General features: G+C 48.4%; 27 protein-coding genes, 2 long non-coding RNA genes, 1 other non-coding gene and 2 pseudogenes across 38 annotated transcripts; 13 read left to right on the forward strand and 19 right to left on the reverse strand.

Moving 5' to 3' along the window:
* Positions 1-4126: 4126 nt before the first annotated feature.
* On the forward strand, positions 4127-5853 carry LOC117860304 (serine/threonine-protein kinase UCNL). Its single transcript, XM_034743571.2, has one exon. The coding sequence runs from the start codon at positions 4277-4279 to the stop codon at positions 5570-5572; it is 1296 nt and encodes a 431-aa protein (XP_034599462.1). The 5' UTR covers positions 4127-4276; the 3' UTR covers positions 5573-5853.
* Positions 5854-15427: 9574 nt separating this feature from the next.
* On the forward strand, positions 15428-19323 carry LOC117861439 (uncharacterized). Of its 2 annotated transcripts, none has more exons than XM_034744998.2 (11): positions 15428-15768; positions 15868-16035; positions 16127-16201; positions 16289-16341; positions 16598-16797; positions 16913-17028; positions 17436-17562; positions 17711-17811; positions 18124-18262; positions 18688-18740; positions 18872-19323. In XM_034744998.2, exons 1-11 carry the CDS (start codon positions 15610-15612, stop codon positions 18947-18949), a joined length of 1269 nt encoding a protein of 422 aa, XP_034600889.1. In that variant the 5' UTR covers positions 15428-15609; the 3' UTR covers positions 18950-19323. The 2 variants fall into 2 exon arrangements, with proteins under 2 accessions (XP_034600889.1, XP_034600890.1); XM_034744999.2 differs by having other exon boundaries at positions 15433-15768; positions 16598-16748; positions 16918-17028.
* Positions 19324-20379: 1056 nt separating this feature from the next.
* Positions 20380-21860, forward strand: LOC117862108 (large ribosomal subunit protein eL31). The gene is made up of 2 exons (XM_034745619.2): positions 20380-20545; positions 21425-21860. The coding sequence occupies exons 1-2, from the start codon at positions 20457-20459 to the stop codon at positions 21702-21704; spliced, it is 369 nt and encodes a 122-aa protein (XP_034601510.1). The 5' UTR covers positions 20380-20456; the 3' UTR covers positions 21705-21860.
* A 1023-nt stretch (positions 21861-22883) lies between these two features.
* LOC117861039 (uncharacterized) lies at positions 22884-27898 on the reverse strand. Its single transcript, XM_034744502.2, has 8 exons — positions 27610-27898; positions 25296-26095; positions 24917-25208; positions 24530-24736; positions 24266-24439; positions 23902-24087; positions 23695-23808; positions 22884-23562 (listed from the first exon to the last, which is right to left on the reverse strand). The coding sequence occupies exons 2-8, from the start codon at positions 26057-26059 to the stop codon at positions 23221-23223; spliced, it is 2079 nt and encodes a 692-aa protein (XP_034600393.1). The 5' UTR covers positions 26060-26095; positions 27610-27898; the 3' UTR covers positions 22884-23220.
* A 583-nt stretch (positions 27899-28481) lies between these two features.
* LOC140223069 (uncharacterized) lies at positions 28482-32760 on the reverse strand. Its single transcript, XR_011898496.1, has 3 exons — positions 30648-32760; positions 30483-30559; positions 28482-30199 (listed from the first exon to the last, which is right to left on the reverse strand). It is a non-coding gene; the product is annotated as an uncharacterized lncRNA (long non-coding RNA).
* A 2141-nt stretch (positions 32761-34901) lies between these two features.
* On the reverse strand, positions 34902-35572 carry LOC117859745 (uncharacterized). The gene has a single exon (XM_034742929.2). It carries the CDS (start codon positions 35491-35493, stop codon positions 35128-35130), a length of 366 nt encoding a protein of 121 aa, XP_034598820.1. The 5' UTR covers positions 35494-35572; the 3' UTR covers positions 34902-35127.
* An 8203-nt stretch (positions 35573-43775) lies between these two features.
* Positions 43776-45445, reverse strand: LOC117859820 (uncharacterized). The gene has a single exon (XM_034743000.2). The coding sequence runs from the start codon at positions 45332-45334 to the stop codon at positions 44204-44206; it is 1131 nt and encodes a 376-aa protein (XP_034598891.1). The 5' UTR covers positions 45335-45445; the 3' UTR covers positions 43776-44203.
* Positions 45446-49029: 3584 nt separating this feature from the next.
* LOC117859693 (OVARIAN TUMOR DOMAIN-containing deubiquitinating enzyme 3) lies at positions 49030-51980 on the forward strand. Of its 3 annotated transcripts, none has more exons than XM_034742859.2 (6): positions 49030-49963; positions 50070-50539; positions 50683-50804; positions 50959-50999; positions 51113-51211; positions 51561-51980. In XM_034742859.2, the coding sequence occupies exons 2-6, from the start codon at positions 50089-50091 to the stop codon at positions 51730-51732; spliced, it is 885 nt and encodes a 294-aa protein (XP_034598750.1). In that variant the 5' UTR covers positions 49030-49963; positions 50070-50088; the 3' UTR covers positions 51733-51980. The 3 variants fall into 3 exon arrangements, with proteins under 3 accessions (XP_034598750.1, XP_034598749.1, XP_034598748.1); XM_034742858.2 differs by having other exon boundaries at positions 49031-49371; XM_034742857.2 differs by having other exon boundaries at positions 49031-50539.
* Positions 51981-54461: 2481 nt separating this feature from the next.
* Positions 54462-56954, forward strand: LOC117861208 (receptor protein kinase-like protein ZAR1). The gene is made up of 2 exons (XM_034744728.2): positions 54462-55978; positions 56059-56954. Exons 1-2 carry the CDS (start codon positions 54631-54633, stop codon positions 56676-56678), a joined length of 1968 nt encoding a protein of 655 aa, XP_034600619.1. The 5' UTR covers positions 54462-54630; the 3' UTR covers positions 56679-56954.
* Positions 56955-58337: 1383 nt separating this feature from the next.
* Positions 58338-61444, reverse strand: LOC117861209 (uncharacterized). Its single transcript, XM_034744730.2, has 7 exons — positions 60186-61444; positions 59979-60085; positions 59571-59639; positions 59360-59418; positions 59133-59193; positions 58998-59051; positions 58338-58775 (listed from the first exon to the last, which is right to left on the reverse strand). The coding sequence occupies exons 1-7, from the start codon at positions 60559-60561 to the stop codon at positions 58497-58499; spliced, it is 1005 nt and encodes a 334-aa protein (XP_034600621.1). The 5' UTR covers positions 60562-61444; the 3' UTR covers positions 58338-58496.
* A 6733-nt stretch (positions 61445-68177) lies between these two features.
* On the forward strand, positions 68178-71176 carry LOC117861191 (transcription factor bHLH130). 2 transcript variants are annotated; one of them, XM_034744704.2, is made up of 6 exons: positions 68182-69271; positions 69451-69767; positions 69863-70009; positions 70111-70176; positions 70374-70442; positions 70679-71176. In XM_034744704.2, exons 1-6 carry the CDS (start codon positions 68800-68802, stop codon positions 70742-70744), a joined length of 1137 nt encoding a protein of 378 aa, XP_034600595.1. In that variant the 5' UTR covers positions 68182-68799; the 3' UTR covers positions 70745-71176. The 2 variants fall into 2 exon arrangements, with proteins under 2 accessions (XP_034600596.1, XP_034600595.1); XM_034744705.2 differs by lacking the exon at positions 70374-70442 and having other exon boundaries at positions 68178-69271.
* A 13397-nt stretch (positions 71177-84573) lies between these two features.
* LOC117861611 (IRK-interacting protein) lies at positions 84574-88105 on the reverse strand. The gene is made up of 2 exons (XM_034745186.2): positions 87281-88105; positions 84574-86326 (listed from the first exon to the last, which is right to left on the reverse strand). The coding sequence occupies exons 1-2, from the start codon at positions 87566-87568 to the stop codon at positions 84812-84814; spliced, it is 1803 nt and encodes a 600-aa protein (XP_034601077.1). The 5' UTR covers positions 87569-88105; the 3' UTR covers positions 84574-84811.
* Positions 88106-91023: 2918 nt separating this feature from the next.
* LOC117861409 (lysine-specific demethylase JMJ30) lies at positions 91024-96891 on the reverse strand. Its single transcript, XM_034744963.2, has 7 exons — positions 96310-96891; positions 95293-95502; positions 94308-94436; positions 94070-94213; positions 92775-92867; positions 91902-92018; positions 91024-91334 (listed from the first exon to the last, which is right to left on the reverse strand). Exons 1-7 carry the CDS (start codon positions 96748-96750, stop codon positions 91047-91049), a joined length of 1422 nt encoding a protein of 473 aa, XP_034600854.1. The 5' UTR covers positions 96751-96891; the 3' UTR covers positions 91024-91046.
* A 3337-nt stretch (positions 96892-100228) lies between these two features.
* LOC117862141 (ETHYLENE INSENSITIVE 3-like 3 protein) lies at positions 100229-103461 on the forward strand. The gene is made up of 3 exons (XM_034745656.2): positions 100229-100428; positions 101008-102992; positions 103113-103461. The coding sequence occupies exon 2, from the start codon at positions 101128-101130 to the stop codon at positions 102985-102987; it is 1860 nt and encodes a 619-aa protein (XP_034601547.1). The 5' UTR covers positions 100229-100428; positions 101008-101127; the 3' UTR covers positions 102988-102992; positions 103113-103461.
* Positions 103462-107804: 4343 nt separating this feature from the next.
* Positions 107805-114979, forward strand: LOC117860436 (probable lipoxygenase 8, chloroplastic). The gene is made up of 5 exons (XM_034743725.2): positions 107805-108498; positions 111559-111911; positions 112483-113047; positions 113141-113226; positions 113354-114979. Exons 1-5 carry the CDS (start codon positions 108027-108029, stop codon positions 114794-114796), a joined length of 2919 nt encoding a protein of 972 aa, XP_034599616.1. The 5' UTR covers positions 107805-108026; the 3' UTR covers positions 114797-114979.
* A 180-nt stretch (positions 114980-115159) lies between these two features.
* LOC117860439 (uncharacterized) lies at positions 115160-118879 on the forward strand. 3 transcript variants are annotated; one of them, XR_004641490.2, is made up of 5 exons: positions 115160-115849; positions 116302-116367; positions 116603-116706; positions 117047-117137; positions 118609-118879. XR_004641490.2 is itself a non-coding variant. In XM_034743729.2 (4 exons), the coding sequence occupies exons 1-3, from the start codon at positions 115223-115225 to the stop codon at positions 116660-116662; spliced, it is 753 nt and encodes a 250-aa protein (XP_034599620.1). In that variant the 5' UTR covers positions 115162-115222; the 3' UTR covers positions 116663-116706; positions 118609-118879. The 3 variants fall into 3 exon arrangements, 2 of the variants coding, with proteins under 2 accessions (XP_072150447.1, XP_034599620.1); XM_034743729.2 differs by lacking the exon at positions 117047-117137 and having other exon boundaries at positions 115162-115849; XM_072294346.1 differs by lacking the exons at positions 117047-117137; positions 118609-118879 and having other exon boundaries at positions 115161-115849; positions 116603-117042.
* A 799-nt stretch (positions 118880-119678) lies between these two features.
* On the reverse strand, positions 119679-123571 carry LOC117860437 (squamosa promoter-binding-like protein 14). 2 transcript variants are annotated; one of them, XM_034743726.2, is made up of 3 exons: positions 122663-123571; positions 120663-120799; positions 119679-120568 (listed from the first exon to the last, which is right to left on the reverse strand). In XM_034743726.2, the coding sequence occupies exons 1-3, from the start codon at positions 123073-123075 to the stop codon at positions 119913-119915; spliced, it is 1206 nt and encodes a 401-aa protein (XP_034599617.1). In that variant the 5' UTR covers positions 123076-123571; the 3' UTR covers positions 119679-119912. The 2 variants fall into 2 exon arrangements, with proteins under 2 accessions (XP_034599617.1, XP_034599619.1); XM_034743728.2 differs by having other exon boundaries at positions 119679-120565; positions 122663-123561.
* Positions 123572-135421: 11850 nt separating this feature from the next.
* LOC117860091 (uncharacterized) lies at positions 135422-137244 on the reverse strand. The gene is made up of 2 exons (XM_034743313.2): positions 136702-137244; positions 135422-136171 (listed from the first exon to the last, which is right to left on the reverse strand). Exon 2 carries the CDS (start codon positions 136113-136115, stop codon positions 135723-135725), a length of 393 nt encoding a protein of 130 aa, XP_034599204.1. The 5' UTR covers positions 136116-136171; positions 136702-137244; the 3' UTR covers positions 135422-135722.
* Positions 137245-137502: 258 nt separating this feature from the next.
* Positions 137503-138485, reverse strand: LOC117861336 (uncharacterized). The gene is made up of 2 exons (XR_004641756.2): positions 138171-138485; positions 137503-137934 (listed from the first exon to the last, which is right to left on the reverse strand). It is a non-coding gene; the product is annotated as an uncharacterized lncRNA (long non-coding RNA).
* Positions 138486-140786: 2301 nt separating this feature from the next.
* Positions 140787-146743, forward strand: LOC117861930 (polygalacturonase inhibitor 1-like; annotated as a pseudogene).
* LOC117862319 (small nucleolar RNA Z247) lies at positions 145531-145669 on the reverse strand. The gene has a single exon (XR_004641967.1). It is a non-coding gene; the product is annotated as a small nucleolar RNA Z247 (small nucleolar RNA).
* Positions 146744-148600: 1857 nt separating the features above from the next.
* On the reverse strand, positions 148601-149706 carry LOC117861931 (polygalacturonase inhibitor-like; annotated as a pseudogene).
* An 887-nt stretch (positions 149707-150593) lies between these two features.
* On the reverse strand, positions 150594-152031 carry LOC117861317 (polygalacturonase inhibitor 1). Its single transcript, XM_034744849.2, has one exon. The coding sequence runs from the start codon at positions 151923-151925 to the stop codon at positions 150918-150920; it is 1008 nt and encodes a 335-aa protein (XP_034600740.1). The 5' UTR covers positions 151926-152031; the 3' UTR covers positions 150594-150917.
* A 2603-nt stretch (positions 152032-154634) lies between these two features.
* LOC117861577 (potassium transporter 26) lies at positions 154635-158965 on the forward strand. The gene is made up of 7 exons (XM_034745147.2): positions 154635-154890; positions 155418-155666; positions 156146-156196; positions 156321-156581; positions 156760-156812; positions 156920-157289; positions 157615-158965. Exons 1-7 carry the CDS (start codon positions 154635-154637, stop codon positions 158427-158429), a joined length of 2055 nt encoding a protein of 684 aa, XP_034601038.2. The 3' UTR covers positions 158430-158965.
* A 585-nt stretch (positions 158966-159550) lies between these two features.
* LOC117859895 (uncharacterized) lies at positions 159551-160968 on the reverse strand. Its single transcript, XM_034743092.2, has 3 exons — positions 160534-160968; positions 160134-160363; positions 159551-160056 (listed from the first exon to the last, which is right to left on the reverse strand). The coding sequence occupies exons 1-3, from the start codon at positions 160856-160858 to the stop codon at positions 159778-159780; spliced, it is 834 nt and encodes a 277-aa protein (XP_034598983.1). The 5' UTR covers positions 160859-160968; the 3' UTR covers positions 159551-159777.
* A 1069-nt stretch (positions 160969-162037) lies between these two features.
* Positions 162038-165872, forward strand: LOC117860668 (protein EMSY-LIKE 3). Its single transcript, XM_034744043.2, has 8 exons — positions 162038-162298; positions 163076-163275; positions 163363-163472; positions 163586-163760; positions 164231-164419; positions 164496-164558; positions 164669-164732; positions 165484-165872. The coding sequence occupies exons 1-8, from the start codon at positions 162271-162273 to the stop codon at positions 165525-165527; spliced, it is 873 nt and encodes a 290-aa protein (XP_034599934.1). The 5' UTR covers positions 162038-162270; the 3' UTR covers positions 165528-165872.
* Positions 165873-166689: 817 nt separating this feature from the next.
* Positions 166690-170152, reverse strand: LOC117860667 (uncharacterized). The gene is made up of 3 exons (XM_034744042.2): positions 169570-170152; positions 168802-169396; positions 166690-167907 (listed from the first exon to the last, which is right to left on the reverse strand). The coding sequence occupies exons 1-3, from the start codon at positions 169929-169931 to the stop codon at positions 166975-166977; spliced, it is 1890 nt and encodes a 629-aa protein (XP_034599933.1). The 5' UTR covers positions 169932-170152; the 3' UTR covers positions 166690-166974.
* Positions 170153-182182: 12030 nt separating this feature from the next.
* LOC117859636 (uncharacterized) lies at positions 182183-183930 on the reverse strand. The gene has a single exon (XM_034742798.2). The coding sequence runs from the start codon at positions 183599-183601 to the stop codon at positions 182459-182461; it is 1143 nt and encodes a 380-aa protein (XP_034598689.1). The 5' UTR covers positions 183602-183930; the 3' UTR covers positions 182183-182458.
* A 4228-nt stretch (positions 183931-188158) lies between these two features.
* On the forward strand, positions 188159-190980 carry LOC117860293 (non-structural maintenance of chromosomes element 4 homolog B). Of its 2 annotated transcripts, XM_034743561.2 has the most exons (8): positions 188159-188413; positions 188549-188620; positions 189020-189263; positions 189372-189456; positions 189886-189975; positions 190060-190108; positions 190199-190290; positions 190429-190980. In XM_034743561.2, exons 1-8 carry the CDS (start codon positions 188239-188241, stop codon positions 190684-190686), a joined length of 1065 nt encoding a protein of 354 aa, XP_034599452.1. In that variant the 5' UTR covers positions 188159-188238; the 3' UTR covers positions 190687-190980. The 2 variants fall into 2 exon arrangements, with proteins under 2 accessions (XP_034599452.1, XP_034599451.1); XM_034743560.2 differs by having other exon boundaries at positions 189886-190108.
* A 3436-nt stretch (positions 190981-194416) lies between these two features.
* LOC117860116 (NAC domain-containing protein 92) lies at positions 194417-197026 on the reverse strand. Its single transcript, XM_034743338.2, has 2 exons — positions 196283-197026; positions 194417-195285 (listed from the first exon to the last, which is right to left on the reverse strand). The coding sequence occupies exons 1-2, from the start codon at positions 196784-196786 to the stop codon at positions 194749-194751; spliced, it is 1041 nt and encodes a 346-aa protein (XP_034599229.1). The 5' UTR covers positions 196787-197026; the 3' UTR covers positions 194417-194748.
* A 10540-nt stretch (positions 197027-207566) lies between these two features.
* LOC117859977 (uncharacterized) lies at positions 207567-208869 on the reverse strand. Its single transcript, XM_034743181.2, has one exon. The coding sequence runs from the start codon at positions 208477-208479 to the stop codon at positions 207985-207987; it is 495 nt and encodes a 164-aa protein (XP_034599072.1). The 5' UTR covers positions 208480-208869; the 3' UTR covers positions 207567-207984.
* A 4331-nt stretch (positions 208870-213200) lies between these two features.
* On the reverse strand, positions 213201-213935 carry LOC117859725 (uncharacterized). Its single transcript, XM_072294494.1, has one exon. It carries the CDS (start codon positions 213789-213791, stop codon positions 213357-213359), a length of 435 nt encoding a protein of 144 aa, XP_072150595.1. The 5' UTR covers positions 213792-213935; the 3' UTR covers positions 213201-213356.
* Between the last annotated feature and the right edge of the window lie 11560 nt (positions 213936-225495).

Raw genomic sequence — 225495 nt, forward strand, 5'->3', positions numbered from 1 at the left:
GGAATGAAAGGTTGCACGGGCAGCACAGCAGCTGCTACTGCTAGCAGTATTTGGTTATTCAGGACACTGAACTGATGAGCTACTGACAACTGACCATTATTTGTTATCTCCAGCGCAGGCGTGCGTAGCTTTTAACAAATCCTTTGCAGGCTCTGCACTTGTGGATGCAGGGAGCTGTATGTGCGTTGCTTCCAGGAAGCTGCGGCTGCTGATCGCTCGACTCGAAACGGGGCTCTCTGCACTGGTTGACAAATTGCAGTCCGACATCTCGAGCAATTATGTAATCGCTACGATGCATGGATTAGCTATTAGGTTAATTTGGTGGGTGGTTGTTTAAAACCAGTGCAGAAAGGATCAGGTTGGTGTTATCGCTGGTGACAACGAGTTCATCAGTTCTTGCTAGTCACCATCGTCGACTCATTTCTTTGCAAATTATTGCAAAAAAGAAAAAGGAGAGGCTTGTTTGCGATAGATCAATAGATGGCTGTCTTGACATTAGCATCCAGCTGCTTGGCATGTAGACAAGTGACGACCAAATGAAATCCACGTCTGCATGCTTTAGGGGGTGTTTGGGAACACCCTATTAAAGTTTAACACCTGTCACATCGGATGTTTGGATGCTAATTAGAAATACTAAACATAAGCTAATTATAAAACTAATTGTACAAATGGAGTATAATTCGCGAGACGCATCTATTAAGCCTAATTAGTCCATGATTTGACGATATGGTGCTACAGTAACCATTTGCTAATGATGGATTAATTAGGCTTAATAGATTCATCTCGCGAATTACCACAAGGTTCTACAATTAGTTTTATAATTAGCTCATGTTTAGTCCTCCTAATTAGCATCCGAATATCCGATGTGACACTATTAAAGTTTACCACCTCGTATCCAAACAGCCCCTTAAGCTTCGGATGTTTGGTTACAGGGATCATGTCACATCGAATGTTTAAATACTAATTAGGAGTATTAAATATATGTTAATTACAAAACCAATTGCATAAACGAAGGTTAATTTGCGAGATGAATTTAGTAAGTCTAATTAATCCATAATTTGACCATGTGATATTACAAAGATTAATTAGACTTAATAGATTCGTCTCGCAAATTAGATGCAATTGATTTTGTAATTAACCTATATTTAATACTCTTAATTAGTATCTAAACATTCGATGCGATGGGGATTTAACTTTAGAACCTGAACCAAACACCCCCTAACACTAGAATGTTTACAAATTCTTCTGAACTCGTATGGTGCAGGTCTGCAGCTTATCATATCGATGGGCCTGAAAACATTTTCGTGGCGTCGGACAGCGACAATCCGCTTCAGATTCTTGAGGACGGGACGCATCGAGATCGAGACAAACGGCGAACCGCACGCCCCCGCGAAATTTGCGTACGACGCATCCCATCAAATCTCCAAAATCTTTTGCCATTTTGGCTCCTTCCCCGAAGGAAAAACGCTTGTCATTTGCGAGGGCAAAACATATTAGCTCCTAGATTAGCCACTGTGCTGCCTGAAATCGCATCCAAATGCCACTGTTTCTTCAGATCCACCGCGCCGTGTGATCGATGGGTTCTTCTATAATGGATTTATTCGATCCCTGCTCCCTTCCACACGTGGAAACCCCCGCTTTTGCCTCCTCGAGCTCCACGCCCAGCGATCCCTCTTTTTTAATTTTCAGCATAATTTTATCAAGCAGCTACTGCACATAGGAGCAGGGTTTTTGCTTTGTTTTTGCGTAATCCAACTCATCGCAGGATTAGTGGATCGACAACTAACCGCGCGTGTTTTATTCTAATCACCAGCACCAGAGGAGAGCACTTCACGCCAAACCCAAAAAGGGTGATACACTCCCATTGGTGTGAAGTGCTCCGTTGTAAATTAACACTTCAGAGCTTTGTTAACCTACACAGATGTATGGTTTCAGAGTTTGACAGTAGAGGAATAGCAGTTACAACTTCCCAAATACAATGGAGCACGAAGTGTAATGCCAAAATAACGAGTTTTTATGTGAAATTTGACAAGATCTCAATTGGAATACAGAACTTTTATAGCAAAAGTATAATTTAATTTCTTTCACAAGTGTGGTGAAATCCCCTTAGGCGAAAAAAGGTTCATCTATAAGAAATATTTGCGTGTTATTGTAACCTGGTTCTTACGGTGAAACTTGTCTATGTGAATTTGAGTCACAAATGCCTGTATTTTAGGCTCACTAGTCCATCAACCCGTTCCCGCACAAGCCAATATTTTTAAAAACTATTATATTTGAAAATTATCTAGAAATTAAACTCTTAACTAATAATCAAAATTGTTTACCTACTATTCTCTCATTTTTTCAATACTTCAACATAATTGTTATATAGATGTGTACTTATCTTTATCCAGTTGTGATTAATTTTTAATTAGTAGTTATTCTATACACTTTCTCATCAACATCCACACTTTTTTCATTTTGTATGGCACATCCATACATTGTGTTTAGCATAAAAGTCAAAGTTTTTCATCCCTTCCTTACATACATGTATAGATGGTCAACATGGTGACACTCATCATGCCTATATACTTAGTATTTCTATATTAACAATGACATAAATAGGTAATTTAGAATCTTACATTAGTTTACTTTTGGATATTTCTGTATAGTGCACATGAAGATAATTAGATCACAATTTAGTTATTTACGTTATCTTATTTTAATGATGACATACGTGGGTAACTTAGGTACAAATTTAGAATGACATTTTAAGTTATATTGGATGAAGATTATGGGGCTACTTTATATTATTTTTTATATTGGTAGAGCTCGATAATTTAGATATAGGTTTAGAGTTTAGTTTAGAATATTTTCATAATGATAGTGTTGGGTAACTTTTAGAAAATATAATAGACCAATAACTTTGATTATTAGAGTTTACAGGATTGATGTTTGATGTTTCTGATTTTTTTGAAAATTTCTAAGATTTTTCTTTATTTTTCTAGCATGTCTCGTGAGAAATAACGAGGAGTCTCTAATGGAAAAAAAAAATGAGGTCACAATGCTACAAAACTATTAGTTTGAGCAACTTCTCATTTGTTAAATATTTGAACACAGTACTTATACAGATATATACTTATTATCTTCATCCGATTGTGATATATTTTAGTTAATAATTACTCTATAATGTTTTCATCCACATTTATAATCTTTCACTTTGCATCGCAGATATGCGCTTAAATTTGTTTAATAAACTCTAAGTTTGAGCTATAATTTTAACATAGAAATTTATATTCCCATCACTTCCTCTATATCTTTATAAATGGTGGCACACATCATGCCTATATACCTTAATTATTATGTCATATACCAATAGTATAAGAAATAGATGATTTATAATCATATATTGGTGTATATTTTTAATTAAGGTGATTTGGATTCAAATGTAGGGTTACGTCATGTTATTTTAATAATAGCATATGTGGGTAATATAGATAAAATTTAAGAGGTTGTTTTTAAGTTATTTTTTAAGTATTAGTGGAGGGCAATTTAGTTGCAAATTTAGTGTTATTTTAAATATTGTTCATAATGGCATAAGTGGGTAATTTTGATGAAGATTAGGGGCTACTTTTATTTATTTTATATAATGGCAGAGGTGGTTAATTTAGATATAGATTTAGGGGGTTATTTTAGGTAATTTTCATAATGGCATAGGTGGATAAGTTTTTTAGAAAATATAATAGATCCAATGGCTATGATGATTTGAGTCTACCGTGGCTAAATGTTTTGCTTTTTTTTAAGAATTTCTAGGATTTCTCTTTTTCTTAGAGCGTTCATATAGGATCTAGGTGGCTTCAACTGAAGGCTTCAAAAGGAGTCTCTAATTGGTAACAGTAGGTTTGTTCTTTCTTGGTAGGTGATGTACCCAGCGTCTCGCATGAGACGGTTATGGTAATTATGTTAATATCAATTCAATGAATACAGTTTCTTAGCTAGAGATGGTCTCAAAATGGCTGACTGTGTAATAGACAACCCAAAAAAAGAGATCATTTTTCAGGGACGCAAAAGAAGACAAATTAAAAGGAGACGGGCGCTGTCAGTGTTCCTCCACCTCCTATATCTCCCCCTCCAAACCCTCCTCGCCTCTCCATTAGTTGGCGCTGGCCTCCAGTGCGCTTGCGCGGTTGCTCCCGCTCGCTATTCTTAGCCCAGCCGAGCCCGCCCCCAACACGCACCGGGCGCGCACGCCGTGAGAACCCACGGCTACCCCGCGCGCCCGTGCCGGCAAGCAGCCATGGACATCGACCTCGACCGGGCGCGCGCGCTGCGCGTCCTCGGCCGCGGCGCCATGGGCACCGTGTTCCTCGTCGCCGACGGACCCTCGGCCTCGCGCCCCGACCGCTACGCCCTCAAGGCCTTCGACAAGCGCTCCGCCAAGCCCGACGCCGACCGCCGCGCACGGTGGGAGATGAGCGTGCTCTCCCGCCTCGCGCACCCGCACCTCCCGTCCCTCCTCGGCTTCACCGAGACGGACGACCTCCTCGCCTGGGCCGTCCCCTACTGCCCTGGTGGCGACCTCAACGAGCTCCGCTACTCGCTCCCCGACCGCGTCTTCTCCCCCGCCGCCATACGCTTCTACGTCGCCGAGATCGTCTCCGCAATCGCCGAGCTCCACGCCGCTGGCGTCGTGTACCGCGACCTCAAGCCCGAGAACGTGCTCCTCCGCGCCGACGGCCACGTCGTCCTCACCGACTTCGACCTCTCCCGCCTCCTCCACCACCGGCCCACGTCCGCGTCCTCTTCGCCGCCGCCGCCCCCGCCGCCGGCGTACCGCGCCCACCACAACCGCCGGACGCGCGTCGCCGCGCGAAGCGACTCCGTCGTCGGCGTCGGTGGCCAGGCCAAGTCCAGGCCCCCTCAGCCCTGGTCCGCGGCGCCGTCGCCGCGCCAGCAGTTCCAGAGCTTGATCCGGTTCCTGATGGGGAGCGACGGGGCCGGGATGACCAAGAAGACCAAGTCGGCGCGGGTGTCTCCGGTTAGCCGGAAGCCCGGGAGCTTCGGCTGCTCCGGCGAGGCCGGCGCGTGGGGCAAGTCCTACTCCTTCGTCGGCACGGAGGAGTACGTGGCACCGGAGATGGTGCGCGGCGAGGGCCACGGGTTCGCCGTCGACTGGTGGGCCGTTGGCGTGCTCGTGCACGAGATGGCGTTCGGCCGGACGCCGTTCAAGGGCCAGAACCGGAAGGAGACGTTCCGGAACGTGCTGCACAAGGAGCTCGAGTTCCCGGGGGACAGCCGGCGGCGGATGCCGGAGCTCACCGACCTCATCTCGCGCCTGCTCGATCGGGACCCGAGGAGGAGGCTCGGGTACGCCGGCGGCGCCGACGAGGTCCGCGAGCACCCGTTCTTCGCCGGCGTGGCGTGGGACATGCTCACGGAGGTGTCCCGGCCGCCCTACATCCCGCCACCGGCCGACGAGGATCTCGTGGCCGGCGAGGGGTTCGACGTGAGGGATCACTTCAGGAACCTCCATCAGCCACCGCCTCCCAAGGCCACGTCGGAGGCCTCGTCGGACTTCTCGTCGGAGTTCTGATCTCCCGACGACGAACGTCGCTCGTGTGCCACCGCAGACTTTAGTTGTTTTTACGCTTTGGACCTCGGTAGAGTACCATATTGTAACTGACGGATCGAGGGTGCCTGCTGTACATACACGGAGGATGGCCTTGGATGTAAATTCGACGTAGAGTTGGTGGAGTTGCGCAAACATTTTGTGGTCGAGGTCGAGTCGTTTCTTCGTGTAACTTTTCGCTTGCCTTGCAAGCGATGAACTGATTACCGAAGAAAAGGTAACGTGACTTGGGAGCATTTTACTGATTGCTTGAACGTTCATTACGTCCCCATGATGAATTCACAAGGGGATTCTTTCCTGGCCTTTTGCAAGAACACCAACGTTTCTGTTCAAGAAACGATTTATCTGAAACAGAGTATGGCAGAAATGAACGGATGCAGAAACCAGAAATTAGCACAGGCCAGCATGCTGCATGCATGACAGAGTTACTATGGCTTAGTTACTACAGTAGCTAGCTTAATCTGGCTCTCAATGATTGTTGACTCGCCGTGGCCGTTGCCTATTAAACACGCCCATCGGATTCGTACAGATGCTGCGTTGTTCCGAGCTGTTGGTTGTTGAGACAAGCCATGTCAAACGCCCTCTGTCCCTCCCACGGCGCCGGAGAATTTTCAATGGACACGTACGCATGGCATCCGAATTTAATCTGAAATTCCTCGTCTAAAATATTCCTGGAACCTGTTACAAATTCAGAATCTCTGACACTCTGTGCACGGGTGAACGATCCATGTTTATGGACTGACACGGTTCTATTTAAGCTCTTTATTATATATTCCTTCCATTCCAAATTGCAGGTCGTTTAGCTAGAATGCATAGTTTTTCCTATGCACTTAGATATAATATATGTCTAGATACATAATAATATCTATGAATCTAGAAAAGTCAAAACGACCTACAATTTGGAATGAAGGGAGTATATACAAGTATCTGACTTCAGAAAACATTATGATTACACCTAATCTCAAATCGATTAGTACAACATTGTAGTACTAATTAGCAATTATTTTGCAGCATTGGGACACCATAATGCTATTGTATTATCCATAATCAATTGGTGGTGGTCTACGTGTGAGGCTGTGTGCCATTACACATCTTGTTAGTTGCCCTAAAGGCAGTGTTGAATTTGACCAAAAGTTTGTTGGGTGGGCTCTCTCATGCATTCCTGATCTTCTAATCCCTTTTTGATCTCATTCAGCGATCGCTTAGTTTTGCAACATTACCACACAAATTTAAAACTACTTTATACATGTTGCTTCTGACTACCGTTCTCTATGTAATGGAGTAGTTAGTATTTAGTGCGTTTGATTTAAGAGAAGTTCGTGGAGTATGTTCAAGGATTAGGAGACATTGGACCCTTGCTTTGTGCGCGAATTTGGGGACTGGTAACCTTCCAAAAAGCTCTTGGCTTGTTAATTCGGTAATCCTACCAAGATCAGAGAAATGGCTTGTCACGAGGACAGAGGAAACCGGGTGGTAGTGATGGTTCAAGGCACGCCACTAGTTCTCTACGTACACCGAATCTTTCTGCTTCTTTGGTTGATGACGTTTGTAGTAGTGGTGACGAAAATGATCAGATAACTTTTCACTTGAGGTTATCATCAGAGATGTATTGTTTTGTTTTAACTAATTCAGCTTTAGGCCCTTTTTCATATATAGTGGAATCAGCGACTTGCATCAATGGGTATGTAGTGGACGTCCATATATACATAGGGTTTACAATTTCGGTTTCGGTTTTTTTTTTCGGTCACAGACGAACTTACCGAAATTTGCAAAATTTCTGTGAAATTTCGTTGATTTTTTTAGAGTCTTGATCAAATTATAAGATTTTTGAACTTTTTTGGATCTAAATAAATGATTTGTAAGATTTATGACTGTGAAACTATTGCGTTGAGGAATATGCAACACAAACAATAGAAAATTGAGTTTAAAGTACTATTTTTACAATAAACCATATGCATAAGTGTAATAGTAAATTTCGGTATTTTTCAGTCACCATCGAAATTCGTGAAATTTCAACAAAATTTCACTGAAATTAAGAACCTGGCACGAATCCTGATGGACCGGATGCACCTAAATCGACCTCTCGATCTTGAGATCTTTCTAGATCTTGCAACAGTGCCGTATAGACTCCAAATGGTAGCGTTGAGCATGGATTCATTCATTCATCCATTCTGCTAGCTTAGCGTAACCCCTGCATGTCAGAGTTTCAGTACCCTAGCTAGCATAGCATGCACCAAGTACTTACAGGCAGGAGATGGTAGTACAAGTTTCGTGCATGGATGGATCGCATGAGTCATGAGTCCAAGAATTAACTAAGATATTTCTTAGATCTGCACAAACCAATTGATTTTTTTAGGCATTACAGTTTTCTTTGCGAGTCCTATATCCAGGAACTCAGCATGGTGCACGCGTTCAACGATTATTAGTTTCTAATCCTACATTTGATTAACAGCTATAACGATTATTAGTTTCTAATCCTACATTTGGTAACAGTTATAAGAGTACGTTTCCTGTTGTGGATGGGCAATGCCATGTTCTCAACATCCAAAATGTAGAAAGCCTTGGACAAAGGAATATTCACCCAGCGTATCATTGGATTTGGAAATCAAAATGGCAGATGAAACACAAGATTTTTTTTTATTACTCAAGGATCGTCTAAGTACAAGAGATCTTCTCAAAAGGAAGCACATGGACCTCGATTCCTATACTTGTGATTTATACATTCTATAGAAATTAGAGACGGTGGCACATCTCTTCCTACGCTGTAATTTTGCCAAAGCGTGTTGGAATTCGATTGGAGTGTCAGTAATCACTACCAGGCCGATTCTACAAATCTTCAAGCTAATCAAGGAAAAGCTTGCAGTACCGTTCTTCATGGAAATCATAATCCTAATGACTTGGAGCATTTGGATAACCAGAAATGATTGGATGTTTAATGGTATTGATTGCGGTTCAATCGTGTAAAAGGAAATTCATGTCTGAGTTCTCCTTAGTGCTTCTTAGAGCTCGCCCGGCCCTGGTTCCTGCTATGAATGTTTGGTTGCAGTCTTTGTAACTCCCCTCCTTTCCTTCTTACTGCTTTCTTAGCTTTAGTCTTGCTTGCTTTCTTTTCCTTCGTCGTTGTATTCTTCGTTGTTGTACTCTAGACTTTTGTTGGGTTTCCTTTAATATATATTCAATAGGGGCTTGCCCCTCCTGTTCTCTCAAAAAAAAGAGTGTATTTCCTGGTTTTTGTTAACTGTCCATTCACTGTTAAAACACAGATGAAAACATGTAAAGAGATGTTCAGCTTGCAAGTGGTATATTAATGGTGCCCCAGAGATTGAGAGCTTCTTTGATGGGTTTCTTTATTTATGGTGTTTCCTCCACTCTATATGTAAAGAGTGGTATCTCAATTTCTCTATTTTTTTTAAGTTCGGTTTCTCTACTTGCTATTTCACAAGATGGCTGAATCTCGCACAAACATTGGATAGATATTAGTGGGTGAATCTAAATTGGTTTGGTGCTCCTTGCCTAACAATTCCTGGATCCCTCAGTGCCCCTTCTGTTGGCCTACGGTACAACTGTACCTTATTTTTCTCCTCCACTGAATTGCTTCATTTAATTTTTAACTGAACTTGGAGGCACCATGAAAAAAAATATCTTGATTCAGAATTGTTGCCTTTGTTACAGTCTTACAGATATTAATTTATATTCAGAATCGTAGAACTACTCGCTTTGTACTGAGCTGCTGGTTATGCATGTCTACCATACAATTCTGGAGGATATATGCTTGATGACATCATGATTGCAAGCAAAGCTTCTAATCCCTTAGTTGGAATTCCTCAACGAGAAAGGAGCACAAGCTGAGCGCTGACTGTTGTCAGAGAGTTTCCTGGGTACACTTGTGCAAGAAACAGGGTAGGTTTGGATTCAAGGTCGTTTTACCAATAGACATGGCTCTTGCTCTTTTTGGCCTGCTTACAATTGCATGATTCTGGCTCCTACTACGACCTCATTGTATTTCATACTATGGATTACTATTTTAGAAATTTGTGGCTCCTGTAATTTATATATTTGTCAGTTTCTGATTCTACTTGCTGATTTACAGAAACTTACCGCTATGTACGTGGAGAATGCCTATGCATTGAAGATTAATGAGGCTTTAGCTTAAAAGATTAATACACAACCAGGGATTAATTCAAGGCATGGTGACAATTATCTTGGAGTTGGACCGTGTGTGTTTTGCTTGACCCAATTTTAGGTTTATTGGTCAACATCTTGGTTTTGCGTTCGTATCAACCTTTACTTGATAATAAAGTTTCTTTGTAGCTATTGTTTCGTTCAAATTTGGTGTGCCGTGCCCGTAGCAAAGCACGGGCCATTACCTAGTAGCCTCCAAATGGTAGCGTCGAGCATGGATTCATCCATTCTGCCAGCTTAGCGTAACCCCTGCATGTGAGAGTTTCAGTACCCTAGCTAGCGTAGCATGCATCAAGTACTTACAGGCAAGAGATGGTAGTACAAGTTTCGTGCATGGATGGATCGCATCATGAGTTGCTTTGTCCCTATAACTTGTAGCCAATCCAGCAGCTGTTGATTGGTCATGTAACTTGAGCTAGTACCTTGCTAGTATTCCCTCATCCAGCTACTGCTAGTAGTCCCTGGATCCTTAAATATGAGAGATCTTGTGAGTTCATTATAAGTCAAATTATTTTAAATCTGACAAAGTTTATAAAGAAGAGTATTGGTGCCTACTATTTTTAAAAAATAAACTATCAAAACATATTTCATAATAGTTCCAGTTATGCTTGTATTTGATATCAAAGTATTAATATCTACCACCACCAAATAAATAAACTATCAAAATATATTTTTTGAATAATAGATATAGTTATGTTTATAAGTTCCTTTGATATCGTATAAATATTATTATTCTTTTTTTAAGTTTGAAAACTTAAAATAGTTTGACTTGGGAAAAATTTACAAAAATCCTTATACGTTTCAAGATGAATTTACGAATGGAGCAGCTGAGTAGCACTGTAATACGATCGGATCCAAGCATACCGTGTCCCTAGCTCGATCAAACTCTATTGACGCGCACGTCTCAGTGCAGCAACGCGCACACGTAAACCAACATATGTGTAGCGTGTAGCCGAGAATCTCACAACATTCCTTCATCGCTGGCGTATTCTTGCTGAATGACTACCGCTCGCCCCATCTCATATTACAATTCGTTTTGGTTTTTCTAGGTATATAATTTTTTTATGCACCTAAATATGTATTATTTTTAGATACATAGTAAAAATTATGGATCTAGAAAAGTTAAAACGAATTGTAATTTGAGACGGAAGGAGTATAAAATAACAAGCCGTGTGTATGGATGTGTTACTGTTGCAGCCTCATTTTGCGAATGAATGTGTATTCTTCTTGTCCATCCATCCATCGATCGATCCCATCAGGACAGATAGCTATATTCTACTTACAGTAAGCTCTGGTCGAAAATAACCTATCGAGCATGTTGCTCCAGCCCGGGACGACATGGGCGGCTCGCAAACCCTAGCGCCGCCAACCTCGCTCCTCGCCCTCTCCTGCCTCGCTGCCGCCAGAGCTCTTGGGTGGAAGCCCGTGCGAGGGCAAGGACGGCAGCGGGGGGGGGGGAGTTTTCTCGCGTCGTCTCGCATAAGGGAGGTGGGTCGTGCGGCGTTGGGAAGCCGCCGGCTACCGCCGAGGCGACGGTGGTTTTGGGGCCTCCATGGCCTCATCTAGGCCCCCCGTGCCTAGATCTGGCATCCTCGTGCTGGGCGGCTGCAGCTGCTGCGGTGGCAACAGCTCGCAGCCCCCACACGCGGCGGTGGCGGCGAGCACGGCGTGGGTCCACGGGGTCGCCCGCGGCAGGCGCGGCCTCGCTGCGAGACGCCAGGACGCGCCTGAGGAGGCGAGCGGGCCCGGCGGTGGAGGAGGCGCGGTGGCCCGGCGGTAGCCGCGGTGCTCGTGGAGGACAGTAATGAGAAGGTGGTGCCGGCTCGGAGGAGGCGTTGCACACAGCCTATGCGCGGGGCGACGTAGGGCGTGGTGTGAGGAGAATGACTGCATGGCAACAGAAGTGGCATGTTGCGGGCAGAGCGTGGAGGGCACCAGCGGTGGCCCGGCAGAGGTGCGGCGGAGGCGAGCGGTGGCACGCTGATGATGGCTTGTGGAGGACAGCGCGGGCCACGGAGGCGCGCGGGTAGCAGCATGGTGACATGTGCGGGCTACTGGGCGCGAGGGTGCGCGGCGTAGATGCGGCTGGGAGGAGTCAGCGCGGAGAGAGATGGCCGCACGGCGGCACGAGGAGGCACGGAGGCGGCGCCACCCCCGGGAGGGCTTCTATGGCTGCGGTCCTAGGAATGCCGGGCTGTGAGCGTGTAGCTAGGGATGGGATTCTTTGGGTGAAAGCCTTTGTCGGCGATCCTGCCGATGGCGATGGTGCCTGAGAGCGTCATTCTTCCCGTTGGGGGTGTCATCTTGGAGCCCCATCCCTATTGCATGGGGTTCTCTAGGTGAAAACCCTATCCAGACTCTGGACGAGCGATGGCGGTGCCATTGGCGTCATCACCTCCGTGGAGGCATCATCTCTAGAGACCCATCTTGGCCATGGCATTGCTGATGACGCAGTGGTCATGAGAGGCTACAGCCGGTGGCGGAGGCGGCTTGGTGTAGGATGGTGAGCTTGAAGGGGGTTGCCGAACTCACGTGGAGGCGATCGCAGTTATGGTGGTGACTAGGGATTGTCGCATGGGTGTCGGTTTTGACTGCTTGCAGCGGACCACGGTGGCTGGCGCTGCTTGGCAGCTGTCAGTGCAGCGGACTACGTTGGAGGACGGCGTTTGCAGCAATTGACATCGTGGGACGACTAGGCTTGTAGCGGATTGCAGCAGATTGCTCTGCCTTGCTCGGCGACTCCGGTGCGGTACATCGTCGGAAGATGGCGCAAGCAACTTCTTTGGCATGCTGGCATAGCGGCGGAGACTACGTGCGTGGATGAAGCAACGAGATGATGTTGACCTGCGGCTGTGGTTTGGCTGTTCGATGGTGATCTTGGGAAACGGGGCAACATTGCTCATCATTTTGATGGCAACATAAGAAACAGATCCACGACATGGAGTACTGTGGCGGATGTGGCGGGGCCCCCGCGTGCGGTGTCTTCTTGGAGGTGACGAGAGGTGGAGTCCAACGACGGGTGTGGCGAGGCCCCCGCGCGTTTGTGCTATCGCGGTGGTAACTGCGAGGCAGCCTACGAGAGGTCCAGATCTAGTAGTTTCACTATGTCGGATGGAGTGCAGTGTTGTAGCGGCACTACGGCGATGGGTCCCGCATGGCGGTGACCTTCTCGGTGCGGTGCAGTATGTTTCTCTCGATTCCGTATCGATGTGAGGCCATGCCTTGAGGTTACGACGACTATATGAGCGGGAGAAGGTTGATAGGCGCCGCGGCAAGGCTTCGGTTTCGTGTCGATGTTCCAGTCCGACCGGGTGGAGTCCTTATTGAGGTCCGTGTCGGTGTCCCAATCCGACCGGGTAGAGTTGTCTCGTCGAGACGAGTTGCGTGGCTTACGTCAATATCCCAATCCAACCGGCCTGAGTTGTTTGAGTTGAGTAGAGTTCGGCACGTGTTGATGCCCAATTCAACCTGCCGGTGTTGTTCTCGTGTTTTTTCTTTTTTATTGCCTGGTTATGGCCTCCTATATAGATGTAACCTTGTATTTTTTTTCTACTATCTATAGAAACGCACTGTTGTTCGTTAAAAAAAAAACCTATCGAGCGTTGCGCATGAACATGCAGCGCTATTGGTAGCAGGAAATACGGCAACAACTAAGTGGCAGCAGTGCGAAAACAAGGAAATTGAGAATTAGGATTGGCTTTTCGACGATTCTTTCACTCTCTCGGCTCCCCTTTGTCCCAAAACATTTCCGTCCACAAGGGATTTTTGTTTATACTAAATTGAATTATTACAAGTTTGACCAAATTAGATAATAACAACATTAATATCTACCATATCAAAGACGGAAACTATTAAAGTATATATTGCATAGTGGATATAACGATGCTAATTTAATATTGTAAATATTATCATTCTTTTATTATATGAATTTAGTCAAATTTAGAATAGTTTGGCTTAGGCCAAATCTAAAATCCTAGGTTCAGTAGCTAACTAGTACTTTAGCTACAATTATGAGTACGTGAACTTGGCTTTTTCAGAAGAGAGGCACCTTAGGTGGAAAAAATAGAATTATTGATCATATTATAAATCACTATAATATTCACCCACCAAAATAGAATTATTGACCACATTAGAAATCACTATAATATTCACCCACTTCTAGCCGACTTGTTGCAACACAGCGAATCAATTTGAATCAAGAGGAATTTGTATAACGAATCAAGAGGATAGTATTTAGGACAGTAGATGAGCTTTCTGTATGCTCCAATTTTGGGGAGTAGTAACCATCCAAAAAACTCTTGGCTAATTAGTTATTGTACCAAGACAATAGATAGAAAAGTGGTTTATCATTGCTACACGATGTTAGATATCCGGTACTGATGGCTCTAACACGAGAGCCACCACTAGCCAGCTAGTTCTGTATACACTGAATCTCTCACACTTGTTAGATAGCAGTAGACCATGGCAGCCTACATCATCTTGAGAACTTGAAACTTATCTCTTATCAGATACCGTACCACCAAGTCGTTAAAATTAGAGCGTGTTTGGACGAGCTATTGCTAAATTTTAACAAATGCTAAAATTAGCTTAACTAAAGTTAGCCCTTCCACCCATGCATTAGCACTCCTATTTGAATACATGGCTAATGGATAGAGCTAAAGTATATAACATACCACTTTTGTCCCTCATCTTCATACCTCCATCTTTCTCTCCTCCTCTTTTAGTAATGCTTTTACATCTTTTTAAGATAGGCTAAACTTTAGCACTTTCACTTATTAGCACCTACATTCAAACATGCCCTTAGACTTGCTAAGTTGGTATGGTATTTCCTTTGCTGCAGTCCCTTCACCTTGCTCCAATTGAGTTCTTTTCCTCTTTGCCTTTTCTTCCACGACTAGTTGCGATATCATTTCTTTTTTCCTAGTAGCACCTCCATTTTAAATATATGATACCAATTAATTCATTTAACTATTCATATTTTTTTACAAATATTTGTGCAAATAGATAAATGTAAAGTTTAAATATAAAAAAATTTAGATAGATGTAGTGGTACTCATCTTTATTTAACTAACTTATCAATAAATATTGGGGGTCAAAGTTTGAGAGAAAAATTAACTATATTATATATTTACAGGATCAACCTGAACATTTGGACTGGATTAGCTGATGTTTACAATTCGATATTTTTTCTTAACAAATTAGCGGAAGTAGTCTCATGGCCTGTACTCCCTCTAGGCATGAATTCCAAAACACATCTTTAGCCACTGATTTTTGCTGTAACACATTGCGAACGCACTATTTTTCAATTGTCTTATTTTCTGATTTCCACTGGCGCAATCATGAATGAGGAGCATTCAGTTGGAAATTAAAACACAGCGACATATATTCTTTTTTAGCAAAAAAATACAGTGACATATTAGCCTCCAAGTACATCTACGGGAAGCCAAGCCTAAGAAGGCCCTACTGCTACAGCCTCGGCCTATTATTTTGGTCGGGTAGGAACCAACACGTGGGCCGAGCCGTCTGTTTGCTTCCTTCTCCAATGCGGCCCACCCACTCTCTGGAGTGATGAATGGATGGGTTGCTCGGTCAGCGTCATCCTCTCATCGCTCGTTCCACTCAAACCTTGCATCGCATCGCATTGGATTTGGTTTGGTTTGATTTGGTTGGAGCAAGTTTGTTTTGGCGGGTAGCATTGCACTGGCAGGCGAGCACGGAAGCACACGGCCATTGCCCATCGGAGAAGAACAAGAAAATCCAAGCAACCCACCTCAACCGCCTCGTTGGCGTTAGCACGAAGGCCGGTAGCAAAAGAGGAGATGGTGCCCTGCGCACAGCAGCTGCAGCTGCCCACCGCTCCTCTCCACACTCCTTGTCGCCAAGCGGGCAGGTGGGATTTTCCGCTTCCTCGCCCGCGTCGCCGCCCCCGCCGTGCCATCGCTGCCGCCATGGCCTCCGGCAGCGCCAACCCCGTCGTGGTACGTTGCCTGCTCCTTCTTTTCCTTCCGATAAGGCTCGATTCGTCTCCTCCGTCTCGGTCTCAGCCCCCCGCCCCTCCCGTTTGCAACGTGCCGCAGCTCGGGTGCGGCGGCATCGCCGTGGACTACCTGGCCACGGTGGCGTCCTTCCCCAACCCCGACGACAAGATCCGCAGCCTCGAACTCAAGGTGCAGGGGGGCGGCAACACGGGCAACGCGCTCACTGCAGCTGCGCGCCTCGGCCTCCGCCCCAGGATCATTTCCAAGGTCCATTCTTGATTTGCCCCTTTCCGGATACAGCTAGTCAACGCATGACCTTCCTTCTAATCCATAAAATAAAACAATCCATCGGGACCAGGTAGCCAACGATGCTCAAGGAAGAAACATCCTCAGCGAGCTGCGAGCTGATGGCATCGACACATCCTACATCCTAGTATAAATTACTCTGCCTTAACAACGCAATCACAGTCACCTGGTGCTGCGAAGCTCATCCTCTATAATGCGGTGCATCCTTTTTCAGGTCGCAGAGAACGGGAATTCACCATTCACCTACATCATTGTTGATGAACAGACGTGAGTTCACATGACACACTAGCTCTCTTGTGAACAAGATGCTTATTTTGTAATCAAATGGCTCTGCTGCAAGTTAGAAACCTGCAGGGTCAAGTCTCAGACAATATGAAAACCAATCATGCTGCCTCCTGATACTTGCCAACTTTTTGTGCTAATCAATGGCAACTCACAACAAGGGACATGTCCTATTATATAAAAAGTATTAAGCTATTTCTGTTTCTGAATTGTATTCAGCCATCAAGCTTTCGCCTTTCAGGAAAACTCGTACTTGTATACACACTCCTGGTTCTCCCCCCATGGTGCCAGAAGAGCTCACAAAGGCAAACTTATCTTCCGCTCTAGATGGAGCAGACATCGTCTACTTTGATGTACGGTTGCCTGACACTGCTTTGCTGGTTGCAGAAGAGGTAATATCTTCTGGTCATATTATCTCAGCCCACAAGAACGAGAAAAAAAGTACCCACTCTTTCTGTAGTTGTGATTTGAATTATGACTTCCTAAGTTCCTAGCTAGTTTTCTGCTTCTTTCTGCACTGGTACTAAGACTATCCTTTGTTTATGGATCAATCCAGTGCAGGCAAGTCAAAGAAAAATCCCTATTTTGATTGATGCCGAAAGAAAGAGGGAGGGGCTGGACGAGCTCCTTAATTTTGCATCTTATGTTGTATGCTCTGCAAAGCTTCCTCAGGTAAGTTGTTTGATTGCAGAAGAGTGTAATGTTAAGAGTATAACTGCTAAATCCTACTCAAGACCCTTCCAATTTACTGTTCTCAGGTTTTACTATAACTACATTGTTCTTGACTAACTTCTCCTTGTAGAAATGAAAAGTGCTTACATTTTCTGTGGCTTTACATCTTCTAATGGCATGGCCAGTGTCATTTCAATTGGAATCCAAAAGTATGCTGGCTTTGCTTTACTGTAATCTAGTTTAGAGTGGATTATTGTAGCTGGATATCTCAATCAAATTAAGCGATTGACAATAAATTCCCTCATGCTGCATATGCTGGTACAGTAAGTTTTTAGGCATATGTTCAGCATTTTCACTATGCTGGTATCTTGTGGGTTATATACTTTCCATCTAATCTAAATTTGTAGGCCTGGACAGGAGCTTCATCAATACCGATTGCTTTAGTGTCCATGCTTTCAAGGTTACCTAACATCAAATTTGTTATTGTAACTCTTGGGGAGAAAGGTTGCTTAATGCTTGAGAGAAGCATGACAGGTCAGTTTACTGTAGGTCTGCATGTTAATGTTAACTAAGTATTTAGATAAGACATGGGTATAAGGGATTATGCATTCTACCACAAAGGATCCACCTTTTCTTTTTCTCTATTTTTTCGAAAAAAATAATAAAAACAAACACGATGCAGATGCTTCTGAGGCAGGGGAAATAGATGTGGAGGCTTTATTCGAATCACTACAGAATCAAGTCGACCAGGATTCTACTATGCCAAAATGCATTGCTTCCAAGGTATGAGACCTTACATTTAACGCAGTATGCGAATGGCTGTATTTTTCCATACATATGTATATTCCTCTACCATCCTGAGCTAGATCTGTAAATTATAATCACAGGGTAAGAGCTGCAGTACACTTTAAGTCATTTGGTTTGAAAATTAAAATTGAGATAAGTGGTAATATTCAGGTCAAAGCTAGACTAATACATTGTCTGAAGTATATTAGTGGCAATCTACATGAAATTCATTATTCATCATGCTAGAATAGGCAATTTCGTATAGTATTTTCCTGATACATTTGTTTTTGCGTCTGTCCTTGTTTTCAGTCAAACTTGAGAATAAGCGCGGATGGAGTAGGCTCGATAAGTGGTAGGTTACTTCTAGGTACAGCCGAAGTTATACCACCTGGAGAGCTTATAGATACAACTGGCGCAGGAGATGCATTCATTGGAGCAGTTCTATACGGTCAGTGGGCACTGTCTCCTTTTCACCCCAGATATAACTGCAAAAATCAATTCTTCTTCTTGGTGCTTGTATCTACGGCACTTTTTGTTGGTGAAGCAAGTAAATTTCCTTTCCAAAATCAGTTGTGGCAAGGGATGAAATAAGCTTCCAGTGTCATATCGATAATGGTTTGTATCAAAGTTGTTGAGTTCTGATTGCATAAGGCTCTTTCCATTAACCTACTAACAACTGAGGAACTGTAGAGCACTGAAACAAATGCAGTACATGGCCTACTTGCAGTGTCACTCAATCTGTGGCAGCTTGCTCATCTTGCTGTTTCTTTATGCTTTCAACTAGAAGCACTTTGTTTGGTTATAAATACTGATTACTGCATCAATTTTGAAATCATTATCATACGGGCTGATTGCTTTGCTCTCTTGGATTAGCTTTATGCACCGGCATGCCACCGGAGAGGATGCTGCCGTTTGCAGCACAAGTGGTAAGGAGCTTTTAACAAAACGTAGTATTTGTAAATCAAAATAGTCGAAGAGGGAAGTTGCGACAAGTAGTTGCACATCCACGGTCGCTTACCTTACCTTACGTATCAAAGTGTTTGTCCAAAATTTGCAGGCTGGTTGCGGTTGCAGAGGTTTGGGGGCTCGGAGCAGCCTTCCTCATCGCACAGACCCACGTCTGGCCGGCTATTGATCAGCATTCGGCAGAACCATGAACACCTGCCTGGTTCTAAAATATTCCAAATCCAATCGATTCAGTCATAATAAAGAAAGCAGTCTGCACCAGTAACTAGCATATCAATACTATCATGTTCAACGCCCCTGCTGAAAAAAAACCTGAGGTTCATTTATTTGGTTTACTCAAGTGCTGTTATTGTGCGAAAATGTATGCAACTACATTGTTCGGGCGGAGCCCTGATTTGATTTGTGATCAGATAATATCACCCCCAATTCCCCAGTTTTTTTTATCCTTCTATACTCAATCTTGTTGTATGTTCATGTGTACGAGTCCCACCTGTACTTCAAAAATTATATGCTCATGCTTACTGTACCAGCAGTATTTGTTCATGTTGAAAAGTTTGCCTGCCGTTTGGACAGGGGGTCCCTATCTGACTTCCGGAAGTTGGAAGCTTATACAGCGCACGGCCCAATTAGCGGCCCAACACAAATCATAGCTTTCCAAGCAGCAAACGTGGGAGAAGCAGGTGCAACCAACAAAGAAGAGCGCGCTGCCTCCTCGAGAAGTGCTTTATGCCACAACAAAGAGGACAGCAAGCTGCATACCAGTAGCGGGCGGCGTATGATGAACATTCGTGACCAATAATGACTATGAACGCATCATCATGTGGGCATGGTAGTATTTTCCTTTCTTTGTTTTTTCTTCAATTTTTGTTATTTCCTTTAAGCGCTGATACTCACTTTTTTCAAATAAATATTTATTATATTCAACATTTTATTATACTAGATTCAACATTTCTTAAAATATAGCTCAACATTTTGAGTAACCTAGTTCAACATTTATATGATATTGTTGAAATAGTACATCTAGAATGTTGAGCTAGTGCATTCAAAATGTTGATAGATTTTAAAAGTTCAAAAATATAATCATATTGGATCCAAAGAACATCATTGTCTAAACGGAATTGAAATTGGATGCACCATCATGGAAAAAAAAGAAATTGAAGTTTGGAAATCCATTCTCGCATTGTCCTATCACAACCTGCTACATGCACTCGTATGGCAGCACAGCCTGCTCCGTCCCAGACGCACACTTCCGCCCGACGCGCTCGCACATGGTCAGCTGCAACGGAGGAATAATATGACGATCGGACGGCTGCCTTCCATAGCACGAATCTCAAACATTAAACATTAGTAGTTGTGGAAGGAAAAAAATTCCGGAAGGGATTGCCGGTTTGGACAGAGGTATTTTGCATAGCGCTCGCCGCGGCCTCATTCGCCCGCGGCTCGTCAGCGTTCAGCCCAAGTATAATCATGGCCCACTAACCGCCTTGAAAAACGCCACCCACGCAGCCGCCCCGTGCAGCCCATGTACAAACACTAAGCTACGCCGCGCGGCCCATCACTCTGCGTGCCGCTCGTATAAAAGGAACCCCTGCAGCTGGTAGGGTTTTCTTCTCGCGCCGCCGGAACGGAACACCACCGAGCCGAATCGTCCCCCGGAGCAGAGTAGAGGAGAGGAGATGGCGGGGAAGAAGGGAGCAGCGGCGAGGAAGGAGGACGTGGTCACCAGGGAGTACACCATCAACCTCCACAAGCGCCTCCACGGCTGGTACCCTTCCTCCCTCTCGCCACCTTGCTGCTGTTTGCTGCTTCGCTGTGCTCTATTCTCTCTACGACATCCGGCTCGATCGCGCGGTTTTCGTTTCGCTACTGCTAGTGTTTAGTCATCATCGATGTTTACTAGCAGGTGATGTTGTGTATTATACCAGACAAGGATCTCCCCGTTCCGTTCTCGATGCGATCTGTAGACCCTGGAGTGCTGAATATTTAGTATGTTCTGCGCGATTAGTTATCCTCTTCGTAGTTTGCATATGAGCACGAGGAGAAGAAACGATTCAATGACCTTGCCAGCGACTGCTTTGTAAATTTTGCAGTGGCACTCGTTTTATATCTTCTTAATTTCATTTTATATGTAAGGTAAAAGCAATAGGCCTCCAGTATCGCACTTTATTTCCATTTAGAATTGCAAAATATGCTACCAGGGAATTGATGATAGCAATGAAGGGTCCGTTTGACCTAGCCAGGGAAGATATAGCTGTATATGCTCAATACACATTGTTCAGAAGGCTTTTGGGTGCTTTTACCAAGCATATAAACCATGCAAGGCTCAGAAGCCTCATAAGGCATTGTACATTCATTGTTTTTGACATTGTCTGTGGAATGATGAGTATGAACGCAATAAAAAAGCATGAAAAGAAAAGCTGGCTTCTTTGATTGCTCGCTTCAGCTCATTTGCTTGGATCAAAGTTTCATCAAGATCCAATGGGCTCATAGCTTTCTCCATTTCAGTTACTGAATGCTTATCCAAATGTTGTCTTTGCATGCCCTCTCTTGTTTCTGTTTAACCTTGCACTGTTATTGGAACTAAAGGTTACTGAATGTGACCATTCCCTCTTTCTTTTTACTCAACATTTCTGATGTTTGGCAGCACATTCAAGAAGAAGGCGCCCAATGCCATCAAGGAGATCAGGAAGTTCGCGCAGAAGGCTATGGGCACCACTGATGTCCGGGTTGACGTGAAGCTCAACAAGCACATCTGGAGCAGCGGTATCAGAAGCGTTCCACGGAGGGTTCGTGTGAGGATTGCCCGCAGGAGGAACGACGAGGAGGATGCCAAGGAGGAACTCTACTCCCTCGTCACCGTCACTGAGATCCCTGCTGAGGGTTTGAAAGGGCTGGGAACCAAGGTCATCGACGAAGCGGATTAAGCTCTCACATCCTCTACATCTTTAGAACAAGTTTGTAGTTTTGTGTCTGGCAACAGCAAACCTTTTGTGTCCCAAAGAAGTTTTGAACTCTGGTACTGTGATACAATATCACAATTGTCTATTTCCTTAATCGAATTCAATGGTTAGTTCTGTGTTCGTTTCTTCTTTATTGCCCTATGATTTACAGTCGAAGCTGCTACTAGGCTAGTTTGGAAATGTCGTTTCTGGTATTTACATTCTCAGTTATGTTCCTTGGGTGATTGTAACTGTGAGCATGATTTTGCCTGAACTTGTGTCGTGTGATGGCCTGGAATCTTGCATTTGAATTACAGGGTGAATGCTCAAATAAAGTTTTGAGCTATGCTTGCTTGTTCAACTTTGTCTACGTCTTAAGGCCATGCTTAGGGGGTGTCTAGTTCCTTCTTCTAAATTTTAGCCCCTGTCACATCGAATGTTTAGATATTAATTAGAAGTATTAAATATAGACTATTTACAAAACCCATTACATAGATGGAGGCTAAACGGCGAGACGAATCTATTAAGCCTAATTAGTCCATGATTTGACAATGTGCTGCTACGGTAACCATTTGCTAATTATGGATTAATTAGGCTTAATAAATTTGTCTCGCCGTTTAGTCTCCATCTGTGCAATCAGTTTTATAATTAACTCATATTTAGTCCTCCTAATTAATCTCCGAATGGACTAACTTTAGCTCGAGGAAACAAACGCCTTGCTTACAGTTGACAGATGCAATTCCCAGTCCCTGGGTATCATGCTATCAGCCATCGCTAACCCTGTGTGGGCCATTTGGAGGGGCCAATTGATCAGCCATCAGTCTCCCGGTGGCGACAGCTGCAAAGGTTTTTTTTAAAAAAAATGGTTGGGAGCCTGCGGCTAGACTGCTACTAGAGTTCGGCTGCAAAGACATTTGGTTGCAGTGATGATGAGGTTCCTATGCTGTTTGCATTTATGATCAAACACCAAATCCCCACATCAAGTTGCAATGAACTTGGCGATCCGCACAATCCAAAGCGGCATCTGCAGATGGAGGGTCGCCATCGTCGGCGGCCGTCCGACGACGACTGGTTTCCGTTGGGCCGTCACCATACACTGATATGTTAAGAATGGTGGAGACAGCTCAAATGTAAGCGTCTCAAAGTCCCCATCAAATTGTTCCATGGAAAGAATACCACATCAATATAGAATTGCAGTTGAGATAGTGTTTCAGCATCTATGCCAACACCCTACACAACGGGGGCTTGGTAAACGAACTTTCATAGTTTCATTCACCGTAGATAGTGTTATTCAACTTCAAGGGGGGGCAATAGTCTCACTATTCATATCTGAGTTGAGCTATGCTACAAAAGGGCTACAATATATAGGATTGTGGGAATGTGCTGTACAAGAGGTGTTGCATTTTTTGTTACTGTAAAAAGATTGTTGTGCGGCATACAGAGACGCCTTCTTTTGATCTTATAGGGCATGTAGAAGAGAATGTAGGCTTTACAGATTAGATCACCGCCGCTCGGACCATACTTCTCTTAGGAGCGTGTATCTTGCGTTCTCCATGGAAGCTCCTCTCTGGGCACTGAAATGTGCAATACCGTTTGATGGTGAAGGTGGAGCGCTCCTGTCAATTAGGGATGCAAGGGGAGAATCCAGGTCATCCAGGTCGTCGTCGCTCGTGTATCCTCTCCTCTGCACCAATGAGGCTTTCCTGTCGAGCTTTGCACCACCTCCTATGTCTGCCACTTTCTCTGCCGCATCCAATGTTGAAGGCGCGCAGTACACAACAGGAGCGGCGATGCATGGAAAAGCGCTGATCACATCTTTGTCGGTGCAGCGCTCCAGCAAGCTCTGCATACCATCAAGTATATCATTAAATACTGCATTTCTGTGTCTAAATGCATTTCAGTGACATTGTCGATGTCAAAATGATGATCTGTGGGAAGCTAGATGCCTAGAGCATTCCATGCGAATGAAACAAACCTCTGAATTCAGCTCCTCTAAGACTGTGCTTGGAACAGGATCAGGACAGAACTCATCAGGCGTAAAGTTGCACAGGATTCTTGTCACTAATTGAAGACCAATTGAAGGGCAGACCTGAGAAAGACATCAAAAGCATAACCACTGGTCATTTGATTGTCACGTAAAAGAGGAAGCAGTATAATAATTTGCCAGGTGCTAAACACTGACCTCTTTCCTGATAGATTTTTCAAGAAGCATGTCCTTTGGGAGCATCAGGAGATCACTCAATTCATTAAGCAGTTGAAAAGATTTTGATTCAGCTGCACCTCTTCTTTCATCATCATCGTTTCCTATGTCCGAATCATCATCGTCAATGCCAAATTTATCTGTCAGCCATCTTGACCAGTTTCCAATCTGCAGTCATTAATTTTGTATAAATTGGTTGCTTGAGGTGTAATAGCAGGATCCTAGCACATTGACAATCTAGCTTTGTTCCTTAGCAAGCATCATCCTGAATTCCTTACAAACAACTACATAACAATTATAACGGAAAAACTACTTGGAATGCACAAAGAACTGAATCAGCACATACAGAGTTCTTCAGCTGCGCGCCTGAACCAAAGCTTAGATCACCAGCTGGAATTGGCAGGACTTTTGGGTCAACGATTGGGTCAGATATAGGATCCGTTGGTATCTCACTTGCTGATTCACGAAGGATGGCATTAAACATTGCAACATCCAAACGGGCTACACATTGCTCCATCACCTGATAATGGGAGAACTCATGAGATCTGCAAATATATTTGCAGTAATGAAATATTCTTATTCTTTTGAAATTAAGGATGTTAAAGAATACCAATTTTGCTAATACTGGTAAACAGCCGCACTCATGTCCACCAGAACGAAGGGGGCACATTCTGCTGAATGCATCATGAAATGCAGCCTTCCACAGGTTAACAGAAAAGGTGCCCTGCCGCTGATCACCCAAAGCAGGACCTAACACTCTACCAGCCCTTGGAGTAGATGAACCTTCCGCAGGGGTTTGCATGTGAGGAGTAAGTGCCTGGAAGAGAAACATTCTTCATAAAACTGACACCATGAAGAATCCAACATATTCAGAGAACATATAGACCAGAGGAGAATCATTGTGAAGTATTTATTTGTGAAACACTGAACTAGGACAGAATGTTCCCAGCCTTATGGAAGTGTCAATCAGAATATATCATCTAAGAATGACATTTACCTGCCACCACACTGTGTCAACAATCCGAGAAAATATCCAAGATTCAATCTTCTCTAGTGAAGCCAAAAGTGTACTTGTTTCCTGCCAATCATCTGGCATCTGCATTGCAGCAAGTTTGGCTTGCTTGCCATTGGAGCTGTTTCTCCATAGCATTGTCATAGGTTTCCCGTCAAGCTTTTTGGCACCACCATCCATGCTCATGGTCGCCGTTGTTGGAGTCACACATGAGATGCCAAAAGTTTGTGCAATTATCTCCCTGAGGACGACTGTGTTGGACAGCCAGAATGTCAACCTATATCAAGAGTAGTTTATCAATTGGAGGAATTTTCTGGGTCATATGCTGGAGCCAAAATTCTGATTAAGCATAGTCATATTATACCTTGAAGCATCATTACTACTGGACTTTGCAACAAGCACAAGGCCAGAAGCAATGTTTTTTGCTACTGAAGCTCTCTTGTCTGCTGACCAAAACTTGGATGCATGAATATATAGCCTAGAGAGACGCCGAGCTGGGGTATGCAACTTATGTGCTGAACTTCCATGCTCAGGCACTACAGAGTAAAGAGAAACTTCGAGAGCTGCAACTTCACGAAGTTCCTGTTCCAACTTGTCAATTCTTGACTCCGATTCCTCATTCCCTTGACCTACAACTGATTTGTCATGATGAACTATCTTCTCTTCAATATCAGGAATATCATCATCAGTGCCAGTACTCTGATCACAGTGTGGAGCTTCATCTAACACATCGATCTCCTTGGCCTCCTCATTGCCTTTATCATCGATGGTTCCAGCGTCACTGATTACGTCATCTGTTTCCTCAGAAAATTCTGATGGAGGGCGAGAAGGAACTCTGGCAATGTCTGGTTTTCTAACTTCAACAGCTTTAGTAGCGCTAACTGTTTTCTTTTGCTTCTGAGATTTGTTCTGAACATTGTTTAATCCTTTATGTTGCAGCTTGTTTTGAGCTTGACGGCTAGCACTGCTTTTGGTCGTGCGGGGGCTATATTCTTTAGTCTCCTTTTTACTGAGCTTCCTTGGAACCCGAGACTCTCCTTGTGATGAAAAGGAGTCCCTAGCAGGTACATAATCTGATCCAACCCCCTTCTTCTCTTCTCTCCCTTCCATGTTATCTCTAGCACCCATTTCGGAGTACTTCTAATTTGTTAGAAGTTTTGATTCCTGGAGAAACAATAAACACAACTGGTCAGCGTTGTTCTAGCAGCGTTTGCAAGATGAACAGACTTTCTAAGGACAGCATGTTCAAATAGATCTAACATTAGTAACAATTGGATCAGGAGAAACAGGAGATCCAGAAAACAGGATTAATAAGCACATTTTGAACTGTACTCTCATTTTCATATGATTGAACTCTTGGAACCTTGAACTCTTAGGATGCGACTCTGAAATAAAGGTGGCAAAGGTCACCACGGGTAAGAGTTTTTTTATAAAAAATCCCATTATTTTAGGTGCTTGATCAAGGTTATCGCCTTGAACCTGCAACGGAATATGGGCTTTACCACCGACAAAATGAGCTGCACTTTAAGGAACCAAGTTGAACACAGCTCTGTAAAAGTTACAGCTAATGAATGATGAGAACATTGATGCTGCACATTCAAAAGCTCATCTTTAACATGACAGCCAACCAAAATCGCCATAAGGTGATACTGCTTACCTTAGTAGACATACTGTAAAGTGATTAGGTTCCCCCCAAAATAGCAAAATTATACCACCAACCACTCTAGAAAAGGTAAGTGTAGCAGTATTGAGTATGTTCATGGGCAAACTCCATCACAAGCCACTGGTGAACCAGAACTTATTTCCCCACTAAGGCCAGTCTCACTGGGAGTTTCACGAAGAGTTTCATGGGCTTAAATTCCATGCCACATCAGCATTTTTGTGACTTGGCAAGGTCCTTACAAGGAGAGAAGGGGGAGTTTCATCATACGTGAGAGTAGTTTCATCCCCAGTTACCTAGTTTCTAATCTTGGACTGGCCTAATTAGCAAATAATTACAATTGCCCCCAAAAACAGCCCACTTGCAACCAAAAAGCACCAATTAGGCTTGTACAGGGCTTCCGATAGTGGCAATGAACGGGAAATTCTCCAATCAATACTCACGAGTACCAGAACAGCTTAAAAGGGGAAATTAGTTTGCTGAAGAACATTCCATCATAAATGCGGACGGCAGGCCATCATAAATCAAACCAAACAGCCGCCACGAAATTCCACATCTGCAACCACCTTTGCCGTCGTACAGAGAGCAGATCAGGAGGAGGAGGGGAAGAAATGGCAATCGGGAAGCATCAAGGAACCAATTGCCCGTGACAACACTAGGGCGCCGGAATTCGGAAATGTGGATCGCGAGGTACAAATAATTCGGCATGATCTGCTCCCCAGACCCCAGGTGCCCAAGCCCCCAACTCATGAGTCATGACGAGGTGCCAGGTGAAATTATGAGACAAGCTAATCAATGCTGGCGTCGTCGAACAAAGATCCGAGAAGCATGCAGAGTAATGGAATCCAAGCAGGACAAAATAAAAACAAAAAAAAAACAGCGCGAAGAAGACCGTGAATCAGGAGCCGCGCCGCCGCTCACTCTCCCACAGAGATCCGGCGGGCGGCGGAGGCTTCACGGAGACTCGAAGTTGCAGAACAGTAGGAAGGCGAAGAGGGGGGGGGGGGGGATCCCTCACCGTCTGGAGCGGCTCCAGCCGCCGGTCCCCGCGAACGCAATCAGCAGCAGGCTGTGGTGCCGCCGCGTGATCCAATGCGGCGGAGAGGGACTGAGGGAGGGAGGTGAAGGTTTCCGTCGAGAGCGCGCAAGGGAAATAGCCCCAAGGAGCGGAGCGCTCGCCGCTCGCGAGGTGGTTTCCGCGCAGTTGCGTGCGCGCGGCCGTCGGCGCGGGAGGCGACGCCCGCGGCCGGGGGGTGGTGGTGGTGCCCGTGCGGAGAGCGTGGTGGGCGAAGGGAGGGAGAGGACTGGAGGGAGTGGGCGGTTGCTCTGCTTAAATCGAGCGCCAGCCGGGTTTTGGCCGGGTCCGCTCACCGCGTGGTGGCGGTGGACGCCGGCAAGTGGCTTGGCTTGTCTCCTTGCCCTTTTCGCCGGCCCCATTTTATGTGCGTCCCGCCGTTCCTAGCTCGCGTCAAAAAAAAAAAAAGAAAGAGAGCCGTTCTTCGCTTTTGGTTTTCAGTTTCGTCGTGTCAATTGCGGTGGTTTTTGTATGTAGCTTCTTTTTTCAAAAATAAAGATTCTTTTTGCGAAATATTATGTCACGCGTGAGTAATGTTTAACATGTGGTACTGCAATTATTTGTGTGCCAATGTCTCATCTTACTTTGGTCATGTCTCTTTTCCTCCCCTTTTTTTTGCTTTTATTAGTAGTTTCCTTAATTTTTTTCTTGCCTCCTCATAAGAAGTCCGCAAGTGCAAATATAAATGTCTCTCGAAAATGCTTCGAATTGCATACATTGTGTCTTTGTGGTAGGCACGCAGTACTCATCACGGCATCACCGAAGGAGAATCGGCCTCTCAATATTGTTCATGTCTTTGTAAGTGATACGTTCGTTGTTTTCAACCGTTTCTATATATAAGCCGATCCTGACATTACATAACCAATAATAACCACAAAACGAACAAAGAATATGCCCCTCGTCGATCTCAAGTGGGTCCTTTGGCACTTTATTCTGCTTCCAAAATGTCTCCGTCCCGCATGCATTTTCTTTTCCGAATACTTCCACACAAAAACCAAGTCTTTCCGCTCAAAACATAATCTTCTTGATTGACTTCTTCTTCCATTTCATGCTCCATGGATTACATTTTTCTTTCATGCAAATTAAAATCGTAGATAAGATTTCACCTTTGTCTAATGCACCGGATCGGAAGACATTCCCTCCAAACAGGCCCAGTTGCTCACCTAATTACCTACGACGATCCACCACCCCATCCGAGACGGTCTCGTACTTGCGCTTGTCTTCATCTCACGAGACACGACATATTCGGTCACACGCCCGTGATCTGCCCCGGCGCTGGCAAAGATGACTTACCATCTGCAATTCTGGATCAACCACCCCACGCCCCCCTTCTTCAACCCCCAATAGAAATACCCTCATGTTCTTTACTCTCTTTTTTTTCTTTGTACATTTATAATTCAAAAAATGTTGTGTGTGAAATATACATGGGACCTCGCCAACCAAATGGTGGTGGCATTTCCTCTTCGGCGTGGCGTCGTCTCCACATGGCAATTGGCAAGGAGGCCCCTCTGTCTCTCTAGACGCTAGGGGTTGGAGCTGGACAGCACTAATGCACTATTGTTATCCCTCCATGTTCCATGTTACCCTTCTGCAAATATGCGTGCACCATTGGCACCATATCAAGAACAGAAGATCTCTCCAATCATTTGGCCAAAAGAAAATAAAGAAAACGAAGGACATATTCTCACTATAGGGCATAGGGAAAAAAAAAACAAGACATGGAAAAAGCAAACCTTTTCCTTTTCTTGTTCCAGCATCTTTCTTTTCTTTTCTTTGTCATTTTTATAAAGAGAGGTGATCTGACTCCGATGCGACCAAAGTGCCGTGCCCCATCGCGCGGTGTGGGATAACCGGGAGAAGCTGTCGGTGGTGGTACAGCCACCGGCCATCTCCGGTACCCGTGCGGCCCTGCGTATCAGAGAATTTGGCTTATGTTTGAGACGGGCCAATTACTGTTTTGCCCGTGGCCAGGCCAGCCGGCCTCATTCTCTAGCTCAATGAAGTTTTCGTCAGATGACACCTGCTCGATTGACTTGGCTTTATGACGAAAGTGAGCCCTGCAGAAACAAGTTTATTCGATTAAGCGCCAGAAAACAACGCTCAACAACCAGATATCGTGTCTCGTTGAGGATGTCAGGTCACCACTCGCAATGCTGCTCAAAGTAGACCATGCAGTGCCAGGTGGGCCCTGTAAATGGACCAGATGTATACTAGCTTGGTGTATCAACAAAAACCCCCACACGATCGATCCTGCCAATGCCAAGTGCCAACGGTCGGTGAGAGGGCCTTTTCAGTTCTCATTATCATAGTCTGAAGCATGCCTACCATTCCGTCCTGACCAAAGAAGCAGCTTTGCAGAAGAATGTTTATACACACGGAATCATTCGTGCACTGAGGAAGCAGCGAATTGGTGAATTGCTACACTCACAGAAGCTTCAAGTTGAGTTGCAAATGTCAGCAGCTCAGCATGTACGTCAGTACGTCCACACGGCTCACCAGTGGTCAGCCATGTGCTGGATGCAAAGATCTTTACCTGCACGGCAGGCCAGATCAGATCACATGAATTTGTACATGTCTTCATTTATTTTATTTTATTTTATTTTATTTTATTTTGCCGGGGAGCGATTGCCCATACACGAGGACATGTCACCAACGACACACCGTATTGCAATTGCAATTGCAACACCAGTGTGCCGGTCCATACCACCTCACCATCAACCCACGGACAGGACCCTTGCAACCCTACTGCTAGTTTCAGAGCAAAAACGCCGCAGCCAACTAGCCACAGCAACAGGAGTAGGTAACTCGGTACTGACCTGGAGTCACGTTTGAGTGACGTTTGGAAGGTGAAGGCACAGCACGGGCTGAAAGGGCCACCACACCACACATGCACCTGCGCTAACACAGCAGCAGAATGATGGTTAGGACAGCAATGTTTCGTTTACCTCCATTAGGGATGAGCAGAGCCAAGCTATACATACCCGTTGGAGCGCCATCATGGCGGTTCGCCGAGCGAGTGAAGCTGGGAGGAGGCAGAAAATTGAAGGAAAAGTGTAAGTAACACATAAGATGGAACGGCATGGATGCTAGTAATGATTCTACCCACCCTTTAGTTTCAAGTATATGTTACTTTGAGAATACATGACCAGCCAACGGGCAAGTGACCCAGTACCAGTACCCAGTAACCAGAAAGCTGTCATCATACCTGCATTTGCACAGACAATACCCCTCTCAAGAAACTTCGCAAATCGAATGATCAAGAATCAAGATCCGTTTGAAGAGAACTTCGCGCTTCATTTTGGAACTCTCCCTCCTAAAGACAGCATCACTGAAATCAATCAACTTTGGAAAGGGATAAGATTAGCTACCAGCAAAAGCAACACAGCCTGACTGAAATATGAATTGTCCTTCACAGACCCCATCACAACTGCAATTCATTGAAATCTACCATCAGGTAAGATGTTAGTGTCACAGCTCACAACAAGAAGATTGGTTCATAACTTTTGGGCTAAAACTGTAAGCTTGCAACACAAGTTGCCCACATCCAACTTTAGAAATAAAACACCGATGTGCCTCATCATGATGCAACAAGAGGTATCTGATAAGAAAGAACTGCAGCTCTTTCTTAAGTGCACATGCCATAGCTTCCAATCTCTGCAAAGGTTTAAACTGTACTCACACGAAGGTAGATATGTACATACCACCAAAAACTCCATGTATAGTTGAAGCCATTCTAAAATGCATGGAGAACAAATCTACATCAAAGGATAAACAAGCTGCCTCAGAGACTAAGGTTAGTAGACTGTAACGTTAAGAAACAACAAACAAGTGACAGGTCTTTATTTGGTAGACCAGAAATTCAATGAAATCAACTCCCAACAGTTACTTGACAGTACTGTGCATCAGAAACGCTAGTTAACAATATTTAGATTCTCTCAGGTTATAACTGAAAAGTATGGTTAACTTACAGTATGAAGATTTGTGTTGCAATCTAAGTTATTAGTAACCTGCTTGTTACCTAACGGAATGTAAGCAAATAAAATAGTCCTGTTACCAATTTGAAATTAACAACTTTAGACATTAAACAATTAACCACTGGTTCATGTGCATCCTATGGTCCCCCACAAATGGCAATAGATCATGTTCCTTACTTTTATTTAGGAGTCAACAGAATAGGGAAATTAACATGGGTTCTTGTTCCACTGGTATATCAAATTTGTTTGGTTCGCTTTTATCAAGAGAGTGGCAATTATAAGAATCTGGACAATTTTGGTGAAGGAGCTTCCTTGAATTCATTTACCATTGTGGTTGGCACAACTTCAGCATAGTCTGGAGCATTAACCAAATATCAACCTTTTTCATTTCACATGTCAAATCATAAATAAAGCATTCATGGAAACTAAGCAGGCTTATATGACTCCAGAGGTAAGAAGTTCTCGTGACTAAAGCTGCTGCAGCATCAAGGGACCTTACAGAGGTAATCATATACAGTGACCAGGAGCAATGCATGCTTGGACATCAAAAGCTGCAGCAATGGAATAAAAATGCCTTTTGCTGGTAAAGATGGTGACAACTATTTAAACCACAGCAAACCACATGATGCTCAAGTGTGTGATCGTAATTGCTAAAAAATGAAGGATGTAGTTTTACACATCAATCCTATCTCCTTGAGGTATTCAATGCATGATTAAAGAACTGAAAGAAGATGCAACAGTGAACTGTGAAATTCAATAACATTTTCAGTTCGCACAGTACAAAAAGCAACCACCCATGCCTTTACTGCTTTGCATCAAGCATGAGACTGAGCAGATGTAAAATAAGTACATGACAAGCGATCGTTAGTAACACATCATGTGCCAGTTTGCATAACTTGGTTATTCCTTTTAGCTTTTTGGTACCCGGTGTTTGGTTAAGGGTATCACTTGCATGTGAAGGCCTAAAAGAAAGTTATATAATACATATTTTAACATGGTTCAAGTGGATAACCTTAGCTAGGAGGCATAACCAATGATGCCCTGATATAAACAATCATAACTGGGTTAGTTTCTCAAGGCATCCAAACTTAGCCTGAGCATGTCCATAGAGTCTAGCTGGGCCAAGACTATGACATGGATCTTTCCAAATTTTTGTAAACCTAGCTGGGCCAAAGAAAAATTCAAACTGGCAGGGTGGATGCACCATTGTTACAATGGTTGGTCCAAAGCATATTTAACATAGACCAGCTTTTGACACTCAGGAGCTTTTCCTCATAAACAGACAGACCCTAAGAACAACACTGAAATAATTGTTATAGGTGGCTTATGAAGGTAAGCATAGATACCCCAAGGAAAGGTTGACAGAAAAATGCGCAGAATTTCTCATGTGATGAGATTGTCAGATATAGGCCAGAAATTGCTAGGTAGTACTCCTTCCAAATGCTCAAGAGTGTTGTTTTGTGGTATCTCAAACACAACTATGATGCCTAATTTACATTGTAATATATTATAAGAAAAAATATAAAAAAAACTAGTAGACAGCAATATACAAATGTTTTTTTCAAGAGGAATGACAAATCTACACTTTATTTTCAAGTGTATAATTTTAGTATTAACAGATGTATTCTCAACAAAAGTCCAAAACGTTTGACTGCATGTATCCCACAGGCCACAATGACACTCTGGCAGGAGTATAAAACTTACCTGCTTAGCTGAAAAGATTGACACGTTGTCTTTTCACAAAGATACCTAAACTAGAACAGAGAAGTCCTTGCCTCTTTCATACAAAGGTTCTCAAACACAGGCCATAGAATTGGGCAGTAGTAGTTTCATGGAATTATTTGAGTGAAGACTGCTACAGATGAATCAGATGGGGCAATATACGTTAAGAGTTAGCTTAATTGATGCCATGTGAGGGATTGATTAATTATCTGGACTCTGGACCATTCAGCAGTGTGGGACGAGATAAGCTGTTCTCAGTCATGCCCATGGAACACATGGATGCATGGAGGTGTGCAGAAGAGCAAAGCACCAAAGTCCAAAGATAACAGAATTCAAAGAGGAAGCTTTCTGTAGTTCTATGACAATTGGGAACAATGACTAGTGACTCCAGTATCTAGTTTTGTGGATCCAGTTGATGCCAATTATAAAGGCTCTGCTCTATCTGTTCCAAGTGATAGAGGAGCTCAAATCTGGACTACTTTCAAAAGAAAAACTATCATTGAAGTCCATCCCCTTTGAAAAATTATTTCATTAAGATCAAAATTGACTATTGCTCTTTTTGTGAGGTGTTGTGCCTTGTCACCAGGAGCTCATTGCCAGCAATCAGGCATAACAAGACATGTGAGTGAATGCTACCACCAGAACTGGGACTGCTGCTGGAAACTGCCAAGTCATTGTCCCTTCTTAGTCATACAGATTTCTCAGTGCTCTTAACCATGATTATGGGCAAGCCAAACTTGTAACAATTGCAAAGTCACATTTACCTTGACACCTGAATGCATATAGTTCCAAACACGTAAATAGTTAACAATAACAAAATACATGGTCCTAGGTTAGGCATTGTTCTAGTAATTTACTCCTCACTTTCACAAATTTAACTTCAAGGAGTATGCTACATCCAGCAGAAAGGATGCCTGTTTTCATAAATTCAACCACGAGGAGTATAATATAATACTATATCCAGCAGAAAGGAAGCTGTTACGGAATACAGACCCAGATTTGAAGAGCTATAGTTTGGGGGGCAATCTCCTCTAAAGACCCAGATTGAGAGATATTCATCATCGACACATAGTAATGTAAGTGCGACTTCCAACCACTTCCATAACCAATGGCATATTTGTCTATTTGACACAACAATTATCCAAACCTCACAGCTCACATTATCATCTAAACTCGATTATACTGTGTCGCAACTGTTGTGTTTGGAGAAAATCTATTTCAAAATCGCTCCCATTTGCAAGTAATTTTTATTTAACCAAATTATTTCTAAAATTTGCTGCCTTCAGCACATAGTAATATTGCGTATGATCTACTGTGACTTGCAAAGCATCTATAGAGCATTGGGTTTCTGAAATGAAAAATCCGGGCACATGTGGTATATAGATACTTTCATTTCAGACAAAGTATACCACATAATTTCTCACATTGGAATCAATGGCATGTTCGCTAAGGAAGTGTGCATACAAAAAATACCACGTGATACATGTAATTATAGCCATGAACAATTTCACTGCAACAAGCACGTGCAGAGAATACAGATGCAAAACATCCAAAGTGTATAGCGTGTCCACAGTTGTGCAACAAGTAGCAAAGACTCAGCACCATAAGTTTGCCAGTGAAAAACATCAACAGGGCTACATATATGGCCATGTCCATCCATTTTTGGATCTCATATGACATACATCATAGTACAGACAGTCTTATTGGAACCGACACAAACAGATAATCAGAAAAATCTAGGGTCCAAGATGATCTGACCAGCGGATCACTCGGCGTCTCCATCGCTCGCGGCACCGGCACCGGCCAGCTCCTGCTGCTGGAGGCGCTCGAGCGCCTTCTGGTGCGCCCAGGTCTCGATTGTGAGGTCCGGCTTGGCGTTGAGGCCGACGCCGAGTATGACGACGGTGAGGAAGGAGGTTACGTAGCAGGGAAGCTCCCAGTCCTCCCACTCCCGCGACTCCCCCGGCGGCGGCGGCGGGCGGTTGAAGAGGTACCCCTTGGGCCGCTCCTCGTGCCCCGGCGTCGTCCACCGGCCCGCGCCCTCGCCACCACCGCGCACGCGTGACGCGGAGCGGAGCCGCGCGCGCAGCATGCCGCCCGCCGCCGCCGCGGCCGTCGAGATCGCCCGCATCGATGTCGCCGGTGGGGTGCGTCGCCTGCGAGGTTTGAGGAAATGGAGAGAAGCTGTGCTGTGGCCGGTGGGAGTGGTGGAGAAGGGGAAGGGAGAAGAGAGGCCGGAGTGGACTGCAGCTTTGCATATGTGGGCCTTGAGAAGTGAATTGGGCTGGACTGTGCCGAAGTTTTTTTTTTTAACGTGAGGGCAGGAGCACTGCCGTGTCATCCAAGCAGGAGAAGAAGTTCCAGATTACAAGTGCTTGATTACATAAATAAACTATATTACTCGGAGCTTGAAATAACAGTTTAAACATTAAAGAAACTAAGATACATCCGGACTGCCGCATGCACGATGGCGCAGTCCAATTTCCTCCTTGATGTAGCCTCCAACTTGCAATGGTGTCGCTGCTGCTTGCCCTTCAAAAACGCGCCGATTTGGCAGCTGAATTCTGCCATTGGACCCATCTCTGATCCGTTCCATGCTTGAGTTGCAAAAGGGCAGTGCAGACACAAGTGTACTTTCTTGCTCAGAGTTGCCCAGCACACACACTGGATTACATGTCCAGATGCGCGCTGCAAGTTTGTCGGCCGTGCTGTGCCGAAGTTATATGGGAGAAGCCCAGTTGATTGATCCGAATTGGGCTGGACTGGAAACGACTATTGACTTCAGGAATGATGTGCATATCAATTATCAAAGATATCCATTTGCTTAAAAGGATACCAGGCCACTTTAAACGGAAATTTATGTGTGTGACTTGGATAAAAGTTATGTTGCCAATTGCCATTACGTTAAAATTAAAGCCTTTTTCTGGTTTCATGAGCCTTGTTTTTTAGTTTTAGCCCACGGGAGATGAATTTTCTATTTTGTTTTTGCCTAAATCTGATACGTTTTGTTTGTAGGATTTTGTTTGTGGTTTGCTTTCTTTCCAGCTCAAGTAGTACATTCAAAGTGTACTTGAGGTCTAACTATGGACTTGAATTCACTCTTGAAATAAAACCACTTAGGAAGTCCCTTTGAAAGATCATAGACCTGGATAAAAAAATATGAGAACGATTAGTATGAAGATACCGTGCATTTCACTCATTTTATATTTACGGTGGAAGGAAATACTAGGTGGAGTGCTCCGTCATCTGAGAAAACAGAATAGTAGTAGTACACTTGTGGAGTAGAATGGCAGCATTTAGCCATTAATGGAGCACGCAGTAGCCACTAGATCCGGTGAAACGTAATGACGGACGGACAAGGGCAGAGCAACGAGGAGGGAAGAACGGGCCCGGAAACAGGGCTGCATTAACTGGTGAGTGTAGTGGGAGTAGTGACGGTCTGACGGACGGACACGACAAATCATCATACTCAGGTGATTCTCATAATTCATTCATGGATCCATATGATGAATTTTCTTTGTCGGTAATATAATCTCCATGCATTGCTGCAGGCCCCACCTGCCGATTTCTGTAGACTGTAATGCAGGGTACCATGCTAGATTATTTTTTAGACAAATCAGGAGAGCTGTCAATTATATTAAAAAAAAGATGAAGCTCAAATTAGGTGAAACAACAAATGGAAAAAAAAAAGCAACACAATCATACCGCACCACGTCAACGCACTCAAATCAACTTAACAACACATCAGTCGGTTGGATTGGGATATCAACATGGTTGCATCACTCCACTCGACAATGGCGGCAGAACCGAAGCCTTACCGCTGCACCCACCAACATTTTGCACGTTCAAGTAGTCGCGAAACCTCCATGTGTGGCCCTACTGTAATGACCGACCCCTAATCTTTCCCAGTTAGGTTTGATCTCAGCCCTTAACCTCAGTCAGTTGTTCTGTTGACCGCACCTAAGTGCTCAGTCTTCCGCCAGTCCCGACCCCTAAGATCCGACCCCTACCGCTTCGTTCCTTTCCCGACCCTGGCGAGTTCAGCCCTCCGTCGGATCCAGCTGATCTTCCTCACCGTCCGATCCATCCCCGGTGGACCCGTGAGATCCTTTTTTTTCCAGATCCCCCACGTCAGCCGCACTCGAGTTGCATGGCCGCCTCAGAGTTTTCCTGCCGCGTGGCTCGTCTTCTCCGACGCCATCGCCCAGTTTTGTCTCTGGCGAGGGACAGAGTTGGGTCCCGCGCCCTTTCCCCAATGGCAGCGGAAGCCCTCTGCACCCCTTTCTGCAGACCCTCGTCTCCCGCGCCCATCATCGCGATACTGGATCCCGGCCCCGGAGACCGATGTCGCCCGTCTTTTCCGTCCCTTCCAGCAACAGTTGCGCCGCCCGGCCGTCGCTACACGACGATTCCCCAACCGCCAACCCCGACCGCGGCCGCGACAGTCCCTTCCCCGCTCTGTCAGAAGCCGCCCGACAATCTGTTGTTCCGCGCTCTCCCCCGCGCCGCGTCCGCTTGTTCTCCCACCTGTGCGCCCTTGATTCTAGCGCCGTTTAACCGGTCGCTTCTATCACTTCTTCCGCACGGCGACGCCCGCTCTCCGCCAAATCCCAACCACCGGTCTACCCGCGCCTACGCCGCCCTGACGAAGTAGCGCAATGATCGCTGGCGCCACCCCCGGAGTTCTGCAGCACCGCCCGGTTTGCTCAATCGCCGCCACGGCAGAGCACTCCATTGCTTCTCCCCGGCCTTCGCGCCGCTTCCCTTCTCTCTCTCCGCGACGTTTCCGTTCCTCTGCTCCAGCAGCTATAAAAGGAATGCCCCTGTCGCCGGAGTTCCCTCCGCCTTTGTTGCCCTTAGTTTCCTCTAGCTCCCTGCTCAAGCTTCTAGCGCCACCCACCCAGTTCTTGAAAAGTTCATCTCCCAGTTCCTTCTCAGTTCATCCAAGTCACCAGCAGCGTGCTCCTTGTGCTGCGTAGAGCTCTCTTGTGATCCGCAAGAAGCAGCGCCGCCGCCGGAGTATCACCAATCTTAGTCGCTGATCGAAGCTTTAGTTTCGCGCCCAAGTCTGCCTCTTCCCGACCCCAAGCTTTCCTTTCAGGAAGAAGGTGAGTGCCGACCCTAAGTCCGCCTCGACCGACCCCTCCTATCCGCCCGACCCCAGTTCTGTCTCGTCCGACCCTGTCTGTTCGCCGACCCTTGTCCGCCTCGCCCGAGGGCTTGGCTGTGATCTTTTTCTTCAACTTGAGGGTGTAAGTGTAAAACGTGGGAACCCTTCAGCGCTTCCGTCTGAGGATCCCAGTTATCACATCCTCTAGTTCAAGGATCAGACCACTAGCTTCCTTCCTGCCCTTACCTCATGATCATCATCAGCTCTCTCAAACAACCTTAACCTCCTGCTCCTTGTCGCGAGTTTCTGGGCTCAGGAGAGCCAGTGTTGCTGTCGACTTAAACGTTTAAGCTAACCCCTGCATTGCATTCGTGTAGAGTTGCATCTCGCTGACGGCTTCTACGAGCTGCACCCGGCGCCCGAAGAAGAAGCTGTAGCCGAGTTCCTGCCCGCTGAAGTCGAAGCCGCCCCCGAAGTCGGGCAGTTTCCGCCCTCTTTGTTTGCAGGCAAGCCCCGGTTGCATGAAAATCCTACGTGTTTTTGCCAAACTTGCACATGCCTTCCGAATAGCATGTTTGTGCATTTACGTTTAGGAGTTGTGTGAAACCCTAGATACATGACTTAGTAACCCTTGATATGAGCACTAGCTGTTGGACCGAGTAGCTGCATTGCTTAAATAGGAGACGGTAAAAGCCGAGTGATCTCCTGTCACTCGCGAGTTGTAGGAGTTGCATGTTTACTCTCCTGTTACAACTATAAGGACGATGGACGGGGCAGGGTTGGTAACACTTTGGTGGTCGGATGGTCGCCCCGTCTGTCTATGAAAACTTGCTAAGGCCCGACAGTGGTGGTGTTCGTGATCAAGTGTTTGAAAGTACTAGCCTCATACTTAGTATGGGATGAGGAAGCCTAGTACCTGATTGAACCTAGACGTGAGCGGTCGCCCCATTGTTCTTGAAACGGAGTTTCCCCTACTGGTTGTCGCACGTGGTGGCAAAGCGTGGTCACAGAACGGCAGAGACCGGGTCTGTGGAACCTTGCACCAAAGGAAATGGGCCCGACACGGGTTAGGGGATTGATGGGGAAGGCCGACACAGGAAGCGACCTCCGGGTGCGCGGATGTCGTGGGGCTAGGTTCACCATGCATGGTTAAAGAACTCGAGTCGATTCGTCTGCCTCTCACAGTTTGAGACTTCTTGATCGCTATGTCACCCTGAGTAAATGAGGAATCTGATGATGGCAATGTTGTTGTTTTATCTACACATCTTGATTGGCTCGATGTTTGCCTAGAATAGGTGGCACAACTTAGACTGGTAAGTAAACCTAGAATCGGAGCTAAAACTTGAAAATAGGGTACTTAGTGCTTTTGGCAAAACAAACCCCTCAGCCAAGAAGCCTTGCATGTCTAGTTGGAAGAGTAGTTGGCTCCTCCCCGGTTAAGTCTTGTTGAGCTTAGTAGCTCAGCCTTGTTGTGGCTCCTGTTTTTCAGGTGAAGTTGCAGTTTCCGACCCCTCCCTTGTTGGCGCTTGGCCGCCCCAGCTTCCGCCAGGCTGGACGGTCGAGTGGGACCCCTCCTCGGACGGCGAGGAGAGGACTCAGTGATGTTCTGGCTGGCCTCGCCCGGACGTCCGACCCCGACGAAGTCTTCCGCTAGCTTCCTCTGTTGATCTTTGTTTGTAAACCCTAATGTTGGATTTTGTGGTGGAACCAAAATGAGTAAAACTTGTTTAAAATCCGTGGACTCGTTGTATTCTCTGTAACCGCTCACCTTCGTGTGGGTTTGCTGAACTCGATCCTGTTTAAGTGGTTAAATCGGATGAAGTCCGACGGCGCTTCGTGTTAGCTCAAGTTAATCAGGAGTGTCGTATGTTAGGCGGCTAAACTCTGATTAATCAAGCTAATCCGAGGTGGTGCCGCCACACCTACGTCAATAGGAAACCGAGAGAAACAGATCGCACCGCACCGAGAAGGCCACCGCCATGCAGGACCCAGCGACGTGGTGCCGCTGCAACACCATAGTCCACCCGACAGAGTGATACCGCTAAAAGACCTCTCGCAGGCTGCCTCGCAGTCGCCACCGCGAAAAACACAAAGGCGTGGGAGCCTCGCCACTTCGGTCGTTGGACTCCACTCATCACCTCAAGAATCACCGCGCGTGGGGGTCTCGCCACGTCCGCCACAGTACTCCAAGTCGTGGATCTGTTTCTTATGTCGCCATCAGAATGATGAGCAATGTTGCCCCGCTTCCCAAGGTCTCCATCAAACAGCCAAACCACCACCACAGATCGACTTCGCCTTGTTGCTTCACCCGTGTATAATCCCTCCGCCGCCATGCCAGCATGCCAAGGAAGTCGCTTGCGCCATCTTCCGACGATATACCGCACCGGAGCAGCCCAGCAAGGCTAAGCAACCCGCTGCAATCCACTGCAAGTCTAGTCGTTTCATGATGTCGTTGCTGTAAGCACCATGTTCCGACGCAGTCCCACGCCACACTAATAGCCGCCAAGCAATGCCAGTCGCCACGGTCTGCTGCAAGCAGCCAAACCGACACCCATGCGACAACCCCTAGCCGCCACCATAATTGTGATCACCTCCATGTGAATTCAGCAACCCTAGTTAAGCTTGGCATCCTGCACTAAGTTGCCATGCCGCGCCGCTAGCCCGTCGCGGCGAAACCGCCATTAAGAGTATCTTAGCCCCCTTTAGTGGTTTTTGATGATTTAATGATGCAAGCTTAAATATCTAACAAGGTTTCAAGTGCATAAGCAGGTTAAAAAAGATTATTGGTCATGAAGCACTTGTGATGGACCCCTCAAAAGGAAATGAATAAATAAACGGCATACCTTGAAAACTAAATTTATTTTCAGTTTGAATTTGAGTATAGAAATGCTGCACTATTGAGAGGGATGCGAAATCTCTGATCTTTACATTGAAAAATGTCCTAACAAACCTATGAGAGACATCTTTGCACCTGCACATCACATGAGGTTACTTAGAATGGTGCTAACTTGAGAGTTCCGGAATTTTCCAGAAAATCTCCAGAGTCTTCCGAAAGTTGCAGAGTTTTCGGAGAAGTTCCGGAGGTCCGGATTTCACCGGAAAGTTTTTCGGAAGAATCATTCCGGAACTTAACCCCCCAATGGCTAGTTTCGGGGTGAAGGGGTATAAATACCCCCTCACCCCCTCCCACAAAAGCTCCCTTGACTTCTCACTGTGCTGAACTTCAGAAAAGCTTCTAACTCCCCTCTTTGCTCCCCTTTAGCATTCTTTGTGAGATTTGGTGGGGATTTGAGGAGGAATTTAAGAGAGAGCAACGGAGAGTGCTAGTGAGTTGAATCTCCATCTCTTGAGTACTTTGTTCTTCGTCAAGCTGGAGATTTCGCGTTTGTTACTCTTGGAGCTTCAAGCTCCTAGCCGGCTAGGCGTTACCTGGTTGAGCATCCAAGCATTGTGGCTGCCTTGGAAAGTTTGTATTACCCCGACTATTTAGTAAGTGACTCTAGCTTGATCTTTGTGGTCGCTAGAGGGAGGAAAGTGGCTTAGGAGTGAAAAGACCACCCTTCGTGGGTCCTCAACGGAGACGTATGCTTCAAGGTGTGAAGCTGAACTCCGAGAAACAAATCCTTGTGTTTCTTGTGCTTGTTCTTAAATTCGTTCATATTCAAGCATAGAACATATTTCTAGGGTTTGAGTTTGATCTACTTTTCTAGCAAGTTTTCAGCTGTGCTATCTCGTGCCAAAGGCTTAGAACAACCTGTTGCATAACCTATATTCGTTGATTTACTTTTCAACAAGTTTACCTTGAAATTGTAGTTCAAATCTGTCATTCTCCGAAAAAATCCAAAGATTTCTCCGAAAATTCCGAAAGTTTCGGAATTAAGTTTTGCAATTTCCGAAATAATCTCCAAAAATTTCCGGAAGTCACTGATAAACTTGTTCGAAGTTGTAAAATTTTTCAGGTTCGATTATTTATCCCCCTCTAGTCGACATCCTAATCCTTTCACGCCGCCACCGGCTGCAACCTCCCATCACCAATGGCATCACCAGTAATGCTACAAGTTAAGGTGGGTCTCTAGAGACAACGCCTCCAAGGAGGTGATGATGCCAATGGCGCTGCCGTCGCTCGTCCAGAATCAGGATAGGATTTTCACCCAGAGAACCCCGCGCAACAGAGATGGGCTCCAAGATGATGCTCCCAGTAGGGAGAACGATGGCCTAGGGCGCCGTCGCCATCGCCGCCAACAGGATCGCCGGTGGAGGCTTTCGCCCGAAGAATTCCATTCCTATCTGCATGCTCACAACACAGCAAACCCAAGACCGCAGCCACGGAAGCCCACTCGAGGGCGACGCCGCCACTGTGCCGCCACTCGGCCATCTCGCTACCTCCTCCCAGCCGCACCTTCGTCGCACACCCTCGTGCCCTGCAGCCTGCACGTGCTGCCGCCAACGTGCCTCCGTGGTCCGTGCTGGTAGCCTTCCACGCACCTCGGTGCCGCCTCCTCGCGCCACGCACCAACTCCACGAAGTGCTGACCTACCGCCGCTCGGCCTCGTTGGCCCGCGCTGGCCCCCGCCGCGCGGCCTCGTCGCCCCGTGTCTGCCACCACCGCGCACGGCCTCCTCGTGCCTGGACGCCGCTGCGCCGGGAGAAGTCTCAAGTGCCACCGCAGGCGACGGATCCACCATCGAGGGGTCCGGATCCAGCAGCGGAGGCCCCGAATCCACTCCGGTCGCTGTTGTCGTGCCTCAAACCTCGCGGCCGCCACGTCCCTCGTAGCTCCAAAGCGCCGCCACCTTGGCCCGCCGCACCGCGACCGCCATCACCTCCGTGCTCGCTCGCCTCGGGTGCGTGGCCATCAGATCCAACCGAGGCAGCGCCGGATCCGTGGCCACCCACCAACGCCACGGCAAAGGCCGCTCGTGTCAGCGAGCACCTTAGGTGGCTGGGACGTCGCGCCACCGCGAATCACCCAAGGCGCGGGAAGAAGGCCGCACCACTACCGTCGAGCTTGCAGAGGCCCGCTCGAGCGGCAGCGCGACGGAGGGAAGCGGGTAGGGAGGAGGAGGCAGCGGCTTGGGTTTGGCCGGCCGGCCGGGACGCGAGCGGTTGCGTGTGCGCAACCGTGATCCTATGTTAGATTAGAAACATGTGCTGGATGTCCAAGCATGGCACTATAGTACATACTTGGATAATCTAACTGGTCATAGTCGACACTGACAGTCGACAGTTGCCCCCATCATCCACTGTTTAATTAGAACTCAAAGCCATGCACAGCTAACGTTATCCACAATTTCGCACACAACTTCACAAACAAGCTCTCAGCACCTCTTTGATCTTTCTGCTTCTGACACTTGTACAGACCCAAGCTTTAAGCACCCAAGCTTTAAGCAAAGAGAAATCACAGAACTAAAGAGGAAGAAATCAAAGGAGGAAAGCACACACATTTCCCTTTTCCTCGCTCGTTTTAACTTCCCCTCGTCACACCACAACGCCAAAAGCTGTCGTCATCTGTACCCAAACCTATACGATTACCCAGGTTAATCAATTAACCTCGCCGCACGTACGATACACAACGTACGTGCGCCGTCACGCGGACGTAAAAAAGTTTGTTACGCGTCGTGCACGGTATACCACGTCACACACTGTATACGTAGCAGGTAGCACAGAGCAGGCGTGTCCGTCCGGCTCTGATCGACCCCGCCAGCCGGCAGGACGCCGGCGGCTGGTAACCTCACGTGCACTTGCCGAGCGGCCCGCCGCAGAGGCAGCTGTTGCCGCCGAACGACTCGGCGTCGAGGTGGTTGAAGGGCGGGCCGGCGGGGATGGCACCGCAGAGCCGGTTGTGGCTGAGGTCGAGGTGCCCCACGTAGGCCGCCGACGCCAGCGACCTCGGCACGCCGCCGCTGAGCCGGTTCCGCGACAGGTCCAGCAGCATGAAGTAGGACTGCGGCGTGAACACGTCCGGGACGGCGCCCTCCAGGGCGTTCTGGCTCAGGTTCAGGATCCCGAGCCCGCTGTTCCGGAGCAGGCTCGCCGGGATCCCCCCCGACAGCCGGTTGCCGCCGAGGTACAGCGACGTGAGCACGTGGGCGGAGCCGAGGCCGCCCGGGATCGCGCCGGTGAGCTGGTTCTCGGAGAGGTCGAGGTCGGCGAGCCGGGGCATGGACGACACCGACGCCGGGATGGGACCCGACAGCCGGTTCCGGCCGAGCAGCGCGCGGCTGAGCATGAAGAGCTTGCCGAGGTCGGCGGGGACGCGGCCGGTGAGCTGGTTGTTGGCGAGGTCGAGGTGCTTGAGGGAGGCGAGGGAGGTGATGGACCCCGGGACGGCGCCGGTGAGCTGGTTGTCGGCGAGGTTGAGCACGGTGAGGCGGGAGAGGCTGCCGACGGCTGGCGGGATCCCGCCGGTGAGGCGGTTGCCGGGTAGCTCGAGGATGCGGAGGTAGGGTAGGTCCGTGGCGACGCAGGACGGGATGGGCCCGGAGATCTGCTTCCAGTCGGCGAGCACGAGCGAGGAGAGGCGGCCCAGGCGGCACACGGCGTCGGAGACGTACCCGGACATGACCCCCGACGCGGGCCGCCCCGCGGGGGCCATCACCGCGTCCTCGGCCTCGCCGCGGAGGGTGAGGTCGGCGACGCGGCCGTCGGTGGGGTCGCACGCCACGCCGTACCACCCGGCGCAGCAGTCCGCGCCCGACCACGACGAGAACACGCCCAGCCGCGCCTCCGACAGCGCCGCGCGGATCGACAGCAGCGCGTCGCGGTCCGCCGCCGAGCACGCCGCCGCCGCGGCGGCGAGCGGGGCGAGCACGGCGGCCAGCAAGAGGAGCGCCGTGGCGACGGCGGGAGATGACGTTGCCATTGCTTTGTTTGGCTTTGGCTCGAGTGGACGACAGTGCCGAGTGGCGAGCTCGCTGAGCGGAAGAGATTAGTAGAGGCTGGCGGAGCGTTGGATTGACCCTCTTGCCCTCCGGTAAGCGCGTTCGTTATCGGTGCTTCTTTAAGGGGGTGTTTGGGAGGCATGTGCTAAATTTTAGCACATGTCACATCGGATGTTTGGACACTAATTAGGAGTATTAAACATAGTCTAATTACAAAACTAATTGCACAACCCCTAGGCTAAATCGCGAGGCGAATCTATTAAGCCTAATTAGTCCATGATTTGACAATGTGGTGCTACAGTAACCATTCGCTAATGATGGATTAATTAGGCTTAATAGATTCGTCTCGCGATTTAGCCTAGGGGTTGTGCAATTAGTTTTGTAATTAAACTATGTTTAATACTCCTAATTAGTGTCCAAACATCCGATGTGACAGGTGCTAAAATTTAGCACCTCTATCCAAACACGCCCAAGCCAGACCCAATTTTGAGCCGCTGCCAACTGCCATGGTGAGTTTGGGAGAGAAATCGTAGGTGACAAAGCGCCTGTCTGTTTCCACCCTTCTAAAATTTTAGCTCCTAAAAACTGACTAAAGAGCCAAACACTATAACTAAAAGTGACTAAAAAACTTTTAGGAGGCTTCAATTTTTTTAGGAGCTCCACCTCTTCCTGAAACCTTCTAAAGTTCATCCTGGACCAAAAGTTGCCGTTCTGCCCACTGGTTCAGTGGTTTACGCGTAGCTTAGCAGTGATCGGCAGATTTACATGCTGTGAACTTCCATTTCCAAGGGTAAAAGAGGCAAGCTGGGAGCAAGTGTGTCTGCAGGGCACGTGCCTGGAGCTACCGGCGGCGAGGCGCCTTTATCCCCTTGCCACAAACCCACAAGTGCGTATATGTGCGTTCGCCACAGAGCGTCAGCTTGTGCAGGCTGCAGGCGCGCGCTACTGTGTTCGCAGCTCAACGCAGTGAAGAGTGAAGAGCGATGAGGAGGGGGGGGGGGGGGGGGGGGGGGGGGGGGGGGGCTGGGCAAATGATGGCACGATCTGCCCGCACCAAACTAGATTGAATGCTGGAGCCGTTTGGATCTCGACCGGGCAGAGGGAGGAGGATCCGTCGCCGGAGCCGATCATGCATGGCATCCCGGCACCCCACTCAAATCTGCCACTCATGGCAGCGTCAGCGTCGAGCGTGGCGGCCCATCCAGGTCGGGATCTCCGTCGGTCACGAGGAGAGAGTCCAGGACCACGTCCCCGGGCTCGCGCGCGACGCCCCTCGGCTGGGTTCGTTGGACGCTGTGCATGCATGCAGTGGTGCGCGGCGAGGTTGCGTCGCGGCGCACGCGAGAGCGCGGAGTGGCGGACGGCGAGGGGAGGGAGAGGGACCGATCGGCACCCGGCAAGGCATGTGCTTGCCCTTTTCGCCGCTGTGCGTATGGATAGATGCCGCGTCGCGTCGGAGGATGGCCGGCAGCCGGCCCGGGCGGCACAGCACGTAACCGCGCACATGGACGGGTTCGCTGCACGTATATATGTCCGTGACGGGCTGACGGGAGCACACAGGGTGGCGGAGGCGGACGGGGAACTTTCGAGGGCATGCATGGTGGGTCTGCCTTTGCCACGCCCTGGCGACGACACAGGCAGATGCAGCGCCTATGGAATGCCTCAAGCCAAGGATAATCGTCAGGACTCAAGACCTTGGCTACGTGCAAAAATCAACACGGATCATTGCGCGAACAAGCTTAAGTTTTTTTTTTCAAAACATAAGTTGTTGGTACTAACACAGTAGAACAGAGGTCAAGCTTTTTTTTTTTTGGAAGAATCAGAACAGAGCTCAAGCTAGGGTGGTAGTAAAAAGTAATCAGACTGTGTGAGCGCGGATTGACCACGTGCCGGCTGCCGTCAATGCGGCGGTGGGCCGTATACCCTCCTTTCTCACCCGTCGCCGTAAAAACGCAGTGCATGGACATGGACGCATCGCATCGATATTCGATCCCCTTCGCGTACGAGCGTTTCATTCACACGCCTCCTTTGCCAAAGCTGAGAGATGGTCGACTGCAGATGGCGGTAGGTACTACAGGCGTAGCTTTGCTTTGGAACACATGTACTCCAAGCTTCGAGACGCGTTTCTTTAATGTAATGTAATGATGCGGACACATGAAGCATGGCACACTCCTGGGGCTCTATTTCCGTCAATTTCCTCGATTCGGCGCTTGGATTCTCTGCTTAATGGAGAGTCCAACACAGGAGGTGGTGTCAGCACCATCACAGAGTAGAGGAGCCTGTGGATACTTCGGCCTCTTAGATTTAGGGTGTTGGGTTACGATGAACTAAAATTTAATCCCTACCATATCAAATATTTAGATACTAATTAGAATATTAAATATAAATTAATTACAAAACTAATTGCATAATGAAGACTAATTCACGAGATGAATCTATTAAGTTAAATTTATCCATAATTAACACATATTTACTGCATGTGGACAGGTTCCATCAGGGAGCATCCATGACGATCTTGGTGGGCTCCATGAGTGTGATGCCATGTTGATTAGTGTGGGGCAGGCAATCAGGACACGTTTTGCAGCACTGTGTCCTCGCCTTTCTTCCTCATCAGTTTTTTTTTTAAAACTGGGTTTATATTTTACATTTTTTTACAGTCCAAATCTTACAGAGACACTCTTGAAAGAAAAGTCCTTGTAAGTTCCTCCCGATCTTCCTCGCCACCGACAACCGGAGCACCCAGTTTGAAGCCAACCTCCTCCCCGATGAAGGAACATAGTTTTTTGTTGCCATCTTGAGCAGCACACCGAACACGACCTGCTTTGTAAACGCTAAACGACCTGGCTGAAGAAGATGACCATTGTCCATTACATCGCCAGACAACGAGGAATCTGACGCCTCAAGAACCGCTAGAGATCCCAGCTCATTGGATGACGACGAACCCTGAAGGGGAGCAGAACCACCAAAAAAGGTGGAAACCAAAGCCCAACCCAGTTTCTCAACGAGTTGGTAGATGTACCTCCCTAATCTTTCGCCAACGTTGACGGAGACGAGGAAGGGACAAAAGAACCTAATGTTGTTGCCGCTCGCGATGTCGAGGAAACCGCTGGAGATGTCGGAGGAGCCCATGCCGAAGCTCGACACGACGTCATCCTCTCTGCCTCTCCGCCGTCGCACGCTGGAGCAGCAGCAGCACAGGGAGACGAACCCGCAACGCACCACCGACATGGTCAACCCCTAACCCTAGTCTACCTAATCCAAACCTAGTAGAGTAGGATAGGCATAACGGCCACCCAATCCGCATATCCCCACCCCTTTCCGACGCCAACGTAGGTGAGGAGGACCAAGCGGATCGGCGTCGGAGTGAAAATCATCCTCGACTCTGCCTGTTGTACTCTGTGGAGAGGGGAGAGGCGAGGAGACCAGAAGACCCGAGCTTCCGCTCAGCTGACCCACTTCTTCATCAGGTACTTGGGCGAACACGAGCCTCCTGCGCAAGATGATCAGCCCAATCATCGAATCAGGCCCGTGTCATCGAGATGATGATATATAGGCAGAAATAGGCCCAAGCATCTGCTGGTTGCTTCATTCACGGGCTAGAATAGCCCAATATAAAACTCACAAGGGCCAGGCCCATGGATCGTACCGTGGTGTGGCCCCGTGCATGGTCCGCACTTCCGGGTAGTAGTAGATTGGCGAATCCTCTGGAACTTGCGCTTTCGGCTTCGTCCCACCGAGCTGACATCTCCCATCCTCCGTTCCCTCGCCGTAATTCCATCTCCGTCTCCATTTTCGATCCCACCCCCATCTCGCCATTGTCCCGGCTCGAAGCAAAACCCGCTCGTCTCGGCTGTCTCGTCGTCGGAGCACTCCTCCTTTCACCCCTCCGCCACTTTTCCCAACCGCACAAGGAAAAGGCGGAGGATTAATCTTGCAGCGCGGGTGTTGCCGCCGTCCCCCCTCCCGCGCCTCTCGCGGCGTTTGGAGCTCCTCTCCCTGGATTCCTTCAAATTCGGAGGTACTGCGTGTTCTTACAACTGATTTGGGCTCCGCGCTGCACTGTTCGTCGGTAGCAATCCTACTGTATTTCGTTTATCCGTCTGTCGCATTTCAGATTAGAGTAATGGATCGGCATTGTGGATTCGATGACATTGAATCGCAGTTAAGGCTGTGCGCGTCTCCTTGTAAAGGTTTAGCCGCCGACAATGTGATGGCATATGAATGCTGGCAACTGTTTCGGCAATCTTTAGCTTCCCTTGCTTCCAATGTTTTGTTTCCCAAAGTCTGCATAAGTTAAATACCCCAGTCCGAGGGCAAGTAAAGAATATAACTATACAGGTGTTGCGTTGTTAAGCAGCCAACCACCATATAAGACGGTAACTAGTACCAATTCTTTAGCAAGTCATCTAGTCCACAACCTTGTTGGTCTTCATAGTACCGATGCGTTTGCCGTCTTGCGGATAATGTTACGATTGAAGACACCATGTTGCTGCTGCCGATCTGCGTGTGCTAGCTGCTTAAACAATTTGGGGTCAACTGGACTAGGTATTTTAGTTTGGAGAATGCTCTCTTATTTGAAGGCTAAAACATCCATACCGAATCAAGACTATGTAAGAACCTGCTTGCCTTTTCTTCTTAAATGATATTGCTGTGCTCCTGCCCTTTTTCCCAACAAAAAAAGAAGTCATGCTGTGCTATTTCTCCATAAATATGCAGCTAATAGCGCTTTAACTGGATGCGGCTCTACTCACCTGCGCTCTGTTTGCGGCGATCAAGCATGCATTCCCATACTAATCAGTTCCAGGGAGGCTTCACACACAATATGGCCTTGTGGAAATGCTCGCACTCGCAGTCAAGCGCTTACCATGTGAAATCTTCTCAACCACAAAGTCTGAAGTACTTTGTAAGCTTAATGGGCCAACAATTCCGTTGTGGACTGTCAACTAGAGAGGGTAGTCTAAGTGTAAAACTTGACATGCCTTCACAAGAAAAATCGAGAATCAGCTGGAACTGGAAAGGTATGCATCAGAAGATAGGAGGTGTAGCCGGTGGACTTTGCTTTGGTTTTTCGGTTACTGGACTAGCAAGCGCTGAGGTTCCTATCATTAGAATCAAAGACAACGGCGAATCTTCATCTACCAGTTCAACTCATGGGAAGAAAGTCTACACAGATTATTCTGTCACTGGTGAGAAGCATCCACATTTTTTGGTTTAACAAATGTCTTTTATGGATTATGCAGTGCCTTCTATACTTCATAGTTACAATTCGTTTTATAAAATAATGGGCATTGACCTCATTGCTTGTGACTGATTTATATGGATCCCCCAGGTATTCCTGGAGATGGAAGGTGTCTATTCCGCTCTGTGGTTCATGGTGCGTGCATTAGGTCAGGGAGACCCATACCTAATGAAGATCTTCAGAGAAAACTAGCTGATGAATTGAGAGCAATGGTATGACTTGGATGGTTCATTGCGATTGTTGTACTTGATGACTGGTCATCCTAAATTCTTCAGAGCCTAGGGAAAAAAATGAAATTCTAATTTTGTTATTGATTGTTAGTGTAGTTCCTGAAATAAGCTCATGTGTATTTTTCTAATTGAATAGGTCGCTGATGAATTTGTAAAGAGGCGGGAAGAGACTGAATGGTTAGTTAATACGCTTTCTCTGTTCCTCTATGTCTAGAATGAAACTGAACCATATGTGGTCGCTGCTGATATATTGCTGAACTATTACATACATTGTTATACAAAATTTGCAGGTTCGTTGAGGGGGATTTCGATACATATGTTTCGCATATTAGGGAGCCACATGTGTGGGGAGGTGAACCAGAATTGTTCATGGCTTCCCATGTTCTTCAGTAAGTAGCTGCATTTTATTTTATTAAATGCATTTCAAATTTTGTTAGGAGCAATCCCTAACATTTAAGCTTACCGACACTTATCTCAAATGTCTATTAGTGCAGTGTCATCATAAGTTGAATAGTGTTGAGACGAAAAAATATGGACCATTTGCTTTCTATACTTGATTGTAATTTGTATGGGGGGAAATACTATCTCCTATTTTCTTCATATATTACCACCTTATACAATAACCTATGCAGTTTCTTTTGTCACTATTCTCATGTCAAATCTTTATCAACCCCCAAGTGCCAACCGATAATGCTCACTAGAATACATTCTGATGATACATTATTATGTTGTGCACAGGATGCCGATAACTGTTTACATGCACGATGAAGATGCGGGTGGTCTGATAGCAATTGCGGAATATGGCCAGCAGTATGGGAAAGAGGAACCAATCCAGGTCTTATATCATGGTTTTGGCCATTATGATGCTCTACAGATTCCAGCAAAGATTGGTTCCAAGCGGAAACTGTAGAAATATCGAGTTCAAAATTGAAACGATAAGTCATGGGGTGATATCTTTCCCATTCTTCATATGCAAATAGATATTACTAAGGTGCCGAGTACTAACCTTGTTGGTGTTTATACCACTTACTGAACATTTAAGCTATACGCATCTGTACATGTGAATGTGGAAGATGGGCTTTGATGAGGACTTGAAACGGCATCAAATCACCAAGCAGAAACGCTGTTATATAATTCAAAATGACTCATGAACAGTCACTTCTTGAGTTTTTCTTTTCTTTTCTTCTCCTTCCATATCATCTATATTCCCTTTATCGGTTGATACAGAATTCCAGATGCTAACTGCCTACCTTTGAGAAAATTTTGAAACAAAAAGTTGCAATGAAGAATGGAATGTGTATTATAACATGATATACATGCTTTTGAAGTTTGATTGCTGAATTTTACCCTGAAAATTGAACCTGTCGTCTGTAACTACACCAGAAGTCAGAGCTCAGAAGATGCCCCATCATACCGTACACTAGTTACAGCATGTATACATACAAGGGAAAAAGACCAACACCATGCTTTGGTTTTCAGCAAGTCCAATACTTTGTTTGGAATGAGCATGTGAAGAACACCTCAGACAACGAGTTGTCTTGGAATTGAATTGGCAACAGATCGTTGAATTGGCAACAGATCCCTGTGTGGTCCTCCAGCTCAATCATAGACTCATTCTCGTGCAAGCAAATATTAACCCACCGGGTCTACGTTAGACGGAAACAATAGCATTTTTCAACTCTATGGATTATCTTCATACTGCTTTGTTATAGTCAGTGTCCTCTGCAGGGATGCGTGTAAAACTCGGTTGTCAAATTTTTTTTCTTGCAGGCAATGCTGCTTGCTGTCGAAGGGGCTTGGTTTGATCGTGTGCACGGCTGGACTCATCGGATTGAGTCGGTAACTTGATACTGCAAGAGATACTGAAAAGCTGAAACGGCTGATTTGTTGTGAGAGAAAAATACTATTTGGTAGCTGATAAGCCGGCTGAATAAGTTGAAACGAACAGGCCCACTACTCTTCCATGCTGAGTGCTGAAAGGACAAAGCAGGTTGCCTAATATGAAGCTGTGAAAATAAGGGCGTGTTTGGCAGCCCGGACAAGCGTTGGGCCAAGCCCATGGGCTGCAACACAGCCTGTTTGGTAAGTTGGACCAGGACACGTGGATGCATCGCACGATTCTCAAAGCGCTACAGAAGCTGCACGGCATGGGCGTGTGGCGTGCGGTGGGTAGGCTCCTGCGGCAGCTCGTAGCAGAGTGCCGCCCTTAGCGAGAGGAAGAAGACGGATGGTGGTAACTCTACCACATCTTAGTTGCAGGGTAAGGCTACTCTAATGTACATCCCATCATAGTTCAGCTAGCACATAGGTTGCATATTTACCAATCAACATTTCTACATCTCATGAGTCTGATTGAGCTGGCTCGGTACTAGCTCATGGGCCACCAAACGTCCCCTAACGTCCAGCAGCAGCAAGGCAGGATCCCTAGTAGAGAAGAGAGGTGACTGGATTTTAGATCCTTACTTCTGAAGTTGTTCACACTGGCTCTGCCACTATGTAATCTGGAATGTTCTCCCTAGTGATTGATTACTATTTCCTTCATTTCAAATTATAAGTTATTTTAATTTTTTTAGAGTCAAATCATTTTATGTTTGATCAAAATTATAAGTCATTTTGCCGCTAGAAGGGACCAAAACAAAGCACGGGTCCACTTTGTCCTGCGATGCAAAGGTTAGTAAAAGCATGCAGCCTAGCCCGGCGCCCGCCCACCAAACCGGCTGTCCACTCCGGAGCTCCGCCCGGCGGTCCCCGTCCTCTGCCGTACGCACTCTACTGCTGCCCTGCTCAATGAAACCGTAGTTGTCCCGTCAAAGTTACGGCGCAGTCAAGGGGGTCACTCCGGCGGGGTGAAGCCGTAGTTGTCCGGGGAAAATGGAGCGGAACGAAGAAGAGCCGCCGCCGGTGGAGTTTATTACCGACGACGAGGTGCCTCCCCGAGCCGTGGGCTCGTGGCGGCGTGCTTCCCCACCTTCTCTTCTGGCGCTACCTCCCCCGTCGCGTTCGGGAGTCACAGGCCTGCTGCTCTCCCGCCCCCCGCGCCTCCCGATGCCGCGTCGCAACAAGCGCAAGCGCAGCCGTGCGCCGCACCACGGCCCAGCCAAACATCGGCGCACGCACAGGCTGCCGATCTCTCTACCCCCAAAAAACACAACTAGACGACGGTGGAAAAAACACGCTGCAGATCTGAAGCTGCGAGCATCTCACTACGAATTTCAAATGGCGTCACGACACCGCCTGTATTTTTATCCAAAAACAAACACCGCTCCCAATTCCCAAATCCGGAGTCACACAGCTCGCGCAACCGCCATGTGCCCTTCTCGTTTGATTTTTGAACGGGGACGGACACGGACCGAACGCCCAGGTCCCCCCACCGGCCCCACCCCGCAGCGTCAGCGGCGCCCCAACCCCATCTGCTGGAACCCTCGCAGCAGAGCCCCAGTGGCGTTTTGCGTTTATTACCGCGTTTTGCGTTTATCTCCCCGTGCCCCCACCGCATTCAAATCGCCAACCCCAAAATACCCCTGCCTTCTTCCCGAAATCACCAACAAAACCGTGCGTGAAGCACCGAGCCAGCTACCCCGGTTGGGGGCTGTCACGTCATTTCATGCCTAAATCTCGGTCACCTAAACCCACCCCACGCCGCCCCTATCGCTCTCGCCTGGCCGCTTCTTCTTCCCCTTCCCCTTCTCTGCCTGCAGCTGCAAGCCTGCTGCGACCTCGCTCACGGAGTCCGTCCCAAGGAATGGCAGCCCTGTGATTTGTGCTCGTACTCGTGGTTTTTCTCCCAGCTCCGGGACCGGCGTTCGCAATGGCGGCGGCTCCACGGGCACTGGCTGTAGCGGTGGCGCTGCTGGCGGCGCTGGCGGCGTCCGCGGCGGCGCTGAACACGGACGGGCTGGCGCTGCTGGCGCTCAAGTTCGCGGTGTCCGACGACCCGGGGGGCGCGCTCGCCACGTGGCGGGACGCGGACGCGGACCCCTGCGGCTGGGCGGGGGTCTCCTGCGCCGGCGGCGGCGGGGGCCGCGTCGCGGGGGTGGAGCTCGCCAACGCCTCGCTCGCCGGGTACCTCCCCTCCGAGCTCTCGCTGCTGTCCGAGCTCCAGGAGCTCTCGCTGCCCTACAACCGGCTCTCGGGCCAGATCCCGGTCGCCATCGCCGCGCTGCAGAAGCTCGCCGCGCTCGACCTCGCGCACAACCTGCTCTGCGGGCAGGTCCCCGCCGGGATTGGGAGGCTGGTCTCCCTGGCCCGCCTCGACCTGTCGTCGAACCAGCTCAACGGGTCGCTTCCACCAGCGATCGCGGGGCTCCCGCGGCTCTCCGGCGTGCTCAACCTCAGCTACAACCACTTCACCGGCGGGATCCCACCGGAGTACGGCGGGATTCCCGTGGCGGTCAGCCTGGACCTCCGCGGGAACGACCTCGCCGGCGAGATCCCGCAGGTGGGGTCGCTCGTCAACCAGGGCCCCACCGCGTTCGACGGCAACCCGCGGCTGTGCGGCTTCCCGCTCAAGGTCGAGTGCGCCGGCGGGGTGAAGGACGAGCCCAGGATCCCCGAGGCGAACTCCGGTATGAGCGACCCTGGCGCGGCGGCTGAGGTGGGGAGGAGGCCGCCGAAGCGGCGGTCGTCGCCGACGGTGCCCATTCTCGCCGTCATTGTGGTGGTGGCCATCGTGGCGGGGGTCGTGCTGCAGTGGCAGTGCCGGAGGAGGTGTGCCGCGGCGGCGAGGGACGAGGAGAAGGAGTCGGCGAAGGAGAAGGGCGGGGCGGTCACGCTCGCCGGCAGCGAGGACCGGCGCAGTGGCGGCGGGGAGGAGGGTGAGGTGTTCGTCGCGGTGGACGACGGGTTCGGGATGGAGCTGGAGGAGCTGCTGCGGGCCTCCGCCTACGTCGTCGGGAAGAGCCGCGGCGGCATTGTGTACAGGGTCGTCCCCGGCCGCGGCCCCGCTGTCGCCGTCCGCCGCCTCAGCGAGCCCGACGACGGCGACAGCGACGGCTCCGGCTGGCGCCGCCGCCGCGCGTTCGAGGCCGAGGCTGCCGCCATCGGCCGCGCGCGCCACCCCAACGTCGCCCGCCTCCGCGCATACTACTACGCCCCCGACGAGAAGCTTCTCATCTACGACTACCTCCCCAACGGCTCCCTCCACTCCGCTCTCCACGGTAACAATGTCGCGTGTCTTGCCTTCTCTTGCCCGTGCATTGCATCCAAAGCTAACGCCGGCGAGTCTTCCATCTCTCAGGTGGCCCGACGGCGTCGCCGACGCCATTGCCGTGGTCCGTGAGGCTGTCCATCGTGCAGGGCGCGGCGCGGGGCCTGGCGTACCTGCACGAGTGCAGCCCGCGGCGGTACGTGCACGGCTGCATCAAGTCCTCCAAGATCCTTCTCGACGACGAGCTCCGCGCGCACGTGTCCGGGTTCGGCCTCGCCCGCCTGGTCGCCGGCGCGCACAAGGCCGCCGCGGGCGGCGGCTCCAAGAAGCTCGGCAGCGCCGCCTGCGCGCTCCGAGGCGGAGCCGTGTCGTACGTGGCGCCCGAGCTGCGCGCGCCCGGCGGCGCCCCGGCCGCGGCGGCGACGCAGAAGGGGGATGTGTTCGCGTTCGGCGTCGTGCTGCTGGAGGCCGTGACCGGGCGCGAGCCGGCGGAGGGCGAGGGCGGCATGGACCTGGAGGCCTGGGTGCGGCGCGCGTTCAAGGAGGAGCGGCCGCTATCGGAGGTGGTGGACCCGACGCTGCTCGGTGAGGTGCACGCCAAGAAGCAGGTCCTCGCCGTCTTCCACGTCGCGCTCGGCTGCACCGAGCCCGACCCCGAGATGCGCCCGCGCATGCGCGCCGTCGCCGAGAGCCTCGACCGGATCGGCTGAAACCGTGGAACGGCGACGGCCGCCGGCGGCCGCCACTGATCAACAACTAGGTCCAACGCATAAAGACTCGGTGTAGTCCTGTAGATTAGCAGTAAGCAATGTGGATTTGGAGACGGTAAACGTAGGCTAAGAATCATCCGGGCGTCCAGTAGTCAATCTGAATCACTCAACGTAGCAGCAGCTGCAGCCTTTGCAGCCGAGCTTACTTTGGAATCTTTTGTGGCATTCTGTAGATCATGATCTTGATCCCTTCCAAAGCAATTCTGTTACCAGAAATTTTCTATTGTTTTGGCACTGCCCAGAACTGTAGCGCTTTGGTGAAAAGCTCGCGCTCCTCTTGACGATTGGGAGCTGGAGAGCAGAGAGAGCACGGAGGCTTGCTCTTTTTTGCTGGGCTGTTCACCTTTGGCTGAATTGACTCTGAAAAGATGCGACAATAACACAAGGAGTGCTGCGCCCATCTGGTCGCTTGGTCAGTGCTCAGTGCACTGTCCCTTTGCCTGTGCCGTGCCGCTGTGCGTTGCAGCATCCTGCATACCTGCATGCATAACAACAAACAGGACGCCAGGGCCTGGGGTCGAGAGGTGATGATGGAGAAGACTGGGGTAGGTTCATTCTGTTAGTAGTTTGTTATGAAACTCTTTGAATTTAGGCTTTTTATAAAACAAAGATAAAATTTAGGAGAACAGAGCTGAACATGTCTTCTCTGCTTATAGATGTGGCTGCGTCGTGTACAACCATCACAATTATCAAATGTGCTTAGAGATTACTACTTCACTAATTTGAAATCTCAAAGCTACTACACCTATATACCATCTACTAGCAATCGTTTCCGATCTCTTTAAGTCACTTTAGATGGTTACAGTACATTTTCGCTAGCACGTTTAAACGATTCTTTTTTCGAAAGACACGTTTAAACGATTCCTTCACGTGTTTGACAACTTTGGATCCTAAAAAAAGTCATTGGCCTGCTGGATGAACATATCATAGATGCCATCATGACCGCTCGTAGTAGGATCCAACCCTAAGCATCATCATTTCCCATTAGGAAGCGAATCTAGTGGTGCCAATGCTAAACAACTCCCTCTCAGAACCTCACGCTGCAATCATCGCCAACTATATTTGTGGCGCAGCTACACCAAATGAACAGCACCAAACCCCAACTGGAGATTTTGAAAGCTACATTTCTGATGCATTCACGAACACAGACGAGTGTTTCAGAAATGCCACTGTGCTATGCTGTTCAGTGTTCACATAGAACAAGTGAACAACCAGGAATTGCAGCTGCTGAACTAACATTTATAAACCACCAGATCAGCTGATGGCCCAATAGTTTCACTGGGCGACAGCTACAGGTAGGGACTATTTGACCTGTGAGCTGTGTGACCCAGACAAGTTGTGAATAACAGTAAAGCTCCCGCACCTACCTTCCAGGTCACATTGAACAGACGCAGCAAAACGCAGCATCTAATTGCAATTAAACAAGCTTATGCTTCAGTAAACCAGTACACAATAAATCAGAAAGAGCCCCCCCCCCCCCCCCCCCCCCCCCCATCTTGTCATACTCTAATAACCTTCTGACTGCAGGTTTATAAAAACTAACACCATTCTTTCATGGAACCGGCAAGCCCCGTACACATTTTGAATGAGCATGTGAAGGGCACCTCGACAAAGAATCGGTTTGGAATTGAATTTGCAACAGAATCCCGTGTGGTCCTCCAGCTCAATCATATGCTCATGCGTCACAGCGAAAAGCAAAAAGTTCAATAGTCTTTCCACCATATGCGTGTTCCATCAAATTGTTCTTAGACGAAGTTTTCATGCATAAATATCCTCTGCTGGGAATAGTCCCTGTGCTTCCTCCGGGAGCTCAGGCTGATACTGGAGCTGTTCGTAGTTCAGCTGTCTGGCAGCTTCATACAGGGCGATCCCAACGCTGACAGAGAGATTCAGGCACCGGACATAGGTTTCCACCATGGGAATCCGGATGGTTCCACCGCCTAGGCCTTCTCTACTGCAATCCTCAAGGGCTTGTTGAGGTAATCCTTTGGTTTCAGAACCAAAGACTAGCCAGTCCCCTGGCTTGTATGAGAAATCCTAAGCCAAAATATGAACACAAGTCAAGCAAACACTAAAGAAACCGGGTTGCAGATTTATTGTAGGACAATACAAAAGGTATTGAGATAAGATCAAGTCAAGGTGTTCCAGTATAAATCACCATTAACACATGCCATTTCAGTATTTCACGGTAAGAACAAATGCTAGTAGTGTGAAGAAGGATTTGGTAGCAAGTAGCTAATATGAGCAACCGTTACGTACTGAATGAATGCTTGTTCCTCTTTTCGTAAATGCCAACAGCCTTTTTTCTCCTTCCTAATGTAAACAAAAACATTAAACAAAAATAGAATTTAATCGGGAAATTATATTGACCGGAGGATAGAAAAATTGTGGTACCTGCTTCACGAAATAATCACGGAAGTCATCCCAGGAGTCATGGATCTTGACAACAACATATCTTAGTCGTAGTGATTAAGGTAGCATATTGATGATCGAGGAAAGGATAGAAAATGTTTATTTGAATGGATGGGTTATGTCAATACTCAGCGCTACCAAGTTTGGCACTTTGCAATTCATATATTATCATATAAACAGTTGATAGCTTACATCCAATGAAAGGATACGGCCAATAATCCAATCCTGCACGCTTCAATTTTGTGTCATCTACGTTAAAACCTAATGGCTGGAGGGGGAAAAAAATCAAACTATGATTTCAGAGAGCACAACACTCCAGATGAATGACAATACAAAGGCAACAAAGATGAAATCATTAATGCTGTCCACCTCTTCGCTTAAGAACACAACAAAGAAAACAACACATAACACTAACCTTACCCCGACAAGATGCAGGCCTACTGCAGATGCAGCACACGTCCTTGCTATGGATCCTGTATTTCCTGGGATCTACAAAGTACAATCATCAATAATTCAGTGACAAAGAGGTAACCCAAACAATCAGATCATCTGCAGGCACATAGTAATAAAATGAAAATCAGCAGACAAAATCTAATGCATCAGATCAAATTCTAATCCACCTGACTGTAAAATTTGATCATAGAATGCCAGAAAGGCAACATGGTTAGCAATGCCTAAAATTTGCAGTCACAACCACCAACATCAGTAGATATAGCACATGTTCGTCAATACTGAATCATTCGCAAGCCGAGATCCTAATTTAGTAATTTATAACTCGTACAGGTACTTTGCAACCGGACACGGAAAGGGAGGCGCGAAAGCAGTTACCAGCGGCGAAACCAGCACGACGTGAAGCATCCTCCTGGCGCACGCCACCTCCGCGCCGCTCCCCACGGGCCCAACCGCGGCGCCATTGCCATTTCCACTCGCAGCAACTGCAAACGCGCAGGCGCAAACAGATTAGAGAGACGCCGCTAAGGAATCGCGCCGAGGGGCGCAGGAGAACCGGACGGAGACAGTGCTCTCGCCACGCACGGGAGCAGAAAGCAGGGGAGCAGGATGCCGTGCCCACGCGGCGCCGCCGCTCGCCTCGAGCGGCCGCGAGCCCACCGCGTTTGAATCCGCCGCAGGAGTAGTAGCGGTGGCCGAGGGCGCGCAGCCGCAGGCCAGCCTCCATCTCGCTTGCGGCACCCGCGGGTGGCTCGATTCGTAATCCGACCCGCCGCCGGCGGTGGCGCGGCCTCCGAGGGATAAGGTGGAAGGGAAACGGCTCCGGATGATGGAATGGGCCTCTTGGGCTTTCCTTCCAATGGTTTTGCTTTTTGGGTGGGGGCCTAAAATTGAGAAGCGGATTGGAACTGGGTGCTTGGTCTTTTGGTGTTACCTGAATCTGAAGTGGGCCTACTTGCATCTTACATGGAAATGAGGAGATCCTTCAGGGCCTCAGATTTGATGGTCCCGGATTGGGCTTAGCATTAACGCTCGCTACGAAAACGGAAATTGGTCTTGCTACGAAAGATCGCGATATCTGGAAAATACCATCAAACCTTCAACGCTCCGTAAAATATCATAGGAAGAATGCAACGTCACTTGGATATAGTATTCCGTCACGTTTGGAACAGACGTCGATGCTTCTTCCGTGAAGCTCTTCCCATTCTTCCTGAGGTGAGTGCGGCCGCTGCCTCTGCTTCGGGTGGGACCCGCCGCCCGTCCAGCCAAATCCGTCGCCGCCGACAAACCCAAGCCGGACCCCTCCCTGCTAGTGCACCATCCGTGGCGAGGCAAGGCCAAGCTCGTGCGCTCATTCCTTGTCGCCAGCCCCCGCACCACCGCGTCTTCCTAGCCTACGGCAACGGACGGAGGAGGACTAGCCTCGGGAGCCTCAGCAGCGCCGCCACCTCATAGATGGAGGACCTCCGGCAAGCTCGATCCCAAGCCCTCCTGACCTTGGCTCACCCCGATGTGGCCCCACGAACGAGCCCGGCCGCTGCCTGAGCTCCTTCACCCCTGCCGTCACCTCTCTGTGCGATGCCCTAGGCCCGCACCCAGCCTAGGACTAGGGGCCAGCACGGGCCTGCCTCGTCCTCGCCCGCCCCTAGCACCTGCGCCGTGCCGCTGTGCTCGGCCTTGCCGATGGAGGGGACAGGGGAGGCACGCGGAGGTAAGGTGGAAGAGAGGTGCTTCCTGCTTGGCGAGGCGCGCAGGGAGGGGGTGCTCCTAGAGCTGCTTGGCGGCAGGATGGGGAAGCGAGGTGGAGGTGGAGGAGGTGCAACGCCATGTGCGTGGACAACGACGGAGGTGGGGAGAAGATACGGTAAAAGGGGACCGAGAGCTCAGCTTCACGGAAGCAACGGCGTTTGCTTCAAACTTGATAGAATGGTAACGTTGTATTCTTTCGATGATATTTTACGAAACGTCGAAAGTTTGATGGTATTTTCCGAATATCGTGATCTTTTGATGCTATGAGACTAATTTTCCGCTACGAAAACTGCGCGGCTCAAACACGAGAGACAACACAATTTGATGTGACCTTGATTCCCACCAGAAGGCAGAAGCCAAGAACTTGCAAATATCATCTTCATCATTAAAAAGAAAAAAAACACTTTGCGATTGCCAATAATTATGACGTGCTATTACGTGTCGGCTAGTCACGCAGGACTCACGCGGGGAACCCAATTCCGGCCACGGTTCACGTCGAGCAGCCACAGAACAGTGCTCCCGGAGTGGCTTTATCCAGACACCATCAGAGCAAGAAAAGTCAGCAACCAAAAGTTGTCGATCTTTTGATCAGCGTCAGGAAGGCGAGGGAGTATCCAGGAGCCATCACGCTGGAACAAGGCATCTGCATCAGTGCATCCTGCATCCAAAAATCAAGAAGCATCTGCATCCACATTCCATACCACACGAACCCGTCTCGCGCTAGCTAGCTCGTCGGACATATTCGGCTGTTCCTGTACGACCGAAATGGCAACACACTCACACCACCCATAAAGGGCCCATCGCAACCGTTCGATCCGCTGATGGGAACGAACAGAGGCGATCGAAAAGGCGATATGCGTCACGGCTGCTACTGCTGCACGCGATCGATCTGCTCGCAAGTTCTGCTGGTGATTCGCCGGATAATTGTTCCTGCAAAGGCGTTCTTGGATGCGCGCAGACTGCTCGGGTGTGTGTTGCGATGGCTGAATCCTCTGAATCGCAACACGGGGCCGTGCGAAAAAGCACCAGAATAGCTAGCGTCCTAGCTCGGATAGAGGGTGACGGTGTCAGCAGCTGCTTACCGACCACGGCACACGATTCTCCATGTGTGCATACTAGTCAAAAATTCGGGTGCTTACTTGCTTTTGTTCAGAATTATTGCATGCATTGCGCATAGCATCTTATGTCAGACCGAGCATTATCAAGAGAGAGAAAATCCGTCCATTCGCAGATAATTTCTCCGTTGGTGAGTTCCTGATGCAGCAATCATATCCTAGCACCATGTACTGCGCTAAGAGAACATCCGAGGTCAGAACAGGAATTCCACATCGCTTCACAGTTCATGCGGCCATGCCCACATTGCAAACGACGTGGACCACATGGCTGGCAGTATCTTCTGCCTCGATCGGGGTCGCATGGACGCGGCTGGATCCGAATGGATTCCATCTGGGCGCAACCGTATTAAACTCTGAACACCCTCGTCGAAGAACACTGTAGTTAACAATTGGGGCTGTCTTAGTAATATTCGAGTGTTTAAAGTCTATCTACACTCAAATTTTTCTGAACCATTGGATGAGATTTGAATTTTTCTGAACCATTGGATTAGATTTGGATTGCTCTGACGTTATCTTCTTCCCGACGCCCCAGCTCCAGCCCGACACCCAATCTCGCCCCGACGCCGGTCCTTACCCCCACCGCCGGAGCCGCTGTCCTCCACCACCGCCCCCACTTGGTTCATTCTCCTACATCTTTTTCTTGAAGTCTGGTGGAGCTCCACCGCCGCCTCCGCTTCCCCGCCGTCTCTCCCGCCTTCACCGCTGGCCGGCGAGCCGCCTCGGGACTCCCTCTAGGCCCGCGGACACAAATAACCCCCAACCCCAATCCTGAAACCCAAACCCGAAAAGCTCGCAGGCAAGCCCTCCATTACCAGAGTAGAAGAAGTAAAGCAACGTGGTGTTCCTTGATTGGTCCAAAAATCGAGTGTGGGAGCTTCTCCAAACACTCTAGAATGATTTAGCTTTCCCCTAACAATTCTCTCGTCAGGCAGACGAACCAGCTGATCGATCGGGTGCCACCTTACGAGACATCTCGATCTAGGCGAGATCGAGCATCTCTTTTTATATACTTGCATTTCAGATGAGCCTTGCAAAGGCCAAGAACAGGGTAGGTAGCTAGGGCTCCGGCAAGTACATGCAAATGCTCAACGAAATGGTGATCTGCAGTGTTGCGATCGATGCTCATCGGAGTCGGTAGGGCCTGCCGGTCTGTAGCGCTGGATGGCCAACATTTCCTTGTCTTTTCGTCATCGGTTTGTACACGATGACACCCTGACAACCGACGAAGTGAAACTACCTCGGACTGGGCCAGTTTTTATATGGAGACCAAGGCACGATCAAGTTCCCAGGACTAGTTGCCATGGGTTTCTGACCTTTTGAGATCTGGGGGTATGTTTGGGATACCGAGCAAAGAGAATTTGCTGCTAGTACATGTTCACTGTGTTACAATTACAACTTTGTGGATGCATACCCTGTCATAATAATGTTTAACTTTTCCCTCCAATATTTAGCTGCGACTCTGTGCCTGATCGAATCATTGGTAAGCTGTAATCGTTTGCACTAGTGCTACAAATAGATCAGGAATCATTGGAACGAAAAGGATCCGTGCATCAAGTACGCAGCTTAAAATAATCACAAGCTGAGCAGGACATGGTGATGGGGTATCCTCCAACGACTAACCTGGTCACCTCCCACCTGGCCTGCTACTCTGCTAGGCTCTCTCAACCGGCCATGGACCCCACGTGCCAGTCAGATCAGCATCACGGGGCCCACCCTCCATAAACTACGATCGGAACTGCCTTTTAATCGTGACGCTGTCAGGTTTGATCTGATGGCGGAGCGCATTCACAATGCAGGTCTATGCGATGCGAGCTCGAAGCGCCTCTTCTTGGCAGTTGGCACTCGCCCAGTCGCCCTGGCCTGAAAAAAAAAAAAGAGGGCCTCTTGGCTTTGCCGGCTCTTGGGCCTCTGCTTTCCTCGACGCACGTGTGAGTGAGCTCCTTGCTTTGCTCCGCTTTATTACTGGGTTCAGGAGGGGGCAGAAAAATATTCAGAGATCTAGCAGATTGGATCTCCATGTCCCCAGCTATCTCCTGCCTCCTTTTTTTTTAAAAAAAAATTCTTTTTCTTGTTGGGTTAGAGCAGACTGTGACAGTGTTACCCATGGGGAGCTCTGAAGATACATCTCGTTAATTAACCTACTAGGATCAAAGTGATTAGTAGTATTTTTCAGTCGTGCTTCAGGACTTCAGGCAGGAGTGTGTCGTCTAGGTTAAAGACAGGAGTGTCAGCAGCTCAAAGTCACAGACTTGTATACAAAAACGTCTAGGAGATGTACATTGTATCAGGAAATATTACTAATACTGGATCTCAAGATCGCATCTTACGCTGAGCTCTGAGCGCACAGAGTTTGCCCAAATTCTAAATCCAGAAACGCAGCTCCAAACATGGAAATGGATCTTTTAAGCGTGTGCAGCAGGAGATTCCGTTTCACTGCATGCATGCCGCATTGGACTTGGACATGGAGTTGAGCAGCCTGCGGAGCCAGATGCTGAAGTCTGAAGACATGTTGAGCTGTGAGGTTCGGGTACCTGTCCCCCAAACAGGCGAGCAGGAGCTCCGGGAGCTTGTTGATGACTTGGATCCAAAATGGGCGCCACCTGCCGCTGTCCCTCCAGTTCCCTCCACATGGCACATCTGATCCCTCTCGCATCTCAGGTAGCCGGGTGTTGGGGGATGATGGAACCAGATTAGACCACCGTCATGTTTAGTTTTTTCATTTGTGGGGTTCTTTTTCTTGAGATGTGGATCAGCGGATGTCCATCGTTTAGGAGATCAACGTCTGCTGCCTGTTTACTCCATGAGCTCACCCATTTTTGGGTGCTTACAGCTTACTGCTGGCATAAGTTGAGTACCAGGTCATGTCATCTTGTTTCTCATCAGGGATGGGTTCAGAAGTCAGAACCGCTCTTATTAACACGTCTTACGCTAATACTACTACGTTGCAGAGAAACGTGGTAGCAGTTCACACGCCCATGAAATAAACAAAGCGCAGCTCCAACTGCCAACCGAACTCAGCGAGCTCGAGATCGTGACGCGCGCGCACGGGCGGTGCACGGAGAACCCGTGCGGCGTGCGCGTATGCTCACGTAGTCGCGTGCTCGCTCCCGTGACCTACCTGTAGGCCGTAGTTGCCGCGGCTTCACGTACACGAGACGCGGCCAAATGATTGGCGGTGGTGCACGCCACGGCGAACGGGGGTGGGCGCCGCGCGTGGATTCGACTCGAGGCGACGGCGACCCAAGCCCCTTTTCTCCCTCCTGATCACCACCTGCCCGGCGCGGCGACGGGACTCGACGGGAGGGCGGCCGTCAGGTTATGGCGCCAGCCAGCCCGGTGGAAAAGGCGCCGCGCTGGTGGGACGTGCGCGGCCGTGACACGCCGCCTGCCTGCCTGCCTTTGCTTTGCACGCTGCCTCGGGCGTTGGGACGCAGGAACGCCCGATAAAACAAGGGCACGGTTCGTCAACTCCCTGAGCTGCAAGCCGACGACTTGGTTTAACAACCCTGCCCGTCGCCTCCCTCGTGCTGGCATTTTTAAAGCACCGCTCGCAGCCGGGGACAAAGAGCGATGTCCAGGCATCCAGCTGCCGCATCGGTGGGGCAGCCAGCCGTTGACTAACGACCAGCGCACCAAAGTCTAGAGGCAGGCCACGTCGGTCCCTATAGCCCGTAATAGTAATCAGCTACAAAAAAGGAGTTCGTCCTTAAACCTGCTAGGGTTTGTTCTCACACCCAGGATTGGAAGAGGGCTCACGTCGGCGCGCGGCGCGAAACGGCCGGAGATAAGGCGGCGGCGGGATGGTCCGGTGTCGGCACGCGGTGACGTCGCCCTTCCGCCGGCGTCATCCCGTGCTTTGGGCGGTAGCGCGGGTGGCCGGTGGCATGGCGGAAAAACGGCAGCCGTCCCTCCTCCCCTTTCCTATTTCTTTATCCGTTGGCGCGGCGGTGATGCCCGATGATGCAACCGCACGTCGGCGTTTCCGTTCCTTCTGAGACCGCCGCCGCGGGGCGCGCGGGCGTGCGGTTGCCTGGTCCCAATCCGCTTGGCGAGGCGGGTACGCTCTCGGGTCGGCGTCGATGCGGCGCGTGCAGCCCATCGCCTCGCTCGCCCGGCCCCTCCGCAGCGCACGGCTACATGAATCATCACGTAACAGGGGCACCGACGGCATACCGTATCTTGCTAACAACGTAGCTCGAAAACCGTATCATCGTGGAAAAAGAAAAGAGCTAGGCTTTTCGTTGGTAGCAAGTGGCGAGTTTTCAGTTTGCAGATGGGGAACGAAGAAGCGTCAAATCGAAAAGCATGGCAACAAACACGCTCGCAGAAAAACACACGCACACAAAACAGAGCCTGAGAGGGAGTGAGCGAGCGAGATGCATCCACCAATCAGGGCCTGCGACCGCAAAGCACCGGGAGGCCAGGGCAAGGGAGGGGAATCCCATCCGTGCCCCCACCCCTCCTCAGCTCCTCTCGCAGTCGATCCATGCTTTCCGGATAGCGTCAAAAACCTTTGCTTGCTGCCGAAAACAGCCTGCGCCGAGTTGCTTAAAATGGCCACGATCACGCAAGTTGGTCCTCTTCCTCTGCTCCGCCCGGCCGGCCGGCGCAGCCAACAACAAACATACTCAGGTGACCTGTGACCATGGGGCATGCGGCCCCACGCGGTTATGCTTGCTTTGAAGCCATACGGTGCTATCCTTTTCTTGTTATCAAGTCCTTTCTGATAAAAAGGTCGTGTCGGTGAAGCTTTAACCCTTTTCTTTTCTCTTTCATCTGGCTTTTGCGGTGGGGGGGTGATGGGTGAAGTTTTCTATTTGCTTGGCTTTTTGGTCATTTTGCCACTTTTGTGCATGGACTTCTCTGTGAAATTGCTCTTGCAAATTAACAAGCGTGTTATTTCCTCGATCCAAGTTAGCCTACTTTGTAAACTCTCTTACGGTATGTTGGCACATTTTTGTTTTGGCTTTACCTACTTCTCGCTAATGTATATGAACTTATAATGCTTTATTGTTAACCATCGCGTGTCATTTATCTTGATACTCACACATCCCTAAGAAAAACGTGTTTAAAGTTCATTGACAGGTCGAACGCAGTGATAACAATATGATCATAAAAGAAGAAATGATACATGGATAAGTATTTTTGTTTCTAATTTCACCCCTTCAAGTTTCAAGAGGATGTGGCAACGTACGATATGGAGTGATGGAACGGGCAGGGGAACGCCTCATGACTTTTTTTGTCACTACTTTTTGGGTAGCATTTATCGTGACTTATGTGTATGGTAGATCCAGTATTTATGTCGCTAATTCCAGCCATGGAGTTTAAAATGTTCTGCTATACTTCGAATCTTATCTTTATTTTCTCTCAAATTCACGGGTGGTGTTTGCGTGGGTTGAGGGTAACTTCTTCACCCGTCACCATCCAATGCGTTATTTTTTTTTCAAAGACCCTGCAAAAGAGGCACAATGTGTACGCGTGCCCATTCCGGACAGTAATTTTCCACAAGCCCAATCATTTCTCAGCTCAGAGCCGACATGCGAGCAACATACCGGAGGTGGGCAGCTGAGCTCAACGCAACGGAGACCTCCTCACGGCGAAATGTCAACCGAGGGGGCAAATCCGTAATCTCCTCCCCGGGCGGTCACTCCAAGCGAAAGCATCGGCGCAGCGACCCATCCGTCCGTGGACCATGCTCCCGGCATCGTCTTCTCCCTGGAGCCGAGGGCAGTCTCGTCACTTCCGCCCGCCCTCCTCCTCCACCGAGCTGGCTGCGAGCGATCACCGAGAGCTCCCTCCCTCACTCCCACACATATAAAATTTGCTCCACGCACACGCACACAGTCGCCACCCCACCCCCAATCCGTGAATTAAACTAGTGCCGCAAAAGCAGAGCGGAGGCCCCTCCAACTCCAAGCCACCACCGCCGCTTCTTCTTGGTTTTGCTGCTGCTGGTGCTGTGGCGGCTGGGTCTCTCTCCTTTTCTTTCCCTTCTTCTCCCGTCGCCGTACAAAAGCTGTGGATAGGGAGTAGCTGCCTGGGTAGGAGGGGTGGAGAGATCGGGCGCAAAAAGTTGTTTGGCGCTGTGTTCGTCGGCTGGAAAGTTCTGGGTTTCTTTTTTTCTGTGTCTCGGGGTTCGCTGGATTGCTTGGGGTTGATTCGCTGGGGGTTTGTGTTGCTGGCTTCTGTGCGTGCGGCCATGGCGGGGAGGCGGTGGTAGTGGTGCGTGCGTGAGCGGTGGTCTGTGAGGGAGGAGAAAATTGGTGCTCGGGAAGGGGAGAGGAGGAAGTTGCCGGATTGGGGAAGGTGAGAGAGACAGCCGGTGCGGTGAGGTGATGTATGGCTCGCCGGTGTCCAAGGATCTGAACCTGCCGGTGCAGCCGCCGATGACTTCGTCCGGGCTGCTGCGCTACAGATCGGCGCCGAGCACGCTGCTCGGCGAGGTCTGCGAGGACTTCCTCCAGCCGGGGCCGCGCGCCGGCAGCCCCGACGCTGGCGCCGCCGACGTCTTCTCCAGGTTCCTCGCTGACCACCAGATCAGGGACAAGCCGCCGGCGCCGGCGCCGGCGCCGCATACCCACTTCCCGGACACGGCCGCCTTGGCCACCCAGCAGCAGCAGCAACAGCAGATGATGTTCCACTCCCAGCAGCAGCAGCAGCAGATGGCCGCCGTCGAGTCCGGGCTGTACCGCACCGTGAGCTCCGGCATGGAGGCCCCCACCGCCGGCGCCGGCGCCGGCGGCAGCAGCCTGATCCGGCAGAGCAGCTCCCCCGCCGGGTTCCTCAATCATTTGAACATGGACAACGGTTGGTCCCTCCTCCTTAACCCGGCCTTATTTTGGTACTCCCGTAGTTGCCACTCCTGCCATGCTCGCTCCCTGCGCCGCAATTATTGCCGCTCTGTTCTTGGCGAGTTCTTGTTGGAAACATTTCTATTTCCGGAACTGAGCGCGCCCGTCCTCCCCGCGCCGTCTTGCTCAATTCAGGGTACGGGGGCATGCTGAGGGCCGGCATGGGCGTCGGCTTCAGGAACGGCGCCAGCGCGGCCGCCGCGGCCGACTCCACCGCCGGCGGCAGGCTCAAGGGCCAGCTCAGCTTCTCGTCGCGGCAGGGCTCCCTGATGTCGCAGATCTCGGAGATGGGCAGCGAGGAGCTCGGCGGCAGCAGCCCCGAGGGCGCCGGCGGCGGCCGGGGCTACATCCCCGGGTACCCGATGAGCTCCGGGTGGGAGGACTCGTCGTCACTCATGTCCGAGAGCCTGTCCGGGATGAAACGCCCGCGGGACTCGTCGGAACCCGGCCAGGTGCGTCTCCGGCGGCCGTCGCGTCTACTGTTCCATCGCCGCTTCCATTTCTCCTAGCATATCAGCGTGATGATGATCTGACGATGATGGTGCAGAGCGGCCTGACGCAGCAGTTCAGCCTGCCCAAGACGTCGTCGGAGATGGCGGCCATCGAGAAGTTCCTCCAGTTCCAGGACGCCGTGCCCTGCAAGATCCGCGCCAAGCGCGGGTGCGCCACGCACCCGCGCAGCATCGCCGAGCGGGTGAGCGAGCTGAAACCGAATCGACTCTGTACCTATCCTGCTGTTGAGCAGCAATTGGCTGATGCCTTCGATCCTTTGACCTTTGACCCATGGCCATCCAGGTGAGGAGGACAAAGATCAGCGAGCGAATCAGGAAGCTCCAGGAGCTCGTGCCCAACATGGACAAGGTACTGACCTCACCTCACTGCGCATCCTGTAGCATCCCCTGCCTCTGCACCAATTCTGGCTCGTCTCCTCTCATCTCCCCAGTAGGAAATAGGCAGTAGATCAGTCTCTGTATGGTTCGCAAACAAATCCGCCATGCCATGTCGAGGACCACCCCAAGAATTGACCCGTGTACTTGCGTTGCGTCTCCTACCTGCAGCAAACCAACACCTCAGACATGCTGGATTTGGCCGTCGACTACATCAAGGATCTCCAGAAGCAGGTCAAGGTACGATCTCGTCATCACCGGATTTCCCCGCAAATGATCACCTGTCGGTAGCTTAGTTGCCAAGGTCAACTTGCCATTTGCCAGTGACGTCCAAATCAAGAAGCTGATTTGCCCAGTGGCTGACGGCGAGGGTCACCTGCAAATTGTCTTTTTACCTATCTTATTACCTGAATTACTCGATCCGAAAAGGGGAAAAAAAAACTGAGCTCTGACAGTGATCTGTTAATCCACTGAAGGTGCTGAACGAGAGCCGCGCCAACTGCACCTGCTCGGCAAGCAAGAACCCGCAGTACTCCGGCTGAAGCGCTCCAGGCAAGACACGCGGAGGCCTCAGGAAACAGCATCATTTAGAATTTGTTGAGGGGGTTGTAAAACAAAATTGTAGCTCTCATTTCTCTGGGTTCGAGTAGAGGCATGGAGTGAGCTTTTGAGCACCGGACCGGGGTCCGGAGCAGTGGCATCATCAAGTATTCAAGCGATGTGAGATGGGAGGGGGGAGGCATGGGAGGGAGAATTGTATAGTACTTAGTTTTTGCTGTAACTTTTGCTATATACACCGTCCTGCACGCCCATGCCCATCGCATTTCCGTAGAAGATCGCTGCTGTATTTGTACTGTTAGCAGCAGCAGCTGTAGGGTGTAGCACCACCATTTTTAGACCATTGCCATACCAACCTCCTCTCATCATCGCACCAATAAATGCTAAATTGCATTGGCGTTTTTTTCCCTTTGAAACTGAATTGCATTTTTTTTTCTCCTTCCGGGGACGCCGAGACGAGTTCACGGGATCCAGCAGTCCAGCACAGGAGAAGGTTCAGTGAACACTGCCGGTTCATTTCCTGTGAACGGTCACTGTCCCTTCATCTACTGCTCGTTCTCATCTTGGAAGCGAGGCCTGGGAACCTGTGGGCGCCGTGGGAACTCGACCTCCCCCCAAGTATTCGGAATCGGATCCTCTAGCGTCAGGCTCTTTGACTGTACTCTACAGCCGCTCATCTGCGCCGTCCGAAACGATCCAACGACGTTCAGCTCTCCTGGCGCTCCACACCTCCTCGCGCTGGGCCTCGGCCCAACAAGACGGGCTCCGACGCTCCGCCTCTGGGAGCTCCACCGGCGAGGGCATGGCGAGGAGCCGCACACGGTGCTCCGCAGCATGGAGGAAGGCGCGGCGCTGGAGCTCGCAGTCGGAGCGCATGGAAGGGTCGGCCGCCGGGCGCGCGAGGAGGAGTGTGGCCTCGCAGCCAAGCTCCGCCGCAGCTAAGCCCCAGGCGGAGAGCGCGAGCGGCCGCAACCTGCCGGCGGATTCGATTCTTGTGCTCCACCACGGCCGTCTCTTTGCAGCTGGAGTAGCGGCCGCCGCTTCAGCGGCCGTGACCTCGACGGCCACGGCTCCTGCGTGTCAACGGCCGACTCAGCGTCCACGGAGGCGCGGCGGATGCGCGGAGGCCGGAGGGCGAGCGCAAGAGATGCCTTCGCCGAGGCCGGGGCAGGTCGCGGAGCGTGCCGATGCGGTGTACGAGAGGTGGGCCAAGCGGATGGGCATCGCGATTGAGGCGGCGCGCCTGCGGCGCCGTTGCCGCCGCCGTGCGCGTTCCGCTGCGCGAAGCCATGGCCGCCGCGCTCTGGTGGGAGGTGGCAGGCAACGTCTGCGGCACCGGTGCCATCCAGCAAAGACGATGTGCTCAGGCGTCTAGAATCGTGTGCGCACGTGCCGGCGAGGCTGGTGGTGGCAGGCGCCTGCATATGGCCGGCTGCGGGGCGGCAGCGTTCGGAAGGATGAGGACCGAGCGCCATGGTGACAAGCAGGAGGGCGCCAAATCTGCAACGAGCGAGGAAGACGATAGCGGAGGGGAGGCACTTGGTCGCTCATGGCGTGCTCGCACCGTGGGGTCAGATGGGCCGCTCGCCCGCTCGACCGCCTCCTGTGTAGCCTGTGAGGAGTTTGACGGGGGTCGCCGTTGGATCGCAGCAGTACGGCGCAGATGAGGGTGACTGCACTCTAACGCCAATGAGTGTGACGTTAGAGGATCTGAATCCAAGTATCCGGGGGCCGTGCTTTCCTCTGTTTGTTCAGACGCTTTGGTTGATCCTGTTAAATTGCAGGCGTCGTTGCGAATCCCCTTATAAGCGTTCCCTTCCTGGCAGCAGATGAGGCGTGGAGAAGATGGTAGATAGCCCATCTCTCTTCCCGATCCCAAGGGCACACATGAGAAGACAATAGATGTAGGTGGAACACATCTCTTATTAAATAATAGATGAGTACATGTTCCAATATATATGGTCAACCCTTCAGGGTATCTTCGGTATAAGCCCATAATTATCTCTAATCAAAGGGATATCTTAACACTCCCTCTTGGACGAATACCGCGACTAGTTCATACCTCATTAAAAACTCCCAAAAACCCAGTGGGAGAAAAGGAATGGAGAAAAGAGTACATGATTGCTGCCTAATGTATTACACATGTTGCCCCGTTAAAAACTCTGTGTGAGAAACTTTAGGAAAACTCGAAAAAGAAAAAATGAGTACAACATATATCTTCATGATATAATATAATATGCTAGATTACACTGTTCAGGATCTGGTAAATATTTATGGTTGTTCTCCCCACACTGCAAGTCTTTTAATAATCTCATGCCAATTCCTCGAACAAATTTTCTAAACGTAGTGGTAGGAAGAGATTTAGTGAACAAATCCGCTAGATTGTCACATGACCTGGCTTGCTCACCTTGCTTCTGGACGTCGTGAGGATAAAAAAAAAACTTAGGAGCTATATGCTTCGTTAAATTGCTCTTCACATAACCCATTTGCATTTGTGTAACACATGCTGCATTATCTTCATAGATAACCATGGGAGCATCGGATATATTAAGGCCATATGACTTTTGGATGTGGTTAATCATATGGCGTAGCCAAACACACTCACGTGTGGCTTCATAAAGCGCTATGATCTCCGAGTGACTTGAAGATGTTGCTACCAAGGTCTGTTTACATGACCACCACAAGATAGCTATACCACCACAGAGAAACACAAAACCAGTTTGAGATTTAGCAACACGGGGTCTGACAGATATCCAGCATCTGCAAAACCCACCATGGTTAGATCATTCTTCTTCGGGAAAAACAGACCAAGATCTAAAGTACCCTTGAGGTACTTAATATTGTTTTGACACCAACCCAATGCCTCCTAGTAGGGGCCGCACTATACCTTGCTAATAAATTTACTGCAAATGCAATATCGGGTCTAGTGTTGTTCCAAAGGTACATTAGTGCTCCTATGGTGCTCAGATAGGGAACTTCAAGTCCCAACAATTCCTCATCTTCACCCTTTGGTCTAAATGGTTCTTTATCTTTGTCAAGTGATCTCACGACCATGGGGGTGATCACGGGATGGGCCTTTTGCATATTAAATCTCTCAAGTACCTTTTTCGTATAGGTCGACTGGTGTAATAAAATTCCTTTGGGGAGATGCTCGATCTGCAGGCCTAAGCAAAATCTCGTTTTACCCATGTCTTTCATGTCAAACTCCACCTTGAGATAGGGACTCGCCTCCTCAATGTCCTCTGTGTAGCTAAAGATATTCAGATCATCAACGTAGACTGAGATGATGCAAAATCCATACTGGGACTTTCTAATAAATACGAAGGACAATCCTCATTATTCACATAACCTCTCTTCAGGAGAAATTCACTAGGCCAGTTGTACCACATCCAACTAGATTGTTTTAGCCCATACAACGCCCTCTTCAGTTTAACATTGTACATGTTGCGATTTTTCTTAGGATCCGAAATCTTCAGTCCATCCGGGACCTTCATATATATATCCGAGTACAATGAACCGTATAAATATGCGGTCACTACATCCATTAACTGAATATTTAGATTTAAACATGTTGTCATTGAAATTAAATATCGGACCGTTATGCCACTCATTACAAGAGAGTATGTCTCATCATAATCGATGCCGAGTCTTTGCGAGAACCCTTGTGCTACAAGCCTCGTTTTATATCTCACCACCATATTATTCTCCTTTTTGCGGACGAATACCCATTTGTAGCCGACAGGGAATACTTTGGGGGGGGGAGGGAGGGGGCGTGCAGGTGACAGGCCCAAATACTTGCCTCTTTTTAAGCGAGTGCAATTCTGTCTCTATTGCTTCTTTCCATTTGACCCAGTCTGAGCGTTTCCGACACTCTGCCATGGACTTTGGTTCAGGATCCTCATTAATTGCAACAACAATTTTAGAGATGAAGTTTATGTCGATAATTGTGGTATTTCTACTACATAACTCTCTCGACTCATCATAATCTGTGGCAATTTCTTCATTTGAATCGTCCAGCTCATTTTGATTTCCCATATTACTAGAGTCTAGTTGTTTGGATGTCATTGTACTATTTCTTATATTTGTGCGCACTGTTGCACTAGGGTCTTCACCTTCAGGGTGTGTCACTTCTGGGACTACTAATCGGGAGCGTGATCCTTGTACTATGGTACTTTGCCTTTGCGGATGTCTCCGCGGTGTGTCAACCGAGTCATCCGGTTCTCTGCCCCTTTTCCTAGGATTAGGGGCTTGAGTAGAGTTCGTTCCCTACATGGGTATCTCCACTCTCTCCGGTGCATTAGTCGCAGGAATATGCGACTTCGATACTCCTCTTATGTTAGTGAAAGCAAGCATCTGGTAAATTATTTATCAATTGTTGCAGGTGTATTATTCTTTGAACTTCAAGTTCAACATGTTTAGTGCATGGATCAAATGAATGGATGCTTGCGTCACTCCATTCTATTTCCGGGCATTTATTAGATTTAAGGTACAATCTTCCCCCTATTTCTGGGTATTTATTAGATTTAAGGTACAATCTTCCCCCTAATGCCGGGAAATGAAGATACTGTCAGCGTATCAAGCCGTAAATAGATCTCCAGTTTTAGGCTCTAAATATTTGATTATGGATGGAGTTTCATAACCAACATAAACCTCCAACTTCCGGTGAGGTCCCATAGATGTACGCTGGGATGGTGATATCGGCACATATACATCACAACAGAATTTTTGCAGGTGGGAAATCATTTGTTGATGTCCACATGCTAATTGATTAGGGGAAGCAGAGTGACATGCAGAGGGTCCGGTGAGGTCCCATAGATGTGCGCTGGGGTGGTGATATCGGCACATATACAACACAACTGAATTTTCATAGATGGGAAATCATTTGTTGATGTCCACATGCTAATTGACAAGGGGAAGCAGAGTGACATGCAAAAGGTCTATATTGGATTAAGGCAGCAACATGCTTAACTGCGTGACCCCAACAACTGGTGGGGAGTCTGCTATTTAGTAAAAGCAGCCTGGGGATTAATTTAATTCTTTTTATTAGGCTCGGTGAGCCCATTCTGAGTATGGACATGGAGTACAGAATGCTCTATATCAATACCCAGTGCAAGACAATAGTCATTAAATATTTTTGAGGTGAACTCACCAGCATTATCTATCTGTATTGACTTAATGCGGCTCTCCGGGAAACTAGCACGCAAATGGATGATTTGGGCAATGAATTTGGGAAAAGTGTGGTTCCGCGTAAACAACACGCATACGTGGCTCCACTTTGTAGAGGCATCTATAAGAACTATGAAATACGAGTATCTAAATGGTCCTGACAATGGATTTATTGGCCCATAAATATCACCTTGAATTCTCTACAGGAAACTGAAAGACTCAGATTTACTAACTTTCAGATAAGAGGGTCTAGTAATCAGTTTTCTTTGTGCGCAAGCAGTACACATAAAATCTTCGGGTTTTTGAAACTGAGTTGTTTTAAGGCCATGACCAGCAGAGCTATTAATTATATTACGCATCATTCTTACTCCAGGGTGACCAAGCCTTTCATGCCAGATTTTAAAAGATTCTGGATTTTTAAAGATTGTAGCCATCGCAACATATTCTGGAGGGGGCTTTATTTTTGTGTAGTACAGTCCAGAGGAGTGCAAGGCGCTTTCTCGACCACTTTTATTTGGGTGTCTTCAGACTTCGTTATATGGAGGTATTCAGTACCGCTTTTGCATGCCGTGGTAATATGATAGCCACAACGACGGATGTCTTTGAAGGTAAGGAGATTACGCTCAGCTCCCGGATATAGGAATGCTTCTTCTATGAAAATCCTAGGATCATTTGGGAGGACCACAATGGCTCGACCGGAACCAACAATGCGGCCATTGCTGCCGGCAATCGTGAGGACATTCTCAGTTCGTTTCTGCAATGTCTGAAAATACTTCGTGTCCCTCAAAATCGAGTTTGCGGCAGCGCTATCCACTAAGCAAAAATCCTCTTCGTCAGCCTCCATAGGACAGTACGTATCCTCTCTGGTTCTATTAAAATATAATTGATTTAATTCACTCGTATAGAACAGAGTACACGCATTGATTCTTACGGAGTAAACAATATGCATGAGCTGTAACCAATCGAAGCACGTAATAGACAAGGTAGGCCACAAATTTAAAATACCTAACCAGGATATAGTATTTAAATGCTAATGGTTCAAACAAAACAAATGATTCAGTTTGCTCAACGAGAGCATTATTACATCACGCCAAATTTCTTCTGGAAATAAATCAAACTGACTAATTAAACCAAATCTAAGCAAAATGACTAATGACTTGAGCACTATGCCATGTCCCCAAAATCATCGTCGAGGGTGTCCTCTTCATCGAGGTCGTAATCATCGTCGCCTCCCTGGGTAGGGGTACCAGATATTAATTGGATCGACATCCATAGCAGCATGACCTTCTGTGTTCTCGACAGGCTGGGGCAGCACCACAACATGCTCTCCAGTGACGGCATCGACCCGTGCCTGAGCAAAGTGAGCTTCAGCATTCTGGCTCTTCCACTCGGGTATTTGATACGAGGTGCTAAACTTTAGTAGGGTCACATCGAATGTTCGGATGTTAATTAGAATGACTAAACATAAGCTAATTATAAAACTAATTCGCGAGACGAATCTATTAAGGCTAATTAATCCGTCATTAGCAAATGGTTAATGTAGCACCACGTTGTCAAATCATGAACTAGTTAGGCTTAATAGATTTGTCTCGCGAATTAGACTCCATCTGTGTAATTTGTTTTATAATTAGACTATATTTAATACTCTTAATTAATATTAAAAATCTAATGTGACAGGTACTGAAGTTTAGCCGGATATCAAACGCCCTAACTGGATCGGTGTGGTTCGGTTCTACACGCGAAAACAACCTTTGTTTGGGTGCTCAGTACCATCTGCCTCACTTTTCTGGCCTTTCTGGGCCTTTCCTTTTCCTTGGCCGTAAGGCTTCTGACCTTTCTTAAATTGCTTTTTGAGCTTCCCCCCTTTTGATCCCTACTTTTTGTTGTACGTGCCTTTCTTAAAAAAAGTCTTGGGCTTCTTGTGAAAGCTTGCATGTGCTTCATGCAACGAACTTGAGCCAACAGGGCGCATGTTATAGTTTTTCATCTAGAGCTCATTCTGAGTCTCCGCAGCAAGGACATTCACCAGTTCAGAATACTTTCTGTACTTTTTGTTACGATACTGCTGCGGGAGTACCATATTTGCAGGGTGGAATGTCTCGAGAGTCTTTCCAATCATCTCGGCATCTGTGACTTTCTGCCCACAGAAGCGAAACTGGCCAATAATACGGTGAAGTTTAGAGTTGTAGGCCTCCACCCGTCCACCGACTTGAAGTCAAGGAAGCGTAGCTCTGCCCAATCACGCCTAGCCTGAGGAAGAACCACAGTCTTTGGCTTGCCAAAACGCTCCTCCAGCGCTAGCCACAGCGTGAGCGAGTCACACCTCAAGATACTCCTGTTCGAGGTCTTTGGGGATGAGGTACCTGAGGAGTATTGAAGCCTTTGCACTCTCATGCTCTGGAGTGATTGTGTGAGTCAACTACATGGAGCGATTGTGTGAGTCAGCAGGAGCGGCTTCAGCACGTAGAGTGATTGTGTGAGTCAACTGCATAGCCGCCAGGTGGAAACGACAGTCCACAACCCAAGTCTGGTAGTTCTTGCCATTCAGCACGAGGCAGTCAAATTGCCCTGCCGCGACGTCACCCATTGCCTATTGATCATGTGATACACTTCAGGTAAGTATACATGAATGTAACATAGATTAGTCAGTTTAATGGCATATGTAATCTCCTTGTTGTTTCACGCATTATAACGATCAAAGCAAAATATAAACATATATTAAGCTAAGAAAAACAACAACGTAATAAATGCAAGGGAGTAACACATAATAAGCTTCCATGAAAAGGTACCGCAAATAACCACATAAGATGGAAGCACGTAGATAACAGCAATAATTTAAAAACGGTCATGTGAAAAACCATGTTTAGAACGATCGCATAAAAATGCATTGCAATGTACTTCAGGACCTATTATGTGCTAGCCACACATACAGCAGGGTTAACTGCTTAAAAAAAATCAACATGCTGTGCTGCATTGCCAGTTTTATCGATCGCTGCCTAAATCATGTGACTAACAAACACTCCAGGGTCTATTAAGATGTAAACGGTAACAGAAACATATACTGCAAAAGCATTAACAACTTCAGGTGCGAGATCCTCGCGAACGGTTGCCGCAACAGCGGTGCGTGGCAAGGCCGGCGACAGGCGGCACACAGCGAAGATAACAACAGCCCTAGTCTGCGGCAAGCGGCGGCTGCGAAAATGCGATCGAACCGGCAACAGGCGGTCGAACATGCACGTAGCACATCTGGCAGTATACTGCAAGGCCAACTCCAGGCAGCAGTGCAGTTTTGCGCATGCAGCAACGTACGATCAAGTGACACACTAGTCATGAAACCAATCTACAGATGTTCTATGCTAATATGCTGATCAAGATAGACAATCTAATGCTAGTTTGCTCGACGGCAAGATCACAATTGCGATGGGTTAGCCAGCGACAGCCACATGAAGCGGCACGTTCCTTGATCAGTGGTAGAAAAAGATTTTGCCATCGAAAAACAAATGCATCTATTAAAAGAATTAAGCCGCACTAGATGAGGCGTGGAGAAGACGGTAGATGACCTATCTCTCTTCCCGATTCCAAGCACGGCACACACGAGAGACAATAGATGTAGGTGGAACATATCTCTTATTCAATAATAGATGAGTTTACAGGTTCCATTATACATGGTCAACCCTTCAGGGGTATCTTCGGTAGAAGCTCGTAATTATCGCGGATATATTAACTGATCCGTTTCTGGCATTCAGGCTGGGAGGAGAAGTCAGAAAACGGAGAGGGGGAGGGAAGGTGATGGAGGCGTGTGGGGTCTCGGGGAGATGACGGGGATGGTCGCGTCAATTCGTGGGATTCAGGCTGGGAGGAGAAAGTCGGGAAAGGAAAGGTGATGGAGGCGTGTGGGGTCTCGAGGAGACGACGGGGATGGCCGCGTCAATTCGTGAGAGCGGCCGGCATCCGGCTCGGGCTCATCGCACGCGTACACGGTCACGAGACTCGAAAATCTTCGCAACGGTTCGTGGACAAGATAAGGTCGGACGGAGCGCTGAGGAAAAAGATTCATGGTCATCAGGTTTATGCTCAAGTTCCGTTAAGAGAAATGGCAGCTTTTGTTGTTAAGAGCGGATCTTTGGTTAGTGGTAATCATCATGAAATCTTTTGATATGTTTTTTTCTGAGAAAAATGTTTGTAATAATACAAGTAAGCATCCATGTACCTGGTAGGTTTGGTAGGCCGGAGCAGGATGAGATCTGACTTTACGGGTGCTTTCTTGACGCGCACGCGAGTACCTGGATCCCATCGATGACGATGCCCTTCCTCCTCCATCGCCGAGCTGGGAGAAAGAAATCCACGGGAAGGCGTGTGCGTGGTCCCCCCATGCGGGCGCGCCGTTTTCCCAGACGCAACGGATCCGCGTGCGTCCGCGATCAGCGGCGGCGTGGGCAGGATCGCGGCCGTCGGATTGGGGAAGCCGCGTCCCGTGCGAGGGCGGGCGGCGGCGGCGGCGGCCGGCGAAAGCGACGCGCCTCTTCCCGTATTCACTGCGGCCGCCGCCGTCGTGTGGCCCGGGAGGAGGCAAGCACAAGCATCTTAAATTTTGGGACGAGGAATACCAAAATCCCAGATGCAAAGGAAGCTTTTGAGTGAACTGAATTTTCACCTTTTCCTTCACGTGAAAGAGCGCCGTTGTCTTTCGAGGGAGGAAATGCCGAAAATGACAGGAGGTGTAGAGACATGGGGTGCTCGCCGTGACGGTGAAACGAACCGGTGTTACTGCTCTTTACCCGCCAAAGCGTGTCTTTACCCCCCGGATCTCCGGTCTCCACGCCTCCTTTTCCAGTGCGCGTGCACCGTCGTGCCTGTGAGTACGCAAGTACCGGCCGTGCACCGCATCGAGACTGCACGGCGCACGCCCTCGCGCTGCGCTGACCGGTGGCCCGGCTCGTCTCGATCATTCGATCGGGAGCTATCATTAGGTCGTAAAGCCTAGATCTCAAGTAGCAGTACCTTCCAAGACTTGAACCAGCCTATTGCTATGCTAGGATACAGAGAAGTCAAAGGTTACAGAGACATGCCTCGGCGTGATGCGCCCCGTCATTTGAACAGTGGGAGCCGCCGATGTGGCCACACACGGCCGGGCCGGGGGCTTGCTGCCGCTGCGATCTTGTCGTGGGGCGGCGTTGTTGTGGGAGATGATGGCACGGCACGGTGGCGGGAAGGGAAAAAGCGCACGGGTGGCTGAATTCCGAGGAGGAGGTAGTGGAGTCGGCAATGAGCTCCCCCTCCGCCTTTGCTTCCGTTCTCGGTTCGTCGCCCACTGTGCATGTGGAGGACATGGGGGGCACCGGCGCATCGGCATCACTTCGGGCCGAAAAAGCCACGCGCTCGAGCTCGCCTTTTACTTTCACTGACCGTCCGTGCGGCGGTGCCGAGTGGGATTCGGGCCATGGTGATCGGTGACCGGAATCCCCCCTTCGCCCAGGTGGTGTACAGTACTGGTGTATGCCATGGCCGGTGATCGATCATCAGTGCCAGGACACAGGGCCGGAACGGGACATAAGTGCCGCGTGCAGTGCAGGACCACGGGGCCACAGCTGCGGGGTGCAGAGCGCACATAGCAGGGGGGGATGGGGGAGGTGGCCGGTGGTGTTCCATTCCATACCATACCGGTGCACGATTGGACGGGGAGAAGCCTTGGGTTTGGGTTGAAGGCGGCTTTCGCGGCGGCTGCCGGTGCTGGTGTCCGCGTGCGACGCACCTGGCCGTGCGCTGCTGCCGCGGACCTGACCCACGGTTGGGTGACGGCGCCCTGCCCGGCCCCCGGTTTTGGAAGGCAGGTTCAGCGGACGTGGACGTGCCCATGGTTCCATTTCCGTGCTGATGAAGGAACTGTGCTGCCTAGGCCCTTGTTTACTTCATCCCAACTCCCAACTTTAGCACTATGAAAAAGAAGATTCCCCATCACATCAAACTTGCGGTACATACATGGAGTACTAAATATAGATGAAATTAAAAACTAATTGCACAATTTTGTTGTACTTTGCGAGACGAATCTTTTGAGCCTAATTAGTCAATGTTTGGACAATAATTCACAAATACAAACGAAACGCTACAGTGTACTACAGTGCCGACACAGTAATTTTGGCACTCCCAATTTTGGCAACTAAATAAGGCCTAGAATGGGAAAGTCCATGCGGCTGGTGATATGACAAGAGCCCTGGTGAGGAGTCGGCATGATGACGATGAAACGGAGCCTGAGACGACGACGGCAGCAAGCCGGAAGAAAGAGGGAATTGAGGGGCATTTGGTCGGGCGCATGGCCTTTGCGTCAGGCCCATGGGCTGCAAGGGGGCTCTGTTTGTTATCCTGCACGTGGGACACGTGGCTGGCTAGCACGGTTCACAAAGCATTCCGGAGCCTGCATCGCGTGGAACGAAAAAAAAATATTGTTCCACGCGGTGTAGGCTGGAATGTGATGTTATGGTGTCCCTCGTGGGTTGTTTTTTCCTTATCAACACAGATCACGCGCAGAGGCAGTGACTGGCGAGCTGGAGTTGCGCTGGCGAGCGGGGCACGGCGGTTGCAGGGACGTGGCAGGCGGTGGCAGTCCAAGGAGGCACATGGCCGGCAGTGACGCGCGTGGCCATGGGGCGCGCGTGGAGGCGTGCGGCCGGCGGGAACCCACGGGCACAGTGAAGGCTATGGTGGAGCACAGCCGCGGCAATGCGTGGAGGCGTGCGGCAGCTCGGGGACCAGTGGCGGCGGCTGCAACGCTTGCCTAGCGGGGCTGTGGCGGCTACAAGCCTACAATAGCGCCCTTTTCCGTCGAGCTGAAGCGCCGCGACGATACCCTAAACCTGAAGCCCACGGCAAGGCTAGCAATTAGGGAGAGGATGTAGCGATGGCCAACAATCATCGATTTGGATTTGCAGTAGAAAGCAAGTTCTTTAAGAAATCTTACGTGCACGAAACAATCTTGATTCTGTACATTTGATTATGTAGCTTATGTTCATGATTTGGATGATGTTGCATTGCCTTCCTTCCCAATTAATTTTGGTTTGTTTGGTGTTCACAATGCAATTGAGTGTCTATGAAATCAGTCATGATATTGTCTCCTTATTTGGTTGGATCGAGAGAGGCATAGTCCACCGCGGCCTGAGGGAGGGACAGTCGTCCTTGGACCTTCGGTTGTGCAGCTCGCTGACGCGGGGCGACGGCCCTAGGTGCGCGACCCCGCTGCGACCTCTGGTGGCGGTCTCGCGACGAGTCGCTGCCAATCTGCCATCTCCCTGAGCCTCCCGCGCGTGGCTCTTCGTTGAATCAATTCACTCCAGCATCCCACCACCTTCGTCAGTCAGCTCTAGGGCTCACCAGTTGTTGTGCTGCGTCCACTGCCGAGAGAGAAGAAGAGGTAAAGGGGCATCGCTGAATTGGGAAAACGCTGGATGGTGGCTCACTACCTCTACCAGATTCTACGTGCAAGGTAAGCCCACCAATCTATACAAACTACCAATCAATTTGAATGAAATTTGACCCGATAGATACGTTTTCGTCAAACTACATCTCTGCACCCTGAGAGCCGGGCTGGGCTGGCTCACGTGGCCTGGCTGCCGTCGTGCATCGTGCTCTCTGCGGAGATCGCGGCCCGCCTGGCAGAGTCTCGGCGGCCTGGCTGGACGCGTGCGGATGTGCTGCATGATTGCTCGGTGGGCCTGCTGGAGGGTCCGTACGCCTCTCGGGGCGGGCTCTCTCTGTGCGAGAGTCAGTGGGCCGTTTCGCGAGTTGGACCGACTCCACGATTCTGTCCATGTCTCTCTGGTGGCAGCAGAGATCGACGATGATGCAAGCTGCTGAAGCTCATCTCAGATGGCTGACTCCAAGGACCAAGGGAAATGTACAAACCGGAGAAACACATGGGACATGGCGGCTATGAAGCAGATGCTAAGCAGGTCTCCAACCTCTGTCTGAAATCAGACCAGGTGCCAGCTTTTAGTGATTTTGTTTTCCGTTTCTTGTCGGGCTATTCCTTCCAGAGTTCCAGGTCCTCGAGTGCGAAAGCCTCGAACCCAAGCGGCTCCGCGCTCCAGTGATGTCAGTCAAGCAACGTGCCATTTTTCTCGGATGCGAGAGCATCCTCGATGAGCAACTCTGCATAGGATGGAAGTATCGAGCCATCGGCGACACAAGCTCGTGTTTCATCAGCCAAGTCATCGATTATGATCAGTCCTTAGAGCTAGCCTGATCGGAACAGCCGGCACGGCTGCGGCTGCGGCTGCGGCTGCAAGCAAGCAGCTGCTACAGCCGGTGAGCTTTTCTTCGTTTCTAGCAGCAGCTGCATCCGCAGCCGAAGCTGCAGCATAAGCTCCGTTTCTAACTCTGTTGCTAACTGTGTCAGCCAGTCTGTTTTCGTTCTGTTTCTTCTGCAGAAGGTAAAACTGCTTTGAGCTGCGTTTCTCTCAGCTCTACTTGCTATTGTAAGAACTTAACTACTCCTGTATGTGGGGGGAAAAGAACCTGATGCTGCTGTTCACTATCCAACAACCGTGACAATACGAGGGGTCAGCCAACAGACTCGCAGTATCCTGTATCTTCAAGAGTATCGCATCCACAGACTAACAAACATTTCTAGGTTTAACAATTGAGGTTACCAGGCTTCATGGCAAACGACAGAGATGCTACGTTAAAAATTTCCATAAATCTTTCTTACACATGGCGCTCTTACGGCGCAAGTATGTTACAGATATACTGACAGGCACGTCAACGGTCAAAACGACATTCTGGCATTCCTGTGTAGCACTTTGCAACTCAGCAGAACAAATGCTACTACATCACACTAACAATCAGTCAAAACAAACTATAGGCACCTCCAATCAGCAACAAACACACATTGTTTAGCTGTACCTGCAGAGCACCCTGCATTTGAGAACCCGGTCCTGGACATAGAACCCAGGCATCACCATGAGCTTCACCTGCGACGATGGATGGTGCTGCGCCCGCTGCTTGTCGAACAGCACGTCCTCCATGTAGATCTGGTCGAAGGCCCTGTTCTCCTCGACCCGCAGTATCGTCAGCGGTGGGCTGAAGGAGAACGCCAGCAGGTGGAGCAGCCAGATGCACTTGGACGCCACGAAGAAGCACTGCAGCAGCTGCTCAGCCCACGGCCACGACCAGTTCAGGGTGGACACGATGCAGCTCATCTTCTGGTCACAGAAGCGGCTGAAGTCCTCGCAGTGGTACTTGGTGCCTTTCTTCAGGACCTCGTTCCAGCTCAGGTTGCGCAGGGCGACAAAAGAGGCGAAGTTCTCCTGCCGATCCTGCTTGGGGTCGAGGCACTTGGGCGACCCGTTCTTCTGGAACGTGCAGTTCTCAAAGTCTTGGTACATTGCTTGGTTCATCAGAGCTTCAAGATGGTACAGCACTAGTTTTGGGTGCTTGTCGTTGAGCGTAATTTGATAAGGTTGTAGGAGTAAATTTAGCTTATCTGATAGTCCATTGTCAGCATCTTCAACTTGTTGGATTAGTACCTTGCAGAACTGTTTTATGGAGAGACGGGCCTCGGATACGATCTGCAAAAATCCTTCCACCATAACTCCATGACTGACGGGCAAGGAATTGTCTCTGCTGCCACTAACTGATCTAGCTGATCTCTTTGAGTGAGATTGCATGTTCTTCGTGCTTGTTGCTTGCTTTAAAGCCTTCTTCAGTTCCGAACAGTATGCTTCCAGGCTCACTAGCTTGGTAGTCAATTCTCCTAATGATGATTTCATCTCCGATACTTCTTGCAGGGCGGCGTCCCTGTGCTCATTGGCTTCAACAACCTCTTTCTTCAGGGAGTCCAGCGAGAACACACCCCACTCCTTAAGAAGCTGTGACATGTTCTCGCATTCGATGGTGTTTGGTGACATGTCTGATTTCGGCTTCCTCTTTGACTTAGGTAAGAGCCACGAGAGAATATGTGGCCCTTTATGCCTTGTCCGGGAGAAGGCATCAGGGTGGTAGTTTGACAACGGAGCTGTGCTATCGAGGTTCTTCAGGGACTTGGCATCGGCTTCAGTGTCCCTGCTGATAGTCGCAGGCTTGCAGGTATTGCATGTCGTAACAGCCTTAAATTCAGTTAAGTCTGTCATCCGGCTGGCTGAACTGAGCAAACTGTCAGCAGAGAGGGCGGGCTGAAGGAAGGACGGATGGTTTCTGCATGCCATTCTGTTCCGCAGATGCTCGTTTGATGAAGAAAAGTGTAGCTCGCTGTTTGACGAAGAGAAGGTGTTGTGGTTGTCAAAGTCCGAGAAGGCCACTTCGTCTTCTAGGCCATCATGGTCCAATCCGATGCCACTCCAATTCTCAGACAGACTCCTGTTATCTTGGCGAATGTAGTTCATGCCACCCAAGGGCTCTTCATCATAAGTCTGAGGGAATTCATCAAACAAGCAGCAAGGCTTTTGTTTAGAAGATGAACCGGAATGGAAAGTACAGTAGCATGAAGCAAAACGAACATGATCTATGGGAAAATGTTGTACCACCAGACAACACATTTAACACAACCATTTAATGTTTCAGACTTTCAGTGGGCACATGCTAGTACCACACTGATCTGTTGATTCTGCACAACGGTTTTGAGTACAAAAGGACCCTAAAAAAATAAAAAAAAGAAGCTGGCATTTTGCTGTTTCCTTGGACTAAACCTTATTGTGATGTCCCAAGTTACTAGTCGTACTCACCCGCTTTGTAGCATACCAGAATTTTTAGGCCAACCTAACAGCTTAAAAAAAGTTTGGTTTTATGCTGATGAAATGGCTAATCCCACCAAACCGCATGAGTAGGATGCTCTTAGATGTCGACAGAAAAAACATTAGGTGGCAAAATCATTCCTCTGCAACTGTTACAAGTACAACAGGGAGAAAAAGATTATTTTCACAAATTCTTGATTTTTTCTGCCTCAATTTTTAGGACAATTTTTCTGCCTTCGATGGGAGTAACTGAAAACACCTAGACAATAGATCCATCATCAACCTACAGCTTTGCAAAGTAGAATGAAATACAATCAAGTGCCCACTTGTTCTAGTAGACTTGTAGCTTCACTCCAACCAAGTTGCATCGATCAGAGTGAAATCTACACCTAGAAATGAAGTTAAGCTCGGAAAAGAACATTCTCAAAACAAGAACAGCAATTGATTCCAGCACTGACTTAGCATCAAACAGCCACAAAATTTGCCAAAACATTAGCATGGAAAGGCAGAACATACGAATCCAGCACCAAAGGAGCCACCTTTTCACACACGCCCTTGCTCCTGGTACCAAGAAACAGTACACAAACAAGAGTGGTAGCAGGAGAATGCCAGAAGTTAAGAGGGTCCTCTTACCGGGGCGAACACGGGGTAGTCCTCGGAGCCGGCGGCCGGTGCCGCGAGTCCCGGCCTGGCGAGCGCCGGCGACGCGGCCGGCGGGAGGCGGATGACGGCCGGGCTCCGGCTGGCGCTGGCGTAGGCGCCGGCATTGGCGCCGCCCTGGAGGAGCGCGGCGTGGAGCGCGCGCAGCTCGACCGCCTTGGCGACGGCGGCCTGGATGTCCTGGCGCGAGGCCGGGAGCGCCGGCGGGAGGTAGGCGGCGGCGGCGGAGGAGGAGGTGGAGGTGGTGGCGTCCGCGGCCATGGCGCTGGCGACGGCGGGGGGAGCGGGTCAAAGGCCGCGCCCTCCGGCTGGTGGCTTCGCGCAGAGCCGCACTGAAGTTACTTCTGCTGGCGGCCGGAGGTCCGGTGGAGGGGGCCTCTCGTCATTGGGGCCTGGAAATTAATGTAGTGGAGACACTGGAGAGAGGGAAGGAATAATGGCCTCTTGCCTTCTTCCTCCTGGTTGGTTGGCTGGCCTGGCTGCTTTTGTTTGGAGAAAACAGAAAAGAAAGAGGCTCATCACTCACCAGCAGCTGCAGGTTGTGTGGGATTTTCTTATAAAAAAATGGTTGTGTGTGTGGGAGACCCCATCCTCTGATTTGTTTCTGTGCGATTCAGGCTGATAATGAAGGGACCATCTCTTGATTTGGAGGTGTTTAACCTTGTCCAAGAAGAACCGGAGGAGTGCGTATTAAGGCAGTGCCATACTGCCATTTAGCCCATCATACTCTGCTAATCTGTCATTGAAATGGCATCTTCCTTTTAGAGGGAGCGCATCCAAGAATTCCTGTAGCAGTAACTGATGCATCCATCACTCCCTGCAGTTCCCACTCTGACGACACCTCCCCCCCCCCCCCCCCCCCCCCCCCCCCCCCCCCCCCCCCCCCCCCGGGTAGGTGTGGCAATTGCACACTGCAGAACGCGGTGGCAACAGGCGCTGCTTGATTGCCTGCATCTTGTGCAGTGAGCTATGATTAGGCTGCTGAAGCTTTTTCCACGGAGCGCGTCCGGCCTGCAGTGGCAACTGTCGCTTGCCGTCGACAGCGCCAGCAGCAACGAGGCGGTCGGTGCCCACTCCGCTCCGGTCACGGCCCCGATGACGCCCCACATCAGCGGCTGCATGCGGCTGGCAGCCAGCCGTTCGGCTGCTGGCACAAGGAGCTGCCGTAGCAGCCTAGCGAGCAGGTGCTGCAGCCTCCTTTGTCAACACAGGTGCTGTAGTGGCTGTTCAATTGCTATCTCAATTGCTATCTTGGCTGCTGCAGCTCCAGCCGCAACACAAGCTGCAGCAGCTGTACCTGTGCGTGTTCATGACGGCGAGGGATCACCGGCCGGGCGGCAGGTGGTTTGCACATTCCCCGGCGATGGCGAGCCTTGCAAGCTTGGGGACACAATTAACGTCGTGAAAGCGTCCGGCATTAACTGTAGCGATTATCATGCATAGAAGGATTAGCCATGGCCAATCATGTATGGCATGCGTACAGGACGTTGTTATCAGGCAGACCTGTACTTGGCTCTATACTACTGTAGGGTTGTGCTCGGCTACTGTGCATTCACAGGCGTTGTACGTGCGCGGATGGTGAGATAGAGCTCGTTTTCAGCTGAATATTCAAAGGCACAAAATCGACTTGTACAGTTGTACTGCCGTCTTGTCCTGTTGTACTAGTATAACGTAGGCCCGTACGTGTTGTACTACTGGCTCTTCTTCTCCGTTTGGAGCTGCACAGTGTGCCGTGGATAGAACACATAGAGCAAGAACAGCTGTACTGTGGCACCGTGCAGCAGCATGAGTGTCGTAGGAGTAGGTGGTTGGAGAGTTCGAAGGCTGCCGCCTGCTGCTGTAGTGCACCAACGTGGCAGGGGGATGTCGTCTGCCTGATGATGATCCCGCGCCGTTAGTTTAATCAAATCTATAAAATGCCGTCCAATCCAATGATACCTCTCACTAGCAGAGTAGCAGTGGCATCCTGCAAGCAAAGCATTAGGGGACTGTGTGCAGCAACAACGCTTTTCGCTTTGTTAAATGCAAGCAGCGATCAGGCGAGCAGGGCCTGGGGCCGTGCTTTGTCGGAGCTGGTTCCGAGTGGTATTCAACGAGAAAGCGCCATGGCCGCTCTGACGACGGAGCACCATTTTTGCAAAGCTGTGCGATCCACGGGCGCATGTGAGCGCCCTGTGGCTGTGTCTGGGCTTTCTTTGGTTGTCTCTGGGGGAAAATAGTAGAAAGAAAGCGCTGTGTCGCCGCCGGCGTCGTCCCGGATAGGCAAAGGCTGGATGGGTTGCGTTGCGTGCCTGCGTGCCCGCGTGCCCTCGAGTTCGGAAAGGAAAAGCACCCCGGGCATAGCGGAGCATGTGGGCGACCGTCATCATCAGCGGCGAGACAGCGAGAGGGGAGTGGCGAGCCCTCGCCATTTTCAAAAGCCAGAGAAAGATCCGCGCGGTTCGTGTGGCGGCCGGGGAGAGACCTGCCGAGAACGAGAAGGAAGCGGGGATGGATACGGGCGGGCACCGCGAGAAATCTCTCGCATAGTCCCATACGCCTGCCCTGCCCGGGGGTCGTCGTGCCTGCTATCGTCGGGTTGCGACGCGGCGGCAGCCTTTCGCCAGGGCCGAAACGCACGGGGGCCGTGGCTGGGATGGGGGACGGCGTGCGCGCTGGGGCCTGGGGGACCGGGACCTGGCCAAAGCGACGGGAGGGCGGACACGTGCCGCCGAGGGGTAGATGCCAAAGCAGCCGCAGCCACAGCCAGCCAGCGCGGGTGCCGACGCCGCTTTTCGCTGCGCCAGCCAGCCCTCTGTCCCCCCGACTAGATCTCTCTCTCCCTCTGGCAGAGCCCGGCCCTGGTCTTCTTCGCGTGCTCGCACGCTCCTGCAGAACCATCGCGCCCCCCTCTGCCGCGTGCCGGCCCCGCGCGGCGCCGGATCTCGTGGAGGCCGCGAGCGCGAGATTTGCTCGGCGGGGGGGATTTTGCAAGTATATTGGGCCGGGCCGGTACGTAGGATACACACACATTGAGAACTTCTCTCTCCGAGTACCGATCGAAGTCGACGACTCCATGCCCATGATGCCACTACCAGGTGCCAACGACAAGATGCCACGATACGCCCCTCCATTGTTTGTGCTCCCAACTTTGCTAGCACGGGCATCGCTCCCAACTTTGCTAGCATGGGCATCGGGGGGCTGCACAGCGTAAGGAGTGATGCTCGAACGCTCTCTCCATTCCTGGCACTACTCTAATCGTACGCTGCGGGGCTTCGTTCAAACCCAATGCCACCCTTGTACGTAGCAAAATGGCTGACCTACTGGATACTGTGCGTAAGTGTGCGTCTAAATTGTGAAAAAAACTGTCAACATATTTGCCGTAAATTTACTTCTTGCCAATTGCCATGGACTTGAATGTGCCATTCGTGTGAGTTTAATTAACGTGTGTGTGTACCCCTACTTAGTTTTGGTGAATGCTGAACTAAAGCATACTTAGCAGCTGCATATATAAATAAATACACCTTTAATCCCTTGCAAGCAATAAATACATCAGGAGCACTATAATCAAAATAATAAAGAAGCTTGCTCTAAATTTAATGTCCATGCATATGATATTTTGCTAAACATGTTTGGTCGGCACCCCTTATGCATAATTCCTGGCTCCGCCACTGTGAGGCAGGTAAGAACTCCTCGTAAATACTATACATACAACCAATTTGCACAACTCCTTAAAATGGTTCAGATCACTTGTGGTTGATCATTTACGAATCAAAGGTTTCAAAGTACTTGGTTGCAAAAAGAAAACTATATTAGAGGGGCTGCACACTTGTATGTGAAGCATTCCCCGTCTCCCTCTTAGATGTTTCTGAGAGTCCCATATGAACATACATGGCATCCAAAACCAAATGATTGTCACTGATTCCTCTAAAAAATGTTTCGAGTACTTAATATGGACAGTATGGTTAGCAGTTAGTGCTTTATCATCGATAATTACAAAAGCTAAATCCACAGCCAAGTAAAACAAATGATCTGCTCCATAGCTCATCTGAAAGACATGAAGGGGCAGACATGAGAAGTATTCAGAATAAGTGAACAAAAGTTACAGAACCATTCTTGGTGGCTTATCTCCCAGGGATAAAGCCAAACATAATAATTGCAGATGATTTCCGAACATTTCTTAATGAGCTGACTCGAGTTACATTTTTAACATGCTCCCTATTTTTCACATGTACAGAAATGACAGATTTAAGCACTAGTGAACCCTTCCACTTAAAAAAGAAAAGGAAAATCGATTAGTGAACATAGATAGCTCGTAATGTAGAGGAGTCGGTTGTCGGTTAAGGGTAAAACAAGCACGCTAGCATCCAATAGTAACTTAGTACGATTGCAGCTAACAGTTTAAATCACTGTCGTGAAAACAATGATATACATCAGTGTAGTGAGGCCGTACCCACACAACAGTGGATCATGAAATATTCGCTCAATGAAGTTTTATTAAGCATCTACAGATCCGATGATAGAAATATCATGGACCATCAAAACAATAGCGTTATGAACTTCCTGACGTTCGCCACCAAAACCTAACAGAAAAGCTAATAGAAAGAGATCTCACGTAATGCCACCATTTCGGTGGAATGTAAAGCAGGTCCCCTTCCTCCAATATGCCATCTACGAATTCAAGATCCGCTGTCTTCGGGAACTCCTTTTCATCAATGCTGTCAAGATCTACCTGTTACACGGATTAGCACAATAAAATCACATGCAGATCAACTTGGTTTACAACAGAACTCAATAAACCTTATCAACAGTACAGAGCTTTCGATGGCAGACTGCTAATAGATTTGGGTTGTTACCAAGTAAAGTTGAATAGGAGGGTTCCCATAAGACAGGTTGACCAGGGCATCCAGAAGAAAATCTGGCACCATCACTAGTTATATGGCGTGGTTTGGCATATTCACTTTTTTCCCGGAATTAAATGACAAACTCACCACAGTTTCAAAATATCATAATCAAGTAGCATATTTGAAACAGAGCTTCAGAAATCCGAAATATTTAAAAGCAGGCAACAACGTAATTATGGACAACAAGGTAAAGTGCTACCTTTTTTGGCATCCAATCCAGTTTTAGTGTTATATATATGTCCCTTAAGCATGCAAACATCATTGACCTCAGAAAGTCTTCTATTCCGTATATATACAATGATAGTTTAAAACAGGTACATGTTACTTACCTGACTTTTCTTAGCATCAAGGTTACTTATTCCTAGAACTATTATAAAAAAACACTGTGTTTTCAGTCAACATCAAGGTTGCTCGTAGGTCATAGCATATTTGTTAGAGGTTCATAAAATTTTAAAAGCAGGAAACAAAATAGCATCCAATCAATATTTTTTCTTATACTCATGTCACTTTAGCATGCGAACATCATTGATCTCAAAAAGCTTCTATTCCATATACATAGTACAAGTACAAAATGGACTACACACCTGACTAGTATTGCTTAGCTTTGTCTCTGTGTGAGGGTACAGGTCCACAGATACAGAAGCAGGATAGAGTCTGAAATACTTCCTACCCAAAACCTGCCAACAAATAACAGCCAGACACATCAACTGATGTAGGATCTTAATCTACACAAAATCTGTCACTCTCAGCTTCAAAACAGTTATCAATCATAATCTATTCAAATAACTAACAGAACAAAGAACATCTATAGTTCCACAAACCTCTATACGTTATGAATTCCATTGTTACCACCATAACCTTTTAAGAATAGGCACAAACATGCTGATCTTTTTGTTACAAGTCAAACTAAAGAAAAATATGAGGACATGGTCCATACATCATGGTGGGTACCAAACAATCTGTTAAGGACCTGGCCTTTAAGAGTTTAGGGCAGAAGTGGCAAAAAATGAATAATGCAAGGACAATTTTTCTATGGGCACTCAAATAATCAAAGATGATTTCACCACCATTGAGGAACATGTGGTTTGAGATAGCAAAGCAACAGGCCAACATCAATCATTCAGTCAGTTCAGCTTGTTCAACACATAAATGTTGGTTTTTCAAAGTTAAACCAAGAATTTAATGGCCTTTCTCTCAGTACAGGGTTTGGTGGCCAGAAAGTAACTTGGCGGTGACCAAAGTGAAACAAGCACAGGATGCCCTACTCCAGCACGTCCCAATAAATAGTTGTATAATATTGAAATGATAGGAAGTGTTAAACCATGTTTTTCCTGTGATTTGTTGTTTGTATTAAGGGCTTGTTGATTTTAAGTTTAAGCAAAGAAATGAAAAAGGTACTTTCTGTAAGACTTGGCTAAAATGCCCAATTTTATGTTTAACATTACAATGGGAACAGTGGTTTCTGAAAGCAGCAAAAATATGCAAAGCAGCGGATCGCTAGAAGTTTTCCTGAAAGCCATTTATCAATCAAAATATCCCCACTAAATAGAAGTGGGGACAGAGAAACAACACCATCATATCACAAGCAATAATAACAAGAAAATAGAAGTACAAATGAATACTGATACAATAAATAAAATGGTCGACTTATTAAACATGGCACGTTAAATAGATATTATTGATTGTAACCAACAGGAATTGAGCCTAGCTGAGTTGGTCGAGGGTGTCAAGGCCAATTTGGGTGCCTGTTTCTTCTTAATTAAAAAGCCACCTATTTCCTCCTAGGTTGGTCGACATTTGTTTTATTGATTGTAATCAGCCCACATAACTCAAGAATACAGACATGAAGGTTTAAACAGAGACATTATTTGCGTCATACCTGAGCAAAAAGGTTGTGATGTGGGTCATGATGCAGTGGGGTCACGGTCCCATGAGGGCTGAACCAAGCGTTAGGTGACTGGAGTTCACCGCCGCCAGCACAACAGTACTCAGGAACTGTAATGTCTTCACGGAGCTCCTTTATCTGTCAAATGTTATAAATAAAATCCAATAGCTAGCTAGGTAAGTAACTGCTTAGACAGTAGATGCATATATCAAGCTGCTACACAATTTATTACCTGGTCAAACAATGGATGCTGTGCTACATATGCCAGGTTTGCAGAATCACTTGACCACATCCTCTCAAGAAATTGAGAAAATGTGATAAGCTCCTGTTTCCACTCAGTACATGCATGGTTTTTCCCAACCTGCAACACCATTTGTTATGAGTGAACCTGGACCATACATCACAAAAAAAAATGTTGAAGGACATACACCACAATGTTCAACCAGAATGTAGACCTAACTTAATCCGAACCAAGCTAAAGTCCAGGATCAACGTGAAGCAGCAATTGCTTATGGACAGGATTTGCAATCAATGGAAAATAAAGGCCACACATTTTTGCAAATTGCATGAATGCAAGAAAATTTAATGCAGATGATTGGCTCAGACAAATCAGCAATCTCAAATTTCAAGCAACTTCTAATAACAAGCCATTGAAGAATTTGGTTCCATACTCATATCTTTTTTCCCATACTAGATGGTAAAGGAATCACTGTAAGCAGAAGCATGGCAAATTCTCAGGACTAATGGTTAGCCTATGAAAATAAAGTATACAAGATTAAAAGTTAAAAAAAAATCTTCAACCATCAACAATGATATAAAAACATACAAGATTAACAGGTTAACTAATGGAGCACGGGATGCCATAAATGGTCAAATGTAACACATGATAAAGTTCAGGCTGTACAAAGTCCTAGGAACTCAGAAGTTAATTTTTTCGACCTGGAATTTGACATTGATCTATGTTACACATCAAATTTACACCTTCAGTAGTTAACTTAGGTGGCATAGTGCAAAGGATAAATTGTGGGACAGACAAGACGCTACAATATTACCGTTGTTCCTCAAACCAGCCGAAACTGAACTCCTGAAAATCAAGCTTGAATGCTTAACGGCAACTGGCCAAATTGGATGTGTTACTATGTTTTCCCCCAAACAACAGCAAATTATTTGCAATTTTACATGTCAGTTATCAATGTCTAGGAGTGTAAGTAAGTCACCTCAACAGGAATAGTCCGATCTCCAGCTATCCTCTCTAGGTAGTTTATGTCCTTCCACTTTGTCCTTGCGGGCCAATGATCAATGCAGCCACTGAGTATAACAGGGGACTCACATATAAAGTAATCACGTATAAATGCCTCCAAAGAAATGCATGACCGCCTCTCAATTTGCTTACAAGATAGGGACTTCACTGGTAGAAGTTTGAGTACCTGAAACAAATTATCATATCAAACGGCTGTAGATATGGCAGATTAAATTCCTCATGTGGTCCCCATCTTGGTAAAATTTGGTCATACAAAGGAGAAAGTTAGTGAATAATTTTCCCCAAAAAGAATCAGTCCACATGGTAAGCCATAGCTTGGAGAAATATTAAGTCTGGAAAGGGTAATTAGTATCTTTCAGGAGTGGTAACTTAGGATGGAACACCAACAAAATCAGATAATTGCGGCAAAGAAGTACTCTGTCAACAATTTTTTCAGCTAATCCAGACAGCATGCTCCAATTGTCCACTGACATAAAGAAATGGGATTACGCTACTTGGGTATGTAACACCTGAATTAATCAAGAAGGTCCTGAAACTTTTCTTTACCAAGTGGCTGACAAATGATAAAACGAACCCAGCATTCCTGCCGGCATGTTCCCCACTTCTGTGAAAATAACTAGCTTGTTTAGTAGAGAAAAAATTGAGGCACCTGTAAGACCAGTTAAAGTTAGTGCACGGACCTAAAAAGGCACGATAGCACGGCATTAGGGACCTGGGATGCAGTCTTCAGACATGAACAAACGCTGTCTGCTGCTAGGTGCAGACAGCGTTGAGATGAAACGCTGGTGGGTCAGGGGACGTTTGCCAAGGAAAATGAGAACACTACCCGAACCACTTCGAATAACAATTCGAGACCAATGTCACCGGTAACGCCGTGCAAAATTAACTCTAGCTAGCACTACATTTCCATGAAGCAATCCACACGAGCAGATGCGAGATCGTAGTAAGGCAGAGAGGCGGCTGAGATACTCACATCGGCAGGGTCTCGGTCCCCCGCGATCCCTTCCTTCCACCTCTCCACATTTCCACCGGTCACCGCCTCCGCCTCGCCGCCGCTGCGGTCGGCGACGACCCTGGCGATGGCGTCCTCGAGCTCCGCGCGGAGGAGCCCCCCGCCCATGATGAGGCCCATGTCGAGCGCCCGGAGCGCGGCGCGAAGGTCGCCGCCGTTCCCACCGGCCGCGCGGAGGGCGGCCACGTGGAGGCAGGCGAGCGCGTAGGCGTCCCGCCACGCGGCGCCCACCTCGTCCCGCGGCGCCGAGTGCAGCTGCTCCCACGCCATCTCCCGCGCCGCCTCGGCCGCGCGGACGTCCCCGGCCGCCGCCTTCTCCGCGGAGGCCACGAACGCGAACCCGCCCTCCTCCGTTATCTGCCGCAGCAGCGCCGCCCGCTTCTCCTCGCCGCCGGTGGCCATTCGCCGTCGTCGGAGGGCAGCGCGGCGGTGGCTGCGGAATTCAAAAGCGCAAAAAGCCTCAGCGATATTTCCTGGGGCTCCGTGCACCCGACCGACCGCCCGAGCGAGTGAGGCGGCGCCCGTGGAGGCGGGGATTTACGGCTGTGCCCTCTGGCTGTGGGGGGTGAGATATTTTTGCACGAGATATTTTGGTGTCAACGGCTACGAAGCGAGAGACGGTGACATCGGTGTGTCGCGACTTGCGAGCTGGGGGCCCTTGCGAAGAAAGATGGTTCTGGTAGGTTCTGGAAAGTTCAGAAGCTGGGGATCACGTGGAACAATAGAAAAAGAGACGGAGGAGGAAGATATTTCAGGGGACGCTCCGTGGCTCTATTGGAGGTGCTCCACCACGCTACTCTGATTAGAGGGCAAATTACTCAGTGACACGTGTCGTGTCACTTTATGGTCGGTGTTATTTTCAACATTCCATTGATTGTTTTACTATCGAGTCAAACTGAGTTTTCACCTCTTTTTTATGCTGGAAGCTCAACTGCATACGAAGAGGTGCATGCGGTAGCAGGAGACATGCCCTTCCACGGAGACCAGACCCAGACGCTCGTATATATATGCACACTTAATTTTATATATTTTATGCTCCTATAAGCACCTCCAAAAAATTGACTCAACAAATTCTCGAGATTGACGAAATCACTCCTCACGTTTCATTATTAACGGGCAAGTCACCTACCACTAAAGAAAAAAATAGCACCAATTGAATCTTGTATTGGTTCGGTAGTAATCGGACCGGTGGCTTTTTCCATACTCTCTCCGTCCCAAAAAACTGTTTGTTTAGCCTTCAAAATTTGTCCAGTGTCCATATAACTTTCAGAAAATCCAACAAAGACCCTCATAATACCTTCTGACCCAGTTAACAAATCGATCATTTACTCCCACCATCAATGTCCGAGCCAGATTCGCTAAATAAGAAGACTAATAGGTCCAACAATTAGTGAAGCATGCATGCATAATTAATTCTACTAAGTAATTCATCCGATTAAGAAGAGTTATTAGGGGTACTTTGGACTTTTAGCATTGCTACTATCTTGTCTAAACTTTTCTAAACAAACAATCTTTATAGGATAGAGGGAGTAAGCGATAAAATAGTTAGAATTTTGACGAACTATTTGTTCCACTATAGTAAAAAAAAAGATTTCACCTTTGTAAGGCTAATTTCACTGTCATTGCACTGTTATCAGGATTTGGGAACTAGCTAACTGTGGCTGTACTCTCCCTTCTCTTTTCTTAAAAAAATTATAAAATCAGCTAAATTGCTGAGAAATTTAGTTTATAAAATTTTTCATGAAACTTCCCGGAGACTGTCACACTCTCTCTCGTCCAAATTTGCTGACAATCATCTTGCAGTGCAGTACTAAAATAAGCGGGTGACATGTCGAAGATGCTTTATGCAACCTCAGGGGCGGCGAGATATTTTGGCGATGGCGACGTATAAAAGCTTGCGTGTACCAGGAGCATCGTGCCGGCTACGTGTGTGGCGCGTAGAACTTCCACGTCACGCCGGTCTCCACCTGCCGATTGGTGTGTCGACCTCCCGCGCCACGTCACTGGCGCCACAGTGACCAGGAATCTCTGACGCACGCAATAGTGCGAGGTAAAGTTGAGCAGCTAAAATTTGCTAAATTTTAGTTGCTAAACTTTAGCAAAAAGTTATTTGGATACTCCTACTAAAAGATATTTAATAAGCTGTAAAAAGACCTATCTACCCTTATTAAAGGTGCGCAGGAGGAGGAGACAAACAATAAATGAGGGGTATAGATGAGAGGTATAGGTTGTCCAACCCACCTTTTAGCAAGTTTTAGCAATCAAAAACTTGCTAAAGTGCTAAACTTTAGCAACTCAACTTTAGCAAGTTTTAGCAAAGGTGTTTGGCAGTTTAGCAGCTAAAAGTTGCGCAACTAAAATTTAGCAAGGTGGACTCAAACGTCCCATTTTTCTTGAAAAAGGGGGGGAGGGGGGGGGGGGAATCCTCAGAAAAATCAGGGCGCTAGTACACTGAAAGTATCTAGCTAACCTTTCAAATCGCAGCTCGCAGCGACTCCTTACCGACGACTGAAGGAATCTTCCGCTTGGCACACATATATCGAAAGAAAATATAACCGTCGTTTTCACCTGCTGATTGCGCACCGGTCATTCATTAATTTGTGTTTGGACTTTGGACAGTGGAGGGCGGTGCATTTTTTTGCTCCATTCATCAGAGCAGGATGAGTTCGTCACAAGTAGCTGAAACAACGTCACCTAATGGAAGAGACTGATGCAAACGCATAGTGGATCACCAATCGGGCCTTTGTGCGTCTGGACCAAAATCTTTTCTGCATCTGATTCATAACTGGGCCGACTCGTCCCCTATTCATTCACATGGCCCATAAAACTTGTGTGCGGCGGTAAAGCCCCCTTTAGGACCATAAAATGTTTATCAGGCCGACTTTAACGATCACCTTTAGGCTGGCCCAATAAACTAGTGGCTTCTTCTTCCAGGTTCCCAATACATCGAACCTGGACGCTTTAGTGGACAGCTCGTTTGCTAAGCGTGTCCAGATTCAACGAACCTCTCCCGCTACTACACACGGAAATACTGGATCTACCGAATGGGCAGGGACTGAATCAGCAGCGCATGATCCCAATAATAGCATGGGACTCACAAGTATCTTTTCACAATCAGACGCCATTTAAATGTTAATCCGCGATCTCGAAGCACAGAAATGCCGCCGTCACGCATGAGATCAACCAGATCGCCAACTCTTCTCCAGGACACGACAAAACATACAGCTTGTTTCCTCTTGCTGAAGGAAAGCTAACGAGCTGTCATTGCACCGAGGATTCTCAAGAAATTATCTGGGAGATCTTACCGATAATCCTGATTGGATTTACTTTTTTTTAACGAAAAGAATGCGACGAATTTGTTCTGTTCCCAACATCTTTAGTTTTCTTGGATCATCGACGAATCACCGAAAAAACAGAGTTTAGGTGAGCCAGGATGGTCGATTTCTCACTTTCCAAGGATGGAGATGCCTGGCGCACTTAGCCAAATCGAATTGAGCAAAGGATGGAGATGCCTGTGGCTAAGATCGATTTGGCCCGTTTGGAACAGAGCAATTTTCGTTTGCTACTAGTAAAAAGATTGGAAAATCTGATGTGCCCTCGGTGATGCAGCAAACAAGGAATGGAGTGGACCCAGGCACCCAGCTCGGTAGAATGGGATCTTCCGTGGGAAGCATGGTGTGCCAGCTCAAATAGTTACCTAAAACTGGCGCATTGCATCCCAATTGACAGCACCAACTGTATTTCTGTTTTTTACTTGGCCACCGACTGTATTTTGGTATTGTATTTTCTATTTTTAAAAGGAAATAAATGTGGATTTTTTTAAAGAAAAGAATGGGTAAAATTTCCTCACACCTCGCGTCACGAATGGGTTGCCTTTTTTGGCTCGCTCGCGCTCTCGTTGTTTCCACTTTCCACCGCCGCCGTCTCCTCGCTCCTCCTCCCTCCCCCATTTTTGGCTCCTTCCATTTTTCCTCCCAAATAAAACCAGCCGGCAGCCGCAACGGAGGCGCAAACCCCCTACGAACCCGACCGCAAATTCTCCTCGCGGCCCGCCGCCGTGGCGTCCGTCCCTTCGACGAGGTACGAACAGCGCCGGACGTCGTCGGTTTCGCCGGAGGAGTTTTTTTTTCCGACTTGGGATTGATGATTATCCGTGTTCGTGCTTGTGGGTTGCGCCCGTCGTCGCTCGATTCCTCTCGTTGCGTCCCTCCGCGGCTGGGGTTCGTTCTGGATTCGGATTGGTCTGTCGACGGCGGTAGCGCAGGGTCATGGGGGTGGTTGGGGATGGTTAGTGCGGTCGTTGGATGGATATACGGGTTGAAATTCCTTTAATTCTAGAAAATGGTGCTGTTCGTAGAATACTAGCTTTATTTCAATCGTCCTGCTTGTGATTTTGGCTGCAACAGTGTTGAGTTTTGGTTACATGTGTATTTCTTCGGACTGCAAGGTTTGCTCCGAGTTCCCATTAAATTGCCGAATGTAGTGAATCGCTTACTTATTCTTTTCAGTTTATGCCTACTATTGTTGGATTACGCGGTGTGCTAAAATATTCTGATTGCTAGGAAACATATCCCTTTTTTATTGCAATTGTAAGGTTATTCTTTAGTGACTTGCATTGTATGTTTTTTTAGATTCTGACCACATGCATAATCTGGGCAGGTTGTTGCAATTCCTTGTTCGAATATTTGATGAATGAGGATACAAACCAACTGGGCGCAACAAGTTTGATGGTGTGACTACACTGGGTTTTTGAAGAAGACTAGTAGAACCAATCTTTCAATGGACCATCTTGCTATTCTTGCGTCTGAAGTAGATGATGCATCAGACTTTGATGTTGATGGCATCAACAGCCTCAGTGAGAATGATGTCAGTGACGAGGAGATTGATGCTGAGGAGCTGGCCCGTCGAATGTGGAAAGACAAGATCAAGCTCAAGAGGATCAAGGAGAGGCAGCAGAAGCTTGCTCTGCAGCGGTTGGAACTGGAGAAGTCCAAGACGAAGAAGATATCCGATCAGGCCCTTCGAAAGAAGATGGCAAGGGCCCAGGATGGCATTTTGAAGTACATGATCAAGCTGATGGAGGTGTGCAATGCGCGAGGGTTTGTGTATGGGATCATTCCTGATAAAGGGAAGCCTGTCAGTGGTGCATCAGATAACATTAGAGCCTGGTGGAAGGAGAAGGTGAAGTTTGATAAGAATGGACCAGCGGCGATCACAAAATACGAGGTCGAGAACTCGATTCTGAGTAATGCCAAGAGCAATGGAGCCAAGGATCAGCATAGTTTGATGGATCTCCAAGATGGCACTCTGGGTTCATTGCTTTCAGCACTGATGCTACACTGCAGCCCACAGCAACGAAGGTATCCGCTGGATAAGGGTGTGCCGCCCCCATGGTGGCCATCAGGGAATGAGGCATGGTGGTCTTCACTGGGCCTTCCAAAGGGAGAAGCGCCTCCATACAAAAAACCACATGATCTAAAGAAGGTTTGGAAAGTTGGAGTTCTGACAGGTGTAATCAAGCACATGGCCCCAAACTTTGATAAGATCAGAAATCATGTAAGGAAGTCAAAGTGTTTGCAGGACAAAATGACTGCAAAAGAGAATCTGATTTGGCTTGGTGTTTTACAACGTGAGGAGAAGTCTGTTAACAGTTTTGGCAATGCTTTGTCAGAGATAACGAGAAATGAGGACATATATAGCAGCAGTGATGAGTATGACGTTGACCGCTTGGAGCAGCCTCCTCATTCTACATCATCCAAAGAGGATGAGGACACTCAGCCTGTTTTGCAGATAAGAGGGAAGAAAACCTCAACTAGGGAGAATAAGAGAAGGCGTCGTGATAAATCCTCCAACCAAGTAGTTAGTAAGGAAGACATGACTAAATCTCGGCAGCAGCAAAGCCCCTCAGGCCACCCTCCAGTTGCTGAGGATGAGGTTGAAGTGACACAAAGAAATGATAATCCACCAGAAATAGTGAGCAGTGCAATTGGTGACGTGAACATATTTGACCCATTGGATGTTGTGGGCATAACTAACCAGCCAGCATGCGACCCTATCCCTACATATGGGTCTTTACAACAGCACGGAGATTACCAAGGGAATTTCCTATCTCCTGGTGCTGCTCTCAACAACTACAACAGTAACCAGGCTGCAAGTGCTGCTCTCAACAAGCACAACAATAACCAGGCTGCAAGTGCTGCTCAATCAAGCACATATCTGAGCGATCCACCTCTGGCTTGTGAAGGCAGTGACATTGCCAACTCATGGTCTGGACACTCGTTTCGACAGGATGTTGGTCATGGGCCTATTGGTTTTAATCCTTCGGCGATTGTTCAGGCGTCGTCAATGCAGCAGCAGCAACCACTGCCTATGGATCACCATGTGCCTATAATGGGCACAGGAGCGCTGTCCGGGAACGGTTCTTACAGCTATCCTGCGGCAGGGAGTGGGCATTCGGGGACTGTTGCTAGCAAAGCCGAACAGCTCATGGATGATCCTTTCTTTGGCGAGGCCACTGATAAGTTTGCAGGCAACTCATTTGGTGGGCTTCCTTTGAGCCTCATTCCTATCAGTAGCCCGATCCCTTACCTCGATGAATTGCTGGACGACGATGACTTGATGCAATACCTGGGCACATGACACAGGTAATTTCCTTTTCAACATCACTTTTTTGGTTACCCAGAATATGACTTATCAATTTCGTTTGCATCGCGACCTATACTGGTGTATCCAATTCCTTACTAGGCCAGTTCTCATGTTTGCAGTGTCCAATACCTGATGACTGTGGATAGGTGGTTCAGCATGCTTGTGCCGCCTGTTGTGGGAAGTGTTGGTGACGTCCTGGTGGGTGTTGCTGCAGCTACTGCTCCTGAACCATCCGGGGCGCCGTGGTGATTAGCTATTGATTTGTAAGAATAGAATAATACCCTAAAATTTAGGGTGCTCGATCTCTTGACTGTACTGGGTGCCAAATGCCATACTGCTATTAGCCTTGAACTTAGCCTCTAGAAATACTCGTTAGGAACTTGTGTCATCATGTGGCTGGCTGGTGGAGAATTTCCGGATCTGGTAAAAGCATTTTATTTTATTGTTAGTGTACATACATTCTTGTTAGTTTTTCTGTTGAGCTGGGTGCCCATGTCTGCCTTTGCATTTTTTTTCAATTTCATGGTAGTGCCTACCTGTTGAATGATGATCAGCAGCTATGATCATCGAGACATGTATATCACTATAGCAGCCTCGCAGCGCAGCTCATGGTTCCATGCTTGTTGCTGAGCAGTAAGGCTTGCCGCTTGCGCCATGTTTCGCCTGCAGCTTGTTCTGCGTCTCAGTGAGATGGCGACGTTCAGCTTCGGCCAGCAGGCCGCTGGAACGCGAATGAAGCCTATTCGGGCCTGTTCAGCCCACTTTCAACTTCCTGGCCTCCATGGGCTGGCCTAGCTCGTCTTTATGAATTGGGCCTAATATAATGGACATTATGGACCTGATGATGTCTCTCACTCAGCCCAGTTCCGAACGACACAGCGCGTCTCCCCCCCCCCCCCCCCCCCAAAAAAAAAAAAAAAAGAAAAGAAAAAGACACAGCGCGTCTTGAGTCTGACTGAACAAATGGCACCAACCATAGCACGATCAAGTGCAATGCACGGCACGGCTCACACACGGCGCAACAACAAGTCTTTGTGCAGTCACCGTTAGATGTTACCGCGCACGTGGCCCGTCGTTCTCACGGGTATGATTGAGAAGAGAAGAGAAGAGGAGGAAAATCAACCCCGCGCAGAAACTTTAACAACCAAGAGCGCGTACGGCCAACAACCACAAAGTTCCCATCTCCTTCTACTGTGTACACTTGAGAAACCACGAGGAAAGTGAAGCGAAGCCCGCGGAGAAGTTCCCTGCTGCTGTGTTGCTGACATGGTGTTACAGACTGAGAAAGGTGCGCGCGCGAGAAAAAAAAAATTGACCGCTGCCTCGGCCGGGTTGTACCGGCCAGGTGGCCGACGGCGACGCCGGCGCGTCCCAACGAAGCCGGCGCAGGACGACTAACCGCCGACGACCGGCCGGCCGTGGTCGACGGCTTTACATAGGTTTTAACTCACCTGCATGTACACGAGTACCAGTCGGGTGGTTTTGCTTTTGCTTCGTCAATCGTCGTCTGACCAGCGGCTAACCCGCGCGCGCACGTGATTACTGTAAAACTGAGCATTGGTTTTATTTCTTAGTACCGGTTGATTTTTGACCCGGTACTAATGTGAGTATTAGTACCGGATCTAACAGCTAGTTCCCTAAGAGTCCCCCGTGATCCCCTTTAGTACCGGTTGGAAGCACACATTAGTACCGGGCGGAGTCTCCACCTGATATTAATGTGTCTGAGGACCTTTAGTACCGGGTGGAGGCTCCACCTAGTTCTAATGACTGACCTTAGTACCGATTAGAGCTCCCAAACAGTACTAAAGGGGTCACCCATAAATTAGGCCCTATCTCCTCCACCTGGCCTCACCCATCTTATCTAGTTCCCAACCCCCTCCACCTGGCGTCACCCTCTCCCTTTCCTCTCCGCCGTCTCCCTCTCCCCTCCTCTCAGCTCCCTCCGGCGACAACGGCTTGCCCCTCCCTTCCTCCCTCCACTTCTCACTCTCGAGGCCAGCCAGCACCTCCTCTGCCTCCCCTCCCCCCTCCGCTCAGCTCTCACTGGCAGTGAGGAGCAGCGCCAGGGCGAGGTGAGGCAGCGACGCGCAAGATGAGGTCCGGCATGTGCGGGCAGGGCAATGACGGACGCGGGTTGCAAGCCACGACGGTGGGCGTGGCCGGGAGCAGGCTGTAGGCGGTGTCGACGGCGGGCGCGGATCTGGATCCAGGTGTGTCCCTATCCCCCTCTCCCTCCAGTCCTCTCACTCGATTAGACCGTCGGCGAGGGGCCAAGCGCCCGGTGGGGCGTGCCTCCGGCGAGGGGCCAAGCACCCAGCAGGGGTACGGGGCCTAAGGGCGGCGACGGGGGCAAGGGTGGCGGTAGGAGGCAAGGGTGGCGACGGGAGCAAGGGCAATGGCCGGTGGGGTGCAGCTCGTCCCACAGCGGCATGACGCGGCTCGAGCGGTCGAGCCAGTGGGGTACTGCTCGGGCGAGGGCCGGTGGAATATTTTTTATTTTTTAATATCTTTAGTACTGATTATTTGATCCGGTACACGGTCGCACCAGCAGCGGTTGTACCGGCCGACGGCGCTGACCCGTAGGTGCATGCAGTGCGTGGATATGCACGCACGCACGCAGCATGCACACGCCGTGTGTTCACGACGCAGGTTGGGATTCCCAACTTGTTATATCAGTATCCTAGTATAGATGCACGCGTATCGACCTGTAACATCTCAGCAGCAACATGCCAACACACAGCCAGCCACGGAACCTTCTCCTCTTCTAGTTCTGGCCATACAGGATACAGCTGCTAGTAGTATATCTCCAGCAAACGAAGGCCAACTGCACGCACGTATGAGCGTCGCGCTGTATGTACGTACGTATGTAGGTAGGTATGTACGTAACGTACGTATAACGTATACCGATCGAGTCAACCCGTGGATGATACATGTACTACTACTCCCCAGTTCCAGAAGAAAGAAAGAAAGAAAGATCAACCCGTAGCGAGATGAATGCGCGCGACGCGGGGACCGTGCATATGAAACGTGAACTCGCACCAACGGAGCGTAGGATGTGTGCGCGTGGGGCGCAAGATTAGGTTAGGAGGAGGAGAACTAGTCACCCGCGCACCCTACACAACGACGACCGGTCGATCGTCGGTGGTTTACTTTTACCTCGTCGCCGTCGTCGGATACCGACCAAGACAACGTCGTACCGGCCTCGGGCTGGACCCGTAGGTGCGCGCGTGTCGTGTGCGGATGTATATGGCACGCACACGCGACACGCCGCGTGCAGTGTGTTCACGTCGCCATGCAAGTTGGGGGATATACAGTTGTAGCCATAGCCAATAGATGCGCGCGTGTCGAGTAGCACGTAGAAGTTGGTATATCTCGCTGTCTCATCAGCGACAGGCAGCCACGGCGGAGCCTTCCATTCTCCGGTCCCCGGCCCAGTGCGTGTGTGCCCCGGCAACGGACAAATTAACCCAAGGCCAACCGGTATACCGCGTCCCGTCGCACGTACGACTTGACTAGCGCGCCACGCGGCAGGGTAGCACGTACTACTAGTCGTCAGTACGTGAAAGAGAGATCGTTCGACGATCGATCTCAACTCGTGGATGCGCGCGCGCGCGGCGACGACGCCAATTAATTGGCACGAAGAACCTAATAGCTTTTCCCAATTAATCAGGGAGGAGTCGAGGCATCTTTTCGTTGAGTGAGTGGTAATCGGTGAACTAGCATCCTGGTCATTACCAATTGGTTTTCCATAATCTCGTTCATCAAAAGTTTCATGACCATTAAATAACATGACACATCAGCAAGTTTATTGACATGGCAAGATCACTATGAGGAGAGAGGAGAGGAAGTTTCATCACCATGAAATCCAGCAGGCGCAGTTACCTAGTTCCCAGCCTTGGTAGCCGTGCTGTGAATTGTGCACTGAGACTTGCCTAAGGCTATTACCAATGCAACTTAATTTCTATTAGGATGAAACTATTTAATTTCTATCAGCATGAAACTATATGTATACACTGCTTTCAAGATTATGAAACCTGTTAAAACTTACATTGGGAGCTAGAGAGTTTCATTTCATCCGACTGCGTCTAATCCTGTGCCTGACAATTAAATGCTATGATGAATCTATGAAACTGTGAAAGGAAATTTGCATCATTATATTGTTTCATTCACGAACTCAATATATGCTTAGATGCTATGGTACTCTTGGAAACTGCACAATGAAACACTGCACTGGGAATAACCTAAGCGTAACTCCTCAAATACGGCACAAGATTAAAACCTAAACGTTCACGTACACGTGCAGACACCAATCGATCCATCTCAACGAATGTACGCATACTATACATCCCATTTAACATCTACAAGTGATGATTAGACCCGCGTATCTTGAGACTGTTGAAGTCATTGTGGACGCCCGTTTGTTGACATGCACATCGTCTATCGCTTAAAAAATGATGAACCGAAATCGCGAGCATTTGTGCTGAATCGGATATACGCAGGATCCGTAGTAACCTTCGTTACTAATATTTTTTTTACTTTGCATATACCAAAACGTCTATTAACAAAACCAAGGCACGCAATGCATCTTTGAGAGACTAAGCTTCGATAGTTCTAAAAATATTAAAATGTCGTGAATAAAAGAGAGAGCGGATCAGAGAGCACAAACATTCAGCAAACCAAAGCCCATCCCTTGCAACAGCACGTGTTTGCACGTTCTAAACGTTGCACCGTCTGAGTGGTGATCGATCCTCAAATAAAGTCAGAACAAAACCTTTTGTTTACAATGCTAACACAATAAATGTTTTTCGTGCCACGAACTTTCCCTACAAGCTCAAGCCAACGCTCGGCAGCTTTTCAAACGAACCCAACGACCATCTCGACGCCCGGGAGAGACTGCTATATACCCACGTCCTCCCCGGCCAGATCACATAGCATCCGCCCCCACGCCATTAAAGGCATCAAGAACAAGCTCACACGCAAGCCCAAAAGCTCGGTTGAATTGGATCTGCGGCGCACCCCCGGGCTGAGTATATATGCACACGCCTGCAGGCATGGCTCTGCTCATCAAGCCATCAGGCAGCAGCAGCAGCAGCAGCCATACTTGTTGCGGTTGCAGCACAGCAGCACGAACAAGCCCTCTCTTCCTCCTCTCCGCCGCCTCTTCCTCCTCCTCGTTGAGCCGCCCTTCGTCGTCGGTCAAGCTCGGCCGGCCGCGGCGCGGAGGGAAGAAGAAGGTAGTCATAGGGTGCGTGGCGTCGTCGTCGGCGGCGGCGCGGTCGGAGGCGCCGAGCAGGAGAGGAGGAAGCGGTAGCGGCGGTGCTGAAGCGGCGCCTGCTGATTCGGCCATGGCGGCGGCGGCGGCGCGCGTGACGGCGGTGGCGACGATCAAGGTCACCGTGGGCGGGTTCCTCAACAGCCTGAGGCCGTCCAGGGCCTTGGACAACGTCAAGGACCTCATCGGCAAGTCGCTCTACCTCGAGCTCGTCAGCTCCCAGCTTGACGCAAGTGAGCACTTCTCTCTCTCTCTAGCTCGTCATCCATGGACATATTTAATTCTTTTTTTGCATGCCATCTCTATGATTTTGGAAATGAAAACATGCATGATTGCGCTCATCATGGAGGGATGGAGAGAGGTGTAGGCTTTTGGTCGATGCAAGTACGTGTATCATCTTGCACACAAGTAAATCGACCGGCAAGATTTGAGTTCATTTCTCAAAGCTGCTTCAACCACATATGAGTATAGAAAGAGTCTCATGTGTAGTTGAGGAGAAGAATGGCTCCTGACCATCACTAGTGTAGTATCTCATCAGGTCCAAGAGTTGACATATAAGGCAAAATATTGAAGTTTTGGTCACAAAAGGAAACTGCTTCACCGGAGAAGGTCAGACCGTCAGAGGACCACTACATGTAGGGCCTGTTTGGCACTTGATCCAAGTTGGATGCGCAGTTTATAGGCTAATTAAATGGCTAAACATTTATATGTTTAGTACAAATTATAAATAAAATTATTAATGCTCTTGCCATACCTCTAGCACCGAAACCAAGATTTCTTAGAGCTACAAATATCTAGCTCGATAAAAATGGAGCCAACTGGATCTCACTCTCACCCCCAAATAGAGCCAACTGTGCTGTTCCAGAGTTTGACCATATGTATGTGCTTGGAAAAACATGGGACTGCAATTGGGGGGAAAAAAAGGAGAAAATCCGCAGATCCCATTACCTGGAAAATGGAGATCAAGAGGCTAGAGAGACCGATCAAAATCTTGCACCCCCGGCCCTGCTTCTTCAGATGCACATCGACCGTGCGATGGAGCCATGCAAGGAGGAGACACGAGCCGATAAGGCAGCATGAAGCCGTGCAGGCAGCGAGCAGCGACATGCAAAGGGCTCTGCATCACACGCACACGGCACACACACATGGCCAAAACAGGAAAACGGATGGGTTGGGCCGCAGCTACCAGTATAATACGTGGCGTCGCTTTCGATACAGTACGAAGGTTGAATAGGGCGTCGCCCAGAACTTTTGGTGCCTACTTCACACACACTTCGCCCAGGAAATTAGAGGAGGTGCAAGCATAATATGAATTTTTGAGAGGTACTTATATGAGATCAAAATGTAACAAATGGTTACACCTACTGCACCTTGGTCGTACGTTGCCCTAACGCTCGCCTTTCATGATTTTCCAAAATTAGTACCATTCTTTAAAAAAAAATCCATTCCAAAAACCTCGGTAGGACGAGCAAACTTGCTACTCCTAGAGGTTGAACTTAGCTCATGCTACATAGAAACCGAGACGTCTTTTCAGCCTCTCTTTCCTCTTCATTTGGCTGCCAGTAAAAAAGCAAGATAGGTGATGGATTCTTTCCAAAGAAAACCAAGATGTAATGTAACCACTAACTTCCCCCTAAGCACAATCACCATCTCATCACCTAATGACCACATACGTGCACGGTTACTGGTTAGAAACATGAAGCAAAAACACGGCGACTATGCGAGGCCTAAACTTTCCCTACACGAGAAGGAGCATGTACTCGTCTCGCTCGTCACATTTTTGGACCCATCGCATCGGTACGGTGAAGATCAGAATCTGCCGCGACCAATCGCGTCCGACAGCAAGAGATGGGACACGCACTCGTACGTGGTTGGGCTAGGGCTAGTGGCGGGTCACCGTACCGCATCGATCAAGAACGCAGACAAAGCCGTTGGCATCTCCAGCCAGCGCTAAACGTTTGGGCTGCCACCATTACGAGGTCGATCGAGATCGATGCGTCTGCTACTGCTAGCTGGTTCGTTCATCGTCGTCGCTGTCGTCGCTTGGGAGCCTTGAAGGGGGTGGTCACCGCGTCACGCATCCTACTGTGTACGTTTTGGTGACTGGAGACGAAGTTGTCCACATCATTTTCTTATGAAAAGCATGCGAGAAATGTAGATTTGTATCTATATGCATGGCTCTATGGAGATTACGGTTGGATGTTAGGCCACTGTTCCAAGAAAATAACGATGACATTGTCACCTGCTACATGGGGATATATACAGCCCAAATCGCTCCCTTTCTTAGGATGGACAGACAAGGTAGCGGCACTATGTTGGAGGCATTCCATATAGTAGGGATATCGTCCTAGACTGTTGGATATACCTCTCCGTTTCAAATTATAGGTTATTTGAGCTTTTTTAGATATATAGTTTTTTTAGAAATTCGATGATGAGTCGTGTATGATACATACTCCATACTAGTATAGAAAGAGAAGAGCGGCTCAAAACACTAGTTTGATTACTTCACGTGAATTTTTCCACTAGATACACTAAGAGAGGAAAATGTTAGGTAGTACAAGACTTAATGCGATTTTTCAAGAGGTTAGACAGGAGGTCGGTAAAGGTTCGTGGTGGTAGCTAGCTGCTCGTTTTTCTAGAAGCATAGTACATAAGATGTTCACGCACACCCACAACACCACGTGCACGATACACATGCTTTGCGTTGCGCCTATGAGACGATGTCCCGATTGAGTCGCATCTATCGGTGAGATATACGGAACGTCAAGACTTAGATGTAATCCTTAGTTGATAGGATGCGACAACACCTCTGATAACCCGAGCAATTACTTGGCTATTTCATTCGTTTCATAGATAAAACAAAAAAATACGGTAATTAAATAGATCCTGTTCATTCGAAATTCATATATCCTTTGCTAGTGGAAGGCTGGAAAATAGTAGATGGTTAGCAGGTTTAGCTAAATGTCAAAGAAAAAGCTATGGCTTTCCCACATGTTGATCACTCACGAGTATAGTACTCGTACGTGGCTACGTGCTAAGCATGTACTCCTGCGAATCTTGATGCCTGCCAAACATTTGCACGTACCGGAAAAATGGTGTTACATACAATAAAAAATCACAGTGAGTGCATCTAATAAAAAAAAGTACAAATGAGCATGCTTTCTTCAACTCCCTAGCTCGACCATCTCCTCATGTCAACATCTCCTCATGTCAAACGATACACTGATCATTTCCTTGCAAAATAATAATAATAAAAAATAACACACTGCTATGTCATCAACAATGAATTGAAGAGACGGGGCAGGAGAAACCCACCCTCCGGAGCTACGCGCACAAGGTGGCGGACAACGACGACGAGGTGGTGACCTACGAGGCGGACTTCGACGTGCCGGCGGGCTTCGGCGCCGTCGGCGCCGTGCTGGTCACCAACGAGCACCAGTCGGAGATGTTCCTCGAGGACATCAAACTGATCTCCGGCGGCTCAGCCGCCGCCGGCTCCTCCTCCTCCTCCGACGACGACGACGGCGCCGCCGCCGCTGACGCACCGCTCCTCGCCATCCGGTGCAACTCGTGGTTGCAGCCCAAGTCCAGCGGCGACGGCGACGGCGACGCGCAGCCGGGGAAGCGCGTCTTCTTCGCCAACAAGGTACAGTGATCGGTAACGTGAACGATTTGTGTGTGTGTGGAATTCATTACCAGTTTAACTGTACTTTACTGTTACTCCAAGGACCAAATCTCATGAGGTTGACAATTGGGTTTAGGCTGTTCATTGTCTTCATTCATCCATGTCAAACCATGGGCCGTCTGCATCACAAGCCAAGCTTCTGTAACATGGATGGCCTTTTCTAGCTCTAATCTTAGGGTGGACGTTAAGCTACGTGGTACTACTATCCATTGAAGTAATTGGGGATTAAATTCGCATAGTGGCAGTCGGTCTCGGCAGAATTTATTAGGGCCGCGACTTGCAGCTCATCCTCGCAACGGCTATGATAATTTTATTTCTTTAATAGAAAAATACTGTAGCTCAAGGGGATGTGCTCATTGGCAGTTCACGATTCTCACCATCGACAGCCCATGGGCCATAGGGGTAGAAAGTTAACTGGGCTAAAAAACACGAACCATGGCCCAATGACACTGATGATTTTGAACTAGCACAGTAGCACACCACTGAAAATTTCTTGGTCAATGGCCATGACGAACGTATGGGGTGTGTGCAGCCTTACCTGCCGAGCCAGACGCCGCCGGGGCTCCGGAGCTACCGGAACAAGGACCTGGAGCAGAAGCGCGGCGACGGCCGCGGGCAGAGGAAATCCACCGACCGCATCTACGACTACGACACCTACAACGACCTCGGCGACCCCGAGAACGACGCCGGCAAGGCCCGCCCGGTCCTCGGCGGCAGCAAGCAGTTCCCCTACCCACGCCGCTGCCGCACCGGCCGCCCCATGTCCACCAAAGACCCGAAGACGGAGACGAGGAAAGGCGACAACTACGTGCCGAGGGACGAGGCGTTCTCGGAGGTGAAGCAGCTGCAGTTCTCGGTGACCACGCTGCGGTCGGTGCTCCGCGCCGCCGTGCCGGCCGTGCAGTCCACGCTCATCGACCCCAACCGGGGCTTCCCCACCTTCTTCGTCATCGACAAGCTCTTCGAGGACGGGGTCAAGCTCCCCGAGGCCGAGGACCTCGGCTTCCTCCGCGGCGTCCTACCCCGCCTGCTGCAGAGGCTCCGCGACAGCCCCGGCGACCAGGTGCTCCTCTTCGACACGCCCGCCAACGTCAAGAGTACGTCTCGCTCAAAATCTCAAGTACAGAATCAGTACATGAGCAGCACGAATTTCCTGTTCTGAATTCGGTCACCAACTGCTTGCATTGCAGAGGACAAGTTCGCATGGTTGAGGGACGAGGAGTTCGCGAGGGAGACGCTTGCCGGGATCAACCCGTACGCGATCGAGCTCGTCAGGGTAAGTCTCCAGGCAACTTTCATTTTTTTTTTCAATCTTGTGCAGGCAGACAATGAGACAAGTACAGTGGTTGAAATGTTCAGGCAAGATTCTGATCCATATGTCTGCAAAAAATAAAACCTTGCAGGAGTTCCCTCTGAAGAGCAAGCTCGACCCGGCGGTGTACGGACCGGCGGAGTCGGCGATCACCGCCGACATGCTGGAGGTGCAGATGAGGCGGGTGATGACGGTCGCCGAGGCGGTGAAGCAGAAGCGCCTCTTCATGCTCGACTACCACGACCTGTTCCTCCCCTACGTGCACAAGATCCGGGCGCAGGAGCACACCACCATGTACGGCTCCCGCACCGTCTTCTTCCTCACCGACGACGGCACGCTGCGGCTGCTGGCCATCGAGCTCACCCGGCCGGCGTCGCCGTCGCAGCCGCAGTGGCGGCGGGTGTTCACCCCGTCCACGGACACCACCGAGTCCTGGCTGTGGCGGATGGCCAAGTCCCACGTCCGCGCCCACGACTCCGGCCACCACGAGCTCGTCAGCCACTGGCTGCGCACGCACTGCGCCGTCGAGCCCTACATCATCGCGGCGAACCGGCAGCTCAGCGAGATGCACCCCATCTACCAGCTGCTCCACCCGCACTTCCGCTACACCATGCGGATCAACGCGCTCGCGCGGTCGGCGCTCATCAACGCCGGCGGCATCATCGAGCTCTCGTTCTCGCCGCAGAAGTACTCCATGGAGCTCAGCTCCGTCGCGTACGACAAGTTCTGGCGCTTCGACACGGAGGCGCTCCCCGCCGACCTCATCCGCAGGGGGATGGCCGAGGAGGATCCCACGGCGGAGCACGGCCTGAAGCTCACCATCAAGGACTACCCGTTCGCCAACGACGGCCTGCTGATCTGGGACGCCATCAAGGGCTGGGTGCAGGCGTACGTCTCGCGGTTCTACCCCGACGCCGGCAGCGTCGCCGGCGACGCGGAGCTGCAGGCGTTCTGGACGGACGTGCGCACCGTGGGCCACGGCGACAAGAAGGACGCGCCGGGGTGGCCGGCGCTGGACTCGCCGGACAGCCTGGCGCACGCGCTGACGACCATCATCTGGGTCGCGTCGGCGCACCACGCCGCCGTGAACTTCGGGCAGTACGACTTCGGCGGGTACTTCCCCAACCGGCCGTCCATCGCGCGCACCAGCATGCCGGTGGAGGAGCCCGTCGACGCCGGCAAGCTCGCGGCGTTCCTGGACAACCCGGACCAGGCGCTCCGGGAGTGCTTCCCGTCGCAGGTGCAGGCGACGCTGGTGATGGCCGTGCTTAACCTGCTGTCCTCGCACTCCCCCGATGAGGAGTACCTCGGCGGGCTGGAGACGGCGCCATGGAACGATGACAGCGAGGTGCAGGCGGCGTACGGGAAGTTCCACGCGCGGCTGAAGGAGATTGAGGGGATCATCGACGGGAGGAACACGGACCGGAAGCTCAAGAACAGGTGCGGCGCCGGCATCGTGCCGTACCAGCTCATGAAGCCCTTCTCTCAGGAAGGCGTGACGGGCAAGGGCATCCCCAACAGCACGTCCATCTGAGTTCTTATTGGAGCTTCTGCGGAAATTGATTAAACACTGGGGTGAAACTTACTTCGATGTTGTATATGAATGATTTGTTTTTCTTACATTTTTATGTTGAAATATTCATTTTCTCCTTTGATTCACTTATGTTTATGGAAAATAAGTTCTTGTATTTGCAATAAAGAAAATCACATTTATCTCCTTCGATGTTGTATATTAATGGATTGGAAAAATAGCCCATGGACCGGCAGAGCCCACGGGCTAATCGCAACAATAAACAAACCAAACTAATCGCAACAAGCCCAATTCGGAGTCGAACCTGCCCATGAGCCCATGGGCAAAGCCCACTAGCCAGCACCTCGTCGCCGACCAAACCGCGCGTTTCCTTGGCCCGTCTGGCCGTCTCCCTCCGCTCCGAACTCCACCACTGCCGCGGCGCGCGCGATGGAGCCAGACGCCGACGAGGACTACATGGGCGACCTCTCCCACTTCCTCCAGCCGAGTCCGTCCTCCTCCGCATCGAGGAACCTCGGGCGCCGGAAGCAGCCACCCGCGCCGGCGCAGGCGCAGACGCGAGCGAAGCGCGGGAAGGGGGTGCCGTGGCGGGAGCGGCGGCGGCAGGAGCGCGAGAGGAAGCAGCGGGAGGAGGACGCCCGCACGATGGCCGGGCTCGCGGAGGCCATCCCGGAGAGCAACGTGGGGTTCAGGATGCTGAAGCAGATGGGGTACGACCCGGGGTCGCGCGGCGCCGCCGAGCCGGTCGGCATCGAGATCCGCCGCTCGAGAGCCGGCTTAGGGGCGGAGCCTGCGGTGGCACCGGCGCCGGCCCCGGCCCCGGTGGAGAAGACGCGGGCGGCGGTGGAGACGGAGCGGAGGCGGCAGGAGGAGATGATGGGGGAGCTGAGGGCGAGGAAGAGCACGCAATGGAGGGGGCGGAGGTTGGTGTGGGACTTCCGCAAGGCCGAGGCGGCGCTCGCGCAGCTGGAGAACCGGGAGGTGGAGCCGCCGGCGCCAGAGGGGGAGGAGAAGGATAAAGAGGCAGAGGAGGAAGAGGAGGTGATCACAGAAGAGGTAGTCCCGTATGCTTCCCAAATTCACACTCTTGTTCGTTCTGCTGGTCACAGAAAAAATTAGGATCACAGGCCCAATGTGTTGTGCTATGCGTTAGAAAACTGCAAGTCCTTTAAACTTTATGGTGGGATTGCCGGGAATGTAGTGGAGTTCACTCACAACTGATCATATCAGGTATATGAATGCTCAGCCATTTTTTCACCAATTGGTCGTGACCTTTATGATTTTCATATGCATAACATATTAGGAAGTTTGGAACCTTGCGATTTTTGTTTCTCAAAAGGACTAAACGTAAAGCTTATAGTCTCCTGATAATGGTATGCCTGTTTATTCATATTGTTTTCTCGAACGGTTTATTCATATTGTGCCATACAGAGGCGATGATGAGTTGCACGGATATGAATTGTGAATTCTGAAGTGACGAAATTAACGTTCCATGTTTTGTCTTGCAGGATTTGCAAAACATATTGTCTAAGTTGCGCGATCAATACCAGTATTGCCTATATTGTGGGTGCAAGGTGAGCTTTATTCTTGAGAAGAATAGATTGTTTGTATCTGGACAACATCAACACTTTTTTCCCATCTTTTAGTAACATTATAAATTTATAATTAGTGTTAGCACGCATTCCTCCACCCCCTGGAGGCATGATCCAAAATTTTAACAACAGGTTTTGCTATGTTTGCGATTAGCAATTCTGTTTTTTGATACAGCATCTTCCATGCCTTTTAAACGAAGTTGTTTCCCCTTTTCAGTATGAATCAGCAGAAGCACTGGCAAAGGAATGCCCCGGCCCAAATGAGGAAGACCATTGATTTGTTGTGTGAAGGGTGCCATAGAATTGTCCTTGATACAACAGGTGACGATTCTATATTCACTGCAATGATGTTCGGTCATGGTTGGAGTACTGCATTGGATTCCTAATATGCTGGAGTGCACTTGTCCTTATCAAACAGACACTATAAGCACAAGAGATATCTTGTTTTTGTTGGCCATGTGGGCTATTTTTATACTTCTCATTTATAGTTTGTAGCCATTTTATATAAGAGTGATTAGCCCTTAAGTTGACAGTAGGACAGAATTGACTACCCTGCAAGTGCTGGAAGCTGTATCCTCTGTGCTTGTAGGATGTAAATCACTATTGACTATTACATGCACAATTTCTCAACATGAATACTGAGGTTTATACCCTTCACCAGTTTGCAGTTGGAAAGATGGGTTTCCATATGGTATGCAGATATTCACTACCACTTGCTATGCGACACCTACAAGAGAATAGTGGGCGTGAAGGTTGCCGCTCCCCCCCCCCCCCCCCCCCCCCCCCCCCCCCCCCGGACTCAGAAATTTGCTTAAGAACTGCTCATTTGGCCCCCTCTCAATTCATTGCCAAGCTCCGCTACTGATTTGTGGACATCTCATGTGCTCGACTTTGTAAGCATTACAGTTTGCTGCTAGAATGGAATCTCAGTGCAGTGCAATAGCAATTTTGCTGTGAGTCTTGTGTGTCGTCTAAGGATCCATGATTGCTGATGATATGCCTGGAAAGGGACGTGATCACAGAAGGTACCATGCCATATAGCTGCAACATTATTGAGCACGAGGCCAATTCCTATTTATACTGTCCCTAACTGCACAGTTTTGAGTGTTTGGACCCTCCCTGCCAAAGGCAATTTCATTGTTCTGCTTTCTAATGTAGATTCTTCAGTCTGTTTGGTCCTGGAATTAGATTGTTTTCCAGCAGCAACATTTCAGCTTGTATAGAAGAATCAAACCTCTCTTTGGAAATAAAAGGAGGAAAAAACATAACAACTAGTCACTGGACGAAAAAGTAGATGTAGGCAACAAATTTGCCAAGATAATCTCTTTCACACGGAAGCCTGTCTGATGCTGTGGAGAAAATAGAAACAGCTACAATGATAGCTGATTGCAATCTCATGAATGTTTGGAATGTTTGCCTGCTTGTGTAATTGTGTTCTGGATTATTATTCTTTGCTCTGTCTGTTTGATTTGTCTAAGTGGACTGATAATATCTCCTCAATAAAATAATAGCATTTATGATATGAATTTTATATTCTTTTGAGGCCAATGGTTTGCATATGTGAGCATTGTTCCTCCCTGTTTTTTCTGCTCTGTAGTGCTTTATTGTCAGCAAATTCAAATTAGTAGTATGTAAAATTGGGTGATTCGTCTTCAACCTCTTTTACTGTTGTATTTATTATACAGGAAATTGACTTTGAGTGGATTCTTTGAATAGATTATACCTTTTATACTCCTGGATTGTGTTTTTTTTAGTATGTAGGTCAACTTCTCTTATTTTTTTTGTGTCAATTTTTTGACCAACTGTTTCATGATTGAAGTGTGTCACATTACCTTGTGCAATATTATTAGCACTAACAATTGAGGTGCTATTTTTTATTTATATTTCTGTAATAACTGTACCTTCACATCTGATAGAAGTATAGAACAGTAACAATGCTGCCACCTTTATTGTCCATGTGTCTGTTGTCAGTGAACTTACCAGCTTCTATGCCATATTTTGTTCGCAGCTTACAAAATACAAAATAAAACATTTTAACAAGATTAAACTTATTATCTTTTTTTAGCGAAAAAACTTATTATCTTAACTGCATATCATTCTTTGGAACACCTGCATTATGTGGGCACAAAAACTCCAAGAACACATGCAATATGTATGAGATATCAGTTTGTGGGATAGAAATCTCAGCTCTGATGTTCTAACAGTAAATTTTCTTGCCTGCAGGCTGTAAAGAAGTATAAGCTTACCAACTGATGGAGTGAGGGAGCTTTTTGGACATCTGCTCGAGTTTGTAGTTGAGGCTCGTGAATGCCCAATCCTACTTTCTCCAACTTCTACAGTAGCATGATGGAATCTCTGTACTGTGTGTCGTCTATGGATGCATGATCTTGGGCGATATGCCTGGAATAATAACTGCTTACTGTCCCAGGAGCTACCATAATCCCATATGGCTACAGCATTTGAGGTTAACACAATTTCATTGGTCTTCTTTCTAGTGCGGGTTCCTCAGCCTGTTTCGACTTTGAATTTTGCTGTGCGCTAGCGGGAACAGTGTCAGCTTGTACAACAGATCCAGACCACTAACTGGAAAGAAATGAAACACCAGCACAACAGTGATTAGACAAAAGAGGTCGGGGTTCGAGTCCAGCTTCTCACAGATGCCTTCCCAAGGCAGGGGCTAGTCCCTACCCTCTTTTCTCAAAAGAGATGCGTGCCACAAATTCACCAAGAAAATCTCTTTCACAAGAAAGAAAGTATTGATGTTTTTGGATGGAATATACTACTGTTCTCCACTGATTGAATTTTTTCAAGATTTGAAAGAAGCTGCTACATGGATCTCATTCTGGCCTCAGCCAACTCATCAACACAACACCACCACTGGTGCTGAGAGCATGCTGCAAAGCCACGCTGTGCCTGTGGTCTGGCTTTACATAAACAACACTCTCTTGGAACAGATTCTTGGCAATGCCAGGCAACATTGGACGGTACAGCAAAAAGAGGAATGCAAGTTTAGCAGTCTAAGTACAACATTCAGCAGATGATGCATGCATGGAGCCATGGCTGCTTTTTCTCCAGGCCATTCTCCTGAAAGTTTGCATCTGCTTCAGATGTAAAGATCACAGTACCAGCAGCATGGATTAGCCATATAGCAGAATTCAGAATTGAGCTATACACACTCTAAGCAAGTAGATTATCAGCTAAAAATGGTATATATCAGCAGCCAGCACGCGGTATGGATATTTTCAATGATTACCCCGAAACTGAACAAAGCAAACTTCAGGATGAACATGAGATTAATACATCGAGCAAAGTCCTCGACAAGCATACTGATAACTTCAAATCATGGAGGTCTACATAGACGCAACAGATGAGTTCATGGACAACCACAAAAGAAATTAGTCGCCTGACATTACAGGAGTTCCTTACTTATCATATTGGAAGCTTGAAGCTAGCAAACTGCATGCAGCATCAGGCTTTCAGTTCCATCTCTCTGAGCGACTATGATCGGCGATGGTTTATTTGGCCTCCTAGAGCGACCAGTCCGTTGTGTTGCTGGCCTGGTCGAACGTGCTTGTGGAGCCGTGATCGATGCGAGGTGCTGGCGCCGGCCTGTTTCCCTGCAGGGCAAGCTCGAGCTCACCTGAGAACTGGCCGTGATGGCTGCTAGAGCCAGAGTGCACCTCATCGAGGGGGACGTCAGGTGGCAACTGAGGTGGCACGTCCCGCCCACCTGCATGGCCCCGAGAGCCAGTCCAGGGGCTTGGCGCAATGTAGCTACTCGCCATGAGGGAGGGTGCCACAGGGTTGCCATCAAAGCCCGCTGTTGCAGGCATTGACGCAGCACGGCTGTGGCCAGCGCTTTGGGTAGTATCCCATTGCTGAGTTGACAGAAGAGAGAGAGCACAGCTAGAGTCCGCGGGGACTCCTGCAAGACATCCACCTGGAGGGAGCTCCGGACCAGGGAACACCGGTGGCCCTGATGAGGAGCTACCATGGCTACCATATGAATGGGCACCATATCCTGTGATCGCACTGTGCTGATGAGGATCTAAGCTTGCTTGCCACTGGATACTAGGAGGCACCCTTTCACCAGGTCGAGCTGCCGGCCACCCATCCCTCATGCTGCTTGGAACCCTTGGGTAAGTGAAATCCAACAGAAAGCTCCTGAACCTGCCGGGTTCTTCTGGTTCAAGCATATTAACATCAGCAAAGACAAAAAGGAAAATGAAAGTGGCAAGCACATTACAAGGTAGCAAGAAAATAGGAGGCTTCGTTACCGCCAAAGGATGTAGCAAGGCGACCATAGCGTGATGCAAGAGGTCCAGCAGGCGGCCTCCTCCGGCGTTCATTGTGGCCCGTAAGGCGTCTGCGGCAACTGCGTTTTTGTTGGTCAAATTCATGCAACTGGTGGAACCTGCAATTTATGTGAACAGAGAAATGATGATTCAAGCTTTCTTGATAGAATTTAAAGGTGAGAGTCAGTAGCAGGACTTTATAATGGTACACAGATTGCAATATCTGGATGATAATTTTTTTGTAGAATGCAAACCGAGCAGAAAACAGAAAGTATATGGATAAGGCACACATCATAATAACAAGAAAAGTTAAAGGGCAGCTTAATAATGGGATATAGCAAGTTCAAGTACTAACTTATAATATCAGCTTATCCTAGTAGTAACATGCATAGCGTAACACAGATATGGAAAACCACACTTCAGGTCAAAGCAAGTGGCAATGCTAGTACATTGAAGAGTAAAATTTCTCTGTTTCCTAGGCTAGTGTTCTGCACATCCATTAAAGATCAAACACTATCGTTACACCTTTCATAATTGCATCGCATCTAAACTAGTAAAGGAAAAGAGAAAGGAACCGTGTTTGCGTTAAACAAGACTGTAATCATTACTAGAGATGTGAGATGTTGGGCTTAACGCAACAGTACACATTCACCAATGAATTGTCCTAGTGTGGAGGCAGGTGTCCTTCACAGGAAAGCATGTGGTCCAACTTAGCTTTTCTAATGACGCATTAGGACACTAGTTATTGCTATAATTGGCTATGTGGCATTATGGATTAGCACAGCTCAAATCCAGAACTAAGTCATATTTTGTTTTGATGCTGATCAGGACAGTCTTGCATGCAGCCTAGTATTAGAGCACAAGGTTGCTGCTGGCACTCGGTTAATGTATTAAAGTCCCAGTTCCTTATTTTTTTTAGATGTAGTTCTGCCATTTTCAGTTTATGCATGGAAAACAAAATGGCAAAGACATCAACATAACCCAAATTACCAAATATAATCTATAGAGAACGGGGACCAAAAACATTGATTTAAAATGAAAATTTTATCAAATATAAGACAGGGAGACTAGCTAGCTACTGGTAGCAGTTTGAGAATTACATCTTTTCCACTTTTTCGTATTGTTCAAACCATTGAGGTGTCAGGCAGCTGGAGTTTTCCATGGAGTCCCATGAAGCAACGCAGTGAAAATGAAAATTAGTATGCTATGTGTATGCTAATTATGAAATGTGTGTTGTTCCCGAGACTATCCGTTTATCAAATTAGACCAACAACAGCTAGAAAATTCCCAGAGCTTCAGCTGGTGAATAAACTAACTGGTTAAGTAACAGAAGATATAATATTTAAAACTTTATTGAGGCACTAAACATTTAATACTATCAACTTTACAAGTTGTAACACTTAAAATACACAATGGCAAAGGCTAGTTCTTCGATCTTTTCTCCCAGTTCTTCCTTGGGGGACCACTGACATACTGATCATGGCGAATGCAAATCTCATAGACTAATGACTAATTAACTGACTGGCATCATTGAGATACTAAGTTAACTCAGGAATCTAATGCAAAGCAACTGACAGGCAGGCAGGCTGAGTCACATCACTCTATCATCATAGTATATAGGAGCATCCATCAACCTACCAACTTTAAAGTTCTAATGAGCACCGTTCAAATGAAACATAAAAGTGTAATAGTAAAGCAAGTTTTCGTTTTTTACTTTTTTTTCCCCCAAAAGAGCAGATATCACAAAACAGTTGTTGTAGATGGAAGCAGCTCAATCATCCTGTGCTAAAATAGTACTAGATAGCGCATCTAATGTGATGTGTACATAAACCTAGAATTATTTTTTTTCTTTATGGCGTAGTCTCCATAAACCCTAAAGAACAAAAGGAATTCAAAAACACAAAGAGCAGAGCAAATGCAACAAAATGCCAACTTAAAAATAAAGCTGTAAAAAAAATGCAGCAGAAGCAATGGCGAGTGACCTGCTGCACTGCTGGCAGAAGCGCTGCTCGATGCCGTTGACGACGACGAGGGGGGCCTTGGCGTGCATGGCGCACACCTTGTGGCGGCAGTGGTAGGTCTTGGCGCCGGTCAGATCCACGTTGCACCCCTCCACCTGGCACCGCGCGGGCGCCGGCGAGCCGGAAGCCCCGCCGGCCGCGCCCCTGCCCCTCCTGCCGGGGGCCCTGCCGGGCGACGCGGACGGCGGCGGTAGCGGCTGCGGTGGCGGAGCGTCGCTCGCGCTGGCACTGCCACCGCTGCCGCTGCTGCCGCTGCCGCCGGCGTCCTCGAAGTAGATCTTCTTGCCGAACTTGAGCCCGTGGAGGTGGTCATCCCCGCCGCCGCTGCCGCTGCCACTGCCGCCGCTTCCGCCGGCGGCACTGGCAGCCTCCATTGCTGCCCCCTCGTGTTCCTGGCCCCGCGGCGCGCGCGCGCGACGGTGGTGGATGAACGGACGGATGAAGCGGCGACGGCGTTGGTGGTGAGGTGGGTTCTTGGGGCCCCCTCTTCTCCTCTCCCCTCCAAGAGGGAGGAAAGAGAGGGGAGGTGGCGAAGGAGAGGGACAAGAGCGGTCGCTTTGCCCTTAAAATAACCCCCCTGTGCTCTCCCTCCTCTACTTGTGCGCGTGTGACTGTGTGCGAGAGAGAGATGCTGCTTGCTGCTGCTGCTGAGGTGAGCCGCTGGCCAGGCCTCGCCCTCCCTCTCCTCCCCGGCCAGTCAGTCTCTCTCCTCTCCTCGCTTCGCGCACGGTCTCTCACGCACGCACACGAGCCGGCCTAGCTACCCGCGCCAGCTTTGCTATGCTTGGTATGACGGCCGTCGCCTCGCCCCGTGCAGCCGCCTGCTGCCGGGGTTTTTGTAGGCGTCTGGGTCTGGCTCGGCTGGCGCACGTATCGCGCGCGAGGAAGAGAGGGAAAAGGCGGCCTGTGCCCGTGGCAGCGAGCGGCATGCCATCTTTGGCGCACCGCAGCACAGTGCCAGAGCCCTGCCCTGCCCCAGTTATCAAATCACACAGGCAGGGAAATAAAGCTACTATTTTCTCTCAGTCCAGCGACACTCTGCGTCACTGTGAGAGGCCGGGGAGAGAGAGAGTGAGTGAGAGCGGAGAGGGGAGAGAGCTCGTCATCGAGGTGCGAGGCAACGTAGCAGGCCATGAATGAACAGCACGGCTGTGTTGGCAGCAGCGACGGGCCAGCCCAGCAGGCCGCTGCTGCTGGCAGTGCAGAGGCGGAGTAGCTGCTGGCCTTCCACAGTAGATGTTTCCTCCACGGGACCCACCAGCCAGCCTGAGAGCCTCCCTCTCTCTCTCTCCTCTGCCACAGACAGAGTAGCTAGGGAGAGAGGGGGCATCCGGCATCAAATCCAAGCGGCATGTCATGGCACTGCTCATGCCGCGCCCACTGACGCGTGGGCCCGTGCGTCCTGTTGGCGCCAGCAATGATAGGTGAGCATTGATGATGGCTGTTCTTTCCCGCTGACAGCCGGAGCCGGCGAGGTGGCGGTGCCGGTGGTGGTGGCCGGTGGGGATTGGGGAACGCTGTGCTGCTGCTGGCTGCTGCTGCGGTGGAGGCGGGAGTTACCGTGCCCGCAGGGGGTGGTAAAAGTAGGCCGGGAGCACTGTAGCGTGTGGGCCGGGTGCCGCTTTCCATTTGCCCTTTTTTTGGTAAGAGGCAATCAGAGGGTTTTTAAACTTCCAAACGCCTTTTCACCACTTCAGGCGGGGGGGTTCAGGTTGCGGGGTGTTGCAGGCCGCGTAGAGTAGCTCCAAATTACGTGTGCATACGTACTCAATGGTTTGGGCAGCATATATGTGTGCTGTAGCGGTCTCGTTCGGTTTACTTGATGTATCAAACGTTAGTGCTGTTTGGTTCAGTGATTTTACCCTGTAATCTGATTACAGCGCAATCAAATCCCGTTAAAGATTGTTTCATGCGCTATGTAATCAGATCACGCGGTATCGCTTACCAGGCCTATTCAAATTCGATACCTCCCCTTCGACCGTAAACAAATCACGCCACTCCTCACGACGGAAGGAGCTTTGGCAACGACACTCTCCATCCTTCCGAGCGCGATGCGAGTCCCCAGCTTCGCTGCACAGAATTCCTCCTCGCTTGAATTCTTGATTCCCTTCTTCCCCTTTTGTTCCTCTAAGCAAAGCTCTTTCTCTCCTAACCCTAGACTGGTTCTTCTGTTCCACTGAGATTCATTTATCTTCGAGATTGAGATCCATGGCTGCAGCGTGTGGAAAGACTGAACAGGTGGAGAGGAAGATGCGAGGACTCCGCCGTTCAATTTTGTCTGTCCGGCGGCAATTTTGCTTGCTTCCGAAGCATTGCTTTCCATTGTTCCTAGCGGCTCATTCTTTTTTTTATATCTTGGAACCAAACAAAGAATGTAATATGATATCTGCAACAGATACTGCTGTTATCCGATTACATTTGTGTTTATGTTATTATTTCTCCAACCAAACGGCACCTTGGAAAGTAGTGAAAACTCTATGCATGAGGTTGTTTTTTCATTCATTGATAGCATGTTTCTATGATGGACAAAATGTTGTCAACAATGAGGTACTCATAGATGTAAGATGTTCGTGGTTGCGTTCAAACAGGGAGCAAGCGTTTGTATAATGAGTGTCCCATCTTTCGACACATGTTTTTATCATTGACATTTTATGATTTTCACGCATGTTGTCAATGACTTATGGCTAGTGATTTTTTTCTCCATTATTTTTGGATTGAAAACTTCGAACTATATCGGTGGAAAGTTCGCAAACCAAAGTTCTACTCAAAATTTTCAAGTCAAAGTTTGCAAGTTGGGTAATCTTGAAATGGTCTACCCTAGTACATCCTTAATCCATCAAAACACAAGAGTTCAAACCCATGGTGTATCTGCTGGCATCTCCACTTTAATTTAGAGCTTGACAAGATGGCTCCTATCATATTTTAACCCAACATGCTGGTATATAAGGGGGTGTTTGAATACGAGGTACTAAACTTTACGAGGGTCACATCAAATGTTCGAACGCTAATTAGGAGGACTAAACATGAGCTAATTATAAAACTAACTGCAGAACCCCTATACTAATTCACGAGATGAATCTATTAAGCCTAATTAATCCATCATTAGCAAATGGTTATTGTAGCACCACATTGCCAAATTATAGACTAATTAGGTTTAATAGATTCGTCTCGCGAATTAGACTCTATCTGTGCAATTAGTTTTGTAATTAGACTATATTTAATACTCCTAATTAGTATCCAAATATTCGATGTGACAGGTACTAAAGTTTATGGTGTGTTGCCAAACAGGGCCGTAGTCGATGCCCCGGTGGATTCCTTCTATTGGCGGATCATCTTTTGGAGCGATCTCGGCGGCTTGCCTCAAAATACCAGCTGATTGGCACGGGGTTCGTTGGAGCTTTCCATGTTCTCACCTATTGATTCACTGGCAGCATGCATGTCCTGTTGCTACTTCCATTTGCCCGTTGGAATCTGCAGTGAAACCTCTCGGTACACAGAAACCAAGAACAAACCCTAGTAGCTTGGAATAAAGCAGAGCTAGGAAGCAAAAGAAAGCCCAGACAGGCATACACGGCACGGGAGGAATATTTCACCCAGAACGGACATCCAGATGATCTTGGTAGGTCTCTCCTCTTTCTCCTTTTCGGATTTTCACAGCAGGGTACAATGCCATTTTACCCATTTTCAGCACGGCCACCACAACAGTCAGCTGAACAGAAACATTAGCATATGAGAAAGCAACAAAAATTATTCTTCCAAAAACCTATCTCGAAAATACAAGCACAACAACCACCGAAAAGAAGTGGTAGCAATATCTAATGTGTACGAAAGCTTGAACCCTCGTACAAGTATAAGTGGCATTCTTCAGATCGACAAATCATCGAATTCCCATGGATAAAAAGTACAGTGCTTCTGCTTTTATGCTTGTCCATGCATGGCAACATAGCATGATTCCACTTCTTAACATCATGTATTCATGTAGTTTATATTGCTTTGGTCACAAAACAAGTACGCGTAAAAGGATCGACGGCATAAACAACACGCCGGATCATGCGGACCACAGCACCAGTGGAAGAATGGAATGGATGGTGCTGAGCACGAGCAGCAGCAGCCTAAAGGAAAAGGAGCAGTAGTAAATTAGGACTCGGTGATGTACCTGTCCACAAACACAGGCGATTTGAGTCTATCATAAATCAAATGATCTATATGTTGATCACATTTATGAAAACAACAATATCATTAGATCCGAAATATATTTTCATATTTGTTTTTTATGTGGTAATATGTTTTTTTAGGACGGCAACGGTGGGCGGAGATCGCCCACCTGAACTCAATTGATTTGGGGCAATTTCGTTCAAAAAAAAATTAATTTGGGGCAAAATTTACATCGCAGGCATGGTGCTAGGGGGGAGGGAGGAGGAGGAGGAGGCTCGCAAGAGAGTGTGATTACATAGCAATGTCAGTGGTAATAGATGCTAATACTCTCCTTCTAAAAAGATGTTAATACTCTTTACAAATGCTTATCTATATATAAATGGTGAAATATGTGTTTCTTTTTCTTACAGCGTGTCCATGACGGCGAGATCACTGTGGACACTAGCTCATCTTTGGGAGGGGTGGAATGAACGAAGGCAATATCGATGAGGAATCTTGAATGATTGGAACTCCTGCATTATTGGAGCATTCTTTTCACCCCATTATTGGAGCATTTTGAGAGGAGTTTGAAAGTCGAGAGGGAGGAAACAGCTTGCAGTAACTTAATAGGCCGCCTCTGATTTTTGTTCAGGCTACTGTTGCGACATAACTGATCAAGAGAGCTGGATTGGCCTCCATGCATGTGATGGATGAACAGGCTGCAGAAGGCAGAGCCCGGCCCACCCACCATGAGGCAATGGCAGCTGACAGAAATGTAGCAAGAAATGTCCGAGATCATTACCACCCTTGGCAGAAAGGTGGCGATCTTATTTGCCCGGGCGCAGGGGGTTTTGTCAGTGCTTACTGTATGCTGCATTGCTGCCCTTGGTCTTGGTGTATACACTGGTCCATCGAGTTGGGAGACTGTGAGCGACTTTGATTTTATTTAAAAGAGGCAAATGTAATAATAGAGGGCTGCATGTGTAGCTTATGGCAATCTTGTAAGCGCTTGAAATTAAGTGTATGCATTTTTCTAATTGGATGTTCCAAATCTAGAGATAAAACTGAAAACATGCGACAGCAGTGCCCGTGTGTGTGGGGGGTGTGTGTGGGGGGGGGGGGGGGGGGCACTCGCCTTCTCAACCATCTCTTGCTTGAGTCATTGTAACAAAGGGCAAAGATCACCTCTTTCTTCATCCGGGAAGTGTTGGTGAAAAAACTTGCAGCAAATTCTCAATCAACATTGGTGGCGTCTCCGGACATAGTATCTTCCTTTTGGAGGTATAACAAAATCGCTCCACTCTAGCGGTTGTTGTTGCAACATGCGCGGTGGTTTTTGATCGTCGTTGCACTAACAGTCTCAATAGCGATTTCTTTGTTGAGGTAATATCGTTGTGTCAGTTGATAGTGTCGCCGCATGTGCGATCATTATCTTTTTTCTTGTATATTTAACCTAATTTATTAATACTGATGAAATGTTCCTATTTATCTTTAAAAATTGAAAACAAAATTCCGTGAAGATCCATAGCCCCCGCTGAGAATCCCTTGCAGAACTCATGTTGCTAATTGCGTAAATTTTTTATTTCAGACATTTTAAAGATAATATTTTATTTAACATGATAAAAAAGGCTAGTTTTTCTAAATATAAGTTTGGAGTGGATTACTTATAAAATATTAATTTATAAAAGGCTAAAATGAGAAAAAATAAATCAAAATTCTTGTTACGATAGACATGCAGGACCGCATGACGACCTCATCTCTGCCTCCGCATAAAGTGAGATGTTCCATGTCCATGCGGCGTGTGGCAGGAGACGACAACGACGGGCGAGCGGAGGGCCGACAGCGCCACGGCCGCGCCGGACGAGGAGTACCACGGCGGATCGCAGCTACCTAGTAGCCCCCCGCTTCTCCTCGCTCGCGCACGGCGAAAACGGCCGTGATGGTCCGGTCCGGGTAAACGCAGCGCAGCGCCGCGCCGCGCCGCGCCCACAGCCACATCGACTGATCACCGTCAGCCCGTCACCGCCGCGGCCCGCCTGTACGTGTGCGCGAGGTCAGCGGGGCGGCCGTGCGCCGGCCTGCGCAGCGCGCGCCGCGGAGGCCGGAACGCCCCACCTCGCCGCTGTTCACCGCGCGCCCTCCGCGACCGCGCGCAGCCCGCCGGCCGCCCCGCCCGTGCGGCGCCAGGCATGCGTCGTCTCGCTCGCTCCCTGGCTCCCCTGCACTGCTGCGCGCGCACTGATCCATGGCTGTACGCGCACGGGTGTGACTGCGTCGTCGCCACCCCCCGCCTGCTGTCGTGTCGGACGCGAGCGGGCGAGTGACGCCGCTGCGGGGAGCATGCGGCTGCCTGGGGACGGTGATGGCGCTGGTGGCCGGTGGAGCCCCACCACGGCGCTGTCGCGCACGTGGGCCGCTGGATGCCGTGCGCGCGCGGAGGCGCGGGGCCGGTGATCCCCGACGCCGCGTGTCCGCCGCCGGCGCCCGTCATGAGTGCAGTGCAGCGAAAGGGTTCCCGCGTTTGGTCAGTTAAGATGCACCGTGCCATATACTGTCCTAGTACCTACTGTCCAAACGACTTATGTTTGGAGAAATGGTTGCTCTTAGTAAAGCTTGCAAATCTACCAATCACCACAAAAAAATTCATACAGTTTTTACATGACTTTACTTTATAAAGACTCATGCCAGTTTGCTCAAACATAAAGGAGTATCTTTAAGCGGCAGCCGGCTTTAGTCGTGAGTGCATATAAACCGATCTTTAATCATTGACGCTAGGGGCGGATCCAAGGTGGATGTTCATTTCCCTCTTCTTCCTCCTCCTTCCTCCTCTTTGTCTATGGTTAAAATTTATAGGAGATTTTGGGAGGAGAGGGACACCATGGACTTAAGAGTAGCAGGGGGCTCCAGCCCCCTCTGCCCCCACACTGGATCCGCCTAAACATGCCATGCTAAACCACAAACACCAACCATGTTACGTATTTGCAAAGTCACTCACTACAACGCCTCTAATAAAGAGAGGTCAGTCCGGTTTCATGGATTCCCGACCAAACTCGAAGAAACGGCTGCCTCGGAGGGTCCTCCATCGAGGCAGTTATGCCCTGGATTGTTCTATATTCTTAGGATCAGTAGACCACTTAGAGCATCAATATCGAGCAATATGGTATCGGAAGATATTAGAGTTTCAAAAGTAAAAGGATAAATTATATTTGTGTTTGATCGATTGGATTCCCTTCGATCAGCCACAACCTTTTATATTTATAGGGAGGGGATGTCTTGCCCTGTAGGAGTTGAAACTTTAAGAAATTTTATCTCAAAAGTCAAAATACAACTCCGAGCTTTGATTACACAAGAAAAAATTGGTCGAGTGCAGTCTTTCCATAGCTATAACTCTCTCGTACGAAATCCAAATCAAGTGTTTGATGTCTACATTTCAATCATCTCGGCAAGGACAAACCCAATGTTGAAGTTTATTTGCATCCGGCCGCTAGGATGATTTTGAAACTGGATCAAGCCTATTTCCCCAACCACTACTAGATTTTGGTGCTGAACAATTATTCATAACAGCAAATAACAATTTTTTTTTCAAGAATGACCTGATTCTTCTTATATAACTCCTTTTGTTTTTGTAAGTACAAAATCTTCTTTATATTTTGTAAATGTATGACCAATAGGGCCATAGGGGGCCTGGGCTCCTAGTACTGTTTCATAAAAGAACTCCAGCGCACGCAATTGCATGCACGTTACCAATTCACCATGTGCCCGTACACCGATCCTGCATGGTCCCGGCACGGTGTATGGCCGGGTGGGGGTCGCTTGCACCGGTGGCGCAAGCCCGTGCACGGTGCCGTCTCATATACAGCTCGATCGATGACCGGCGGCCGTCCGTCGGCGTACGCTAGCCATACAGTGTGCAGTGGAGTACGACCACGAGGGCGGGGGCTGCGGCACAGTGCGCGCGCAGCGCAGATCTGCGCGGGCTTCGAGAGGGATCGGTGGGCCGGGGCCCAAAGAGGCGTGCGCTACAGGAGTCCCCTACTGTTCATGGGCCCTTCAGGGGATGGCCGGCAGGCTCGCTGAGAGGGCCCACTAGCGAGAGCGTCGCAGCCCGGGGCTGGCGCAACCCGCGGGCCCGGGGGCCCGCCCGCTGCGTCGCCTTCCTCACCCACCCCTCCCCCTCATCATCATGCTCGCTGCTGCTGCAAAAAGGAGGCCGTACGCGTCGCGGCCGAGGAGAGGAAGAAGGATTGATTGGACGTCACGAACACACACAAAAGGAGATTTTGTTCCCCGGCCGCTAGATTTGCTCAGGGGCTGCTGGGCCTGCAACAAAAGCGAGCTGAGCTGAGCTGAGCGGAGCGGAGCCCGAGCTCTCGCTTCGGCCGGTCCCCTCCCGGCCTCCTCACCTCGATCGCATCGCGTCGCCTGACGTGTGCGTGCCGAACGGCCGAACCCCAGCCGCTGGTGACCAGAGGGGACGATGACGACGCCGGGCGATTCTGCGATCCGGGGACGCCATTGGCGGCGCCTCGGCGAGGTCACATTCTGCGGCTCTCGTAAAAGTTCTTTGCCTCCTGCCCCCTCTTCTTGGGGGATTCTGGGTGCATGGCGCCACATGCAGATCGCCTGTTTTTTTTTCCCCCAACAAAAAGGCGGCAGGAAAAATGATGCAACAGTACATGACTAGCTTCAGCAAGGGTTATTGATCAGGCCCCGGTTGCAATGGCGCAGCCAGAATTCTGGAGTTGGGTATTCCCATCTTCTAACCCCTTCCCATCTTCTAACCCCTAAAAAAGGTTCAGTTGAACACTAAAAATCGAGAAGTCCCAAAAAATCATCAAATCAATGTACTTCTTCTTAATCTTGCAAATATCTATGATCTACATTTAGAAACATACACACTAATTAACTAAATACTACATCAATTGTGCATTTGTGCTACAAAATTGAAAATTGCAAAGCTCTGATCGGTCAGTACTCGACGGAAAGCAGTGATCACCAGTTCGCCGGTATTCGGGCATCGCCGGCCGTCCGAGCGTCGGGACGTGAGGCGTCCCTCTCCTGCTCATCCGTGCCTCCTGCAGACTGCAGTCCTGCTAGATGCCGCCGCCACTGCCTGACCCCTGTGCGCGGTGTGATTCAGGGTTCCATTGATTTTGATTCTTAAGGAACGGTGAATGGGAGGGAGAGGGGGAGAGAGGAATATGAGAGAAGGGAGCAGGCCGTGACGCGGCGTGCCTGGCCGAGATGTGGTCGGAGCTGTTTGTGGGCCGCAACTTGCTTACTGGGAGGACTGCGTTTGTTTTGGGTCGGAGCGGCTGTTTGGGCTAAACTTTCACTCATGAAACGAAGATTGTAGCCCAATATCATAGGTATTTCTGTAAACACATGATGTATACTTTCTTTTCTATCAAAAAAAAAGTTGGGTATTCCTGGGAACACCCAGGAATCTAGGCGGCTCCGCCCCTGCCCGGTTGTACGTCTTTCCTGCTTAATGATTGGTTTGTTATGTGCCGAGTGCTAAACAAGCTGAATTACGAACGGTCGTTCGAGACTCCCTAGCTGAAGCCGAAGCTAAGCAATTAAGTGCGTGTTTTGAAATTCTGATATTTTTTTATGGAATGGAAATGCTGAAATATACACAATTATTACACACACAACACAATCCTACAAAACTTTCATCTGCTATACGTTCGGACCATCCGTGCGTGCGTGGACGGGCACGCACTCCGCGGCAATGCGGGCCGCAACTGGATGGGCCAGGAGTAGGCCCATGCACCGCGTGTTTGTTGTTGTGGTCCCAACCTTCTGCGCTTGGTTACAAGCAGCAGGTCCATGCGCTGCTGGTGGGCTGTTCCGTTGTGTCGCGTGACGCTGGTCCCGGCCCGGGCTCCCCGGGTGCTAGCTACTATAGGGAGGAGAGATTGCTCTCCGTTTGCCGAAAAGTTGAGCCCGGGTGCTATCTTCCTCCAAGAGTCTCTCGGTGAGGTGAGGTCATCCATCACAAATGATTGAGATTTTGACATTTTGATCTGAATGGTACTTGATTTATGCTTATTAACATACGATGCTGCCATTCATATAATCATAGGCCCCGGTTACTTAGGAGCTCACATCGAATATTTATATACTAATTAGCAGTATTAAATATAGACTAATTACAAAACTAATTGCATAGATGGAGGCTAATTTGCGAGACGAATCTATTAAGCCTAATTAGTTCATGATTTGACAATGTGGTGCTACAGTAAACATGTGCTAATGATAGATTAATTGGCTTAATAGATTCATCTCGGGAATTAGCCTCCATCGGTGTAATTAGTTTTATAATTAGCTCATATTTAGTCCTCCTAATTAGCCTGCGAATATTCGATGTGACATGAATTTTAATCCGGACTAAAGATCCAAACACCCCCATATTATGATGGCAAAATAGGCATTGTGGTCCGAGGGTCAAGTTCGTCCCTCAACTTTCACCTCAACTTCCATTTTTTTTTGTCAAACTCATCCTTATGCTAATGTGGTGATCTATATTAATATGAGACTAATGCAAAAAGTTATTTTTGCCCTTAGCTCATACACCCTTAATACATACACACAACAATATATTTTTCTAACTAACACAAAATATGATTTCTAAAAAAATGTATCTACTCATACTCTTTAAGTTTCATGTGCTCATACGAATTTGATATGCAAAATGTATGTAATCAAACAAGTATGTAATCATATTATTTTAGCATATATACAATTTAGTGTATGTACGCATGCTTTAAAATTAAATTGACATGTGCTCACGTACTTACGGTATACACGCTCCACATATATATTCATACTTTCTCGATAAATACATGTATGCTCATATTATTTTGGACCATACTGAAGAAGGAGCCAAGGGTATAAAATTTTGCATCAGGTTTATGCTACTAAGGAGATCCGTATCAGCACAAAGGACGAGTTTGATCCAAAAATAAAAGTTGAGGGACTAGATTGGCCAATATGGAAGTTGAGGGACGAACTTGAACCTTGGTGCAAAGTTTAGGGATCAAAATGCCTATTTTGCCTATTATGATATATGTTTGTTGTAGTCTGGGTTCAGTGAAGGTAAACTTCGCTCTAGCATTTTTCTTGACTCCTACACCAATTTTTTGCCAGCCTCTTCCTATTGTGGTTCAAGCTTAGCTTCATATTTTTCATTTATGGTGAGGTTAGGGTTAAAATCACAGAACAATGATGATGGAAGTAAGGAAGGCTACGTGCAGGGGCGGGCCTACCTTAAGGCCAGCGAGCGCCCAGGCCCCCACTCAAACATTAGCGCACAATGGATGTCCGCAATTTCTTACTACCATATATACTTGTGCTAATCAATGTCCTTAGGCTAATCCTAATGTAGTATTTCATATTGATCTTAGGATTTCAGAGGTATCAGTGGTTTTAGGATGCGAATCAATATCTTTAGGCTAATCCCAATGTATTTCATATTGATAATTCCAAAGATATAAGCAACGAGAGAGTGAAATGGTGTTTAAAAAATCACATGTCCAATGCATAATTTGATGATGTAGTTTCATAAACTCCAAACAACATTTAATTTCATGACTCATCAAAAGTTGATATCCGTATATAGTTGGTTTCATCTAGATGAAATTGATTTCCTCTCTCTGTTCTTAAATTTTATGTCATATCATCGTGAAATCCTATGTAGCATGCTAATTAATAGGAATCAAATTTCATATAACTCACTGGGAGTAGCCTTAAGGGTCTCCGATCCTTTGTATTTCAATTATTATCGGTACTAGTTTTATAAAATTTAACATATTTTTTTTTTGAAAACTTGTAATGATAATTGAACGGGAATTGGTAAAAAAAAGATAATTGAACGGGAGCAATAATCATTGAATGAGAAGATATGTTCCGTGTAGAAGTAGACTTTGCTTTCTCTAAATGAAAAAAAACATGCGTGGTGTTCGGATCCCGAGCTAAAATTTAGTCCGTATCACATCGAATTTCGGAGGCTAATTAGGAGGACTAAATATGAGTTAATTATAAACTAATTACACAGATGGAGGCTAAACAGCGGGACGAATCTATTAAGCCTAATTAATCCATCATTAGCAAATGGTTACTGTAGCAGCACATTGTCAAATTATAGACTAATTAGGCTTAATAGATTCGTCTCGCCATTTAACCTCCATCGGTGCAATGGGTTTTGTAAATAGTCTATGTTTAATACTTCTATCTAAACATTCGATGCGATAGGGAATAAAGTTCAGTCCGGATCCAAACACCCCTAAGTCAAGGTCAAAAACAAGTATAAAACGACGCAGTGTAGAAATCGAAACTTCCACAGTTTGACAGAAAAGATGATAGAAGAAAAAGAAACACCATGCATCTTGTGTTCCTAAAAGGAGAAACATCATCTTGTGAAGGACAACTCAACGGATATGTACTAGCAAGTACAGTCAGTCTTTATCCAGAGGAAAAAAGTGCATTTTTTTTCGCCCTACAAACAATGGAATAACACGGAAGCTGAGCTTTCATAGATACCGCACTAACTAAACAGGAATTCACAAAACACAGGATAAACAGTTCGCAGAGAATGCTTGCTTATACTTTCAAGTTTTAACGCAAACCACCAGTCACTAGTACCCTCATGCAAACGAACTCACAAGCTATAACTAGCATGTCATCCACCGACCAGCACTTAATGGCATGAACATGATCATGCTCCTACTCCTAGAGATGGGACTACGAACTACCAGACGCTTCAAGATGCATGTTGTTTGATCTATGTAACAGAAATGGGTAAAAGCTAAAACCCCCAGTAAAAATGGGGAGAAAAAGGGGAGTAAAAACCAACACAAGTAGCTCTAGCTTATCCGGCAAATGTTCACTTGCATTCAACCCCAGCCTCGGCGGCTCGCCGGGGAGTGCTCTTCCGCCGGCTCCCGTTCGGCCGGAACCCATTGGACTTGGACGACCTCACGTGACCCTCCTCCTCCTCTCGGCGCCGCCGCCGCTTCTTGCCTCCACCCTCAGCTGAGCTCTGCTTGGTGGAGTCCTTGCTTGGCCGCACGACGGGCTTTGTGCCGTCTGCGTCGTCTTCCTCGGCCTCGGCGGTGTCCTTGTCCTCGGCTTCGTCGGCGTCGTCCTTGAGAGGCTTCGTCTGAGGCCTTCCCCTCCTCTTGGGGGTGGGCGGCGCCTCCTCGCCGCCGCTGCCATCTTCGTCGTCGTTGCTCGCGGCTTCGATCGCTTTCTTGCTCTTCCCTCGAGGCCTGCCCATGTATCCAATGGCTCCAACTAGACAAGGGGGGGCTTTAATTTCCTACTTGGCCGGAGCTGCGAAATAGCACAAGAAACGAGTCAGAGGCATCTTGCTTGCCAGTCTATGCAAAACCGTTTTACTTATCTGAGCGTGCATAAACCTGAAGAGGATACAGTTAGCATGCATTCGGCAAAAAGGGTATTCAGATAACCAGGTGTTTGGGGGTGAAACAAAGCTACAGGCTATAGTTGATTGACACGGTGGAAAACTTCAGAGATCAGGTGCTTGCTGTTTGATTAGAGCAGAGGCAGAACTGATGGCGCGCAAGGCCGTGGAGCCCTGAGCATAGACCAATCGTATCAAGAACAAGAACCAACGGATCGAGCAAGGACCAGGATGGTCAACAACAGCATGGAGAGGCTCGAGGTGCCAAGAACTCTCAACGGTTACAGGGAAGGGACTCAACAAAGCATCAGAGCATACACTCTACCACCACAACTACGGCCAACCCCCACCAGAGCGCTTCTGAATCCCAACGAAACAAAGAGCATGGAACACAGATCGAACTGAGAAACAGGAACAAGAGCATGGAGCTGACGCTGACCTATTCCCATGGCGTGCCTTGTATCTGCTTGTGCCCTGGTTGTATGTAGCTCAACGTCAACAATAACCCATCTGATCCCTCTCTGATTGACGGGTTTGTATATATGCACCGACTACCGACTACCGAGAGATCGATGTCGTCCGATCCTAGAGGTCTGTGTGGTTCTTGGAAACAATCTAGGATATAGGAGTAGGATCGATGCAGAGAGACCAGGAGGCTCAGAGAGGAACGAAGAAGGCAACTCAAGGGAGGAGTGTGGAGGACCTTGTGGCGATGCGTGTGTTTTCTATAGGCTGGTGGATATTTGCTTCAGATACTGTCAGCACTCAGCAGGTGATGATGATGATGAGAGCGGGTTTGGAGTGTGCACACAGCAAGAAGGAAAAGAGTAGCAGCTAAGAGCCAAAACAATAAGCGGCACCAGACTACCAGAGATTAGCTGCACCGTTTCGGAGGAAAAATGAGAGACACGTCCCGATTAGCATAGTACTACTTTACCAGTACAGGTCAGGGTTGGAAAATTGCATGGGGTCCTGCAATTTTGAATGTGTCGAATACTTTCAGCTGCTAACCGCGTCTTAGTATAAAGGACACGTGATTCTCTTATGTGTTGGAGGGACAGAAAAAAAAAGGATGTTATTTCTAGCCATTTGTCACATTATTCGTACAATGAAAATTGCAATACCTGCTCAATCCCATGGACCCTTTTCATGTGATTATGCGAAACGAAAATGATCAAATCCCTTTATCAAAAAAATGATCAAATCTTCAAGTGAATCCGAAGGAGAAACGATTATGCAATAGTAGCAATAGTACGCATATATTTCATATTTTTTTAGAAGACAGGAGGGGTAAGCCCCTACTGGGCTATAATATAATTAAAAGAGAGAACAATCTTTACCAGCATAGCTCAGGAAACAGAGAACGAAAGGAAGAAAATAAGAAAGATTACAATGTTTCGTCTTGCCATTGAGACGTGACAGGTTTCCAATTCTCCTTTACTCTAAAAATAACCTTTTTTTCGCGAAGGAAAATCCATTAAAACAGTAGCACAGTGCATCCCCGGTTCTCTGCGGAACACACCACCCTGGAAAGAAAGGAAATTACAACGCACACCTCCCCTCTTCGAGAACAGTCCCGTCTTCTTCGTAGATCCCGGCCACTGACGGAAGCCGCCGGCGCCGAGCAAGAGCCACCTCCCATCTTCATGGTCGACTTCCAAGCATGGATCTGCTGCAAGAGCCATCGCCCAGACTTTCTTTCAGCGCGAATCGAGGTCGTTGAACGATTATCAGCCATCAACGCACGAAGAACAGAAGGAGCAGAGAAATCCGCCACCGCCGGCCAAACAACCCGCGACCGGAACAAACGTCCGCAGTCACCGACAACATCAGCAACCCGGACAAAGAAGCCACCACCAGGGATGACAAAGAGATCCCTCCCCTCCGCAAAAAGGTAGGGATACAAACCTCACGGATTGGCCGCCGGAGTCGATGGAACACCCGCCGATGCCGCAATGGAGGACCAAAAGCTTCACCTTCCCGACGAAACAACGAACGCCGCCGTCGGTAGGGAAGATACCTTCTCCATGGATTAACTCCTCCATGGAGTAATTTATTTAGTACCTAGATTAGCTAAACTAGGCCTAAATATGTACAGCACGCGGAAGATCTGGGTTCCCCGTCCTCTCCGGCGGCCTTAGTGATGTATGGCAAGGGTCTAACCCTATCATATCGGATGTTTAGATACTAATTAGGAGTATTAAATATAATTTAATTATAAAACTAATTACATAGATGAAGTCTAATTCGTGAGACGAATCTATTAAGTCTAATTAGTCCATGATTTGATAATGTGGTGCTACAGTAACCATTTGCTAATGATGAATTAATGAGGTTTAATAGATTCATCTCACGAATTAGACTAGGAATACTGCAATTAGTTTTATAATTAGTTCATATTTAATCCTTCTAATTAGCATCAAACATCTGACATGACTAAACTTTAGCCCCGGTATCAAACACCCCTACGAATAAAAAACACCACTTTAAAACGAAGTAAACAAGAATGTACATATTATGATGCCGTTAGCCCAGAAACCAATCTCTCCCTCCCCCCTGCTTTGACGGGAAAAACGAGCTTTTTTGTACAGTTCTAGAACGCGTGTACGCACTAATAATCCCGTGCCGTACGTACAAAAAAATTGCATGGCGACGTCCCTTTCATTGCAAATTTCTTCCCGGCAATCTCGCGACAAATCTCAACAGATTTAACCACTAGCTGCGTGGTCACGCTACTCATGACCAAACGCTCGTTGCCCGGAAATCCAATCCGCCGAGTCAAAAAAAAAAAACTCCCACGCCGGACGCCGCAGCAGCTGCAGCGTTGGCTTCCACCACACGAGAAGGAGACCCCGGTGAATCAGACGAGTAGGCCGGCCGGCCGCGGTGACCGGTGAGCTGGTGACTCTCGCCCGTGCCTTCACCATCACTCAACCACCCATTCCGCCCCCAAGCAGGCTGCCCAGGTCCCTGAGCACGCATGCAGCAGGGAGCAGACAAGCAGTCTTAAGGTAGCGTAAACTTTGGCTGGTCAGAAGGGGTAGTCGAGTCGCTTTGGTAGCGAGCTCTACCCGGTTGTCAGAGTCAGCGTCGTCGTCGTCAAGCATCGAGATGAGTGGCCAGAGGAGAAAGGAGCGGCGAGGGCCGGGGTGAACACTGTGGAAGGGGGAGGAGAGGATCAGGGCAGGCATGAGGTGGCGGCCGGCCGGCCGGCGCTGCTCCCGGCTGGGGAAGGGGACAAGGAGTCGCGGGCAGGTGCTGTCTGCCGCTGTCACCGACATCGGCATGCGGGGCCGCCAGCGCCAGGGCCGGGGCTAGCTAGGCCATCGTGCCCGTGCCCTGGTCTTGCCGCTGCCGCCTCAGTGCCTTTCCCTTTCCCTTCAAAGGCTCCCTCTGTTTCAGTCCCGTGTTCGGTGTTCAGTTCAGGCTTCAGAGTTCAGACGACGACGACGCTCTCACACACATGCAGTAGTGCAGTGGCCGGCACGCTACCCCCTGGCGGCATTCAAACTTGAGCCCCCTGGCTGGCGGTGCGGTCAAGGCTCGTTGATGCTGCTGGCCTGGGTTCGCGGCAGGGCGCACTGTGCCGCGGTGATTCCGAGCTCGCCACTTTGCTTGTTCGTGGTAGCTTCAGTACAGGGAAAAGGGCAGGGCCGGGCGGTCAAGATTCGGAGCATCGATGCTCATGAAAGTGGAGGTTGGTAAAATGTTTCGGCCTGTGGATCGACAGCTTCTTACGTACTGCCTGTTGGTTTGATCTTTGAACGCAAGCAGCACTGGCTTGGACGAACTAGCGGCGGGTGCCTCTGAAATCAGAGTTCAGAGGTTACGAGACGGTATTAAACTGTATCAACTACTCCTAGGACTGCTTCATATTGGAATAGTGACAGGATGAGATTCCAAAATGCTGTACAAGTGGCATTGCATTGAATATGAGCATCTTTCCTTTAGAAGATCCACCTCAAAGAATTATTGTAGCCACGTATCTCCAACTCCAGTGATTTGTGGTTACACGGATGATGCTTGTGTAGAATTGTAGAAATATTGTTTCCACGCACGTATAAGACTGAAAAATAGAGGAGCTTTATATTAGCCACAGCCCACACAGGTAGAAGTAATCTGCCAGGCCCAAATTTAGCGGCCCGACCGAGTAGTAAGCCCATATTGAGCAGTTGGAAGCAGGTCGTCACGCTCGCGCGTGTGCCGTTTGCAGGCTTGCGTAGAAGCGGCCCACGAGGCAGTGCGGGCTCGGCAGGAGACTCGCTCGGGGCACGAGCAACCGGTGCGGAGCGGACGGAGCCGAGTACTGCAGCATGGCGATGGCGGCAGCAAAGCATCACCTCCCTGCTTCCGACTGCACTCAAGCGAAACGCAGCAGGGAGTGACAGACAGAGGCTCGGCTGCTGCATTCAGAGGTCGGGAGTATTCTCGTTTTGCGATAGTGGTTCAGGTTTATTCAGCAGCCTTGTTTTCAGATATGGATTCCGGCCTGTGATAAGAGGGATCTGGTTGAGAGTTCAAGATATGCACCAGCAGTCCAGCACCACTTTATCAGGCAGACGGGCACATAATTTCGCAGCAGTAAAACAATCTCCGGTGGCGATTCACGTGGACATAAACAAATCCGCCCTCCTGAAGATCAAGGAGCAGCTCGGCAGCCCACCCGAGCTCTCGGCATGGCTCCCGGGCACCAACTGCTGCGACTGGGATCCCGCCACGGTCTTCTGCTCCGAGGCCGGCCGCGTCCCCTCCCTGGGCCTGTCGTCGCTCACCGTCACGGCCTCCATCCCTCCCGCCCTCGGCGACCTGCCGATGCTGGCCGGCCTCGGCCTCGCCGCCATGCCGGGCCTGCACGGCCCCATTCCGGCCTCCTTCGCCAAGCTCTCGCACCTCGAGGAGCTCGACATTGACGGCACCTCGGTCTCCGGCCCGCTGCCGGAGTTCCTGGCCCAAACCAACCTCACCACTCTGGTCATCACCAACAGCAAGCTGGCCGGGCCGATCCCCGGCCGGGGCCCTCAGCCGCCTCCCCAACCTCCGGTACATCGACCTCAGCGGCAACGCGCTCAGCGGGCCCGTATCTCCCGGCCTGCTCCACGGCAGCTTCCGGTTCCTCATCCTGGCCAACAACCGGCTCACCGGCGAGATCCCGGCGGGCTACGGCGACGGCGACATCGACACCGTCGACCTGTCGCGGAACCAGCTCACCGGCGACCCGGCGCCGTTCTTGTTCGGCACCGCGAAGCCGATGAGGAAGATTGACCTGTCGTGGAACCAGCTCGAGTTCGACATGACCAGGTGTAAAACTGGATGAGAACGTGGCTGCCTATCTTGGCTCACCACGGTTGCATGTTATATATAGCAAAGCACAGGTACATGGCGCCAGGACTACGCAGGGGATTGCCGTGCGTTTTACGTTCCTAGCCATAGACTTGGATTCAGTTACAAACTCTCTATTTGTAGAATATATCTCTAACCAAGTCTATTTCCAATTTTAACCAACCGTGACTTCTATCCTGAACACGAGTACAACTCGTTTATAATAGATAACCGACATCTATTCTAACAGCCGCCCTCAATCGAAACTTCCTTTATACTTTAAGTTGAGATTGCCTTTGAACTGATTAAATTTTGCGCTTGGCAAGGCCTTCGTGAAGCCGTCGGCGACTTGATCCTTTGTTGAGATGAGTCTTACCTGCAGCTGTTTTCTTGTCACTCGTTCTCTTACAAAATGAAAATCAATCTCAATATGTTTTGCCCTCGCATGAAACATCGGATTTGCAGATAGATATGTAGCTCCCAAATTATCACACCACAAAATAGAGGTCTGCTGTAATCTGACGCCCAATTCTTTTAACAACGACTCTAACCAAATGAGCTCAGCCGTAGCATTTGCCATAGATTTATACTCAGCTTCAGTACTTGATCTTGAGACAGTTGCTTGCTTCCTAGCACTCCAGGAGATAAGATTCGGTCCAATAAAGATTGCAAATCCACCGGTCGATCTTCTATCATCCACACTGCCTGCCCAATCTGCATCGGAAAAGGCACTTAACACCATGTGTCTTGATCGCTCAAACTGAAGTCCTGTGTCAATAGTGTGCTTAACATACCTAAGTATGCGCTTTACAGCAGTCCAATGAACACTGGTTGGAGCATGTAGAAATTGACACACTTTATTAACTGCAAATGCCAAATCCGGTCTAGTGAGAGTTAGATACTGCAATGCCCCCACAATACTTCTATATCGGGTAGCATCTCCAGCGTCTAGCAACTTTCCATCATAACACGGGAGCTTCTCAAAAGTTGACAATGGCGTGGGAGAGGGCTTGCATGCTGTCATTCCACAATGAGCCAAAATCTCATTTGCATATTTTTCTTGAGTCAGCTGCAAACCGTGAGAATCACGCTTAACTTCTATACCCAGGAAGTAGTGTAAATCACCAAGGTCCTTGAGAGCAAAAACTTCTCTTAAATCTGAAAGAAGTGCTGTAACCGCCTGTTCCGAAGAACTAGTAACAATGATGTCATCCACATAAATCAACATATAAATAGTTACTCCCAATTTCTGATAAATAAATAAGGAAGTGTCTGATTTTGAAGCTTGAAAACCGAGACTAATAAGCTTAACACTTAACCTCGCATACCATGCTCTCGGAGCTTGCTTCAAGCCATATATAGCCTTGTCAAGACGACATACCAGATGTGGATCTTTTGAATCCTCAAAACCAGGCAGTTGTCACATATATACCTCCTCTTCCAGAACACCATGTAAAAACGCGTTCTGAACATCCAGTTGCCGCAAGCACCAATTTCTGGAGACAGCAATAGATAGTACCAATCGAACTGTTGCAATCTTCACAACCGGACTAAAAGTATCCTCATAATCAATGCCATAGCGCTGTCTAAACCCTTTAGCTACCAACCGAGCTTTGTATCTATCAACTGTGCCATCTGCCTTCCTTTTAACTTTATAAACCCATTTGCAATCAATCACATTGATTCCTTTCCTTGCTTCAACTAAGTGCCATGTTTTGTTCCTCATTAGTGCCGAGTACTCTTCTTGCATGGCCTTTTGCCACTTAGGATCAGTAAGAGCTTCTTGTAAATCCTTTGGTTCACCAGTTGAACAAAAATTCATCCACCGAACTGTTCCATCAGTAAACTTCTTGGGCTTCACAATCCCATGTTGTGATCTGGTGCGACATGGTGAAACAGGTGAAACAGAAACAACTTGATCTGACAATGATTGGTCTGTAGTAGTGGGTGGAGCAGCCGTTGTCCGTGCGCCTGTCACAGTTTGGTCCCCCCACGCGTCACGCGCGGTGGCGTCAGCACGGACTCCTGGGTCGGCCCGTCAGGACCAGATACAGGGGAATCCGTCGCGAGATCAGCACCAACAACGTTCGGTGAATCAGTTTCGAACGCGGCGCCAAGATTTGTTGCGGGCGACGCAGTAAGAGACCCTGGGTCACTGTGTACACCGCTTGTAGCGCCATTTTCTTCATTGTTTTGAGCTGAATCATCTGGATGTTCCTGAAAATCATCATATAACTCACCAATGACATCATTAGCAGCATTAGTAACACAACTTATATCCCCAGGGTTGAGCAAGTAAGGCGGCAAAAGAAAAATTTCCTGTTTAAGCTGAGCACCGGCATTAGGATGTAGATGGGCAAAAGGAAAAACTTCTTCATCAAAAGTGACATCTCGAGATATGTAAATATGATCTGTTGAGATATCCAAGCATTTAAAACCCTTGTGCATCGCACTATAGCCTAGGAAGGCACAACGAACAGATCGGAAGGCTAATTTCCTTGCATTATACGGGCACAGATTAGGCCAAACGGCACAACCAAAAACTCTTAGAGAGGAGTAGTCGGGTTTTTCTTGAAGAAGATGAGCTACTGGTGTCTCATAATTTATGACTTTGCTAGGGAGAAGATTAATAAGGTATGTGGCAGTAAGGAAGGCATGATCCCAATATTTAAGAGGCATGGATGCATGCGCTAGAAGGGCCAAGCCTACTTCAACAATGTGACGATGTTTTTTCTTTCAGCATCTCCATTCTGCTGATGAGCATGAGGACAAGAGACACGATGGCTAATACCAACACGCTGGAAGAAGGAATTTAATTTCTCATACTCGCCACCCCAATCCGATTGCATAGCCTTGATCTTCTTATTGTGTTTGCGCTCGACAAGTTGTTGGAAATTTTGGAAGGCACTAAAAACATCGGATTTGTGTTTCAAGAGGTAAATCCATGTATATCTACTGAAATCATCAATAAAGCTCACATAATAATTATATCTCCCAGCAGAAGTTGGTGCAGGCCCCCAGACATCAGAATAGATCAAATCAAGCGGTGACTCAGAAATAGAATGTGACATGGAATAAGGTAACTGATGACTCTTGGCCATCTGACACGAATTACAAATAGACTCTGAGTTATCACTAATGCTAGGAAGCTTATTCAAACTAAGAATTTTCTGGACAATGGGATGTGAGGGATGACCGAATCTAATATGCCATCGGGAGACTGTGGGTTTGTGAGCTGCCCATGCTTGCTTTGTGATGCCACCAGAAGAAGTAGAGAGATCTAACGGATAGAGGCCTCCTCGAGATCTACTTTGATGGATAATTTTCCTCGTTGCCTGATCCTTGATGCAAAAGAAATCGGGATGAAATTCAATGAAAGCATTATTATCTCAAGCTAACTTATGAACAGAAACAAGGTTTTTTCTAGCATTAGGAACATGGAGGATATTTCGCAGATGAATGTTACCACTGGGGTTATATAAAGTTGTATGACCAATGTTGCTAATTTTCATACCTGTCCCGTTTGCGGTGTGGACTTGATCTTTTCCAGAGTACTTGTCATGGATGTGCATCTTCTCTAGTTCACTTGTGACGTGATCAGATGCGCCGCTATTAACGTACCAGTTGGTGTCAACACCATAGCCCCCATAAGCTGCGCCAGCTTCCTTCTGATACTCCTCGTCTTCGTCATATCTATACCAACACCGATTGGCCATGTGCCCTTCCTTCTTACAGATTTGGCACACAGGCTTTTCAGTGCGCCTACCTTGATTAGTCTTGTTGGAACGATTGGGGTTGAAGTTGGTATGACCCCCCTGTTCATTGTTGCCACGACCACGTCCGCGGTTGCCACCACGCCCACGTCCATAATTGTTGCGGCCACATCCTCTACTTGCCACATTAGCAGAAGACTGAATTTGGCCGCCCTCTTGATACATCGCCATCCTTTGATCAAAAGTCAGGAGCTGAGAGTAGAGGTCGCTCAAGGATAGAGATCCCACACGACCCATCATGGAGGTGACGAAGGAGTTGTACTCGTAGTCGAGGCCGTTGAGAATGAAGTGAACCATCTCGTCTTCATCAACGATTTTTCCAACAGCAACAAGTTCATCTCTAAACGAGCACATCTTGGTAAAATATGTGGATGTAGACATGTTCCCCTTTTTTGTTGTAGATAGAAGAACGCGCAGATTCGCGATCCGCGCCTTAGAGTGTGCAGTGAACATTCTCCAGTGTTCCCCATGCTTCTGCCACCGTGGTCGCCGTAGCCACCGGCGCGAGCGCTTCTTTGGAGAGGGAATTCAGCAGGTAGCTCAGAACCTGCTGATCTTTCGCCATCCAGGAGCTATACTCCGAGTTGTGGATCACCTCCTTCTTGCCGCCTTCTTTTTCGACCTCCAGGGTCTTGGACGGCTTGGTGGTGGTTCCGTCTAGGAACCCCATGAGCTCTGCTCCTCTAACGCTGGGAAGAAACTGCGCCTTCCAGAGGAGAAAGTTATCCCTCGTCAGCTTCTCGGAGATAGTACCGAGAGATGAGGACGTCGTCATGGTTGACGAAGCCATGAGCGTCGTTGCGTCGTGGCCCTGGTCGAAACAGGTTCAGGACGCGTGCTTCTGTCCCTGGTCGCGACAGGGCTCTTGTCGATCTTCTAGGAAGTCGGTGATTGGATGTTTTGTGGAAGAGAGGCTCTGATTACCATGTAAAACTGGATGAGAACGTGGCTACCTATCTTGGCTCACCACGGTTGCCTGTTATATATAGCAAAGCACAGGTACATGGCGCCAGGACTACGCAGGGAATTGCCGTGCGTTTTATGTTCCTAGCGATAGACTTGGATTCAGTTACAAACTCCCTATTTCTAGAATATATCTCTAACCAAGTCTATTTCCAATTTTAACCAACCGTGACTTCTATCCTGAACACGAGTACAACTCATTTACAATAGATAACCGACATCTATTCTAACACCAGGGTCAGGTTCCCCTACCACCTCAACTACCTGGACCTATGTGAACATCCTCACTTCAACGTCAGCTACAATAAGCTCTGTGGCGAGATTCCGACCGGAAGGTTCATGATGTATCATGGAGCGGAGTCCTATGCTCGTAACAAGTGCCTCTGTGGCACTCCACCATTGCCGCCATGCAAGAAACGGAGATAGAGATGTACTGCTTTTTGTCATGGTGCAGTGGAGTTTCTAATTTTTAAATTCTGGTTCAATGTTGGAAGCACACTTTTCTGTACTTCTGTGTTTATATCACTTGTGTTTGCTTGTGGCACTACTATTACTGGCATGTAGTGGCACTTCTGTCCTCGTAGCTCTTTGCACAAATTTTGTGTAATTTTATATTAAATATTCAAGATTCCTAAATCTGACATTTTTATAATAGATTAACATGAAATTTTGATTGTTTGCACAAATTATGACAAATTTCATGCACACTAAAGTAAAATTTCATGTACACTTTGCGAATTGACCCTTCAAGAATCCTGTTAATCTATGACAGAATAAATTCATCACGTATTGCTGAAAAACCATCATAAAGCAGTGTCTGTAACGATTTCGCATAACGTCATGTATTAAGCGTCACAAATTACGCCTCATGACGTTTTAGCCGTAATCATCACAGATCGATACAATCCGTGACGCTTCTAATTCGTCATAAAATAGCCTCAAGCCCGCTTAGCCTAGCCCAAGCCCAACTTTAGTGACGAAAATATTTGTCATGGATCAAATAGCCACGTCAACAACAGGTGACATGACTTATGATGTGGAGGATACTGATGACATGCCAACTGACGTGGCCGATAACGTGGCTGTTGCCACGTGGCCAATGACACGACGACTGATGTGGCTGATGGCGTGGCGTTGCGGAGGCTCATATGGCTGGGCTTCTAGCTGTACGTCGGTGCCGGATCTTGTGGATGCAGCTCTCATGAGCTAGCTGTGCAGTGCTCTTCGAGGATCATCACCAAGGAGGTGGAGTGCTCCATGTGCTGTCAAACGAGCTTGTCTACTACTGCTAGACCATCAAGGAGTTCCTGATGCTCAACTGCATTACCAGATGATCGATCGTTGTAATTTGTGACAAAAAGTTGTGTTAATTCTTTGGATTCGACGGATGATGTAAGGATAGATGATGTTGCAGTTGCATCTCTTTGATTGGAATTTCAGAGTGTAATCCATTATTTGTAGTGTAATCCTTGTGTTTATGTTTAATCGAAGGATAAGAACCGTCTCTTGTAGCACATCAATATGCTGTCTTATCTTTATTTGAAACAACAGGTAGTTAACATTGGTTCAGTCTACAAGAAACTATCCAGTTTAAAAACTTTGATGAATAAAAATATAGAAAATTTATTTTTTTTCTTTCTAAAATAGTCATTTACATGCGAATTAGTGAACATATTATTTTGTTACGAGTAATTTGCATATAAACAGACTCTCATGCCTTTAGGGGCATTACATATATTTCCTTCACAGCCTACAGTTTCACAACTGGTTTAACCAAACGGTCTTCTGTTTTTCCCACAGCTGCTTTTCCACAGCCCGTAGCTCACAACAGCTTTTTCAAAAGCCACAACCTAACCAAACACACCCTTAAAAGATACTTCAGAGAAATAGTGACTAGACACACTCACACACATGATAGACTTATTGCTTTATTCATCAACCTAAGGGGGTGTTTGGATACCCCGTGCTAAACTTTAGCACCTGTCACATCAGATGTTTGGATACTAATTAGGAGTATTAAACATAGTTTAATTACAAAACTAATTGCACAGATGGAGTCTAATTCGCGAGACGAATCTATTAAGCCTAATTAGTCCATGATTTAACAATGTGGTGCTACAGCAACCATTTGCTAATGATGTATTAATTAGCCTTAATAGATTCGTCTCACGAATTAGACTCCATCTGTGCAATTAGTTTTGTAATTAAACTATGTTTAGTCCTCCTAATTAGCATCCGAACATCCGATGTGACATGTGCTAACCCCTAAATTAAACTCTACTATCATTTCTTGCAAGGGGGCAGAGGCGCGCCACAGAGGCACTTGTTGTGAACATAAGAATCCACTCCATGGGATGTCATGAATCTTCCACTTGATATTTCACCGCAAAGCTTGTTGTAGCTGACGTTGAAGTACTCAAGATCTATATCCCTCAGGGACTTGGCCACCCCTCCCTTGATCTGGTTGTGGCTAAGGTCCAAATAGGTCATGTGGTAGGGAAACCTGACTTGTGTCATGTCGAACTCAAGCTTGTTCCATGACAAATCGATCTTCGTTGTAGGCTTTGTGGCATTAAATAGGAAAGATGGGTCACCAGTGAGCTGTTGTGTGAAAGATCTATGGTATCAATGTCTTCGCTGCCATAATCTCTTGGGATCTCTCCTGTGAGATGGTTGTTTGACAGGATGAGGACTCGGAAGCTTGCATGAAGCAGTCCAGGAGGAATAGACCCAGTGAGCTTGTTGCCACTAAGGTTAATGTATCTGAGGTTAGGGAGGCGACTCAGAAACTTGAGGAATAGGCCCTGTCAACTTGCTGTTGGTGATGGCTAGAGCACTGAGATTCATCTTCAGCAAGAAGTCCGGAATAGGCCTGGAGACTAATGAGTCCGAGATCTGAAGAAGCACAAGGTGTGAGAGCTTGGCCAAGGCGGAGGGGATGGAGCCATAAAGACCTGGGATGCGCCTTAGCTGGATGGTCTCCAGCATTGGCAGGTAGCCCAAGGCTGAAGGGACGGGAGCTGTGACATTCATATCAAATAGGGACACAAGGTTGACGCGACCATCAGTCTCGGAGCATTGAAGACCTTGGAGCCAGGTACAGCAGTCGGTGTTTGGGAGCCATTTCGATTAATCAGGAGGATTGCCGAGCTGCTTCTTGATCTTCAGGAGAGCAGCTAGGTCGCTGCTGTCGCAGGCCATGGCTGATGGCAGGACAAAGGCATTGGTGACTAACGTAAGGAAGAAGATAAGAAGCAAAGGGGAAAGGGGAAGGCTTGAGTGTGCCATGGATCTGCTACGGTTGAGTGGCTGGAAACACTAGTGGAGTACCCCCCCTCCTCAATATAGGGATACAGTGAAATTAGGTCTGCAAGAAGTAGGGTGATGCGACTAAGGCCTTGTTTAGTTGTCAAAGTTTGGAAGTGCCAAATTACTGCTACAGCACTGTAGCACACTGTAGCGTTTCATTTGTATTTGTGAATTATTGTCCAAACATTGACTAATTAGGCTCAAAAGATTCGTCTCACAAAGTACAACAAAATTGTGCAATTAATTTTTAATTTCGTCTACATTTAGTACTCCATGCATGTACCGCAAGTTTGATGTGATGGGGAATCTTCTTTTTGCATAGTGTCAAAGTTGGGAGTTGGAAGTGAACTAAACAAGGCTAAGTGGAGAAAAACCTGATCCTGAAGTGGGCCGCGTGCTTCCACATTTAATAATGCACGTCTAGGTGGAAAGCGAAATGACAGACAGGTAGGCTGAAATGTATCCTTGTCTGCACTTTTGTTTTATTTGCATATTTTTTGTGGCCATGTGAACCATCACATGCTATTTTCTCTTGAGATCATCACCTCTATGTTAGATGAAGCCTCTCTATGGCATGCCACAAGGATCAACTGGTTGTGGCTGCGATGATCATCTTGGCTTTGGTTAGTGTCTCTTTTGTCATGTAATAGTTCCCTGAGCACCTCTCTGCTTTGTTAAGTTCATTTATGTTCAGCATCCACTTACGGGCATGCATCGTCCAAAACTTTGTGCTTCAAGCACTTAATCTATAAAATCTGACAGAACCTCAAACTCAAAATATAGATCCTTGATATCGTGCGAGTGAGAATCTGGAGTGTGCTGAAAGTAGTCATTGGAGTTAGTTGCAAGCCCATCAATACACTGAGATTTTAAATCTTCTTTATTTCAGAATCATGCATTTATAGACATCAGCCATGTTTAATTTAGCAACTCAGTCTTGCCTCAACATTTAACACGGCCACTAGAATAAGACAGTAGCACAACTACAGAAAAGATTCAGCATGCCACGGCATGTCAAATAAGATCATGAACAACTGGAGATGATATGTTGAAACACCAAGGATAGTTCCGTCAGTAATGCTGCGAAACAGCATCTGATACTAATGTTGGTGAGTTTAGCAAGGAGTAGCATTTGAGGTGGATAACCTGTTGATCTCAAACAAACGGCTCACAAAAATAAAACAGTGCACTTCACATCTAACCAAATCCAGAAGAGAAATCAGAGCGCTAGTCGCAATCTTTAACCGTACATCCTGCTACTTATTTCTTTATTCGCCATGCTAATTATTCTTTACTGCCGTTTCTTGCAGGGGGGTAAAGGTGTGCCACAGAGGCACTTGTTATGAACATAAGAATCTGCTCCATGGTATATCATGAACCGCCCAGTTGGTATCTCACCACAAAGATCATTGTAGCTGACATTGAAGTGCCCAAGCTTTATATCCTTCAGGGACTTGGACACCCCTCCTTTGATATGGTTATGACTGAGGTCCAAATAGGTCAGGTGGTAGGGAAACCTGACTTTCGTCATGTCGAATACAAGCTCATTCCATGAAAGATCAATCTTCATCATTGGCTTTGCGATATCAAATAAGAATGATGGGTCACCAGTGAGCTGGTTGTGTGAAAGATCAATGGTGTCAATGTCTCCATTGGCATAATCCTCTGGGATCTGTCCTGTGAGCCTGTTATTGGACAGGATGAGGAATTGGAAGCTTCCATGAAGCAATCCAGGAGGTATAAACCCACTGAGCATGTTGCCGCTGAGGTCTATATATCTGAGGTTGGAGAGGCGACCCAGAGACCGGGGAATAGGCCCTGTAAGCTTGCAATTTGTGATGGTCAGAGCACTGAGGTTGGTCTTTGCCAGGAAGTCAGGAAGCGGCCCAGAGACTTGTGTGCCAATGATGTCAAGGAACTCAAGGTGTGAGAGCTTAGCGAAGGAGGAGGGGATAGGACCATACGGCCCCGGCATGTTGTCAAGCTGGATGGTTTGCAGCATCGGCAGGTCACCATAGGCTGAAGGGATGGGAGCTGTGACATTGAGTCGAAATAGGGCCACAAGGTAGATGCGTCCAGTCTCGGAGCATATAATGGAGTTATCCCAGGCACAGCAGTTCGTGGCTGGGAGCCATGAGGATAGCTCGGGAGGGTTACCAAGCTGCTCCTTGATCTTTAGGAGAGCATCACGGTCACTGCTGTTGCAATCCATGGCTGATGGCATGCTGAAAGCATTGGAGAAGAAGATAAACAACAGGATAAGAAGCAAAGAGGAAGGGGGAAGGCTAGACTGCGCCATATATTCCTTTGTTGGTTGAGTGGCTGAAAACTCTGGTTGTGTGCCTCTGCTTAATATAGGAGCATGAAGAAAGTAGGTCTCTCAGCAATGGAGTGATGCGACTAAGTGGAGAAAAACATGGATGCTAAAGTGCACATGCTTCTATATTTGATAATGCACAACCAGCCGAAAAGCATGGATGACAGGTTGGCTTCTCGTCTGCATTTGTATTGTTGTTTTCTCTGTACATTGTTTATGTCCATGTGAATCAGCCGATGTTGTTGTCTATTGCAGTGACGGTTCCAGTCTGTGATGAGCTCCTAAATAATCCTAGATGTGGTGTGAGCACAGCATGCTGAACGACATTAGTTGGTTGGAAGCCCATCTGTGTGATGAAATTTATAATCTTTCTTCGCTATTCAAGAAAAATGCCTCTGGAGACAGTTGTGATGTTTAGTTAAAGTAGCTCAGTTACTCATTTAGTATGGCTACGAGCAGAACTGATGAAAAGGTTCAGATGTCACAGTGCTTGTCAGGGTAAGAGCATGCTCGGCTGGAAATGAACCTTTTTTTCTGTCCTTTTTATAATTAACTGGGGATTCGATATACTGTTAGCATGTGAAATCTAGGAATCTAGTGCTGATCATTTGTTAGACGATGGAGGCATTTAGCACAATAAAATTGGTATAGCCTGGAAGTAGTGGAAGTACATTTTGGGCATGAATTAGCAAGTACTTAAAATGAGACTACGGGTGACATTCTCTGTGTCTTATGGAAATATTATTTTGAATTTGAAATGCTATTGTGCTGTTCTTACATATGTTGTTTCAACCAGAGCAAGGTTTTATTTGCTGAATCCTATTTCCCATTAGTATTTTTTTTTAATCTATATACTTTATGAAATCAGCTATTATTCCAAAGCCGTGATCTGAATACAAAAAACCTTTCTCTTTGTAATTAAAGTAATTGGTTAGGTTGTTTGGCATAGTTCATTGTAGTGATAAACATGGATGTCCTATCACAAAGTCAATGAGTGTTCTCTTTTGCAGGGACATATAAAATGGACGGAAGAGTTGCACTACTGAGGTTCTGAAGGAGGATGCTGTATTAGTAAGTCAGCAATCAAGAGTGAGGAAGAAGGTTTTCAGTTTTACAATTGGTTTGGTGTTAAGAAAAACCATTGAGCATGATCCTTTGCACAGAAATGATCATCCATGGGAGGCTAACTTTGCTTCTCAGAAGGAAATTACGGTGCTGAGAGGTAAGTTGACAATGCCAGGAACAATGCAGATAGAGTTCCTGGTTTTGTGAACTATCTATGAGACCTACACTGCTACTGAAATAATGCTCAAAGACTACTTTTGTCGCATGAGACAGATGGTACAGGAGCATGCACACCAGCTGCTCGAGAACCACCATCTCTCGTGAATTAATCCATGAGTGACTAAAACCAAAAACCACTACCAGTTGAGCAACTGCCGCCGCTGCACTTCTCAAACCTCATGACCTCTCCTACTATTGAGCAGGTAGACGATCTTGCATTATCACCTCAAGTCCCCAACACGCCAATGTGCTTCACATAACAATTAGAAATAGACTTCAGAGCGCTAGTGAAGAACTGTGCATTATTTGACTTACTGTTTTATTCATCAACTCCAATATTCTCTACTTCCTCTTGATACAGGTGTATGAAGAATGCAGGTTGAAGCAATAGATAGAGTAATGCGGTCAAGTGGGTAAAAACCTGATCCAAAACTCCACACGCTTGTATGTATAACACTGCATCTGAATGAAAATCTTGCAAGTTACAAGGCAGGTTGGCTAAAGCAATGTCTGCACTTGCACTGCTGTCCTCTTCGTCGTTTATCAGTTGGCAGTGCTTGACCACTGCCTGATTACTACTGTCCTGCAGTAATTTAGGGCGAATCCGAGAGCAAGAAGTAGCTGTGTCACTGATGAACGATTGCAACTCAGTCAAATCTCGATGAACCTGTACCCACCCGCCACTTGCTCTGTTCGCTGAATCTCTGACGAAACAATGCAGGACGAGATCTCGGTTAAGATCAGATTTACGCGCGTGCTTGGGTTGCGATTTTCCAACGGACCCAGATCTGACGCGCACAGTATTTTCGGTTGCGTTGCATGGGCCAGAGCGCGTGACGGGCCCACGACGTCCTCGCAGATTCAGTTGGGCTAGGGAGCGGCGGCGGCGTTCGACGCGCGCGAATTTTTTTTATTTTTTATTTTAGTATTTTTCAAAACTAAAATAAAAAATAAAAAAAATTCGACGCTCGCGCGCGCACAAGCAGCGGCGGCAGCAGCAGCAAGGTGTATATATAGAGAGGCGTAACCACATTCCTTGCACGCCTCCTCTCCCGGCGGCTGCGCTCAGCTCGTCGATCAAAGCGCGTCCTCTTCTCACGGAAGGCGGCGCCATGGAGCACCACGCGCCGCCGCCGGACGACGTCATCGTCCAGGTGAACGCCGCCGCGGTGGCCGCCGTCGACGAGCGGAGCTCGACGAGCCAGATCGAGGAGGTCGGCGGCGACGACGACATCAAGTTCATCGGCGCCGCCGGCGGCCTCACCCGCCGCACCTTCAGCGAGTCGTACAGGATCAGGCACCGCAACCCTCTGGTACGTGCCCGGGCCACCGACGTGACATAGTCACATAGATTGCACGCGTACCCTTCCATTGCTTCCGGCGATCCGGCCATACAGCTGCTGATCGATGGGCCGGCGGCGGCGGCGGCGGCGCGTGCAGGAGTTCACGCCGTGGCAGGTGGCGCTGCTGGGGTACCAGTCGCTGGGCGTGGTGTACGGCGACATCGGAACGTCGCCGCTGTACACCTTCTCGTCGTTCACGCTGCCGGACCCCAGCAAGGACGACCTGCTCGGCATCCTCAGCCTCATCCTCTGGACGCTCACCCTCGTCAGCCTCGTCAAGTACGTCTTCATCGTGCTCCATGCAGACGACCACGGAGAAGGTATATACGCGTACCTGCACGTGCTAGATGCTATATGTACAAATCATGTTCATGTTTTTTCCGTTCTTCTTCTGTGACCATGATTTGAAATGTGGAGTTGGATTAGATCGATCTAGGAGCAACGCCTGTGACACTTAAGAATGTGTCAACGAAAAAAAAAATCTACCCCTTAACAGACTGCATGCATCGCCTAGGATCTAGCGAAAGTCCGGTGTCAGTTTGGTGAAAAAAATGGCCGACTTTTTCGGATAGCCAACTGAAAAACTGCTCGTGTAGTCGTATCAGTAGAAATACGCGAATGCTACTGATTTTATTTTCTTAAAAACATACTGATCGAAATGAGGAGGCAAAGTACGCACAACGTATCTCCAAAAAGGCGAATATATGTTTCGAATCGTTGCATTAGACAGATTATACTTTCTATTTCCTCTCAAAGCATGGTTTTGATGAACTACTAAAGAATATGATGCGACGTGATGATGTTGTGATAAGCTGTACAGGTTAACTGTCTGACTGCATCTGTGCAGGTGGTACCTTTGCCCTGTACTCGCTACTGCGTCAGCATGTGAATTTCACCGGGAAGAAGATGCCGGTGCCTGTGACACGGTTGGCATCTGACTCCAATCTCAAGTTCCACAGCAAGAAGAGCAGCCTGCAACCGAGGATGCTCAAGTTCTTGGAAGGAAGTGTGATTGCACAGGCGGTCATCACCTACCTTGTGCTGATTGGGACCTGCATGGTGATGGGTGATGGTGCCCTCACTCCGTCCATCTCAGGTACAAATGATTTTTTTTTACAGCGCGGGTTATGGTTATCCTAGAATAGTAGAATAGCGAGGACTCTCGGTAGTGAACAAAAATATGCAAAAAAAAAAAGAGCAACTGAAACAATGGTGTAACAACACTGGTGTGAGAATGATAGACATTTCAGTACAAAACATGTAAACCAAATAATTTGTGAAACTCATACAATGCCATAGACAGACTTCACCCAATCAGCTATGCAAGAATTGAATTAGACTTCTTATTCTCCCAAGATTTTATATATCCCCTTCCAAATACATTAATTAATCCCATACAAGCAATGTTGTCTGGTTCTTCAGGGCAACTTCCATATCCTAATCCCTTTCAAGCCATGTCGTTTGTCCCTCATCCGCGTAGTAGTTATTGTCTTTTCAATTAAAATTTGATACGACTAAATTCCAGGTCAATTATCTTTTGGATTTCCTGATGCTGTTCTCTTAAATTTTATCCAGTTCTATCAGCTGTTCAGGGAATCCAATCAAGATCTTCTAGAATTACACAAGGTAACACTGGTTATATTTTAAACTATTCTATGAGCTACCATTTATGATCATGATATTCTGGCCAGACCAATAATTTTTATTTTTGCAAGGAATGAGTAACATTTTATATTGCTTATTATTTCAGGTCATGTTGTCCTCCTATGCGTGATTATCCTGGTCTTCCTTTTCCTTTACCAACGATATGGCACAAGCAAAGTCAGCTTCACTTTTACCCCAATTATGCTTGTGTGGTTCGTGTTAATTGCATCAATTGGACTATACAATATGATCAAGTATTATCCCCCAGTTCTGAAAGCCATATCACCACACTACATATATATGTTCTTCGCGAAGAACAAAAAGGCTGGCTGGGAGCAACTAGGAACAGTTGTTTTGTGCATAACAGGTCAGACTTGTAACCTAACAGCACTATTTTTTATTTCAACAAGAAACATGCAATATAATTACATAATGTTATTCTTCATGTAAGACTACGAGAAACAAGCAATATTTATGATTTTTTGTAATCTAGTACTACTAGCCAGTTAATCACCACACAAGTAAATAGCTGGGGTTGTTATCAGGTGCTGAAGCTATGTTTGCTGACTTGGGTCATTTCAACAAGAAATCAATCCAGGTAATTAATGTGGTTGTTTTCATATTATATAAATAAGAAACCATTAGTTATTTTCTTTTTCTTTTTTTGAGAAGCCATTAATTATTTTCCTTTCCTTTGCCTTGCAGATGGCATACTCGTGCCTAGTTTATCCATCGTTGATCCTTGCATATGCCGGTCAGGCAGCATTTTTGATCAAGAACCCATCTAAGCTCAGCAGTACATTTTATAGTAGCATACCAGAGCCACTGTTTTGGCCCATGTTTGTTGTGGCTACTTTGTCTGCCATCGTCGCAAGCCAGGCATTGATATCTGCCAGTTTCTCCATCATCAAGCAATCAATTGCTTTAGGTTGTTTTCCTAGAGTCACCATGAAGCATACCTCTAAAAAATATGAAGGCCAAGTATACTCTCCAGAGATTAACTACTTCTTGATGATAGCTTGTATCTTGATTACCGTTGGTTTTAAGGGTGGACCAGAGATTGGGCAAGCCTATGGTAAGCAATTTAGAACATGCTTATATTAGTTTGTTTGTTACTTTTCTTCATCGTTTTGGGGTACGCACATTGTGGGTTGAAAGCGCACATGTTTAGTTTGAGCTGAAATGGTAGCACATAAAGTTTAAATAGCAATTTATAGAAACATCATGGTTATATAGCAATTTTATAGAAACATCATGGTTAGCCTAATGCTACAGTAAACAGTATTGCTACAATTGCATCTCCACTCGGATAGATACATGGTATTTAAATAGCAAGCTTTGGTAAACGATGTACATAATAGAAGACATCATCTGATTACCTTTTTCCTTTCGGACTGCAGGTGTTGCAGTGATATGGGTAATGCTTATTACAACACATTTGATCACAGTGGTCATGGTAATAATATGGCAAACTAATATTGCATTAGCTGGATCATTTTATGCTGTCTACGCTATCCTCGAAGGTCTTTTCACAATTTCACTTCTATACAAGATTGCACAAGGTGGTTGGGTTCCATTTGCAATAACAGCATTTTTCCTTATAATTACTCTTTCTTGGACCTATGGACGAAGCAAAAGGAATGAATATGAAACAAACAACTTGATGGATAGGCAAGAATTCATTAAAACAGTTACTATGAGCAACAGAGTACCTGGAGTATGCATCTTTTGCACAGACTTGATGAATGGCATCCCACCAATTGTGCGTCATTATGTTCAGCATATGGGTTGCCTCCGCGAACTGATGGTGTTTGTCACTGTGAGGTATCTTCCTGTTACATCTGTCCTTCCTGAAGAGCGGTTCCTCTTCGACAGACAGGAGCCTTTTGGAGTTTACAGGTGCATAGTGCAATATGGTTATATGGACAATCAGAATATGGATGATGATGAGTATGTTGGATCAATCATTGCATCCCTAAAGGAAATAGCTCAAAGTGCTGATGAGGTCGCGATGATGGATTCAGCCTTGGCAAATGGATCAACCTTTGTATTTGGAAGGGTCATTTTAAAGATGGGTGACAAGCAAAATTGTTTCAAGCGCTTTATTATTAATAACCTTTACAGATTCCTGCAAAAGAACTTCAGGTCCAACCTTTCCAGTCTAAAGATAGCTCCTAGTAAGACCTTGCAGATTGGAATACAATATGAGATTTGAGTAGAGGAACTTTACACAGGTTGAGATGCTACGTGAGATTTTAGGAGATGCAGATGTAAGGAGTTTAGGTGTTTCTTATATGTAGTTGGTAACTCCATTAAACTATTCATTTTAACAAGGTTTTTGTTTCACAAGGGTACTATATATATTTTTGAAGCATGGTGATTTTCCTTTAATCCGATTCGGAATATATGATGGTGAAGTGAAGTGTTGGTGATCGCCAATGATTTTCTTCTTGCAGCGTACAAACAAAATTGTTTCATTCTACTATCATGCAAAATATCAGCAAGGGACATCATGTACATAGTACACTATTGTATTATTTGAACTTTTGTCTTTCTATCAACATGGAGAGTGTTTTCCCTTTTCTTCCAAACATAAGTCAAAATCTTTGAAGCACTGGATCAGAATGAGGACGCATATCTCAGGCTTATATACAGTAAAAGAATAAGTGGCGACAACGAAATATCAAATGTTTTTTTATCCTAAGGAATTGCATATACACCTTAGTACTAGCAGAAAATTCAAATGCCTTCATTTTTATACCACCAAACTGCATAGTTTTGGCGGCACCTCCTCCTCGAGCGCCTTGTTGAATCTTTTATAAAAATGAAAAAGGTCAACGATTTAGCTTCTTCAGAACGCATAGTTTTTTTAACATGAGAATGGAATATCCACAAGTCCACAAGCTAGCATTCTTGATTCATGACGTATAGCTAAAGTTACGGTCGGATTTGGATAGCTATCTGTTGGACAGAAAGGCTTAATGGGTTATGTGAAACTTCCATCTGTTATGAGCTCAGTAGGTCCCGGTCAGTTGAGTTTCCTCTCTCAGTATTCCCTCGCAAAATTCAGTCAAGATCTTTTGGTGCCATAGCCAAAATTCGAACATCACAAACTCTGAATTAAGATAGCTGCAAGCAAGGAGACAAGGTTGCCTTGCAGAATAATCACTACCTGCCTTCACGAAATAGTTTTGTGAATGGCTCAGGCTCAATCGACTGTGCATAACAAGAGCAACTATGCCTCTGTACATATCAAGGTAATTCGGATCTCGGAAGGTGCGGCCTGAACTGGATCAATAAAAAAAAATCCTTTCAATGCTGAGGAGTGCCTCTTCATACATACGAAGCTAAGTTATTTCTATTGCTTGTCTTGATTACTAAACTCTTACTGCAGCATCATCGGTACATATTTATATATGAAGTATGAACTTTTCAGTCAGATCAATCTTCAGGATTGCATATCGCCACCAAAATATCATATTTCATGGAGTCCCTAACTGATTGCTTTATGCAATCATATGTAGAGTAACATAGCTACAGTAATCTAAACCTCGAATTTGAATTTACAGCGAGGAGAATATTGGAACACCGGGTATGCTGACACCTGAGTCTACAACGAAGATGTTGCCAGTCACATACGACGATGCTTCATGAATCAGGAAACGGACCAGCGATGTCAGTGCTGGATCAGTAGTGCCATGTTCCTTAAGCGGCACTATCTTTGAAGCGACAGTGTTCAACCATCTCTTTTGCAACAGAGGAGCAGTTATCTCTGATTTGAACAGCCCTGGCGCAATTGCGTTCACTCTGATGCCATATGCTCCCAATTCCAAAGCCATTAACTGCACCAATATACTCAGACTGGTTTATTATGAACATAGGAGCCCAACTAATGTTTTATGAGGAACATCAACACTACCTTTGTGGCATAATGCACAGCAGACTTTGATGACGCGTATCCAATTGAGCCAGGCAGATGACCGCGATTAAGACCGGCAATAGATGAAATGTTAATAACTGAACCCTTTAGCTTAGCATCACGCATGCGTCGACAGACATGTTTGGCCACAAGCCATAATCCGGTAAGGTTCGTCTTGATGAGCTTGTCCCACTCATCCTCAGGCCAGTCCAGTGGAGAATGCACTGCACCTGTTGAGGTATAAAGGACACCAACATCACCATCCACTCAAGCCAATATGTACTTGGTTTGCTAATCGAAAGGGGATCACACATTTGAGCTTAATTTGATGCGTATTTTCATCTGGAGAATCATTTAGACCCCTAAAAGAAAATATCTGCGCTCTAATTTGATGGATTACCTCGGATGCCAGCGTTGTTGATCAGGACGTCGATGCGGCCGAATGCGTCCCAGGCCCTCTGCACCGCCGCCTCCAGGGCCGAGCCCCCGGCGGCGACGTCGAGCTCCACGGCCACCGCGCGGGGCCCGTCGGCGGCCGCGGAGGCGTTGATCTCGTCGCAGAGCGAGCGGAGGCGGGCGGCGCGGCGGGCGGCGGCGACGACGCGGCAGCCGGCGCGCGCCAGGTCGAGGCAGAAGTCGCGGCCGATGCCGGAGGAGGCGCCCGTCACTAGCACCACCTGGCCCTCCAGCCTGCTCCAAGGCGGCGGCGCCCCCGCCGACGCCATCGCTGGTGCGCTCTCGCGAGAGGAGGAAGGGGATCTCAGAAAAGCCACCTATGCCAGTGATCACGCATCTCGGCTCTCTTCGTTGCTTCGCTTCGACCTCCCGATAAACATGTGTATAGGTTTTGATGGCATAGAAGAAATTTTTTTACATATTCGAAAAATATATCGAAATAGAGAGATAGTGATTAGTGAGGGTACGAATTAGTTGGGCGACAAATTTTATACTTTTCTGTTTAAAACTAATTTCGGTGTACGCGGAATGATTGATATGATTTTGAGTATAAAGATTTATTATTAGGGAATCATAATAGACATAACTCATATATGCAGGCACTATGCTATAAGTGTTGAATGTTAGACTCATGAATCAAATATCCTATCATCTCTTGACTCTCGTGAGTCAAACCAAAACTATTGTTTAACAAGCACCTCTCTGACAAGCACCTCTCTGACAAGATTGATACCTATGTACTTAGAAGAAATGTATTATCTTCTTGATGTTCCTTTTGCAATAGATCAAACATTTTTCTAAATAAAGGTTTCGTCAAAGAAGAAACCACATAAGTAAAACACAGAAGCACCTAAAATTCCAACTTTATTCCTATGGTTAGGTTTTGGCTTTAGATTGGAGAGACTGTGTTTTAGAAGGAAGTGAGAGATTGTTGGGGCTCGGATGTGCTCCTAGGTTTAGAAAGGGGTTGGGGAGGTAGACTTATCAAGACATATGTGGGGCAGACGGAGTCAGACAGGTAAGGTGATGGTAACAACAGTTAAAAGTGATGAAGGAACGATAACGGTGTCAAATGTGTAGAAATAGAAAAATGAAGTGGTTAACACGTGGAGTGGCGAAGATGCTTTAAAGACGGTTGGAGGAGAGCAAAAGTAAGGTTGTGTAAGTGTGAAAATCAGCGCAGTTTGATATGGAGGTTGAAGGTGCTACGATGTTATTATTTGAAAGTTAGTCTATTTTCATGCATTTCAATCTATCAAATTTAAATCTGATCAGTTTCTAAAAATAAAAAATCTGCCTATCAGAAAAGGAAAACTTAGTTTGTATGTCTCCTTAACGGAGAACAGCGTGCAAAGAAATTTTTTTATAGCCCATCAGAAAAGGAAAATCTAACGTAACTCGAAACTATAAAATTCCAGGGGGCTACACGAAAAAACTATCTCTAAATTTGGCAATCGGCTTGACTTGAACCCTCACACTTTACCAAATCCCCATCCGATTCCACCACGATAAACCCCCCAAACCGAGGTCGGACCCCGCTCTACTAGCTATGAATCGGACCTCCGGCTGTGGAGGATCTAAGATTCAGCGGATTTGAGATCTGATAGGTTCCGACGCGCGGATCCGCAGGAGACGCCGCCAGTTTGCAGGGTTTGCTGGCTCCTCGGCGACGCGGAAGGTCATGGCGTACCGCGCCTTCGACGGCAGCGGTGAGTCCCGTTTGGTTGATTGATTTGTTGTTTGTTTGATGCCGACGATTGCGAGGAAGCCCTGCTCGCGAAGCAGCATTAGGCTGCGGGCGATTGATTGATGTGTGCTCGTTAGCGTGGTGTTGCGATTTTGGATAGGTTTTCGTCAATAGTCGCATGGAAGATGTGTAAACAAGTCATGCTAAACGAGCAAGCGTATTAGTCTCAAGAAAAAATAGCACCTGTGATTGATATCTTTCAGGGTTGAGTCCAATATGAACTGTAATGATGGGTTAATGGGGGGATAGTCCTGAATATTGCGCAGATAGGCTGATTGATGCTTTTGAAATACTGATGGGGGATCACTGCTTTATAGTGCTGGGAGTAAAAAAAGGGTTTACCAACTGTTTCATCCATGTAGTAAATTCGTATCATATAAATGTAAGTGTTTAATTCACAAAAGGCAGGATGATTATGTTTGGATTTGTGAAGAGTTGGATTGAATAGCATGCCTGTTGTAGTATGACTGTATGTATGGGGGTGAGAAGTTATTGCTGTGGATACGACATAAAGCTAAGTAACTTATCTGAACACTTATTTTGATGAAACTTCAGTTTGTTGCTTTAATGAATACTTTCGTATTTGCATTAGTGGAGGATTGGTTTTAAATATGTAAAAATTTCATGCCTTTTGTGCTGAAATTATTAAATTAGATTTTTGATTTATTAATGCTCTAAAATTGTTGCAAGATGCATTTTTAACTTATCTGTAGTAGTTGATAATTTTCCCTAATTTCAGGGACTGATGATGAACTCCCTTCAACATATCAAATTAGTGGACAAAGAGTGCATTTCAGTGGGAACGGAAGGTCATTAGCAGGGACACTTTCTCAGCCAAGGCTGCACAGCAAGTTGGATAGTGATATACATCAGATCGAACAACAAGCATATACTGGTGTTCTCAGAGCATTCAAAATGCAATCAGATGCCCTAACTTGGGTAATTTCATCAATGGAAAATTCTTAGTGACTATTGTAACTTGTTATAATTCCTTGCTGAGGGAATTAAAAACCATCTTTTATACAGGAGAAAGAAAGTCTGATCACTGAACTAAGAAGAGAATTGAAAGTCTCTGATGAGGAACACAGAGTGCTATTAAACAAGGTCAATGAAGAGGAAGCTGTCCATAGAATAAGGTACCCTGTGCAAAGACTAAAGCACTTGCATTTGTTGAAATGAACAAACCAATAGCTTCAATATTGATTATATGATCATTAAATTGTGCTTTGTATTTCACAAACTTCTGTAGGCAGTCAAGGCAGGGAGGTGGAATGCAATCTAGCTTGCATCATGACAGTGTAGTTGCTCACAGTCTTGGACCTCTGAAGAGGCAGAAGAAATTGCATTCCGTCTATTCATTCCCTGTGGGTCCCCAATCGCCTATCACGCCTTCACATGCACTGGCGGGCAACAATGCAGATACAGTAGGTTTGGTGTATTTCTGATCTTGCTTTGTAGTCACCATAAAAAATGTTCTTATTTGTCTCCTGTCAAATGTGAATTACATACCAGCTGCTCAAAAAGTATGTTCATCTACCACGCAAATGCACACAGACCAAACCAAGATGACAAATTAATCTTTTGAAATTATGCAAGTCAGGAAAGAAAATACAAAAGTATCTTATGTTGCTGCATCAGTTTTCACTGGCAATATTTTGTTGATGAGGAGACAGAATTCTTTACCTGCTGTTTTGATGGGCTATTACAGATTTTAATGAATGTTTAATCAAGTGCATCTCTAAACCTTAATGTCCGGTATTTTGCTATGTGAGCCTGGTTCAATTCAACACCCATCGTATATTTTTGAAATCTTAATCGTCAGTGACCAGCATTTGTGCTGTTAGTGTTGCATGATATGTGCCCTATTTGGCTGTTAAAAAGTGTCCTCTGACAGATGGCACCTGAAAACATAAGATGGGGCTCTGCCTATCAAGCCCTTCCAAATCAAGTTGGTTGGTTGGCATCTGATGGTGCTATGCCAGGCATGGGCAGAAGAGGAAGGTTTCATGAGACACCCAATGGCATCAGCCTTTTCAACTTCAATCATATTGATGTACCTAATACTGGTATTCTTGTGAAGAAGGTATGCTGGTTGAGATTTTTTTGATGAAACTAAATGGAAAATCGTTATTTCAATTTCATATGCGTGTTGTTAACAGGTCGAGATGGTATTATCCCATCCAGATGTGTATGCAATTCAGAAGGCAAAAAAATTGCTTATAGTAAGTTGATTTTCCCTATTCCCCCCAGTAGTTCTGAAGAGAACTTGAACTGGTGAAACTGCAATTCATTTCTTCTTGAAAATTGACACGGTAAATCATTATCATTGCAGGACCAAGAGCAGTCATTGCTTGATGCAATTGCAAAACTTGATGAAGCATCTGATGGTGAAAGTGGTAAGTTGCTGTGGGTTGTTAGAATTCATGAACTTGCTATTTAGATTAATTTGCCCAGAGGACAGTGAAGATTGGGAAGTAGTAATTCTTGATTACTGTCGTTTAGAACACAGCAAACTCTGTTCTCCTTGCGATAGGAAATTACATGTGCTATTTTGTGTACTGAATCAGTTGTCTGGTATTTAGTTCAATTTTGAAGATGTGCTGGAAGCTTTCACAATGTCACTGAAATAGCTTAACAAGTTGGCAAACCTGTGCCCTGTGGCATGCAAAAACTCAAGTGTCAAACGCAGTAGTATAGATAAAGAGCATCAATGTTAATGATTGAGAATAGATACAGTCTGTACACTTTTTTATCACCCTCTTCTTTTTTGTCAAAAATGGAGAAATCAAACTGCTTGCATTCCTTGTCAAAAAAAGGTTGTGTAGGTCGCAGTGTGTTGCGTTTAACACAAGGAAGGTCAATTCCACCTTCAAAATAGATATATATGCGCATTGTTACTCTGCCAGTGTTGTAGAAGGCTTGAAATCTAGTGTAGATTTGCTGAGCTAATACTGCATGCAATGATTAAGTCTGGCCCACATGGGAGACTGGAGTCTGGAAATCCTACTGCTAGACAACCTGATTAGAATAGCCAAGTTTTGAGAATTCCATCCTAAAACATTTTGCATGGTTGAAGGTGAACACAGCAAACAATTGCACATTGTTTATGATATAGATCAATTTCACTAACGACTCTTTATGTAACAGATGATATTGGGCTCGTTGAAGGACAGATAGGTGTAGTTGGGTGACATGGGTGTTGAAGTTATCAGAACTTCACATTACAAGCAGCAACTGGATATTTTGGAGCTCCCAGTTCAGACTGCTAGTTTGCAACTTATTGGTATGGTAGGTTAGGTTCTTTCGCACTAGGGCAAGTCTGCACATGCTCTCTGATGGGAATATGCATCTTCAACACCATGATGTGATGATCTTTCATCTGTAATCGAGTGTAGTAGCTATATATGCTTGTCCTTCAGAACTGAGGATTCAGTAGTTGTAGTCTTTGTAGATTCGTTCTCCTTGGCCATCTGGCAGGCCTTGCTCTGCTACTATACTATCTATTTATCTAGGGATGTTAGACTTGTTTTCGTTGAGCTATTTTCTTCCAATTCTAGACTAAAAGAATAGTTTGGATGCTCTTGAATCTCGAGTTTCAGCATACAAACTCTACATCTGAGGTGGAGCTGGGAGCCAGAGCTAAACAGGGCCTTAGTTTAGCCAAGCACACGTATCTGAGGGGAACATAATCCGCATTTGAAGTGGACTGTGGATGAGGGTTACGTGCTGCCTACAGTTCAGATTGTATGGCTGGTACTCGATTTTGAACATTTCGCAGCATCGTTGTGGATCAGGAACCCTGTTGTTGTTCAGCTGCAGAAGGTACGCAAATTTCGTCGAGCGAGAATTTTGGATGGGCAAACAACTTCTTACTACAGCAGCACAAATAGGTATCGTTCTCTCTTGTGTTTTGAAAGTGTACGCACTGGACTCTGTTGTATTGCCACAGCAGGAATGGTTGGATAGCATTAGCATCAAGCCGTTTCAGCGCTCTTGAAGCGTAAATAAACAGCTGAATTAACACGAGCAGGGATAGCTCAGTTGGGAGAGTGTCAGACTGAAGATCTCAAGGTCGCGTGTCCGATCCACGCTCACCGCATGGCATTTTATTTTTACAGTTTTTCAACGCAGCGCTCTATTATTTCTCTCATTTTTTCTTACCCTAGCAAAAAAGCTATCAAGTAACAAGTTCATCTCAAAACACAATACAGTGCTGCATCAAATGAGCAATGGTGCCATGTTGATCATCCTTTTTAACAGGCAGCTCTCTTGCCGATTAGTTTAAAAAAGGAGCAATGATGTAAAAAAAAGAAGTCCCAAATGAGACTTGAGTAATTGGCTGAGTGGTGTTCCTTGTCCTTGGAGAGCACTTCCTGCTCCAGTATAAGTTTCAAAATCCAGTCCAAAAATCATACACAACAACAGTTTCCAAAAAGGAATCGTTTTCCTTCAAGTCCCATGAAAGGAGACCATGAGAGGCGCAGGTCAGTCCATCCAGTTTCCCCATTCGAAAACCAAGTACCACCCCTACATCACTGGCATACAGTACAAGCTCGGAACGCTCCTACAACCCTACAGCATTTACACACAGCTGAGACTGAGTCTATCAATTCCTACTGCCTTCCCATTCCCGTCCCTTCACTTCCTTCCCCCGCGCTTTGTCCCGCCCCCCCTTGCCCTCTTCGCTGGCGGCGGAGATGGGGGCGCCGCAGCACGCTTAGGGGGCCTGCCGATGTTTCTCCTCCCCGGTGGGGTGCCCCTGCCCCTCTTGGAGCCAGAGCCGCCGGCAGGCTCCTTCTTGCCCTCGCTGCCCTTCCCGGCCTTCTTCTGCTCCGCCGCCGCGGAGAGCTTCAGCGTCTCCAGCAGCGACACGCGCTCCGTCGAGGGTGCCGAGCCTTGCTTCATCCGGTTCAGGAAGTTCACGGCGTTCCGTTTCTTGGCGACCCCCGCGCCGCTCCCCACCGCGCTGCTTCCACCTTTCTTGCCAGGCTTCTTCGTCCCTTCGGCAGGCGCGTCGCTGTCCGAGCCATTGTCCTCAGTCTTCTGATTTGGAGCTGCCTTCCTGACAGGGGCGGCGCGGGTCTTGTTCGTCCTCAACCCCCGCGCCTTGTCCTTGGTGCCACCTGCCTTCTTGCTCGCCTCGTTCTCCTCCTTATCAGTCTCACCCTTCTCTGCTTTCTCCTCCTTGGCGGCCGCGGCGGCAGCCTTCGCGATGGAGCTCCGCTTCCGGCAGACGATGATCGGCGCCGTCTTCTCCAGCAGCGACCCGACGTCGGCCTCCGCCTTGGCCTTCTTGGACGCCGGCGCCGCAGCCTTCCCCGAGGTCCCGGGCTGGTCCTTGCGGAGGGACGCGGGAATGTGCTTGGAGACGAGGGCGCGCGTCCGCGTCGCCGCGGAGTGCTCGGGCGAGCCGCGCGGGAAGAAGACGAGCGCGTTGGCGCAGAGCAGGAGCAGGTCGCGGTAGAACTCGGACGCGGACGAGTAGCACGCGCCGCCGCCGCCTTCCAGCTTCGATCTGACCGTCTCCAGGTCCACGTGGCGCCTGATGGTGCTCCTGTATTTCGCGTCATCCTGCGAGCAATTTTGGCTGGTCGGTCAGCGGAAGAGAAAGAAATTCCCATACAAAGAAAAAGTAAATAGTTGTTGAAAATAAATGTGTTCAGAAAAGAATCAAATCGAATAAAATTAAAGGAAAAGAGGGAGAACAAATTTAAACACAAAAGGCAGCTGAAAAACGATGCACGACACGTTAGCACGTGATGGCATGATTTTTTTCGCCCCTCGAAAGGATCGCAAGCTTATTTTAGTGGCCCCAGCAGTCAGCACACTGTACCCGCGGCGGCACGGAACAATGGCCGACAAGCTGGGCCCACGAGTCTCGGTTAAACTCCACGTGGCGACTCGCGATTGGGCCTCCCGGGGCCACCCCACGAACGCGAACCGCGCCTCCCCCTGCGCCACCCACCTACGCATCTCGTCGCGCGCTACCCTTATCTCCAGCTCAGCACGCCCCGGATCGGACGGCGCCCGATCTACACGTCCCGCACGGCACGGCCGCACCGTCACGACCGCGCGCGTACGTGGCCGGCGTGCCCCACCAGGCCACCAGTCCATTACCGCGGCCACCCGACGCGTCCGTACTACCACGTCCTGTCGTCCTGCGCTCGCCGGCGACTCGACGAGTCGACGGCGGCGACGAGGCAAGGTGGTCGCTTTTGCGTGTGCACGCAAAGCGGGAAGACGCGATAATTTCGCGCGATTTGGTGCCGAGCGTGCGAGTACTCAGCAGCATATCGCGAGATGATCAGGAGACGTGCTCCGCTGAGCTGACAGCCGGTTTGGGCGCTTGTGTTTGGACGGCTTCGTAAATTGATTTAGGAGAGGGTCATTTTTCATTTTTACAGTTTTACTGCGTGTGGAGAAAAACCGGGACGGGAGAGGGAGGATTGTTTTTTTTTTTTTTACCTGGCTCTCGAGCCGCCGCTCGAACACGGAGCCCGGCTTGCTGGTCCGCACCGACTCGAGGAACGCGAGCAGCGCCTCGGCCTCCGCCGCGGGGAGGGCCGCGCGCGCCGACGTCGACGCCGACGCTTCCTCGGCTTCTGCCTCCTCCACACCGGCGCCGCCGCCGCCCTCCCGCTCGCGGCGGCGGGACGGGCTGGCCGAGCTCTGCACGTCGCTGCTCTCCTTGTCGGTCTCCTTCGACCGGGCCACCGACTCGCCGGAGACCTCCTCCCGCTTCACGGCCAACGACTCGCCGGCCGCGGCCTCCTCCTCCTCCCCTTCCTCCTTCGCCGCCGCGGCACCGTCAACGGCGGCGGAGGCCGTGCCGGCGTCGTGCACGGGCCGCTTCAGATCTGAAGAGTTGGACTCCTTGCACGACCGCCCGGACTCGCCGCCGGAGACGCGGTCCTCCCCGCCGCCGGCGTCGTCCTCCAGCGATCCCTTCCCCGCCGCCGGCTCCTCGCCCTCCTCCGCCTTCACCGCCGGCAGATTGGCCTCGCCGGAGATGCTCCGCTCCCTCTCCTCCTTGAGCCGTTTCACTTTGGATTGCAACGACCTAATCATTTCCGATGAGAAAGAAAACGTAATCAGCATTTCCGCCGGGAAAAACAGCGGCCGCCCGATCAGCATCAGACGGCTCACGAGGCGCCGTGCTGGACGAACCGGGCAGGCTTGTTTTAATGTTTTATCATTATATTGTCCAGGCTGTTAATTTTTTTCTTCCTTTACCCGATCGAGAGATCGTATCGCTCGACCTCGCGGCGGAGCTCGGCGACGCGCAGCTTGCGGAGCTCCTCCACCCACCCGTCAGCGGCGGCCGCGTCGGGGTCCTCGTCGACGTCGCCGGCGCCGGCGGCGAACCGGCGGTGGAGGAGGCGGAAGTGGAGGCGGCAGCCGGTGGGCGTGAGTCGAGGGGCGGCGGCGGCGGGGCAGCGCGACTGGACCTCCATGGCCACGGAGTCCCAGCTGGCCGTGCCGTGCCGCCGCACGGCGCACGCCAGGAGGAGCTCCTCCCACGTGCCCCAGATCTCGCCGCCGGCCGCCGCCGAGGTCCCCGGCGAGACGCCGGGATCGTCCGATCTGGCCGTCATCCTCGCCTCCCCCGCCGTACCGGCTCCACGTCCCGGCGTCGGTGGCGGCGGCTCATAGCGCCGCCTCCATGGATTGGGATGAGAGGTGAGCTAGGGTTTGGTTGGTCTGGTTGGGCTAGCCCCCGGCCCCCGTGCCGTCGCCCCCCCTGGCTATCTATCTCCCTGTGTGGTTCGTCTAGGTTTTGGTTCAGGCCCCCATCCCACCATCTGGTCCTTTTCTCCCTCTCGTTTTTTTTTTCCTTTCTCTTTCTTTATTTGGTTTGGTTTGAGAAATGGAGCCGGTGAAGCCCCTTTGGGCAATTCTGAGGTTCTCCACGGGTCTTTCACGAAATGGGACCAAATTGAATTCCAAATAATTCATGCCCGGGCCTACCTACCATTATTCAATCGAATTTTCAATTCTGATATTCTCCCGGGCATCATGGCGCCTGCCCACCTGCTTCAGCGTGCCAAATAATCCGGCAAATCGTGCGGTGTGAAGCAGACCGGAGCAGAACTGACTCGGCCCATGATATCATGTCGCTATCCCATAAAGCCCGTAAAACTGGCCCAATTGAACACTACGGAGTAAGAGTTTTATGATCATAGAGTGATAAGTTTTGTAAAAATTGTTAACAAAACTCAGTTTGAGTGAGAGGCTTTTCGGTAATTGGCATTAGCTTACAATCAATACTAAAAGATGTGTTTAGTCTCATTGGCTCGCCAAGCATGTTATGTACTTCTTTTTGTCTACAGATATTAAGTTTAATGCATCTAATCCTTTACTAAAAAGAGCACGTATTTTTTTTCCAAAAGCAATTATCTACTAGAAATACTTTTCCAATTATTCCCTAGAATTTTTTTAAGAAAGGAGTAAAGTGCACCTATGGTCCTACTTTTTAAGTTTTTCTCTCTAAGTGACAATCTCAATCTATAATTATACCTAGTGCCAAACACTAAGAAAGATTTAGAACCCAGAATCTTACTTTGAGAGTTTATAAACCTAGACAAGAATCGAGAAAAGTTTAATTTCCCTGATTCATTTTACTCTTATGAGAATGTTTTTCCAAAAACTTTTTGCAAAAATGTGTCCAGAATTATTTGCAATCCCAAAAGAAAATGACGGGTTCCGGTAAAGGGTACCCGAAAAAGCAGGATGTTGCACTAACAGCACACCAGCACATGACTGCGAAAAGACGAGAGGCTTAGGAAGGGTCTCATGGCGGCCCCTGACAATAGCAAGAGAAGAGCAGCGTCCATACCAATAACCTTCTGAACGAATCTCTGATTCCCTCAGAAGCTTGTGGGCTAGACCTAGTGGGTCCGCTCACGCGAACCCACCGAACATCTCAACCATCAAACGACACACACGGAGAACGAATGAGCCCTCCCTCGACCTTGAGGTCGGGGGAAGACTCGGGAGCTACTGACGGGTTCCTGTACCAAGAGTACCCCGAGGAAGGGATTCAAGGCAGTCGAGACACAAAAAGGCCAATGGCCCAACAGCAAGAGGCACGCTGAAGACGGTCTAAACGACGCTGCGGCCTATCACGCGACCTCCCTTGGTCGGGAGCCAAGAGCCGTAACTCGTCGGTTCGGCCAGATCGGGGTTGGGGCCCTCAAGGGGCCCACAGCGCCCTACCCACTCCTTGACTAAAGGGTGAATAATGCCGTACCGAAAACATTGAATGCAGGACGTGGCCCTCCTGACCGCCCCACGCCAGAGACATGATTGGGTGAGGGGAGCCAACCTTTAGCCGGGGGATCCAAGGGTGAGGCTAGACCCCTCGAACCACCTAGGACGACCTGCAGAGCGAGGCCACACGTGATCGTACGCATCCACGCGCCCCGATATCATCATCACCCTCGCCGCCAAGGTGAGCCGTCAAGATCAAGACTCTACCCCCATGCCAGGCCCCGTACGGGCTCGGGCAAGGTGGGACCCAACGCCAAGTGTATCGGCACGGGAAGGCTGTGAGCGTGCCAAGAAGGTTGAGGAAAACTGAGAGAAGCGGCATGCCCCGTCCATGCTGCTAACCAAGGCTCATTCACTCATCTCCGATATGGACGTCAGTAGGAGCTTCCGTCCCCTTCACTGCCACGGGGTTGGCGGACGGGACGAAGCACGCTGCGGAGCAGGTCAGGACGTGCGTAAGCGGCCCACGCCACACAGGAGCCACCGTACGGGGCATACGAAGCCCATGACCGGCCAAGAAGACAGGACAAGAAGGCCCCTCGGTGCACAGGTGCCCGACCATACCACAACCCCTGACCTCCAAGGTCGGGGAGCCCCTCCATTTCTCAGCATTGTCACCATGTCCCTAGCCTATATAAGGGGAACCGGGCTTTCCTTCTTGCTCTCTCGCATTCCACAACACACCTGCACATTGTACAAACGCTTTCTTGCAAGCACCCCGTTGTAAGCCCAGTGCACTTGATCCAAGGAATATGACTCCTGCCGAAACGGAACGTAGGAATCTTCCCGAATCAGTATAACTCCTTATCTCTTGTGTGCTAGCCATCAAAAATGAGGAGACTGCGGCGTACAATCACTAGTCGGCGATACGAAACACCGACAAAAAACTTCAAACAATCTTCTCTAAAAAATAGTTGAAAACATAGAAACTAATAGTTTGCTCACCTCTCAAATCCTTGCCGCATGGAGTTATCATCGCCGCATCAAGAGCCTACCTCGTGGGGATCTTGCTGCTTCAAGCTCGTGTGGTTTCACGAAGGTCTCACTACCACATCGAGCTTTAGGCCTCTGGCCATGCTTGCCTCCGCGTTGTCATACTGCAGATCCTGTCAGGCCAGGCTCCAGGCTCCTTGCCCCTAACCTCGTGCTCGCCCGTTGTCGCACTTCTGCCCATTCGGGTTTGCATCTCAAAGCTCCTTGTAATCCCCTTCACAAGATTCGGCCGTGCCCTAGTCTCTCCCCTCTTCAGATGAGATTTAGAGAAGGAAAGGACAAGAGGAAATGAAAATAAAAGGATAGAAATAAGGTATGGGTGGCCATGCTCCTGGCCGGTTTCCAACCACCATGCAGCGACTCACAATGTTGGGTAATGGCGGTCAAGTGCATCTGGGGAAAGGGTGTGCAGGAGGGGAAAAGGGGTGGTGAGAAGCAAAGGGAGCAATAGCAATGAGATTGGTTTCAATTTTTTCTTCTTTGGGGAAATATAAAATGAGTCACTATCAACAGGTGGAAAGAGAAATGGACACGTACGCAACATGAAAGAAGGGACGGGCACACATGGTTGTACATGTAGTTTACGACAAAAATCCTAGATTACTAATTTGGTCCCTCAACTTTACTCTAAGACTCGATTTCATCCCTCATCTATCAGATCGATCGGTCGAGTCCAATAACTTTCATCCATGTCACATGCTGCAATGCATGTTATCATGCTTAGTCAACAATAGATGAAGTCCTTACACAAAAAAATTGTCTTTTTTGCATCACTTTCTTTTACAAAACCAGCAGGTGCTCAAACTTTTCATTTTAGAGCAAGTATGCAACCGGCTAATGAGGAAACATACAACCCTTGTAGAAACAAAATAAATTGCAAAACAAAACCTCCATCAAGTTTGGATCATATAATAAACTACTAGTAGTAGAAATTAGAAAATAACAGGGAGATCAACTAAAGCATCTTGTTCATTCATTTATGCCTGCATGCATACAGATGTCTCGAGTCTCGACTCTAAGTGCTAGGCCCAGCGTCCTTATATCATTGTTGCTGGATGAGCTTAAGTATTTGATCGTGGTTCCGTCTTCATCATCGATGACTTTTGCATCACAATCACTCTTTTATACTTCTTCACCATCCCGTGTATTTTGACCATCATCACTCCCGTGGATGAGCTTGAGTATTTGTTCGTGGACGTCAAAAATGGCATGTCACGTAGAATTAGGGATGGAACTGAGACAAGGAAAAAGTCGAAGGACTGGACTGATTTGATAGAGAAGGGGATGAAATTGTGCTCTTAACAAAATCGAGGGACCAAAATACTTATATTCCGTTAAAAAAGGATTTCGAGTAGTAACGTGTAACGGCTCTTGTTTGGTGATTTCGGCGCCGCACCCCCGCAAGGCCGCAGACTCCGGGTGGGTTTGGTTCTACGGCAAAATGCATTCTAGCCTTGCTAAGCAAGGGCCGGCATTTGGTAACACCAAAAGATTCTAGCTTCCGGAGGCAAGCTCGCTTGCAGCGGCAAGAAAAATGCTTGCCCAGCTAGGCGAGCAGAATTTCTCTCCCTCAACAGCAAGCTGACAGTTGCTGCAGAGAACGTGGCCTCGCCATGAGTTTGCACCTAGGAACCAAAATAGAAAGCTCACTTGCCAAAGCATTGCTCGGATGAGCAAGGTATGAGATAGCCTGGCTAAGCAAGGTACACGGGAGATCCAAACGCGCCCGGATCTCCACTGAACGGGTTGCGCTGCGCCACCGTCTGCTGTGCCTCCTCGGCCTGTGCGGTCCCCACATGGCGGAGACGACGTGTGTTGTTGTCATGACAGGTGAGCCCACGCCCGCTGCGCTCCACCACTGATAATAAAGCGACAACCGATTATCCGAGCACATCAAGATTAGGGATGGCAGTTGGACCCATGGGTGCGGGTGCTGACGGATTTGGCACCCAACGGGTGTGGACATGGATGTAAAATTTCACCCATATCCGACCCGACCCATATTGGGTCCAGATCCTACCCGACTCGTATTGAGATGGCTCGGGGATGGGTGCAAGATTTCACCTATAGGTGCCCAACGACCGCCCATCTCTTAAGGTTTTGATCCCTAACCCTTGTCAAAATATTGAATTATTACTTATATTTCGGACTTTTGATGTTTAATTGTTGGTGTATCATGGACTATGAGGTGAATTTTGGACTGCTGCCTTACTGAAGTTGAATTGTTGATGTATCATGTACATAAAAGTTTAGTTTGGTGTCATTGCTAGACTAAATTTTTTGTTGAGATCAAGCATTAAAGTTTGGTTCCCTACTTCGGTTTTGTTGCTCGAATTGTATTTTGTGTGTCAAGTTCTGTCAAGTTGGCTTGACATAGTATGCTCATGTGCGTATATTTTGTAAATTTCTATTTGTTTGAACAGATCCACTGGATGCCTAGCGGGTGCGGGTGCAAAAATCCACTTGTTAGACATTATGAGTGTGGATGTAGATAGATATGATTGGTTTACTCCACCGGCATCTAACCTGACGCATTGCCATCCCTAATCAAGATTTTAGATTTGCATCCGCTGCTGGACTCATCATCAGTCGACGTTGCGGCGACGACGGCGTAGTCGTCCCCCAGCCAGTAGTGTGTGTGACCATCAGAACATGTTTCTCTTGGTTATGATTTATGAACAGTGTCACAGCACAGGCCAAACTGACTTCCTGACCCCCGAGACAAAATTTGTTGGCAGATTACGTGAGCCATGACGATTCGAAAGCTTCTTCTTTTGTTAATACTGGATTCGAAAGCTTACTGATCGTCCATGCCGAACTAAGAGTGAGACTAGAACACCTGCTCTACGAACGCGCGCCCCGCACATTGCTGCTATTACTTCGATGCATTCCTGATCGTTTTCGCAGGCGTCGTGTCCGGAACGCGAGGTGTTCGGAGTGTGAGAGCGACCGCGGCGAGCTCGGCCGCCGGCGTATGCTCTCGCACCAAAGGAGTGCGCCGCCAGAAAACGAAACGAGCACACGCTTCCGGCTTCTCAAACAAAGTTGGGCCGGGAATCATGCAATGGAACAAGAAGGCAAGCCTGAACGCTTGCTGCTGCTGCAGCTGCTGCTGCTTCTTCTTCTTCTTTTGTGGCCGTCCATGGCACGTTGCGCACGGTAATTTCGAGATACTGCACGGCTGCCTGACACGCGAGGTGGTGCGGAAATTCAATGGTGGTAGTAGCGAGTAACAACACAATAACTTCATAATGAACAGAACAGGTGGTTGCTCGGTACACGGTACGTATAGTAGGACTCCTGCCCGTACGTGCAAGTGCGAGCCGTCACTCGTCGAGCCTCCCGGAACACCATGACGTGGCAGAGCGCTCGTCAGGTTCACTACTACGCGCCTCTCATCAGGTTCACTATAAAAGCTGAACGATGGCGATAAGGCAAGCGACCAGAGCAGAAGAAGAGAGAAGTACGTAGGAAACTTAGAAGAAGAATTGCTAATGCCCCACATGCATCCTCCTCTTCTACACTGATGATTTTAGCATGGTAGAGCCGTAGAGGTAGACTACATCACTACACTTGAACCCAAGCCTGATTTTCCTTTTCTGTGTCGACGCACACCATGCATAGTTCTACCACCGCTCTGAACCTAAACACGTGTGTATATGAGCATGAGAGGCGTCAGGATTAATTCTAGGCCAGTATCTTCTCCACGACTCTGAAAGAACCCATCACCTTGCTTATCCCTTCCGACGACCGGTCGCAAGATAAGGTCACGAGGAACTCCAAGAACGCGCGCGTCGACGACGTGGTCGGAAGATCCGTGCTCCATGACACTTCTAGGTACTTGAAGGACGACGCCGAGCGCCGCGCGGCCTCTTCGAACTGAAGCGCGTCTGGGTGATTAGTTGCGACTCACTACCCTCATCGGTTTCAGAAAAAAAAACATGTCGTTTTGGTGATTGTGCAGGCATTTTTTTTACAAAAGATGATCAAGCCATGCATGAGGTATATGAAAAAAAAATGAGCATTTGATTCTTGTTAGCCGTTCGTTGTGAGCTGCCGAGTTGGGCACGGTATCTACGAGACTGCACAATTAACAAGATGAACGAGAGGAAACTAACTCGAGTATGTTCATCCTTCTATAGCAATGAAATGTCGCAATGTGCGCTCAAGTTTCAAGAGACCAGAGTTGAAGCGCTCTTAGCACTCCTTGCAATTCATTCGTCCGCATCCCCCTCATATTGCACCCAGCTATCGACATCAGGGAAGAATGGTTCCTGCCTGAGCTTTGGTAGTACTAGTAGCAGTATGAGGCCGTCTCTTTTGTTCCTTTTGCTTGCTGATGTAGCATCTTTTTTCCTTTTTTCTCGATCAGAAATGGTTTTAGCACAGGTACAGTACCAATCTGCAACCTACCCTGATCAATTACGGCTGGGATGGGGAATACCCCTCCTGTTTCATCACAAAAAAAAAAAGGAGATCAGGCTCACCCTGCGGATGTGGATAATTAACAGCCTCAAATCGCTAACAATAGAAGGTTACTACAACCACTAAGCCGTAAGCGCGAAATTGACAGCGGCGGCGCCGGCAGGGCCAGGACGGCATTAGCTGGCCGTGGCGATGAGCTGCCGGTGGTGGCAGTGGCGCAGTGCAATTGCCGGACCGGCCCCGGCGCGCCGCGAGGGAACCCGCGCCCGGCGTGAAAACGAAACGAGCACATGCTTCTCAACACTAAGATGGGGAATCATGCAATGGAACAAGAAGACAAGCCTGAACACTTCTTTTCTTTTTTTTCTTTTTGGCCGTCCATTGCACACGTTGCACACAGTAATTTGAAGGTTGCACGGCGAGGTGGTGACTTCAATGACTCGGTTCATATGCTACTACTGGTAGCAAGTATCAACACAGTAAATTCATAATGAGGGGTGGTTCCTTGGCAGGCATAGTAGGACTCCCGGAACGCTATGATGTGCCAGAACGCTCGTGCATTGTACTGCCTCTGCCTATAGTTGAGTTCACTATGCGCCTCTCGTCAGGTTGACTTTAAAGCTGAGCGAAGGTAACAAGAAGCAGAAGGAACACTGCAAGATCCAGGACAAGAAGAGAGGTGAAGAACTTGTAAAAAGAAATGCTAATGCCCCATCTGAAGACAAACTTCCACAAGTCAACTAACATGCCTATCTGCTGCCAAGGAATACACCTGAGTGACGTTCTAGGAAATCTTCCAGCAAAGCATGGCACTTTCCCAGTCAAGTATCTGGGTCTACCATTGTCTACAACCCACCTAAAGATGGAGACACGGGGTTTAGAATGGTTCGGGCAAGGGAAAGCCCTACGTCCAGTATGGGGAGCTGCTCGTGTTGCCCACGCGGGGTCTGTAGTAGGGGTTATAGGAGGGTGAGAGAGGGAGCTGGTCCCAAGTCTCTTGGGTGTGCACTGATGCTCTGAGGGAGAGTGTGTGGGTTCTGTTGGCTTGAGAGTCTCCCCCGTCTCAGGGCCCCCGGTCCTCCTTTATAGCGCAAGGAGACCACCAGGGTTACAAGTGAGACCGGATGTGAGGAGAAGTAAAAGAGATAAGCTAGGTAAAGTAAAATACAACACAAGAGGAGGGACCAAGTCCCTGGGTCGCCGGCCTCCTCTCCCGCCTTCGGCTCCTGTCAGCGCGTCCGTCGGAAGAGGGCGGCTGCCTTCGAATCCTGTCGACGATCTCTCCGGTGGCCGTTACCGCCAGGCATGATGATGGTGTCCGGCCGTGGCATCTGTGCCCGTCGGGGAAGGCGGCTGATCCTACCATCTTGCTGATGGCCCGCGGAACGTGGACGTCGCGTCCCTGTCGCCGAATGTGCGGGGCGCGAGAACGGGAGGGGCTTCCTCCTGTCCCGGGCGGCGCAAGTCATAAGTGCCCTGTAGCGAATCGGGGAGAGCCGCGGCCACTGTAGCCTGTGCTGTGCGGTCGTGCATGGGTACTTGTGGCGGGTCGCGTCGGGGGCGCGGGCGCCTTTCTGCGTGCTAGAGCCGCGGCGCATTTATGGCGAGATCGACAGGGGGGCCCACGAGATCCGAGCTCTTATCTTCCAGTCTGCGCCCGAGGCGGATACTTGTCTTGTGGGCCCGGATGAGTCCGACCCCCTGCGCCCTGGGTCAGGCAAGGCGGAATCTTGCGGCGAGGGGTCGGGCGCTCCCGACCCTGGGTCCGTGGGTCGGGCGAGGCGGAGCCTGTTCGTCAAGGGGTCGGGCGAGGCGGAGTCGGACCATCAAGGGGTCGGGCTCGTCCGACCCCGGGGCATTGGGTCAGGCGAGGCGGAGCGGGGCTCTCCCCTCCCATGTTGAGCCAACGGCAATCTTCATTACCTCTCAGGTGGGCCTGGACCTCCACGATTGGTGTTTTAATGGCAACTCCAAGAGTATCCTAAAAATTTCTTCCCCAAAACTATGTATTGGGGGCTCTCCTAAAAAAATTTCCCCCAAAAACATATCAGTCCACAGCAGATCGCTAATAAATAGCCCCCAATACTTCAAACACAGGCCACGTCATCATATTGGGCCCATCGGAAGGGACGCGTGGGCGTGCGGGAATTAGGATTGGGGGAGTAATGCTAACGCTAAAATATACGCGGTGGCAGACTGTTTTTTAGCGTCGCTAAAAAATTGGGGAAGGTTTAGGTGGATTGTTGGAGTTCATTTTTTCTCTCTTTTTTCCTTAAAAAAGGTATTGGGGGTAAGATTAGCAGCCTCTTGGAGTTGCTCTTAGGAGGTCGTTAATATTTCCCCCCAACAAATGGTAACAAGGGGCGTAAGGTTTATACAGGTTCAGGCTTCCGGAGAATAATACCCTACATCGTGTGTTCTGATGGATTATATTATTGGTATGGGATGCGAAGAGTCAAGTTGAGGTCCGTTGCCGTCGGGGGGCGCCCCTGGTCGCCTTATATAGGCTGACGACCTAGGGTTACAATCGGATAGGATCTAATCCTAGTTGGTTGTTACATGGAAAGCAATCTGAGTCGGTTTACAACAAATATCCCGAGATATCCAGGCAGAATCCGTTCGCTCGTCCTCCGAGCTTGTACTCCACGTATCTTCGTGCCTTGACCCGCACGACGTGGTCGGACGGGCCCACCTGTCAGGACCGACCGGTATCCTAATCGGTGCGGACCGTGGCTACCCAATAAACACAAAAAAAAACTATATTTTTTAATAAGATATTCCATTTTATTTAAAATTCATGTTTGACGCTATAAATATGATTTTTAAAAAGATTATGTCTTCGTAAAGGCAATTTGGATAAAGCAACGGTAATGCGAGCATTTGATTTCTTGTTAGCCGCGCGTTGTGAGTTGGGCACCGTGTATTCAAGACAGCACGATTAGCAATCTAAACGAAAGGAGACTAATTACATTTGTGTTCATCATGCATAGCAATGAAATGTCGCAATGTGCGCCGCAGTTTCAAGAAAGCAGAGTTGCAGCATTCTTAGAGCTCCTTGTAATACATTGGCACGCAAAGCGTTTGCGCGTTCCCAACAAAATAAGAAGAGTTCTAGGACAAATGAAGAAAGTGAACAGTAATTACAATATCTGTAGGACAAATGAAGAAACTGAACAATGATTACAATATTGTCATTCGAATCCCCTTATATTGCACCCTGTTATTGCCATCAGGGAAGAAGGATTGTTCACTGCCTGAGCTTTAGTACTAGTAGCAGTGATGACGCCGCCTCCTTTGTTTGGCAGGCAAGCAGGCAAAGGCAAGCGCTTCATTCACGAGCAACCTATGCAGCCCTCATCAGGTTCAGTACCTGCAAAAATGATGTCCCTGTAGTAGCGGTGTGTTTTAAAAATAAAGATGTAGATTTGTGTTGCAACTATGAAGTACTCGTTCATTGTGGTAGCACATAGAAGCAACTATGAATTACTAATTTCTCATCGAACAGGCCGTTGCTCGGTAGGTATGGTAGACCAACAATGTTCAGATCCTTCTTGATAAAAGCATGAATCAGTTGGCCACTTTCCAGTCACCACCTCCAGGCTCCAGCCAAAGAACTCCGGTCACTCAACACTGCATCTTAAGGGGGTGTTTCGATAGTAGGTGCTAAACTTTAGCAGTGTCACATCGGATGTTCGAATGCTAATTAGAAGAACTAAACATGAGCTAATTATAAAACTAATTGCAGAACCCCTATGCTAATTCGCGAGACGAATCTATTAAGCCTAATTAATCCATCATTAGCAAATGGTTACGGTAGCACCACATTGTCAAATCATGGACTAATTAGGCTTAATAGATTCGTCTCGCGAATTAGACTCCATCTGTATAATTAGTTTTGTAATTAGTCTATATTTAATACTCCTAATTAGCATCCAAAATCCAATGTGACAGGTGCTAAACTTTAGCACGGGGTATCCAAACACCCCCTAAAACTACGTCCAGCAACTACAATTGCTCCTGGTGCTAGCCTGCTAGGTAACCCAAGGTGCCAGCCACAACAGTGGTAACAAACAATCCCAAACCTCTCTATACAGAGAAAATGTATCCATGGACGATTATCATTCCACTCATCTCATAATCGAAACAGTAACACATTACTAATGCTCAGCATTTGAACCATTTTTAGTTTCTGACTTCTATTTTGCCTTGGCATCGCCATCGCCATGCGGCTGCCATTGACTTGTGAGTACTTGTTGATCTGTGAACTCTGAAAAACATGAGTCTCATATGCCCAAACTCCAAACACGTGAGGCATCCAAACTCTAAATCAAGCCAGTTTACAGTTCAAATATGGAGTATTTTGTTTTGTCTGACCAGATCACAGCTGCTCATGTTTTGATGCAGCACCAATTATCAGGGCAAACCATCAACTAATTTTCCTCCTCTTCGTCCATTTTTTGCAATAAAAAACACCATTTTGCTAAGCGTCTGAGCAGAATAGAAGAATGTAGAGTCATTTATTAAATACCGCATGGAAAGGCTAGTGCTAACTCAGATCTTACTGTTCAATTTTCATACATCATGTCAGGATTAGGAATGGGAAAGCCGTATCACACCCAAGCATTCTTCATCTCCCACGCACTCGAAGTTTTCTCTCACACAGCTTTCCCCTTCTTCTTCAAATCCAACGAGCTCTGGTGAGCTTCTTAGGGTTCGGGGGGTTTGAGAGTAAATGTGTTCCGCCGACCTAGAGGAACCTCCGGGCGGTGGTCACGATTGAGACAGCGGTGAGGCGGGGCAGCGGGGGTGCCGCCCGCCGGGACGGAAGTGGATCCCCGGTTGGGCTGTGAAGGCGGCAAAGGATCCCCGATTGGGTTGTGAAGGCAGCAAAGGTGTCGAGATTCAATCTATTGCGTTGGCGGCGATGGACAGCGGCGGCACCGCCGGAGCCGGGGACGGTGGGAGGCTGCGGGGGCGAGGTATTGCTTGCGGCGGCCCTCGTGACTCCCGAATGGATTGGGTGTCGTGTGGGGAAGGAGATGAGGGGTGGGCAGGTCCATCACAGCCGTCCGTTTTCAATCTAACGGTCAAAAAATTCGAGTTCCAGAAGGTCCTCCTATACTCGAGTATGTATTAAGTAGACAGCCCCTAAGAGATCTGGACTCTGAAGATGAGGTAGTTGCTTGCCTGATCCCAGCGCAAAATGGCCAGACCACTCCAAATTTGCCACCATTGCTCAACACATTATTTGCTCAAAACTACGAGCAAAGCAAGCAACACGGATAAATCAGCAGCATCAAATCGCTAGCAGTAGCAGATTACTACAACTGCAACCAAGCTGTAAGCGCGAAATTAACAGCGGCAGCGCCGGCAGGGGCAGGACGGCAGCAACCTAGCTGCCGGGGCGGCAATGCAAATGCCGGCAAGGCTTAGCTCACCGAAGCCGCGCCTCCAATGCCTTCCTCAGCTCCTCGCCCACGTCGTCCGGCGCGGCCGCCTTCTCGGGCGCGAGTTCCCTCGCGGCGCCCCGAGGGCGGTCCGGCTTCGCGGGGCACGCGTGGTAAGGCGGCGGCGGCGGCTGCGCGGTCGCCGCCACCCTGCCCTTGCCTCTGGCGGCAGCGGCCACGGGCCCGGCCCTGCTGCTGCTGCACTGGATCTCGGCGCGGAGGTCCTCCACGGCGCGCCGCAGCATCATGTTGTCCACGTTCAGCGACTCCAGCTGCCGCCTCACCAGCGAGAACGCCGCCGCCTCGCCGTCCCCCGGCGAAGCGTCCGTCGACCGCGGGGAGGGGGGCTCCGCTCTGGAACCGCACTTGCTGCTGTCGGCGTCGGCGCGCGGGGACTGCTCGATGGAGAGCTTGCTCATGACCAGCAGCGGCATCTTGCTGACGGGCGCGCGCGCCGCGCCCTTGCTGCGGCCGCCGCCGCCGTCGGCGAGCAGCTCCGGCGGCACGCGCAGGCCCCAGTTGAACCGCAGGCTCGCCCTGCCCCACAGCGGGAGCACGCTCCGCGTCGTCATCTGCATCCCGGACAGCAGCGCGCCGACCCCGCTCTTCGTCCCCGCCGCCGCCACGTCCGCCGCGAGCCCGCTCCCGGTGAACGAGAACGACGGCCTGTGCACGAACTCCCGCTCGTGGCCGAGGCCGTCACCGTCGGGAGCCGCCTCCCCGACCTTACGGGGCGCCGGGGAGGCGGCGGCGGCGGGGGAGCGGAGCGTGTGGGAGAGCGAGAAGTCGCCGAAGCGGGGCTTGAGCCGGAGGAAGAAGGCCGGCGTGGAAAGGTCGGGGGAGAGGAGGTTGAACTCGGCGGCGAGCGCGAAGGGCGCGCGCGCCGGGGAGCCGAGCGGGCCGAGCCCCGCGCGGACGGTGAGCGCGAAGGGGAGACCGGGGTCGTTGGGGCGGTACGAGAGGCGGAGCGACGGGCCCGACGCGAAGGCCGTGGAGAGGTCGAAGCGGAGCTCCCGCGGGTCGCCCCCCGCCGCGAGCCCCGACTGGAACGGCAGCCCGAGCACGCCGATCGGGACCTTGGCCCGCATCAGCGGCCGGTCGTCGTCGCGGAACTTGATCGACGCCTTCATGGAGATCGCCGGTGGGCCGGCGGGTCGGCCAGGTAGTGCTAGTGCGGGAGGCGGGTTTGCGGCGGAGATCAAGCAGTTTCGGGGCAGCGGCGCCGGCGAGACGGCAGAGGAGAGGTGGGGATCGATTGGATTGGGAATGGGTGGCAGAGGTGAGGTGGGCTGCGCGTGTATTTTTCTTGCCTTCCCTTTCTGGTGTCGCCTTTCGCGTCCAATTACGGGCCTGCCATCCGTTCCGGCCTCGGCTCTTCTGCAGGCTTGAGAAGAGGTGATGTCAATCCAGTACACATCTGCATGCTTTGTCAAGGTCAAATCAGTGTCAAGATCGCACTGGATTGAGGTCCTGACAATCTGTGCAGCGGATCAATCTCACAGGAAATGGAAGTTCATCAGTTCAAAGGCTGTCTAGGGGGCGTTTGGTTCCCCAAAATTCCAACTTTGACATTATGCAAAAAGAAGATTCTCTATCACATCAAACTTGTGGTACAGGTATAGAGTACTGAATGTAGACGAGTGGCTTCATCAGGAAGTGGTGCAGGGCCTCCTGCAAACTGTAAGAATGGTACTGCACAAGCACATGCATTTGATAGGGTTAGATATGGTATGTTGAGGCCCCGTTTGGATACTCCCTGCTAAAGTTTAGCACCTGTCACATCAGATGTTTAGATGCTAATTAGAAGTATTAAATATAGGCTAATTACAAAACTAATTACACAGATGGAGTCTAATTCACGAGACAAATCTATTAAGCTTAATTAGTTCATGATTTGACAATGTGGTGCTACAGTAACCATTTGCTAATGATGGATTAATTAGGCTTAATAGATTCGTCTCGCGAATTAGCACAGGGTTCTGCAATTAATTTTATAGTTAGCTCATGTTTAGTCCTCCTAATTAGCATCTGAACATTCGATGTGACACTGCTAAAGTTTAGCACCTAGTATCAAACACCCCCTGAGCAGCAAGATGGGGCTTTTTTTCATGGTTGTTTTTCGTGATTTTATTTATTTTTTTATTGTTGCTTTATTATGATGAGGCTTCATGACTCAACGGTTCAAAACTACAGCTACTAATGAAATGCTATCATTATTTGGTAATGTTATTATCTCTATTGAGAATTATGGCATGTAAGTTTGACATGTTAATGTTTGGCTCTAGGGTGCTAAACTTTAGCACCCGTCACATCAGATGTTTGGATACTAATTAGAAGTATTAAATATAGACTAATTAAAAAAACTAATTGCACAGATGGAGTCTAATTCGTGAGACGAATCTATTAAGCCTAATTAGTTCATGATTTGACAAAGTGGTGCTACAATAACCATTTGCTAATGATGGATTAATTAGGCTTAATAGATTCGTCTTGCGAATTAGACTCCATTTGTGTAATTAGTTTTATAATTAGATCATGTTTAGTCCTCCTGATTAGCATCCGAACATCCGATGTGACACTACTAAAGTTTAGCACCTGGTATCCAAACACCCCCTAAATCCTTGTACATGCTTCATCATGACATGTGAGGTGTAACAAAAAAAAATATACTACCATAAACACTTTCTCGCCTCCGTTCAACCAAAAGTACAAGCTGGATATATATTCTAGACTAGAGGTATAAAATTCGGTGTTCAGTATGCATGTACTTTTCACCGCGTGTTAGCGCGAAATAAAGATGAAAATCTTTCTCCCAACGAAACTTTAGGGGTGTTTGGATACCCCAGACTAAACTTTAGCACCTATCATATTGGATGTTTGGATACTAATTATGAGTATTAAACATAGTCTAATTATAAAACTAATTGTAGGCCTTAATAGATTCGTCTCGCGAATTAGACTCCATCTGTGCAATTAGTTTTGTAATTAGATCATGTTTAGTCCTCCTAATTAGCATCCGAACATCCGATATGACCCTGCTAAAATTTTAGCACCTCATATCCAAACACCCCTAAAGACACACATCCTCAATTGCTACACAAAACTACTTAAGAGCTAAGGCATGTGTAAATAGCAGTGCCAGTATGCCCACCCTTGACCATCGAGCAAACTAGTCCGGCAGGGTGGGTGGATTTTCACTTGCCATAAAAGAGATCAATTACAGTCAAACGAAAAGGACAAAACAGAGGAGGGGATTCCGTGGATAAAACGGAGGAGAGAATAATTCGGCCTTTTGGTAGAGCTTTCTCCTTGTTATAAAATAGCTCTCGTTCGATGAAGCGGTCTTTGTGGTGGGCTCGAAGTCATTTTGAAAAAAAAAAGCTTCGGCTGAGTTTTATAAATTGATGAAGATGTAAAATGTCAAATATACCCTTACTCATTTTATTTCGTTGTACCCTCAATTATAATAGATTTTATATAAATAAAAATTAATAAGTACAATCATTGATTAGCCGATGATTAGTGGGTTTTTATACAGTAACACATGATTTCCTTCCTATATCCCGTTCGTGTATCCATCTTTTACCCGTCACGTCTCTTTCCTTCCAGGCCTCCCGTTTCTTCTTATTTATCCTTTCTACTTGTCGCTTTCCTCCTCGGCGTCCTTGCTGCCCGTCACTCAATTAGCCCGATGCAGCCTCGCCTACCGTTCTACTCCGGGACCGGTCCCCTGCAGCGCCACTCCGGTTCCTCAAGATTCATGCTGCTAGGACACGCAGATCTGAGGTGGGACTACTAGTAGGGATGGCAACGGATCGGGTAAGGCATTTGCTCACCCGACAACATGCCCGACAAGGTTTATTTTACCCGTGCCCGCGAAGCATTTCGAGTAAAATTCTATGCCCGTACCCGTGCTCCCAAGATACCTGACGGGTAATATGTCAACAAATTCATATCAACCACAATGCCATATAAGCAATAAACACAATTCAAAGTTCACGACTGATAATCTATTCATCCACAAAATGATACAAACACGCATAATCTTAGTCACACAAGCCAAATAACCATTCAATATAAGGATTAAATATTATCTAGTAGCCACACACAAGCCAAATAAATATAACGGCATATCTTATCCAACCATCTCGCTAGTCATGTATAAACATCACAACATAAATGTTAGAATTTTTTGTTGAGCTTGAACTATATATATGTAATTGGACCTTGATAAATGGTAATTTCCATACTACTTTGGATCTCAAGTAGCTCGATATGTACCTGCGGATAAAGTTTCTTGCCCGCGGGCGAGAATTAATGCTCATACCCTCACCTATCAAGTACGAAACCTGTGGATATCCATATCCGCGGGTACAATTGCCATCCTTTAGGCGGCCGCGAGGCTATGCTTGAGGCCGACGATGCGAGGAAGGCGGGCGGCGACGCCTGCGCCAGCACCAGCCGTGCGCGGGAATGCCTGGTCTAGGCGGTCGAGACGAGTGGCAATTTCAGTGTAATTTTTCTTAACTCAAGGGGCAGCTTTGTATTAGCAGGTGGGGGACGGGGGAGGAGCCGGAAAAGCCATTTTTTTAGATTTGCGTCGCTAGTTCATTTTCGGCTCCGCCTCCCTACCAGCTTCGGCAGTGAAGCAGTTTTGAGAATGGCCGTTTGGCACGGCCGGTGAAGAAGCTGTTGAAATAATGGGCCTGGCCATAGTAATTTCAGAATTTCAAATAAATCTCAAAGGTCCATGTGGGCAAGAGGTGGAGTGGTGCAAGTCTTTAGTCCCACATTGCTAGTGGAGGGGAGGGATGACCAACTTAAATATGGAAGTTATCTCCACTCCTCCAAGCTATGTGTGTGGGGAGAGAAGGAGAGCTCAACACGCGCGCACTCGTTCGCCACGCCACGCCTCGCCTTGCGGGGGCGCAGCTTCCTTTTGCCGTTTTATTTTTTTTGTTACTTTGTCTTTAAGTCAGCGAGATATATGGAATCCTAACCGGTTTAGATCACGATCGCGACGTGAGAATCGTGGGCTCTCCTATATATGCGACCTACCGGCCTCTACCAAAAATAGATCTATTCGAGCTAGGGTTTTTGCCTCCTCTCGCTGCTGCATCGCCACCGTAGTCTACTCCATCCTGATTGTCGGCGTGCACCGGCGATTGGGAGAGCAGGTCTCCGGAACCGTCGTCTTCAGCGATCCTGCACCAGGAGAGGGCGAATAAGGTTTTTGGGAAGCGCTCTGCGCGACTGCTCGATCGCTTCCTCCGCTTCGTCAAGTTCTTCGTCGACTCCTTCACCACGGCTCGTCTACCTCTTCGTCACTCGGGCGTCACTCGCCGTCGCGAACAACGTTAGGCTGCTGATCGTCGTCGCCTGTTGTACCCGGTAGTCGTCCAGGAGCCGATCTTCATTAAGAAAGAAACATCCGATCTCTTATCTCAAATTATGTCTTCCATACTAGCTATTATGATTTGTTGCAGTCTGATAGCACTGGATAGTATGGTAGAATGTGTGATTCTATTTGCAATGATAAACTTGTCTAGATCTTGCATAGACATGTCTAGTTTAATCTGCTATCTGTTCATCGTATTCATGATTTATTTCTGAATTAAATTAAAATTAAAAGTGCTTATATATCCAACAGAAGCAGTGAACAGTGAAAACCCTCGCCAAACCGCCTCTCCCACCTCTCTAGCCTTCCTCGATTCACGGCTGGTTGCTCCACCGACCGCGGCGAGGTCTGCGCGAGCGCGAGGGAGCAATGCGGGACCGCGCTACGAGCAGTGCCGCGGGGGCCGGGGGTGGCGGCGGCGGCGCGGGAGGGCGGGACCCGGACGACGCCTGGCGGGAGGAGCACGCCGTCGCCTGGGGCCAGAGCACCGTGGAGAGGGCCGCGCTCCGGTCGCAGTACGCCGCCGTCAGGGGCACGATACGTGGTGCGTGCTGCGCTTCCCCTCCCCTGCGATCCCGCGACGGCTCTTCAATCGTGCCGCGCCGCAACTGAACGGCGGCCGTCTCGTGTCTGCTCTGCTCTGGTGTGCGATTACTTACGGGCTTGTGTGTGGTTGCAGAGCTGAAGGATGACCCTGCTCTCGGCAAGTTCGACGCCGCCGTGGACAGGATTGAAATGCTTCATGATAAAGGTGGTTCATTTCCGGCGCTATTCTCTTCCTTTTCATTTCCCTCGTTGCGTTGTTTCCTTCTTAAGCGCATTGAGATTTTAGTGATGATCATGTAGTACATGTTTAATTGTTTCAAGTTTGGTTGAGTGCTTGGCATCTCTGAATGCCTCACTTTGTATTAATTGGATGCCGAGAACTATGCATTGAAAATGCTCCCTTTTTTGTCCCCCAACAATACTTCAAAAAAGGCAATTTTTTAATCTATCTATTTTAACTCGACATTTCTGACGAAACTGCACAAGTATACCTCAATGTTTTGATCTCCTCAATCTTCGTTTTTTTTTTCATCTTTCTATTTCCAACTCGATATTTCTAAGGAGGTTGCTCAATGTCCTGATCTGCTTCCTGATCAATTGTCAGTGCAAAGGTCATTGGAGCAGCTTGCAGATGGTGAGGCGTTGCTGGACCTTGCTGATGTTCTGGTTTCATCTACCAAGGCAGAAAATAGAGATGGACCGACCCCATCTGAATTTGTCACAGCCCTGCTCAGGAAATTTGGTGTTACAGACACACCGCTTGACAGTTCTAATGAATCGTTTTCCTGGTCGAGTCTTGGTGGTGCGGTATCAGCATTGTTCATGACAGCTACCGGGTGCCAAACCATGTAATCCCCGTTCCCTTACGCAAAATATTTGTTGCACTGATTGATTTCTTCACAATCTGCAGTTTCATAAATCTGAAATGGTTGTGTAATTCTCCTGTTTTGCGGCAGGAACGGCCCTATGGATCTTGCAATCAAGGAACGTAGTTGTGTTGTTAGAAAACAATCTGAGAGCTTAGGCAGTAGACCTGCAGAGGTGAGATCATCCATTGCTCTTCTTACCAAGTCATGGAGATCAGTAACTTGTTAGAGTTTGTTAGAGATGAAATCAGGGAAAATTCAGCTGCACCCTTGCAAGAGTACCCTTCACAGTTTACATATAGCATCTTAATTTTTGTGTGCCATAACAAATCAGTCGAGGCACCACCTAAAATATGCCTCCTTAATCAATAATCAGAGTGTCTACATATTTCTGAATTTACAAGGCTTATAAATGATTTGTGCCAATATTTTAATCAAATTCCTCAATTCTTCATTAAATGGTCGCATTCACACACCCTCTATCTGCTGACCATAGAATTCATTTTCTATCTTTTTTATTGTCCTGAGTGCCTATGTTGATCATGGAATCATTTTCTTTATTTTTTCTGTCTGCGTCGGGAATGACGTCTTACTTATTTTCCAGCCTGATGAGTTGCCACCAGACCAAGATGAAAGGAATGACACCGACGAGAACTTGGCTGTCATGTTCCGCCTCCTTATACGTCACAAAAGTGTAAAGCTCGAACATCTCATTTTGAACTGGCGGTCCTTTGCACAGACCGTTGATAACATATTTGCACTCTCATTTCTGGTGAAGGATGGAAGAGCAGAGATTAATGTGGTTGACAATGGGGACCATTTTGTTGGTAAACGCCTTTTTCTGATGATCCATTCCGCACATCAATATGAATACTGTAAGATGCTGATCAATTCGTGGTTTTACATTCTTACTATAGCTCCAAGGAATGCTCCTACAGCTGGATCGATAGCCTCCAGGAAAGTGACCAACAACCAATTCGTGTTCCGGTTTGATACCAAGGACTGGGAGGTAACCTTCTGGGTCACCAAGCTTGATCTTCCATCTTTACTAGTCATCCGTTATCTCCCATCTATATAATTTGGCTTCCTGCATTTTTTTATTCCATCGAATGCTGTTGATGTTTTGTCATGTTCTACACACTCACAGATAATGAAATACATGGTGAAGCCAGGGGAGCAACTAATGCCTCACAGAAGTAGCTATTGTGGAGGCGAATACAAGAACACACAATCTTATCCTGGTCGTTCTAAGCTGGGTTCTGATTCTGAGCACCTGAAACAAGACGAGTTTGCAAAAGAAGAAGCAATGAAGGAGAACTTGGCTGATCGCTGCTCTGGAGATGACACTCTGAAGAAGAGGAAGAGGCAGCATGTCGCTCGGAGATTGTTTTCTGCAGATGACTAGGAAGTAAGAGCAACCGAGCAAGACGAAACATGCTCGTTGACATAGCAATTTAACACCCTTTTGACGAAACTGGATGCAAAGCAGTTGTAAGCATGATCAGGCAGCTTTTCTTTCCCCTTTTGATCCTGCTAGGAGGGTATGATGCTTTAGGGTTCAGACAAAAAATGTAAATTATTTGCTGTATATAGTGCTAATGTAAGGGCATGATTATATATAAGCCTTGATCCATCGCTCTCTAATTTTACGTGAATGAACAAAAGTGGCAATGCTCTGATATAATATTTAGCAACAGCATCAGGTTGGCTTCTACCTAATGTATTCTGCCTGACCATTTCTGTTGGTTTCCGGAAATGGCATGGGGCCATTGTGTCCATTCAGAAACTGTGCTGTATAAGACAACAATGGATGTCAATGGTTTGCTATTTTTAACAGAAAACATGGGAACGGGTGTGGATGAACCTAGGTGCTCAGCATACAGATCAAAGAGCTACAAACAACATGCCATTCTGGAAATTATCTCGATGCAAATGTGATCAGGATGCTGATCACGGAACTGATGAGAAAGAACTTAAAACTTCAGGCATAAGTGGAAACACCAGAATCTGGAAATCACCAGAAAGAAACCAGACAAAAAAGAAGTGCATCTTGAGGTCAAGTCAACAGTATTTGTACTAAAGCTTTTGTATTGCAAGTTTGCAAACAGATATCCAGAACACGCAGATAAGGATGGAATGCTTAATGTTACAGTCAGCTGCTCGCCTGCTCCATGACGAACTGAACTCTGCAAAGAATACTGCTGATGACACTGAAGTTGCTGATGAAGCTGTACCTGAACCTGAACCTGAACCTGAAGAAGCTGATGCCTCGCGTGTTGGGGACCAGACCAAACAGCTGCCGGGTGAAAGCTGCTAGGGACCCAAGCGGGCTTCAAAGCCCATTTCTTAAAAAATAGCCCAATTTGGCAGCCCAAGTAAGTGGGCCCATGACTTCATTCGGATGAACATACGGCTCGATGTATCCGTGAATCTTTTAGCAGTTGTTACCCGTCACTAAACTGGAGTGATTGTGTGAGTTGAACCAGTAAAGTCAAACTTAGTTAATTTTTAAAAATAGCATTTTATAATACTAAATAAATACATTATCAAAATACACCTTATGACAGATGTAACGGAACTAATTTGACTGTTTTTTTATTATTTTATTTTAGAACGGATGGAATACAAGGCTTTTGAACGACTACTTCCGGCGTGTTTCTTTCAATACGGAATTTTTCTGTAGGACTAAAAACGGAGCACAAAAAACGATCGGCGATACGCCGAGATGGCACACCGTGGATGCTTTTACTCTTGGTATTTTTGGGATGTCGAAGTCGTGTTCGTGTGTACTTCACTTTGGACGATTCATCGCTTCCCGATCAAACGCTTCGACAATTGACATCTCAGGGCAACTGTAGTTGTTGAACGATCCTTCTTTGCAGCAGACTACAGTGCGGTCCTGTAAAAAGATCTCTGCTACAGTTCCACCCCAGTTTCTACAGTGGGCGACGCTGCCGGCCAGAACGTTTACCATCTATGGCTGCAGAGATGGAGCAAGCGACAAGTCGGTGGCCGGCCGGCCGGCCGGCCGGAGTTGATGGGCCGACAGTTCGTAACAAGCCGGCCGGCCACGGGCTACCCGGCCACATGCACGCCTTCGCATCAGTACCCGGCTACAGGCTACAGCTCCGCTGGCCGGCCGACAGCAATTTGACAAGAAGGCGAGCGATCGCGAGCGTCGCATTCATGGGGGTGCTCTGCTCTTTCTCGTTCGTTGCCTATCCAATCCAGCACTGTTGATGCGTAGCCACTGCTTGTAATAGGGAGTAAAAGTGTAAAACCGTAAAATCCTGGGGCCAATTAGCACAGTAATTTTATTTATGAGTTTTTTTTCCCTGTTTGAACGTGAACATCACCTCACTTCAGCCAAACTAGAAGTACAACCCATTAATTGTTACTCATGGTAGTTATTTTTTGTCGCTTGGAACAGTACATGTACATTTAGTACTTACGGAACGAACTAGTTTAGTTGCACGAGTCAAAAATTGCTTTTGCTTCGCCTGACAATCTTTATATTAATATTATCCAGTCATCTCAACAATACTCTGTCATGGCTTTTTCTTGAAAAGGAAACAGATTTCTGATTCATTTTTTCTCCATTTCAATCTTGACAGTGCGTACCTGTTTCCATCTCGTCCAAGCGTGGGTTGTGTCGTACCCACAGGAGGAGGAGTGCAGAGGAGCAGTTTGGGTAGGTAGTGAGAGAACTTGGAAGACAACATTTTCTTGTGTGGATGGTTGAAAAACATAGAACAAAGATTTCAATAGTGCCGTCGTCCCTCCTAGGCCACATCATGTTTATTGTCCGTTCTGAGTCGCGCAATTTACACAACACATGATCATTTGGATTGAACAACAATTTGTACCAATTGAGACCAGCATTATCACATCGACTTTGTCACGAAGCTTGGAGGGAGGCGGCTGGGAGGTAGTCTAGCCGTTCTTCAGCAGATGAGGCAACGTCGTCACTCGACTCCGCGCTCACACCCATGACCGCTTCCGAGTGATGGTGCTTTGAGATCCGGCGAGCTGGCCGGCCTGGGCTACTCGCTTTTACACGGGAGTTAACGAGCAGCAGCTGCTGCTGCAACCTGGGCAGCTTGTTGACTTGGGTGTCAAAAGCGCGCGGCGGACGCAGCGCCGGATCATGATCACAGAGACGAAGGAAGGAAGAGATCGCTGCCGCAGTGCCGCTGCAGTAAAAGCAGGATCCATCCCGCGGTGCCCGATTAGGGGTCACGTCGGGGCCGTCCCATCGCCTGAGGAGCACCACGTCACGGTGCATGCATGCTGCCGCTGCCCTTGCTCTCGCTCGCAGCAGCGCGACGCGGCGGGGATCCTCCCCATTATTCCTGCTCGCTAGCCCTCCCAGCTAGCAGAAGCAGCATTATTGTAAGCCGTCAAATCACACCCTCCTGGCCTTCTTGTGTCCTGCTCCGGCCGCCCCAGCGCCCAGGCCCCGGCCAGGCCGGCCATGCTCTCCGTCGTCGCCTCTCTGCTAGCTGACGGCCTGACCTAAATCACATCGATCTCATGTCTTTCAATCCTTCCGTCCGGCCATCACTGATCGCACTATACCGCTTCTATTTAAACCTAAGTTTCCTTCTTTTGTTACATGTTCTTCCACGACCTCAGATCAAGCTGCATCGATGATGTACATTGTACAACATCAACATCGTTTTTTTTTAATCCTTATATGCAGATCAGCAGATGGCCAGATGGGTCAGGCTGCAGGACGTGTGCACGCCCTCGTGAGATCTGGCGCCAGAGGGACCAAATCCTCACCGCACTGTGCGAACAGTGGCGCGCGCTGATACTCTTGCATACACCACTGTTCATAGCCATCATTGAGTACTACGGTACTACTCGTACTACTGAATGACTGAACAGCCAATACCACAAGCATGCACGGTGCACTATTGGGATTTGTATGTACACACACACACACACAAAGATTATCGCACCAGACCTACTGATCTGTTCTATTCTATGGGATGTATTCAAGCATGCGAAACATTGCACATGCATCCATGGCATTGTTGCATAGAGAGTCGTAGCATCACCCAATCTGGAGCTTTACATGCTCACAGCCAGCATGTTATGTGACACTGATTATGACACTGGCTAGGATATCATGGCAATGAAACAAAGTGATTGATACATATATTACCAAGCACACTGCATGTGGGTGGATCAACAGTACAAGTACCACTACTTCTCTCTGATGATCCAAATGCATGCATGCAAGTTACTAACTAGCTTACCTAGGTACGCATGATTTGTTAACAACTAAGGAGCTAATTAACAGCAATAAATGACTGACAGATCTAAGCTACAAGTGCTCTTGTCTGAACTTCGATTGCACTTGCAAGTTCAGCTGAAACCTGAAAGAAAGATTCCACTAGCAACTGAAAGAGAAGATCATCATAAGGTAAACCCGACAACCCTAAGGGACCAACGGTCCGGATCACTCGCCCCTTGGCGCTGCACCCGGGCCCATCTCATAAAGGTACCCTCCGTGCTGCACGTAAGCCTCCAGCCAGCTGGCAGGTGGCGGTGGCGGTGGCTCCTGCGGGCCGGCGCCGTTGACCCCGACCTGGGACGGCGGCGGCGGGGCCGGCTTGCCGCCAGCGGCAAGGGAGGCGAAGGGATGATGGTATGGCGGCATGCCCATGGCGTTGCTGCTGCCGCCGCCGGAGCCGTGAGCCGGCGGCTCTTGCATGCAGGCCGATGCGGGGAAGCCGCAGATGCCGCTGGTGATCTTGCCCTGGCTGCTCGGCAGCAGTGGAAGCTGCATGCCGGGATGGGCGCCGGGGTGGAAGGGGACGCCGGCGACGGTCGTGCAGCCGCTAGGGTTCGGGAGGGGAGCGGCGGCGGGGTCCTGCTGGAAGCAGAAGCTGGAGGGGTCCATTCCCATGGGGAGGTAGTAGGGGTTCTTCACCATCATCATCTTGCTGTACTGGTCGCCTGCCTTGTGGAGAATCCTGCAGATCACCCATTCCTCCTGCATGTGTGTATAAGAAAAGATTCAGCAAATCATTCATAAAAAGGTTATTTTCTATGAATTGTGAGATCCATAGGCAAGACAGAAGCTAGATTCACCAAATCATCAGTCAGTGGTATAGATGCATAAAAAGATTGTTTTCTATGGACTGTGATCTATATAGTCAGGACAGACACGCAGTGTACTATATAAATTTCCTCATGAACTTCTGCAGATGGCACATTTATTTTACAGATTAAAAAAATTGGAACCAATGAGCACATTGGGTGCTCATATTACTTGTTTATTTACAATGAATTTCTTATATGCACGACAAAGATTTGGACGGGAGGTATGTCAGTGTTTGGAGATATCCAAAGTACATCCATGATGCACCCTGAGGGCACAACACAAACACAGCAACAGCAGCAGGATCACTGCTGGCTGGTGGCTTGGATCCTGTGTGTCAGTGCAAATAGATTTTGAGCAGAGATGGAACCACTCCTGGCCATGCATGCTGCTGCTGAAAGGCCTGGTGAAGCTGAGCAGTGAGCACAGCCACTGTAGTTGTACTAGCACTTTATCATGTTTACACCAGCTAACACCATTGAATGCACAAAAGTATATAAAGGCAACACATCTATCAATCTGCATGCATGTGTCACCCAAGTCCCCTCCTTAGCTACATTCATTCATATATGCATGCATGCCACATTCATTGCAGCCAGCATGTATCTGCAACTCCTACTTCTTGTCAAGGATATCACATCTCCACTACTGTCACACTGTTGCGTTTTCAAGTCATGGATAGAATCTGAGAATCATATACAGAAACTGAAAAGATCTACCCTAAAACCTTAACAAACCCATTCATGAAGTAATAAATCCGCCCTGAAAAAACTGAACAAATCTGTTCATGGACTCATGCAGTGCTAACTGCTAAGCAACAATGCTAATGATGTGGTCGTGTGAGCATGTGAAGGGAGTTAGACATGTACTAGATGCGTCATGCGTGTACCTTGCAGGAGCGGCGGGCGGCGGCGAAGTCGCCGTCGAGGCGGTACTCGTGGAGGACCCACTTGGTCTTCTCGCCGCGGGGGGCGCGGCCCTTGTAGAAGACGAGCGTCTTCTTCATCCCGAGCAGCGCACCGGTGGCGGTGTTGAGCACCTCGCGGTCCTTCCCCGTGGCCTTCCAGTAGCCGGCGCCGGTGGCGCGGTTGGTGCGCATCCCCGTCGGGTACTTGCGGTCGCGGAGGCTGAAGAAGTACCACTCGCGCTCCCCCATCCGCGCCGCCTCGGGGAGCTCCCACGGCTCGCACCGGTTCAGGTCGACCTCGGCGATGTCGACGCCGCAGCACGCGCCGTTGAAGACCTTGGCGGCGAGGTAGAAGGTGACGAGCTCCTCGTCGGTGGGGTGGAACCGGAACCCCGGCGGCAGGCCGTGCTCGCCGGCCGCCGCCGCCGCCATCTCCTCCCCGAGCAGGTCCCACAGAGCGTCGCCCATGGCCTGGTGGTGGTGCATAGCCACAGAGGTACCGGGAGCTAGACACTCTTGCCCAAGAATGAACCCTACTAGCCGAGGTAACTTCACTCGCTCTTCTGTTCTCTTTTCTACGAGATGCAAAGCAGTTCCGAGCTGTGATGTGTGGTGTCTTGTGTGTGGAGGAAGAAGCCAATGGGGGGGGCACTTTATAGTGGGGAGCTCAGAGCTCTAGCACCATGCCTTATGGCTCCATGATCTCTCTCTCTCCTCTCTCACTCTCCCCTTGGCGACCAGGAATGGTGAGATTAAAGGATGGCGATGGACGCGGTGGCACCTGGCATGGGCCCGATGAGGAAACCTGATGGAGCTTAACGGGCAACACTGTTGCACACTTGCACGTCGTAGCTAACATGCACATCTAGCTACTAAGCTAGCTACCTAGCTAGCCGCTGCTGAGAAGTCTCGGCTACACCTACCTAGAGCCCTGCACACAGCATGTACTACGTATGCGTGCATACATGAGCATACATCTGCATGCATTGGAGCCATGCATTGACACAACACGACTTTTGAAAACAAAAGAAAAAAAAAGGACGAGGAGGCCGAAAACGTACACGTGCACGTTCTTTCATCGCCTTGCAACACGTACATATGTGCGCGTGTAGTGTATGTACACCTCTGTGTTTGAGGGCACGGCATAGCTGCACATATATGTGCGTTCGTGTAGGTGGATGTGTGTGCCAATGCTGGGGATGCAGACGGGGAAAAATGGGCCTTCGGCCCTTTGCAGTTGCAGCTACCCTGACGGGCCAAGGATGTACGCCACTACGCCAGTTACAGAATTGTTTCCATGTACTTCTTTCAGTGGTACAATGTATACTGCTTGGCAAGAAGACACCATCCAGACATGTGACATGTGTTAGGGATACAGATCAAGAAGATGTTTATAATTACAAATCATCCATGCTCATTTGCTTGCATACTATGCTGTCGTGCCAAAAAAAATCAACAACCATTGTACATACAATACTTACTCCGTACTGCTTAAGATAAACCCAGTATGCAGGCAGGCCTACTTGCAAGTTGCATGCACCACCTTTTTGTTCGCACCATGAAGCGCTCTCTCTCTCTAGCACACATGGACATGGTGTGTCTGCTTGCGTTTGTCTGGTTGTGCATTTATTTTGGACTACCAGAAGAAGGAATGGCAGGTGGTGCGGCATGCATCGGGGTTTGGGAATTGGGAGGACGATCGGGAGCTCGTTTGCACGAGGACGGTAATAAAGGCTCGTTTGGTGCCACTCCATCCGCCTCTGCTCCTGTAGGGCTGTGCGTAGCAGGGATTTAGTAGAGTTAGGGTATGTTTGGCGGCATTCCACTCCAGAAAAATTAGCTCCACATTTTTCTAGTTCCACTCCACCAATTCCAAAAAAATATGGAGCTGCTGCATGTGTTTGGCTGATGGCAGTGCTCCAGCTCCAAAAACATGAGCACTTGTTGTGAATGGTCTATTTTACCCTTTGTGAACGGACCCACATGTCATACTCTTCTATTTTCTCCTCTCTTCTTCCTCTCTCTCCTCTCCTCTTCTCTTCTCAGTTTTAAACAGTGCTACATGTATTACCAGAAATTATCATGCGAAATGTAGAACAATCTTGCTCCTCAATCGAAAATGTAGAACAATCTTGATCATCAATCAGAAATGACGATGAGAACCAATCACAACTCAAACACCATCTCATCTACACGAGCAAGCAATTCATCTTTCTTCCTGTTTGCACATCGCAAGAGCAGCAGCACGGATTCATATACACGAGCAAGCAATTCATCTTTCTTCCTGTTTACACATAGCAAGAGCAGCAGCATGGAGCTTGAGCTCGGTCGGCCTCCTGCAGGCCGCATGCGCCGCCTAGGGGAGCTCGCCCCGGCCGTGCCGCCCAGGGGAGCCGGCGTCTTGCAGCCCATACGCGCCGCTGGCCGCGCCGCCGCGGGGGAGCTCGCCCTAGCCGGCCTACGCCCCGGCCGCGCGGCGGGTGGCGCGGCGGGCGGGCGGCGGCGTGGCGGGCGGCGGGCGGGCGGGGGCGGCGCGCGGGTGGGACGGGGCGATGGGAGGACTGTTTTTGTTTCGCGAACCGATATTGTGTAACGAGTGGCAATGGTGGGTAAATACCCACCAACTCCACGAGGAGGTCTGTACAGGGGGTTTTTGGAGCACCTCTTGAGGTACTCCACAAAAAACGTGGATCTACCCCCTTGCTCCATCTTTTTCCTGGAGCCGGAGTTGCTGGAGCTAGACGCGTTTGGCTGCGAAATTTTCGGAGTTGGTGGAGTGGAGCAATTTTTCGTGGAGTGGAGTGCTCCCAAACACCCCCTTAGAGTCGGTGGAGTCAAAATTTGTAGCTCCATAAGGGTGAGAAGGAAGAGAGAGAAAACCGACTACCACGAACAGTATAACTACGGTGCATGAACAGTGACGTGTTAGTGGAGCTAGAGCCGGTGGGAGCTTCACCAAACTAGCCCTAAATTTCTCCTGTTGCCGTACATGAGCTCCGGAATCCCAGTACTTCTTTTACCCATCGGATCAACAACACTCTCAAAACACAAAACTGGATGCTCGGACACTTGACAGATACTCAACGATCGATCGATCCTTAACCAAGTATTCAGTAGAGTAAACTTAGAAGAGTCATTCGAGAAGGTGCAGACTGTAACGGCCATGGCGATCGATGTCCAACCAAGGCCACTAGATGACTGAATAATCACAGGAGAAAGAACTTGTTTTGCCCTGGAATGGTGATCTTAAATCCGGTTCAAAAAGCAATGGAGATCGATCGATCTAAAACCGTTCTTGGGCTCGCTCAACCATGGAATGTTGCCATCCTCAAACATGAGCTGAGCTTCATGTCGATGTCGATATGTCAGCATGTCATTGTCTGATTAGGCAAGCTGAGGATCATGAGACGCATGCCCGGTTCCGCATGGCCGCATGGGAGGAGGTACACTCGAGCACAAGGGAAACTAGGGTGAGGCACTGCGACTCTCTGCCCCGGCCGTGCGCCAGTCCATAAAAGTTTGGCGTCCCCGAGGAAGAAGACGACGACGACGACCTGAGAGGAAGAGGAGTAAAGGTTTGGAAGGAGCAGAGGGGAAAAGAAAGGTAGCCAGAGGCAGGCGCGCGGCAGACCGATGTGATTCAATTCTTTGGCCTCATTCAGGGCCAGGGCCTCTGCCCGCGGCCGGCCGGCGCTAATTCCGAGGAGGTTAACGTCGGACATGCTGCGTGCGTGCGCGAGCTGTAAAAATTATTTTTAAGGGGTAGCTAAGCTAGGTGAAAAAACAAATAACCTATAGTCCTATACTGTGGCGTATGTGTAGCTAGGAGGCAATAATTCGCTAATCGTGTCCCAATCATTGGCGCATTGCCGTTGCAAACTCATGGCAGCGTGGAGCTAACAGCTAAGGATAGGTAGTAGAACTTGAGCTTTTCAGCATAGAATCGTAAAGAATTCAGTTGCGTCGGTGTCGGTGTGGAGGCGCAAGAATTTAGAACAGGCACTTCAATCCTGAACGACCTACAAGCTACAACGTCGCTGCATTCGAAATGACTCACCTCTTTTACCGCAAAAAATCCTGAACGACCTGTAAGCTATAACATTGTTTGCATTCTACTCTGATTTTCTCGAATACCAAGTATATTCTACACTGATGAGAAGTCCATTATGTCATTATGTTGTAACAAGTGTATCTTAACCAAGCTTTGCACGGAATCATTTCCAGGCAAAAAAGGTGCTGATCCTCTAGGTCTCAGGCTCTCAGATACGTTGGGGAATGCTAAACGACACCAAGTTGATCGAATTGACCAGGTCATCCTCTTGGACACAAACGACTGAACCTGCCTTAGGTGCAGTAAGAAGGAAGGGTAACGACGGTACGGTGATGGATGAGGACGGCGTGGCATATACAAGGCAACAGCATCGCACAGTGCGCGAAGAAACCCATGGGGCACACGGGTGAGCGACAGCATGCAATGCAAGAGAGGAAGAGGGCGCAGCGCAGCGCAGGCGCCCGGCCAGGCGACGACGTACTGCAGGAGGAGAGGAGCGCGCGCGCGGGCGCGGCAGAGCGTGTGCAGTGCAAATCAGGCGCGCACTGTTGGGGCAGGCCACTGTTGCCCCCTGGCCCGGCGCGCGCGGCAGCTGTGGAGGCCGAGAAGAAGGAAAGAAAGCCGGCCGGGCAGGCTAGGGCACGCCGAGGCCGCGGCGGAGTTTGTTGGGCGCGGCGCAGGGCAGCCTTTAATTACCGATCTCTCCCGCCGCGGCGTCGCAGGCGCCTCTGCCTCTGCCATGGCAGCCGCGCGCGCCTACTCCGTAGCTACCCCAAGAGAGAAGAGAGGAGAGAAGGGGGTGTGGCAATGGCAGTGGCAGGGCTGCAGCAGCGGCTGCAGGGGAGGGGGGGGCATGGCCACGTGCGAGAGCGGCGGGCGGACGTGACGAGTCGGGGGGGACGAGGCGGGGACGCTCGTGCGCGCGCACACGCGATCGTCCAATCCACTGCTGCCGCTGCCGCCCCCAGCTTTTTCTCGCCGTGCGCTGCCGCGGCGTGCAGTTGCCCATCCCGTTCCCTCCCCTCCTGGCTCCTCCCCCCGCGGCCAGCATCTGCGTGCCCCGTCCTGGCTGTTGGCCTGTTGCTGCAGCTCCCTGTTCTTTTTCTGCATCCGCACACACATTCCTCCCTCCGTTCTCCTCTGTCCTCTCCAGCCCAAGGCTGAAGGCCCCAGCAAGTCGCTCGCAGTCGCCACCTGACGCTAGAGCCTAGAGAGCGCAGACGAGGGGTTGGACGGCAAGCAAAATCGTGTACTGCGAGGTACCCCGTCACAGTGCCGGTACTTGGCGTCCGTCTTCCTAACCTGTAACCTTGCCGCAGCTCTGTGCTCGTCTATGTAAACACAGCTCACTGCTGGCGCTGGCTGGGTTCCTGGCCGCGGCCGGCCGGCCGGCCACCGCCCAAACGCAGCGCAGCCGGCCTTCTGAACCCCCGGGCACAAGTGGCATTTGACACTGTCCGAGCTCTGTGGAACCAAAGATTATTTACGACCTGATGAGCCTGCTCACGGTCACAGCACGCAAGAGACTGCGAAACCGACGGCAGGACAGCGGAGGCGCGCAGGCAGAAGTAAGGGGCACGGAGGGAAGACTGGGAAGTGGATGCGCACGGCGTCTACGTGCGTGCGTGCGCGGCGCAGGTCCCGTCACGTTGGCATTCAAGGCTTTGGGAAGTCTTTTGGGATCGCTCGGGAGGGAGCGGGCCAGCGGGGAGCGCGGCCGGCGAGGCCTGGCAAGTGGCAACCGTGTCTGGCCGTTCAGGTGGTGGATTGGGAGCTGCAGGAGACCTGTCCGCCTTGCAGGCTTTGCTGCAGCGGCCTGCTAGGCGTGTCAGGAACTGGAAGTTTCTGCTCGCATGCATGCGCAGCGCCTGGTAAAACATGCACTCGGAAGGATCGATGAGTGATAGCGTCACTAGTGTTACTTTTAAGTTCTGTACTATTTTCCATTTTAAGTTTTGAGCTAGTAGTTGCAAACAAAATTAGACAAATTAGAGAGCCTTATTTGGTAGGAGCTAAAATAGCTCTAGTTCTGGTTTAGATAGAGAAGCAGTTTTTCTAGCCCTCACACAACCACGGTGGCTCCACGCTAGCCGAATTGTCTTCCTCCACTCCCTCCATCATCTTTACCTGGAGAAGTTCTTGCTCCTCCACGCAGTGGTAGTAGTAGTCGTTGATGGCTGATGACGTACCCGTCAAAATGCACCTCTCCATTGAAAACGTCAATGAGTCTGACCCTAACTTCAACCTCATCAAGGATCACGACGGCCTTAGGATCCTAAAGATGATAATTTATTTCATAAAAAAAGATGATAATTTAGGATCGAAGGAGTGGTAGTGTCACTAAGTACTACCTCTGTTCGTGAATAGTTGACGTTTCCGACCACATATTTGCACTAGAAGCAGGTCAAAACTTTTGTCAGAAAAAAGAAAAATGGAGGGAGTATTACTTTAGGTTCCATATTATTTTCCATTTGGCACAATTGGTGGCTCCACACTAATCGAGCTATCGCTGCTCTGTCCCCTCGATCGTCTTTACACAGAGCCGGGGCTTGCCCCTCACCGCAGTCGTAGTAGTTGTAGCTGGTGTGGATCTAGATGGTAGTAGAGCGGACTGTTGCGAGTAGATATCTCATTGACTCACTCACCCATTGCCCCCTTGCTCCTCCCGCATTAGGATCCCCTTTTTGGGGCCGAAGACATGCCCGTCACACACAATGCACATATCCTGCTATCCATTAACAACGTCAATGAGATCAGCCCAGACTTTAACCTCTACAAGGGCGTGCGATGGCATTTGGATTCTAGAGAGGATAATTTAGGGTTGAGAGACCGCGATTAAGACCCTGTTTGACCACCAGCTAAAATTAGTTGAGATGGCTCTAAACAGACCAGCTAAAAACCTTTACTTTTTAGCTAGCTAAACTTTAGTCGGTGTGGATCCAAACAGGATCTAAGAGAGGCGTGGAGGCTGTCAGCATCAAGGGAACCAGGGTCCCAGAGAGGGTGCTAGACGAAACGGGCCTCGTCGTTCCCTCGGCCTGATCACCTCAAGAAAAAGGCCAAGGGAGGACGGATGGCCCAAGGCCCCGAAAGTCACGTGAGCCTCTTGACTGGCTCGCAACATGCCTTAGGGACCCCAGGAGGGGCTTCGATGCGCCGTACAAGCAAAGGGCCCCCGGGGCCTAGATCGCTTCAAGAAGGAAGTGGTTGAGACGCATTGATGATGCTCTTGTGCGCGCAAGCGCAGCAGTCTCGGACGCGCCTTCCCCGTAAAGCATCATCATTATGGGGAAGGCGTTATCACGCCGCTTGCGGTTGGACAAGTAGCCATGTTGGTGGCAGTTAATGACAATTTGAACCACAAGCGCACGGATCAGTTGTAGCTTTTTCCTTAGAGTATTCCATCAAAGGTTTATCAATCCGTGGATAGACAGCGAACTGGCTAGGGTTTTCTATCTAGCTAAACAGATCTAATCCTATTAAGAAGCACGAATTGCATATAAAGGTAAACCCAAACATGAGATAAGAATTGCAGATACGGTAAACAGATCACATCCATACGTACTCCGTCCATTTCAAATTGTAGATCATTTTGACTTTTTTTAAGTGCATAGTTTTTGCTATGCATCTAGATATAGTGTATGTCTAGATGCATAATAATATTTATGAACCTAAAAAATTCAAAACGACCTACAATTTGGAACGGAGGGAGTATGAGGTAACACAACCAAAGGTAGCATGAGCCTGTTGTCTTCTCGTTATAGTTCGAGCCAAAGCAGTAACCAACCTATTTCGTACCTTGATAAGGAGTCATCTATTACGCAATCGTTTGGTCTTTTCCCTCCCGCATGCTATCACCACACAAGGGTAATCACACCGACTTCCTACTCACTACTAAAATGTATCCGCAAGATATATACTAATCACCACGATTGCATCTATTTCTACTAAGAACATATGCTAGCTAGACATATGAGAATAATCATGCATCATAATAGATCAAAGCACAAGGTTAGATTGATATCACCATCATGTGTACATAGGCCCTGATGAATACAAGGCTTGGCTCCATAACTCCACCATGGCGTCGCCGCATAGGGACGACCATGGTGGCAAGGGTCTAGCCTAAGCCACCTCCTAAACAGCTCCAAAGACTTGCAGCGGCCCTCAGCTCCCTTTGGTGAATACCCTAGGTTTCGCCAACTTCTAGTGGATGGATACACATGATGATGGAGAATGGAGATATTTATAGTCCAGAGGTGCCGTGGGGCGAAGAGCATATCGATCGAGGCCAGAAAAGGGCCAAGCTGATCGGCCCACCCCCCTACCGGCCTCAAGCGCCCGAGTGCTTCATACGAAAGTTGTATATCTTTTCGAGCCATGCAATTTTCTCACCAAATTCGCCCCAATCGGAGTTCGGATGAGGAATATATGTCCTGTGCAAGTTCAGCTGCTCCTCCGAGCCTGCAGTCCAATGTTCCTGATTGTGCCTTCCAATATCCAAAGTCCGGACCCAAAACCAACTTATACAAAAACCTTCCATTTGTGTCGTATTTCCCGTGATTTTTCAATATGGTTCAAAACACAACACATATGCAAAATGGGGTTATTTCAGGTGCCAAGTGGCGGGTTAGTATAAGATTTAGTCTAAAAACACTAAATAGTACTAAAAGTATGACAATAATGAGCACCAGCAAGCCGCCCCTCTCGTCCCGTCCAACGGTGACAAGGATGGCGCTCCTTGATGGGCCCATTCACACAGCCGCCGCCTTGCGTTCATGGTAGGAACAGGCCCCACCACTACAACTAGGGAAGGGCGAGCCTTCCCGAGAAAGGAGCTTGACAAGACGGGCCAACTGAGGCCACCTCGGGGCGTCAGGTCTGGGGCTCTAGGTAAGAGGACTGTTGCAAATTTGCAAGGACGATGCTAATCCAGTCGCCGCATTCACATCTAAAGCGCGCGAGGAGAGAATTGCCAAGCAAGGCCCCTAGGAAGGTATTTTGTAAGGCGGGTTAACCAAAGTTGCCTGGGCGTCAGGTTTGGGCCCCCGGGTCAGGGGACTGTAGTGAGGATGGCGGCGACAAAGCCGCCGCATCCCCAATTAAGGCGGTAGGAGAGGATTGCCGAGCAAGGCTCCCATAGCCTCGAATAAGAATATAAATAGATATGCATGTACCATAAAAAATAATCGGATTAAAGAACAAGAATACAAGAATACACAGGACGTAGGGTGTAATGAAAATAGCGTCGATGCATGCTACTATCACCACCCTCTCTTCCCCCTCTGGATGTCCAGCACCCACCAATGCCTAATATGAAGAAGACACTTCGAGGATTGCTTCTTGCAACACGTGTCCTCGCTACAGTGCAGGAGCTCGCCTTCTTCATGCTAGCCTCACGAGACTTTGATGTTAGACTAGTACTCTTCTAGTAGATTAAAGCTCCCACTAATTTAAACTTTAGCAGTGTCACATCGAATATTCGGATGCTAATTAGAAAGACTAAACATGAGCTAATTATAAAACTAATTACAGAACCCTGTGCTAATTCGCGAGACGAATCTATTAAGCCTAATTAATCCGTCATTAGCAAATGGTTACGGTAGCACCACATTATCAAATCATAGACTAATTAGGCTTAATAGATTCATATCGCGAATTAGAATCCATTTGTGCAATTAGTTTTGTAATTAGCCTATGTTTAATACTCCTAATTAGCATCCAAACATCCAATGTGACAGGTGCTAAATTTTAGTGGGATTTATCCAAACACCCCCTAAATCAATCATTATTACATGTGTTTTGTGTCAGTTATCCCTTTTTGTTATAACCGAATCTAAACAACCTTATCTTTTCTATCTTTTTGTTAGTGAAAAGTCATTGTTTCATATTACATTTGAATTATACTAGCAGTAAAAATTTATTTGTTCTGGTAGTGGAAAATGTTTGTTTCTTGATATATTCTAGATTGTTGTAAAGGTGAAATGTTTTTGTTGGCAATGTGAATATATATTTGTTCTCCATGTTGAACAATTTGTTCTTATGTGGAATATTTTATTTACCTTTTAGACTATTTTGTTCGTGATATTAAGTCCTTTGCTCGTTTTGCAGCCTATAAAATGCTCTGTATGTGAGAATAACTTGTTCATGTTGTGGACACGTTTGTTCTTGATATAGAATAATTAATTTGCACGTGGAGCCTTTTTTTTACTTTGTAGATTAATTTTTTTGGAATGTTGGATTATTTATCCGCTTTGTATACGAAAATTTCCGTCTGTAAGATTTGGTTGCGATATTGTTTGCTGGCTAAGTGGCTATGTAGAATAGTTTGGTGGTGTGTAGAGACGACTTGCACACCTTGTAGACTAATTTATTTGCAATGTGGATTTTTTCACATTTTAGAACTGTTTAACATCGTGGACTCTTGTTCGCGAGTGGACTCATTTGTTCCCTTTAAATAATAGTTTGTCCAGTTTGTTAATTTATTATTCAGCAATATCTGGATTGTTCCCTCATGAATAATATTTTTGTTGTATCTGGATTAAAACTAGAAAGGAAAAAAAATCCATGTACTGTCTTCATTTCCACCAGGATTTTGTTACGTGAAGGCGAAGCCTACCTAATAGCCTTTGCCCAAGCAGGCTCGGCCCGCGAACCAGTATGTTTGTGGCGGCCCAAGCAACACAGAAATCGTTGGGCTGAAAAAACAAAAACTGCTTTGATGCCGGCCCAGTGAAGCGCAAGATAAAATTTCGGAATTCCTAATTTTGTCCGAGTCAAGCTGAGGAAAAAGAAAGACCTTGTTGACGGGTCTTAACGTGCCGAGGCAACAACTTGCCCACTGGAGCGCAGAGCACGTGCACATCGCCCGCTGGCCCGTGTCCTCGCCTCGCCACATGCACGGGCTGGACGGCGAGGTCGCGTGCCTGCCACCTTCCCTCCCGCTCCCGGTATCGGAGGCCGCGCCGCTCCGCTGGCAAGGAAGCACGGTGCAACCTACCACCTCACTGGCTCCCTCCCCGCAGTCGGGCGCCCTGTTGCTGTCTCGGCGACCCCCAAGAACCGATCAGGCCGATAGCTGTAGCTGCCATGTCGCGCTCCAGCCGCAACGACAGGGACCCTGAAGCCGAAGCAGATCTGAATCTGACCTGAACCTGAACCTGAAGAAGAAGCTTCTCTGCTCCTCCAATCCTCTCTTGTCGACTGCTTCAGTGCTATGCACAAATCACAGATGCTGCGGCGCCATTGTTTCGGATCGAACTGAACTGTTACAGATTTTACATTTACCTGTCCAGGATCGGATCCATGGACGCGACACTGAAGAAAGATGGCAACGACAAGAACGAAAAGACATTACATCTGTACAGGCCGTGTTCATCGGACCTGGTCTCCTCCAACTTGCAGCGACGATCAATCGATCGTCTTACTTCTAGATCGACCGATGCCATCACACACCACCATACTATATTATAGATTATAGATGCCGTATCTATGTACCACAAAATCAATTGCCTTATTGCAGCTTACAACAAGCAATGCCGCGCCGATGGATCGATCGAGCAGGCTTGAAACAATGGCGTGGGAGAAGAGAACCCCATGAGCCATGGCTCAATCTCCTCCTCTTGTCACTCTGTCAGGCCTCGCCGTCGTCGAAGTTGTGCGCGTAGCTGACGGAGTCGTACCTGAAGTCCTGCGGCGCGGCGGCCTTTAGCGGCCTCCCGTCGCGTCCCATTAGCCTGCGCGCCCCGGCGCGCACCTTGTAGAAGACGTGCCGCCACGTGCCCCGGCAGTGGCACCCGCCCAGCGCGGCGGCCTCGTCGTCGCTCATCTCCAGACCGCCAGCGAAGGGGGGCCGCCGCGCCATCACCCACCCGAGCCCCCACTCCCACCACCGCCGCAGCGCGCCCGCCGCCGCCAGCGCCTTCACGGACGGCATCGACTGCGCGCGCCGGAACGCCACGGCGCCCGCCGACGACAGCGAGGGGCCGAGGTGCACGGAGAAGGACGACATGCGCCGCCGCAGCCCGATCCCGCCGCTGTTGCCGCCGCCCGCGGCGGTGGTCACCGGGAGCTGCTCGTCCTGGCTCCGCCGCGGCTTGATCGTCTCCAGGATCGCGTCGGTCGCCATTGACCGGGAAGCGGGGGGATCGAGGTGGGGAGAGCGGGAGAGAGATCTTGGACTCGGAGGTCGTTGAGCGCTTGAGCTCCTCCTCGTGTTGGGGGTTTCTTTTGGTGCGCGTGCCTGTCTCTGGCTGTTGGAGGCTTGGTTGGTAGGCGGAGGAGGTGAATTCCTGGTGCCTCACTCCTCAGCTGCTGTTGTTGCTGTCCTGCCTGCACAGGCTGGGAGGAGTCTTTGGGTGCATGGACCGGTGGGACCTTCTTGCTCGTGCCTACTGGATATTGGTTACACCAAACAAATTACTAAACTGGTGCTACTACACGTGCGTACAAAGTGCTGTGCATGTATTTCTCTTTTTCAGAGTGTAGATTTTTTTCAGTAGGCACTAGGCAGTGTGAGCTTTAAGCCACGGGAAAATTGGACTGGGACGTCTAAATCACACTGAAAACTGGACTGGAATCCAGCAACCATTTCGTGAGCTTGTGTTCTGGCGTCACCGGGCGAAAAGGAGCCGAGGCCACGCTACGCTAACCGCTGAGTTTCCGAATAGCTAAACAAGTAAACAATGCCGTTGGTCGTGAACTTTCTGAAGAATCAAGGTGAAGCGAAGCAATCGAGCTCGGTCTCGCTCGCATGGCATGATGCCGGCAAGCGGGGCGGCAGGCCGTGTCGGCGCCTGACGCGGAGATGCCGAGGAGGACGAAGACGACGGGCACGGGGAGTTAGGGGTGGGGCGGCCGTTGGTGGGTCGTTGTTGCCTCGTCGGGAGCCGCGCCCGCGCGTGCAGCGGCACAGCCGGACCCAGACGCGTTGCCCACGCGGCCCATCCGCTGTGGAATCTGAACACAACTGCTGCTTGATTCTCTGACGCCGGCCTGATCCTCAGATGCACCGACGGTCCGACGCAGCTATCTCCGGAGGGGGAAAAGAACAGGAGAGGCAGAACGAGGACTGTGGAATATTCACGCTTTGTGCGTGTCGGGGGTGGAGCCATGTAGGTGACGACAGGGCAGTTCATGGTACTCTGCTAAAAGCCTAAAACCTGTCCTCATCCTCATCAGCATGTGTTTGGATGCAAGAACAGGACGGGACGGTCCTATTTTTGAAGGTGTTTGATCTAAGAATGAGTGGGATGGAGTCATGGAATATACGCGGCACGATCCCGTCCGCCAAAATGAGCGGACGGACTCGTCCCTCTTTTAAGTCGTTGCCTCGTGCGGCCGCGACAGAGGACGAGTTCGAGCGGCAGGCAAGCGGCGGCCTGGCTCAAGGCTAGCAGGCGGTGCTGCGGGCGAGCTTCGGCAAGGTCGGTGGCGGGCGCTGCAGGCGAGCTCCGGCAAGCTCCATGGCCGGGCGATGCCGCTGGCAAGCTGCGCAGGTAGGGCAGGGTTGGATCCGGTCGGGGGCGGCCTCCCCCAGGCGGGTGGCGCGGTCGGGCGTGGGTGGCGCAGGTCCGGAACCGCATCGACCGCGCCCGCATCTCCTTCAGTTCCTGTCTAATTCGTCGCTCCCGTAGTCTCCTATCCGATTCAATCCAAATTGCTATGGATTTCTTTAATCAACTTTCCTTGATCAAGTCAATCCAAGCCAATCTCGATTCGAACATGACGCTGCTACCTTAAATTGGATGCGTATCAACACCAAGTGCTTCCGTTTGTGCTGCTCCGCTGCTATCTCCAGCGAGGAAGGGAAGACGATCGCCTGACGCATGGGACCTAATAGTTTTAGTGGCTGACGCATGGTCCGGGGTTGACGGAGGTTAACGGCGTGGAAAGCTCGGTCGGTTTCCATCCCACTCCACCCCTCGTACCAAATATAAAGTTAGGATCATCCCATCCTACATAAACGTAGCAAATAAGAAGTGGGATGATCCTATCCTAAAAATCTAGAATGATCCCGTTCCATCCCATATTATCTCTAAACTAAAAGGCAAAACTTGCATATCTCCATACTACGAAAGATCAATGAACCCGAGGAAACAAACACAGCTGAAAAATCGAAAGACTTTTGGATGTGCAGAGCCAGAACTGTTTGTTTGCAGGAGGCATCTGCGTAAGTTCGTGCCAAGGGTTTAACTTGCAGAAGACGCATCATCGTTCAGCTTAGGTTGCACATCACTCTTTCACCGAGGGGAAAAAATAATAATAGTAAAAAAAAGAAACAGAGACCTTTTTGACGTTTGGTAGGCGGTAGCGGACCGTCGTGCGTGAGTGGTCGGTCCACGCACAACAATTCTTGGACTCACAAAAACAAAAGTTCACGCGGACCGTAACCGCCCTTTTATTGGGCTAAATTGATGGGCTACGGCCTGCGGCCCACACTACTAGGAGCCCACGCGTCTCGTCTCTGAAGAATTTACACTGACCAGTGACCACCTTTCCCGTTTCCGAAACGAATGAGCATTGATTGATTACAGGATAGCAGGCATACATAGGAGGCACAGCGTCGGTCCAGATTCAAGTGCTGGAGAAGCACTACGGGATTTTTAAATTCACGCCCCGCATCTGTTCGCCAGTTTAGAAACAAAGCACAGTTCCCATAATCCAAACTTTGGCATTATAAAAAAAAAATTCCCATCATATCAAACTTGCGGTACATATATGTATGGAGTACTAAATGTTGACGAAATTAAAAACTAATTGCACAGTTTGGTTGTACTTTGCGAGACGAATCTTTTGAGCCTAATTAGTCAATATTTGGACAATAATTCACAAATACAAACGAAACGCTACAGTGTGCTACAGTATCGTACAGTGATTTTGACGGCGCCAACTTCGCCGAACTAAACAAGGTGTCATGCAGACACTACAAGGCATACATTGACTCCACTTTTTTGGTTTGGCATGGTCACGGGGGGCAGTTAACACCCCTCACATCAGATGTTAGTATTAAATATATATTAATTATAAAATTAATTGCACAGATGGAGTGTAATTCGCGAGATGAATTTATTAAATCTAATTAGTCCATGATTTGATAATGTGATGCTACAGTAACCATTTGTTAATAATGGATTAATTAGGCTTAGTAGATTCGTATCGTGAATTAGTCCAGGGATTCTGCAATTACTTTTATAATTAGATTATATTTAGATATGACACTGCTAAAATTTAGCATCTGGTATCCAAACACCACCGAAGCTCTTTTTCTGAAGCTGCACCAAAGAGGAAAAAAAAGCAAATAGCTCCCAAAGAGAAGCACTTGAGAAGCCGTTTTGTTTTTCAAGTAGGGAGACGGAGCCGGAAATTGTGACTTTCTCCTTCTGACGTCACGGGCGTCAAATGGTGATGGTGTCCTCGGCATCGTGCGTGGAGCGGCGGGGTGCTATGACCAGCAGTCCAGCACCATCAGCAGAAGCGAGGGGACGTGGGGCGACGCAGAGGTGTGGGAGAGGCGTGTACAGGGCGGCGTCGAGCGAAGCTGCGGGAGTGCGCTGGCCGGCGGGGCCGCCGCCGCCACCAACACGGTGCTCCCCTCCACCAGGTTACAACACAGACGAGCTCCCCATATCTCAGAAGACCGATTCCGCCACATCTTGGTCTCTTCCATTTGCTCCTGCTCCGCCGGCCTCTGCTCCGGGATCTCGGCCACGACCACATCGCCCCGTGGCTCCTCTTGGATTCGGCGAGCAGCAGCAACGGCTCAGGTCGGCAGGCGCGAGCTGCAGCAACAACGCAGCATCACCGGCGGTGGAGCAGTAGGCTAGAAAGGGGCGGCGGTGGAGCAGCAGCCAGGAAAGCCTCCCAAGAAGCGGCGCAGGTGCCGAAGTGAACGGATAGGAAGGAAAAGGAGATGACGAGGGAGAGGCCGGATAAGGTAGAGGAAAAAAGAAAACAGATAAGGAAAAAAAAGCTGGAAAAGAGAAAAAAGATAAATTATTAGTTAATACACAAATATATCCATTAATCATTTTTACTTGTATGAGACCAAGTTAAAAATGGAGTGAACAAGGGCATGTGAGACAAATATTTTACAAAAAACGGGTTCACTTTCATAAAAAAAAAGTCGCAACTGAAGCTGCTTTGGAATAGGAATAAGATAGAGTAACTGACCCTCGGACCTTGGCTCAGCAATAGCTACAAAACAGAATCTGATCAGACCAACACCGACACTGGTGCAATGAACAAGCAACAAGCTGTCCCGGATGGGTCACTGAATCTGAATCGTTGGCCAGGGCAAACACTGAACACCAGCCGAATTGATTTCGTGAAAATTATTGGATTCCCTGGACTTGTCATTGAATTCTTCCGGTACTCCGTACTAGATTGATGCCCCGTTTAGTTTCCCACGATTAAAGTTGTGTCCCTGTCACATCAAATGTTTAGATACTAATTAGGAGTATTAAATATAGACTAATTACAAAATCAATTGTACAGATGGAGGCTACTTCGCGAGACGAATCTATTATGCCTAATTAGTCCATGATTTGACAATGTGGTGCTACAGTAAACATGTGCTAATCATAAATTAATTAGGCTTAATAGATTCGTCTCGCGAATTAACCTCCATCTGTGTAATTAGTTTTATAATTAACTCATATTTAGTCCTCCTAATTAGCCCCCGAACATTCGATGTAACATAGATTAAACTTTAGCTCAAGTATGCAGACACCCCTGAGTCTTCCCCGTGCATCTGCAATTCTTCATTTGTTCTAATGCGCATGCGCAATTACTAGTTGCCCGTCAATTTTCTGAAAAGTTGTACTGCTAGCACAAAACAGCAAGATGAAATTGGACACTGGTAAAAGAATTGCATTTGTTTTACCTCGGCAAGCAAGTACAGGATATTTGCAAATCTGCAGAAGGTAAAATTTGAATCCAGATGAACACGATTACAACTCTGAGCAACGCATCCGATCCGCTGCTAATACTACTAACAATTATCAGTTAGGGAGCTAGACAGCTAGTAGAGCTCGGAACGGAATCACCGGTGTTCATGGCCTCGCCGACGCTGGCGCGGGGGAACGCGCCGCCGGGGCCTGCCCAGGACACGCCCTCCTCGGCCTTCCACGCGCCGTCGTCGAAGTTGCGCGCGTAGCTCGCGGAGTCGTACCCCACCACCCCGGCCCCGCCCGCCGCCGCCGCCACCGCGCTCCTCCTGCCCTTCCTCTCCGGCGCGGTCGCCGAGGAGCCCCTCCCGCAGAGCCCCGCCCACGCCAGCCGCCGCGCGCGGGTGCCGCACCAGTACCGCCGCCGCGCCGCGCAGCTCAGCCGCACCGCTGCCCACCGCAGCAGCACCCATGCCCGCGCCCGCACGCCGCCGCCGCCGCGGGACGGCCGCTGGCTCTCCGATGAGAGCAGCCGCTGGTACGTTACTCCCATCACGAGAGCTTTGCGCCTGCGCTCCGAGTAGCCGCTGCGGCCAGCTCGCAGTTGGGTTCTTGGCGTGGTGCGCTGCGCGCCTGCGCTGCCTGGGCAAGAGGCAGGATGGCAGATGGAGACGGGAGCGCGTTCGTAACGGCGCGGGGGCGGGGTGTTTTGCTTGTGCGCGTCCAGGGGGTAGTTTCGGGTTTCCGCGTGGTTGGGTTGGGTGGTGGACCGCGCACCGCGCTACCGCACGATGGTTTGGGCCGGGAGGGTGCGCGATGGGCCCCCAGCTGCAGGTCTCCGTCCGTCGTTCCCTTCGGCGCGCTAGGGCCCACATCACCACCACAAATGGTTGTCTCCCGACTATCATTTCGCCCTGGTTCTGTTCTCCCCTTTTTCATCTGAAAACTTCAAGCATGTGAGAGATGATTTTTTATGTTAAATTGAGACGATGAATACTTTCATGAATTTGCGAGTGGCAAACTGACACATCCAGGAATCCAAAGATGATTGCATTCGTCAGGAAGGACGAGACTTTGCTTCAATCACAAGCTCTGTCAGGATTTTACAAGCTAGCCAGCGAATGAAGGGGGTCCACTGCCAGCCAGCTCTCCATGGCACTGGCATGAAATTAGTTATCGGAAACATGATCGAATCTGAAAATTATTCTGAACGTGACAACGCATTAGGACGGCCGGAGAAGTCAGCATCAATGATGCATTGATGCTGCATCGCAATTCACAACGCATCATGCTGTAGGGTCGCCATGCGATGCGAGGCTTCCCCACCTCCTCTCTCTTCTTCTCCATGGAGACAGCAGAGCTATCATACATGCATGGATCAATCGGTTAGCAGTAGCTGGCTTGCAAGCTTCCATGTCCTCTCTTCTCCATGGGGACGTAGCCATCAGGGTATAGTGATGAGCAGTGGATGCTGCCTCCTGGAAGAAAGCATGATCAGGTGATTGGTTTGCTGGTTGCTTGCTCGGTTGGGACCGTGTGGGGCAAAATTGCATGGACTCAGGTTTAGACCCAATCCTTTCAGTCTGAGTGAGAATTCTGTTTTTAAAATAATGGATTAATGTTCAGGCTTCCACCCCGCAGAGTATCTGACAAAGTCCCAGCCATTTCAGTTCACACTCCGGCAATCTGATCTCTGCATATCAACTTCCAACTTCCTCAAATAAATCTCACAATGTTAGCGTTTCATTCAGTTCACGCTAGTTTGCACACACACCGTGTCGTCAATAACTTAAACCCAATGCTGAACATTGTCCTTCTGATCATCTGAAACTGAAACCCAATGCTGAACAAGTTAAATAAAACCAACCTGCCTTTCCCGGCTCAAACTACACGATCAGATTTGATTGACATTGGTATAGATCTTTTTAACAAATACGAACTGCAGAATGCTAATATTGTTCAGACTGCTGATGGGATCCTTCGAGAATGCACCAAGTTGATGCATTTGACAGCGATAATTACATAGGGGAGCTGATAAATTAAGTTAGAACAGCATGTAATTAAGATTTACTCCTTTCGATAAAACAAATTATCAGTTATAGACATAACAATAAGCAGCGAAAATACCTCGTGGTGTCTTTCAGTTTTTTTGTTGCGCCTTGAAATTTCAAAAGAACAAATGGCATGTCAAATAAGGAACAACTTGATCTCCAAAAGCAAATCACACAAGTAAGAAAGGTCTTGGTTTCAATGGATACATCTGTTGGGATACGAGGTAGGCTACACTAGCGCAAATCAAAATTTTCTACCGCGTATAACCAGGAAGAACTGCCGTATAAGGATCACGGGATTACCACTCGACGCACTACTGGTGCGGAAGATGTAGATATGCGTCGGTGCAGTGAAGACGATCACGTAGTCGTACGTAGTCGATCACGTGCAGCAGCTCCTCAGCAGCTCGTCCACGTGCACAGCAAGATCGCCTCCGGTACCGCGGCTCGTCGGCGGCTTGTCGGCGGCTCGTCCAAGTGCTGCAGGCGCAACACCTCCAAGGTATCCACACGTGCAGGGAGGAAGCGTCGCAAGCCGGATTGCTAGATCCGCGAGTTGCAACAGGCGAGGGCGTGGGAGGCGCGGCAAGTGTGTTCAGCCAAAAGGTGTGAACCCTAGGGCGTCCCCACCCCTCTATTTATAGAGGTTCCTGATGGGCCTCTGGATCCGAGGCCCATTAGTACTCCTAAACCTAATCCAACTCGGATCAGATCCGAATTGGGCTTCCAGCCCCTTAAGTGTGTGACCCTATGGGTTCGGATACGTATAGACATGGCCCGAGTACTCCTACTCGGCCCAATAGTCGGTAGCGGCCTCTAGCAAGACGTGCCAACTCCTATACGCATACGAAGATCATATCAGACGAACCATCACAACATAATATACATGCTATTCCCTTTGCCTCACGATATTTGGTCTAGCTTCAAGCCGACCGCTCTTTCTCGATCCTGTGATTCGGAATCCCTTTGTAGGTTAACTCTTAACCGTACGTAGCATGGCCATGCATTTTCGGATCCGATCACTCGAGGGGCCCAGAGATATCACTCTCAATCAGAGAGGGGCAAATCCCATCTTGATTGACCATGTCTCATAGCATGCTTCTTGACAAACCCGAAAACTACCTTTATAACTACCCTGTTACGGCGTAGCGTTTGATAGCCCCTAAGTAGGTCGATCCACATCTAGAATACATGCGACAATCTCAGGTCTAAGGACAAAGCGTATATGTTGTTTAAAGAGAGAACTACTTCTCGTGTTGGGTCAGTCCTAACACATGTCTCCACATGTGTCCACATTATTAGTTCAACATCTCCATGTCCATGACTTTGTGAAGCATAGTCATCAACTAATACATGTGCTAGTCTAATATTCATGTGTGTCCTCACATGAACTCCGACTAGAGACAACTTTAGAATAACCATACAAGTAAAGAGTTTCACATACAATTCACATAATTGCAAATCAATTCAAGTAGCCTTTAATGGATATTCAATGAACACAATATACAAATCATGGATACAAATGGAATATCATCATCTCTATGATTGCCTCTAGGGCATACCTCCAACAACATCATCTTTTTTCAAACACCGCCTTCTCGCTGCACCAATCCGAGGCCAGGTTAGATTTGTTTGCGTGAGAAGATTTCCAACTCTTACTGCCTACAAAAAGGACTTCAATTCCAGTTGTTCTTACTAGCTGGTCAGCTGTCACTGTCAGCACCATCGTATCGTTCAGACATTTTACTACCTCTAGATGACCCCCTTATGATAAAAAAAAACTAAATGATCACGTTTACTGCCTTGTCATCTCTAGCAAGGAAACAATCCATACAAATTGTGCGACCTAGAGTTGGTACAACTTTGAATTTGATGAAGCTAAAGTTGTCCCAACAAACTCAACAATCAACATAATATATGCATGTTTCCCTAGCTCAACAATCAACAAAGGAGTAAGTCTTAATTATATGTTGATTGAAACAACATCCGCACTGAATATGCATGTTGCTTGAAACAATAAAAATTCCAAATACTTGAAATATAGGAGGTGCGAGAATAATGAAAAAGGAGAGATGTTGATGTGGTGCCAACATTAGATCCACGTGGATTTCCATAGTTCCAAGTAGCAAAATGGAAAAGGAATACTATAAAGTCTCCGAGAGCTATAGGGCACGCATACGGATCGATCCTCGCGCGTCCTTCTAACGCACCAACTGTGACCCGATCAAGGAACGGAGTTCGCGGTCGAAAAAGAACGGGTCAGTCCATGCTTGAGTATCGCATGCGTTCACAAACCACAGTTAACTGATCAGGTCACTCCTGCTATATATGCCTACAACCACCGTCAGCAACCAGCAATTAATTGTGAGCAGCAACCTCGATCTGTACCATGGAGTTCTCACGGATTGTTCTCCTCTGCGTTGCGGTGGCCGCCGTGTGGGCGGTGCTCGCCGCCGCCGACGTCGTCGCGGCGCAACGGAGCCCCAGCTGTGCAACGAGGTGTGGCAACGTCGAGGTCCCGTACCCGTTCGGCTTGGACGAGGAGTGCGCAATCAACAGCGGCTTTCATCTCAACTGCTCGACTGCAGGCGGCACTACCACGCTGTTTCACAGCAACATGGAGGTGATCAAGATCTCTGTGCAGGCTAACAAGGCCTGGGTCAAGACTTTGATCTCGCGCCAGTGCTACAACCGATCCACCAAGCAGGTGGAGATATCCAACGAGAAGTCGCTGAACCTTACCGGCACGCCCTACGTGCTATCGGCAGACGATAACAAAGTCACCGTCATCGGGTGCAACAATCTTGCCTACATGCGAAGCAACGATGTAAGTAATCTTGATACTCCATAGTTCTCTAAACGATATCAACTAGCAGCTGGCTGGTATATGAAATCCTGAGTCGCCGTGCAACACTTGCAGTACATAATCGGATGCATGTCGACATGCAACGGTATAAGCCCCAAGAACGGCTCGTGTTCCGGTGCTGGGTGCTGCCAAATGAATCTCCCAAGGGGAGTCCGGAATCATCAAGGCTATTTCAACCCGTTATACAACACCACCGACAGGAAATGGAGGGCAACCCCTTGTAATTACATTGGTGTGATCGCAAATGAAGCCTTCAACTTCAGCACCACCTATCTCTCCTCGACAGCGTTCTATAACGCAACAGTGGGCTCAGAAAAAACAATTGTGATGGAATGGGCGATTACAAGGAATACATGTCAAGAAGCAATAGTCGATAAGAACACACCCTATGCGTGTGTTAGCAACCATAGCCATTGTATTCCAAACACCTTCCTTCGCGGCTTCCGAAGCCGCGATGTACTCGGCTTCTGTCGTAGAATCGGCCACCGTCTCCTGCTTGGAACTCTTCCAACTAACAGCACCACCATTCAACGTAAACACAAATCCTGATTGTGACTTTGAATCATCTCTGTCGGTTTGGAAACTAGCATCGGTGTAACCTGTTACAACGAGCTCCTCCTGACCTCCATAGACGAGGAACATATCTTTAGTCCTTCTCAAGTACTTAAGAATGTTTTTCACCGCTGTCCAGTGACTCTCACCTGGATCAGATTGGTGTCTGCTTGTCATACTTAGCGCATATGAAACATCTGGGCGAGTACTTATCATTGCATACATGATAGATCCAATAGCCGAGGCATATGGTACTCTACTCATGCGATCCCGCTCATCAGCAGTCGAAGGACACTGAGTCTTGCTGAGATGTATGCCATGTGACATAGGCAAGAACCCTTTCTTTGCCTCTTCCATGCTGAACCGCTTCAACACTTTGTCAATGTAAGTATCTTGGCTTAAACCTATAAGCCTTCTCGATCTATCTCTATAGATCTTAATACCCAGAATATATGCCGCTTCCCCTAAGTCCTTCATCGAAAAACTATTTTTCAGTGAAGTCTTTACGGACTCAAGCATAGGAATGTTATTTCCAATCAGTAATATGTCATCCACATATAAGATTAGAAATACTACAGAGCTCCCACTAACCTTCTTGTAAACACAAGACTCTTCTTCGTTCTTGGTGAAGTCAAACCCTTTGACCACTTCATGAAAACGAATGTTCCAACTCCTAGATGCTTGCTTCAATTCATAGATGGATCTCTGAAGCTTGCATACCTTTCCAGCATTTTTCGGATCGACAAAACCCTCGGGCTGTATCATATACACGTCCTCAGCTAGGTTTCCATTCAGGAAAGCTGTCTTGACATCCATCTGCCATATCTCATAATCGAAATGTGCAGCTATAGCTAGAATAATCCGAATGGACTTAAGCATCACTACGGGCGAGAAGGTCTCGTCGTAGTCAACTCCTTGAACTTGTCGAAAACCTTTTGCGACAAGTCGTGCTTTATAGATGTGAACATTTCCATCCATGTCCTTTTTCTTCTTATAGATCCACTTGCACTCTATGGCTTTAACACCATCAGGCGGGTCAACCAAGTCCAAACTTGATTGTCTCCCATGGACTCTATTTCGGATTGCATGGCACTCTGCCATTTTTCGGAGTCTGGGTCCATCATTGCTTCTGCATATGTCGCAGGCTCATCATTGTCCAACAATAATATTTCCCGCATTTCGCGGAGCCTTGCTGACCTTCGTGGTTGTGGCGGTGCTTCTCTTGCCATGGGTATCTCAACTTGTTCTGCTACGTTAGCATCACTCATTGATTCTTGCCCGATTGGCTCATCTTGAACTTCTTCAAGATGCACTGACTTTCCACTCTTTTCTCCTTTGAGAAACTCTTTCTCTAGGAAAACCCCGTTCCGAGCGACAAACACTTTGCCTTCTGATCGGTTGTAGAAATAATATCCCAAAGTTTCCTTTGGATATCCCACGAAAATGCACTTATCCGACTTGGGTGTGATCTTGTCCGACTGAAGTCGCTTGACAAACACTTCACATCCCCAAATTTTTAGAAAAGACAAACTAGGAACCTTTCCAGTCCATATCTCATATGGTGTCTTAACTACGGATTTAGATGGTACCCTATTAAGTGTGAAAGCTGCTGTTTCTAGAGCGTATCCCCAAAATGACAACAGTAGGTCCGACTGGCTCATCATTGATCGAACCATGTCTAACAAAGTTCGATTACGTCGCTCGGACACACCGTTTCTCTGAGGTGTTCCAGGCGGCGTAAGTTGTGGAACAATTCCGCAACTCTTTAGATGATTGCTAAACTCGTGGCTCAAATACTCGCCTCCACGATCAGATCGTAAGGCCTTAATTTTCTTGCCACGCTGATTTTCAACTTCATTCTGAAATTCCTTGAACTTTTCAAAGGTTTCAGACTTGTGCCTCATCAAGTAGACATAGCCATATCTACTAAAATCATCAGTGAAAGTTATGAAGTATTGGAATCCTCCTCTAGCCGTCGTGCTCATTGGTCCGCATACATCACTATGTACGAGTTCCAACAAGTCTACTGCTCTCTCAGGAAATCCTGTGAAAGGCGTCTTGGTCATCTTGCCTAGCAAGCAAGCCTCACATGTCTCGTATGATTCAAAATCAAACGAAGTTAGAAGTCCATCAGAATGGAGCTTCTTCATGCGCTTTTCACTTATATGACCCAAACGACAATGCCACAAGTAGGTAGGACTCAAATCATTAGGCCGAGGCCTTTTAGCACTTACATTACAGACAGGTGAACCATCAAGATTTAAAACAAACAATCCATTCACAATGGGTGCAAAAGCCATAAACATATTATTCTTAGAGATCACACAACCATTGTTTTCACTCGCAAATGAATAACCATCCTTCATCAAAAATGAAGGAGATAAAATGTTTCGACTTAAACTAGGAACAAAATAACAATTATTCAACTCCATAATAAATCCTGACGAGAGGTGGAGTTGCATCGTCCCGACGGTCAAAGCAGCAACTCTTGCATTATTGCCCACGCGGAAATCAACTTCTCCTCTTTCCACGCTTCTACTTCTTATCATTCCCTGCATCGAATTGCAAATATGAGCAACCGATCCGGTATCAAATACCCAAGAATTAATAACTGTATCAGCGAGAAATATGTTGTCTATAACATAAACAACAAACGTACCTGAGGTAGAAGTACTCTTACTTCTGCCGTTCTTCAACGAAGCTAGGTACTGCTTGCAGTTTCTCTTCCAGTGACCAAGTTCATGACAGTAAAAGCACTCTTTGTCTGGAGCAGGTCCAGGTCCAGCTTTAACCTTGGGCGGTGGGTTTGGCTTGGACGTTCCAGCCTTGCCCTTCTTCTTCCAAGAATTGCCCTTCTTCTTAAAGCTGGGCTTGTTCTGTATCGCCATCACATGGCTGGTACTAGCGCTTTTCTTAATGTCAGCCTCTGCTGTCTTGAGCATACCACACAGCTCATTCAGACCCTTCTCCGTCCCATGCATATGGTAGTTCGAGATGAAGTTCCCATAGCTAGGAGGAAGAGACGAAAGAATGAAATCAGTGGCCAACTCTTGGCCCAGTGGGAAGCCTAGCTTCTCCAACCGTTGAGTGTAACCAACCATCTTGATTACGTGTGGTCCTACTGCTGCGCCTTCTGCTAGCTTGCTCTCAACAAAGGCCTTTAGACACATTGAACCTTTCAGTCCTGGCCTGTGTTTGAAACATGTCTCTAAGCGCCACGATCATATCGTGCGCCTCATGGTTTGTTTCGAACTGCATCTGCAGCTCGGGTTCCATGCAAGCAAGCATAAGGCAGCTTACTTCGAGGTTAGCATCACATGCTTTCTTGTAAGCATTCTTAGCAGCAGCGGGTGCATCCTCAGCAGGTTCTTCTGGTAGTGGGTTGTCTAGAACATCTTCCTTTTTCTCAGCCCTGAGAACAATTCTCAGGTTACGGATCCAATCCGAGTAGTTTGTTCCATTCAACTTGTCCTTCTCAAGGACCGAACGCAAAGCAAACGATGTGGTGGTGTTGCTAGGTGCCATTTAATCTACAACAAAAGTAATGCAAAATACACTAAGACAAACGTATCCATGATAGAGCAAATTACATTAAACTATTTTAACAGAATCTACTCCCACTAAAATCAATATCCCTCTATTGAAACTTAGTGATTCAGGATCCACAACTAACAAGTCCACTAGTGAGCTTTAGCATCACCGCTAGCAAACGAGGTAGATCGGTAAGCAACTTTTGCTAATCATATCACATATGACTCCTGTTGTTGGGTGACATCTCTATGTCTCGGCGCCCAACCTTTATGCCCCAAGGTCCTTAACCGTTAAGATGACCTCGTTAAGCAAACCAACCCTTATGCGTGTAAGTGTCCGACACAAACCCGTCTAGTCAAGGAAAACTAGTGGCACCCTAATTTCATAGACCCACCACTAATTGTACAAGACATGGGACGGTGCAAGTTTTAGTTGGGAGGGCATACTAACTTAAACTTTGTGAGGGATAGTTCTACTTCTAACATCACAGCATGCAGAAAGTAAAACATAAACAGAATAGCATTCACACAGTTGTGACACAGTATGGCCCGTTTTTTTCTTATGGTGATCTCCATCTCCATAGAACCTGTTCACCATGGTGATCTTCATCTCCATGTTCCATGTGCGCCATCCTCCTGGTGATGAGTCCTCCAAGAACTAGAGCATGCTATTACGCCTAATAGCTAGTAAAGAATCTAGTAATGAAGATTACATAGTTGCTTGGATCATCACAGATTGGTACGCAGACCATTAATTACAATAAAGTGACAACACATATGGCTCCTGCCGTGTTGCCGTACGCGCGACACGCAGGTCACGAATTAGTTACACACATGCATCACATACACAAGGGGCCATACTGATCACAAGATACATGCATACATCCTGCAAAATAGAGTTAGGCGTCCTAACGTTCCAAACTTCGGAGGCCCGAAACTCCATCTTCCAAGCCGAATTTGGCAAATCTAATTTCGCCGAAAACGGCAAAGCAGTTGAAATTCATGTGTAACTTTTTCTGTAGATCAATTTTCGTATAGAAATCGCCTCGATCCGAGATCGTACCGAAAAGTTACGGCTGATTTACCGAAGCATACGCATACGGCAAAATCCCGACCCCGGCAGTAGATCCTATCTACTATTGCACATCTAATGCGCCTGGCGTATGACCCTGGATCTCGATTTGACCAATCATATTGATCTTCCCTCACTGCAACTGGGTTTACGTGTATCACTTAACTCCGATGGCGGAAACCGACCGGTAGGAGTATGTCGTTACACTACCATTGCAGCAAGGGCACAAAATCAGGAGATAGATCAAACAGAGAACCCGCATATCTCCATATGCACACATCCCGAATCCAAAACTAAGCAGCTACGGCTCTGATACCACTGTTGGGATACGAGGTAGGCTACACTAGCGCAAATCAAAATTTTCTACCGCGTATAACCAGGAAGAACTGCCGTATAAGGATCACGGGATTACCACTCGACGCACTACTGGTGCGGAAGATGTAGATATGCGTCGGTGCAGTGAAGACGATCACGTAGTCGTACGTAGTCGATCACGTGCAGCAGCTCCTCAGCAGCTCGTCCACGTGCACAGCAAGATCGCCTCCGGTACCGCGGCTCGTCGTCGGCTCGTCGTGGCTCGTCGGCGGCTTGTCGGCGGCTCGTCCAAGTGCTGCAGGCGCAACACCTCCAAGGTATCCACACGTGCAGGGAGGAAGCGTCGCAAGCCGGATTGCTAGATCCGCGAGTTGCAACAGGCGAGGGCGTGGGAGGCGCGGCAAGTGTGTTCAGCCAAAAGGTGTGAACCCTAGGGCGTCCCCACCCCTCTATTTATAGAGGTTCCTGATGGGCCTCTGGATCCGAGGCCCATTAGTACTCCTAAACCTAATCCAACTCGGATCAGATCCGAATTGGGCTTCCAGCCCCTTAAGTGTGTGACCCTATGGGTTCGGATACGTATAGACATGGCCCGAGTACTCCTACTCGGCCCAATAGTCGGTAGCGGCCTCTAGCAAGACGTGCCAACTCCTATACGCATACGAAGATCATATCAGACGAACCATCACAACATAATATACATGCTATTCCCTTTGCCTCACGATATTTGGTCTAGCTTCAAGCCGACCGCTCTTTCTCGATCCTGTGATTCGGAATCCCTTTGTAGGTTAACTCTTAACCGTACGTAGCATGGCCATGCATTTTCGGATCCGATCACTCGAGGGGCCCAGAGATATCACTCTCAATCAGAGAGGGGCAAATCCCATCTTGATTGACCATGTCTCATAGCATGCTTCTTGACAAACCCGAAAACTACCTTTATAACTACCCTGTTACGGCGTAGCGTTTGATAGCCCCTAAGTAGGTCGATCCACATCTAGAATACATGCGACAATCTCAGGTCTAAGGACAAAGCGTATATGTTGTTTAAAGAGAGAACTACTTCTCGTGTTGGGTCAGTCCTAACACATGTCTCCACATGTGTCCACATTATTAGTTCAACATCTCCATGTCCATGACTTTGTGAAGCATAGTCATCAACTAATACATGTGCTAGTCTAATATTCATGTGTGTCCTCACATGAACTCCGACTAGAGACAACTTTAGAATAACCATACAAGTAAAGAGTTTCACATACAATTCACATAATTGCAAATCAATTCAAGTAGCCTTTAATGGATATTCAATGAACACAATATACAAATCATGGATACAAATGGAATATCATCATCTCTATGATTGCCTCTAGGGCATACCTCCAACAACATCATCTTTTTTCAAACACCGCCTTCTCGCTGCACCAATCCGAGGCCAGGTTAGATTTGTTTGCGTGAGAAGATTTCCAACTCTTACTGCCTACAAAAAGGACTTCAATTCCAGTTGTTCTTACTAGCTGGTCAGCTGTCACTGTCAGCACCATCGTATCGTTCAGACATTTTACTACCTCTAGATGACCCCCTTATGATAAAAAAAAACTAAATGATCACGTTTACTGCCTTGTCATCTCTAGCAAGGAAACAATCCATACAAATTGTGCGACCTAGAGTTGGTACAACTTTGAATTTGATGAAGCTAAAGTTGTCCCAACAAACTCAACAATCAACATAATATATGCATGTTTCCCTAGCTCAACAATCAACAAAGGAGTAAGTCTTAATTATATGTTGATTGAAACAACATCCGCACTGAATATGCATGTTGCTTGAAACAATAAAAATTCCAAATACTTGAAATATAGGAGGTGCGAGAA

Source organism: Setaria viridis, chromosome 6, assembly GCF_005286985.2.
Source record: "Setaria viridis chromosome 6, Setaria_viridis_v4.0, whole genome shotgun sequence".
Classification (NCBI taxonomy): domain Eukaryota; kingdom Viridiplantae; phylum Streptophyta; class Magnoliopsida; order Poales; family Poaceae; genus Setaria; species Setaria viridis.

What these genes read in the sequence shown, in the direction of transcription:
- LOC117860304 (XM_034743571.2), top strand. Translation starts at nt 4,277, where the DNA reads ATGGACATCGACCTCGACCGGGCGCGCGCGCTGCGCGTCCTCGGCCGC.
- LOC117861439 (XM_034744998.2), top strand. Translation starts at nt 15,610, where the DNA reads ATGGTGCCCTGCGCACAGCAGCTGCAGCTGCCCACCGCTCCTCTCCAC. An exon ending in GCCCCAGGATCATTTCCAAG is followed by an intron (nt 16,036 to 16,126) that starts GTCCATTCTTGA and finishes CATCGGGACCAG; the next exon opens with GTAGCCAACGATGCTCAAGG. An exon ending in CATTGGAGCAGTTCTATACG is followed by an intron (nt 18,263 to 18,687) that starts GTCAGTGGGCAC and finishes CTCTTGGATTAG; the next exon opens with CTTTATGCACCGGCATGCCA.
- LOC117862108 (XM_034745619.2), top strand. Translation starts at nt 20,457, where the DNA reads ATGGCGGGGAAGAAGGGAGCAGCGGCGAGGAAGGAGGACGTGGTCACC. An exon ending in CACAAGCGCCTCCACGGCTG is followed by an intron (nt 20,546 to 21,424) that starts GTACCCTTCCTC and finishes GATGTTTGGCAG; the next exon opens with CACATTCAAGAAGAAGGCGC.
- LOC117861039 (XM_034744502.2), bottom strand. Translation starts at nt 26,059, where the DNA reads ATGGGTGCTAGAGATAACATGGAAGGGAGAGAAGAGAAGAAGGGGGTT. An exon ending in AGTAGTAATGATGCTTCAAG is followed by an intron (nt 25,209 to 25,295) that starts GTATAATATGAC and finishes CTCTTGATATAG; the next exon opens with GTTGACATTCTGGCTGTCCA. An exon ending in TACCAGTATTAGCAAAATTG is followed by an intron (nt 24,440 to 24,529) that starts GTATTCTTTAAC and finishes TCCCATTATCAG; the next exon opens with GTGATGGAGCAATGTGTAGC.
- LOC117859745 (XM_034742929.2), bottom strand. Translation starts at nt 35,493, where the DNA reads ATGCGGGCGATCTCGACGGCCGCGGCGGCGGCGGGCGGCATGCTGCGC.
- LOC117859820 (XM_034743000.2), bottom strand. Translation starts at nt 45,334, where the DNA reads ATGGCAACGTCATCTCCCGCCGTCGCCACGGCGCTCCTCTTGCTGGCC.
- LOC117859693 (XM_034742859.2), top strand. Translation starts at nt 50,089, where the DNA reads ATGCGGCTCTACTCACCTGCGCTCTGTTTGCGGCGATCAAGCATGCAT. An exon ending in CACAGATTATTCTGTCACTG is followed by an intron (nt 50,540 to 50,682) that starts GTGAGAAGCATC and finishes TGGATCCCCCAG; the next exon opens with GTATTCCTGGAGATGGAAGG. An exon ending in CTGATGAATTGAGAGCAATG is followed by an intron (nt 50,805 to 50,958) that starts GTATGACTTGGA and finishes CTAATTGAATAG; the next exon opens with GTCGCTGATGAATTTGTAAA.
- LOC117861208 (XM_034744728.2), top strand. Translation starts at nt 54,631, where the DNA reads ATGGCGGCGGCTCCACGGGCACTGGCTGTAGCGGTGGCGCTGCTGGCG. An exon ending in CCTCCACTCCGCTCTCCACG is followed by an intron (nt 55,979 to 56,058) that starts GTAACAATGTCG and finishes TCCATCTCTCAG; the next exon opens with GTGGCCCGACGGCGTCGCCG.
- LOC117861209 (XM_034744730.2), bottom strand. Translation starts at nt 60,561, where the DNA reads ATGCAAGTAGGCCCACTTCAGATTCAGGTAACACCAAAAGACCAAGCA. An exon ending in CTCCCCTGCTTTCTGCTCCC is followed by an intron (nt 60,086 to 60,185) that starts GTGCGTGGCGAG and finishes GCGCGTTTGCAG; the next exon opens with TTGCTGCGAGTGGAAATGGC. An exon ending in TCGTGCTGGTTTCGCCGCTG is followed by an intron (nt 59,640 to 59,978) that starts GTAACTGCTTTC and finishes TGTACTTTGTAG; the next exon opens with ATCCCAGGAAATACAGGATC.
- LOC117861191 (XM_034744704.2), top strand. Translation starts at nt 68,800, where the DNA reads ATGTATGGCTCGCCGGTGTCCAAGGATCTGAACCTGCCGGTGCAGCCG. An exon ending in TCGTGCCCAACATGGACAAG is followed by an intron (nt 70,177 to 70,373) that starts GTACTGACCTCA and finishes TCCTACCTGCAG; the next exon opens with CAAACCAACACCTCAGACAT. An exon ending in ATCTCCAGAAGCAGGTCAAG is followed by an intron (nt 70,443 to 70,678) that starts GTACGATCTCGT and finishes AATCCACTGAAG; the next exon opens with GTGCTGAACGAGAGCCGCGC.
- LOC117861611 (XM_034745186.2), bottom strand. Translation starts at nt 87,568, where the DNA reads ATGGCCGCGGACGCCACCACCTCCACCTCCTCCTCCGCCGCCGCCGCC. An exon ending in ACTACCCCGTGTTCGCCCCG is followed by an intron (nt 86,327 to 87,280) that starts GTAAGAGGACCC and finishes GAATTCCCTCAG; the next exon opens with ACTTATGATGAAGAGCCCTT.
- LOC117861409 (XM_034744963.2), bottom strand. Translation starts at nt 96,750, where the DNA reads ATGGCCACCGGCGGCGAGGAGAAGCGGGCGGCGCTGCTGCGGCAGATA. An exon ending in AGCATCCATTGTTTGACCAG is followed by an intron (nt 94,214 to 94,307) that starts GTAATAAATTGT and finishes AACATTTGACAG; the next exon opens with ATAAAGGAGCTCCGTGAAGA. An exon ending in ATCACAACCTTTTTGCTCAG is followed by an intron (nt 92,868 to 94,069) that starts GTATGACGCAAA and finishes ATTTGTTGGCAG; the next exon opens with GTTTTGGGTAGGAAGTATTT.
- LOC117862141 (XM_034745656.2), top strand. Translation starts at nt 101,128, where the DNA reads ATGGACCATCTTGCTATTCTTGCGTCTGAAGTAGATGATGCATCAGAC.
- LOC117860436 (XM_034743725.2), top strand. Translation starts at nt 108,027, where the DNA reads ATGCACACGCCTGCAGGCATGGCTCTGCTCATCAAGCCATCAGGCAGC. An exon ending in CAGCTCCCAGCTTGACGCAA is followed by an intron (nt 108,499 to 111,558) that starts GTGAGCACTTCT and finishes AATGAATTGAAG; the next exon opens with AGACGGGGCAGGAGAAACCC. An exon ending in GCGTCTTCTTCGCCAACAAG is followed by an intron (nt 111,912 to 112,482) that starts GTACAGTGATCG and finishes GGGTGTGTGCAG; the next exon opens with CCTTACCTGCCGAGCCAGAC.
- LOC117860439 (XM_072294346.1), top strand. Translation starts at nt 115,223, where the DNA reads ATGGAGCCAGACGCCGACGAGGACTACATGGGCGACCTCTCCCACTTC. An exon ending in AGGAGGTGATCACAGAAGAG is followed by an intron (nt 115,850 to 116,301) that starts GTAGTCCCGTAT and finishes TTTGTCTTGCAG; the next exon opens with GATTTGCAAAACATATTGTC. An exon ending in GCCTATATTGTGGGTGCAAG is followed by an intron (nt 116,368 to 116,602) that starts GTGAGCTTTATT and finishes TCCCCTTTTCAG; the next exon opens with TATGAATCAGCAGAAGCACT.
- LOC117860437 (XM_034743726.2), bottom strand. Translation starts at nt 123,075, where the DNA reads ATGGAGGCTGCCAGTGCCGCCGGCGGAAGCGGCGGCAGTGGCAGCGGC. An exon ending in TTCTGCCAGCAGTGCAGCAG is followed by an intron (nt 120,800 to 122,662) that starts GTCACTCGCCAT and finishes CATAAATTGCAG; the next exon opens with GTTCCACCAGTTGCATGAAT. An exon ending in CCTTGCTACATCCTTTGGCG is followed by an intron (nt 120,569 to 120,662) that starts GTAACGAAGCCT and finishes TGCTTGAACCAG; the next exon opens with AAGAACCCGGCAGGTTCAGG.
- LOC117860091 (XM_034743313.2), bottom strand. Translation starts at nt 136,115, where the DNA reads ATGGGCAGGCCTCGAGGGAAGAGCAAGAAAGCGATCGAAGCCGCGAGC.
- LOC117861317 (XM_034744849.2), bottom strand. Translation starts at nt 151,925, where the DNA reads ATGGCGCAGTCTAGCCTTCCCCCTTCCTCTTTGCTTCTTATCCTGTTG.
- LOC117861577 (XM_034745147.2), top strand. Translation starts at nt 154,635, where the DNA reads ATGGGCCGGCGGCGGCGGCGGCGGCGCGTGCAGGAGTTCACGCCGTGG. An exon ending in TGCAGACGACCACGGAGAAG is followed by an intron (nt 154,891 to 155,417) that starts GTATATACGCGT and finishes GCATCTGTGCAG; the next exon opens with GTGGTACCTTTGCCCTGTAC. An exon ending in AGAGATTGGGCAAGCCTATG is followed by an intron (nt 157,290 to 157,614) that starts GTAAGCAATTTA and finishes TTCGGACTGCAG; the next exon opens with GTGTTGCAGTGATATGGGTA.
- LOC117859895 (XM_034743092.2), bottom strand. Translation starts at nt 160,858, where the DNA reads ATGGCGTCGGCGGGGGCGCCGCCGCCTTGGAGCAGGCTGGAGGGCCAG. An exon ending in CAACAACGCTGGCATCCGAG is followed by an intron (nt 160,364 to 160,533) that starts GTAATCCATCAA and finishes ATACCTCAACAG; the next exon opens with GTGCAGTGCATTCTCCACTG. An exon ending in CTGTGCATTATGCCACAAAG is followed by an intron (nt 160,057 to 160,133) that starts GTAGTGTTGATG and finishes ATATTGGTGCAG; the next exon opens with TTAATGGCTTTGGAATTGGG.
- LOC117860668 (XM_034744043.2), top strand. Translation starts at nt 162,271, where the DNA reads ATGGCGTACCGCGCCTTCGACGGCAGCG. An exon ending in AATCAGATGCCCTAACTTGG is followed by an intron (nt 163,276 to 163,362) that starts GTAATTTCATCA and finishes TCTTTTATACAG; the next exon opens with GAGAAAGAAAGTCTGATCAC. An exon ending in AGGCAAAAAAATTGCTTATA is followed by an intron (nt 164,559 to 164,668) that starts GTAAGTTGATTT and finishes TTATCATTGCAG; the next exon opens with GACCAAGAGCAGTCATTGCT.
- LOC117860667 (XM_034744042.2), bottom strand. Translation starts at nt 169,931, where the DNA reads ATGACGGCCAGATCGGACGATCCCGGCGTCTCGCCGGGGACCTCGGCG. An exon ending in CGATACGATCTCTCGATCGG is followed by an intron (nt 169,397 to 169,569) that starts GTAAAGGAAGAA and finishes GGAAATGATTAG; the next exon opens with GTCGTTGCAATCCAAAGTGA. An exon ending in AGCGGCGGCTCGAGAGCCAG is followed by an intron (nt 167,908 to 168,801) that starts GTAAAAAAAAAA and finishes AATTGCTCGCAG; the next exon opens with GATGACGCGAAATACAGGAG.
- LOC117859636 (XM_034742798.2), bottom strand. Translation starts at nt 183,601, where the DNA reads ATGAAGGCGTCGATCAAGTTCCGCGACGACGACCGGCCGCTGATGCGG.
- LOC117860293 (XM_034743560.2), top strand. Translation starts at nt 188,239, where the DNA reads ATGCGGGACCGCGCTACGAGCAGTGCCGCGGGGGCCGGGGGTGGCGGC. An exon ending in TGAAATGCTTCATGATAAAG is followed by an intron (nt 188,621 to 189,019) that starts GTGGTTCATTTC and finishes ATCAATTGTCAG; the next exon opens with TGCAAAGGTCATTGGAGCAG. An exon ending in TTGATACCAAGGACTGGGAG is followed by an intron (nt 190,291 to 190,428) that starts GTAACCTTCTGG and finishes ACACACTCACAG; the next exon opens with ATAATGAAATACATGGTGAA.
- LOC117860116 (XM_034743338.2), bottom strand. Translation starts at nt 196,786, where the DNA reads ATGCACCACCACCAGGCCATGGGCGACGCTCTGTGGGACCTGCTCGGG. An exon ending in CCGCCCGCCGCTCCTGCAAG is followed by an intron (nt 195,286 to 196,282) that starts GTACACGCATGA and finishes ACACACATGCAG; the next exon opens with GAGGAATGGGTGATCTGCAG.
- LOC117859977 (XM_034743181.2), bottom strand. Translation starts at nt 208,479, where the DNA reads ATGGCGACCGACGCGATCCTGGAGACGATCAAGCCGCGGCGGAGCCAG.
- LOC117859725 (XM_072294494.1), bottom strand. Translation starts at nt 213,791, where the DNA reads ATGGGAGTAACGTACCAGCGGCTGCTCTCATCGGAGAGCCAGCGGCCG.